Source organism: Sparus aurata, chromosome 9, assembly GCF_900880675.1.
Source record: "Sparus aurata chromosome 9, fSpaAur1.1, whole genome shotgun sequence".
Lineage (NCBI taxonomy): Eukaryota > Metazoa > Chordata > Actinopteri > Spariformes > Sparidae > Sparus > Sparus aurata.
This window is the reverse complement of record NC_044195.1, coordinates 25,970,311-26,194,212: the sequence shown is the minus strand read 5'-3', so window position 1 is coordinate 26,194,212 and position 223,902 is coordinate 25,970,311. Positions and strand designations below refer to the sequence as shown.

At 40.1% G+C, this 223,902-nt stretch overlaps 5 protein-coding genes and 1 long non-coding RNA gene across 21 annotated transcripts; 1 reads left to right on the top strand and 5 right to left on the bottom strand.

Moving 5' to 3' along the window:
- Positions 1–15,922: 15,922 nt before the first annotated feature.
- ralba (v-ral simian leukemia viral oncogene homolog Ba (ras related)) lies at positions 15,923–30,155 on the bottom strand. The gene is made up of 5 exons (XM_030428671.1): positions 30,002–30,155; positions 19,169–19,380; positions 18,503–18,711; positions 17,701–17,878; positions 15,923–17,586 (listed from the first exon to the last, which is right to left on the bottom strand). The coding sequence occupies exons 2-5, from the start codon at positions 19,280–19,282 to the stop codon at positions 17,464–17,466; spliced, it is 624 nt and encodes a 207-aa protein (XP_030284531.1). The 5' UTR covers positions 19,283–19,380; positions 30,002–30,155; the 3' UTR covers positions 15,923–17,463.
- A 6,408-nt stretch (positions 30,156–36,563) lies between these two features.
- rmp64 (ribonuclease MRP subunit p64) lies at positions 36,564–40,933 on the bottom strand. The gene is made up of 9 exons (XM_030429263.1): positions 40,816–40,933; positions 40,486–40,640; positions 39,785–39,873; positions 39,140–39,268; positions 38,978–39,055; positions 38,566–38,861; positions 38,018–38,076; positions 37,683–37,897; positions 36,564–37,551 (listed from the first exon to the last, which is right to left on the bottom strand). The coding sequence occupies exons 1-9, from the start codon at positions 40,898–40,900 to the stop codon at positions 37,221–37,223; spliced, it is 1,437 nt and encodes a 478-aa protein (XP_030285123.1). The 5' UTR covers positions 40,901–40,933; the 3' UTR covers positions 36,564–37,220.
- A 37-nt stretch (positions 40,934–40,970) lies between these two features.
- On the top strand, positions 40,971–43,556 carry LOC115588592 (uncharacterized). The gene is made up of 3 exons (XR_003985383.1): positions 40,971–41,076; positions 42,827–43,084; positions 43,299–43,556. It is a non-coding gene; the product is annotated as an uncharacterized LOC115588592 (long non-coding RNA).
- On the bottom strand, positions 42,728–45,136 carry tex30 (testis expressed 30). Its single transcript, XM_030429264.1, has 5 exons — positions 44,346–45,136; positions 43,862–44,098; positions 43,710–43,761; positions 43,276–43,490; positions 42,728–42,963 (listed from the first exon to the last, which is right to left on the bottom strand). Exons 1-5 carry the CDS (start codon positions 44,361–44,363, stop codon positions 42,802–42,804), a joined length of 684 nt encoding a protein of 227 aa, XP_030285124.1. The 5' UTR covers positions 44,364–45,136; the 3' UTR covers positions 42,728–42,801.
- Positions 45,137–45,269: 133 nt separating this feature from the next.
- On the bottom strand, positions 45,270–54,390 carry poglut2 (protein O-glucosyltransferase 2). Of its 2 annotated transcripts, none has more exons than XM_030429261.1 (10): positions 53,860–54,390; positions 51,588–51,793; positions 51,255–51,460; positions 50,075–50,152; positions 49,587–49,759; positions 48,109–48,346; positions 47,342–47,551; positions 47,136–47,225; positions 46,554–46,658; positions 45,270–45,433 (listed from the first exon to the last, which is right to left on the bottom strand). In XM_030429261.1, the coding sequence occupies exons 1-10, from the start codon at positions 54,051–54,053 to the stop codon at positions 45,416–45,418; spliced, it is 1,518 nt and encodes a 505-aa protein (XP_030285121.1). In that variant the 5' UTR covers positions 54,054–54,390; the 3' UTR covers positions 45,270–45,415. The 2 variants fall into 2 exon arrangements, with proteins under 2 accessions (XP_030285121.1, XP_030285122.1); XM_030429262.1 differs by having other exon boundaries at positions 51,668–51,793; positions 53,860–53,998.
- A 732-nt stretch (positions 54,391–55,122) lies between these two features.
- stxbp5l (syntaxin binding protein 5L) lies at positions 55,123–199,191 on the bottom strand. Of its 15 annotated transcripts, XM_030428851.1 has the most exons (30): positions 198,081–199,191; positions 173,979–174,076; positions 135,468–135,549; positions 126,004–126,104; positions 118,817–118,951; positions 112,901–112,964; positions 108,844–108,927; positions 105,695–105,818; positions 102,607–102,682; positions 101,934–102,088; positions 101,677–101,749; positions 100,276–100,423; positions 99,746–99,813; positions 98,888–98,928; positions 98,211–98,425; positions 97,816–97,991; positions 96,974–97,099; positions 90,786–90,937; positions 87,433–87,501; positions 86,135–86,200; positions 80,168–80,272; positions 76,033–76,086; positions 72,298–72,477; positions 66,216–66,317; positions 64,874–65,113; positions 61,598–61,961; positions 60,942–61,107; positions 59,559–59,670; positions 59,166–59,386; positions 55,123–57,979 (listed from the first exon to the last, which is right to left on the bottom strand). In XM_030428851.1, exons 1-30 carry the CDS (start codon positions 198,246–198,248, stop codon positions 57,938–57,940), a joined length of 3,807 nt encoding a protein of 1,268 aa, XP_030284711.1. In that variant the 5' UTR covers positions 198,249–199,191; the 3' UTR covers positions 55,123–57,937. The 15 variants fall into 15 exon arrangements, with proteins under 15 accessions (XP_030284711.1, XP_030284714.1, XP_030284712.1 ...); XM_030428854.1 differs by lacking the exon at positions 66,216–66,317; XM_030428852.1 differs by lacking the exon at positions 76,033–76,086.
- Positions 199,192–223,902: the final 24,711 nt, after the last annotated feature.

Sequence of the window (223,902 nt, the reverse complement as noted above, 5' to 3'; positions counted from 1 at the left end):
ACTCCTCAGCACGGATCCAGAAGCCGAGCCATTTTGTCCTCAAAGCCTCACTGAGCAGCTTTCTTAGGAATTAATGGGGCTCCGCCTCCAGCATTATGTCCAGATTTCAATACAACGTCCTTTCTCATCAATACAGCATACAAAAATATTTAAATAAAATACAATCAACCAAATAGAGCGAAAGAGAAGTATTTTGGGAGGATGCCAGCTGGAACTTAAGTTACACTTTCCGTTTGCGGTGGACCTGTTGCCTCGGCGCACCACTGAGGAGAAAAAAAGAACACCTGTGTGGACACCTGGCGTCTAAATAGACAAATAAGGACTAGAAAGACGTCAAAGAAAGGACAGTTCAGCAAATAGTTCAACCAAGAGACACTGCTGATATGAAAAGAAAGTTTAATCCTGATTAGAGTTGAGTTTTGTGTTAATGTGAAGAAAAGCCTGTTATGGAAGCTTCACATTCAAGTTGATGCAGTATGAAATGATCAATAATCATGTTTAGCAGCATCGTGAAGGTCTGGCTTGGTTGATTCATGACTGTTTTAAATATACATATTAATAAGATCAGTCATGAGTGAGTGATATGAGTTATGTTTAAGCATTAGGGATGAGTGTGATGAGTTATATTTTAAGCATAACGCTGCAAACAGTTGCATAATTATGTTTTCTTCCTAAGGCATGCTGTAAATATTTACATTTAGAGAAATGTTTCATTTAAATGGATAATATCTCTTTGAAAATGATGGCATTTGTTTATTTTCTTTAGCTTATTTTTAAGGTTATCAACCCAAGTAACTCCACTCAATGAATAAAAAAAATAAATTAGCTGACATGGCCCAGGTTGGGAGAGTGTGGCCTCGGTGGAGTATTGGTGTTGTTTACTATCGGACCATACACTCTTGAGGTACAAATCAACTTGCGGCTATCTGGCTAGCATGCTCACTTATGTAGATAACTGAAAATATGCTCAAAACTTTTGGTTCACATTCTGCTTGTAACTTTAGTTAAAGCCCCTGTACGGAGTTTTTAACTGGATATGCAAAAGTCTCTGGTTTCTGCTGATGTGTCTCTGTTACCTACAACAGCAAATGAGCCCATCAGTGTGAAGATACGCTATTTCTAAGTTAGTCTAATTCTATACCTCTGAAAGGCCTTGGTCGGGTCAGACCACTGACGAAACGATTTACGGCAGTCAGACCGGAACTGACGACATTCAGCATATCTGTTTTGTTGCTACGCTAGCCAGTGCTAACCGAGCTAAAACTTTTGTCATGGCTGATAATGAGACAAAGAAAAGAAAAAGAATTCGAACCGAAGACCAACGAAAGGCCGAGAGGGAATCCGATCGAGCTAGGGCTAAAACCTGGATAAACATTGGCGATTCCTTCGAGAGATGGGGAGAGTTGCGGGGCTTGAAGGGATTCAAGTCGAATCCAGAATTTGCCTGATTCCTCCTAGACAGGTATGTAAGGTATTGCGGGACGTAGTTTACAGCAATACATGAATTTATGTTGTTACAATAAAGCTGGCTAACGTTACCACCAGATTAGCTCTAGATACTACACTCGTAAAAACGACAACAAACGTCTTAGATCACGCATCCATTTCAGCTGTGTGTATCAGCCCAACTGACCTGCAACGATTCATCGGTAATATCCTCTGTCATTATAAATGATTCAGTTTCTTACTTAGAACAAAACATCCATCACAATCACTGGGAAATTGCAGTGCAACAGCAGCATTACACACAGTGACAATAGTGCAGTCTTTGCATGTTTAGCCTATGTCACAGACATCACGGTAATACAGTTAGCTTACAACGTAAGGTATTATGTTGGCAATGCTACTGCAGTTTTTTCCAATGCTGGGTTTATTGCATTGACAATAAAATATTACTAAGGTAAGTTGACAACTAGGGATGTCCCGATCAGGTTTTTTTTACCCCGATCCCGATCCGAGTCCTTTAATATTTAGTATCTGCCGATACCGGGTCCCGATCCGATACTTAGCCTTAACTAATATTTTCCTAGATAATACAGCTGCATTAAGAAAAAAAGTACCTGCATCTAAGCTGTTCCTTAATAGGTTTTTATTATTTTGTTGAAACAAAGTCTATACTTTCATATAGCTCTTTCTTATTCTGCATATGCTATTACAACACTGGCCTCCACCTTCCTTGTGTTAGCAGGTGAGTGTGTGACGCTGCACTGTGACAGCAGACCCTCGTGTACAGCCAGCTGAAGTGTGTGTGAGACGCAGCTCACGCTTGGTACCTCCATATCATCCTTTGCTTATTTCATGTACTTTACGTTGTCACATAAAATGACGTGGACAGGTTGCTTGTCTATTAACGCGTTCAGCATCTCCTGGATTGCTTGCTTTACATGCTCTGCTGTATGAGACCCACGAAACTCGTGCGCATATACCGGCATGTTGTAACTCGAAAGTGGAATAAATGTAATGCAGAGATGGTAGGGCATACCGGGGATTCAAAAACTCCAGGTGACGAAGAAAACCCTGATCCTCTACCACGGAAATGAGCTGGTTATCCAGAGCGATTCATTTGATGACCCTCTCTGTAATATTTGTGGACATGTCGCTGAGGATATTTCTCATAACTGAAAGTATCCGCGAGTGTTCGCTGCTTTGGTCTCCTTGCCTGTACTCTCGAGTGAACACGTTGTATTCTTTGATTTTTGTTTTGTATATGCTGTATCAAATGAGAAGTAAAATGCATCGCTAAACGGCCATATAGCAGATGTTCCACGTCGCCGTTGGACTGCTTTCGCTTTCTAATTGAGGTTATTTCCACACTGCAGACACTTTATTCACAGGTTTGCCAGAGTAACACCACGCGCGTCTGCGTTCTGCTACAAATTGTGCACTGACGTTAAAAAAAAAAAAAAAAAAAAAAAATCGGGCTTGGGTCCTAGTTCAAAAATTGCCGATTCCGATCAGCGGAAAAATGCCCAGATCGGCTCCGATCCCGATCCTACAGATCGGATCGGGACATCCCTATTGACAACTAAACAGTTCTACTACCGAGTTATCTAAACTGTTGGTTGTAGGCTTACTGAACTTAGATGTATGTCTTTGTAAATTCTCATTTGTCCAGGTCAAGGCATGATTCAATTACTTAGAGAGAACTTAGATACACGTTTTAACATTACTTTGTTTCACCGGCGGCATATTATATTACATAGAAATACAAATGTATGCATTACCTCATCCATATGCACGCTGTAGATAGCTGCTAAAAAAAAAAAGAAAAGTTTTCAAAGCAAGTCCGGTCTTCTTTCCGACGTTTCCAAAACAAATCTACACGCGCCGGCCAGACAAACGTCTTCACGACAGTGGGCGCTAGGGCTCATGGGAAATGCAGTCTTCATTCCGTCAAAACAGCACCGCTTTCGTCCAACAGGGCCACCAAAATCAACACTAAATGAAAAGTCTGTACAGGGGCTTTAACCTTTGAATGTTTTAAACTAAAACTCCTACACACTTTCCCACAATTCCTATATATTGTGCCTTTTTAAAACAACCTACCCACACCAAACATTTTATTAGAGACCCAATTAAATCGGGACCTGATCAGAGCCCAACTTGATCCAAATCGTTGAAAGGGTAGTTAAGACCTAGTTCTCCTGAACAGGCTGATACACCACCAATTAAGAAGCAAAGGGAGTCAAAAAGAGTAATATTAATAATAATGATTTATTCAGGAATTCATAGTTCAGACTCAAATACCCTTATGGTCTGCAGTAAGTCCTCTTAAATCCACCTGAGTATCAAGACCTTAGACCCACAGCAGTTACAAGTGGAACATACAAACCCGGTTAGACTGAATATATCTTGCTTCTGGCCCAGTTTGTGTCAAGGTCAGATCTCCGATTCCAGAGCCTTTATATGCTGCACAGACTGTGTCCTCTTTGAGCATGAAACAAAAGTTTAAACCATCTGTTTCCCTTACAAAGTTAAAGTGTTTCTTTTAAACAATGAACATTAATAACTGACCAGGCAAGCAAACTACAAGCCCCGTTAGTAGCATCAAGAGGCTGTGCTGCTCCAACGGTACCGAACTGGTCGAGAGGTGAAGATTCTTTGACTCTTTGTGCAGTTGATGGTGGGTAATGCCAAACTCCAGAATGAAAACTAGCTTGTTTTAGCTGGCTGGATAAACTCTCAGTTCCCGTGATGATTTATGATCCACACATCATTTTGAATAAACTGTCAAAAATGTCCAATTTCACGACATCTATTTTGGATCCACCAAGCCTCCCCTGTCTCCCAACTCAGCACTTAAATGTTGATGGAAGATGCCGTCATTTTGTCAACATCGGAGGAACATTCATTGAAAACCATTGAAGCTTACGGCAGTGAGTATGGGCATGGCTGTAAGTGAGAGCATAACAGCGTTCATGAATAACAGCCTCCGAGAATATCGTCAGCCACTGGTGCACGCTGGATCCTGTACTTTCCTGTGATGTGAAAAGATATACCTTGCTTTGGTGTTATATTCATGTGTGATGGAAAGGGAAAAAGTGTTTGAAGCTGCTGTCTCATCTGTCATTCTGTATGAATCTGTGGGTTGGCTGGAAGTGCCTCTAACATCTATTGAGACCCTTTACTGTACTGTATGTGGCCGGGGTGATGACTCCGCTCAGATCCTCCGCGAGGAGCTCAACACCTGAGCTGTTTGTCAGAGGCCGGTCTTTGATTACCTCCATCAATGAGGTTGTGTTTTTACCGGCGTCCATTCGTGTGTTTGTTGGTTTTGTCAACAGCATTACACGAAAAGTATTTAGAAGAATAGACTCCACTTCATTTTGGTGAAGATCCTCATAACGGGACAGATTCACTAACTTTTTCATACTTTCTTTAACGTTTTGCGATTTGAGGGTCCTTTTTTTTATATTTATGTCAGATTCTCGGAGTTATACGTGGATCTTGATGAAGAAGAATCTGGCGTATTTAGGTCGCTGGTGTCAAGGAGTGAGTACACTTTGATGCAGAGCCGAGAACTTGTGACTATGGACTGCGTAGTGTTTTATCGCATAATCAGGGCAGACTGTGTACAACACAAAGTCACGTCCAAGCAGCCCTGTGTGCACCTGCCCCAAGAAGGGTTGTCATGTTGTTATTCCACAACAAGCATAGATTTAATCAAGCTAACCACAGTGGATATGGCGTTCATAATTAAACTTTGACTCTCAAATTAGAGCCTGCAGACACCTGATGGTGATTTTTAAGGAGTTAATCAGCAGAGATCCTTCTCAGGCCTTTAGCATACAGCTATATGTAACTCCTCCTGTGTGCGCCCGTGAGTAGAGGCTGGTGTTTAGACTGATAACGATTGATAGTATAGAAAATATAGTTAAATTGTATATGTCCTCTTAGGAGTATTAATCACTTCTGGCAGATGCAGTGCTTTATATAGGTTAGAGGTTGTGTTTTCACCCATGTCCATTTGTTGGTTGGTTTGTCAGCATGATTGCACAAAAACTAATGGAACGGATTTTCTTGAAACAAGGATGGAGGATGAGTCTCAGCCCAGAATAGACCCCATCAAGCTTTGGTGCAGATCCAGATAAAGGGGCAGATCCAGGATTTTTCTCTCATTTTGTTTAACAATGCAAGATGCGGCTTTTTGGGTGGGGTGGGGGATTTGAATATGTTTTATTTGATATTGGATCATGCTTGATTGAATTAAAGGGGACTTCTGGGCCTCTGCTGAAAGCAATTCTAGGTTATGAAGTTTTTGGGGCTTTGTTTGTAGTTTCCTTCATGCAGGTTTTGGCTAGTTTAGGGTGGGAAGTTGCGCGGCTGTCCCAAATTTCCCTGTCCTTTGTTCTTTTTGGCCAGGACTCCAGACTCCCATTGTTTTGGTTATTTCATTATTGGTGTTATTTCATTGTAATATTTGTAAATATAACCAGTTTTCTTTGCAAAATTATCCTCTGCTATGTTTTTTTTTTTTTTTTTTTGTAAGCTGCTGGTCATGAGGTTGAGCCAACTCTTTGTTTTGTTGTGACTGTAACATTTCTATATTTTGGGGAGATAGGGTAAAGTGTGAGCAAGTAATTAAAAACCTGATTTGAGAAAACAAGACTTTTAGTTGTGTGTGTTGTGCATTTCCATCTTTAAGTGTTCCAAGGTGATCACAACAACTTGTAAGCGATGGTGTGAACACCTGCTTTGAGAGAGAGGCAGCACAAATGAGAACAGTGTAATAAAAAACAAAAGCGTGCATCTTTTGATTATGTGTTTTATGAATTTAATGCACAGTTGTCATGTCTGTTTTTACACATTTTTGAAGAACAAATGTGAATATAAGCACCACGTTAAAACAGAGTTCAGAGAGAAAGCAATTTGTTAATTCTGCTGCCTGTTTCTGAAGCAGCATAGCTGCAGATGGTGAGAGAACTGAAGCTCCAGATGAAACACACAAGGTGCAAAACTTCTCATTTAAATGCAAGCGATTTGTGGTTTGTTAAAAATATGGAGGGCTCCCACTGTTAGGCTGCTTTTAAAAAAAATCTTTAAGCTCTGAGCAAAATAGATTCAAAGGTAGGCAGCGTCAGTATATTTCAAATATTATGATGCAAAGAAATATGTGACCAACTGCTTTGTGTGGTACTTAATGTGGCTCATGGTGATTTGTCAGGAGATGTCTCTGTCTGCGTTCACGGCGAGTAAATGGAAAGACTATAAATTATATAAACACATTGCAAACTGAATCACAGAAAAAAACAGAAAAACATATCGGTGTGAAAATTGTTCTGATATTTACTTGTCACCAGACTGAAGGTACATCACAGCTCAATTTGTGAGGCAGGTTTGGCAAGTGTTCTCTAAATTTCAGAGCAGCTAGAGTGAGCCACAATTATTTTGTAAATCACAAACAACAGTAATTATAGTACCTTTAACAATGTTCCATTTATTACAGGAAAACATAGTTTCTGACAGGTTAAATAGATTTTCCATTCAGCTGTCAGGTTGTTATTACTCGTCCAAATGAAGGTATGTCAGGTCTGCTGGAGATGTGATGGGCTTTATTGAACACATCGTCTGCAGCTCATGTAATGTACTGCATGATGTCCCCTAATTCACGCTGTCTGCTTCAACATCAAATCAGTGCTCGTGGTTTCCTTTCATTAATTTATGCCACAATGAAAAGATGCATCGGATACTGCTAATGAGTTTGCGTCTCCGCTGTTGCTGATTGCAGACGGACGGGGATGAATTTGGCTCTTTCTCTGTGTTTATGTGGGAATAAGCTCTACATGTCTTTGAGAACTGCTGCCTGTTTATGTAGAAGTTAGATTTGAAAACGTGACACCGCTGCCTCACAGCTTGTTTTTCTACTCCTGGCTTACATGTCCACATTCACAAACACTGATCGAGCGTAATTGGAGGTCCAACGTATGTGGATGCTGACATTACTCATCCTTTCCATCCAAGTCTGACAGCTTTTGGCATTCAGTTTAACAGCTTCGGTAGCCCAGCTGTCAAATATTATATGTTCAGTCGATTTAGATGCTTGGAACATTTCATCAACTGTATCAAGTCTCTGATTTATTTATTTTTAACTGGGGGGATGGCCCTTTAGGGCTGTCAAAATTGCTCAAAAATGACGTTTGAATATTCCCTAAAAAAAAAACACAGGTTCGAACCATTCGAATATCTACATTTGCGTATTATGTCAATAACGGGAGTACAAACTAACACAACGTGACATAACTACTTGTATAGGTATTTTTATCGCCTGCATGCTCTGCAATGTGGCTTTCCCTAAGCTCTTTTGTCTTAAGCACATAGTCGTACATTTCCCAGTCACCTGAAACCCATTGGGCTGTTGCTGTAACATAGGATGCTGTTACTAGGGAGGTCCACCCGCCTGTGGTAAGAGCCACATGTTGGTCTTTGAGTAACTCCTTTATTGTCTGAGGTACTGTTATATATTTCTTCGATTCTATTGTTCCACGGCTCATGATATGGTACCTCGGTTGCACTTCTTGAAAAACTCTCTTAAGCCCGTGCCAACAACGATTCTGATCGAAGGCATGCTCATTTGGGTGCACACTTTCGAGATGTGCTCTCATGTTGCTAGTGGTGGAATGGTAAGCTAACTGTAGCTTACACAGCTTGCATACAACTTTATCTTGAGGCTCCGCATTTTTGCCGTCTGCTGACCAAAATCCGAAGTATTTCCAAACAGGGCTTTTTAGGTTCCTTGGAGTCCAAACCACTCTCTCTGCTGCCGAGTTGGGCTCTGAACTCTCAGCCATTTCGTTTTTCTCTCTGCCATCTGCACCTGCCACGGTTTTTGTCGCGTCTCACTTTCAGCAGTGAGTGACGCTGTGCAAGTGCGACTCCTGTGACCTGTCCCTGACCCATCATTCAGTGCCATCTACAGTCGAATGTTAATTTTCACAATCGAATCTCCCATTGAGAGCACCCCCCTGCCCCCCACACCACCAATCAACACACACACACCCATGTAATCTTACAAGTCCAATTTATCAAGTTATCTTTCGTCTCTCCGTACAGCATAGGGATGTTACAGCATTGTGTATCTATGATCCTCTTTCATGATAACACTTTGCACATCATGAAGGTGACACTACTGTTTACACTCTGTGGCCTACAGTACAGCATAGAATTATGTATTTGAAGCCTATACGGTCACGACAATAATGGTTCTAAGATGAGTAGAAAGACAGAATGACTCAGAGACTGTGTTGTAACATCCTATTATTGGTCAGAAAGTCATGGTCTTACACTGTCAACAAACCGAACCATGGTTAAATTTAATCTGGACCAAAACCAGCTCTTTTAGTGAGACCAAGTTCTGGCTGTTCACCGGTTCACTCAACAAAAAGCCTATGGGATTACAAGGTAAATATGGTGGCAAAGACAAGTTAAAACGCTTACATGCTATGTTTAGCAAGATGATCACTTTTTGAAGAATTAATGCAATCACCCTCAGTAAAAAGCTGACATTGGGCGAAAAACAAACTGACTTCTGTGTCACCACCAACTTTCCTACTACATTCAACTTTACACACTTGATCTAAATTGGTCAATATATGATCAATATAGCTTATATAAATGCTTTAAAATTAACGTGTGGCGTATTTTGAGATATTTGTAGAACAAAAATTAACACTTATTTCCGGGTTTAAGGACTAATTCCTGCAGCACTGTACTACAGATCCGTCTGCTACTTCAGCACCACGGACAGCGCAATGGATTCATAAATATATAGAACAGCTGAGCTACTGTTATTTGAGAGCAAAAGTCTGGGCCGTAAATTCTATCTTGCAGAAACTTTAGTCAGATAAAGGATCAAGGATCAAACATACAGCTAAACAACCGCTCCGCATCGGCTAGAGAGGTTGTAATCAATCAGCATTACTAAACTGAAGTGTCTGCACTGTCTTTTCACACAATGAGTTAAAGCACAACGCTTGTGCTGCAAAATCAGTCTTTATCTATCTGATCCAATGAGGGTTTGACTCACGTTGCCAGCCTCAAGTGATTACAAACCCTGTTGGCTTGTAGCCTCTTGTGCATTTAAAACTGGTTTTCGAGTTCGGGCCCCTTGTCACATCTTGGGAATCGATGAGTTGTTTGCATTTTCCAACAAAGAGAGATTTTCCCTTTCAACCTCTCATATTTTTCTATTAAATAATAATTCATCTGAGGCTCAAAAGGGATAAAACTCTTTATTTTAGACTTGTTTAGCTCAAGTCCAAACAAATTCGTGCAGCAGAACCTCTTGATTTCAAAGATCAATGTATTTATTCAGATGAACACGCATCATCCGTTTTATTTAATACCAGTCTAAGGAATAACCTCATTTGATCATTTCGGCTTTATATCTTAATTATTCTTAAATAATTAAGGAGAAGCTCGACGTATGCGAGGGGAGCTTCATCTCATTACATGGAGTGGTACTGACGGACCCTTTGAGCACATTGTTAACCACAGTGGATCGTTTGTACAGTGGGAACCAGCCCTGAGGATTTGCTGAGGGAGCACCTCCCTCGCTTTAAGAGGCAGAGAAAATAAGAGATGGTTCAAATAGGCTTTCTTTCTTTCCCTCTTTCTCTCTTCCTTTCTCCCACTGACAGTCATTTGTGCTGCAGTGTGAAGCTGTTGATAGTTCGGCTATTACACCAGCACAGCGCGGGGTAGGAGAAGTATGGGCAGTTGTTTCATGACCGTCCAAATAGGTTTCGCTTTCTTCTTCTGACAGAGATAATGGAGGCAATACGCTGCTTAGCTCTAAATTGACTGACACCACGCCAACAATTGCAATATGGTCAAATCTGATATCTGTGTGATCAAGTGTTTTGTGTTACAGATCTGTTTTGTGGTCGAAGTAGAACTTTCACAGTCGCTGGTTCTGTGTTTTTTTATTTCCTTTTATCGCTCTCATGCTAGCAAATGTATTTTATCTCGTACCCGTAGAAGAAGTACTTGGATCTTTTACTCTAAGCGGCGACAGACAACTTATTTGCTTTAACTTATCATTCTGAAGTAACAACCGATTGCAGAAACCTTCACTATGAACATTCGGGCTGCATCGTTCTGCAAAAATGGAGCACGAATTATGGCACGAAGAGATTTATGCCATCACGCAACCAAAACAGGAAGAGGCATTGTTTTCCCCCGGTCGCTATCCCCAGGTAAGGGCGGAACAATAACTGTGGAAACTTTACACTGCAAGAGAAAAATGAACCCCGCTGATAAAGGAGGCGAAGAGGGAGAAAACAAGCGTGAACAGACGAGCATTCGCTCATGGGAGAGCATTCCGGTGTTGTGTCAGTCTGTTCCCCCGTTCATTTGTTCCCCCTTACCAGCAGGACATGAGATGGTTCAGGGACTAGACCAGCAGAGTAACAAAACCTGTTCACTTATTCATACAACCTGGCGTTTTACCCTGCATATTTATAGCACTGAGATCTAATGGTTGTTTTTTTCCGCTTTGAACAGTAGCCAGGCTTCTATCTGTAGCTAACTTTTTCTTCGCAACAGTGGCACCAACATTAATAGGCTAACACAGGGGAAAAAGAAGGAGGAGGGAAAGTTAAAAAGTTGACATGCAAACGTTGACGTGCAAACGTGCGCGAACGTGCAATAGTCACATTGCCAGACGTGCAATGTCAAGTAGGGCAAATTAACACTAACATGTCGCTGCAACTTTTTCTGCCGCTTGATACGAGAGCGAAACTCACAAGGTGGCCACCCTCCAAGTCTAGTCTACAAGAGACGAAAATAACCAGATCATTCTAGAATGATTAATGCTTTCCAAATCGCAATTTATATAAAAGAAAAACAAAATAAAACTGTCAATTTTTATCCAAAATCGTGCAGCCCTAGATGTCTAATTCTGCTTTAAGTACAAGACCACAGCGTAAAAACAAGTACAAGTTCTGCAGATGTTAGTTTAGTAGAAGTAGAAAAAGTATTAGCATCAAAATGCACTTAAAGTTTAACTTCAGAATAATAAGTGTCACAATAGACATGGAGCTCATTTTAGCTACTTTATTTTCTGCCAGCCAACTTAATCCAAAATTCATCATTCATTATGATTTATGTTTTGTATTTATAATCTGAATCTGCAGAGGAACAGTTTGTTAAAGCGGTCAAATAAATGCCGCAGAGTTAAAAGGACAAAAAATAGTTTGTAAAATGTAGCGAAGTAAAAGTAGCGTGATAATTAAAGTATATGTACCTCAAAATTGTAAAAGTAGCGTGATAATTAAAGTATATGTACCTTCAAAACTGTACAGTACAGGGGTAACATTTTCATCTAAACGAGACTCCAGAGCTTCTTCGTTGTGATTTTTACTGACATGTTCCTTATTTTTTCCACAACCTGCTCCTCAGACAGCCTCAGTCTGTCACTGCTATGACTAACGGATCAGCAAACTGGCATTTGGGAGGAATTTTAAAGATAATTTATACTGTCAGAAAATTATAACTACTGGGTATCATTCTCATTCAGAGTATGAGCAGAACCATCCTTGAGAGCAGCAGTCGGGTCACCAGAGTGTGGCAGCCGAGTCCGTCTTCCTCGGAGCAGAAGACAAAGATTAGATGTTCGCCTGTGGTTTTGGCCTCAGGTCTGCTCGGCCTTGGATGGACAGTTGAAATAGTTTGATGTTGGCTTACTCTAGATGATGTGCTGGGTTTGAAAGTTATTGAATTATATTTTTGAAATGATCTTGTGAATGACTCCGTTGATGTCAGATGCACAGCTGCATTCTCTGAGAAACCTCATCACGACTCCATGACGACCAGTAGTAACCAGTTACGTTACATGAACACGAGTAACTTTACTGAGTAAATTGTACTTTTCAGAGTCGCTTCAATGCAGTTATCGTTTTACTCTTAAGTAACTTAAGAGTAAGTTTATTTCTTGAGAAAACCGATTACTTTCGTCATCATCATGATCCCATGTCTGCTGGTGCACTCACAATAAGAAATTAATGTAACTTAATAACTTTGTTACTTTTGGATTACCTCAACACCAAACATGCAAGTAAAGAGACAGGAGTGACATTTGAGATTCGTGTTGTCATGCTAGTTGTCAGCATGCAGACTAGTATATCATTATTTAATTTAAAGTTGTAATCCTGTTAATAATCCCCTTTTTACTTAACATATCTGTAATCGGATCCTTTTTTTTTCCCCTGTAATTTCAGGACACAAAAAAGGTGAATGTTATCCGGTAATTATGTTATCCGGTTGTATTACATTACTTCCAAAGCCTGCTCACTACTCAAGTAACTTCTTCAAGGACTTTTGTACTCTAAAGTCATTTTTTTGACTGCTCTGTGAAACAATCATGTCGATCCACATAAATCCTGACAGCACCCACTATTCTGGATCTCTGCTTTGTCCCAAAATAAAAATGTACTCTCTCGTTATTAAGTAACTATTCTCTTTTTGTTATAATCGGTGCCCTCCCGTGTTTGTATGATACTTTTATGATAAATCACCGCAGATTTATAAACACAGCTCATTAATAGAGTAGACTCCCAGTAGTTAAAAAAAAATATCCACACCATCCAGAAATTCTTCTAGGTCCACCTTATTCCTCTACATCGCACCTTGTACCCACATGTATGTATCAGTACATGCAAGTGTAGGAAGTCTTGAACTTTGGAAAGTTGTTGTTGGTTAGATTAATCTATGGTAACAAAAGGGATTTCATATTTTGTTATAATTAATAACCACAAAGATAATTCCAGAAACTAATCATTAATTCTGCAGGGGCGTATTGTTTAATCAGGGCTGATAAACATTCATTCTTTGTCATTCAGTTGCCACTCAGTGAATCCTCGCGATGTGAGAGGAGTGATGATGCAGACGGCACCAAACAAGCGAGGACCGGCTCCTCCACAGAACACCAAGACTGCCATCCCATGGTGGAAGAAGGAACTCGCCGCCCCTCTGAGACGCTCCATCCAGACAAGCAGGATGTGGCACAGTCGCTAAAATAGGAGTTATTCTCCGTCCGTTGCATTCATCTTACAGGTCGAGCACAATTCCACCGAGTCTGTTTCTCTTTCTGTATAATGAAGGACTGTGATAGTGCTTTATCACCTGAACATCCTCATCCCCAACATTAGCTCAGATATAATGAGGGTTACTCAGAGGACGGGGGCCCTCTCTGCAGCATGATAAAGGACCCGAGAGTGCGCCGGTGACACTGCATCGGTCATTAGCCTGGCTCACTTTGCCCTTTCATATATTTCTAAATAACTGCCTTCCTGTGGGTTTAACGGACCACCTAATCTGCCTACTTAGAGGTAAAGGGGGAGAAGAGTGGGAATCCGGAGAGGTGAGTGTCACACAGGTAAATGTGCTTATCAGAGCTGTGACATGTTTAGCCTCTCTGGTGGAAATGCTGCCACGGGCTCTAAAAAAACCCCTCGGTGGGTTTCACCAGTGATATAAACTGGGGAGGGATTAGTGTGTTTTACGTGAGGCATGCAGTAAATGTGGAACAGTGGCAGCCATTAAATCCCCACAGCGCTTTCTCCCCCCACCTTTTTTTTTTTTTTAAAAGATGAACGCCGAATTTAAGAATTCACCTGGCGTAGGCCCGTCTGATCAATACTTGTAAATAAACAATTCTCTCCAAAAGACCGGAGAAGTAACAGTCTTATCTGGCGCTGTTAAGATGCACAGCCAGGAGCCGCTGCAGTGCCAACAAATGGACGATTGATTTGACACCGGGGACTTGTGAGCGTGGGCAAAACGAAGGGGACTTAATGCTACAACAGCGCTGGAAAAGATGAACTTTAAATTCCCAGGATTATTCAGGAAAATTGAAAATATCACAGAAAATCATCCATCCCTGCAGGAATACCACGGCAGATAAAATAAAGCAGAACAAGGTCACTATAAAGTTTTGAGTAGCAGAGACACAAATAAGTCCCTAAAGTGAAAAACTACAATATAAAAGCATTCTAAGTGAATTTTGAATCCTCTAGGCAGGCAAACTACATTCTCATGTTCAGCTATGGAGGATGTAAAAGTTACAGGGTGTCCACAGACTTACATTTAATGGTTTTTAACTTGATTGAAATGATTCACCCAAAAATGAAAATTGTGGGTGTGGGTGACGTTTCATAGTCCTTAAAACAATTTTTGGAGCTCAGCAACAAAATAGTGTTGCTGCATTCTCCTGAACATCTGAAGTAGCTGGGGACTCGTTTTAACCCAACGTTTGATCCCTGGGCTTTCACAGACTCGGACTACGCGTTTTCACATTTAGAAAAGCTGCAACTCTGTTTTGATGTGAAGCTCTAGAAGCGGTTCGTGGACCACAAAACTTCACCGGACTTTCTATCCACATAGGGGTGAGTAGATAATGACTTACTTTTCATTTTTGGGTGAACTTATCCTTTAAGACTGATTTGATTTGATTGTTATTTCTCACTTATTTAAGCAGTGCAGGTAAGTATATATATGTGGCCTCGTGCAGAGGTAGATTTTATGCAGGAATATGGTCACAGGTAGTGTAAAGCAAGAACAACAACATAAGGTTTGTGTCAGGTTTGAAAGATTTGTATTATCAGAAATGTGGATTTTCAGGCAAAGGAGCTTGACTCATATTGACAAAAATAAATATAGATATGGATAGAAGAAATGAGATCATATGTTTGTGGAAATTTAACTTTAAGACTATTTGACTTTTATGGCGCAGCATGTATCAAACATACTGAGTTAGTGTTATTTCCTTCCTTTCACAAAACAGAGGGAGGACACAATCATTTCAGTGATATATGATGAGTCTTAGCCTGGCGGTGTAGTCAGCCATGCTTTCACATTGTGAAATGAGTTCCACTGACCCGGCCACCCACAGGGGTTCAGCAATGAGAGCCCACATATGGTTCTTCCTAAGGATGAAGTTGCACTCATCCTGCCATGTAAGATAAGCCTGTAGGGTTAATAACAAACGGTGCTGGTATATCACCATCAAATTCAAGGAAACAGGCCGTTGGCACTCCTTTCTAGATGGCAGAGGAACAATCAATGCAAAGTGTGTAACTGCTGGGTTATTTGACTAAACTGGGGCACAGAATGCCTCGAAGGGAACAGGAAATGACAACCGTAACATTTCACTCCAGTGGCTAGTGCCAAAGTAACTGTACAGTGTCGATACAATAAGTAGAGAGGGCAGGTCTGTTACCTCCAGCAGCCAGTAGAGGGCAACATGCAGCACTAAGTCCACTGATGAGAGCTAATTCACTTCCAATTTAATCTTTTTCTAAATTCAATTAGATCAAATGTGAATTATCATCTGTTGCTACGGTGCTAATAGAAAATTGTGACCTGGAAAACACACACACACACACACATTATGCATCAAGGGTTTCCAGAGACAAATAATGTCCACTATTTACAAAGAAGAAAAAAAAAAGCATTTATTCGGCAACACGCGCTGCAGAGCAATAAAAGCATACTCACAGCTGGAGGAAGTAAAGGAACAGTGTTACAAAGAAATGTTTCGGGCAGTGGTACAAACATCTTGTTCACTGTAGCACTTGATTAAACAGTTAAGAAGTTGGCTCTCTGGTCAAAGCTTCACGCACGCCGACACAGAAAGGTTGTAGGATTTCCTGGTAAATGCACATACACTCCGTTAATTAACATACATACTGTACATCCACAAACATAGTTTGATTTTTTTGTGTGTGTGTGTGTGTGATTTTGTTGGCACAACTGTTTAAAAATGACTCCAACATGAAGTCCACTTCTTAGGTATCTGAAATGTAGTGCATGTTATTTAAAAGACCAAAGCATAATAAGAAAATCTGAATTCATGAGGGTAATGACACGTTATCGATTTTTTAAAAGTTTGATGGCCTCCTGGATTGTCAACACCTATAGCACAGTACAGACTCCAAATTCAACAGTCGTGTAAAACAGGAAGTCATCTGAACTGTGAGAGGGGCTGGATTACATAAACACGGCAGAGCACCATTGAGAAAAACAGGTCTACTCTTTAATTCTAGACAATGCTCATTTACCAGCAACAAAATGCTAGTAACCACGAGCTTCTTTTCAGATGTTTAAATATTTATATGAAGCTGTGATTTGTTCCGTTGTGATTCACCAAAGATTTTATTTTTTGCTGCAGCTGAAAAACCACAAAGCGTCTTATGATTGATTTGTGGTTTAAGGCCTGATGAAAAAAAATTTAATAAAATAACCCTTTTTGGCAAACAAGTCCTCTTGTGGTTTTCTGTGGTCAGAAAATCACAGATCCTCGGATAAACTGAAAGAAATCTGCAGCCTCGAAGGCTCCAAGATGAAAACGCTTGAAACAGTCGTCCCAAAGACGCTCTGAAGTCAAAGAGATCAGAGTCGGGACAGATGAATGAATTAATGAGGCCAACATCTTCAACAGTCGACATTAAATGTCATCATAAAAGATTACAAACATGACAGACAGCAGCATTAGAGTTCCTTGTAAATTGATGAACATGGATTCAATGGGTTTATACGAACATAGACTGGGTTAAGATTGAGAGCAAGTAAAGAAATTAAGAGCACTGTTAACTTGACAAAGACGCAACAATTCTGGTGTAAAACACACTGAACGAAGGTCAAAGGCAGTATAATCGCTGAGTTAAACAGTGGACAACGTCTTGAGCAGCAGAGTTAGTGTCACTGGCAGTTTGGTTGTCGGCTTACTACGAGCCGTCAAGCACTGTAGTCCGAGTCACAGTCTCACAACAGTGGTTATCTTCCATTGAATCAAATTTCATTAAAAATGGCAAAAAAATAAAGTGGTTGAGATTGTTCCTAACACTAGACTATAACCAGCTATTACAAAAGATCAGATTTCATTTGAATGACGATGGCAAGGACGCTCTGCTTTGTTCCGCATTAACTTAACAGCTGTGTTGTGGGTTGTTACGGTCCATGAAGAGTTCAAAGTAAACAGCATCTTTCTCTGAAGCTCTTCTTGTTCTTCTTGTTCTTTCCTTTTCCATTTTTGTCTTTGTTTTCTGACATTTTCTTCCCTCGTACTTCACGCATCAGGTCAAAGAACACCTGCAGAGAGGAAACAAAGAATCATTTTGCACTTTTAACTGTTTTCATCATGCAAATGTGATACAGCGATGAGAGTATGAAAATTAAAATGTCAGTTTATAGTATTGTACTAACCTTGTCGACATTGGCTCTGGTTTTGGCCGACGTCTCCACATACTGGACACCCCACTCCTCTGCCTTCCCTCGGGCCTCGTCCACAGATACCTGCCTACGCTCCTCCAGGTCCGACTTGTTTCCCACCAGCAGGAGAGGGATCTTGTCCTCTTCCGCCTTCACCCGCAAGATCTGCTCCCTGCCGGCACAGCACAGATAGTGTACTTTTTGGTACTTGACCACTTTTCCTTCTCTAAATAAGTGAAATCTAACCTTTGTCTTTAGACTGCAAAATTTCTTCTAATTTTTTATTCCAACAAGGTTTATTGACGAAAATGTGTAAAAACTATTGTACCAGTTATCTAGATTGTCCTGATGGTACATACAATTTTAAAACCTAATTGATTTGGAGCCAATGCTTAAACAGTTCATTAGATTATAGTTTTACAGCTGTTCTGATTTAGGGGATTTCAGATTTGATTATTCTTCATTTCCTTTTTGCAACTCATGTCTTCAGGTATATATATAGGATGTCAAAATTTCCCCACTGTGTTCCTTTAAACTGCTTTGAAGCACTGAATGTCTCTTTGATTCTTGTTCAGTGTACATGAGTCTACAGAGCTGTTCAAGGAAACTGAGGTTCGGTATTTTGTTCTTTCCCTATGATGAAGAGAGGCTGTCTAAATCCTGTCGAGACAGATCCTCACTGGCACTCTTCTCTTTACAAATTATTATTTAACACACTACAGAAAAACAGTGTAACAAAGCTGTAGTGCAGGTTATATTTTCTAAATGACAGATTGCTGTAAGGAAGATACGTTACCTGAACTCCACAGTGGCAGTAAAGGACTCGTGCTCTGTGATGGAGAAGACCAGCAGGAAGCCCTCCCCGCTGCGAAAATAGTTGTCCCTGATGGCAGCGTAGTCCTCCTGGCCGGCTGTGTCCAGAATGTCGATCTGGACCTCCTCCCCGTCCAGCACCACCTTCTTCCTGTAGCTGTCTGCCTTGGTGGGCTCGTAGTCTTCAACAAACTGGGGATGAAAAGATACATTTCATTCTTTGAAGCCTGCTGAAAGTATTTGTTTGTATTTATCAAGCATCAGTTAAGCACGAGCGGTTATGTGCACACGGCTACACTGGTTGAAACGGAAGTGTGTGTGAGCAATCTAATGAGATGACTGAAACATGCAGCTGATTTGCTGCTTGGTAGCAGAGCCAAACAGAAAACAACATCTGTGGACTTGAGAAAGTGTCCTATTTTTGTTAACAAGGATGCCTACAGTATGAAAACTTCTTGCAGCTTTGCAGCACTTGTGTGATGAAGGAGCCTCTGCTGTTTCAAAAATTATGTTAGTTTCATGTAAGAGTTTGCAGCTTCACAGTTTTCTGAATCATTTTTTAGATTGAACCGCTCCTGCATTTACTTTACATAAAAAGTATCTTCATTGGTGAGCCACTGAAAGGACGGCTTTAAATTTGTTGACTCACCTCATCGTACATAAACTGCAGGGTGAGGGCCGACTTCCCCACGCCTCCACTGCCCACCATGATCACCTTGTGCAGTGTCAGGGAGCTCTGGTTTTTACCTTTACCGGTAGCCATCGCTGGATTCTTCTGTCCGTCTCTTTCACACACTCACACACATGCGCACACACACCCACGCATACACGTCTCTGTGCCCAGGCACTCTCTGACACAACCTGTGAATGACAAAAGTAGAAACATATCAGCACCTACTGTAAACAACCTCCACAGAGAGAGACCACAAGCGCGGGGACAAGTGTGGGGACAGATGGCAGTTGTTGCTTAACAGCTTTCGCTGTGACAGTTACTTGCTGTGCCAAGGCGCTAGGCTTTGCTCCAACGAATCTTGAATCCTAACCCCCACCCTTCCCATTAAAGTGCCAAATTGCCCACTCATGAATCCTAGAACTTTATAAAGTTCACCATCAAAAGGTCATTGCTGCTGATCAGAAGTAATGAAGCCATCATTCTTCACTGCAAGAAGGCATTTAGGAATGCATTAAAATAAGGCCGTCGTGTGCTAACCTCGTTATAAAGAAGGGAGACGTCACTGGCCATCTATCTGTGCTATATGGGCCCTGCCCTCAGAGGGTGAAGGCTCAGAGTCAATTGCTTTCGGCTAACTTCCATATCTTTTATCTCTGTCGGGCATAGCTTCAACCAGAGTGCAAATTCACTATGTTGTAAAAGCCGGTCTGTCGTGTCTTGACTTAGACAGCCTTTGGAGGGACAGGAAGTGATTGTATCAACAGTATCAGGTGTGTACTAAAGTCAGAACAAGTCATCAATCTGCTATTAGTAGCAATCTGTTGACAGGATATATTTCAACTATGTTCCTAATGTACAATTTCCCTGACATTTAAACAGAAGTTTTAAGTTAGTCCACTATTCTTAAAGTAAGACAACAATCAAAAAACATAGGTTAACATAATGTCACTATAAACATTTTGACTGGAAAGACATGATATTTCAGGGCAATTATGTCAATATGTAATCTAAACGTGCATGTACCTTTATAAAATAATAAGGTTAACTGTTTAATAGACTTGTCAAGAAATCTCGCACAGCTTTAATTGAGACCAGGACTGCAAGTGTAATTTTGTTATTATATCTTTGTCATCTAATAAATGAGTTTGAATAAGGGATGCACAATGTATTTGTCAGTTTATTGATTGGGTGGTAACTTGCACCTCTAACTTTGGCTTACTTTTTTGCTGATCTCTACAAACTTACACATTAACTGAACAAACCCTTGCTGTAACTTATGGCAATATGGGCAAGCGCCCATCTGTTACACGGAAGGTATGTTTTCTGCATTTCTATTGTAAATTAATTGTGTTTATCTGCATTGATTGCAGAGCACCCCAGTTTCTGTATGACTCCACTTGTGTTCTCATTGCAAAAATATTAATAACGTTAATAGCTGTAACTGCCAACATTATCACAAACAATGATTGGATAGTGGCAAAAACGTCAATACTGAGCATCCCTAGTTTGACTGTAATGATACACTGCATTAGAAACAGCCATTTAAACAGCCAATGGCCTTTTTAAAGATCATTTAATGCTTTAAGGGCATCTTGTGTTGTTCTGTAAATCATCAATAGCTGTACGTGAGGGACAGAAAATAAGACGAACTTGCCTATTAGTCCTCTGAGACTACCTCTGGGAGATCAACCAAACAACTGGTATCCTGTGTTCCTCTGATGCAGCAGAAATCCAAGGCCATCACTTCCTCTGAACTTCCCTACTGACACACTTCTTCTGTCTGATTAATACTAATGACACTCAGCTCTCATCAGTTAATCCAATGGCACATCCTGCACTTTTAGGTGTTAGCACTGACAGTTGTTATCAGGACTCCACCCTTTGCAATCATGCTGATACTGTAGGTCAACAAAGAGCAACCATTAACTAAACACGCAGCCATTTCCTCACCTCACTACCTACTATGAGAAGTCAAATACACAGTAAAACATATGCTAATGTCAACAGTTGTCAGATTACATTAATTCAAACTAATTACACCCAGAGTTGGTGCACACACTGTCTCACTTGCTATCCTGAAAGTCTGTCTTTCTGTCAGATGACACAATGTTGCTGCTGTCACATCACAGGGGACAACATATTATTTTCCCTTTACCTTTTTTCCTCTTACAATTTTATCCCCATCTGCACGGAGAAAGATTTCTTCCCTCCTCTCGGGATGTCACACTAATGGGAACTCTGAGCTGATTCATAGCATAGCAAAATCTGCTCCTCCCCAACAGTAAACATTTCACTTCGAGTCATACAGTGAGACGGAGTGTGCACAGACAGTCAACCTAACAGGGCTTAGGAGGAGAGAAAACATTCCCATGGATGGCAGAACAAACTGGTGATTTTATGTTTTTACATCAACTTTTTCATAATTATAGAAGTGTCAAAACCCCTCAGAAGCCCATCAAACCTGTTAAAGGCCCTGTGAGATTTTCATAGTTGCTGTTTCACACAAGCACTTCAGACTCCTGATGTGAAAGTAGATTTCAAGAATTTCTAAGGCTGCAGCATTTCCTCACATTGTCCAAAAGCAAGGGGGAACATGTGGTTTGCATCAAATAACGTACACTTCAGTATGCCAGCTATAGTGTGGCGACTCTCGGCGTTGAGGAAGTGGCATCATGGTTCCTCTGCCTCTGACAGGAAGTGGAGTTTGACCTGTCCTCTTCCTGTCTTTGTTATCAGTAACCAGGCCAGGGAATGGTCTCGTGGGAAGGATATCCACACAACACACCTATGCCAAACTCAGCACTTATGCATGGGGGTCACTTACTAAATTATTCACTTCTAACCCACTTCACTGCATATGTGCGCACACAGATCCCACAGCTATAAATAAAGCAATCACAGTGAATAAACTGAAGGCAAAATATATCTCTTAAATATGCTGAGCACACACAAGTGCTTAGTGCAACTTCTCCAGAGGAAGTTCAGACCTTAGGGGAGGGGTTCCACTATATTTCCCCCAGCTGCAGTTTACTATATGTTACATGCAGGGTTATAATGGAGGGCAGTGGCGAAAGAAGAATTAATATTCAGGCCTGACCCAGATATGTAACTGGTCCTTTTTAGGGGCTGTAGGGTTAAAGAGAAAGATGGGTGTAGTCTCACAGACCACTCTGGTTGCTAAGCTCCTGAAATATAGATGACACCGGTGTAGTGTGGGTTGCAGGGATTCATTAAGATTCCCTTTGGAGAATACACCAGTGTTGCCTCCCTGCTCACTGTCAACACTCCGGCATGGATGCACGAAGGTTCACCAGGACTCACACATATGCTAATAAAAGATCACAGCAAACAAATAGAGCCAAAGACAGAGCTGTGTTAATGCTACCCTGCCTTGCAAATGGGTCATTTTCCTGAAATAGAATATGACCACCAATCATCCACACTACCATCGAGGCATACTTCAACTGATTAGGCACAGATCAGAATAGGCATCCATTACAACTGATGTTATCGCTCAATCAGCTGATTTGTAATGGCAGAAAACTGTAACTGGTATTTGAATGCATTCCAATTGCTATCCCCTCATGTGCAGAAAAGTACAGCGCTCTTTCTTTAGGAATGATCTGTCCTTGAAGCATGTCTATGGATCCCTCTGCTTTTCCTGCAGTACCTGCCTTCTACTGCCTCTGCTTGCTTCTACTGTTTTCATCTAACATGAGTCTCAATGGCTATGTTGTTCTGGTATCAAGATAAACACTGTGTGTGTGTTCGTGTCCGTATATGTGAACTCAAGATATCTGAGCCATATATGAACCTGATTAATCTAATTTCAGACGACACAGAGGTGAGGGGATTTTCCTCTTCCCATCTGATGGAGACAGCAGGATCTTTTCTGGCGCTATTACAGCCCACCTAAATCCAAAGATCGGAGAAGGAGATTAGCTCAATGTGGCTGTTTCTCTCATCAGTACTGCTCAACTGAGTCGAACAAAACAATGAGGTGGCCGCAAGTGGGTGTGGTTGAACTGAAACACTACTGCCATGGTAATATTCAACAGATGTTATAGGATGTGATGTCATTTGAAGGGAGGAAAATTTATGAAATTCCACTTATATTGTGATATTCAGCATTCTCATACTCTATTCAGCAGAACTTCTTTTGTCTCTCTGACATTGCTAATGCTTGTCATATCAAAACAGTTCCTCCCTTGGTAGTTCTGCAGCCAACAACATAACCTAGGTGAATCATCTCAGTCATGAAGTTATGTGTAAGAAAGGGTTTTCTGTTACACGCAAACAACTGGGCTTCATGATCCTAAGGTTTGGTTTCCACAGAGCAATCAGCAATGCAAGATTCAGCAGTTAGTTTGGTCAGTACCAGTGGAGATCAGGAAACGATTTGGTCTACTTAAAAAGACAGCAAGACAGAAATGTTATAAAGGCACCCCACGATGCATACTAACAACCCCTGGCTAGGGGAGTGCACAGAGAAGCCTTTGACGAAACCGGGCAGCAGGCCGGCCAGCAGGGAGCTAAATCCTCTCGTTGTTACAATCCTTCTTACCTCTTAAACACTAAGTGGGCTACTTTTTGGATTTAACTCTATTCAAAACCGTTTTTTTCTTCTTCAAAACATGACACCATGTTGGCATACTGCATATATAGAGAAAAATGGAAAGAAAATATGTTTCTACACTATGACAACGTGTTGTAAAAGCTTTTTTGGGTGTAGTCGAAAACACACAACAGACATCCTTTCTAACCTCCCTGCAGCTGACCCTGATGATGTTATCCAAACATTCATGTCTTTCCCATTACTTTAGCATTCCACTGGACTGATTCATGGAGGACCGAACGAAGAGTTCTCAGCATCCATTCACTAACAAAGGTGTTTGGTCGTGTTGAGCGACTCCCTCGCTGGCTACCCACTACTCAAACTTGCTTTTTGCCTAAAAGGAAATGTAATAGACTCAGGGACATACTATCAACACAATGGTAGAGGCTAATAGTGGGAGTTGTAAGCCACAACAGCACCACAGAAAAATCTATCTCAACCCTCCCACAATCCTCTTTCCTTCACAGCTCAGATATGCTCATGAGGGCTTTGGTCATCATTCAGAGAGCCTTTTAACCTCCCTCCTTGGTGCTTTTTGTACCATTTTGAAAAGCCTGGACTGTCATCCTTATTCTACAATGCAACACTCCCATACTGTAACCAACAGCTTTAACACAGCCATGGGATTAATGAGAGGGAACAGGAGGTAAACTGTTCAGCGAAACCTTTCTGACTTTGTCACGAACTTTAACGTAAATGGGCACACAAGAAAGGCGATATTTATGGGCTGAGACAGCCTTCTCACTGCATGGTGTTGTAATTATCTCCTTGCCTGAAAGGGTATAGAGCACATTCAGAGTACAGATGAGTGTCAATTGGTAGCTCTGCTCAGCTGTGGAGAAAAGTGGAGGAAAAGAGGCTGATGGAAGTGGTGAAAGTGATGAGGGGATCTCAAAAAACCATCTCTGCACTCTGCACTCTTGCAAACATGGCAAACTCATGCTAAAGTCATGTCAGAATGCTTTTGACAATGCCACATAAGAGAAGACAGACATACTGATTAACCCAACAATGCATAGGTTACTGCTCACCATTTTTACATGTTTTAACACTTAACACTGGCAGCTAATGTAAGGATAAATTGTTGTTGAGAATAATAATAATTTTAATAATAATAATAATTTTCCTCACTGTCTATACTGTGCATCTGTATCTCATTCTTACTAGCGTTAGCAAAAACTGAGCCCCATCCAAAATTCCCAACATGCATGTTAAACCGCTTAAACAGTATCTGAGACCTTTTTTTACCATGTCCAATATCGTAGTATGAAACCCATACCAGCATTACACTATTTACAGAGAAACATAACAGCATGCAAGCACTGCAGTAGTGACAACAACCCAACATGCAATGCTGGTGTTTCTTCTTCTCTGGATCAGGCCGACTATATGCTACAATTATAGGTGTTTGAACAGTTTCCTCCCTTGAAGCTATGCCGGTCGTATTTGGTGACTTATTTTTTACAAGTGAATTGATGTTTTTGTTTGTTTAAAAAGGTACCGTTTGGTTTGAACTCCACCCTACCACTGAATTATGACACTGTTCTTCAAATAAATATTTACATAACTTGTTCCCCTTCGTTGCATAAAACAGGATGCATCACTTTTCATAATTGTCACACATAGTAAGCAATCACAACTAATGTATGTTCGGCAGTATGTCAAATTGGCTGCCTTGGGGGCTAGAAAAAAATCACTCTAGCCTTACAGTAATTCATTCCCCTGTAAGTGTAAAAAAAAATGCATAATTGTCTGATTAACATATCTACAGGAAGGATTAAACGACAGCTCCTGGCATATTCTGCAATGGCCACACGAGCAACAGGTTCTTAATTCCTCAAGCATGGCTCATATACTATTTAACTGACATACAAAATATATAAACCTCCCTTCCTCCATGCTCACAGAGGGCAGACAATTGATGGCGGCTAGGTATGCACTTAACTACATCACTATCTCCGGCACATAATCATTCACTTTCCAAGTCCAGTAAAAAATAAAAGCCATACGCCGCTCTCTCTGTCCTTTCCCTACACTTTCACTGCCAACATCATTAGCAGATGGTTTTCTGACTCTGGCGCCATTACACCCCTAGAACTCAGGTCATTCTGGGACCTCATCAGAAAATGAAAAAGGAACTGATCAGAGTAGCAGATGGGGCTCTTTGATACAAGCCAGCCAGGTTAGGTCCAAACTGAGGGAAATTAAGTCTGCAGAGAATTGTCAGTGCTATAAGAAAGAACCAGAGGGCTTAGCATTAAGATTCAAGTGAGGGAGAACATGGTTGGACCTATAGAGATTAACATCCAGACAATCTTGACAAAGACAGAAGAGGAATGCAGGGTCAGTTCAGTCTCAAAAGCCCTTTCTCTATGTCTGAAGTCATTAGCTTGCCATTGGTCCGCTGCTATGCAGAAAATGTTTCTTTACCAGAATTGATCAAAATCTAGCTCTGTCGTCGTTCGCACTAAGTGGCTAAAATGTTGCCAATGTTGGTCAATGCCTGACCCATTTCACTAGATTGAATTTCACTGGAGAGTTTCCACTTCCTGTCATGGTCAGATGTTGTTTCTTCAGGCATTTTCCTTAAAAAGTCTGTATCAGCATTTAGAAATGAGATACTATTGTGGCAAAAACACTACATATTTGGATGACATAATTATAAAAAAAATATCAGCCCTTAAAAGTTCCACAAGAGAACAATCTGTATAAGCTTTTAGAAACCTGAAGTACACTGGTCGAGCCTGACAACGCTGCTAAACAATTCCTGAAATGTTTTCCCTGAACACACTTTAATTGTGCTGCGATCAGCATTGTGCTTATAGGTTGTTTACGAGGGGCTTGACTGCATGTGATTTCAGATGTGTTAACTGTCATAAACAGCAACACTGCTGACTGGGTGACTTGAACTTGACTCACAAGCTTAACCCTTCAATACACTCAACCTGAGGACGCACAAGATGAGTAGAGCTACATGGATTAGTCGATTAAAAGAATATTCATTGACAACTTTCTGGATGAGTCATTATTACTTCAGTCATTTTTTTAGAAAATATTTCAGACATTTGCTGGTTAAGGGAAGGATTGTCAATAATTATATAACATGAAGAGTATTGAGTCTTGGGTTTTGGAATCTTGGTTGCATAAAGGAAGCAATTAAGGGACTAAGGGAAATTGTGAGAAGCATTTTACAAATGTTGGCATTTTAACAGACACAAAAATGAATCAGTTAAATGTGAAAATAAAGTGCAGTTGAACTGTTAATGAAAATAATGTGCGAGACCTGCCATAATTCCGAGATCTCTGGCCTGGATTTTGTGGAGGACATCACACACAGCCTATATTCACAAATCTAGCCATTGTGGCTACTTTTAAGACGTGACAAGTAAACCTCCACATTTATGTCACAGTTAGTAATGTCATTAATAAAACAACTTGCAGGTCTAGGATGCAGTAATAGTACTTAGCTCTCATTCACTAATGAGACTTGGAGACTCACGGTTAACCTCCAACTCCACCACAAGACAAACAATTCATTCAAACATGATTCAAAAGGCCCCAGGCAGATCTGTGGATTCAATAATGAAGCAGCAAACCAGTGATATGACGCCTTTGCTTTTTCATGTTTAATCTACTGAAGCTTCACAACTACACATCTGATTTTCATTAACAAACATCTCCAACTGTAGCTGAACACACTCTGTGACGGACAGAGAAGATTACTGGTGCAATAATTTATACAACTTATTGTATGCCTCTGATAATGGCTCCCGGCTCTGAGTGTTGAGAGGCCTGACTGCTAATGATTATCCTATTTGATTAAATTTGTCAAGTGTATGGTGAGAGCGGATTTAATGACAGAAGTTTCTTTTAACTTTCTCTCTACTCTCAAAGCTAATGTCTCAGCATTTTGAAGTCTGTCAACAACAAACAGGCTTCCGTTATGGACAAGATTAGCTAAAGGTGTTAACGTATAGCCTTCAGATAAAACTCAACACGCATTCACCAAGTGATAATTTATTCTTTCAGTACGCATCGAAAAATAACTGGACAAATGTGAAGTGAAGCGGATCCCTACTGTGTTTCTGTACCACATAGCCCTGCATTCATCTAGTAAAGCAGGCTATGGTGAAAAGAAAAACAGTCAGTTTAAGATTTTTTTTAGGTTGTTTTAACTAGGGTTTATCCACCCCTGAGACACATAAATCTGGATGATGAATTACAGTTGTCACTCTCTTTTAGGGCTGTACAATAAGATAACGTTTGCATCACAATTTGCATATTTTACTTCAAAACAAGAAACTATTGAAGTCATGATGATGTGACATTTGTTGGGGTCTGCAGAAAACAAATATGTGTTCTTGCATCTGGAGAAGTAAGATTAGTAGGCCCGGGCATATCTGCAGGACTGCAGTTTTTCATTATAAATTTGTTTTGTCTCGCATTTTAACTTTAAAAGATAAAAATGCATCTTCCGGTATTTGGATATTGTACATTGACTTACTGCGATAATATTGTGATTCATTGTGCAGCCCTACTTTCCCTAATATCAAAATAAGAGTTATTATAATTACAAGAACACAAATAGCCTACACGGGCATTGATGTGTATTGTGTCTGTAATGAAACAATATGAAAAAGTTTTTTTTTTAAGATTATCATTATTATTATTATTATTATTATTATTATTATTATTATTATCATTATACATAATTCCCAGTTAAGTTTTACTGTAGCAGTATTTTTTAGACAATTATGTTTTTGGTCAACTGAAAAATATCTGCCTCCATCACATAACTATGTCACATTTGTTTGATAATCTCATTTAAAGGATCGTTGCCAAAGAATGTATATCTGCCAACATATCGACATCTGCATTAATTACTCTTGTATATTAATTACGGCATCAGCCCCAAAAATCCAGTATGGGTTGGGCTCTAACTGTTAATGAGATGGGGTGAGTTTTGCTTTGCCAAAACTGTCCACAATCCCCTAAATCTGCATGTAAACAAAACAGGCTGATAAGAGATGTTACACCCATCAACAAAATGGTGCATCAGTAAACACGGGCCATTACTAAACAGCAACAACAGCATATAATACTAGTTATCCAGCACTAATACACTGTCTGGAAAACATAAGAAATATACTATTTTGAACTTGATGAGCCCACATTTCTTTGCTGCCTTTACAGGAGTAAATATGTATAAGGTTTTAATATCCCCCCCTTGATTTCAATCAAATAGATGGGACACACACACACACACACACAGGGAGATAGTGTGTGGCAATGCTGGCATTACACCCCGCATAATTAACAAATAACTGCCAAAAACAAAATGGTGGGGGTGGAAAAGTACTCTGTTACATTGTTTTTGCTGACACCAACATTAAGTTAGCTGAAGAAACCATGAGCCAGCTTGGGTGTGTCATCTCCTAAGGGGGGGAAAACTTTTCAGAACAAGCCTGTTTGAGTAATTATCGACGGGAAAGTATATTTAAAGATGAGCTAATAAAGTCGCTATAGACAGGTAATAAGGCTGATAAAAAATTTATGAAATGAACACTTTAAAACGCCTGCGTTGCTACTGTCAAACAGTGAGGTAAGTTAGCTAGGTTAGCTAACTTTTGAGCTTTTTAAGCTAACGGCTGGTCTAACGGCAGCTGACCATCAACACAAAAGCCTCATAAACATGGACTTTGATAACACGACTACCGTTAAATCCGCAGCACCGCCGTGGCAGCTGTTAGTTACCTCAATGAATATACATCACATTTAGACACATTTGTTCAAATCATCCATTAAAAACAGGAGGGTGAAGTTACGAAGCGGCAGTGAATTAGCATAAAATGTTGTCCACATTTTTACCGTTGAAGAGCAGAGACTGCTTGCTAACCTAAAGATAACTTACAGGCGATTATTAACATAACGTCTGATATTAGCGTTACGTTACACGGATTAAACATACGAATACGAGCCACACGAACTACAACACTGAAGCAGGTATTTAAATTAGTTTAAACCATTGGACGAGTAATGAGTTTTATTTGCACCCATCTTATATTAAGCGGTCACCCTTTTTCTGGGTCGCTCGTCCTTCCTTAAAACAGGTGTGGTACTTTAGTGCTCTCTGGCCGCCGTGTGAGCAAACACTCAGTCATTTCAGTCCGATAAGATATCTGTGGAGCGCTTACCCGAAGCAGGATTTGTATTTCTGCCCCTCGGTTGATGTTATCTTGACGCCTGCATTAATAGAGCATTTCGAGGCATTGGTTCTCCAAATGCAAACCGCTCCTGCAACAAAAGCCCCACCTTCCGGAAGTGAAAACTACGGATGGCCGGATGTAACGTCATCGTGACGTCTCACTCAGGCTGTCACTGTTTAAAGTTTTTTGGGTTTTTTTCACTCAAGATATTTAGAATATATTAAGGCATGTCAACACTGCAACAACCCAGTCTATCTAAAATAAAAGATAGAAATAGAAAATACACGTAAATAGTAAATAGTTAGCAATTCACAGACAGGGACATTTGTGGCACCTTAAAGGACCCCATCACTTTGGTTTTGCCCCTAACTACTCAAATTAAGTATCCTTAATAATGCAAATGTAACTTGTAACTTTAATAGAGTGGTGTAGTTAGTAATCCCAAAACCAGGAAATCAGTTAGCTTTTTTTTCCATCCTTCATTTTAATGTCTGAGTTTCATAAAAACATTTTTTTTTTTAAATGTATTCAGTTAAATGCCTGAAATAAAGCCTGAGGTTACCACAAGTTTTGTTCTAAGACATAAAATAAATCATTAAATGTCCCATTACTAAATTATAAAGTGGCTAAATGATACCACAGAAGTTGGCAGGGACATTTAACACCATCACACCCGAAACAGAGACTCATCTACTAACTAGTCTGTCTTTACAGGTTGACTTTATTTACATATTATTCTAACTTTAACTTTACAATTCAATTAGCAGAAAATGTGTTTAAAGTTAATGTGTAGTAAGACGCTTAGTGGTTGTCATGTTTAAGTCATGTGACCACAGTGTAGTCTGTTTTTATAGCCTGATGTTACCTTTTTGTGTAAAGGGATCTAAATTACGCTTTGAAAATCACAAGAGTGGTGTTCATCTCTAAAGATTATCTTGCTGAATAAATCCCATGGCCTTTTTTTAAGGGAACCAGGGTGATGCTAACTTCCAGGTTGGCCAACAAAAATACGTCATCGCTACACAACTCTATAGAGAGAAAGAAGGTCCCCTGGGGCAAACCAGAAAGGGCATGACTTCTGTTCTCTACAGTTCCACAGTGTTCTACTGGAACTAGATTATTTTTGTTACTGATGAGCCTGATTATTTTCTTTTGTCATTAACTGCTTGGTCTTGAAAATACAGGCTAATGTGCAAAAGGAAATCCTCAACATAAATTTCCACTGCCATGGTGATGTTTTCAATTATCTTGCTTTTCCCAACAAAAGACCTAAATGTAAAAAATATTTGCTGTAAAAGAATATATAGAAAAGAAAACTTGAATTCTCACAATTTTTGCAAAAGAAATAATTCAAAGGTGCAATATGTAAGCATTGGCCACAATTAGAACCGCAATTCTAAAAACAAATAAAGGTCAGTGTTTAACCAGAGTTACAGCTAACTGCTCCCAGTAGTCTCGTTATTATTATTTAGCTCAATTAGCAGTGCAGCTAGCGGTCAAGACTGAGAGCTCAGAGAACCAGGGGACTGCTCACAAGGGCATGCTAAATACAAAATACAGATGCTGTTTTAATTTTTTTTTATTAAATCAAATGATTGATTGAAATATTTTTACTCAAAAATTGCTACCAATTAATTTTTTTTCAAGCTTGCTGATAGATTTTGGATAATAATAAAAAATAATTTAAACCGATGGATGTCGGATCGGTTCAATATTCAACTGAATGTCCAAAACTCAACAGCACAGTTTACAAAATGTTTACAAGGAACAAATGAACCATTAACACTATTAACATGCTACTCTCGGGGTGCCATTTAACTCAGTTGGTACAGCGCGCGCCCCATGTGCCGAGGCTATGCAGCGGACCCGGGTTCGACTCCCGGCCCGGGTCCCTTTGCTGTGTGTCACTCCCCCTCTCTCTCCCCCTGTTTCCTGTCATATCTTCAGCTGTACTTTCAATAAAGCCATAAAAAGGCCAAAAAAAAAAACATGCTACACTCCTCTGGGTCCAATTTCAAAGATGCCAATAAAACTGCGTTCACTCCTTTTATAAACATTATTTCATATGACAGTATTCTGACAAAACATCATATTCAATCATGATTTTATTTTGCCTCAAAGTCAGAGCTTTTAAAAAGGCTTAGAGGGGACATGGTTTGTTTGGTTTTCAGCAATAAACACTGAGAAGCCAAGGACACTTTTATGATCATAGATGAAATGCTTTTAAAAGGTAGACAATGGAACTTAGTACTCATGTAGCCTACAATGTGCAGCGGAACAGGGAGTGCAATGTTTTATTGCAGTGCGTTAACATTGCCCTCTGTGACCCTGGGTGGGAATAATAGAGTGCGTACAGCAAATGGATGGATAGCAATGATACAACTGGGAGCGTTTTATAGTCACATTTATAGTTGTGGTAGAGTTGAATAAAGACTCATACTCGTCACCGTGCTCTCCCAACAGATTTTGTTAGAACGCAGGCTTCAAACATGAATTACGGTGTGCTATCCCACTATACTCTTCCACTTTATTTTATTTTTCATCTTAATTGCAGGGAGCACATATAGAGCACGTATGTTTCAGGTCCCAGGCCCTCTAGTGTGTGGCACCGATTTAGGGCGCTTGATGCTCCAGAGGATTTTCTCTCATATATTCTTGGACACAGACATTACAAGAGCATAAAACACACTCATGATATAATGTGTTATTCAAGAATGTATGTTATAGGTATATATTTAGATATAATCATAATATTGAACATATTCAATGCACTGGAGGGGGAGAAGAGACAAAAAAAAAAAAAAACCTGCATTGCCGTCACTGTTTAAATTCAGTGTTTCGACCTTGCACGTCGTCTTTGGTTGTTTTACCACTTTATTCATGGCCTCGATACAATTTTATGCTTTACATCAATGAGCTGCTGGGGACCGGGCCTGAGTAATGAATGGCACTACGAGAGCTTGATGCACTAGGCTGGCCCTCTACGGCTCTACTTTGCTTATTTTGTCTCTGCGGAGGTAATGATGTGATTGATTTAATACGCCTCTAAGTATAAATGTTGAGAAGCCCTCTCCCTCTCCACTCCCCTGCTGCTATTAAGGTGGAAGGGAAATAAATGAAGGTAGAGCATGTTGGGGAGTGCAGACCTTTTATATTGCTGCTCTTATTTTAGGTCATATTATGCCCAGCGGCCATAACTGATGCATTTGCAGAATCCCCGGAGAACCTAGCCGCTCTCACAAAAATATGTGCAATTCCAGCACTGAACCCGTCCATGTGGAACCATGTTACAACGCTATTAAATACTTCTTGGTTAACAGAGGTAGGCAGACAGGTGGACCACAAACTGCAGTATGGACAGTGTTGAACACCCTTGATAGATAATGACACAGGCTCTTCAGGCGTGCACCTAAAATAGACACAAACCGGAATGGCACTCAGTAGAGAGGATACCTCCGCCAAGGCCAAACAGACCCTTTTTATTCAATCGAGCCTAATCCAATATATTCCAATCCACTAGGTCTGGATTTGTATTTGGATCCGCATCAGCTAGTTCTCACTCATAGCCGCTTGAATACACCTGACTTCTTTCATTAACATCAAGATGGCAAAAGAAAAATCTGAATCCGTCCCCGTTACCTGGATCGGCACCAAAAGCTAATGGGGTCTTTTCTCGGCCGAGAGCAATCCTCCATACGAGTTTCATGGAAATCTCTTCACCTTGGCTGCAAACAAACCAACCAACCAACAGATAGATGCACACATGTGAAAACATCCTCCAGGAGAGAGACCTCCTATTAGCCTACCAGTTCTGCAACTGGGCAGTGTTTTTGTTACTGATTATTTCTAGTCGGTGGGCTTGCTGTTATTACTGACAGCTACATTTCAACATTTTGAAAGTAATTACTGCTCACTTAGCTTTAAGTAGTAGTCCACAAGCATCCTATCAAGGAATAGATTTCAACATCCTGCTGTCAGTTTATAAGGCACTGAATGGTTTAGGAACAAAATACATTTCTGATCCGCTGAAGATCTGAAGGCTAAACACCTCTTTGTTTACCACTGCCTTTTATGTATTTTATTTATCCCACTGTACTGGGATCTTTATTGTCTTATTTTTCCATTTATATATATGTATTTATGTACATACATACATATATATATATATATATATATATATATATATATATATATATATATATATATATATATATACGTATATATATATATATATATACATATATACATATATACATATATATATATATATATATATATATACGTATATATATATATATACATATACATATATATATATATATATATATATATATACATATACATATATGTATATATATATATATATATATATATATATATATATATATATATATATATATATATTACAGTCTGCACCACTGATGCATATCTAAATTGCTGTAACACTGTAATTTTACTTTTGCTAGGGGAAAGGTTTGCAAAATAGAGGAGGAGTTGCAGTTTTTTCACCTTAAGTTCGAGATAATAAATGCAAAAAGTTGGCGTTCAAAAGGTTTTACTGGCTGATGCCTTTGTGACTCTCATAAAGTGCAGATCAGTGCTGCAACTATTGGTTAATGGATTCATTAGTTGGATCAATACACAATTAATTGCTTATTATTTTGATAACTGAATAATCATTTTAGTAATTGTAGCAAATTTTCAAGCAAAAATCTCAAACATTTGCTATTTCTAGTTTCTTTAATGTAGAAACGTCCTCCTTTCTTGTTTTTCTCATTCGTGAGTTAGAAGAGTCTTTTGGTTTTGGATTGTTGGTCGAAGCAATTTACAGATCATTAAAGAAAGGTCACTTTGGGCTCCGGGAAATTCTGACTGACTGCAATTTTCACAACTTCACAAAAACAAAACCTTTTATAGGTTAAACGATTCATCGGGAAAACAATCAGCTGGTTAATCAATAATGAAAACAACCTTTAGTTGCGACCTGCGTGTAAATATCTTGATGCTGCAGCCGCCACAGTCACTCAGAGTTCATGAAGAGAAAATATGCTCCAACTTCCTGTGTTCCCATATATACAGAATACAGACATGCGAGGCTTCTCCTCTGCCTACATAAGTCGACCTTGACTAACTGGTTTAGATGAAACCCAGAGAGCAGAGGAATCAAGAATCTGTATGCACAAATAAAGCTGGTGGGCTGATGTGAGACCATAACTCAACCCAGTCAGACTCGGTGAGGGGGAAGAATACTGCACCGTTGTATTTGTGCAGATGGGAGCACTGTGTCTTCTTTGGCAGAGGATGATAAGAAGGTGGGCAGCAGAAACACAGGCCGACACAAAGCTAACCCTTTGGCTTCTAATTTGGTGCACAGCTCATACAGACCTGCAAAGCCTATATATCTTAGGCTGTCCTGCTACTGATATACACCACTGTCAGTGTGTTCTGTGCTCAGATGAGCTTTCAGTCTGTGTACACACAAGTTCAATACTAAGGCAGAAGACTGACACCTCTGCTTTTTCACAAAGTTGAGGGATTCATTTCATATTCTCCGAGAATGGTTTTGAGCTCATCGTTGAGTGCATTCATTTATAAACTCCACCAGGTGGAGCCAGAACTTCCATCACAGCCTCGTCATCTCATAAGCACCTTTCTGCCATGGGACCTGTAACACTGGAAATAGGCTCGTCTGCAGGATGTCATGGTTCACCAAACTGATTTAAACTGATCTAAATTTGATTTAGCTGCAAGCCTCGTCTGTTGTTTAGAAGCAGAAAACTCTGGCTTCACTGTGCAGGGACAGTAAAAGCTCATCTAATTCTATCATGAAGTAATTCATCCCTCGTTCGACACATCGGTAAAACTGTTTAAATAATTATTCAGTGTGTCATATTTCTAGAAACAGTCTCTCTTTGGACCATTAGCACATGTATGTGTCCCAAAGTTCAGAGCACTTGTGTCAAAGTTAAAAGCGCCAGGAAAGATGTGCTTATTTTGACACATTTCTAAACTATTAAGGGATAAGTTCACCCAAAGATTGAAATTCAGTCATTGTCTACTTTACGCGGATGAAAAGTCGGGCGAAGTTTTGTAGTCCGCAAAGCATTTCTGGAGCCTCACAGCAAAACAGCGCTGCAACAAAACACAAAGCGGCGTAATCCAAGTCTCGATCCCAAACTGATTTGATTAGGTTTGATAAGATGTAGTAAGATCAAAATCTCAGGAAGCCCAGACAAAGCCCAAATTGACTAGGAAAGCTGTTCTTTAAACACTTGACGTATTGGTAAAGCTCATTCACTCAACTCAGACAGGATGTGTGCCAGTGCTTTGAGCTCAGCAGATACATATTTAACCTTTAAAAGATAAATTACATCCTATCAAAAAAGTTTAGGATCTAGACTTGGAATAAGCCATTTTATGTTTTTTTTTTACATTTTTAAGTCATGTTTTGCTGTGAAGCTCAAGACATGCTAAGTGGACTATGAAGCTTCACCCATCTTTAAATCCAAACAGGGGAGAGTACAGTGACTGAATTTTCATTCTTCAACGATTTGCCCTCTCTGTAGGTTTAGTGCAGTTGTTTCGAAAATGTTTAAAAACCTCAATATTTAGTCTGGAGTACATCAAACAATACAATGCAACACAAGTTTCAACCATGAAAACTCTTTAAATGTCTATTGTTGCATCAGGAAAATTAATCATTCAACTGTTACATTTCATCCCTGTGGACATCCTGACTACTGCCTGGTATCTTTGATGCATGATATCCTTTTCTCGCCCTGTTCACCGTCTGCCTCTATACTGGTCTATCCAATACAACGGTAAAAAAAATAATACTGTAAAAAGCATTGTCATCTTTAAAAATACTTTTTGCTTCAAGCAAAGTGTAATCCCACCAGCTGACATCTTTTACTGATCTCTAGGGGTTGTAGTTGTTTAGTTAGTACATCCTGAGATCCCTGTTGTGATGCTTTGTGGTCAGAGTTGCAACATTCTGCAAATTCTGAACTTTAAACCAGAAGAGGTCAGTAAAACGAGTCGTCTTCTCAGCTTGTTGTCAAATATTGTAGCATACTGCAAAATCTGCTGCTGCATCAATAATCCAGTCGTCAGTTTAAACATTAAATACAATCCAACTTTCAAGACGAAGACGAATGCGTCAGCAGACAATAATTTGTGTCCTTTGGATGTGTCTAATTCCACAGTGTCACAACCCCACAGAGGCAAATATATCATCTATGTCATCACAGTCAGCAGTCCGAGACGTCGGCTTGTTTGTCGTCCTGTTTCTTTGGTCGTCCGCTGACAGTCCGGACGCCGAGGGCTCAGTCTTCTCTCTTTGTCTCTTCCGCCGTTTCTTTTTGACCCCGGCTCTCGCCGCTGCGGACCTGAATCTGCTCCTGAGCGAATGAAAACGAGTTCTCAGGTGAACGTTCCTCCACGTCGCAGCGGAAGACCGACAGCTTCTCGGCGCTGATCCTCGAGGAGATGAAGCCCAGCGAGCTTCCTGTCTGAAGGTCTGCAACTTCCTCTGGACGCTGGGGATGAGGACAAATTATAACACACATTCACAATTAGTACCAGTCGCATTAAAATGAATTGTATAAGACTGCACAGCTGTACCTAATAAAGTGGCCACTGAATGTATGTTCTGCGGTGTCGCTCTTACTTGTAACCCTCTCCCTCTAAGCATTTCATCCTCTGGCACTTTAAACGCAGGAAGGTCAAGAGACGTTTTTCCTTTTTCATCTTCTTAGATTTGCACCATACGATCATTTCCTCTAGACGCGTATCCATGTCTGTGAAAGAGGTCGCCTCTCTCATTTGTTTCTTGAACTTTTGCATCTTGCCACTCTTTTTCTTCCATCGTGGAACGGATTTGTCCTTTGGGACCAAAAGGGTGTAATCAGTAGATGCAGTAAGATTAGATTATAGGCAACAACAATTAAATATTAGCTGAATGATGCAAGAATGAATAACAATTTGTCTGGTTTGCTCACATACCTTTGTAAAGTTCTTGAAAGCCATGAGAAAAGGCTTCAGGTCAGTGTCAAGAACTGTACCTGGGAAATAAAAGACGAATATATTATGTTATGTCAATGCTGTTATGTGCTGTAATTCTCTCTTCTTGGTTGTTAAGATCATCTGGTTTAATTATAGAGGGGCAACACTGAGGATTATTCTGGATTTTGTTTGAAAGCTTTTAAAAACCAAGAAACACTAAAAATCACGTGGGGTCGCTTTACAATTTCAGTTCTATTCCAACCTGTAAATTAAAAATAAAATGATTCACACAGAGAGGAAATAGGTTTCATTATTTACTCATTTTTCACGTAAAAGGTCAAAAGGAAATCATATGCAAGCATTTTGCATGTTGCACTACAGAGCCCGAGTTGGCTTCCATTAAGAGATCCTTTGACATTGAATATACCTACAATTTGTTAAAAAAAAAAAAAAAAAAAGGGGAACTCTCCAGACAAACAGGGTCCTCTAGTGTCATCTGACTATCCTGAATTGCTTCTTGCAGAACAAAAAAAAAAGAAAAAGCTCACCTCTTTCAATAGCTACACCCAGGTCCTCTTTCACCTTCCTCGTCTGTGCCTGGTTCTTGACTTCAGCGGATGATTTCTTCCTCCTCTTCTCCTTGTGCTCTTTGGCATGAGGAACGTGTGCTGACTTTTTGGTCAGTAAAGATGCAACAGAGGGGCCGAGGAACTGTGTCATGTCTGCTGGCAGGGAGAAGTCTTTGAGGAAGGGCATGGGCTGGGTGTCGGCGACCTCTCTGAGCAACTTCAGGAGCTTCGGATACAGAGCGGACAGGCCGACCAGGATGCCGCGGAAAATCACCCTGGTGGAGCACAAAGGCAGGTAGATTTAGACTGTGGAAGCTAAACAAACACAATTTATTTCAAATGCAGTTTTTTAAATTTCCTTTCAGATGCGACAGTGAGGCGGAGCACTCACCAGAGACGACTGAGCATGCTGGTTATCACCATATTCAGGATTATAAACTCGTCGCATTTCATCTGCTGCTTTGAGAGTCTGAAGCAAGTTTCTGTCAAGGGTTAAAAACCACGGGGACACATCAGAAACAAAATGTCGTGTTGACGCCCGATTCAAGGATACATGAAGGCTCTGCTGCAGCGACTCAATGTGCAGCTCATCAGCTGGGCGCCTCCCAGGACTTTGAGACTGAGCCACTCCAGGAAGGGCTGACTGGGAACATCACCCTCACCAGCCTTGACGCTCAGTCCTCTAAACACACACACATACGCAGAGAAGCAGCATTCAGATATTACGCCCCACGTATCTGGAACAAACTCCCAGAAAACCGCATCTCCGCTCCAAATCTCACCTCTTTTAAACCTTTTTGTTTGCCACTGCCTTTTATCTAAGACATTTCATTCTCATATCTCTTTTACACATTTTTTATTTCAGCTTATTTTTTCTATTTCTAACTTATTTTAATGTTTTGTTTGTCTCTTAAATGCAACTTGTAATGACTTCTAATGTAATGTTATGCCCTTGTAAAGCACTTCCGAGTTTTGCCTTGTGTCTGAATTGTGCTAGACAAATAAACTTGCCTCCCCTTACATCTGTACACAAATAAAAGCACATTCTTAAATTGGATCTGGATATTTTTTTATTCTATTTTTCGTTACTGAATTTAATTCAGCTTTCACAAAACATGCATCTCATGAAACCCTAATGTCTGTGTTTAATTCTGGCCTGTATGTTGGCAAAAGCAGCGCGCCACACATCACCACCTACCTTTGAATTCTATTGGGACACAGATCTGTCAGCTCCTGAAGAGCAACGTCAAGCTTCATGCTCTTCAGCCTGTTTATGCATTGTTCAGCCTGAGAGAGAAAGAAGACAAAATAAGTAACATGGAAAGAACACAGACAATGACAATTAAGTAAATGTTGAACCATGCCGCTCTGTTTAATATCTAACTCAAGTAAAAAATGATGTACAACATTTGACTGTGAAACGTTGTGGACTCAAAGATGAAACTTACATGAAAATAAAATAAAGTTAAGTATGTATATCGATATAAATCGTGTAGGTTCTACTTTACGTTTACTTGTACTCTTGATACTTCAGATCATTTAATATCAGATCCTTAAAGTCTTTCACTCAAGTAATAGTTGTATGGGTGACTTTCACTTTTGTTAAAGTAATATTTTAACATAATATCTTGACTTTTACTCATGCATGACTTTCTACAACACTATGCTGTATAGACTCTTCATTCACTCTGTCTGCAAACATGTTAGTATGTAAACTAACTGCTAACTAAAGCTGTACTAAAGCTGTACTAAAGTAATGTGCAACGTCTTTGGATTAAAATGAAAGGAAAAGGAAGTCCCATGAAAATAAAAACACCTACGTTAACTATAAGTACCTCAAATCTGAGTTTGCAGTGCTCGAGTACATGTACTTGGTTACACTGAGTCTGTGGTCCTCACCTGCTGTAAGCCTTTGTAGGTCTTGTTGCCCCTGAAGCTGTTGTTGAGGATGTACAGCAGCTCGTACAGGACTCGTACCTCCGTCTGAAGGAGCTCGCTCCGGAGCAGCCTCAGCACCTTCTCGTTCTCCACCAGCAGGGTTTTAACACTTACATCTGCAAAACGACAACGACAACAAGACTCAAACACAGGTGAGGGAGGAGCGCATCAGCACTGCTGAGGGTGGATCCGTGCACTCCCACGTGGGCTGCAAACAGCACATAATATGAGTTTTAACCACAAAAATAAAGTGAATATTTAGCTTGATAGCAGCAGAGCTCTGCACCGCACCTGTAGTTTGTCTGAAGTGTACACGGACACTGGAAACAGCGCTGGGAAAGGGAATGTTTACTCTGTTCCACAACTCTGCTGCCATGCTATTCACTGCGCGACAACATGCGGAAGTCCCTCAGCCAATCGTATTCGAGTTAAAACATACGTCACGAGTTCGTCTTAAAGGCACAGCGACGGATTTTCAAAATTTTTAAGACACTGAAAACAAACAGCCTTTTAACAGCAGAATCTTTAACACGTTTATCATGGCCCGAGCAGGTAAACCCGCGAGTCTAGGAAGTACTAAGTTCAGCAGTGTATGAATCTTCGACTATTTATGGAAAATAACTTTTTCATTCCACATCAAAGTTGAAAATATGTGAAATATATGTACTCTTGTTTAAGGTTAAGGATTTTGACACAGGATTACTCGAAAAGTACACAGTAAAAGTACTTCATATTATTCATGCAAGTAGTCTAGGAAGTACTTAGTTCAGTATTGAATGCATCTTGGACTACTTATGGAAACAATGTTTTTTGTTTTGTTTTGTTTTTTTCCCACGTCGTCCTTTACTTTGAAATCCGGAAGGATACCTTCGTGATACCTTCAGTTTATGACCGAGAATAATTACTGTAAAAGTATCATATGTTTTATGGGTCTGATTATGAGACTGCGATTCACGGCTTCCAGCAGCACGTAACTCTGGGACTGGGGTTGTAACCATGGTAACGGGCACGCATTTGCTCTCCGTTCATCCGGTCATTGCAGAACTGACGATGCATTCAGGTAACCTCTCAGACAATGGGAGATGGGAGCCGTCAAACCTGGGGGGACTGTGTCAAGCAGGCGCCACCTTCTGGACATTAGGGTCGATGCACTTTCCTTTGTTAGTGCAATTTAGGCCGCTCTCATGTCAGAACCATGTGCCGGTCCCATAGACATATAAATGTCTATGGCCGGTCCTAAAACAAACATAATGTGATAAAATATTAGAAATATTTTCTTATTTATGACTGATCAGAATATTACGTCACTGACCTCCTCGTGCAATTCCCATAGACCGTGATTGACTCAGAATCAGAATCAGAATTCCTTTATTGGTCCTGCAAACAGTGATATTTTGTGTGTCACAGCAGCCTATGGACAGTTTATTTAAATGTTTTAATTTTCTGTGACATCACCTACATGAAGTCATCGTTCACATTTAATTTCATTAATTTTATGGTAAAAGCACAGAACAGAAATCAATAACACTTGAGCTGAGGTGTCAAAATTACCTGAATTCACCCGATTATAATACTAAAGTAATGTAACTTTATTACGTAACACCACCCACTGGACACAGGAAGATAGACAGACATCATCCGATTTACATGACATCTATTTCAAGAGTTTTACCTCAGCACTATTCTTACGGGTGAGGTTTTACTTCTACTAAAGTAAAATTTTTACAAAATATCTTTACATTTTCAGTAAAGTAAAGTACGACTTTTAGGTACTTTTTGCTGGTGGGTGACCTTACAAAATTAGTGGTCTTGACTTTACATGGCCACTGCTATAGAAATCAAGAAAAATAAAACTGAAGTATATCACCACAGACAATTCACATTTATGATTGTTTCCAAACTAATTCCTACAGATAATATACACATTTTACAGGACTTTTTTCAAGAAAACAGCATAGCACCACTGTTCAGGATTCAGTGCTATGAAATGTTATGCGTTTATTAAAACAAATATATATCTTCATACTTGTTTCCTCGTGCTGAAGAGCTCATTGTTTCAATGCTTTTGAGTCAGTGTTCAGTACTGCAGTATAATTTATGTCAGTTTTGTGCAGGTTCCTCTGTGAGATGACCAGCAAAACAGGCTTAATGATGAAGGTGTTACTAACTTTTGATTAAAAGAAGACACAACTCCTTAACCATATTTTGTAAAAATATATATCCTTTATTCAACAAGTACAACAAAACAAAACAAATAAAATCTTGCAACATATTAATCTATGCTCCTTGCTCTTTCATCCAGGTGACGACCTGTAGGTTCACATCATCCAGCACTGAATCCTCAGACCTTCCTTTCACTGCCAGTCCATGGCTGCTTCCTTCTATCCAGAAGACCTCCACTTGGGCTTTCATTTGCTTTATTGTCCCTTCAAAAAGAACCTGACAAAGACAAAAAGAAAAAAAAAACAGACTCAGAATTAGAAAATCGGAAAGCAAAATCACAACTGTGGAACATTACCATCAACATCTCTTTTGAAAGATTTTGTCCTGATGCAGAAACGTAAATAATCTAAGATATAAAGAATAAACTGTGACAAATACAAAAAAAGGGTAAACAGAATATATCAGATACTCTAATATAAAAAATCAGAGGATGCACAAGTATAATACAAGTATAATTTAAGAATAAAAAGTAATTTAACACATACACACAGACATCATGTGTGTATGGAACTCCCTAACCGTCCTCACCCTGTCACACATGTTGTCCTCAGTGCCTGACACAAACAGCACGGGAACGTTTTCAGGCAGCCCCCTGAGGTCTTCACTCCGCTGCTGATGGGTGTGTGTCTGTGCTGGGGGGTGCAGAGGGAACGACAGGCAGATGACACCCTGCACTGCATCCTCCGATTCATCGCTCAGCTTTCGGGTTACAGCTGCAGCAGCGCGGCTTCCCATGGACCGACCTGTGGACAGAACGTTTTGAGACAAGATGTCGTTATTAAAAACTGTTTTGCATCTGTTGTAAGTTATTTGTTATTGCCTGCTTTAAATTATTGCTAACTGGTTCACTAGTTAGACATGAAGTTATGTTATTATGATGCAAACTCATGCACACAGACATATCGCATGTATTTATGTATGTATTTAATGTGATATACAGTAAACCCACTGTTTCTGCTTACCTCCAACAAATATGTGCTTGATGGTAAACCTCTGTAGTGATTTCAGATAGTCCTGGGGAGGAAACGCAAGTGTGCACAGAGTCTTAAAGTAGCACAGAAAGACTATTTTATGAATGAAATGGAGAATTTCTTATGTCAATGAAGATGCTTACCCACACAGCACGGTAAGCCTTCACTCTGTAACCCAGGTTCAAACCTTTGCATGTGAAGCGGAGACACAGGAAGCCCTCTGAGGCCAACGCATGTGCCAGAGATACCAGATGTCTGAAGTTCATGTCTCCACCAGCTCCATGTGTGAGAATAACAGCTGTATGGACGTCTTTATCTGGGGCAGGGAAACACAAGGCAGCATCCAGGCACTTTGTCCCAAATGGCACCTTCACTGTGTCCTGAAAAGTCAATGAGCTTCAGTGAGCACTGCTGAATGTTGTCATAGTGAATATTTCAAAGGTCTTTTCACTGAACAGTAGATCTGTGACTGAACTTGACCGCATCTGATCTTATAAACCTTTTCTTTTTTTACTGTTTATACTGTCTTAAATGCTGATTGCCAGGGTTTTTTATCACGTTTTATTATGGTTGATTATAGTAAGTGTTGTTAAACGTTCGTATCATATCATGTTAAAGAACATCTACCTCGTCAAACTTGTCCATGGCTTGTTTCTGTCTCTGAAGTCCTAAGAATGCGACCTGAACTTGCCGGTGCCTGCCATCAACGCTTCTGTTCTTCTTCTCGGGTCTTTACGGCAGTTAGCAACCAGGGGGTTACCGCCACCTGCTGCTCCGGAGTGTGAATTACAGATTACATTACAATTAATCCTGTTTGTTTATTGAACGGAAAGAAAACTCTGCTGTTGTGATTTTAATTGTTCCATCCATGATTCAGCCCAAATAGTTTTCTTCTTTTTCTTCTTCTTTCGCGTTAATTAGTGGTTGGCAGACCAGCTCAGAGGTGCGTTACCGCCACCTACTGGACCGAAGTGCATCTACTGTCTACTGGGCACAGCAGTAGCAAGTAAAATGACTAATATTTGTCTGTTAAAATACTTATTAACAATTGAAAGTGCTGCATATTTACTTAAAGGTATGTGAGTAAAATCTAGAAAATATACCTGAAGTGGTAAAAGTAAAAGCTGCCTACTCAATGCAGGAACAGCAGCTGCGACTCAGATATGATATTAGATAATCATTACAATGCTGAATATAAAAGTCACATTTTACTGCAATAGTTGGTTGAAATAGAAAATGGATAAGTGTTATGTGACTTGAACTAATGATGTTTTTAGATGAAAACTAATTATAACAACTAAATGATTTATCGACTAATGGTTCCAGATGTGCTCGTACACACTGCTGGGTAGATTCTAGGAGTCTACAGTTTTGAATATACCTCATGTTATGTCAGGATGGGAACTCCACAACAACCTGTTCAACAGCACATTAAAATAAAAAAAATAAAAAGACTTTAGAATGTGTAAATTATTTGAGATAATTCCGGCAGGTTTTTTGTTATATGAGTGACTGAATAATACAACAGTAGAAAATAAAATAAATTCATCATAGAAAAAGACAAATATTTATTTTTAAAAATGAGATAATGTGAAATTCATGTCATTGTCATAATATTATTATTCAACATTCAGTCAAAAATTATTTGGCAGTATATGAGATATGAAAGATTGCACTGTAACTGGATGACAGGTCGGTCAGAGCTCATCCTTCGCCTGGAAGACAAAGAACAAGATTTACGTTAGGATCAGGAGGAGTCGTGTCACAAGAAGGATAAAATGAGGCAAAAATGTGTCCCACAGAAACAGAAAAAATTCCATTGGTAAAATTAAATATGAGCTTGATATTCACATGTATACAAGTTTGGTTTAAACTTTTCTGAACTTAAATATTCCTTTTGTCCTGTAAGGAAATTATGTCAAATAGAACGTTTTAGACTTATTTGCTTGAATAATCTAAATCATGTAAAACTCCCACATGTTCACCGAACACCAACACAGTCATTTTCACTTCTGTTGCATCATTAGATCTCTGCTCAGGACTGTGCGGGTGAATACAAACTACCCCTGAATGATTTTGTTGCATATACTAGGACTGCACAGTTTACACCAATATCATTCAGAATGTGAAGCTGATGGTGCTCCACCTGCCTTCAACCTGACTGGGTGAATTGATAAAACTGTATAATTTTCATGTTCAACTAAATATTTATTTCATCAGTTGCAGTTACACTTGATATCCACCAGAGGGAGCCACACTGTTAGGAAAATTTAAAAAGCTATCAGTTTAATGTCCCAGTTATTACTATTAATAACAACACAAAGCTCAAAGCCACCAAGGTAATAACCACAGTCTTGTGTTGTGTTCTGGTTGGTTTTGATACAGGTTTGTCTTGCTAGAACAACTCAAAATGTCTGCTGTGAAAAAGACTCGTTACCAACAGAACAGCTATTCAAAACTGGTCAGAAGTTCATGGATTTCAGTAAAGAGACTTTCAAGCTTTACAAAGTTGGTTAAAAATGTGCAGCCCTGGCTCTTATGTTGACAGACTTCTGCCATTATCTACTTACAAAACGGTTATAGTTACTCATCATTTTATACAGGACTGACTCATCATGCAGTACAACTTCAGGTGCAGTATGTCAATATCTACCAGAAACTGCTGCATGTTACCAGATTCATCACAGCTTCTATGATGCCCCTGAGTTCTACCTCTTCACTGTGCGAAACAAAGCTGACTACATCCGTGTGATTTAAGAAAGTACAACTTTTACACCTTAGATTCTCTAAGGTCACTCAACACTGATGGACGGCAAACTCGGTGTCGTCCCTTACCCTCGTCCTGTGGCAGAGACACGGGAACAGGTCGTCAGCAGGTTGCTCGACGAGCTCCATGTCCGTACGAACCTTGGGCTCCGTGACCTGGAGTTTGGCATACTCCTGCAAGACGAACGATAATGTCACAGAGAGAATCATGACAGGCAGGGGAAGTATGCAATTTTACTCACACACGAATTGATTTGACATAAGGTCACCTGTGTTAGAGGAAGGCCTCATCAAAAACATGCAAAGACAATGATGAGCTAACCTATGAAGGAATCGATTTGACATAAGGTCAAAGTCAGGATACTTTGAATATAGTTTATTCATTTTGGAGGTGGTTTTGAGGTGAGATTTCTCCACATTGCTGCAGTGAAATGTAACCAAATGTGTACCTATGATAGAGTGAGGCATCAGGAAAAAGATGCAAAGACAATGAACATAAATAAGGCCATAACAGAGCCAATGGAATACACTTTGATCCCAGGGTGACTGTATGATGAGAGAGCGGGCAATATTTTCTCCTAATATATCAGTTATACATTCTGTTTTTCAACACTTTAATAAATATATTCTCTCTAACTGCAGGAATGTTACCTGGAAAAGTTTGTAGTAGTAACAAAATATTCTGTCTCCCATAAGATTGTTGCGGGCAAACTGCTGACCCGCCAGTGCAATTTTCTTCACCTGAAAGTCAGCAAGAAACAAGAGCGACAACATCGACACAAACAAGACATTATTTACTCGTTATTAATAGAAATTCTTAAAGAGGACAATAAGTACGAATTATCAACAATCATCACCTCTTCATCGTGCTCACGAGCCCACTGGATCTTTTCCAGCAGGTCTCCGAGGTCCGCCCTGATCGGGATGTAGTGCTCCCACGGCTGGAGCTCGTTGTAGAAGTGCTCGTAGTAGCTCGAGTCCTGCTTTAAGACCACGCTGTCTCCTGCCAGGAGGTACGGCAGCCGATACGCCGCCACAGTGCCGTCGATGTTTATTTGGTATTTGTACTGGTGACAGACAAAAATGAGAAATAATGAGAGTCTCCAAAATCATCTTCTCTGTAGTTTTTATACATACAGCAGACACAAAGCTACATGGGCATCCCGTTAGAGATGTGTTCTTGTAAGTAGTCTTGGTTTGGTTCATTTCATCATTTCCTTAGAAAAATATTTGTGTCTATTTTCTCCTCACCAGATATAATGTAGGAGAAACTTCAGAAACATATTCTGAAGTATACTGGAGCACAAGGATTGAGTCAAACAATACAGAGACTCCTCTTAAGTAATAAGGGTGTGATTCTTTATCTCTATTTTACACTCTGATCTCTAACCAGTTTCAGAACACTCAGCTTGCCTCAGCTTGTTTGCTGAAAATTACTTCCTATGGTTGTAAAACAATTAGCTAAGTCTGCAAACTGCCGCAGTTAAGTGTTAATTCACACTGGCTCCGGCAGTCCTAGCATCTATTTTCCTTTACTAGGCATCATCCATTTCAAAGTTTTATAAAAAATGTTTGCACCAAGACGTATAAAGTGTGAATAAGCTCTGAAACCAGCCCCTCTCACCTTGAAAAAGTCAAAGAAAGAGACGTGTTTGACCAGCGGCCCGTAGAGGCTCTCATCGTGTTTGAAGAAGAAGAAGTTGGTGAAAGCAGCGTTGATCATGTCGGGGTGAGCCCTCGACAGCTTGACCAGCTCCAGACGCTCCTGTCGACTGTCTCGGCCTCTCCAGAAGGCTGTGGCGTTCTTCTGAGGCCACGACGGCCCTGTGTTGGCCTGCACGGACATCATGTCCAGACTTACTCTGTTGATTGAACACACAATATGTTGCTCAAATTATTGATCTCAGCGTCTGCCCAAATTATGAACTCCTAAGCAGAATGAAAATGTAGGTATTAAGCAGGGGTGTGCCAAAATATCGATACTACGATATATCGCAATATTTTGTCTTGAGGTACGTTATCGATACACTGGTGCCAAATATCGATATTAAAAAATGTTAAAAAAAAATAAATAAATAAAATAATATTAAATATTTTTTTTTGGCCCACCACCACCACCCCTCTTCGGAGGACAGCTTTATCTTTATTCAAACATAGGTATACAACCAAATAAAATTTAAAAAATGGTTTAAGTAGCTCTGAAACCCACACATATAGATATTTAATGATAGTTGTAGTCAGTGTGTGTGTTAAGAAGAGACACTGTGCAATATACTCTTTGTTTACTTGGCTGTCATTCATGTGAAATTGATTGACAATGTTTTGTCAGATATCGTGATGTATCGTGGATGAAATTCCTTGCAATATATCGATTATCGCAGAATCGCTGTATCGTGATATTATCGTTATTGTGGGCAAAATATCGTGATAGTATCGTATCGCGAGGTACCTGGTGATACCCAGCCCTAGTATTAAGACAGTAGTTAGACAGTAATATCTGTATATTCTTTCATCTTCATATTTTATGCTCATAAAGAATGACCTTATACAGTCAGCTTTTCCTCGGAGCTTTTAAATCGTACATTGCACTACTTTATCAGTTCATTGCTGCGGTAAACAAAATATAGTTTGTCGCGAAGAGATGTTATTCTGCACCTGGTGAGTCAGAATCACTCATTAAAAAGCCGAGATTCCTGCAGGGCAAAAAGTCAAGGTATGTGCGATGAGGCGAGCTGTTTTTCTGGCTCAATCTAGATGTAAAATAAAATACTTGCAGCAAAACTTTTTTTGTTGTCACACACCAATTGGCTATCTTGCACGGCATAAAAATGCATGAAGCAACGCTGAGGGAAATAATGAGCATCCTGACACAGGTTTATTTTGGGGCCATTATTCTATGTGCACTGTGACAGTGTCAGTGTCCGTATACACAAGCTGACGTACTGTCATCTCCCGGAGGACAAAAATAAAATCATTATACTGCAAAACTGCAATGTGTCTAAATAATATTGTTCATTTCTTTCAAACTTAGTAATATTAATACATTTTTCAGCTTTGTCAGAAATTGCGCAACATAGTTGTGTGTCAGATTCACATTCGTACCTTCCCATGGTCTCAAGGACAGACTCAGTCAGGTCGTAGGTGGGCATGACAATATCTCTGGTGTTGTTTGAGCCACACCAGGAAAAGATGGGATGAATCTTCTCAGACGCTTTCCTCTTCTCCAACGGCCAGTCACCCAGGTTAACAAAGAACTCTATATCAGGGAGCCGCACCTGGAGGACAGCGGCATGGTCATTATAGATGTTGTGTGTGTTTAAATACCATTTTAAAAGCACAATAAACTTCAAACTTAATGACTAATGCAACATAAAAGTGAAAAAGGTTATCCACATTTCGAAAATGTATGCATGGATAGTGAATGAATAAATAAATAAATAAATAAATCTTCATTTTAAGAAATTAACTATCTTAAAAGGCAGTCAGCCCGTCATTAAACTTTCTTTCAAAGCGCACAAATTAGATCAGATAAAATTATGGAAGATAAGATTTTTTCAGTTCTTACACAGCATTAAATATTAAGAGTGTACCTTTCTGGTGAGTGACAGGAGGATGGAATCCATAAAGATTCTGAAACCAACATGTTCGCCAAAGGTTTTCACGTAGACCTGAATAAAAACAAAGAGAATAAACTCATGTATCATCATAATAAAACATCACAGGAGGGTTCATCAGGCCAGGAACTAACTGTTATGTTTAAAAGGCTGCTGCGTAGTTTTGGAGAAGAAATTCAAACTCTGAATTTAAATATTTTCAACTTGAGGTCAGAATACAAACTCAGAAATTATTATTTTTTCGATAATTGAATAAACAAGCTGTTCTCAGAGGAAAATGAGGTCCACAGAAGACTTTGAAATATTAACTTGGCAGGGTCCGCCACATATAAACAAAGTCCAACTGCATGAAATTGCGTTGTATTTGTATGAGTTTGTTTATTTAGATCGCATAAAAAAACAAAACACAGTCCATGAAGATCTTTCTCTTCTGATTACACTTTCCTCCCTAAAACTATGTCATGCACCTTTAAATACAAATAACACTTGATGATGAAGATTATGTGATAAGGTTGAAAGCTTCTGGGAAGCCAATACGTGGATTGTCTACTGTTGACTACTGTTTCCAAAGACATTTCCTACTTACATGAGTTGTTTCACAGTTACATATAGATAACAAGACAAGTAGCAGAAATATTGTTTATTCATATTTTACAGCTAGTTAACTGTGTTTTTTTTTTGTGGACGCCCAATCTGTCTCATTTCTCAACCGAACGTATAAATTACAATGTGAGTGTAAATCAGCGACAACTGATTAACTACTGGATGTTCCCAGGTAATGTAGCACTGTGACAATGAGGCTGTGAACGTATCACTATCACAGGAACCTGGATTGACGTCTACAGTGGTATTTTGAGAAGATTGTACCCTTGAACACCTGGTTGACAGACTGTTCTTACAGGTGTGTCACATAGCTCCAGGCTGTCCTGGCCCACTTTACTTTACTACATGTCCCTAATTACTACTCATCCTAAAGAAATTCTACACTTTATTACCATACTACCCTTTGGTTATGATGATATTTGAAAGAGAATCTGGGGATTTTTTGGAAACGTACTACTTAATATAGGTTTTCTGTTACATCAGGCTGTTTGGTGGATATGTATTGCTTATATCTTCCATTTTTGTTGTCTTTGATATTATACATGTGAGGTACCTTATTGTCTTTAACGGTGTAATGGCAGAGGCTTTGTCTCTGCCCGAAACGCTGTGGGATCTCCTGTGCGTTGCGATCTGGGTCGACACTAGCGTAGAGGGACAGGTCCCGGTCTATTTGGGGGAAGGTCTGAGGACAGTGCATGTGGGCCTCCCATACAGAGCCACTGGGCTGGGGACAGTCACAGCCCTCATGATAGACTGGGCCTACAGAGGAAAAAACACAGGAACATATTGAATATCATATTTAAAACATGTCGCATATCAGTAGAGCCAGACAGCCACAGTTTTCATCCTAAAACATATTGTGTAGGCAGCTTGGATCGTGTTCTACCTTTGAGAATGAATGGTGACTTGGCAACATGCTTGTTCTTGAGCAGAATGTGGATGTGAATGTCCGTGTAGGTGGCGTACATTCTGTAGCGGACCAGGAAGGAGCCATCCTGACGATCCAGGACTTGGATCCAGATCCTGGTGAACTGCTCCACTGGAGACACGATCTTCACTTCAAACGTCTCTTCACCAGGCGATGTCGTTAAACTGTCACAGAGAGAATACGGAGGAGGGGAGAGTTATTCTTTTTAAAAGGTCTCCATAACTAAACCTTTTCAAATATGATGACCTAAATGAAACATACTTAAAACGCACGTAAATAATTCAAACTGATGTCAATTTGACGGTTGAGGTCTTATTTCATTGGCTTCGAAATATAATCCGGTAAAATGACTATTTGAAAAGCATAAGTGTTTAATCATGGGACACAGAGAACGAGTAAACAAGCATTAAAACTAGCTGCATTTACAAGAACCCTAATATTCTAAAAATAAATGGAATAAAACCCCAATCAGATTAAAAATGTCTCATGTAATCTCCACGGCCTGATCTGAATTGAGAGGTGTAAACCTTGGATAATCCGTTCAGCAGGATAATACTAGCGCCTGATAACCACCTAAATGCTAAAATCCAACTGTTTCTTTCTGGTTGGAATCATTTTTTGGATTTGGTTATACTTCGGCTGGATTTGAAAAGAAGCAATTTACAAACAGTTTAAATGACATTATTTTCCTAATACCTTCTGACTTTAATTACATATAACAAGTTGTTGCTGCTGATATAATTTCATGACTTCTAGGTATTAGCGTGCCGTTATTGTTTCTCTTGTGTGCCAGCAGACAACAATGATGTAGTTTTTTGTTGTCGGCCTGAATGGAAGAGAGAATCTGATATCTTGAGATCCAAAGCATGTATGAAAGTGACACCCAGTGACTAACTGGGACGTCTTCATTGGTCCCATGGGAGCTTTTGGAAGAAAGGGGTTATTGTAGGACGTCTAACTTTTTCTCCCCGGAGCGCAAACTTTCATGTCTGCTCTCTCACTACTGACTAGTTTAAAATTTCAACGTGGGTGAAAAGATTTACTACGATGTCCTTTCTTTGTAGTCACGCAGTCCTTAGACACTGTCAACATTGTCAAGGGTCTAGAAAACTGGACAGAGGTTAAGTTTGTACCTGCCTGTAATTCTGCAATTAAGACATTTCAAAAATAACCACATCTACCTAAATATTCCTAGAATGAGAAAAAGTGGGGTTACATTTAAGTACATTTATAAAACGGTTAGATCATAAGCTTTTAGAACAATTAATGTGTTTTTTTTTATAATACCTCAATAAAGTTTTAGCTCGTCAATAGGGGTTGACCGATATGGCTTTTTCATGGCTGATAATTAGACATCAAGAGAGTGAGAAACCAATAGTAAAATGAAACTCATCGCGTCAAAATTTCAAACAACCAGTGATGAAATAAACACAATTTACTCAAGCATGTTCTTTGGACACAATTTGAGGTACTTTACTGAAGTATCTGCATTTTCTGCAACTTTATACCTCCTCTCCATCACATTTATTTGATAAATGTAGTGACTAGTTATTTTGCAGATTCAGATTATTCCGCTTTTATCGGCTATTTATTGTGTTACCTACCAGACAGTGTGTGAGAGGACGCTGCATCAGAACCAAAGTATCACATTTTCAATTTAGTTTATTTTGTCAGCAATCTGACGGAAAATCACAGTTACTGATAATCGGAAAATGCTGAATATCAGCCCTAATAATCAGTCCACCACTAATTGTCAAGCACTTTAAAACATCAGCACTTTGTAACTTCACTTTTTGGACCAAGGTTGCTGCAATTTCTTCTTGCCTGTGCTGTGATTTAAATGACAAAAAAAAAAAAAAAAAAAAAAAAACATTTCCCTGCACCTTTATTCCTTTTAACAATCATTTTCATGATGTGTTCACCAATTAATCTATAATTTTATGACTGATATTATTGGGTGCACCAGTGCACAAAGTTAGCCTGGAGCCCTGCTTCATCATTATAATCTTAATTATATTAGCTAACATTGTCTTGTGGCTCTAGCTAAGTACTTATCTGCACAAATAAAACTCATTTATATAAAAGTTTATAAAGGTCCAAAGTACGACGTTACGTGGAGCACTTGAAGGCACCATTGCTTGCCAATAAAACTTTGCAGGCTATTCCGACTGGGGGGGAAAGATAGTAGCAACACCACAGATGATTAGCAGGCCTATGCTACTATACTTACTTTCTTCCAGAACTGTCCACCGCTTGTATGTAGAAAAAACGAGCAGGGAGGACCATGTTTGCCTCCAGACCGGGTCCCCATACCAAAGTTTTCGCAGCACTGGGTACCGCTCCTGCCTGAGCTCCTGGGACTTCATGTCTGAACAGATCCAGGCAGAGGAGCAGAGTCGACCACGAAACCAGCCGAGGAGACATAACAGCTATCTGTCCCGGTCCACTGACAGCTAACGTTAGCTGTTAGCTAAAGTTACTTTTCTAGCAACAGAGGTTCACTTTCCAAACCTGCCATTGTTGGTTTAAAAATGTCAAACAAAAAAACAAAAAAAGAAGAGGAGAGTGAAGAGAAGTCTGTAACTTCAGGTAAACCGTTACTTCGTCCCGTTTCCATATCGAATAACATCATCTAGCGGTGGCATTGCTAGCAGCTAACATCTGGCTAACATAGACGTAAAGTTTAATTATTTTAATACAACGTCAGTGAGACGAAGTTACCGTTAGCTCGTCCTGAAATCACTCAACTGTCTGCTGAGAGAGCAGGGGGCGGGATAAGAACGCGCCATGCAGTGATCTAATTGGCCGCGGCTCCACCGAATCTGGGCGTGATTGGCTGACGGGCATTCGACTCCGCTGACCTTATTGCACAGAAATCCGGAAGTTAAAGCCGTGAGTACACGCTGGAGATGGATGGTGCTGAGGGAATGGGATGCGATCAGTGTGAATGTAGCTAATGATGTTTTTGTGTTTGTCAATATTGACCATGTTTTTACAGATTTCAATTTTCTCGTAAATGTATTATTTTTCCATTGCTTTTGGCTTGACTTACATTTTAAATACCTTTCAGAAATGCTTGAAAAAGATGTCACTCTAACAAATATTTAACTCATTTATAGCAAGTACAACTTCTCCCTAGATCTAATTTCATTTATTCTACTAGAATGTGACATTCATGAAGTGAAATGGCTTGAACAATTGCCCTCCTGTCAAACGTTTAAAGTTACAGATTTTCACAACTGGCATTGAAAACACAGAAATTGGCAAGAACAATTATACTATTTAGATATTTCAAATGCACTTGTTTTTTTGTAGATGTTTGGTTGTGCTAATAATAATAATAATAATAATGCTGCACTTTCAAGCCTGCTTGATGTCAGTGGTAGTCAAGAATCAACGATGTGGAGATGATCATCTATATTTCACCACATTGTACCTTCAGTACATCAGCTGATTCTGGTCAGGGGCCATGCAGGGAAACAGAGCTCTCAACTGTGTACATCAATCAATGTTTATTTCAGTTTGCTTTTGCATCAACATATTTTCAGTTCTTTTTTGTCAAGTAATTTCTATTACACTAGTATAATATCAATAAGAACAAAAAGTTGTAGAATCCATTTAAATAAGACAAACTTTGCTGCCATCATTGAGAAAACCAGAGAAATGCTTTTTCAGGATACTACAGTGTGAAGAACTACAGAGTTCCAGTGATTTAGACAGAGCCAGAATACCAGATACAGTACCAGCAGTAACAGGTACAACATATACAGAGAAAGATATCCCAAGAATGTCTTTATCTTTTAATCGTTTTTTTGTTTCACCTTTCTCCCAAGATTGAACTGTACAGTTAATATAAAAACCAAAAACATACAAACCAAAAACATACAAACAAAACACCCTGTCAGTAGAAGTCAGATTTTTTTTTGTTTTTTTTCTTTTGGTTTTAGTTTTTTTGTGTGTTTTCTCTGCTATTGAAAGTACTGCACTGAACACAAATCTCATTGACGGTACAGAGATATGAGAAAAATTCGTTTTTTGATATTTTTTTTTTTTCTCGACATGTTTAAGACACCTCATTGAATCAAATCACGTGTAACTCCTGAAATCACTGCCTCGGGACTTCAGGTGCGTTGAGTTTGGTGAAAACAAATGGGGTTTAAAGGTAATTTTTACGCCCAAGGAATGCCTCAGCAGCCTGACAGGAAGCAGGCAGAGATGACTCGCAATTTTTGTTTGTATCATTATTATTTTTAGCGCATGTGTCGCTGTGCATATTCTGTGTGGGAGTGATGCTTCATATGCGTTAATGCTTGTGTTGGTAAAGGCCCGATGTGTGCAACATGGACATCAATAATCCTCTGTTTGGTTTTTCAGATCGATTCAAAGTACAGACAGATACACAAGTACAAAATATCCTCCTCGGTTAATGCTGTTTGCCTGCGTCATGTGGCTACCCATTGACATGTACAACACAATCACAATATGATACACAACCATGTATCATGAAACATTTTGTTGTTTTTAACACACAAGAGCCTTCAGTTGAGAGGCCGTCACCATCAAATATAGGACCGCGACGAGAGGATATCATAGTCATCAAGAACAATATTGAACGAAAAAAAGAGAACATTATTTGCCTTCAGTTGAAATTGTTTGCGAATGTTTTACACATGTACATAGTTTCTTCACTGACTCACATCTGAACATCACTGAAACAAAAGAAGAAATACTGTTACTTCTCCTGAACCTTTCGTTGATAGCGATTAAATGGGTGTGATTCTCCTCTTCGTACTCACAAAGACAGTGACAATCTTTCGAGGAATGGTTGGTGATCATAGGAGAGGGCCGCTTGGGTGATAACGCGTAAATAAATGGGAGGGTGTCATTCATTATTGATTGCTTTGGTAGAGAAAGAGTCCTCTTATTTAACATTTGTGGCACTCTTTCTCTCTCTCTCTCTCACACACACACACACACACACACACACACACACACACACACACACACAACCTAATGGCTCACTAAACTTCTGACAAAGGCAGCTAAAGACTCAAATGGTGAACTGGCAACAACCCCAAAAGAGTAAACAAATAAATAAAAAAAACACCCTCTTATGTGTATTTTTTCATAAAGAAAAAAGACTGATTTGACATTGATAAATGCCCTCGATTGCCAACTCCAAGAACTACGTGTCTCATCTGTTCGGATCAAACAGGAAACAAATGATGACTACCACATATTAGCTCTTTGTTAGTTAGTTTACAGCGAGTGGATTCACTCACCTTGTTTTTTTTTATGGCACATGAATAGTATATAGGTTCATACTGTAGATATAAACACACTGTGTCCAGAATTAATTCTTTCTACACGCCTCACACTAATCTGCTCCCTGTTTTCATACAACTGTTGTTGGGGGGGTGAGATATTCCTCGTCATCGTTTATTAATGCTTCTGTAAGTTGCAGCAGCCGAAAAAGTGAACTTAAATCAGTGTGATTAGACTGTGCAGAGGTAAGTGTAAATACTACGGATTTGTGTTTGCACTGTGCAGCCCAGAGTAATTGGTAAGAATATAGTTTTAGCATTGTTTTAAGTGTGTGAAGAGAAAGCTAACTATGTGTTTCTATATCGTGGCAAGTAATATTTGCTGAGACTAAGAAAAGAAGTGTAAATAAACAAAAATTAAAAATAGAAAAAAGGGAAAGTAACACAAGTTTTGGCTTAATAGCAATGCAGGTATACATTTCCCTTTTTATATATAGTTTTTTGTCAATATTTCAAAAAATATAAAGTATTTCATTGTCTCTGTTGTTGGCTTACATCTTTAAATAAAACTTTTTTTTATTTTGTATCTCCTGTTAAAGTAGCATGCTGCTTTTTAGTATGGCAGTTGGATATTTTTAATAGTCATCCATTTTGTTTTCATGCATTTCTTGTTGGTTTCTTTAACTTTTGAGTATCTACACAGTGAGGTCCAGAAAACCCAACCACACACACTCAAACGCGCACACACACATACACACAAATACACACAGACAGACTTGTCGGATATTTCTAGTTCCATCTTCAGTCCTTCAAAAGCCGCCACTCTCTTTCTCTCCTGAACTCTACATGCCTAGTCGAGGACTGAGCTCGTCCTCGTCCTTCAACAATGTGACAGTGCCGTACATATAGCCAGTCCAGAAGCCGTAAAAGGCGAAGTCACTCTTGAGTCTCTCTTTTAATTGCCCTCATTTGTAGAGTGAAAGTCCGTGTCCCGGCGTGAAGTTCCCAGAAGTCCAAGGGCAGCCTCCACCCTCTGTCCTGCTATTAGAACTGGTACCACTTCTTGTCCTTGCACTTTAACATCAGCTGGAGAAAGAGCATTGAATAACAAGTTGTGAAAAGTTGGCATTTTTAAACATATGAGTGTAAATAAATAACGTGATGTGGAACTGGCACCAGATTTTTAATATTAGTATGTTCTTCCTAAATTAACATCAAGGAATTGGGATGAGAATGACGTAGACTTTTCTTTTCTTTGTACACCTTCACTGGGGTATTTCATTTTAATGTATAAAACTATTACTTAACCTAAAACCAAATATACATTAACATTGATTCAGTTATATTTCTAAATTATTTCCATCAAACCATATCTTAATTTTGATGGCTTTTAAAAATGCAGTTAGAGACTTTTACATATAAGTGAACATACTTTACACTCAAGCTTTTTTCCTATTGTGTTTACACAATACAAATAGTGCCTATTACTGAAAATTGTGTATCACACAGCATACCAAAGTTTTTAAAGCTAGACACTGTCTCTGGTTTCCCAGAGCTGAAGGAGGGAGCAACCGCAGGCCTGTGGAAATAGGAGTAGGGTGGAGGAGTATTCTAACTGCCAGAAGGGGGAAACAAACCTCATGTGATTTAGAAATGACATACTGATGTCTGTGTTTCCTGTGGTGCATTCACATGGGATAATCTGAGTCTGCATTTTATTGTATTTACTGACCTTATCTCGCGGAAATGAGGTAAAGGCTCAAATTTTGAAATTTCAAAAGCAGAGCATCTGTTCTTTTGTAGCCACATTATTAATATGGTTTAGAATAGTTTTGCAAACTTTCTGCATTTGTACAAGTATAAATACACATTTGTAGCTCATTTAGATCAAACAACAGATGTTCTGTGACCTTCTCTGTTATTCATTTTAAATGTCAATAAAGCGATCTCAGAGCACAGCTGTTGTCAACTGTTCAACATACGGTATTATAACCTGGCCAGATTTCTTAATTGTTCATTTATCTTAGAACAGAAAAAAGACAAATCAAAAAATAAATATGACTCTAAATCACCAATGGACACGTGAGACTAATTATCTGTGAATTTTTACTTTAAAATTACAGACACGGCCTTCTCACACAGGATTAAGATCACAGATCCACAATTAGATCCACAGAAGTCCCCAGGTAGCACTAGTCCCACATGAAAAGAGCTTTAGATAATAAAAGATTAAATTCAAATGTCAAAACATTTTTTTTTTTTTCTCGTTTACCTCATGAGCATGTTTGGAGAAGGTTTCTGCACTGGTCATCATCAGGGCTGTTCGTTCCTCCAGCTCCCCGAGCCTTTGGCCTCTCTCATCCAGAGCAATGCGAGCCCTTGCCAGATCACCCACTACTCCGCTAGCTGCCACCTTCATACCCTCCATTCCCCCCTGCCCGGGGATGTGCTGGGCCAAACTTCGCGAAGCCTTCCCAGCTGCTGCTTCACCAACTGTCGACAACATCAGGTTAAAAAGGAAAGAGAAAATGAAACAGAATAAAGCTGGATTCACGTTATGATGCATTTTTAGCCCTTAACTAGTTGTCTTTTAGGGTGAATTAGTATGTACTAGAATGACACTATTCATACAATAAAAAAGAAAGAAAAGAGAAAAAAAACACACAGAGCTCCTCTCTGTCGAAGGTATTGGCATTTCCTCCAAAGAAGCCCTTTAGGAAGCCTCTGTTCTGGGCTTCTGGTGTTTCTATCGGTGTAAACAGCTCTCCCAGCATCTCCTGAAAGCAAGGACATAACAAATTCTTAGCAGTCAATACATTTTTAATAACAATTCTGCACCAGGGATGTACTGTAGGTATTTGTTTATCACACACTGGTGATTACCGAGGTTGGGTGCTAAGTCTTTTTTTTAACTTTCTCTCTTTTTTAAAAAACCATGGCATCCGCATAGTTAACTGTAAGACTGCTCTTGTTGTGCTGTCAACTTTTCCTTGCTGACTGGCGAAGCAGATGATAATCTGAGTAACTACTGTTGCCTGTAGGTGGCACTATGGCAGCACCATGCTACTACTGTAACTCCACGTATGTCTGTTATCATTAGTTAGGGAGCAGCGGTGGCTCTTAAGAATAAACACATGCATGAATGTGCCCTTGTCTACACACACACACACCCACACACACACACACATACACACTGTTAAAAAGTCACACAATCAGCCTAGCGGAGTTCACACCACATGTGACAAGTGTGACATTTCACTTTTAAAGCCTGACAGAAGATTAGAATAATTCTGAGCTGAGAAAGAAAACGTGAAATGACACAAATGGGCAGTCGGACGACGAGGAGGCAACTTAAAAAGGAAGCCTTCTGAAAACATACTGGATTACCTACAGACTCGTGCCTTTAAGAATGAACAATCTCAAGGTCCTTTTAGAAAATCTTAGAAAACAGCCTTTATACATGTGTTTTTCATGTTTTTCTATCATGATATCAATATTGTACATAGCGATAACCCTTGTCCCCATAATTTTCAGTTATTTTATGCATATTTTTCTTTGTTCTTTTGTTTTCCATAGTGATCCTTTTGAAAACATGTTTTGGTATTTACATATGTACATGTATGACGTCAGAGTTGGGACCCCCTGGGGGTATATAGTATGAAAAGTGAAAAATGTTGTTCTTGGTGTCAAAGATTCTCTAGATATTGTATAATTTGAAACTTCAAGGGGATCTTGATTTGGTGAGCTGTTGCATGTGATTGTGTACACACCTCTACACGTTTAATTGTTGGCTGTATTTAAGCACTACGTCACTTGGGTGAGTGTTGAAAAAGACTGAAATATTGACGTTACTCTAATAAATCTATCAATATATTGTTATTTTTCATTGCAAATGGTCAGTCAAGCAAAACTGGAATGGACTTTCTGTGAACATCATACACCTACTGGTACCTTTCATAAAACCTTGCAGATATATGGGTAAGATTTAGATATGACTGACGGATAGATCGCATGCACACCACACACGCAAGCAGACTGCAGTGCTGACCTGCAGGTTGTCACACATCTCCTGGCTGTATGTAATTCTCTGGATCTCTGTCGGGGAGCTGAGGTATAATGCCTGCCCCCCGTTGGTGAAGCAAAAGGTTCTCGCAATGCGCATGTCTGTCAGAGGCAGGTAATTGATATCCATCAGCGGTCTTAGACTGGGCAAACTGTGAGCAGAGCGAGCAGAATAATAGACACGTTAGACACCTGCAAATAAAAAATGTATCCAGCAGAGTAAACCACAATAACAGTCATGATTATCAAGATCGAAACCAATCTCGGGATTATTTATCACAACTTTGTGTCAGTCTCTGATAACAAAGTCGTTTATTGTGTGTGAACATCTGACAGATATAAACCTGCCTCTAATCCTACAATGTAACTATTAATCTTCCTTGAAATCAATTTCTATTCTTAGAAGATTCAAATAAATGAGGACAAAGGTGGCACTAAATGGCATCAAACCAAGAAGAAAGAAGATATTCCTACAAGGGCAACTTAGTGACATGATGTGCGGTTTTTTCTTCACTGAAAATATTCTTGCCTGTATCATGTATGTTTAATGTTACGTTAACATCTGATGAGACAGACAAAAGAAGTAAACATGTCCAAAAGATGCCTTTTGTCAGATGCTTTGAAAACAGACTGAGGTTATACCTGAGTGTCATGACGTGTCCGTTAGCGCAGAAGCAGGCGAGGCACACACTGTTAGACACAGACACCACGTCGGCTCGCAGCACAAAGGATGACTCTGTGATGTTGTGGACAAACAGGCAAGACTGTGAGGGCATCAAGAATACTTTGGCCTGCCTCTCTGAGCACACCACAGCTAGATGTCCATCTCCGCAGGTGTCCTGAGAGGATGACGGTGAAAAGTGGACCAGCTTGCGTTTCCGTGGTCTGTCAGGATCCTCAGGGGCATTGGGGTCTCGCCAAACCTCGTAGGGGCTCTGAAGGAGTGCTCCCATGCAGTCTAAGAAGCTGAAGCGCAAAATCGAGCCCTTCAGCATCAGCACTGCTCCTGGGAATCAACAGAGGGAAGGCATGACGTCAGAAACTAAAATGGGTGCTAACTAAAGCTATGACATATTACTAGGAGACAAGGATGAAAATAATGCATGCATCTCTATTTCACTCAATTTCTCATTGAAACTGGTCAAACAGTGACAGTGGATTTTAAAGGCTGATAAAATAATGATAAAGTAAGTTTGGGGCAGGAAATAGTGATACGATTGCCGTCAAGAAGAAAAAAAAAAGGCACTGACCTTCTTAGAAACTGGGTTCAACTCTTTAACTGATCGAAGTCCAAGTAATTAAACTTAAATAGTTCTGGAACACTGAACATCAAACTGAAAGAATAGTCATCTAAGTTGTTACATGTGGCCCTATATAAAACAGACTGCACACTGCTTAAGTTGGTGTGTTTTTGTGTTTGTTTTTTGTTTTCATTCTTCCCCCTGCTTGTTTTCCTCAGAGCACCTGCAAACAATTACTGTTTAGGGAGGCCAGGTGGGGCAGTGTGAAGTGTGGAGCAGCGGGTGTACCTTCTCACACCTGTGCACACCAGACAGCAGGCAACGCAGATTTTTCTCCCCAAGCGTTTTATTCATAATGTTGGGATTTTAGTTTGGGCTTAAAATCACTTGTAGTCCATTTATTGGGTTTTGTTTGGTTGCAGTTTGATTCTTTTCTTTAGGTAGGTTAGGGACCACAGTGGTCCACTGCACAGCTGGCTCAGTAGCTTCCTCATCTTTTTCTCTTTTTTGCCAACCCCCTTTGTTTATTTTGTGTTGCTCTTTAGGCATGGTGGTTATTCTTAAAAAAACACAAAATAAATAAATTAAGAAATCTTGTGTGTTTTCCATTTGAGATGTGTCAAGGTGTCCTTTGCATGTTCCTCTCTCTAGTGGAGCCTTATGTTTAGAGAGGTCACAACATAAATAAATGTGTAAATCGATGATGTACCACTTCATCTGCCTTTCTTGGAGCAAAGTTAGACTGATACCCATAGTTTGTAAAAACGTCCAATCAGTGCTCATTATCATTCATTGTCATCCTATACCAAAGCGGTTCACATACACAGTTAGGAGCCTACTGTGACCTGTCATCTACCATTAGCTTATAAGTAAACCATCACTAACATATAAGCTGGAGTTTGATGACATTTTTGGCAAATATTAAATCTTCCTGCAGAAAGCATCTTCTATCAATGGAGATCCACTGGAGCACTTTGAGATCACAAGGGAAGAGTTCAACAAAAGTTGCTTCTCTCTTCTTCAATTTTCCCTTGGAACTGAATCTATGACCTTCCAGTAATAGGCTTGAATCTTTTGTTCAATCTCAACAAAACAACTGCGGCTTCAAAGGGCTGGATGTTTTGGTCTATTGATGTTTTTTTACTCTGAGTAGGAGAGACCCTTTTCCTCTCACAGCAGGGATTCTGCACTGGTAATACATTTCTGAGTGTCTCAGTCTTGTTTATTCAAAGTGCAAACACAATATGGTTGCCAAATCTGTCCTTGATCTGCCTACAGACGGAAGTCAATACAGGATCTTGTCCCACTAATTGAAATAAATAAGGTTTTAAAAGCATTGAAGTATGAGTAAGACCAGGGGAGAGCTGAGCTTTCAAATGCTGGTCAAACAGCTTAACACAGTGCACTTGGATCCTCAGGTAATTACCTGCTCTTATCTTAAAAGCCTTGTGTTGCATCAACATTGCACTTTGTCATACGTCTCAGTAGATGATTTCTGTGAAAAATATAAGGGGAACTGAAATGAGAGCTAATGTTTCTGCACTTAGATGAGCGTTTTCAAAGTGTTCAAAGGGTACCTATCATTCTTTGTGAAACTGCTAGTTTACCTCACTGTAATATGGAAAAGAAAAAAGGCTAATTAGTCTGCTCAAGATGTAGCCGGCAGCTGTTTTCAGGAAAAAGCTCACATAAACCACCCAGTGTACACTTTAGCTGCAAAGTACAAGATTACTTAATGTTTGTTTTGTTGATTAAACCTTTGTCATATATAAAATACCTGAAATTGCTTCTAGCAAATGTAGTCTGGACATTTTGTGCTGATGATACTGAACACCATTTTGAGCTAGGCTGGCAGTTAAGAGAGGCTTCATTATATTCCAAACCGAGGTTTCATCACAAATGGTTAAAAAAACAGGGAAATTGAGAACATGAAGTGCACTACCTTTTTGCTACTTCCATCAAGCACATTCAAACATTGAAAATCCACACTAGGCTTTCTGTCTGTTATGTGGAGCATAAAACCTATTATCACAGCTTCAAAACCACATGTGAGGAGAGAATTTCAATTAAAGAGATACACACATAATTGAACATGCAATTCAGAGGTTTCATTGTTGAAGCAAAGAAATAGAACTAAAATGAGTGTCAAATTAAAATAACAATGTAACTGATGGTCTTTTTTGCTGTGCTTAATGTCTTCCTTCCTTCACTTTCAAATTATTATGTATCTGTCTTGATTGTTGCTGCTGACAAGGCTGAAAGCAGTTTTAAGCCCTTCAATAGATTTATTAGATATGAACGCCTTTAATGGAACTGTATTGGAAACATTTTGATCTGATAAAACAATGTGCTGTGACGTAAATGTAATGGGAGTGAAGAGATGGAATGCCACATTTAGTTTATGAATGTTATCGATAAAACCTTTAAGTTTGATAATAAAGCCTGCTTTGACAGGTATATGACAAGTTATGTTGTCGGGGTTGATGTCAGGTTGTCATAGCAAAAACATCTCAAACAATGTCAACTTAACATTAAAAGTTGTATAACTGACCAAATGTTACTCAACTAAACAGTCATAAAATCATTTATAATGACTCATTAATGTCAGTCTTATGCACACCCTATTTAAATGAAGTGTTGCCAGGACCTCTGTAAGGTTGTTATGACTAGGACTTACCACTGGGGCCAATGGTCACAGGTTCCTCCATCCTCTCCTCCTGGTCAGTGGGAATGGACATTGGTATGAGCAGCACCACGCCTAAGCTGGTGCCCACCCACAGACATGGGGTGGGCACGGCGTCGTTCTTGCGGCCGTAGGACTCTCCGAACTGCAGTGTGGTAATAGCTTCTTTCGTGTCCCGGTCAATGCTGGACACACTGGAGCTGCGTGAGCGGCTGAAGGAGTTTTCGCGACTCTCTGTAGCAGCAGCCGTCAAACACAGAAGCACGGCACAGGCAGAAACGATGCAGGAGGAGAGAGACGTGAAGTGATGGCAAAACAGGAAAGGGGAGAAAGAGAAAACAAGAAAGAGAAAGGCAGAGTTGCAGAAGTCGCGGAAGCAAATAGCAATGTGGTGGACAAAGAAGAAAGAATGGCGGTGTGAGAGGACAAGCGGTTAAAAAGGAAAAGGTAGCAGTGAAAAGAAGTGCGGCGCAGGTATTCTAAAGGTCATTTATGATTTGTCGGCAGATTGTATGTGATGTAGAACACTGGAACAAATAAGAAAATGCCACTGAAAAGATGTGATAACCTGAGAAGTATAGTGTGTAAAGTGACAACTGTACACACACACGCACACACACACAAACACACACTTCTGTTGTTGTTTCACTAAGAGTGCACTGGTTTTCACTCACTTCAGCGTGGCCTAGTGACACACTCGGATACACTTCTTGTGTTTACACACACACACACACACACATTATAAATACATATATTTACAGATGAAATGTGCACACACACACTTACTGGCAGTTGCAAATTCGAAAAAACTCCTTTAACTCTGTTTGAGTGCTACCCATTCAGGTCCTTCATTGTGTACTTAAAGCCTCCATCATAAAAGTATTTCTGTATTGCTGCCTTTCTGAATTATTCAGAGCCAGGCGATGTGCAGGACTGTGCTTCAATGCCTCATGCTACACAGAGTGCAGACTTTATGTAACTACAGATGGGGGTGAAAGCCCAGCATACACATGTCAGGCTAAAATGAAGAAAAGTTTGACAAATGTTCAGGTTTTTTTTGCAGCCATTATGAGAACCAAATAAAAACCCAAAAAACAAAGACTGTCTGGAATATACAGGGTACTGTATGTAAAAATGTATGCTGTGGTCACTGCTATAAATATGCCATTACCCACCTCCTACACATCAGGAAAAGAGCAACCGGTTCTGGGCATGTTTTCAACGACCACAGGACTGACTGACATACTGACTGACTGACGGACAGACGGACGGACGGACGGACGTATAATAAGCAGGAGGACATCAGTTGATGGCTTTGTGGCCGAAGCCCCCTTACCTCTCTCACTCCAGCAGTAGGGGGCGCTGGTGTGGTGCTCGTCGTGGGAGTACATAGTGACTCCGTGTAACTGCTGAAGCATTGCCCTCCTGGATGCATAACCTACTTGTGCCCCCACAACATGAACCGCATATAACAACCACACCCCACCATGCCCCAGAGAATACACACACACACACACACACACACCCACACCCACCCCCACAGACACAAACACACACAGCCATCCAGCCAAATATATACATAGACGAGACGGACAGATGAACAGCGGTACCAGAGAATGAAAGAAAGGAAAAAAAAAGAGAAAGATGCAACTGAGTGTGGAGAGATTGCTTCAAATACATACAGACAGAGAGACCGTCGCCTATGTTTCTGGTGGCCACACAACCTCTACTCGTTCATCCACCTTCTCTCTAGAACCTTTTTTCAGCACCATCTGCTCGGCTAAATGCTGTTGGCAAGAGTAGCAGGTTTCTGCGCTTTGAATGATATGAATACATCTGGTATAACATACCTACATGCATTCCAGCGTGGTCGGTATAGAGCTACCGTACAGCACTGTTGCGAGACAACCAACATTTTTGATACAGCTGATATTGTTACAGTTGATCCAAGTTTACAGAAAGACACAATCAATTCACTACAAAACTGACATGACAACTCCTCCAAAGTACTGTTTGGTGTATTATTTTTTTTTTCTTGTTCACCACAGTACCAAAACAGCATCAGTATATTTGGTGTCATGACGACAATGCTGTACGATAATGCTGGCAGCCACGTAGACAAAATAGCCCTGAGACTCCGTGGCAACTCAGTTTGGCCGTGTGTCGCTGGAGTGTGTTTACGCTGTGTGACAGAGCCTGTGGGGCGCTGGCTAATGAAAGTCAGGCACAGTGGTACTCTGACAGGACACAGGGACCCCTGGGGGGGCCTTACAGGGAGCTAGAGGCAGGCGAGGCAGTGTCAGGGAGGAGATAAGGAGAAACAGACAATCTGAAGCAGTGAGACATACAAGGTGCCAGATTTTAACAGAGGTACATGCACATACACCCACACACAGTGCAGAGAGACGAGGACAGACACCTGGAGACAAGGCTTAACTCAGCCTGTGTACCACCAATGCTTTGTGCAAGGATTAATGCCAGTCAAAGCATATGATAGATCTATCAGGTTTTCAAAAAATGAATTGGGTGCTTAATTGGGAATTAAGAAATCTTTGAGCTCAAAGTGTAACATTTAACAATTAGGATACGTTTGTGAAATATTTCATAGAGTCAACAGGGACATCTTCCATCAAAAAGCCAGAAAATATTAAGTCAACTGCTCTGGCATTTGGATTTTTCCCTTGCAGTCAAACATGGACGTAGGCATGTGTGGGTGTGGACTCGAGCGTCTTTTGAAAGACACTTCTGCATCTGTCCAGGTAGTCACTGAGTCACCACAGCTCTGTGCCATGGTGCAAGGAAATGTATTCTATTACTGCCTCTTTTACTAAAATATGTGGTTCATACTTAATTATATTTTAATTCACAAAATTTGTAACCCTTGTTTTTGAACAAAATGCTGCCGACCTCACCTGCAAATCCAACGGTGCTTCAATATTTAATAGGTGTGCCACCTAACGAAGATGGGAGGTATGGAAATGTTTACTGTACACCGAGTCTGGCTTCCCCTGCCATTTCCCTCCTCTGTTTCCTCCTCCTGGCATGCAGGCCTCATTAACATCGGCCTCATCTCTCGCACTGCTTGTTGACCTTTAATTATTCCAGTGATCCTGCTGGCTCTTCACTGTGGTAACCCAGTGCAATGGATAAACAACAGTGCCAAATGTAGGAAACGGATAGAGAATAGGCGACGGAAAGTAACCTCAATAAACTCACTTTTAGCAGCTGCAGACGAAGATATTCAATGACATTCTTCCTTATCACATGCGTCTCTTAGTGAATTATATGTCTCACTTGTGGTTTAAAACAAATTATAGTATGTCATTTTATCTGTTTCAAGATAAAGAAGAACTGCAGAACATTTAACTTGAAATACTCAGATCAGCGATTATATAAAAACACAGCAACAAAAATAAATCCTAAATAGTTATTTCTGTATATTCCATCTTATCATAACGTGCTGCTTCTGTTTCTAAGCTTATATTGCCACATAGAGTACCGCAGTGTCATGTACGACAGAACGGGAATATTTTTATTGACTGATCCAGAACAGATGTGCCAAAGAATCTGAAAGGTGAACTAAAATGTTATCTAAAACCTCACAGCAAGTTGCCTTTTAGGCCCCGTGACCGGAGACAGAAAAGCCTGTTTGTTTGAGCAGATCAGCCGACACTTAATGTTGCAGTGATTGTTGTGCTTTTTTCACCTTGCACATTGTCAACTAGTTGTTGGCTGTGTAATCAACCCTCTGTTACCATAGCGTTTGCTAATGTCAATCAAAATAAACCTGAGTGCAAGCGCTTCATCCCAGTGCATTCAGACGCTCTACTAGCACTTTTCACCAGTGAGAAAAGTCACGTGGACACAGGCCCCTACATTTTGTCATTTCTTGATACATTTCAGCTAGAGAGGTTGCCCAAATAAAAAAAAAAGATTCATCCAATGACATCCAAAGGAGTTATTGGACAGACTTGTCAAAAATGGGGATAGCTAAAGATCTCGTTTGAAGGATTTTGGGGGGGATAAAACTGGATCTCGTGGACTTAGTGCATTGGCTGTGAGATGATCAGAGTGCCTGTCTAACATTTTTTTCTACACAGACATGCACTTCTAGTGAAAGACAAAATACCCAGTTGTCATGTCAAATACTACACTATAAGAGCAGGAGGATACTGTCCACCACTAAGGCCCTCAGAAGTGGGGTGGTTATCATGCTCGTGATTCTTTAGTATCGTTCTCAGACACTCCCATTCAGATGTTTGTTTTTGTATTGTTTTTTACTCTGCTAGCTGCTTACATGCAGCATGAACTGAAATATGGCGGTCAGGCTTGAAATAATAACACAAATTGATAATCAATAACTTTTCTTTAATTGACAATTACTTTTTGAATAAACTTTAGGTTTAGTCCTCATTTGGCAGGTCTAGGTTGTCGCACATTGGTCTATAATGGCCATAATAATGGTACCAAACCCCTACTAAAGTACTTATCTTATCTTCCATGCCTACAAATAACAATGATGTGCTGACACAGCCTGGGGTTAGGATGCCACACAAAACTACTCAGTCAGTGACTAAGTCTGCTGGGCCAAGCAGGTACATCATTCTCTGTCCACCTGTATGAGAGATGTTATCTTTTCTTACATTAAATGTCAAGCAGGTGCCTTGCTAAATCCTTATTCAAAATTTACTGTTAAATTAATCAAGAAGTCTGTAAAAAGTTTATTCCGGATATTTTAGAGGTTATGAACCAACTGAGGGCAGAAACAAAGCAGTTTCTGCCATCGTTTTCATCAGTTTGGTTGATAAAGCAGCTGTAGCTCAGGCTTTAATAAAACATTCAGCTTATGCTAATGAAAAACTGCTTCCCCCTCGGCTCTGCAGGTCACTACTGTATAATGAGGTTGATGAAGATGGCAGTGTGAATGCACTTGCAAAATTGGTGTAAAATGGTCAACCGTGACACAACATGCACCTTATCTTTGTTATTTAGCTTCATAACTTTAGGAAACATTTAGGAGCATGCTCTTATTTTTCAGCTGCCAACATTTGCAGTCGCGTGTGTTTTTGCCTGATGTGCGTGCAGAGGTGGGTTCAGTAACTGTGATATTTTGGGAACTGTCACAGTGTTGAGTCTCCTATGGAGAGATTAGCCTTGGCTTTCTGTTGATCTGACAGAGCCTGACTGAAAGCAAATACTGGCTGGACCATGAGCGAGCAGCCATCACAGCCCAAGCTTTATGAAGAGTTCTCTCCTTTAGTTTACAAGTTTATATATCCATGATGCACCTGCACTGTTTGAAGGCAATGCAGTGCTGGTGGTGCACGAGGGCCAATCATCATGTCTGTCACTTTTTAAGGATGAACAGCTTCTCAAAACTGCATGCTCTTTGGCCAATGTCCTTTATTATATCTACAGTATCAGCGATGTAAATTATTTTAAAGGTTTCAATTGAGTTCACCACCTGACATGTCTAGTAATATTTCCCTTTGGCATTTTCTACTTTAGCAAAAAATCTACAAGCAAGGAAAACAATACAATACAATGAATGTTTCACTTCAGCTTCATTGATTTTTGTAAATATATGCTGATTCTGAATCTGACGCCAGCGACACGTTTCCAAGTACTTGGAACAGAGGCAACAAAAGACTGAGAAAAGCAGAAGCTCAAAAATAGGGGAAACAAAGATGTGGTGAGGTTCACCATTTAATAGTTATAAAGGATATCACTACATGGTCTTGGAAACACTTTGTAAAACTGTCGTCTGTAAACATAGTGCATTTACAAACGACTGCATTCTGTTTTTGATCTCCAATTGGGGTAGCGATTGTGAGGGTAAAATAGGGAAATAAAATGTCCAACATGAAAAAGAGAATGTCAGGAGTCCTGTTAAGATGTCTGAGTGGGAGGACCTTGTTTATTCAAAACAATCAATGCCGTGCTTTGGCGTCTAGATGTCTGTCACCTGGCAGTGACAGACTAAGCGCAAGATTTCATAAACACTGTGTAATTAAATGTTGACACACAATGCTGGCCATTTTTCTGTGTCAGATCTGAGGTCAATATCTTAAAATTACGCTGCCGGGAGTGTCAGTTAAAGTCCTTACTTGACAGCACGTTCTTTTATCTACTTTTTTGTTTTTTCTTTGGCTGTCAGTTGTCGTGTAAGAACAGGAAACAAAAATATACCCATCAACAAGCCTTAAACATGAGCCACGCTTCTTTTGAAATAGTAATCAAATCTTCAAGAAACAACAAAGTTAAATATTGAAAGCTGATTTATCACAGCCTGCAGAGGGACTTTGGCTTAAATCAGCTCAGCAAGTTATAGTCAAAAAAAATAAACCTGTTGGCATCGTAAATACATAAACACAGAGACATAATTACACACCCACAAATGCTCACACTCTGTTTCTATCACACACATAGACTTATGTACACACACACACATACATACACAAACACACAGCCTGCTGGGTCAATCAATTTTTAGATGATGCAGGTTGATGTCAGGGTTTGAATAAAAAGACTTCAAATGGAAGAAAATAAATGTCAGATTTGTCAATGAGAATGTCAAAATGCCAGACAGCAAATCAGGCTTGTACTACTTGTTCCCCTATTTCATGTGTGTTTTCTGAAATGGGATACTTCAAGAACAAAACAAAACCAAATAAAACATAAACTAAATCAAGACTGATGTAATGTTTCCTGTGGTTTAAAGTTCTTTGGATTAAGAGAAGTTGAGGTGTGGCCACATACATCACATTAATCTCAGGTGTGCTCTGTTACATAGTCTTAAACAAAACATAGTCTTGAAAGACAGAAAATAATTAACTGAAAAAATGCAGAAAAGCTTACTTTACTTAACAAATACATACTATGATTCATTAGTAAATTAAGTAGCATTTTTTATGCAAAGTAGAAAAAAAAACAAGTAAGAAAGGTACTGGAGAAGTAAAAATCAATTGTTTAAAACAAAAACAGTAATATTGCACCAACCTTCAGGCCTGGGACATAGTCAACACAAGTGTTAAGGGACACGATGCAAGGACTTTTTCTTGCATTCAATAGAAGCAGAACCTGTTGTCCAAATGCTGAAAGGTGATGCTAATGCAAGCTGCTGAGTTATCTGTTAACATTATTGAGGTATATTATTATTCATCATTATTGATGGTATATGTATATACCCATCTGTGAACCTTTGATTGTCAGTTTCCCTGCAGTATATGCTGCTGGAAACTAAAGCATGATTTAGGTTTTTATGCTGCTAACTTGCATTAGCATTTGTTTGCCTTGTGTTAATAATGTATCAGGCCTTAATCTACTTACCCCAGGGTTAGAGGATGGCATGCACTTGTTGGGAGGGAGGGTATGTTAAAGAGGTTAAGGGGATGGGAGTTGGGAAGTCAAGCACACACCTTCAGTGTGGGACACAGGCAAAGAGATCTCCATGCAAGCAGCGGACTGGGCCTTGCGGAAGGGCGGTCGGCCAGGGCCTCTGCGTGTAAGCCGTGGCCCCTCAGGACCCATCGGGACGCGAGGCTTCCCCGCCGAGCACGGCTGGGAGGTGGGGCTAGTGCAATGTCCATTGACATGATCTGTAACAACGGCAAAGCATTAGCAAACAACACAAAGAGGGAAATAAAACTGTCAAACATTCTAATCCACTGCTGCAATATTCATCTTCAATAGTCACTTAGTCGAATAATGAGCACTGACATCTAATTCAATCAAGAAATCTGCAAATGAAGGGGAGAATTTTACTTATTCATAATGCTTGTTTTTCTCTATCAAATAAATAGCTGATGTTTTCTCACCCTATTTAGAGATTTTGCTTTTCGTTTAATTCTGATGTGATACTGCAACTCAATATTAGACTTCATGACCTATGAAGATGGATATTTTTGCCGCGTAAGAGGAGCAAGCCGATGTTGAAAATCAGATTTTCAAAAAGAAAGATGGTAGTGAGGGAGAAAGGGAAAGTGAGAGTGAGTGAAAAAGGGCTGGATAGTGGTAGTAAGTATGTGCAGGGAGAAGAAAGAGATGCTGGGGCAACAGAAAAGAGAGGAAAATGCAGAGGCAAATTGTGAGTGCAGTTTCAGTCAGTCTGTGCCAGGTAAAAAGATATGAAAATCAAAAGAAACAAAAACAGGCTTGTTTCATCTCCACTTTGTTTGTTTCTTTTTGTTCCTTTTTGAATTGCTGGAAAACCTTGTTTCCGGAAGAAACTGTTTTTTTATGATCAGAAGATTCATGACATCACTGGCTATTGCAAAAAGGGAAGATCAAAGAAACAGAAATAGAACAGAAAAAAATAAAATCTCATATCTGCTTTTTAATTGCAATGCAAACCAGTAATCCAGCTTAGTTGGCCGGGCCACACAATCAGCTACAGATAGTGTTGACAGGAAGCACTTTACCTTCTGGAATTGTAGCCTTAAATGGCCTCCCCTCTGGGACTGAGTTTGTCGGAAGCTTTGTCCTTACTTAATGTACGATGCTTGTGTGTGTGGGCAAAATGATTTGTTTAGAGCCAAACCTTATTAACGAGACAAAAGGAAGCAAAGTGGGATTGTGTGGATTGGGTGCACTTTGCGGTTCCTTTATTGCCTGCTGTTAGGTCGGCAAAAGTAAAAAGCTGCGGAGACAGCTGTAATAAACAGCTTCATGATACCCCTGCCCGAATGCTCTCATTCGCACTTGTCTTGAGAGATGTTTGGCAGTGCCCTTTTCTTTTATGACTTCCCTGTGGCAGTCAAATCAAAGCTAAGACAATTTGGGGTTGACAGCAAGTTTATTTTTTTTTTCCTCTCTGATATTCTCCTAAGAATGGACTCATGGAGCAAGAGGATAATCAACAGTGTGCTAATTAGCAAAAACACGAGACAGTCTTGACTTGTCACTGTCCTCTTAGTATTTGGGACTGAAAATAAGTCTATCACATCAAGTCTCCTTTTCAGCCAGTTGATGCACAAATGATGCAATTTCAAAGTGAAGATGAAAAACTCCAGGGTGCCACCCAGTCCGCGTGCAACAATCGCCCAGTTTCACAGCAGGACGGATTGAGGCAATGAAGCGATTGAAAACCGCAGGCGATATTGGGCCAACCAATACCCGAGCCAAATGATGACACTGCTGTGTACAGTAGCTGTCCTGAAATATTTTTGCATGTTATTGCAAATTTCACACGGAGATGCACAAAGTCGTTCGCCCCGCAATCTTCTGCTGAAAACTGGTACATAGCAGAAAGAATGGCACTGTACCCTCACACGCGCGCACACACCCACACACACACACACACACACACACACAGAGTAATACTCTCATTAACAGACCCGTCCCATTATCACGACCCATATTTAAGTTTATTGTTGGACGATGACCCCTTTGGCTGGAGTGATCATTACTGCAGCAAAGGATGAAGTTGGGTAGAGTTGTGTAAGGAGCAACAAGGTTTACATATGGAGGAGTTTTGGGTCGATTGATGTGTCAATCAAATATAAGACTTTCACCAAGGAGGCTTTTTGTGAAACCAAAAGTCAATGATGTCACTTAGCCTTTTTGACCAAGGCAGTTCAGGTGCTGGTTTGGAGCCAGTGCCCACTATGGAACCAGTTCTTTGGATTTCGACAGCCAGAAGAACTGTCTCTCAGCCAGAAAAACTGGTTCCAGAGCGGCACCAACACTTTGCTGGTCTAGAACAAAGAACTGCTGACGTCAGGCGCTGGGAGCGGGGTTGTCATGACCAAGGACAGATTAAAAGTGCTTCTGAGGGCCATATCTAGAAACCTAGTGAAGCATGTTCTGACTTATCCATTAGAGGAAAAAACTAAAGATTTTTGCTATGAATACCAAATTAAAGCAACAGTGGTCTGAGGACCAGTCATTTTTGGATGCCAATGTTGAAATGCAAAGCCAGCAACAAGACTTGTAAAGTCAATGTTGATGTAGTCCACCATAGTTGTTCCTAGCAATGCTGGGAAATTATAGATATATACTGCACAGTAGCTGATTGCTATAACTCTACATAGGCTCTCATGTTGACGGAAAAGCAAACAGCTTTTAAAAAAGGTCCACAGGTTGAACCAACTCCGAACCAGAACTAGCACCAGCTTGGAACAAGCACTTGCTTCCCTTCAATCGAAAGGTGGTATTATACTGTGGTTACATAATTAAGGTAATACTTTTTTAAAGCCAAACCACAATGTTTTCCTAAACCTAACCAAGCAGTTTTAATGGCTAAAACTAACCATCTGCAAACCCCACAATGACGGTCTGGTGCGAACTGTGATATATGTAACAGGAATAATTGGGAGTCATTGGCAAACAACCAACCTATTCAGTCATTTAGGTATGATGAAGTGTTGATGTCTGATGAGGTATCCAAGGTTTACATTGATTCATTTTAAACTTGTGTTAATATTCTGAGTTACACTTGTTTCTATCAAATATAACATAGGCCTTACAAAAAAAGAAGCATTACACCTGTCAGATAAAGAAAGGTTATTAGATGACGCATTGATTAACACTGGCACATTTTTGTGTTGAAGAAGCAGAAGTTGTTAAAGGAGAAAGCATGTGTGACACTGCAGAAGCAGAGCAAAGGGAAACCTGAGATTGTGATGTGTATGTATAGCAGTTAGGAATGTATGGGAGGAAGGCTCAGTAGCTGCAATACAGATGATCAAGTCAAAATGGAGAAAAGATTGTTTAAGAGAGAAATGATCCAGTTACAATGAGAGAGGTAGCAAGTGATCCAATCACTGTAGAGCAAGGCTGTCAATGGAGGAAAGGGTGTGTAAGGTCAGAGGATGGTCCAATCATGATAAAGCAGGAGAAAATCTCAAATTTAAATATGGGCATGAGTTACAAATCACCTTTATAAACACTTGCAAAATGTAGAAGAAATGAATACAGAAGATTTAAATCAAATCAAAATACATTAAGGGGCAAAATGGACACACACTTCAGCCGAACAGTCTCATGGGCTGTTTGAGCAGGAGTAGAGAGTGACAAGGAAACTGAAAGAAGAAATTCTGAGTGAGAATAAAAAACTACTAAAGCAACATAAAAGCCTGGAAAACATGAGAAAAGCAGAAACCAAAGGACTCAAAGAAAATAAAGTATAAACTGCTGGCTTTCGCCTACCGTACCAAGATCAGTCTTAAGATCTGTTGGCAGACTTAACTTTCTGCCGGGTCCCTTTACTGAAACAAAAGAATAGGAAACAAAGCACCAGTTAATCCCTTCAAATAAAAAAAAAAAAAAAACAAAGAAATCATAAAAAAAGGAAGGAGTAATCTAAGTCAAACAATGACAAACAAAAAAGACCTCAAACCAAACAAAATCAAAATCACTCAAATGAACAAAGACCCAGAACATGCAAACTGGTGCAGTTGCACATGGCAGGCATATTTCAAAATGCATGCTCCATTGTTATCCCAGGCCAGTGTTCCCATCTATCTCCAGAGGATCAATTATCCTTATACTGGGCTAGTCCTGTAGACTTCTGGCCAAGTTATTCACACACCAAGCAGAGTATTTCTGTTAATGCTTAGTGTCTTGTTGGGCTACAGGAAGGAATGAGGAATATACTTAAATCATTCTGGTTGTCAAACTTGGGTCCAACTCTCTAAAATCGGATTCACTGTACCAAAGATCCTAACTGAAATACATCACTTCTGTGTAAAATCTTTGTTTCATTAAAATGTCCCAAATTACGATTTTCTACGGCCTGGGATGTCCGACATGGAGGCATAAAAAAAAAAAAACAACAGGGTGACACCACAGGGTGTCAATACAAAACACAGTCAGACACTGGTGGCAACAAAATAACTTGTTAAAACATTTTGCAAGCATTTTGCAGTACGTAGAAAACTGCAAAGGTCAAACTTGAGATGTTATGAATCCGTTTCCCCCTCAAAAAGAAGGCAATATTTAATTGTTTCTTTGTGTTGAATGATTAACTTCACAAGTGGAAGACACGGGATGGTGGTTAAATGATGTTGGATCAATTTCATAACAACGGGGAAAACAACATGGCCATGAATTTCCATTATTTTTAATTCTGACCACTTTATTTCTGGAAATCATCATCAATGATGATTCATTTGACAAAATGTTGACTCAGGTTTCAATCCTCTGCCATAGAGTTAAATAAAAGAGAGCAGTACAGCAGAGGACATGGGGCCCTTCTGGAGAAAATCATAAAGCTTTTCTTGAATATGTCGTGATGTAATGCAGTTTATTCCATTCATACATTTACTGTGAAGGACAACGTGGGCAGCTCAGTATCAAAGGTCATGTTGAAGAAAAACATATTTCCTGTTTTGTAGAGGAAATTAGGGTTGAATTATGGTTCACTAATTGAATTTCTCAATCGATGAATTTCTGTTTCCATTTTTTTCCAGAAACAATAAAAGCCATTCAGATTAGTCTTGCAAATGGGATAATAGATTAGCTCTTAATGTGTGTGTGTGTGTGTGTGTGTGTGTGTGTGTGTATCAGACAGTAAAGACCAGATGCTTCTGTAACCATGTAAAATGTCCAGTGTTAGGGACAATGAATGAGAAATGTTCACCTAATACACCTGTTGCATACACATGCTCCTCTTTTTAACAGCTCAGTGGCTGCATTAATGCTTCATAAAATTTGTTTTAATTAAAATACACAGGAGGGTTGTTTTTTGCAAACACGAACAATAAACAACCAAACACTTCATGTGTTACAATTCATTCCGGAGTGTTTTTGCATCTATGGTTCCACTTTAATGATTATCATTATGACTCATCACTCATCATTAACATTTCTGTGTCCAAATAATGATTGTAACATGTCTACTTTCATTAATATTATCGTTATTTACTGTATAACATGCGCTTTCTTTTCATAGCTGGAATAGCTTTTAACTCCAAGCTGGTATCTTGTTGTTGGTACCTTTACGTGACAATATTAAAACTCTTAAAACAGTTTATGTTACACTAGCCCCATTCGTGACCTCAGCGGCTGTATGTTACTTTGTGATTTGACCACTAAGTGTTCACTTTCACAATTCTAAGGGATGACTGAAAAGAAATAAAGGTTTATTGTCTTACCAGCTATTCAGCCATGTGTTGCAATCTGCAACCTCACTGCTAGATGCCTACACACCGGACCTGTTAGGGATCAAGTTATAACTGTACAATATATCCTTATATATCATATCCTAAGAGTAACATAACTAAGTTCTGTCCCAGATTTCAAGGCAATCCATGAATTAATTAATACATAAAATAAGTGTAAACTAAGTGATTTAAGTATTAAGTTTAAACTTTGTATATTGAATAATGAAATTAATCAGATAGGCTATTCAGGAGCACCATAATCTGGATTATCATTGTTATTTTTCAAGCATTGTCAAGATCCCCCGATAACCCATCGAAACCCCATGAAATGGACAGTCACGGACTTATGGACTTTTTGTATTTCCATCGAACAAAGTCTGCAGAATGTCTGCAAGGGAGCCCTCATGCATTTCACAATTGGACAGTGGGACAGCTCTAGGCCCTTGTAGACTGGAAACACACCTGAAAGTCTGTGAATGTGGACATTGGGACTGGCCCATTGTCATTTCTAAAGCCAAAAATAATGTTGTTTTTCCTGAGGTTTGCATAGGGAACTGAATCATATGAATATACAGTGCACTGAGGTCACCAATGGGGCTAGTGTTGGACTGGATCAGGCCACAACACTGATAAACACACGAAGCAAGCTGAAGTCATTTTTATCAGCACATCAGCTGGCCACATAGTGGGCACCATGCAGTCAGTTAGGGACAAGACAGTGATGAATGTTAGCCGAGATGACAACACAATGAGAGTTGTGGGTTTATTGACACACACACTGTCAGACAGAAACACACAGACAGCTCTAAATGCTACAGTCCAGTAAAAAAGCATGTTGCCTTTTGGTGACAAAGATGTGTGGTTCCACTGGAGACACAATGGTTAACATCACAGAGAATGAAGCACTAGAGGCACTGGTGACTGAGGAGGAGCTGGAATATAACCCCTTCCTCTTCCCAAGCCTGCTTTGCAGCAATGCCCAATGATGAAGGATCCAAGTTCAAAGCCCAGATCTGGCACATACAACAAACATTACTGTGTCTACCACCCCTGCAGCTGGGGCAGAGGGATAATGCAACAGCAGCAGTCGTCTGCACAAAAGCATGGAACACATTGACACAGCAGCAACAGACAGTCTACTCCTAGAAACACCGTTCTTGTCAGCTTGTTTACACTGCAAGCAACTTGGTTGACGGGTCATTCTGTTGTGACCGATCATGGCGCGAGAGTGCATTTGTGTAGAGAACTGTATCTACAACCTTGTGATCATTGAAAATGATATATTTTATTGTGTCTTAAATATTCATAGTTTTTTCACCTTAATTGGGATTCCCATGTATCTGTGTACTATAGTCCTTGTCACTGCTAAATGCTTACAAGTCAGTAGGAGAAGCCAGTGCAGCAACAAGGACAACAACCCTCTTTCCACCTGCCACCTGTGCACACTCCTATATTGATTCTCCATAATTTCACACCACATTAGTAGCCAGCGAATAAGCCTATACAGCTAAAGTTGCATATGCTGCATATTACGGATGTGCTTGAAGTTACTTGCGTTTAATGGATATTGGCTACTTGTGAAGTATAGTATCTGTTAAGTGGCCCACAGGTGTATGTGGTACTGCTGGGAAGTAGCAGGGTCCCGTTTCTGATAACTAGGCATTTCCAATACTGGTATTGGTATCAGCACAACCCTACAAGCCAGTGCTAATACTTTGTTTCAAATTTTCTATCAACTGCTGATGACGGATATGTTTTAATTTTGACATTCACCCTCAAAATAAAGCTGATTGGAAACAGGGAAGCTTTGAATTGTTGTCAACATGTCATTCTGTTACTGCCATGGAGATCTCATTTAAATGAAACTTGGGCAACAAGGAAGCTAAAAAATATATTGTTTTTGCTAACTGACAAAGACAGCTTTTATACTAAATGCTAGTAAATTAATCAAGCCAAGTTCCCCATTTTTGTAGCTCTATATGGTGTACCGGTGGTGTTATGTCTATAGTGTTGCTCACAGTGTGGAAGCAAAGTTAGCATGCAAGGTGCAACATCAAACCAACCACCTGTCCAAAGACAACCCAATTATCCCATCTCCCGCCCCTGTTGCAGTACTGCCATACAGTTAAAAACCACAAGCAGAACTCCGTGAAGAGGCTGAGATCTGACACATCCCTCCTCTTACCATTGTCCAGTAAGTAAAAGACTGGACTGCAGTGGCTGGCCCTCAGACTGGCCACAGGCTCTGGCAGGACGCGTGGGTCATTGTGAAGGGAGGTTGGGTAATGAACTGGAATAGGAGATCCAACAGAACAGACACAGACTTTTCAGGGCAACGGGGAGAGACAAACACAATGGGTGAACTGGGGAAAAGAGAGACTTGCAGGTAACAGGAAGGAAAACAGTTGAGAGGTTATGAAAACAAAAGGGTTAATAGGAAGGTTACTATTCCACCACAAATATGAAACTCAAAAGTTTAACAACAACTATTATTATCACCACCAACAACAACACCACTGCTAGTTCTACTACTACTACCACTACTACTACTACTACTACTACTACTACTACTACTACTACTATGATAACACATGGTCACCAATACTTCAAACAATACCCAAACTACAATTAAAATGTTTCTGTCTTCAGGGTCTGGCATCATCCACCCTTTTTTATCTTAATTGTTTCTACTGTCTCTAGCACCATACAGGAAGCCAGTGTTGTTAAGGCTTCCAAGGTAGTTTGTTCCTCCAAATATACAACACCACTACTTTGTGTCAACTACCCAATAAGGCCTTTAACCCATTTTAATACATGTATTTCAAACACACAGCAGATCATTTACCCCATCATTTCCATGGATGCTTAATGAAGGCGACTGATTTGTTGAAAAGTCATCCGCCATGATAAGGATAGAAACTTAAAGGAGAACTTCGGTCGATTTAAACATGCAGCTTCATTGCTCAAGCTACCCTTGACTTGCGAGTACCAAAGACGCGAACAAATTTGGTCCAGCCAATACAGAGCTCCGTGAACGGAGATGTAGCATTGAACGCTAACTGCATGGGGTCAGAACTTCACGCTGTGTTTTAAGCATCTTAACATGCTCCACATCTCACACCAGAAGTTATTCAATATCAGCAGACACCTTAGCACACAGCACTGTAGCGTGTATGACTCAAAATGAATAAAAAAGTAGTTAAAATAGTGTGTTTGTGCAAGGAGCTACTTACCTGTTTGTTGACATCCGCGTCTTCCGGTAGCTAGACCAAACTAGCGTATCCACCGAGTGTGCACTTAACAGGCTTAACAGGCTATTGTAAGGCTCATGGCTCATGACAGGTTGTAACATGGACATGTACATTATGAACATACACACGAAAATGCTGGAATACGTTTCCGTCTCCGCCAGTGAGGGAGTAAGTGCACGCTCGACGGATTGACTAGTTTGGTCTAGCTACCGGAACACACGGATGTCAACAAACAGGTAAGTAGCTGCTTGCACAAACACACTATTTTAACTACTTTTTTATTCAGTTTGAGTCATACACGCTACAGTGCTGTGTGCTAAGGTGTCTGCTGATGTTGCATAACTTCTGGTGTGAGATGTGGAGCATGTTAAGATGCTTAAAACACAGCGTGAAGTTCTGACCCCATGCAGTTAGCGTTCAATGCTACATCTCCGTTCACGGAGCTCTGTAATGGCTGGACCAAATTTGTTCGCGTCTTCGGTACTCACAAGTCAAGGGTAGCTTGAGCAATGAAGCTGCATGTTTAAATCGACCGAAGTTCTCCTTTAATGGAGAGCTCAAGTTTGCAAACCCAGCCGCAGAGTGCCGATATTCTCTCTTTTTGTCAGTGTCCCTGTTTGTTACCAAGCACCTGAGGCTGTGCCTGAAAAGATTGGAGAAAGTGGGAACACTAACAGAAGACCTGCTGACAGGCTGTTGTTGTGACACAGCAAGTGTAGATTTTATTTAAAGTGTTGTTGCTACCCCTACTAAAGTTGACTGAGGTAATCTGGGAGAATTACCCCTATAAGCACCAACCACTTGTTCCCACCTATCCTTTCTTACCATTTGTCTCTGGTTGCCACTAAACTGTTACACTCTACTTTAGTGTGTGTATGTTCATGTCTATGTATCTTATTTATACTGATTTATAAGTAGAAATATGGTGTGTGTTGCATGGAACTGAGCAGGTGGCAACGTATAGTTTCAGCCATCCTCTCTCCTGTGAAGTGCTCACAGCTAAATATATATCCTGCCGGGTCAGACACCGATCACTGGCATCTCAGCTTGTTAGTCCACCTCACTACCGAGCTTGGTCAGATAAGCCTTTCTGCAGCCACACATGGAGTAAAGTTCTTTGAAGAAATGTAACACATAACCCTAAAGCAAAACAACAAACCCTGGTACATAAAAAAAGAAGACAATGGAAAGGGTGTGGAGGGAGACAGATTTCAGACAGGAGAAGGGCCAATTACAGGGCCTAATGACAAAAGGAAGATAGGAAGGTCAGAAAAAGACAGGGGAAGATGTGTAAAGGAGAGGTGGGAGAGACGACTGCAGTTATTGACACACAAGGTGAATCAGGACGATGGCTGGCTTCTTTAATAAGCTGTCCACAGTCTGTATATGGTCTTGAACAGGAACAGCATGCCTCGGTGCCAGGGACAACCAGGCAGCCTCTTCAGGCCAAAGAAGATGGAAGTTGATATGCAGCAGAAGGAACAAACTATGAACTCTTCATCTATTAAGCAGCACACAGCCAAGCTCCAGCATAACAAGTTTAAGTGTCCTGATTTTTTGGAGGTTTTGAGATTCTGGAGAGGTCAGCTTGCTATTCGCTATTGTTAACATTTTCCATCTTGATTGCAACTTGTGATTCTGAAGCTGTACTCAGTATAAGAACTCTACCAATCAGCCTTTTATTCCCCTCTCTGGGTAAATGTTAAAGCAAATCAGACACTTGATCACACTGTGTCGCACTGTGTCTGTCCATACACTTTTCATCCAATTCTCCATTATCCTCCCTTTCTTCCATCTCTCTAATTAGCAAACGACAGGCCTGTAATGGGGTAGAATGACCATGACCTAGTCCACATCACAATGGTGAAAGACTTTCTGCCAAAACAGCCAAGAACATCTTGTCCTGGTTTTGTTATTCTTCTGTTCTTATGCTCTCTTTCAGAGGCTCAAATGGCAAGGCTGGTGGGTTCTCACAAGGACTGCTTTTAAAAAGACAAGCTCTGGGCTGAGACAACCAATTTCTGTATCCTAGAAAATACTGATACAGCTTACTGTTATCAGCCAGTGGCCAGATACACATCAACACACATCATAGTATTCATATAGTATGGAGAATCTCATCAAATATACACCAATATGTAATATTTTAAAAACATCCAGATCTCTAGCAGAAACATCAAGTCAGCATGCCATTTATTTTCATAACCTGCAATCACTTCCAATAAAAAACTGTCCACTTTCCACTGAACACAACATGAACATCCTTTTCCTGAAAATTTCAAAAGAGGACATAAAATATTTCTCCTGCGCTATTTAATTTGCCAAGTTGTGTCTTGATGAAAATGAATCATTTTGTTGAGTCACACTATTCATTCTCCTGTGGATAAGCTGCATTGGTCTTTCTTTGCTACCTGGCAACAAGATGGTTAATTATGTGCTATACCTGAAATAAGCATCGGCTGGAATATATTTGTAATTTTATACAAAGTTCAATGTTGACTGGTTCTCTGCAATGCAACAAGGTTCTGTTTGTATGTTTCACTAAAGAAAAGTTCACATGTACTTTGTTTATCTATCCGTCTTTTTGCAGATGTTTTTTTACAGTAGGTAAGGATGGTGGTAGCAGCAGGCTACGCATAGCAATCTAGATGACAACATTTGAGTGTCTCTGTGACTCTGGCTAGCTTTTCCATGGACACTGTCCCAGCTGAGAGCCTAGAATTAGAATCATACAAAGGTTTGGACCCATGAGGCCCACATGGGCATAGTCAGACAGAGCGACATGAAGCCAAGTGGGCTAGAAACCTGTAAGGACAGGGATAAAGCTCTGGTACACTGCCAACTTGGAAAGGGGGAAGGCAAGGGCCTTGTTGGTCTGAACCCTGTCAAATTATTTTTTCAGAAGCATATGAAGTGCCTTAGTTTTGGCAAAATTCCCCAAAGCTTTTATTCTCTGAAAAAACACACGAGACTAATTGAGTATTTGCACACAATGGCACCACTCTCATGCCAAACCGTTTACATATTCCACAGAATAAATGTTACGGATTTATCTCCAGCCAATGATTTCATATTACAAAAAAAGATCAGTGGCCGTCTACCCTTGGTTGTGAGAAAAACAAGCTTCTTCTGTTTAGTTCAAAGAGATAATAAACATCCTATTCTCCTTTAGTTCGCAGGTTTAACAGATTGAGTGCTATTCTGGATATCAAAAAAATAAATACTGTTGTCTTCTTCTTCTCCTTGAAACAAGTAAGAAACACATTTGGGCCAAATAGAATGTTTCAGGCCGGTGTGTTGATGCTGATAATAAAACAAGCTCTTCTTATACACCTCACAGGTTTTATGTAAAAAGAACATCAAATACTCTTCACTCACTTTACTGAAAATGCACTGAAAAGTGTTTTCTATTAATAAACTAGTCTTAAGTGTATCTAATATCTATTACACACACAAAACCAACATCACTTATGTATCTAGTTGGTTTAACATGTACTGTTTGGGGAGTAAAGCTTTATAAAGGATACAGAGTTATAGGGACACAGCACGCCTGCATGGCAGTGCCTTAAACAGTTTAACACTCCATTTGACCTTTAAATCCTGGGTTTGCTGAGATAAAAGGTTTCCCCATGACAGATTCAAAAGCACCTGCTAGGAAATGTTCTCTCCGTCTATTATGCATTTCTGTTTCTTTCTTTGCAGTCATAAACAAACTCTCCTTTCACCCCCCTTCTCCACCAACACAGACCTCAAAACAATATAAACAGCTCTCCTCCATCGCATCAAACCTTTGTTCAGTATAGACTGACCTCTTACATTATCTTTTGGTCCACCGTCCTCTCATATCACAGATTATCTCTTTCACTCCACTTCCCACCATCGGATCTATCATCGTAAGTGCATCTCCTAAGTGTAATCATTACACTTCCCCATTCCCCATCATTCCCCTCTAAAGAGGTATGTCTATTTCATTAAACATCCTGTAGCATTTAATGCAAGTCAAGCACTGCTACAGACTAACATGCCAACAAATATTTAACTGACAGGAAGTTATTTTCATAATATATTATGGATGATGAAAATTAATATTTAACCAGCCGTGAAAACTGTTCTGATCTGATCTCAGACAGATATTTAAGCCTTAATTTTATGAAATCATGCAAGTTATCATGAGTAAGTTATCACCATTGCTGCAAACCATTGCCTTATCAACACCATCCCTATGCTTTGCTTTTACTACATTTTCATCTGTCTCTCCAAACAAGCTAAGCTACTGGCTACTTTCACGCTATGTTGTGTCCCTCACAATAGTGTCAGGATGTATCACTCAGTCCAAAAGACAAAGAAGGAGAAGAAGAAGAAGAAGAAGAGGAAGAGGAAGAAGAGTAGTAGAAGAAGAAGAAGAGCAACAACAACAACAACAACAAAAAGAAGAAGAGCTGGACAAACAAGAAAGCCCAAGAGGCATAAATAGAGAGGCAGAGCAGATGGAAAGTACTATTATAACAAAACATAGGAATAAAGAAAAAACAGAATGCATCAGACATGCCACACAATGCTGCACTCAAACTGTGTTGCTAATCAAACTGCATTACATTTTCACCCCCCAAACTTTCTCCTGAATGAGACTTTCAGAACTTCTTGCAGCTTTTCAGAACTTTAAATGCAATACGTCCATATAACAACATCAAACATGATTCGCCATTTGAAACAGCTGCCATTCTCATCAGGTGAAGATGCTCTGGTGCTTTGTGAGGTGCCTGCAGGCTGCATACTGTAGGTACAGCTCACGTTTAATGACAACCGCATCACAGTGCCAATTACAAACGACATTTCCATACAGGGAAGGTAGCAGTGCGTGTGTGTATGTGTGTGTGTGTGTGTGTGTGTCAGCAGGTTACCTGAGGTGGGCGACTTGCTTCTCTCCATGTCAATGGACTGCTGGTTGTCAGAGAGTTCAGTAAGGCCTGCCGCAGTCAATGGCAGCCGAGAGGAAGAAAAATAGAGCGCACGCTGTCAGATTATTTCAACCCTGTCAGTTGTACAGGTTTAACAGAAGTCAGCTTGGGTGATGTCAGCCACACAGAGCCCTCAGAAAGAGCTTAAGATAACAGTTTATCAGAAGGTCTTTGGTTTTATCATCTTTGATAAGATGCATAATCAATGCAATGACTTAATTGTCATTTGTGAAGGTGTGATTTTGGAAAATCTTTACATTAACACATTAGCTTTTCCCTTGTTAAAGTTTTCTACAATTCATTTTTTTTACAGGAGCTGAGTGGCTGAATCCTGATGTGACCTGCACTACAATCTGTTCAGTAAATGTAAATCTTTTTTTACTCTCCAAGCAGATGGCATCAAATTATCAACCTCACATGTAGTGCAAATCTCATGATACAATTAAAATACAAAACAGAACAAACACAACCTTGATCAGGATCTAATCAAATCCGATCGCATGCACCAAGCACAGGCCAGAATGAGAACGCACACCTACTCCCTTTTTTGAAAAAAACAAAACAAAAACAAATGCTGAAAGTTTTGATTCTTGTTCGTTTTAGTCTAACTACAAATGTGGGGTGTTTAAGCTGTGCTCATTATGGCTTTATTAACAGCCTCAGTGAGTCGTCACAGTTCAAAAAATCGGGATTAATTTAATTATTTCTCTTTGGTAAAAGTTTCCAGGAAAACTTCTTTATGCAAATTTATCCTCATTCAATTACACTATCTCTACAAATGATTGAAGACACTGAAAAGGACTCTGATTAAACCTTTATTGTTACATGACATTAAGAATTCCTTTGTAATCATCAACTAATTGCGTACATTTTATATTTTCTTGCCTCAGTGGGTGAACAAGGCTTTATTCACCCCCCTAACTACGCGTCAGTTAAAATATAAATCACATGGATCATATAATATTTATAGCTGCCCTTACTTAAAAGATTCAAAGGAGTGGCTCTCTTTCTGCAAAGGGCATACTGTCGGACATGACTGGAATAGGGCGTTTCTGCTTTATATGGCACAGCACAGATATGAAACAACCATATTCATTCCAATCATCTCTTTGAGTTGTCCTTTGCTTTAAGACCACATCCAGTCCCTACCAACCCTGCTGATCTCCCAACACTGCCCCAACCCCCCCAATTCCCCGCACACAAACACACAGTCCCCCAGCCTTTAGGAAGGCTTGACTTACTCTGATAGGATGTACGGATCCTTTTCTTTGAATCTGAATAAAAGTTAGACAGGCCACGCATGCAAAACTCTGTCAGGCAGGCCCGCATGCCCACACCAGCAGCCACAGAGTCACCAAAAGGTGGGAGGAAAAGGAGGAGGAGGAGGGGGAAGGAAGGAATAGTTGGAAGGATGGAGGGACGGAATAAAGAGTGAAAGGTGTGGGTGGATATTCAGGACAGAGAGAGATGAAAGACGACAGGAGAGTGGGAACGAGAAAGCGGTGGCAGAGAGGTGTATGAGTAGTGTGGGACAAAAGCAAAGGTGATAAGATAAGGAAACGAGGAGGGAAAGAATGTGAAGGTAAGTAAGAAAGTAAGAGAGGAAGGATGGATGGGGAAGGAGAGTTTTAAAAAAAATCAGGATGGAGGTAAGGGAAGGGAGGAAAAAGGAGGGGAGAGGGAGAGAAAAGAACACACAGGCTTAGAGTGGAAAAGAAAGTGAGAGCAAGCAGCAACTGAGTTAGTGTCAGGGAAGGACAGAAAAGATATACCCGCTACTGCAGCAAACGCCAGAAACGCTGATGTGATTGGTCATTTGCACAGGAGGTAAACTACTGTGTTAGCTGGCAACACATCAGCATCAAAATAAACCTCTTGCTGCATCAAATAGTTATAGTATATCTTTTACATAGTTTTGTCATGGGCCTACTGCCCTACCATGTACAGGTTGCTATTAATAATTAATCACACTATAACTGGATTAACACACTTAAAATAATCAATAATTAAGCATCATTTAATGCACTTAACTTTGATTTGACATATATAGAGAGTACACATACAAATATGTGTGGGGACAACAGCTAAAAATGTTGTGTGAAGGACAGAAAACTATGTTCTAAAAAGATGGAATCCTACAAAAAGAGAAGAGGCCAGCAGCTTAAAGATTTGGCCTTTTGACTTCTTACAGTTTTATTCTCCAGTATTGTATTAATGTCAGCAAGTGCTCAAGATCGTAACACCACCACATGGGGTTCAGAAAAAGGGCACGGCTCCCTGTCTTTTTTTAATCTCTTATTCTGTCCCGGAATTGATTTAAAAGACCCAACACAGAAAGACGTTTACAGAAGAGGAAGTTGGAAACAGTTTTCAACAAAGTGCTGTGCTAGTCAATAAAAGCACTTATGCAACAGCGAGTGAAAAGAGCTGGCTCGAAAGCCCAAAGTCATCCCTCCATCTACCTTGATGTTCCCCTCAACAAAAGTCCTGAATACAGGTAAAGCATTCTCAGCTACACTTGTGGGAATTATGTAACAAGAAAGCTTGGTACTTTAAATTGCTTAAAGGACCTTAGACATCTAAAATATTAAACCACTGGAGCTGTTATGCCCTCAAATCAAGAGGTTAAATTAAGGTGAAAATTAAAAAGGTGTTTAAGACTGTAATTTCTGGAAGGTTGGGCTTACTATCTCACATTAAGTTAGTATAAATAAGAGGCTTCAGAGACCATCACCAGCCAAGATCAGTGGCAGAGAAAAGGGGAGCAGGGGTCAGGAAGTAAAACAAGACCTCTGTGGCTTTTGACTAGATCTATGCTCAAGCAGGACTGAGAACAGAAAGGACAGAGAAATCAAACGACAACATGCATAATAATGCCAATGTGGAATGACACGCAGCCTGTTAACATGCACTTCATATCATAGTGCAGATCCAAGACAGGCATTCTGAGATGGACGGGTGCTTTCTGGTCTTTGTATGTTATTGTGTGAGAGAAGAAGAGGAAAGACAGGAGGGAAAAAGGTAGGAAAAGTTTGGACTGATGCCGTTTTTGAACGCTGATAAAGATGCTATATTTTTGGATTTTACTTGTTGATGGACAGTATTTTGTCCAAATAGCCAATATCTCTAAACGTGACCCTTATATGTCATCTGGTTATGTTAAGTGGTCACCAGAGATGTTTATTTCTATCAGGGCAAAACAGCCTGTCATACAGCTTTTAGACCAATTGACAGAGCACACAAACTTTGGCAGTGGCAAGTCTTGCAGTGTATTATTGTGCTACCACAGTATATTTTTATATCAAATATACATACTTGTTATGCAGAATGGCCTCTTTAACGTTGTCATATAACAATAAGTATCTATAATACAATATCTATCAATATTGCAATATGATTCACAGTAAGGGCCATATTTGGACGGCCCGAAGTGCTGTGCACTAGTGCATTTAGGGCGTGTCCAAGTCAATTTTGCTAGTTAAATGGCGGATAATACATCCTTTAAATAGCAGTGTTATCCTAAAAGATAGCAATATGCCATCATTGTGCCTGATCACACCTCACTTTAAGACCAACACGCCCAGGGGCACACAAATGGGGGTAAGCACATTTGTGTCGAGCGTAAGATAGAGCCCTCAGTGTAAATGAACATTTTTGCATCACAATGTTCACTTTCACAAAAAATTAAATATCAAAATCATGTTTTTCTCACATCTGGCATCTTTAAAGTGCTTCGTTATAATGTGGTTTGACACACGTTTTACCTTTACAAAACAACTGAAGCTTCTTGCAATACGGATATTGCACTTGACCATTTTATGATTTACTGCTTAGTGAGTAGTATTCTACTTACAGTAAGTAAAAGTAGCAAAACAGTACAATTAAATACTTGACTGCAAGTCAATTAGCAACATTTTAATAAGCAAAGTTTGAAGTTGGAATGTACTGTATTATCAGAAAATTGACATACCAAAGGTATGTAGCCAAATGGACCCTGACGAAATTATATTTTACACACTGTTGTGTATCATTGGATCAGTGACACTGTAGCTGGTGAAAATGAACAACCTCATATATATACAGTTCTGTTCAGTTTCAACTTTAAAAATATTAAATATGCTTTTATTTGATTATTTCATAAAAAAGTATCTTGAAGTAGTTGTCCATGGCTGAAAATTGGATAATAAGCTATCATTTTATCCTCGTGTGGAATCCTGATAAAATGTGTAGGAGAAGCCAATAACATGATTACACTTTATTGATCAGGTTCAGGGCTTTGGTATTGATCAGTTATACCAGAAATATAATTAGACCATGTGCATCATTGATGCAGATTATAAATGAAAGGCAGATCAGATTGGCCTGATGGATCAGTTTTTCACCTTAGAAAGAAGAACAGATAGAAGATAGATAGAAAAGATTAAGGAGACTGAAGACAGAAGAAACAGAAAGATGAAAAATAGCTGAGAGGACAGGAGAATAGAGAACAGATGATAATCTGGATGTAATGACTACATAATTGACACCTTAGTGTGTGGTTGCACAGTTGTGTGTGTGCATGTGTGTGTGGAAGGGTGCCAGAGGTGAATGCTACCTGAGGTTGACTGTCTGTTTCTGCGGGGGGATCGGGTAAGGCGCTGGTAGGGGTCGGCGGCTCCATACAGATCCAGAGTGGACACACACAACAGGATGGTTTTCTGCATGTAGTCCACTACCGCTAGGCCATTACAGTTCCCAAACGCCAAACTGGACACACACAAACACAGCGTGGAGGCACGTACACATGTACAGACACACACAGACATTTGCATTTACACAGAGGAGAGAGAGAGAGAGTTATTCAGCTGAGACAATTATACTGTTGGCAGATTTTTTTCAACAGGTTATTCTCACTGACATTAAAGGTGTGACATGTGGTGCTATCAAACACTGTCAAATTATCTGTGACATTTTGGTATAATTACTGTCAAAAAATTCTGTCTTTATCTCACACTGCTATTGCTGCTGTTTTTGAATATTAATACCAGACTTCCATTGAGCCGCACTGCCACCTGCTCCCCCTGGCTGCTTTAGAGCCTCTGGCTTAACTGATCAAGAGAAACTTCTTGGCAGTCATTTTTCTGTTTGTCTTTTGACAATACATGTTCTGGTTGATCAGGCACTAATCAAATGGATTCCCACCACCCAGTTGCCAGAATAAAATTGTGGCATTTTAAGTTTCTGCAAACCACAGATGCGTGTATGTCAACATTTCTTATGGCCGTTTCAAGGGCAACAAAACTGGATATTTTAATGAGATAGCTGTATTTGTGGTGACAGAACCAAGTAAGCAAAACATGATCTATTCTAAACCTAACAAAGCTGTTGTTGTGCCTAACCCTGATCAGACCATAAGCCCTGCATTTAACAGTAAATACATAAATGTCACTCATACATGGCGCTGGCCAGTCCATCATTGCTCTGCTACATGCAGCACATGTCCGGCTCACTTTATATTACTGTCACTCACATGGTCAGATGGAAGTGTCAGAAAGGGTTGTTCGTCATGTACTCTATGTAAACAAAATTTTCAATACGACAAACATGATTACGCTTTTGAAAACACATCACTCAAAATACACAGAGAAAGCGACAAGTGCAAAGGCATCTATGGCCGAACCTTATCCTTATCCAACAAGTCAGGACAAGCAACAGCTTGAGCCTGACAGCACCAGCTGCAAAACAGACATTACCGGGAAACCACAACATTCATAGATCAAAGTTAAGACTTGACAGCTGAAGAAAAATGGTGGCAAAGAAAGAAAGAAAGGAGTCCTGTCATATGTGTTACTGTGGTGGGGATAAAAGAAACATTATCCTGTTTTTTTGGGGGTTTTTTTCTCCTGCAATTACAGAATGTTTAAAAGTAATTCAATCAGTCGATTACTTTAAGTGATTTTACATTCATGTAACCAGTGACAATTATTATATAAATCATTATAATTAAATAATGCTCACATTAAAATGATACAAAACATTTTCAGTATCCAGAGACACGGACTTGTGATTTTGTGCTGACTTCTATAATTGGTAAAGACAGTGTTGCACTAGTTTGTTGCTGTTGAAATTCTTCATTAGATCCTTTACATAACATGTTTACATGTTGCTGTTCTTCACTGTGTTGTGCTACTTTCGTGTTGTATAATGTACACTGTCACCACTTTAATAGATGTCAATGATGTGCAAATACTACATTCTTCTTGTGTCAATATTCATTGCTTTGCTTTGAGTACAGCAAATACTAAAGTTAAGTATAAAGAAACATAAACTTTACATTTTTCTTGTGTTTGAGTCTAAATGTGAGCAAGTGTGTGTGTTTTCAAAAGCTGCGAGAGGGAGGAAGTGAAAAAGAATAAAACCAAATTAATCAATTTCCTCAATTCTATTCAAGCAGTGAGGAGCTTTAAAGGAGAGAGGGAAATGAATGGAATGGGAAATTACTACCAAGGACGTGCACGTCGCCCGGATCGGCGTCACCGGGGCCCCACCCTGGAGCCAGGCCCGGGGTTGGGGCTCGCAGGCGAGCGCCTGGTGGCCGGGTCTCTGCCCACGGGACCCGGCCGGGCGCAGCCCGAACGAGCAACGTGGGCCCGCCCTCCCGTGGGCTCACCACTCGCGGGAGGGTTCAGAAGGGGCCGGTGCAGAGGGATATGGGTGGCGGTCGTGGGCGGGGGCCCCGGCGGCCCGATCCCCGGATGGTGACTCTAGCCATGGGGACATGGAATGTCACCTCACTGGGGGGGAAAGAGCCTGAGCTGGTGCGGGAGGTTGAGCGGTACCGACTAGAAATAGTCGGTCTCACCTCCACGCACAGCCTGGGCTCTGGAACCCAACTCCTTGAGAGAGGCTGGACTCTCTTCCACTCTGGAGTTGCCCGCAGCGAGAGGCGGCGAGCTGGTGTAGGCTTGCTTATAGCCCCCCAGCTCAGCCGCCATGTGTTGGAGTTCTCCCCGGTGAACGAGAGGGTCGTTTCCCTGCGCCTTCGGGTCGGGGATAGGGCTCTCACGGTTGTCTCGGCTTATGGGCCGAACAGCGGTGCAGAGTACCCGGCCTTCTTGGAGTCCCTGGGAGGGGTACTGGAGAGTGCTCCAACCGGGGACTCCGTCGTTCTCCTGGGGGACTTCAACGCCCACGTGGGCGATGACAGTGTTACCTGGAGGGGTGTGATTGGGAGGAACGGCCTCCCCGATCTGAACCCGAGTGGTGTTTTGTTACTGGACTTCTGTGCTAGTCACAGTTTGTCCATAACGAACACCATGTTCAAGCATAAGGGTGTCCATATGTGCACGTGGCACCAGGACACCCTAGGCCGGAGGTCAATGATCGACTTTGTGGTCGTGTCATCTGACCTCCGGCCGTATGTCTTGGACACTCGGGTGAAGAGAGGGGCTGTCAACTGATCACCACCTGGTGGTGAGTTGGATCCGCTGGCGGGGGAGGAAGCTGGAAAGACCTGGCAGGCCCAAACGTATCGTGAGGGTCTGCTGGGAACGTTTGGCAGAACCCTCTGCCAGGGAGATCTTTAACTCCCACCTCCGGGAGAGCTTTGACCAGATCCCGAGGGAGGCTGGGGACATAGAGTCCGAATGGACCATGTTCTCCACCTCCATTGTTGACGCGGCTGTCCGGAGCTGTGGCCGTAAGGTCTCCGGTGCCTGTCGCGGCGGCAATCCCCGAACCCGGTGGTGGACCCCGGAAGTAAGGGTTGCCGTCAAGCTGAAGAAGGAGTCCTACCGGGCCTGGCTGGCCCGGGGGACTCCTGAGGCAGCTGACGGGTACCGGCAGGCCAAGCGTGTGGCAGCACGGGCAGTCTCGGAAGCAAAAACTCGGGTCTGGGAAGAGTTCGGGGAGGCCATGGAGAAGGACTACCGGTCGGCCTCGAAGAAATTCTGGCAAACCATCCGGCGCCTCAGGAGGGGGAAACAGTCCTCCACCAACACTGTTTACAGTGGAGGTGGGGAGCTGTTGACCTCGACTGGGGACATCGTCAGGCGGTGGAAGGAATACTTCGAGGATCTCCTCAATCCCACTGACACGCCTTCCATAGAGGAAGCAGAGGCTGGGGACTCAGAGGTTGACCCATCCATCACCCAAGCCGAAGTCACTGAGGTAGTCCGTAAGCTCCTCAGTGGCAAAGCACCGGGGGTGGATGAGATCCGCCCTGAGTACCTCAAGTCTCTGGATGTTGTGGGGCTGTCTTGGCTGACACGTCTCTACAGCATCGCGTGGCAGTCGGGGACAGTGCCTCTGGACTGGCAGACCGGGGTGGTGGTCCCCCTATTTAAAAAGGGGGACCGGAGGGTGTGCTCCAACTATCGGGGGATCACACTCCTCAGCCTCCCCGGGAAAGTCTATTCCAGGGTACTGGAGAGGAGAATTCGGCCGATAGTCGAACCTCGGATCCAGGAGGAACAATGCGGTTTTCGTCCTGGCCGTGGAACACTGGACCAGCTCTATACACTCCGCAGGGTGCTCGAGGGTTCATGGGAGTTTGCCCAACCAGTCCACATGTGTTTTGTGGACTTGGAGAAGGCATTCGACCGTGTCCCTCGTGGCATACTGTGGGGGGTGCTCCGGGAGTACGGGGTCGGGGGCCCTCTGTTAAGGGCCGTGCAGTCCCTGTACTGCCGGAGCAGGAGCCTGGTTCGCATTGCCGGCAGTAAGTCAGACCTGTTCCCAGTGCATGTTGGACTCCGGCAGGGCTGCCCTTTGTCACCGGTTCTGTTCATTACTTTTATGGACAGAATTTCTAGGCGCAGCCACGGGCCGGAGGGGATCTGGTTCGGGAGCCAATGGATCTCGTCTCTGCTTTTCGCGGATGACGTGGTCTTGTTGGCTCCTTCGAGCCGGGACCTCCAGCATGCCCTGGGGCGGTTTGCAGCCGAGTGTGAAGCGGCTGGGATGAGAATCAGCACCTCCAAATCCGAGGCCATGGTTCTCGACCGGAAAAAGGTGGCCTGCTCCCTCCAGGTGGGAGGAGAGTTCCTGCCTCAAGTGGAGGAGTTTAAGTATCTTGGGGTCTTGTTCACGAGTGAGGGAAGGACGGAGCGTGAGATTGACAGACGGATCGGTGCAGCGGCCGCAGTAATGCGGTCGTTGTATCAGTCTGTCGTGGTGAAGAGAGAGCTGAGCCGAAAGGCGAAGCTCTCGATTTACCAGTCAATCTACGTTCAGACCCTCACCTATGGCCATGACCTCTGGGTCATGACCGAAAGAATAAGATCCCGGATACAAGCGGCCGAAATGAGTTTCCTCCGCAGGGTGGCAGGGCGCTCCCTTAGAGATAGGGTGAAGAGCTCTGTCACCCGGGAGGAGCTCAGAGTAGAGCCGCTGCTCCTCCACATCGAGAGGAGCCAGCTGAGGTGGCTCGGGCATCTGTTTCGGATGCCCCCGGGACGCCTCCCTCGGGAGGTGTTCCTGGCATGTCCCTCCGGGAGGAGACCCCGAGGAAGACCCAGGACACGCTGGTGTGACTATGTCACCCAGCTGGCCTGGGAACGCCTTGGGGTCCTCCCGGAAGAGCTGGAGGCAGTATCCGGGGAGAGGGAAGTCTGGGTGTCCCTGCTCAGGCAGCTGCCCCCGCGACCCGGCCCCGGATAAGCGGAAGAAAATGGATGGATGGATGGATGGGAAATGAATGCTTTGCTTTGACCCTTAAAGAGCCCTTCAAACAGAGCTGTGATTTTATTTGGTTTCTGCCAACAGAACTTCTATTCACAGTAAACCTGTGGTGGTCTCTCAAAGCACTGCAGGGCTCAGGGAATCATTCAACTTCTCTTCAACACCGAAAAAGCAAGTTTTGACCAGTTTTTAAATGTGAAAACTGACATGTAGATGAAATGTCAAACATTACTCAAGTCAAGTATAACAATTATGTAATAATCTAATCTAAAATGAAAGAAAGACAGAAAGCAGAAAGGAGACAGAAGAAGACTAATTCCGACATGTAAGCCTATTTACACTTGCAGCTTGGTCCAGTAAACCATCTTCAACTTTAATTTGGCAAGTTCTGACTACGGGATTGTGGTGCTGAATAGGACGTTCCAAATTAACCAGCACTTCATCCCAATATCAAAATCTTATTTATGTACAGCATTTTGTCCCAGCTGTGGCTGTTTAAAGTGCTTTATAAATAAAGTTGAGTTGAGTTGAGTTAAACTCAGGTTATAATTTATGACTACATAAGCACAAACCAGTTGACGATAGCTTCAGGTGTGTACCTCTCTCACTACATGCACGGTAATACACTTGCATACACACTGATATAAAAGACTTGCCATTCTAACCTTCTATCTCCATTTATCTTGTTGCTCTGGCAACCAACCAACCCTGACCCTAACCATGCAGAATTCAATGCACTATAAACTTAATACTTCACTACCTTCTGGAGTTTTCAGTTTGAACCACTGTGTGCGCAGTTCCTCTGGCACACCTTTAATATACAGAACTATTTGGAGTTTGACTAGGTTAGAGCCATGATGTAAACCAGTTCATATGCTGTCAATTACAAAGCCCTCTTTGTCTCTCAGGTGGAATCTTTTTCTCTTTGTCCGTAAACCATGTGTCCTATCAACTAAAACAAGGATTGCTGAACTGACTGCTGATTAGCAAAGATATGGAACAGATCAACACTGACAAATACTGTAAAATTCTGTTATGTTCATGTTAATATTCCTGATCTAGACAGAGACATGATTAGTCACACAGATGGACAGGCAGATTGCAACGCATCAGGAGACTTACAGGCCATAGGCAGAGTTGACATCCAGGCTGGTGATCTGTTGTGGAGGTTCTCCATCTACCCACAGCAGCTGGATAACCAGCTCTGCCTGGTAGCCGGGAGGGACCCGAACCATCCGGTCTTTAACTCTGAAATAGATACACAAGAAAAGTTTAGACATCTACTGTGTAAAATACATACAGTACTGAGTGAGAAAGAGACACACAAACATGATTGCTTCCATCATGAAAACTAGCCAACTAACCGAGGCAGACAGCTAGTACACATTTTAATGCCCCATGGTACTTTGCTGCTCAGCCCTTCACAAAACATACCACTAACCTTTTGATAAGTGCACTAACCACTTTACCCCCTGAGCCACAGCCGCAACACTTACATTAAATCCAAGCAACAAATGCCTGATGACAGCATAGTTTGAACATATGTATATATGTTTCTGCTTGTTTACACCCTCATCCCCTTCCACGTTATAAAGGACACTGTAGTGTATAGACTAAGGTGCAGCCAGTTAAGATTTCGAGAAATGTTTCACATGAGTTGAGCCACTTTTTAAACTAACAAGCAGCAACAAAAAGATAATAGATCTTATCATTTCTTTCATAGTGACTATTGAATTATTTCTTCACAGCAGTGAAGTATTTTTCTGCTGTTCCACAACAAATATTCAGTCTGATTACAAATGACACCTCACAGAGGCTCTTCATCACAAGCTATTTGTTTTGCCAATATTCCAACAACTGTGCTTTTTAGTAATGTTAAAAAAAACTATTCCTGGCAAACTGATAAAATGATTTGTTAAAATATATTTGTGTTGTAAACTATAATTTGTTTGAGGAGATCTTACTTAAGGCAGGGGATGCTGTCTTTGTTACCCTCAGGCGTCCTGCTGCCAGGGCTAGGTGGATGTTGTTGGTGGGGCTGGGGTGAGTGGGAGCCGGACTCTGTGAAGCAGGGATTGTTCTCATTCTCGGATGGAGAGATGACATCTTCTGACTCGCATTGTAGGCGCACCTCTAATGACTGAGGATGACAAAGATACAAAAGTACAGATTAATCGTAACAGCCAGCTGCTTAACCTTATCCACTGAATCGCTGTCATGCAGTTTCAGGTGCCTGACAAAATGGGATGAACTGTGAAAAAGACAATCACTTACGATTTTGAAGCAGCAGTTTGAGAGAATATCATTGTACTTTCTTGCAGTCCTGAAACTTGTGAATTTTGATTCTAATCCCACTCACCACTATCTGAGTGTTGGCATCATATTTGCTGAAGCGATACAGGATGATGTGGGCTGAAATGCCAACCACACAGAAGATGCGACTCTGAGGGCACCAGCTGACCATTTGAACAGCGAAGGGGTCTTCCTCTACCAACTCGGCCGCCCGGCCTTCACCTTGCTTTGGCTTTTCAAACGCTTTGGAAGTCTTCAGCTTGTACAACATCTGTAGTGTGACTGGTTAGAGAAATATTGCAAATACTGTAAATATCACCACATACCAATCATGAAAAAATATGATACTGACGAGATTCAAAGCCCCTATGCAATGAAGGATTACATCACCCAGTGCAACAGTACAGTATGACTGTAATGTTCGTCTTTAACTGACTGTGGTATGAGTGCATATCCTTTATCTGGACATGGCTACACAAACATTAAGGTAAGATGAATTCACTGCTGGTTTTGAGGATTATTTCATGATGATAACACAGAAATTTTAACTGTTTAAAGAACAATTACAATTTCTCTTTTCTCCCCGGTTCAAAGCCCATCACCGATGCGAAAGTGCTCATGATGGAATTCAGAAAAAATATTGTTTATTCGAGCATGCTGTGTAACAAAAAAACCTGAATTGAACAAAATTAATCACTTCAGTGAAGCTCACGCAAGACAGAGAAGCTTAGAGAATGTACTTACTTGCAGATGCGTCCCAAAACTTAATAGATCCGTCAGCATGTCTGAAAAAAGAGGAATATTTTTTTTTGACTCTAAGCAAAATTCATTCAAATCAGGAAATTAGGGGAATATGTTGAGTTTTTATGCTTACTCCTAGCTTTTTTTTTTTTTATATATATATTTTTTTGGCCTTTTATCGGCTTTATTGATAGTACAGCTGAAGATATGGCAGGAAACGGAATGAGAGAGGGGGGGAGAGACACGCGGCAAAAGGCACCCAGGCCGGGACTCAAACCCGGGGCCACCACAGCGAGGACAAAGCCTCCGCACATGGGACATCCGCTCTACCAACTGAGCTAAACGGCACCCCTTACTCTTAGCTTTAATGCCACAAATTCATATGTAAGACTGTGCAGGAATAGTCAGCTAAGCATTCCTTATGGTTTCTGACAGCTAAACTGAAGTTAAAAGTTTTACCATATCCTCAGGGACAGTCACACTTCAATAAACCAAGAATTTAAGCATTTGAAGGGGACTACAGAGAAAATCTCCATGGTGAATTCATACTTCCAGACTGTTGCTTGGGAGTAGACACTACCCAGTGTGCTTGCTTCAGAAAAGGTTAACATCACTGTCAACAGCTTACAATGCATTGCAGCCCCAGACTGCTCTATGCTGGGTAGTCACAGGCCTAATCAAACTTATAAAACACATATAAACACAAAATATAAATCACAGTCACCTTGTCCTCTCGTAGCTTGAGTGAGAACATGCATCTACTGTGGGTTTCTTTTTTAACTGTGATGGGTGATTTTCTTCTGAGAGTTTGGGATAACAGTCACTATGTATTAAGGACGAAAATATATATTTCCGACTTACCCTGTGATGATAATCTCTGGGTAGGTATGGGAGCCTAACGTCCATGTTCCTCCAGCGATTGGCCACTCCTGACATGGTTACAAAGAAAGTAATCGCACTAATTTGTTTTTCTTCCACTGGGCTCCGCCTTGTAATTTTATACCAAAACAACTTCTTAATCCTTAAACATGAAATTTTACTAATTAAAATGACTCAGATCTTAATGGTAACCCATAATTAGTTCAGAGCAGCAATTATCTTAAAAGCTATTATTTTTGTTTCATGAATTCTAAAAGACTTGAAAGAACAGAAAGAAATATGTTTTCATTTGGGGTGAGTGGTGAATCAGTAGCATGCAGAGACACATTGTTATGTTATACAAGCACATTCACTACTTTTATTCTGTTAACAACGTCTAAAGACTTGGAGCACGCTACTGAAAAGATTTATATTTTTTTCTTTAAACCTTTACAATTTTCCCAGACATTGTAAATTGAAATAATTTCATCATAAAAGGAGCATATCTGTCTCTCATGTTGTCCCTGTCATACCTTTTGGCTGTAGCCGGTCTTCTTGTGTTTAGCTCCTATAGAGTAGAGGATGGGGATGATGTCTGGTGGGCACTCTGCAAAATAGGCTGTGCAGGTAACTGGAGACTCGTGAATGTCCATGGGGTAGGGGTTCTCAAAGACAGGGAAGCTGCAAGATACATGCATTTGATAGCTTTGATAAGTTATAGATATTTTATGTTGTAATGTATTGTTTACATTCCAGAAACCAAGAGAATGGCCCTCAGTATAGCACATCTATACCAAGGCCAAACAGTCCCCTGTAATTCAATCAAGCCTACTACAATATCAAACTAATTGCTCTGCTTACCCTACATTTCCAAACAGTGATAACTTCTTAAATATAATCTAAGTTCACCAGATCAAGAATCTAGAACAACTTCCGCTCACTGATTGACACCAGACACCTAAATATGCCTGATTCTTTTCATCAAGATCCATGCTATATGGAAGATGGACGAAAATGTCAAAAATGCCTTCTCTCACAATGCTAAAGAAAGTTAGAAAAAACCCTGGACTTGTCCCTATATTATCCCTTTACTGTACTAAAAGTGAATGGGGTCTATTCTGGTTTGAGACCCATCCTCCATCCAAGTTTTGTGGAAATCTGTTTTGTAGTTGCTGCTGACAAACAAACCAACCACCCATCAAACACATGGGCACAGCTAAAATGATAACCTCTTTGGAGGAGCTAATTATTCATTCATTGGTAAACTTCATGAACGTGAGTGTATGGACACATTCTGTGAATCAGTTATCAGATCTACACCCTCTGGGTGCAGGCCACTGACTTATTTATGATGGATAATTTAAACAAATTAGCAGCTAATCAATGAGCTCACAATGTCAACAAAGACAATCAGGACAATTTAAAGCTACATTAAGCCCTATCAGGAGATATTCATAGCCAACAGTTTTAATTAGGTTACCTAATTAACTTGGTTACCTAATTTATGCCCTTCACACTGTAGGCCTAATTTATAGTATTTTGCTGATATTCGGAAGCCTTAGGTGTTAATCTGTCAAAACTGTACCACATCAGTACCTTTCACCTTAATCTTCATCCCCTCCAATGGTGATAACAAAGTAATTTAACAGGAGTGGTGGTATTTCCCCCCTGAGAGCAGAGTGACATGTTTTATTAAAAGGACAACATCTGGTCTCTCTTCCTCCCTGAAGTGTGGATTCGAGTTAGTCTTTCATCTTGTTATTGACTGCGGCAGGTTTGGCTTATGGATAAATGGTAGTGTTTTTCCTCCCTTAGGTGACAACAGGTGATATCGTCTCATGTCAAAAGTTGACATGATAGGACGCTCTCATTTTGCTATCAGTCATGTGCTGCTTTGCTGCTGGAAGGTGTGTTCATATATATGGAACACATACTTGCTCTGTGTCAGATCCACCACGATTAAGTCCTTCTCCAAAAGCACAACCACTGCATAAGGCTCCTGGACCTCTGTAGGATAAAAGCCATACTGAAGAGAATCATGCTACAACAACACATATAGACAGACTTTTTATTATTATTTTTAGGATAATAATTAATTTTTCCACAGTCCTCTTGATGATACAAAAGAAAATATCCAGAACCCCATAAGATATCAGACACCAGTTTAATCACAGTCTTTGGATATCCTTACCGTTATTGTAAGGAGTCTCACAGAGTGCCATAAACTCTACAATAGGATAGTCCATCTCGAGCACAGTGATGGCCTTGCCGTGCATGATGGTTAGCGTTGGCCGCCGTCCCGCCTTGTCATATGAAAGACCTCCAGAGAAGATAATAAAAGGCTCGCTGTGGTGGGGGGAAAACAGGACATTAGGAAGACTTGGTCAGATCAATGTTAATAGGTCAAACTGAACAGCCACATAATGAAATGACAGAATAAATGAATAAATTAATCAGTCAGTTAAACTATAAATGTATGAACACATTAATTAATGACATCGACATGCATATAGATATGTAGATTTGTTCTTGATTTTCTTTTCTTTTTATAAAATGTTAAATTCATTACCATTAGCATGTATAAGTTATTGTAAATAAAGTGTGTAATTTCATTCTCCCTGCCCAATGATCACATTTTGAGAGGCAACAATCATATAATAATAATATAATAATAAACCATAAAAGTTTTGTCTTTTGATTACCCATACTGTAAATATAACCCAGTGGGGTGTCTTGTCAATATATTACATAATGAAATAACCCAGGGAAAAATCTTCTCTTATGTGAAGTTAAATGATGATTTAGTGTAATCATGAAGCTTAAGACTTAATGAAATCAGGCAATATTTGCATATGTACACAAACCTGTTCCTACAAGTCTTGTATTCCACTTTGAGTATGGGTTTGCATGACTCCTTTCTCCCATCCTTCTGTATCTTTCCTGAATTAGAACAAAAATTGTGAAATACTGGACAACATTTCAAACATTTCAAGACAGCACCATTAACGTCCCCTTCCAGTCCTTCCAAAACTGATACACACTTTTTGAGATGTAAGCAGTTTGATCAGGTTAGTTTTTATGTTAACTCAGACTGGTGTCAGTTCCACTTATGTGTGATTCAGTTAAATATATCATAAGCACACTGTGGTTAAGTTATTTAATGTTTATCATTTCAAAAATTCAAAGTGGAAGGGTCCTTGGATTTCAGTTCTTGGGCATACTAAAAGACATCACCCACCCCAGCCACCCTGCTGACATCTGGCAAGCAATTACAGAAGTATCCACTGATGTCACACCAGACTACAGGGCAGCTTTTTTCCTCAGGCAGTGACAGAGTTGTCGAGATCTGTCTGGCTATGATAGAACACAGGCTGACTCCTGAACTCATCCCTTGCACTCAAACATTAAAAAAAATCTTATTTTTTGTATACATTATTAATTTATATTCATACATTTTCTATTATTAGTAGTGGCATCAAGAGACTACAAACTGCATTTCGTTATGGTGCGTTATAACAAGTATTACATTAATTTTGTGTTACAGAAGTCTAAACAAAGCATTTCTGAGCACTTTAAAACATACACATAAATCCAGCATTTAATACGACTACTGACATCTTCTAATGTACCTGTGCTGCTCTATAATTCTTACTCCTTCTTAGTCCTGCAGCAAGAGCTCTAATGTATTCTTTCTTGTATTCTTTTCCAAAACGGTACAAAGGGAACATTTGAACATTACTTCTTACTAAAAATTTGGTTGAGACTGGGAAAGATGATGGTTTTTTAAACACTGATTAAATCATATGATTTCGGTTGGCTTCATAGAATCAGGAGTGAAGATTTTGAATACAATACAGTTTTGGAGGTGGAAATTAGCATTTGCAAAAGTTCATTGTAAAAATTTTTTCATTATGTAATATCATCTGGCCGATATAAGACTTCCTACATATACCTTTATACACTTTATGTTCCGTACATGAGATTTCAGGTGGTTTCAAGTTGTTTACACATACACCTCGTATCCACAATCTCTGTTAGGCAGCTAAAGCTCTGGGAAATGGTGACTTATCATCACTGAACAGGCTCAAAGGTTCAGGATTACAACACACACTGAAATGTCAAAGCAGGAGAGGATGGAGAGAAGGCAAAGGGAGTACCAAAAAGATGGCTAAACCTCTTGGTAATGCCTTGATATTGGTCAAACCAAGACAACAATTTACCCTGACACTTAACATGGTCAGCATTTATTGGTACATGTAAATCGCTGCACACTCTGACTACTTTTGTAGTCTTTGCATTTGGACATGTGAAGGATAATTCGGTTGCATATAACTTCAGCTGCAAGAGAGGAAAGTTGATTTAACTTGTCTTATTTTTTCAATTTCTGACTGTGTTTTTGTTATCCTGTTTGTTGATGTGTTACTGTTCAGTTGTCTTTCCTCAGAAAAGAAAGTGGCCGCTGCCTCTTCTGCTCTCTCCACCTTCTGTGTCCTTTCACCTTGTAGCTGTCAGTCTCCTCCTTCCCTTCGGTTACACAACAGTCCACATTCATTGGTGCAATCATTAGCTCAAGCAGCTGTTTCTTCATTTGTCCCTCAAAGACACAAATTAACTAAAACCCTGACTGCTATGGCCCAACAACAACAACAATGACTCAAAGTTCAGAGGGCTACGATGTGATTATAAACCTATTATCAATGCATCTTTAATAATGTATACATGATTTATTTCTTCTCACTGTGTGTTTATGCTCCACTTTTAAAACATGACTTATCTGTAAGAATCCACAATTCAAATAAACAGATGTATTTACACTTATCTTTGCTAACAGTGAGCCTAACCAATACTCAACAAGTATCCTAGCCTAGCACGATGTTTCTTCATCCAGTTGCTTCAGTTGTAAGGAACACCTGGCCCAGTCTCACAAATACACTGTTACAAATACAATGTTTTCTGGCTTCAATTAGAACTTAAAAGAAAACGAGGCTGGATGATTGCTATGGCTAATGACTTTGCTGTGACATTATCAGCTGTAACAAACATTACTCTGTGAGAGCTCCTCCAGCAGGTTTAGACTGAGGCGGGCAGCAAGCCCCCAGTTTTCCTCCAGCTCACAGCATGACATCTGAGCACAACAAATAGCACAGCCAGTGACAGCAGCATCCAGCAGGCAAAGCAGCCAGCCAAACTGGGTCTGGTGGTGTGATACAATGCCCTGCCAGAATCAGTTCATTTATCCATTTTGTGACAGAATAAGTTATTTTATCTGCCACTAGAACAGAGGGAGATGGTTTCATCCCCTGGAGATAACATGTTTACTCTTCTTTTCCTCTCATAGCTTTAGTTCACCTCTGTTCATTTGCAGCTCCCTCTGTCCTTTTCTTTTCACTTTTGCCAGTTGTAATACCAAAAAGCAGACAAATATCTGGGACATAAACAATCTGCTGTATTTAACCACGTCCTAAGGCCTGTTTCCGTGTCCCGAACATTCACCGCCCACGTCTTTCCATCACGCCTTCCTGTTTTGTGATTTTGTCTGAGATCACAGCTCACAGCAAGGGGACTATTCATCACCAGAGATCTGACAAGGTCAGGATGCCCTGCCAGCACACAAACCACTACACCATCATCCTCTCCCTCACTAGAGACAGAGAGAAAAAAGGAGGCCTAGACAGAAGAAGATTACATTCAAATCATTTAATCAAATTTGTGTTTAAGTATTCTCGCCTGAGTGCCAAATATTCATAACCGAAATTCTCACATAATTTAAATAAAAAATCTGCAATCAATAAATCAAATCAGAGGTTGATCCTCATTTAAGGTATGTTTTCTGTCTGTCTGTATGTCTTTATTAAGAGCAACCCCAATTACCTACTTTTACCAGCATGGGATTATCAAAGTTTCATCATTAGTACTTCAAAGAGAAAGTAAAGTACATCGTGTGTGTCTCACCATGAGGGAAGGTGACCTGGAATGGCTTGGTGGTGTTTCTGAGATTCCACATCGTCAGGCTGCCGTCTGAGTGACTGCACATGAACTGCTTCCCTTCATGGTGCCAGCCGACTGAATGGATAGCCTGTAACAACCAGACAGAGGAAATGGATTATTAGAGACTTGATAAATACAGTATGTCAAAATGTTTGAGATAAGATTCAACTGAATTATGTATTATCAGAGAACAAACTGCTTTGTTTAAAGGATGGCTTATAATTGATGCTTTTATCCAAATTCAGTGCTGAATAAAAGACAATATTCAAAGCCACACAAACCACATCTGCCCCTTCTGTACAAGCGTTAAGCTCAATTAAGTATGATGTTATAAATAAATACCATAAAAGCTGTTCTGCACAGTCCCAATGTGGACAAGGAGACAGTATTGGGACCCCAAGCAAGATTTCAACTGCATGTACCACAAAATGACAACATATCTTTGCGGCTGTGATAATGTATTAATGACTGTGGTAGCTTTCTAGTTTTAAAAAGTGACATTCAGTCTTGTTCTGTTCAGTGATGTGCAAGCTGAGATATCTCAGCTAGGTGCAGGCAAACAAGTCATTTTCAAGCCAAAACAACAAATGAGAAAGCAGTGATGAAGCTCAGAGCACAAGCTTGCTTTCGATTCACTACCCTGCATCCATCTGCTGCTATGTATTAATCACTCACTTTACACGTCGCATGATATTCTAAAGGTATTATTCTGCCTTTTTAAACGTACCAACCTGATGATCCCTTTTTAATTTCAGTGTTGTTTCAATGGCTTTTACACTCCAACACCCACCACCAATATGACAATGTTCCAAGAGGGATGACTCAGGCCACAGTTGGAGAGGTTATTAGTAGATACGTCCACAGAAGATTACAAACAACTGAATTTCTTTAACACCCACTGCAGCACAACACAGGAGTGAGGACCGCACATCTGTATTTGGAGTTGTACTGACAGTTAAACACTTGCAAATGGCTTAGCTTTTATTTCTGCTGGACTTTGTGTCTGTAGCTCTGTCTACTGAACCAAACTGTTCTTCAACACTCATATTAATAAAATAAATCAAAAAAAATATTTGAAGGTTGTTGTTTTTTTTACCCACTCTCTGTGTTTGTTATGTGCATAAATCAATAGAGTAACAGATGCTTTATGGTTGTACTTGAATAAGACTTCCTTTTGTCAAGGCATCTCAAAGCGAAGGTATTGACAGCTGTTCAACATATTTGTGCCACTATTAAACGGACTTACTTGCTCAGTTGTATGACAGAAAGCAGATGTTAAAAACAAAATATGGCCCCAAATTGCACAGGACTAATAGTATCATTTATGAAAAAACGGTGGGTAATTTGCTGTGGAATTCTTACTTCACAAATTACAGATATGGAAGAATCGCACAGGATTAAGATCACAGATGATATCTCTGCAATCATTACAAATAACTAGAGATCCCCATGCAAATAGAGAATAAAGCCACATGTTTTGTCATGAAAGCAGGCTACACAAGGTTCAAGGTCATTAGAGAGTTTCTGTCTCTGGTTTCTGTTTCTTTCTTCTTGGACAAATGTATGCGTAATTTATATGTGTGTATTCAACGCAGTGAAAATAAAAGGTGGTCAACATAACAGATCCAAAATAGAAAAGCCAAATAAAGTAAAACCCTTGTGACTTTGTGAGACGTAAGTGGTGCTGTTTTTTTTTTTTGTACTCAACTGAAGAGGTGTGAGACATCATGCCATGCTGGAGGTGATGCACATGAGATCACATCAATGAATGTGAGCAGGATGTGACTGTTCACAGGAGAGGGGACAGGAGATGAGCGATGTAGAGAATCAGCGCCACGGGGTGAAAATGTCGACAGGGCAAATTGGTTTTGAGGCCATAAGGGTAGAAGAAAAAAAAGATTAAATAGAACTGATCTGTGAGTTTGAGAGGGAATGTGTCTGTGTGTGTGGATGCAATGGAAATTCACAAACTGACCTTGGATAAAATGTCCACAGATATACTGTATCTTGTGAGAAAGTTTGAGTCTATTCTGCTCTAGTTTTACTTGAGCATTTTTTTTACATAGTGTATCTAATTAAGATGATTTACTGATAGCTGATAATGGGCAAGAGAAAGTGATGAACCTTTATCGCACTTCTCTGACATTATTTAATTATATAATGAATCAGCACCTAATGGGGCTTTAATTGATAATATCTGATTCAGGGCTGGTGCTTCAACATAATCGATTACTTAAATACTTGTAGTAGAAGCTTACTGGAGCGGCATGCGGGTCCTACTAGTGATTGTTTGTCCTCATCGACAGGTTTGAAATAACAGTAAACAACCAGGATCATTACTGTGTTTATCAATGGGTGTCTGTAAATGTGTTGATATATTAATGGAGAAGTAAAAAAAAAGTTTGATTTATCCAAAAAATAATCAACAGATCAATTGCGGAACAAAAAATTATCATTAGGGGCAGCCCTATGGGCCCTACTCTGATTATTAACGAGTACACACTTTGGCACAAAGAGGGGGGAACACATAAACCAAACATCTTAGACACCAAGAGCATGCTATTATGTTAGTCTCCAGTAATAACTAGAAAAAATGGCAGAGACACTGTAGTCTTCAGCTGTTTGAGCTCATAGTGCAGCACAAGCTGTCAGAGGCTGACCGGTATGAGCTTGCCTCAGTCCTCCAATTAGTGCTTCTTATTCAAAAAAGCAGTAATTGGTTGGCAGGCAAACAGGCCTGGCAATACAACACCTGATGACAAAGACAACCTTGATGAAAATAAGAAAGGTTGATGTTGATATATATATATATATATATATATACATACACATATATACTACCTCCTCCCCACAGAGAGCTCAAATAGAACAGAATCTTTACAAATGTTATGTAGGCTACATATATATACTACCTCCTCCCTACTGAGAGCTCAAATAGAACAGAATCTTTACAAATGTTATGACTCAACAAAAACTGAGAGCCAACCGAAATCCCTTTAATGTCAAATCGACCTTAAATGGGAGACCCATTTAGAAACAACAGTGTTCCTCCTGATAGAACTGTGGCTTCACTTGGTAACTCCTTTCAAGCAGTAGTGCATAGTGGAGCTCACCTCGTCGTAGTAGATTCTGAAGTCAGCCTTCTTGACCCGGAGGTCCCACTGTACAACTGTCCCACTCTCAAACCCTATAAGGAGCTGGAGAGGGAAGACAAAACGAACAGAAGTTAAGACATTTAAATCATAAGATATGTTTAATAGCCTTAAAAAAAGATGATGAGAAGAGCCTACTACAGTAAAAATCTAATACACATAATCACACTCTTAGCTGTAATGTAGGGGAACCATTTTGCATTTGGCAACCCCCCAAAATACTCTTCCATGGCTTCAGTTATCTTAGTCAGACCAGGTTCAGATATTGGCAATATACAGTATTGGCACAGTCAAACACACACACACACACACAAAACCACATATAATGTATTGACTTATACAGTACAGACGCACACAAGCACACAGGCGTACTAGTATGCAAAACAGGAGTGTGCAAAACATGCAAGAGATGAAGATAGTCACCCATAAACACACAGCTCCCAAGCACACAAAAAAAACAAACTCACAAACATAGCCACACACGACAACACGATTCCACCGTCACACACAGGATAAGAGTGGAGAGCAAAGTCGTCACAATCTGATCACAGATCCGGGGAGATGGGATTGATGTTGGAGGAACAAGGCGTTTAAGACAGAGGAGGAAACAGCTCTCTTGCTGAGAGCAAAGACTGTGTGACATCTCAACTCATAAGAGGGAAGTTGAGGGCAGTAGAGGAAGTGTGAAATCCTGAAGTTTTATACGAGTACCACCAGCAGTCACGAATGTAAACGAGAAAAAGAATGAAGACATCCATGAAACAAACACAATAGCTTAAATACACATAACTTAAAAGGTACGTGGATCTACTTTGACAGATATCTGCAGAGTCACCCTTTTTAAACGTTAAATATGTATTTGCTGTAAAAAGTTGACTTGTATGATTAGGTGCATCACGAGATCAGATTGTTACTGCAAGGCTTTCACTGAAATACAAAACTGCATAAGAAACAATTCTTTTACGGCATGCGTTGAAATATCCTCACATTAGCATAATAATACTAACATTAATAACGACTGCTTTCAATTTAGGTGAGCACTTTCCAGGTTCCTGGTATTGTAGATGTCACAAAGCCATTACTAAAGTTATTAGCTACACCTGTGCTTTTCCTACTGCGACAACTCATTAAGTTTTTCAAGCAAGTTTTGACCACTAGTGAGCCGAGGAACTAAAAACTACTGTGTGTGTGTGTGTATATATATATATATATATATATACATATATATATGCTATCTCTTAAAACAAAGAGCTAACATCCCAGTGACTTATTAAATTGATAAGGTTTTACTGTTGCCCTAAAAAAAAATCCTATCTGCAGTTTCAGACATTTAGCAACCATATCATCGCACCAGAAGTGTTTCTACATTGGGACTAATGTTATCTTATTGGTTGGCTATTGGGAAACTGACACTTTAATCAAATAATCAACTAACAGTACGAGGAGTGTGTAAGGTCTGTCCTAGGAAGCCCTTCATCAGCAGGCATGAAAACGGGTCAGGGGTGAAAAAGGTGAGAAGGATACGACCCCTCTCGGGGGGTTCGGGGATGAAAATATTGAATATTTCATATTTAAAACATCAATCTGATGCATTTTGAGAGCAAAATCAAGCAGAATTACAAGACAGTGAATGTATCTATACATACATCTATCTATACATTGTCACATTATGCTATATAAGAAATGAGACTGACAACTTCTCTCATGACATGCGCAACAGCACAACTTTAATAGCGCAATCTGCCGCAAAGAATGTGTTTTGACAAGACCAACATGGGTTTTGAAAAAGTTGCTGTCTCTCTGCTTGGAAGAAAGGTGCTGGCAACACGTGTTGATGCTGTGACCTGCTCCTTCTTCCTGTGCACTTCTGTTTGACAGTGTGCCTGCAGTGCATGGCTGCCCTTGTTTGCATAGTTAATAGTTGTTTTTATACTAGGCAGCAAGCCGCCAATTCGGCTGTCCTTTTTGCGGCCAGGTCCGCGGATTTAGACAGAAGGCGGTATATTGGAGGTCTGTTCTGGTCCGCCAATTTACCGCCTTGGAGGGTACACCTCGGATGCTATCTAAATCCGAGACGTCGATGTGCCGGCTATTGCGTGAGATGGGTGGAGGTGTCGATGACATGCACTGATGTGCGACCCACAGCCGAGGAATTTTAAAACCACAAAACAGCTGATCACAGCAGTCAGTCCATCACTTCATCTGCGGACGTCAAGATGAGTGACTGGAAAGCCGCTGAGATCCAGGAGATGCTAGCGTCTCCAGCTAGAGTCCTACAGAGTCTCTCTTAAGGCACTCTAGTAGCGGCAAGCTACTAACGGTCGCTACTTTCAAATTAAAAGCCCCCCGCTAAGAACCCAGTGCTAAACTCCAATGGGGTGCAATGTAAAGCTCTTATTTTGAAGACAAATTTGTTGTCTTTCTGACAGAGAATCCAACGTACTTTACCTTCAGCCTCCAGTCAGACCCCCCCCCCCCCCCCCCCCCCCCCCCAAATGAGTTGTAGAGATTTTAGAAAAGTTGTTTTTATCGAATTCAAGGCTCCCTTCAGGCACGCACATGTTCGCAGTTCATTCTCTGGTATACCTCCATGTCTCGTCCATACCCCCCCCCCCCACCAAAAAAAAACAAAAAACAAAACATTTTCTCATCCGATCTACACGATTCAAGTAGGTCACCTATTTTGGTTCCAAAACAGCAAATTTCGCCGAAAGGTGAGTGATTTTCATGCCTGCATCAGTGTCAGCTGTTTCTTTTTATTATCTGGGGAAATGCACCTTCTTGCTGGATTCACCATATGGATATTCTCAGCTGAGATCAATAGCTGCTACTCATGGGAGTCCATAACCTTGGTTTCTACTCACCTGAGCATAAGAAAGGCTTAGATGTAGCGAGTAAAGATGAATAATTTCATATTTCATAGCTATAAGATCTGTTGCATTAAAATTTCACAGACATTTTCCCTCCTCTGGAGGTGGACAGAGATTCCTTTTCACTAATATTACAGAAGAGAGAGATTGACGCTGGAGTCATTTCCATTGGTGCCAGATGTCCGCCATTGTTCACACTTCTCCGTCATTTCCTATGGCTTGAACCACCGGAATTTGTGCACTACTGCTCTGTTTCATTGGCATTTGTAAGCTTTAGTAAACATGCAAAAATATGGAGAAAGTCGACACAGAGTAGGGACAGAGGGCTCCATTTGTAACGTTCAGCATAATAAGAGCCTTAAATCCTGCACACTGGACCTATAAAGCTATGTGTATTCCCTGCTGTCAAATTTACTTTCAGAGGAATAATTAACAAGCATAAAATGCAAAGGCTTGCATCCTTGCCATTTCAACCTAAAGGTGGAGTTCCTACTTTCCTGGAAGTGACATTAACACCTATGCTTTATTGAAATGCTGCATGCAGAACTTAGTCCCTGCAGTGAGTTATGGCGAGTGTGACAGCAGCTGTAAACCCGTGTCTCAATTGTATGTCTTCACAGCTTGTCATCAGCGATTTCACACAGAGGCAGCAGAATCCATCGGGAAAATCAATGAGCTCCTCAATGACCTCTCTTTCACAGCAACCTCTACCTGCCACTTTTCCTACCAATTTGACTGCAGCTTGACACTGAAAGGCTCAACTCTTCTCGAAGGATATATTACCCACATGTCCCTCACACCTCTCTTCTTCGGTGTATATATGTGAAAAGCCGAGGGACAGCAGATGGGAGCAAAGGTTGAATAGAGGATGTTTTTTTCTTGCTGGGAGCCAGAGAGAAAGACAGGCTGAGAGAGTGAGAGGTGAGAAAAAAAAGAAAGAAGACAGAAACACAGAAAGCAGACAGAAAAAAGAGAGAAAGAGGATACAAGAAAAGCAGAGTGGAGGTTGAAGGACAGATATGTGACAGAGAAAAACAGGATAGAGGCAGAGGATTAGGTAAAAAGAAAGAGCCTCTGCAGATTGTGGGTAGAATTAAAGTTGGTGCTTGAGGAAAACCCAAAGGCGTTTTTTTTATTTTTCTACTCACCTTGCCTTCATCCTTTGGGCTGTCGCTCAAATGAACCACAGGTCCTGGATGAGTTTTAGTTGATCTGCGACAAGAGGGGAAGAGAAGAGAGATAAGAAAAAGACAGCAGCACCAACGCAGTGAAACAGTATTCAAGACGACCCTTACACCCTGTTGAGAGAGAGCATGGAAGGAATTGGTGGAGGGTTTTGCTGTTCAGGCCATCTGTGTATACTCACATGCTGCTAACAAGCGTGATATTTATAGGAAATGTGTAGGAAAATGTTATCGAAATGTATATTTAGAGCTGTTCAATCGATTTGTTGAACAAAAGAAAGTTGATTGTCAACTAACTTCATAATTGATTAATTTCAGTCATTTTTCAAGGGAAAATGTTCAAACCTTTGCTGCTTGCATCTTCTTAAATTTAAAAAAGTTAAGATAATAGAAAAGAAAGAAAAAAAAAGCAATATGACGACCTTGCTTTGAGCTTTGGGAAATTGTGATGAGCATATTTCAGTTTTGTTTTTACCTTTTATAGACTAAAGGATTAACCTAATAACTGTGAAAATAATCAGTAGCTTCATCGATAATAACAATAATTGCTTGTTTTTTGAGTCGACCAAACCTTTCGGTACTACCCTGTTTTACACATGTATAAATACAGCATGTAGTTTGATACTTCTTTCAAAGCCAAGTAAGGAGCTAGATTCAAGTATCCCATTAATGATTGTAACACTAAACATTAACACGATTGCTCATTAATACATCATCTATCATCACTTCATCATCATATACAGAACAGAATGTGCCGTTATTGTGCTGCAAAAACTTCTGACTGCAGTATAGTTTCCATTGTACCCTTTGATATATCACTACGGGGTATTAACATGCCCAAATTAGGCTACACACAGAGATCATTCAGAGCAACGCAAAGAGCTCCACCTAATTGCATCCAGTAGTTCCCCAACTGATTTGTTCTATGCAGAGTCAATCTTAATCCTTGCTCTTACCCCAGACCTTAATATAACCACTATGTTACAGCTACAATCTGTTCTATCCTGTGCTGCTAAATTGTCCTGCCGAGGGTTGCAGCAGCTTGGTCACCAGCTACACCATAGCAGCTGCCATCATGTTATTTTATCACAGTGGCTGAAACCATGTGCTGATCTGGAAAGCTGAGGTGTGACTGACACATTCAGATGGACCCATTTAGTTATGCCTGCTGCCAGAAGGCGATAAAAACATAAAACCATAGCAAGCTCTTTCCAGCAGTTAAAGTAGTAATAAGCCGAGGTATCTACAAACCATCCACAACGAACCACACCTGTTCAATCAATGAAGTGCCACAATGGGTGAATGCCAAGAGCTAATCTTGCTGCACCAGCCATCCAGAACAAATAATACACTAAACTGAAATACACTTTCTAATCCAACATGTATATGCACTCTTGACCTCAGTCCTACTGTTGTATATCAACAAGCCCACAGACACATACACATTCATAAAGACTGTGTCATGCATAAATAACACTTCATTCTTGTTGAGTTTATCAGTATATAACAGGTTATTATGTTGTCTGAGAGGAAAAGTTCACAGCAGTTGCTGAATTTGGACAGAGAGGCTTCCTATTGTATGTAGAAGGCCATGTCCTCTAGCTGAAGAAAGCTTTGACACCAAGGAGAGAAATATGTGATCTACGCAGAGCTGCTGGCTGACTTTGTGATTCCTGATGAAGTTTTCCTTTCAGCTAACAAGGCCAGTCATTGAAATGCACACAAAACAGCAGGATGTTTCAAGAAGAAAATGAATAAACCGATGAAAAGTGTTTGCCAAGGTACAGCAATATATTCTGAGAAGAGACTATACTGCTAAATTAAAAAACCTTTACATTTATGAAAGACAGAGACTGGATCTGCTAAAGAGAATAGCTTTTTTCAAAGGTTTAAAACTTCCCATAATTCCTCTTTTAAACGTGGCTTCTTTGCATATGCCTGGAAACAATTCATGAAACTAATGGAACCAATTAGTACATCAATTATCTAATTCAATCGGATTTATGTCTTTGTGTTTGATGTGGTGGTGGGGTTGTTTCATGCCTACTAGCATCTACACAACAAGCCCAATGAAAATGTGAAGCTGTGTGTGTGTGCTTTTGTTTGTCATCAGATGTAATGTTATTGTTGAGCTAAAAGATGAACATATTAGACAGTCTAAAAGCTTCCATTAAGGTAGGAGTGTCCTGTGCTTGCGAAGCAATAATGTTTCCAAATCCTTTCCAAGGCAGTGCCAAAAAACATTGACTGTTAAACAGGCCTGCCTGTTGTGGCTCGAGGGATCTGGAAATTAGGCTAGCTTCCCTGCCTGTTGCCCAGTGTATCAACGAACAGGCTCCAGCACAGCCTGTATCATTACTCTGCGTCAATGACAACACTAAAATGTAACAGATTGATGAAATATAGAGTTGAGAACACAGAAACAAATCAATTATGTATGTTTAGGGGAAGCGGAAAGACAAATTGGGACTTTTTCATTGCAGTCATCCAGGGATTGACAATTAAGACTGATCACAAATACTAAAGCAACGTCACCTTGAACACCAGCAGGGCCAGAACAGCCACAGCAACTAATCACCAATACAAAAGAGTGAAAAATGTCCTCTTTAGTGATCAAAAAAGGGTAATATAATTTCCTAATCAAATAAAAGGGAAGTATAGGGCGGTAAATAGAAAGTCAGCTGTAGAGGCATGAAATGTTTGAATTGTACATTGAGAGACTTATTATGCAATCACACTAGAGTGAGTATTTTCTTATGTATTAATCATCTTTATAAATTATCAGGTTTCCATGAAAATTATTCCCTATAGTGTGTCATGGCTCTGTGGAGAGAGCATTGAGACCCGACAACTGTCGACTGACTGTTGACTGACTGTTGGGTGTATACCATCTATATCTTCACTCTAATTGTCACTTTATCCAGCAGCTCAGAAAATGTTTAGAAGCCTCTTCCTCTGCCCAGTATATTTTTTTCTTCCCTGCATTATTTGTGTATAATCCTAAAAAATAACTCTGCAGGTGTTCTTATTTTCCTTTGGCACAATGGGACACAAATTTCACCACAGAGTTTAAGATTTAAATCCCCGACATCTTTTTCATCCTTATCTATACCAGAAAATGTCATTTGTTTTCATTTTTATTTCATTCCTTCTTCTACCGGAATCAGTGAATCAAAAACATTATTTTGAAGACATTGTTCCTGAAGAGACAGAAAGAAAAAAATAAGATGCGTGCCTGTCAGCTTCCTGCATGCCACGTGTGCTTAGGATCAACCTACAACAACACCAGCAAAATGTAAATGCAAGTAGAATTGTATTATGTATTTTGCAAATTAGTGGTGTATGCTCAAGAGACAGGGGTGCTGTTTCCATGTTTTTCTGTTGCTAAATTTTTCTGGAGCATGCGCTTGTATTTCAAGACTGCTTATTATAAAACTGTTGAGGGACCAGGAGGACGCTGAAAATTCATTGCTTATTTTAAAATCTAAATAGCAGAAATAGCCAAACATGCCAATGTTGATTATGGCTGACATGATGCCAAGCGCAAACACAATTCTGTTCATCACAGGGATCTATGAACTGAAGCAGTGTGTGTGTGCTGGGCTGCAGTGTTTTCCGATTTCTCTCTGCATCTAATTTTTTCATATCTCATTTTGGAATGAATCTCCTTATGATTAAATTGTGCATTAAATATGTTGCGAACCCATTTGAATTTCAATGAGAGCCTGGCCATTCCTGTGCAGGCTTGCTGGCCCCAGTTGAATTGTTTCTATAACAGATTCTTTTCAAGAGAGCATCCTTTTGTTCATATTAAATTAATTCATCTGTGAATGGCTGTTGCACAAACAAACATTGTGTGAACACAAATACACACACACAAGTGTAAACACACACCGACTACGGTGTGACTCACACTGTGCTGTTTGTACTCAGTGGAAAGAGTGGATGAGTTCTCCGTTGCTCACTTGACGTTTCACCGCAGGAAAAACAGAAAGTCCCCCCTCATCCTTATTCATGTTTAGTGGAAAACCTCCCCAGCCAAACTATGAAACTCCCGAGTCGCTCTGTGTTGATGAGAAAAGATTCATTCTCTACAAGTTCAACTTATAATGAACTCCACTCCACAAAGGTGCAGAATGCTGCAGGCTGGAAAATAGTTGATGTATTATAGTGTATGGTCAAGCAGAACGTATTATGAAGTGTTGAGAAACCCGTTGTGTGCTCAACCCACATTAGTCAGAAAAAAAGAGTTACTACCCACGTTCTTACATTTGCTAATGTGCACGTTTTTGCTTGACCTATTATTAGACTGAAGAAAGTTCTGACATATGATGCAGGGGGAAAAAGGGAAGTTCTCTGTGTTGACTCACACTGTGGCGTGGAATCAACGAACCAAATATCCTGTTAAAATCACGACCACTGTCTCAGCCTCCTAGACTTTCACAATGATTGGCAGACAGCTCTCCCCCACACACACTTCAGTGTTATGACTGCTCACTAGACTGTCACAAGGCAACAAGATGGCTTGGTATAAGAGTGACTTGTGACTGACACTGCAGCAGGGGACTTGTCAGGGTAACACCAGAAAAAACGGCGCGTAGGTGGATGAAGCCAAGAGAAACAAACGGGCATACAACGCAACTGAGCACCATTTGAGTTTTTGCTGGCACTTTAAGTTGTCAATCTGCAGCATATGTCGGCTGCACAGTCAACAATTAATAAAGGCTGAGAAGTTGAATTACGCCCAAATGTGAGGCATTACATTGCATTGTGAATGCTTACTGAACAGTTGCACAATGAAATATAAGAACTGTCAATGCTGTGAAAATGTGTTGTTTTCTTTATAGTCAGTTTTTGATGAGCTGTGGAAAAATCCAGCTTGACAACTCATTTAGTCTTCTACCAAGACTAAAGGACAGTTGATTCACTATCAAGTTTTGTTTGTATTTTTCTTTTTGTGAAATGTCAAGTACATCTTAATTAATCGCAACCAGAGTGGCTTTCCTGATAACTGTCCAAATGTTAGATGGTGGTTGTATCGGGCTACAGCAACCGCACCATCAAGTTCAGCATGACTGAACAAGGCTCGATCTAACAAGTAACAGCAGTCCGTTTGTTAACTTCAATGTGGCTGAACAATAACACACAATACGCATGAGAAATGGGCCCACCTCAACATTACAAGGAAAAAATCGATTCAACAACAACCCAATCATTTTGAATACAAGGCATTTATTTTTCTGTGTGTGTGTGTGTGTGTTGGTGTATATCGGTGTGTGTGCGTGTGCTATTTGAAGCGCAGACAGGTCATTTTACCAAATGACATGAAGACATCCCCATATTCAACAAAAGCCCCAACTACAACAATGAAATCCAAGTGAAGTTCACAGTCAATTTGTGAAAATCACGTGTTTCACCCCAAAAATGCAAAATAATAAACTAACAATTGAATTAACCTTGAACCTTTCTGATTAGTTATAAGGGCAAGGAGGGATACAGCAGTATTTGCAAACTTTCAGTGTCTGTGATGAAGCATTTATCAAGTGTTTACATCTCAGATTTGAACCATGAGATTACAGTTGATGACATTTTAAGGGGCTACATATCTCACGACCACCATCGCGATTCACATTTACAATTACTCGATTTCCTGCGTTAATTTGACTTAACTCAACATGACGTGAGTTTAGCTTTTAAAGAGATCACTGCTCTAAAGAGATCCAAGATTGCTTATTATACAAATTAACTGAAAATACCGCTCAATATTTAACCGTATAAGTTATAACTATATGAGTTACTGAATTCACTAACTGCCATTCACACCAATGCTCTCATTAAAAATCATCACTGCCATCACTGATAACTCTTTTTTCAACTTACAGTTCTATGGCCTTGTTCCACATGATGACGTATCCGGACAAAATGAAGGACTCGATGTTGACGATGTGTGTGTTTCCACGCTCTGTCCCCACGTACAGCCATTTACTCTGAAAGGGAAGGTGGCAAAACGTGATCCTGGAGAACAAGAAACAAAGGACAGAGACTGAGTGTTAGAATGGGAACAGTCACAAAGGAGTCTTCAGTTTGTTTCAAGGACAGTGTTTCTATGCTGTATTTCTTTAAACAAGGAATTCTCACACTTGTGTACATGACACGCATTGATCATTGCCGTTCACCTCTATGACTGTTCTGCACAATTCTGTACACTTTCTTCACTTAAAAGACTACATACTGTGTCACTATTAGAAGAACCGTAATCATAACCATTTTCATGGGTGAAAACTGCCCTTCATAAAAGTCATACCCATACTCATTCACGGAAGTCATGGCCCGATTCATTCTTGATGAGTGCCTAACTCTTACCCAAGGTTTAATTTAGCACCAGGAAAGTGAAAATCTTTTGTCCTCAGCAGTCCAGCGCCTGAGTGTTATTGCCTACATTCACTCCTCGTGCCCCACTCCTGCTTCTCTCTTGACAGAGAACTTTTGCACTCTCTACTTTTGCCTCTAAACTCACTCTAAGCCGGTATAGATAGTTATTTAACAAGCTCCTCATCGTGACTGCCAAAAGTAGAGGGCTGAACTTTTCTGTGTTGTGTCATGCCTTCAGACATTCTGCATGCACTACAGGCTAAACTTGTCCACCATTTCAACTCACGGGACTCCTCTGTTCAAAGTTTGAAATATTATAAAATCTTAATTATCATTCAGAGTTCGGATCTCTTTTTTTAAAGCAAATTTTGAAACTTTCATATTTGTTATAAATTAGCAACAATAATGATCAAGTTAGAGCTTCATAACCTCCTGCAACCCTAATAACAACCCCTAAGCAAACTGTTACTAACATCTTTAAAAAAAAAGGTATTCAAGGTTTTTGTTTTACAGAAAGAACTCTGCTCACTGCATTGATCAATCAAATCAATCAGCCTAATTACCCAGCCCTGCAGAATACATAACCAGAAAGAATGTCAGGAAGTATAGTTTGATTTAGTAAAACACAAGTTGTATGTGCACAAATGTCTATGGCAATCACTCAGGGGAGCATGACATCTGCTGTGACCTGATCCAATGTCCACTAGATGTGTGACCAAGGCGTCTCCCCCGCAGGTTTTGTGTGTCTTCACTATGGTCTGAAGCAGAAAGTGCATTTACAGACAGTGAGAGTTTACCCTTTAAACAAACTAAAAGCATGATCAGTGCTACTTTGCACACATTGTTGTTTAAAAAAAAAAAAAATGGATTGCTGAGATTTAGTCTGAAAAGGTGGGTTTTCCGTTTGCAGCAAAATATGGGCAAAAAGTCTGTGGTCTGACATTAGAGAGGATCTCACTCACTCATTGGTGGAGCCTTCATTGAGGCTAAGCATCCAGAGGCAGAGGAGCACAATGATTTGGAGAGGATGTAGAATTCAACTATGGCTTGAAGGTAGGAAACAGCAGTACAGAGGTCACCAGCACATCTCCAGTGACCTACTCTTTATAATGTGCCTGAACGCATCCTGTGCAGATACAGATCGAGCGCTGAATCCTTTGCTGCTGACTGCTAAGTTTCCTGTGTGGACACAGTGTTAGACACCCAACTTTTTAAACCCAGTTAATATCAGACCCACGGTGTTAACATTATACATGATTACTATGGTTAACAATGTCAATGCACGGTATCAGTCCAGATACCGCTGTAGTCTGCTATGACCACACAGACCATGACTTTTCCCGGTTTCTGGTAACTTTATGAAGCCAGGTTGCTATTAAAAGATCAATAAATATCCATAGAATTCAGTAAGGTATTCATGTGGTATCTAAAAATAATCATAATTTGATACAAGCTGTTAAACCATTATTGCTCTGGCCTTACCATCTATCAATTTTACAATCATCTTAACCAGCGAAGAATGATCCGCGCACACTTCAGTGCAATTCTGTCCAGGCTTATTACCTCGTAGATGTGGAGGAGATCACTGGGCTTCAGCCCCACAGCCACCCACACAGCAAGTGGCAGGATTATTAGATAGAAGACAAATGAGACTGCAGACAATTCAATAAGGATTTTAGGGGCTTGGGGAGATGACAATATTCAAACTGGCAGGGGGGGGCAGAAGTGCTCTAAGAGCGACAAAGGATTATACAGTCTTCTGTGTTTTTTTAGGTATGCGTTTAGCCTTAGCACACCAAATTTACATAATACTTGGTTTAGGGAGGCCTCCTGACTGACCATCAAAGATTATTATGTCCAGTTCTTTTAAATTAAAAGACTCACTTGCAGTAGCAATTGTGAAAATCATGTATCACTGTGTAACATATCAATAGTTATTGATCTAAATTGCCATATTTCAAAAACATATCGACAGTAACCAGAGCGAGTCATAATATTTTCTTGATGAATAAGCTTTTAAATGAGGCCACTTAAGAAAAGACTCTAAGCACTGATTGCCTCCATTATGAGCTGAACATTTACGTAAAATATCACAGGAAGGATCAAATAAAAGAAAAGGGTTAGAGGGAAAAAATTGTAATGGAAGAAAGAATGAGAAGATAACAGGAAGGAGGAGGAGGTAAGTAGTGATGAATTTTCAAAGTCATGGTTTTTGTACTTCATAAGGTCGGACCAGACACCATCAATGAGCATTATCATTATTAACCAAAGAGGACAGAGGGAGACAAGCTGACCGGCAACTTTGAGACCAGCTGAAGGCCAAATGCCATTAATGAAGTAAAAAGAGATTAATTGAATCGGTGACATCATTTAGTGAACTGGTAACCTTGCCATCTGCTCGGCAGGAAACGTGACATGACTGCTTAAAGAACTCAGCAAAAACTCAATATACTCTATCAGCAAAGACATTGGAAACTCAAAATCACAGATTACTGCATTAGCTCAAACACCTCTTTTTACTCCAGTGTATCCAATGTTTCATGTATTGTAGTCGGGATTTTGTTTGGGCTTCAAATTCTTTTTGACAATGACACGAGTCGAGGAGGAGCGGCAAACACGAGCTGCAGACTGACAGTTATCACGAAACAATTCTCTCCACCGCTTCCAGTGATTCATGCGTTATTCACGGGGGATTCTGTGGGGGTGTTAGGGTGCTAATTATCAGAGATTCAGTTGAGAGACACAGAGCTAAATGGCAAGTCACTGCCCAGCCACTGACGGATGACTCACGATGCCCTTTTTCTACTTTTATCTTAGGGCATGATTCACTGCTCTGCCGCTGAGAGCAAGTGGTTCTGCTTCCTACCTTTATCGCACCACAAGACAGGTAGAAAGCGGTTTTCAACACTTCTGATATAAAACATTCACCCCTGTGTGTCTGTGTGGGCATGTGCATCACACAGTGATAGCTACAGCTGCTAAGCTGTGAATCTAAAATATCAAATATCAACTGGTCAGATTTACAGTTTCTAGTATTAAGTGAGACCACCAAAATTCTGCATTTTCCAATTAATCTAACCCTGACCTGACCTCTACTTTAAGTTTGCAGACAAGGTTATACCTTACTATCTGAGTGAAATGCACCGAAATAAGGCTATATGAAACACAAAAAAGCTATTTATTATTTTGGCTGGTAGAAAAATCTGTTTAGCTGATGGATTTTTTGAATCTCCCTGTCAACAAGTTAGTTTTGGACATTGTTGCGTGTATGATAACAGTGAATAATTTCCAGTAAGAAACACACTGTCTTCACTTAGACTATTTTCACAGAGGGACAGGGACAGAGAGAGAACAATAAAACTTAGCTTAGCGAATAAAGCTGATTCTGATGTTCACAATGTTGTAGCCATGACAGTTGAAAGGGCTTCAAATATGGATATTGCTGTAAACATGCGTGCTTCACACACTTCATGGCAGCAGAAGATTAGTGCCACCAATACAGCATCAGACCAAATGTGAAACATGGTTGAAAATTCCCTTTTTTTCAAGAGTTACGGTGTTGAATAATAGCCAGAAAACTGTTTATGTAGAACACTGTCACAGTGAGGCTGACTGCTGCTGTGCCCTGAGGTTTTTGAACAACATAAGTTCTTAATTTTAAGGTCATTAAAGTCTGAATGAGTTTTAATGGAAAATGTCTATATTCTTACACACACACACACTAATGGCTTGAACCCTGTCACTGCATTACAGAGCCACCAATTTTTTCCTTAACAACTTGCAGATGGTACATGGATTCAACAAACCCCACTAGCATATAATGCTTTAAGACTCTGCTGCATAATCAAAGTGATACCGGACAAATGCTATGTTTTATGTGCTGTTTGACAGCAGGAGGAGATTTTTCTGGGTCGGGGAGGAAGCTTTTTGTACACCTGTTATGTAAAGTTTCCGTAGATAGAAAACATCCGGTGACTCAGCCAAAGCCCTTGAATTGAAAACCACCAGGCCGAGAGTTTGCTGATACATGTCCACATCGAAAGTAACCCTTGAATTGACGCTGTGACCCTGCATTTTAATGAATAAAGACTACAGTTTCTTTTTGAGTGTAAATTATATTTCATCAAATTTAGTTGCAATGCAGTAATATCCATTAATGTCGTTGCCCATGACATAGATGACTCGAGATGAAATACCCTTTTAGTTGGAGTGCAAGGACAATTTCTCTTGCTGAGAGACAGGAAATATGAACAGAATCAGAAAATGAAAAGAGAAAATATCTCAGACTCTTACCTGTTATATAAATTTAACTTAAATATGAAACCTTTTCACAAAGTATAGAAAGAGGAATATAAGAATAATCTGATTTATTAGCATAAAGTCTGAGCTTTATTCATTTACCCAGACTAACGGGATGACTTTTCTTTCAAAAAACAAGCTTTTGATCTTTCGGGCTAACACTGAATGAAGTTTTTCTTTGGGCATAACAGTAAGGTTCACCAATACAAATCATTGCAATATTGTGCATTTAAACTTTTATTTTAGTACACAATTATCTGTTCAAGGATGAAAACTGCATCCACTTAAACAATATTTATTCTATCTATGTACCCCTACCACTGCACAGTAGAAACAACAAGTAAGTAATTGCTGACCAGACTGAAGTCGATCTCTGCTTTCCTACCCACACAGTCCTAGCTTGCTTTTGCCCTGTATACAGAAATGGTAAGCTGTGCATGTGCTATTGCGCCATTTTTGGACAAACAACGGTGTTGTTTTTTTCAAATGAGACACATTTGTGTAGGCAGAGGCCCCAAAGTTTTCCTGAAGAAATAAATATGGGAAAACGCTTTCAAACACAAGAATCAGCACACTGAGGCCATTGTTTACTATGACAGTTTAATGATAGAGAGCAAAGATTAAGCTGTCTCTGCAAGGGAAAAGGAAAGAGCCAAGCCATTGCTTATCATCACATCCCACAGATGGCTATTCTACATAAGAGGAGATGGACAAAGCAGGAGGGAGGCAGCAGATGACTGCAAGACAGAGCTGGCTAAGGGTGTGGCAATGGCTCATCCAGCGGATGTGGAAGTACGATTTGGAGATCCAAAGAGATGATACATCATATCTGCTGTAAGAAAAGTATAAGTAGAGAGAACTTAAATTAAATTTGGCCAAGTCTGAAGAAATTCAACCATTTTTCATATTTCACCAGACAAAGTGTCTGGCTCACTGGGCCTTATCCTCCCACAACTAGTCAGCAATGAATCATAATCATGCTTTCCTGGTCCATTGAGGCCTCACGTGTCTTTGTTTTTTTAAACAGGTAGGGCCTGAGCTGTCAGAGAAAACTAACAAAATAGCAACCCCCTCTCAACCACTCAAGGACTCGAGTGGTTCACTGGCTCACTGCTCGAGAAAGGTGATGCTCAGCCACATCTGCAGAACTCCCACATCAAAGTAAACTATAACATGGCTCCTGGAATTACAAACACTTTTGCAAATTTTGTCCATTTGACCTTTATAAAAAATGTAATAAAACTCCCTACATCTTCAGGTCTAGTGAGCCACCATTAGCAAAGTCTCTTAAAATATTCCACCAGCTCTCTCTGCTGATGTAGTTGTTAGCGTCCATTTGAAAACTGGCTCATATGTCTCAAGGATTTAGGTGACGACACGTTAAAGGAGATGGAGCAAGCTGCCTAATTACCAAATCAGCTCTCACAGCCAGTGGTGGGGGTAGTCTCACAAGGCAGAGGGTAGACAGAGTTTCCAGCCAGCAAATTCCCTGTCTTAGGTTTTCTATACAGGGTGAAAAAGGATCAGAGGCAGGACAGAGGAGCTGGCCTCGTCTTGTCAACACCCTTCTTCACTGTCTTCCAGGCTGAACTGATTAAATGTGTCTTCCTGGTGGAAGAACACTGATGCTGCAGCTGAGACATGGACCTTTATCAGTTTGGTAGTCTGCTAGAGAGGGTCTTTTCTAGAGCACAGAAGGCACAGCCTTCCATAATACAATTTTACACTGAAGTTTGCACATGCACTGTACTTGCAGGTTTTTTAAATGAAGGTAAACACACTAAAGATCGCTGATTGATCCCTATCCCATCGCCAAGAGATTAGTTTGCCTTTTTTTCTGCTGTGTCATGTTCACACTGGAAAACAGCCAACAGTGGAAAGCTGTATGAATGCTAGTGACGGCGTTATGGTTTTCACTTTCTCTATTACATGAGTCTTTCTCTTTCATCATGGACTAATTTTGAGCTCTGCTCAATGTAAAACTATTTAGATGCCATGTCCAAAACTTCAGCACATTTTAAAGCTTGAAAAAGGAGATGAAAATAAGCATGTCTAAAAATCTCAACAACTGGAGAGTTGCTTTGTCAGGCATTGAATGCTGTTTGCACCCTTTTCCAATGAAACCCAAAAAACATATGTTTGGTGTTTCTTGTCCTGTGTTTTATGGGTTTTAGTCACACATTTGTTTAACAAGGGATACTTCTTTTGGATCCCTGATTAGAACTGTAGTTGTGTCAAGCTGTTAAAGATGACTGATGCAGAATATATATAATGGCCACTAGTCAGACTGCCTGAATAAATTAGTATAGACTGCCTCAGGACACTCATAAACATCTTTTCCCAGGGCAAAGTAGGGAAAGTATGTGTGTGTTTTATATCATGAAATGTATGCTTACCTCTCTCTGTTGAATTTGAGTGAATGCAGGACAGCCGGCCGCCTCTGACGAAGATTCCACAAATGTAGTGTGTCATCTGCACAGGCTGTGACCAGCGCCCCCTGAAAGCCAAAAAACAAAAAAATATGAGTACTGAATCTTGCCTTTTGGAATGAACCCAAGTACTGATGTCCTGATTGATTAGACTGTAAGCACAATGAACAGTACATTCCAGCTGTAAAGCACCCACATGCTTAGAGTATGGTGACTCTTAGATTACACATGTAAAAGCCAGAACACATATCTAAATGCAGAGACAAATAGGCAACACACAGAAACAGGAAGACAGAGAGAGAGATGAGGACATGTCAGAGTTTCTCCCCTGAGCTCCACCTGATTCTGGTCTGTTGCGACAACTTAAGTGTTGTACTTGCTTCTTCAGCCTGTTAGGTGGCAGCAGGAAGAGATGAAAAACTGAAATGTTCCAGCTATTAAAAGCTGAACTGTAACTGTGATGTAAGAATCTGCATTTTGTCTTAGTAACTACAGTTGACAGAATAATGGTTTTATGATATGTCTGTAACAGTTTACACTATATATAAATCAAAACATGTTTAAGCTTCAAACATCACAAGCAAACATTCCACACATAAGACACACTGCATGTTAAAGATTACCTCTGAAAGCACACACAAACTTTTAATGTAAGATATGCAAATGTAGATTTAAGACATCTCCTCATAAACCTAGTGAAAACCTCTGTTTACTCTAAAGCCTACCCACCAGAGCAACGTCTCTTGTTTTATTTTGATTGAGACCCCCGCTGGCAGAATTTACAGATTGTGCACAAAAACATATTAACAGGAATTTGCCCTTACATATAAATGGTTAGTTTGCTCTAATTATGGAAATGAAAAGAACAAGAAACAAAATGTTAGACAAACTACTTCATTATTTTGGGTATTCAAATAAACACAACTCCATGGAAACTGTCTCTTAAAAGGTGTGCCTTTGTGGTTAACCACTACAGTGTAAATTGACATTACAATTAACAGACAATTTTAGACAATTGTCCCACTTGTAAAAGCTGTAAAAAAAAATTCTAATTTTGTGTCCTCTGTCTTTTGGCTCCGTGCAAGATCACATAGATATCTTATGAAACAGGATGAAAAAAGTGAGAGAACAATGACAAATCATTGTTGAATGGAGTCAGCTGGTATCAGCTCTAGTTCTTCTGAGGATTGTAATTACAGTGAAATTCCCAGTGCGGCTTTGCTAGCAGAGCATCGTTGTGTAGACTGTAGCCCAGAGAGAATAAGCTTTAGATTACAAACTTAATCATGGGATTAAAGACTGCACAGAGCAAGGGAGGATGCACAAATCATTGCCTCTAACTGATCTACATAGAAGTGATTGTGTCCCTCTCACTCCCTGAATCTCTCAACCTGCACAAGAGAGTCGGTTGCATAATTGTTCAGGTAGGTAAGGTAAATAAAAAGTAATTATGAGACTGCATGACTACTATGTTGTACCAGTTATACAAATTGGGGATTCTGTCTCAGTATTTTCTGGGGTTGTTCAAAAAACTAGTCAAAATTGTATTATTTTTTGGAAAAGAAAAGGACTTATTACAGTCAGACAATAGAAGGATTTTGTATTCACTGGCAAAAACTAATCTGTGAATAATTCCCCTCACCCCACCAACACCCACTTTCTAGATATGAATAAATGACCTTAAATTTTCAGCACAGCCTGTGACTCTTACATCTAACTTAAAAACATGACAGCTACTTCACAAAAGCCTCTCTGCAAAGTGAGCAATGAAGCCTTGTTTATGGGGCAAATAATTGATCTTCACAAGTTAATTCAACAGGAAAGATTTAATGAACAACATCATTATTTGAGCATTTTCTGCCTACCGCCTCCTATTTTGTTTGACACCTCTTTCTCTCCATACATGAAAAATAAAGGTTTAATGAACTACATAATCATTTGTGCATTTTCCGCCTAGTGCCTCTAATTTAGTTTGACACCCCTCTCCCTCCATACATAGAAAAGGTTATGCTGCTCCTTAGCCATGTCAAATTTGACTGATGGGGTATGTGCTGGATGATTACAGGGTAATTTCAGGAAATGAGAATGTCTCATACAGAACTGAATTACTTTTTTTTACCTTTTCTTTTTCTTTTTTTTCACATCATTCATGTTTTTATCTTGATTTGATTAATGTAAAAGTTTTTAATTATGTTGGTGAAATGCATGATTCTTGGTTCCCACATCTTTATACATAGTATTACACTCTATTCTCTAATGTCTATGAATTCTATTTTATGAGTTAGTGTCTCTATTTCTTCTGGCATCATCTTAGATAAAGCTCATCTGAATATCAATAGTAAGATGTTTGAGTGTGCGCTAGTCTCATTATTTCCTTCTAATGGCACTGGCTTTTGCAGATTGTCAGAGGTTTTTTCGGAATTTGACTGATGATGGCTTTGACGAATAATAACAGACTTTTTATTATTTTGTGTGTATTTAGATGGCCCATAATTGGCCGTCATCTTTTTGTCATTTCATTTATTTATCCTTATTAATTCAGGCATCACTAACACTCACACTTTTACTATTGTACTGACAAAATCAGGCAAACTGGTCTTAATGACACAGCCATGTGCCAATAAAACTGAAAGATGTGCTCTAAAATGATAAGAAACTGCAAGGAGACAAACATGGATATACACAACTAAAACTGTGGTGCATACAAGATAAATGGCAGACAATCACATAGGACAGCGTGTAGTTAAAAACAGTTACATCCAAATGCTAAGTAGTTTGAAATCAAAGTCTTAAACTGACCTTTAGGTACAGCTGTATCAAGTTTAAATGTACGTTCTAAAGTTCCAAGTGTATGGAGCACTGAAACTGAAAGCAGTTTCAGAGTCTAGTGGCGTAAGAGTGGAGAAGGAGGCATGTCTATAGATAACATCAACGTAATCCAGGGCATATAAAAAGACAGCTTCAATGATCCGTTTCCTACAGACCATGGGGAAAGTAGTTCTGCTTCTGTATAAATAACCAATTTTTTGTCTTAGTTTGCGAACAATTGTGAAATGTAAATGTGAGTTTCTGATCCAACCAGATACCCAAATACAGAAACCCTTACAATAAATTAGAAATAATCATGTCAGAGAAATGCTAGCAATCATCGCAATCCGTAATCATCTCCGTCACCTTGACAGCACTGTTAATCACTGCACAATTATCGAAGGGTGATTTTGAAGATTTTTTCCTATGCTGGTGGAGTTTGTTTTTATCACCTGAATAAGTGATAGGAGGAGGAGCAGCAGCTAATTAAGAAGTCACCCCAGACAGAAACAAAGAGAATGTGAGTAGCAGACAGGGTGAGAACCCGGTCCACAACTTCATTATGGTATAATTATCTTGATGTCTCGATGGCAACACGGGAGAGGTGACTGGGCGAAGGTATAGTACAAATCATGAAAAAATGACAATCAAGATTCAAGATTCAAGATTCAAAGGTTTTGTTCGTCACATACTCATACAGGATGCACAGTGAAATGTTTTTGTGACATGTACTATACTTCTGTGCTCAGTTTAAGTAAAAACAAAAATATAATGCAGTGCAAGTAAAATAAGATACAATAGAATATAATAAATATAATAAAAACATTTTTTGTTTTGTCTTAGACAGATTATTTACTTTTCCTAATGCGGAGACAATGTTCAGTGTTCCTATTATGTTAAAAGAAAAAACAATAGGACAACACCTGTATTTCTGTACTGTGCTATGTAATTTGTCACTAATAAAAAATTGAAAAAAAAAAAAAAAAATAAATTTGTTCAGAAGACGATGAGGGCAGCTTCCCGGTGTCTGTTCTGTGATCCAAATGTCACGTTGTGTAACAACGACAGAGCTTTGTCGGTGTCTGCCCGTGGTGGGATGGATACAGCCAGGGAAACGACCGAGGTAAACTCCGAGGAAGGAAAAAAAGGGCGGCACACAATCGTCAGATGCTCCAAGTGGGGTGAGCAGGAACTCGAGAGGACCCTGGTCTCCTTTGGACTACACCAGCCGTTGTTCATCACGAAACAGACTCCTCCACCTCCCATTCCACCGGACTCCTCTGCTCCGTCCATGCGGAAGACAGAGAAGCTTTCAGCTGGAGCAACCGCTGTGTCCGGCACGAGGGAAGCCAGCCATGTCTCCGACAGACAGACGATGCCACAGTCCCCCATGTCCCGCTGGAACTCCATCCTGGCTCTGAAGTCATCCAACTTACTTTCTAGAGATTGGACGTTTGCGAGCAGGACGCTGGGCAAAGGTGGTCGACGGGCCCGAGACCGTAGTCTGCTCCATACACCCCCGCGGCGACCCCCGTGGCGACCCCCGTGCCTCCGTCCACGCCTCCATCGGGTCTCGCCGCTGTTGCCGTTGTTGTTGTTGTTGTTGTCATTGTCGTCGTCCCTCAGTATTTCCACAGGCCACGACAGAGAGTCGGACAAAAGGTCAGAAAAACTGCTTGTTTGCAGCATTCTGATACGAAAAAGTGCGTCTCTGTCATATTTTAACATGCCGACCCTGAAAAAACAAAAAATGGTCCAAGTACAAAATAAGTTAAATAAAAGCACGGTAGTACAGGAGCAGTCACGGCGGCGTCAGAACTCAGTCGCGCCACCATAGCAACAGTATGGATGTATGAAAGTTGCACTACAAAAACATCTAGAAAAAGGCTTTGGGCACGCTTGAATAACTAAGAGCAAGTGGTCTAGTAAACCGATAGCTTCCCTTGACATTTCTCGTCGAAAATATGTTTGTTTTTTTTGTTTTTTTGCCAGAAGTGATCATATTTGGACAACAGGGAGGACCTAGGGAGGACAGCCTGGTTGGATCTGACTGAGAACCCTAGGATTTGCCGCAGTGGCAACTTGCCAATCACAAGGTTGTAAAGTTTACCCCACTTTAACCTCTATTTCATTCTAAATGGGACCATCATTTATGAAAATAACATCATGCAATACTGGCGAAGACTTGAAACCAGGGATTGAGACCATAAACCCAATAGGAAAATGTTTACTGAGATAATGAATCAAGTGAGAAGTAGGGTAATTTTCTCATAAACTGACATACAATCTGACATATTTTTGCAACCAGTGGGGTTGCCCTCCATGGTCCATTAAAAAGAATGCAGGTAAAAGGCACTTCACTGGCTTAACTGTTCTGTTCTTTCCATTATTAATTCAGTCAATGCTGAATATCTACAGAAAGAGATACGTATTCAGTATTGCTAAAAAACCCACAAAGTTAGCAACTTCATAACTATGTACTTGTGTATATATTTGGTTAATATGAATCAACGTCTATAGCAATCAAACAATATGTGCATCAGAGGATCTATTATTGGTTGATTCATCAATAATTAATAATTCTTTCTTTAAGGAGAATTCATTGAGGTGTTAAATTCATCTATATAGGTCTAAGTTCTCCGAAACTGAAAAAGGCGAAGAGACAGCCTCTCTGCACAAAGAGGAAATAAGACTATAAGAATAAGCTGACTATGAGACCTAATTTATTAGGACAGACAACTATTGAGGAAAAGGGGCTTCATTAACAACATGTAATAACAAAGTTTCCCTTGAACCTTACTTCTCTGCCATTGTAAAAAACATCCAGTCAACATAGTTCTGAGGAATGGGAAGTTTGAATGTTCCTCAGACAAATTCCCATGCTATGTATCTCATTAATGCAGCAGATGGCAAAGTGCTCGGAAAACATAATTTCTTGTCATCAATTTTAAAGCAGTAATTTCTCACATTCTTTTTGATGTTTGTTTGTCAATGTAATCTGATTGATGTAAAGATCATATAAACTGATAAAAAACAAACTTTACAAAACAAGTTTTTTGTAACTATATTCAATACATTTGTTTTTGGAAATACACCACAACTAAATACAAGACTACATGTCTTGTTTAGAAATAAACATTGTTACTGTGCTTCTGCGAACCCATCTAACAATCCTTCTCACCTTTTCCTTCCCTAAACAGTCTCCCCGGTCCTACCTCATCTGACAACAACCTTCAGAAGCCCCCTCAGCGTCTTTAGATGTATTATTCATCAAGCAAAATAATGAATTCAGAATAGGCAAACAAACACATTAATTAGCCTATTCATACCCTCCAATGACTCAGTGACAGAAAAAAGAGGGGGGGGGGGGGGGTATGAGGGTGAGACATGGTATAAGATTCTCACAACATGGTAAAATGGGTGACAACTAGATGTGTTGCGTTGTGCAACTTCAGAGTGACATAGACAAGATATGTATGGGATAATGCCTGACGAGGTGTTCATTAACAGAAATAATCGGACGACGCGGAGGCGTGAACCGTGGTATAAATAGGCTTAATACATGCTCAGGCTCATCATTTAAAAATACCTGCATAATGTCTCCTCTTTTGTGAGTTCATACGTCTGAATGGAATAAGTCATCCCACCTCACTAAATGTCAAGAGGCCAGGCTGAATATTCAAGTCAACCATTAGCAGGGCGGCAGACAAAACCACACGCTGAATCCAAGAGAGGGCAATGACATACAGCACTGCTATTAGTCACTCTGTCAAACAATGACCCGGGGAAGTCACTCGAGGGTCTGTTAACATACAAGACCAGTGGGTAGGTATTGCATGTGTATCAAGGACTGGTAGTAAACTCTAATTCTGATGTGCCAAACTAGAAATATGTCTAACATTTGTCAGCGTCATTAAAAAATAAGTCTAGATAAACAGGATGTCCTTTAAACTGAAGCTAAAGGGTGGGTCATTACCAAGTTCAAATTTGGCACGTGTAAGTTTTGCCATTTTTCCGTCTGTTGTAGTGCATGTAGCAGTGTTGGAGTATTTTGTAGCCAATAGCTAGCATTTGAAATTGTTTGGTAACCTAAGTTTGAATCTAATGCGAGCTGTTCTGACAACCAGAGATAGCTGATTTTGTATTGCTTGCTAGTTGTTTTTGACTGTAGGTAGATAACCAAAGCCTTTATAACTCCATGATGCTGCAAAAGTAATAATGAACTAAAATATCTTTAGTGTTATGTCTTGAATTAAATTATGGAAAGTAGAATCCATAATTGTATCAACAAGTATCGGTATTGACAGGAGTGTTTATGATGAGATATCAATAAAATAAAACAATAAACAATAAACAATACCTATCCTTACCTGTGTGAAGTGGATATGCACAGAAACACACACACACACACACACACACACACACACACACACACACACACACACACACATCCATAAACACACACATACATGTGTGCTTTTACAAACCAATTAACCTGGAACACAGATACTGTCGTGGTATATGAGCTTGCAACCAGATACCCACTTTGGAGTTACACAAACATTTGGATGCTTGCACACATACTTAGACCCACAGGCACATACTCATACACACAAACAAAGTCAAAACCTGTCGCACAAACATGCCCCTCTTAAGGCCCATCCACCTCCATTTGCCTCAGACACATCACAAGTACTCGAATGAGTGATAAAGAAGTGGGCTGAAAGAGCCAGTGGGCTTTAAAAGAAGTAGAGTGGGTAAAGAAAAAAAGGCAGAAAGAGGCAAGATAGAGCGCTTAGATTACAGCAGAAGAAAGGAGGAACAAGAAAGACAAACGCAGCTTGGTTTTGCAGACCCATGTGACTTGGCTTTTGCTCTTTAAAGAGACCTTTTATTTCCTTGAATACACCTACTAGTGCTGTTAGTAAACACTATGTGACATCAAACTGCATCACACTGAGACAACTGCTGTTTAAGTCCAAAAATCAGCCACTTGATGCTGAGACCTGCCATGTGTCAGGCAGCCCACACAGTACTGGTCTGTCAGTAGAAAATTAAGCAGTGAGGAAAAAATGGTTTTACAGGCAGAGAGGTAGGTAGTATGTAATTTCCGCTGGTAGTGTTCACTCAATCAAAACCACAACAAAAGATGGCACTTGATGAAGTTGTGAAGTAGGATAGGATAATGGGAATTGTTAGCACCATTGTTAAAAAACCACCATTGCTGATAACAACAAATAATAGTGCTCCATCACAAATGCACAAATAATAGTAAACAATAGAGTGGCAAGCTAGCTAGTTTGTTCCTTTCATTCTCTTTGACGTAGCATCTAGTGTTTCCCCAGAAGTTATTGTAACTAGAGGAGATAAAGGGATATGACGCCCTTGACAGGTGACCAAATATAATGCACCACTGCCTTTAATAAAAATGACAGCCTTTTCTGAAACATTTTGGAAATTGCAAGAACAGAACCCATAAACATATATAACATAGATATTATAACTTAGAACAGTTAATTATAGCCTCCTGTTGTTCCGTATCAAAAAAATTAGCAGCACCACCATAGGAACAACTTAAAATCAATAAATACTTGCACTCAAAAAATAACTCCATAGGACTGGATGGTAGAGCAGAAATCAAGAAGATTCTCAAACAAAAGTCTATATCCAAATATGTCAATGTGTATTTTCTTCTTATCAACGGTAAAATAATCTATTTAAGTCAAATTATACATTGATTGAATTTGAACACCAAACCATGCAGTCGAAACAACTAACAATAGTGTGAAATTTAATTCATTCTTCATGCAATCACATGAAACAACCCAAGATGCTCTGATAAACGCTCGTTTTAATAATGAGTTTTCTGATCTTCATCTCTCCTTTCTACCAACTAAAGGGCTTGTCATATAGCAAATTCTCAGCTCAGGGCTCCCCTTAGCCCTGAACATAGCCCAGGAGTTGACCCTTGGCTAAGATTTTACCCTTAAGCCCAGGGCTATATAGTTCACAGTGCATTTCTACTAGCCTTGGGTTAAGTGTCCATTGAAACATGCAGCTAATGTTAACATTATAAGGGTCCCATCAGCCATATACAAGATGGTCTATATCTTCCCATTTAGCCAAAAGAAATAAGTAGAAAAAGTCAGCTTTCTTTTTAAAATACTGTATATTATTATCAACAAATGGCTTTAAATACCCCAATAAAATAGGGATGCATGATATGGATTTATTTCAGCTGATAACAATAACTGATAATAAACTTCTTTTAATGGTCCATGCCCACAAGATTACAGATAATTTCACACTGTTGTATTTTAATGAGCAGTTCATCACCTGTAGTTCATGCACACCTGAGAAAGGTTATGAAAGTCAATAAATTCAACTCCACGCTTACCCAGAAGATAAACAGGAACACAGTGGGTAACACAGTTCTTCCTTCCAATAAACAGCTAAAATCTAAACGCTCCACCAGGCCATCTCAAACAGAAGACATTAGAACCCACAGTGAGAGGTCATTTGAATGCTTAGAATGGACAGGTTGCCTCTAACATAGCGATGATGGTGACCTTAAGTGTGACCAGAGGAGCTTTATAAAACCATTGTAATGGAGTTTGACTCACCTCATTGATGAGGAACTGCAGCTGAAGAACAGCTGCTCCGCTCTCATGCTGACAGAAGCAATCTACCCCCGGTCGTCCCAGTCTGATGACATCACAAAGTCAAGGAAGTGTATGGAAGGGAACTACAGGTAAATCATCACAATACAGGCAAAAACAGGACATATTGTTTATGTACATATCGCGGTGGTAAAAACAAAAAAAGAAACATCCTGCTAACACTAACACATGAAGTTGGAGTCAGAGACAGGGTAAAGAGCCAGAGGGCAAAGAATTAGTTTTTTGACCTACTGTGGTTGCTGTGTTTGAATCCTTGCTATAGTCTTTCATGTTACTTTGTAGGTTCTACTTTGTAAGATGTACCTGCGACAACTGTGATTACACTAAGCAGAAATAGTACAAAACGCTTCGAGCAAGTGCCACTGGCCTGGTACAAGGAGGCAGGTAGTGTATTGTCAAATCCGGTTAAAGAGGATGACTGAATTTTAAAAAAGTCTGCTGTGATGATTGATGATTGCTGACACACCCCTTTACTGTGCATCTCCTCCCACCACGGGGAAGTCAAGTTCAAAGCCAAGCATCCATGCAAGCAAGCAAGGTGAGGAGCAAAAATCACTGTGTGCCCGGTTTTATATTTCACCAGTGCTGTCAAAAACAGGGATGATCAAACAGCACAACTGTTCAGTTGAAGGGCAGATATATAAGTTTGCAAATGCAAAAAGTTGGCTACAAAACATTTGCTAGAGGGCAAGTAAGTACTTTCAGTAAAGCTAATTTGGGTAAAATTTTATAATAACCATAATTAATAAATGGTAAATAAATAGTAAGAAAAAAAGCAAATGATTTATTGTCCAGTTGCAAATGATGTTTACAATACTTTGTTTGCATCTTTCAACTTGATTTGGATGGCCTATAGAAAGTAACAACTGATGTATATACACCTTTACAATCAATTAACTATTAATTTACCATTCATTTATGATGGTTATCATGAAGTGTTACCCTCGATTGTATTGTCTTATCAGAGCAAGCATCATGACGTGCTTCACAAATTAATAAAACTGGCGCACAATGACCAAAGACTAACAAGGACCAAGGACCAAAAAACAACACCACTCAATAATCCACAGTCAAACACCAGAGAAGATTTCTGTGCCAAATTTCCATCTTGTGTCTCCATGTGTACCTCCTCCTGGGTACCTCCAGCTTGGTTGTGCTATACAACTAACACACCCATAGGCTACTGGAAGCCTTCATAGGGCAGGTCAATATCAAAAGTAAAACCCTGAACTGGCAGTGTTGTTGTCTATTATGCACTGTTTTTTTTTTTTCTCTTGCAGTATTTGTCACTCCTTTGTAAATAATCTCCTGAAATCTAATTAGCATCACATCCTAACATCACACCCCTGCTTATGACGACTGTATTTACTGAATGTGTAAATGAGATCAACAAAAACATTTACATGCGAACTGCTTAAAAAAAGAGGTAAGGTTATTGGAGGAAGCAAAATCTCCAAGCACATCCTTCAAAGCAGGTGGAAATCAGCAGGAGGGGGAAATGACACAACATGAAAACACAGCCAATTGGATCTGGTACAGGAGCAGCTATTTAATCACTATAGGTTTCATAACGTTGCCAACATTGCTTGAGGTACAGCACAGAAGCACATGTAATCAGTACTGCAATAAACAAAATGGCCCTGTTATGCCTCAGTATTCATTAGCACCCTAAACCGGGTAATTTTGATGTTTTAGTCATGATGTTCCTGCAGTCAGTAGGAACGAAAACAAATCGTTTCAATGTCAATGTATAGAATTGGTTATTCTTGTAAAGCACAGATTTAAAAGCAAGTAATGTCACTTACACATTTTTTATATAGCACGATAATAACTGTTTTTGTTATTATTATTATTTCTTCAAGAATGAGAGGAACTTATTTCTACTTTCTTATCCAGCTCCATGGACTAGACAGTTTTTATGCTTTAGTGTGATTGCAGGTGAATACCAAATATATTAGTGTTCCAATACAACATTTAGGGTGACCCAACTCATTCCCTTTCTCTCTCCAGGGATTTGTGTCGACCTCACTAGCCATCAACGGCTTCCCACACCTTGAACACAGCTCTGGGCAAAGTGATTGTATAAGAGTTCTCAAATCATTTGTTTTCAGCTGTCTGACGGTGCAGAAAATGTGTCAGTGAGAACGAAGTGCATGCTTAGTTTTAATGAAACACAATATGATTAGAAAAATAACAAAGTAATAACCCGCTGCAATGGACACGGGCCAAGAGAGGTAGAAGAGGTAGTTGCTTTCCTAATATTTGGAGTTACGGACACAGATGCATGAAAGAAATGTTTTTTAGGGTGCCTATTGTCATCTGGCCGGGGACTACAGCAGGATATTAGCCATGTTGGCTAAAGCTGCCCCTTTTTACTGTTGTTGATGCAGCTGATTAATTGGGATTGTCTTAATATATAATAAACTACTAAACTAAATTAAACTAAAACTAAACATATTCACATACAGTGTTATCAGGTTCCTCTATATGTAGTGTGTACAGCATATCTAGGTGCAAAGTCATTTGACAGACAACAAAAGCTAGTGAAAGCAGAACTACAGAATAATAAGGGAATACAAAGCTTGGATTCCACACAACACTAGCTGTGTTCAGTAATGTGTAACACACAGCAGATTTGCTTGAGAACTCAATCAGAAATCCAGCAGATTGACAGTATGCAGAGTGAGCACCTCTCATTTCAGTTTCACTATGTACTTGGAAACCAACAGGGCAGAAACATCCAGACAGTCTTGCTAGACTGACTTATCACAACAACGGGAGCAGCAGCAGCCACGAATTCTGATATGGGGAATTGTTGAAGCGGGCAGCAGATCTCAGGTGCACTGGGGAGGAAAGACTCAGATAGTTCATGGTTCAAAATGCTGCTTATGACCCTGGGAAAGTTTCCAAAGTAATTCTTAACTTTTGTACAATCCACCTTAATAAACATGCATGCAACAAGCATTTTTAAGATGCCTTTTCTTTTTTTTTTTGCTCTGCATTACATGTCTAGACACTACATGCAACACAAGTATTATTTGGAGAACTAAGATTGAATATGGTTATATGGCTTTACAAGCTTACTAATTCACTAATCTTGGAATAAGCAAAATCATTGTGTACTTTGTAAACCATTCTTTAGGAAAACTGACTATAAAATGGCATATGTTATATGTGTTCTTCATTGATCTGTCTGAATCTATTTTGTTTTTATGAGACAATGTAATTGATACTCTCACACCAGAAGAAGCATGTTTTAATGAATGCCCAGCACCACACAGTTTGATGTTTTAGCATTAAAGTTTAACGAGGTGACGGCCCGAGAATTTCCCATGTAATTAGGAAACGTCACAATGACTAAATAATGCTCAAAGTTAGCTTGACAACCCCTTGGTGGTTGTGTTAAATGTAATAAATATTCTTGTATGTAAATCTCTATGCCTTGTGGTTTGCACAGTCATTTTGCCCACTGGTTTGGAGGAAAAAATAACACAAATACTTAAGCTAGTTAACTCAGTTAACCACATTGCATACATCAGCTATGCTATAGTGGCACACTGACTATTGCTGTTTACATTTCAGCTGATGGAGTTTTTGTTAAGATGGAGATTCATTCACATGCTTACATTAGGTTGTTAAAAAAATGTAATGTAATGCAGGATAAGACCACAGTCCATGAAAACAACACATGCACGGAAACAGTGTTGCTTTAAAAAACTTGCAAAAAAGGAATTTTACAATTGATTTCACTTCTGTCTCTCGATCTGTCAACTCTGCTTCACACACTCTCATCCAGAGATACTGAACTACATCAGTGAGGGAACAAAAAAGAAAAAAGTCGAAAACCAAATATTTAAGCTTTCTCAGAGCAGAGAGGCCTTTTGTGCTCATGAGCCCACGCTGAGCCACCAAATGGAAAAAAAAAATCATTTTTTTGACCTGTGGCAATACACTAAGCACAGGGAACAGGCAGGTCCGCTTAGTCAGACAGTCTATATGTATTTTACCTTGAATACCCACACAGCGGGTGACTTCCAGTACAAAAGCCTTCAATAAAAACAAGGCAGAGGTGGCTGCTCTGAGTGTGTTACAAAGTGTCAGTATTGACAAACTGAGTTGGGTATGGCACAGCTGATGCTATTATGGGTATGATACACAAGCCACTGGTGTAGCTTTCTGCATAGACCAGTTTCCACCTCTATCTGAATCATTTATGAGATGCTAAACATTCACATGTAATTCTACATAATGCTGTAAAATTAGACAGATTCAGGCTCATAATTTGGTTGCCAAATAAAAGTTCTTCGGTTTGGCAGGGATTTGGGTTGAGAATTGAAAAGAGCCTTGTGAGGCCTGCTTTTAATTTTATTTAAGTTTCGTTTAACGTACCTAGATTTTTGTCTTATATTGTCTATTCTTCTTAGTATTTTATAAGATTAAAATATTACTGGCTATAATTTTGTATTATTTTCCCTGTTTTGTTGATCCTCTCTGTGAATTGCTTCTGTGTTAAATATTGAAAATGTAAATATCACATGTGTATAAAATGTACAGTGTGTATTTTCACATTTCTTTCTTAAAACATATACTGTATTGTAAGTTGTATTGTCTTGCTGTGGACTGATTTGTATGTTCTCAAGGATGGCAAAAACACTGATTGTCCACTGAAGGCGAAGAGCTACAGATCTTTAGAAGTGTCCAGAATGTATTAAAATCCATTGACCATCTCTAGATCAAGTCACTCAAGGAAAAGTGTGAGGGGGTGTGTGCGTATGATTCAATGGCTGATTTGAAAGGGAGTATTGGCGACAGACTTACAGTAAATCATCTCTCTGTCAGTCTGGATCATTCTCTCCCTGACAGGCAAGTCTTTGTACAAACCCCATTCAAATTCACATCACACTCTGGGCTGCATTAAAACACATAAGACGCTGTCAAAACACAAAGCTGATGTGAAGGTGAAGTCGCCCACATCCATACAGGAGACAATCACTGTATTACTGCCAGCTGACAGGAGAGAATGCCAATGAGAAATTTCTGAACCTGGTCTGATGTATTTGAAGATTTTTGCAGTGAAAACCAACCAAGTGACAGCTAATAAATGTCATGAATTTAAATTGAAACACATGTTGGTGTTGCACCATTGGCTGTATATAAATATGGAGGACATGACAGCTCTCTGGAAGTGAATCCGAAATGACCCAATCGCCCCCCTGGTGGCTGGCTGCAGAAACGGTCGTAAATCCTGACCCCTCCATGTTGGCAGGTGGGACATGGGTCAAATTACAAACTCAAAGCAATGTCAAATAACTGTTTCGTCGTTTAAGCTTATATGTTCAAGTCTTCGTTGTTCTGATAAGTTTGGATTTTTTCTGATATCGATGCTTTATAAGGGGGTTAAGATGTCATAATTGACAGCTGAACCCTGTTGACTATTCAACCGGTGCTTGATACGATAGCTCCACTACAAATTCAGTACTGCACAGGCCAGGGTGTGACTCCAAATGAGGTCACCGGCGCATAACAGCAGCATTCGATTTGTGGATACTTTTAGGGTAATTTTTGTACAGTATGAAGAAGAAAAAATGCATTGTACAGCTATAAATCCCTCAATGCATTGTACAGCTTTCGCAGTCGATTAATCCATATTTGCCTCTGGGGTGGTCAATGGAAACAACAGCACAAGGGCTTTTTTTTTCCTGCTCAAAACATCTTAAAGTAATATTGTTGAAATACTCATGAAGTTTATACATTTTGAGACTTGTTGATGTAACTAAAATGGTAAGAAAAGATAAGATGGGAAAGCATTTGCTGTCAAATGGAAATGTTTAATAACTTTAGTGATGTGAAGATCAGTCATATTCAGTTCTGTGAATCAATTAGTTCAGCATCCATATCCTTTTTGTATCCAAATCTTAGTGGAGGACACACTGTTAAAACCAGCACTTTTGAATCTGAGGTTATTTTCTGCTTCATAGCTTGAGGAAAATCAGTTACAGCATTCATTAACCGACAAAAAAACAACTCTTATTATTCGAGACAGTTGGCCGAAAGTTCTGGTCTATGTACTGGAGGATCCGTTCATTCTTCCTGTGTGCATTTCCTTTTTATTCAGTGTTGCAATGACCTGTTATAATGAAATTAAAGCTGCATAAAAGTGGATTCAAGATGCATTTTTCCAGATATTGTAGTCACATTCAGTGTAGCTTTGGATGATCTAAATGGACAAACAATTTCACACTTAACAACACTTTACACCTTTAAGAGCGATGAAGGAAATAAGGAACACATTTGCTTTATATAGGTGTAAATAGGTCATGCAGGTATTGTTTGCACGTGTGGCTTTAAGAAAACAACACCTGCATAGTTGCATTGGTAAAACAACAGGGCTAACAGCTACAATTTTTGATAAATTATCACCAACTTACCCTGCTGTGGATAAACAACCAAATTAGTTCCAAAATGAATCTAGAGCTGCACACAATGGGCTCCAATCATGAGCGTGTATTTATCTCAGCGGGGAAAACAACGGATACAATAAGTCTGTTTCAAGAAACAGTGACAATCATGTTTGATTGCTCTGCAATAATGATAAGCAAAGACAACAGAGGAAGGGACAGGGAGGAGAGCATTTTAATTGCCTTGCAGTGGACTAAAATTGCTCGTGCCTTAATTATCTATGTAAATAACATTTAAGGCAGCGTCAAATGAGGAGAGGCCAATCAGCTACTTCTAGCAGTAAATCAACATTAACAAGGCTTTCATCTACATGGTGTTTGATGAACAAATACCACAACAAAGCATGAGGACCTTATTATAAAGGAGTTTTTCTACTTCAAGCTGAAACACAACTGACAACTCATCAAGGGACATACACCAACTTTGACTCTTTGTTCTTCTTCAACCATTGTTTGTTCTCACCTTTGAACTTGTCTGACCCCGACATCAACCCCTATGGTTGCCTGTCAAGTCATTGGTGTGACATAAAAAAAGCATCCTTCCTACCATTGGTTAAGATGACATTTACAATCCTGACAAACTTTACTTGTTTTTTTAGGCGTGAGCATGTTTCAAACCAAGGCAATTTCTAGAATTACTCCTGCTCTATAACAACAGTGAGCAGCGAATTCAGTTTTCAGAGATGTCCCGGTTCATTTTTTTGCACAATATTTTGTATGTACCTGCCTATTCGAAATAATTCTAAGGGGTTCTAGTTTAGATTGATAGTTAGTTTTAGTCTAGATATATCAGGTTGAAAAAATTAAAACAGTCAGCTGGAGACAGCATTTAAAACCCACCAATCAATCTAAGGTTAGCTTCATTAGTAAGCTAGCTAGAGCTGATTAAATCTGCAAAGGACTGCTGTTAAAAATCGAATTTTTGCCCTTTTAATACATTAAACTCATTTCAGTTCTCACAAACTTGACTAAACAAAAGTGAATACACATTCCAGTCCACAAGCTCCACTCAAGTCCTTGTCAAGCATGTAAAAGCTAAAAATATGTGATGACGTGGACAATGATGACTAAGTGGGTGAAAAAACAGGCCTTCAGCACCTCCTTTATGTAATATCTAATTACTGTTGTGGCAAAAACAGAATCAATTAAATGATTCATCAACATGCGGGTGACATGGGACACATAAAGGAAATGGTAGTTGGAAAAAGTGTTTGCTCAGTATTAAACTTGAAACCAGAGTTTAGACTTACAAACCACATTTTACTAAAGACCAAAAGGCTCTATCTTTAAGGCTGAAACATGCAGGAAGTCACATGAGGTCTGCCGTGCCTGGTTTCCTCTCAGTGCCTGACAGCTGAATCTGACTGTGACAGACCTCGCTTCAGTCACCTGGTATTTTCGTCCTGGTCTGTCAACCCCAAACCCATTACATGACTTGTTTTATTAACAAGGTGGATGCAGGATTTGACAGAGCAAGGACATGAGGATACCTCTAAAGTGTAGATACTACAGCTAAAATAAGCTACTTCCATATGTTCCTACCATATGATACAAATGTAAGTGAGGATTGCAGGGGATATACTGCAATATTTTTTGTCTGTTTGTTTTTCTGAAAACACCCTATGGATATGTGGTGTAATATGATGGCTAGCAAAGTGTTTTCAGCCTCATTTAACACTCTGATTTGTGTGATAACACATGGAGCACATGGTGAACATCTCCCATATGCACAATTTGTTTAAGAGTGTAAATGTATGTTTTTTTGGTATATGTCTTTAAAGTGTGTGTACATCCAAGCCGTCTTTGTGTGTACGTGTGTGTGTGGTTAGTACTGGATTGGCTGTGCGTAATTTATATATGAAATTTTTATGATTCCACAAAATCCTGGCACAACTTGAGGTTAAATTGACTATAAACATAACACTATACTGCTTGGTTGGATACAGGATACAGTATAATGTTTTCTGTTAAAGTTATATGGTAAATCTCCTTCAGCAATGTTGTCTCCCTCGGGACTGATGAGCAACCAAAATCAAATCAAATTTTTTATATTTTACAAAACACATTTTTGAATTTATAAGTTGAAAATCACCCATCAACAGCTACAACACCTTCTACAGACTAAACATCTGATCTCGTCTTTGCTAGCACAGAAAATAAACACAACCTTTTCTCAGTTATAATCACCATTTTGTTGTTTGTATGCAGCATCACATTACATTTTTTCCCCTAAAACTATATGTCATCCTAAGATTTTTCTTAGATGGGAAAACAATTGCATCCAAGAAAAAAACAGGCTGAGATGTGAATCAGACAGTGGCTGTGATTGTCTTCCATTATTTTGTCAGACTTTAATTCCCATGTCTTCTTCCTTGTAATTTTACTTTGTGCAGAAAGGTTTGATTTGCCTACAATAAATAACAACTACAAGCCAGCATCTTCCCACTGTTAAATTGTTGATTTTGGTGTGTTAACTACAGGGTAGGGGTTCACTGACTGGCAATCACAATCATGTTTGAAATAAACTCAAAGATTAGATAATGTGATGATTGCAACACTATGGTGGAGACATTGTTAATACTACAGGTCGCTGGGTTTGGGAATTAACTTCCAACATGTTATAATTGCATAATTCATCTTAATAATTGTGTTTTGCAAATCCCTCAAAGATTTGTTAATCAACAACATGAGCCTAGTTTCATTGTTAAACTGGATTAACACTGGATTAATTTTGCCTGAACTCTGATATCCACCTCATTTCTTATTAGTCACAATTGCTCAGTGTCTACTGTCTAACCTCGGTATTTCTGTCTACTGTCGGGACATCACATTACTGGAGTATGTTTTCTAAAAGGTCCCTCATCATTCACAATGGCAACACCTGATACATTTGTATGTTTTGTACGGTTGACTTGAGCAGAATTGTGAGCTGTGGGATTGGACTTCCTTTGAGTCATAAAGTTTACGATATATGATGAGTTTATTAATTTGGCAGCAAAATCCCCCTAAAAAATGGCTCATGTTTGTTTTATTAGGGATCTCATCAGCACTGTTGTAATGGCCTCTTGCTGGACATGCCTCTTCCAAACATGTACTGCATCCAAAAATTGCCTACAAAGACCTAAATGCTCAATATATAATACTTCTGCTCAAAGGGCTGGTATCATTAAAAATACATAGTTACCAGAACCAAATCTCTTGACTTCGATACAGGTCCTGAAAATTTTACACTACACATGCACTTGGTGAGCCGTAATGTGTATCTTTTTGGACGTACTGCTCACAACTACTCCTGGCCTGATGGAGAAGTGTAACCGAGATAACCCGTGCCAACAATGAACTAATTTTACAACATATTAAAGTGGGACCTTATACTTATGAAGCAGTTTTAGACATTACACCAGTATGTATTTGACACACTTAGGTTTTGGATGTACGAAAAAATCTCACATACTGTTTTAGCATACTAAATAGGATATAGGTATGGAGTTTCAGACACATGGACAGATTTTCTGTGATGAAGATGGAAGCTGACAGTTGACCTAAAAACCTAAACCCAGCTCACAAAACACTCCGGAAACCCCTCGATGACATTTCAGATGCTACGACTATGTTTTTGTACACACAGTGGTTTTAAAATCTTGGGCTGTGCTGCTGTTCAAAGTGCTGACTTTTAACTTCATCACCATTAGAGCCATTAAAATGCCTGACAATTACACCACAGTGGTCTTTATATGAATTGATCCCAATGTGACACCTGGTTTCTCTAATTGACCTGCTATCCACTCATACTCTCTTCATCTCCCTCATCTACACTCAGAATCTCTCCTTCATCCCATATGAATTACTCTGGTCCTGCCTCTATTACTGATTCTCTCCCTCTTTGTGTGTGTGTGTGTGTGTGTGTGTGTGTGTGTGTGAAGGGGGTGTATAATAACTGTTTTGTTTGTGTTTAATAATGCTGGTGGAGCAGTGGGGACACAGCTGGGCAATTTAGATTTGAGTATAAACATCTCACAGAGGAGTAGGTACATTAAAAGGTGTGTGAACAGAGTGTGTGCAAGTGTGTTTGTGTGGGTGGCCGGCTGCCTGTTTGTGTTGGTACACACTTTATACAAATTTGTACATTTGCATTTTATAATGTTTCCTCACCAAGCGACAGATCTACCTGTAGTCTTGTAAAAATTCTATTGGCCTTGATCGCGTAAATGCAGGTGATGACTTGACTTACAAACCTGCACATATAAAATAAAATACATGTCTTTACAAATGTAAATGTCATGTAAGCACATATTCGGCAGGTGAAAACAATTGTGTAAATTATGTGGTCTTCTTTAACTGTTTATATTACTATGTCTATATTTTGTCCAATTTTAACAATGTCAGAGATTCATTAAAACAGCATGATGTCATCCAATTAATTCCGAGTCCCTGGTTTTAGACAAAAGTAGGGAGGTGTAGGTTATTCTGTTTAGCCGGCAGTTATCTAGTTACCCATTTGAAATGACTTTATCGGCTGTGTCGTTATTTCCTTGTGTGAGCCAATCGACATTTCTGGTTGACTGACTATTTTTGAGGTGGTGTTTTCTGTAATGAACCTATTCTTCAAGCTAACAAATTTAAACTAAAATCCAATGCTTGTGTATGTTTCATGGCTATATATAGTACATTATATCAGCCTACAGGCTCAAGGCAAAAAAGCCGCCATTGCTCCCACACACTGTATGTGCCAGGCAAACATATTTACAAATATGTTTGAAAAAAATCTATGTTCTGGGTCATCTGAGGAGGTGGCTTTGTCGATTGTAGCTTATCCAAAGAGAATACAAGGTGTTAAGCAAACTGTCAGCTAACTCTGGACCAATATCAGTATATGTATGTGAGACGATGACCCCTGTACATTTCTGTCTTGAAAAAGCCATAGGAAAGAGTGCATGGAAGCATCTCTCACATTTGTTTTGACAGCTATGGTGCTCACTACCAAGAAAAGCTTTTTTCCTTCATGTGAGCTACTGCTCAGTCAAACAGTGAGAGGACAGCTGACAGCTGTAACTTCTGTTTGTTTTTGCTAGTGGATAATTTTAACAGGATTCTGTCAAACAATGTGTGATATCAGCATTATTAAAAATCCAGGCTGCTCATAAAATCAGCTCACATGGGATTTGTTGGGAAAGAATAAGACTATCAGATCAACAATCCATTGATTACTGTAAAGATGACGTCTTTTAACATAAACATATGCTTCTTTTCACTGTTCCCCTGTGATGTGATAAGAGCAGAGAGAAGAGAAATATGTCTTGCTCAGGCTCTCATAATTTAAAGATATGTGCATGTAATTGGCTGCTTGATTATCTCACATCATTGTGATTAGAATGCCAAAGCACATCTGCTCTCTGCCAACCCCCTCTTCCATGCCAAGGACACACAGGCCCAATCTGTATTGAACGAATATTTGGCTGATTTTCTTGGTCAAGACTGTTTTGTGTTGGGTGATTATATAGAATAAATCAAGACAAAAATGACTAGAAACTCTAATTTTCCATGGTGAATCAGTCTCCCATACTGCACTTTTATCTCCTTTAAAAAAAACTGGAATGAATGGCTCGCTATTCATTTCTGAACTGTATGTATCTATATTTTAATGCCTAGCCTTGTCCAGTATTAAAGTAGTAGTTTAAAGTTAAGTATTTTCACCACATTTCTTTTTTTGTATGTCTAATTTTATTGTCTTTGTAATTATCCTTTCATTTTTGTTTTAAGGTATTTTCTATCTTGTGTGAATTACTGATTTTTTCCATACATCTTTGTCTAAAGTAAAAGCAAACATGCCATACATTGCCTGAACACTTTCATGAAAACAATCATTACTGTACTGCACATGGTGAACTACATGATAAAGACAATTAACATTCATGTGCAAATGAAACTCGGCTAGTGTAAAATTGCTTTACAAATGTGCAAAATGCAATTAAAACTTCAATCCTCTTGTTCCCACTATTTGTCTCTATCTCTCTCGCTCTCATTTAAAAAAACATAATCCTGTTATGACCTCCTTCTCAACTTGCAGAAATGGTGTTATGAATCAATATAATGTATTTTTAATTCCAATATGACATGAGTTATTACTGTAATAGTGCTGGATTGAGCATATAAATATCAAACTATTATTGCTTTTATTGTGTGTTTTGTTATGTAAAACACTGAATTGCAAATTAAAGTCTGGCAACATTGAACTCAGAATGCATAACATGACAGGACTTTCAAACACAACCTGCAGATTTGTAGCTTGTGTCTTCTCATCTTGTTACAAAATGGCGATTTCTTATAAACATATAATGTAACAAGGGGTGAATGGATGGTTAAGTCATTGATGTCATTCTTTATTATCCTAGAGTAAAGTAACCAAATTTTCCATCTTTCACGGCATTGATATAAAGAGTTATTAGAGTTTTAATCATCACAATTACTAGTTAGCCTTTGGCTGACAGCAAACAGCACAAGTGGTTTACTATAAAAAAAATTAATAAATTAATGTATATATCATATGTTTCATTCAACTAGTTAGTTTTACCATTGGGCGGTTTTCAAAGTGACAAGAAAAACCTGCGGGCACAATCTGAATGCACAACATTTTTGGATGCATTTCGTATTACATTTATGAAATTAAAAAAAAAAATTATATCAATCAGATCCGAGTTGTGTGGTACTGCGTAGACCAATGCTTTACAACACTGCCAATAATGACTGTTGTGTATAGGCAATTACACACAGACACACACGCCCAGACGGCACACCATTTGTCCACTCTTGGCTGCATCTTAACGAGCGGCTCAGTGAGCAATTAACCTGCAGATAACCCGCTTTGAGGCAATACAATTGGTCCTCCAGAAGCTGGAAACATGTCTGCAGTAGAGACTCTTACAGGTCATAGACAATGACTGCAAATGCACAAGACTGAGGTTTCTCTCAAGCCAGCAAGAGAGAGGGTTGGGATAAGCCTAAAGCGATTCTGTCTACAAAGAGTGTAAAATGTGTCACGTCTTAAACTAAAAGCGATTAAAGCGCTTATGTGTGGAAACACTGTGGTAGACAACAATTCACTCTGATTTGGTTCAGGGCTCAAGAGGAATGGCGTCCCGTCATCCCAGGAGTGATAAAACAGTGTGTTTGATCAAGTTTCAATTCATTCAATTCTCATTTCAATTTTTTTTTTTAGCACTGAAAGCTGAACTACTACTACTACAGACAATTATATATAACCACATGACAGTCCTTTACAATCCCCTTCTTACTATATGTAACCACAGGATGTCCGTATGAACGGGGCGGTTACATTGTAAATAACATAGCTTTGTTGAAATCAGCAGGAGAAGTTGGTTGCTGGTGGAAAACACATTCCTGCAATGTGTTTAGCTAAGGGAACAGATAACAGCACTAATAAGTTACAGCTAACAGAGCTAAATTATTAGGCAACACGAAATGAAAAAAAAATGAATACAAAAAATGCAATTATTTTGATGATTTTGATATTACAATTGTGGTTGAGTGGGGGATGATATTTTAATTTTTCCCACATTTTACCCTTATTATGGAGTTGCTTCACTTGCAAATTTGATAACTGATGTTGGCCACATTGCTATTTCATTCATATTCATATGCAAGCAAGTATAGATTTAAGTCTGTTATTTCTATTCTATTCTAGTCTTCTGTACTGTCACCACAAGGAATCAAAAGAATATAGTCCTTCTTGTGCAGTCATAACCAGTGATGTGAAGTGGACCTCTATGCATGGACATGATCATTAAACACATCCCTGTTATTGTGTTTTGGGTGTCGGCTTATCTGAACACAAAACAAGTAACCTGTATTAAAAAATAAACATCTCCACAATTAAACTGATTTCTTAGTGAAAACATAATTAGTGTCAGGGCTTCTAATGAGCTTAATATTTGCACAGCTGGGGTGATGCCCTGTAAACCATAGGACAGCCAATGAGGATTCAGTGTGCTAATGTAATATTAATGGTCCAATGCAGACGTCCACACCTGCTGAGCAACGCAAACACAGCAGGCGATGAAATGGAAGGCCTTCAATCAAATTTGCAGTTTCAGTGCCGTTGGACGTTTGATACAAGTCAGTCCAGATCAATCACTGTGAAGCAGCAAATGAGCTGACAGGAATGCTGTGTAGATTGATATTGTATCTGACACATACACACAAACACACACATAAAGAATACTTGGTGGTTCTAAATCCTTATGGTAAACAAGACTCTATCCAATTTGATTATAACCTTAATCTTAAACAAATTCAACCCAAAGCCAGAATCACATGTGAGGATAGGTAAAATAAACCACTTTCTCTTTTTCCATGTTGAAATGTCCTGTATTTTTTATCTCAAGTTGTGTACACATCATATTTCTCAGAGATAGATATACACTGACAGAACGCAGAAAACATTAGTCCAAGCAGACACATACCATGTCATTCCGAGCAGAAATACAGTTGGTTTACATCACCTGTGTTACCATCATATCATCAACAATAATCTAAACTACAAAGGAATAATTTGGCGTGGAATCCCTCGTACATAATTCAGCTGTGATGGAGATTTGACAAATAAACTGTGATGAAGTTAGCGGCCTCTTCTTTATCCTCATGCACAAGACTGATTAAATAAATAAACACCACAGACTCAGCAAATCAGCTCCTCCATCAGACACAGGCTGTCTGACATAGCTTGCTGCCCTCGATATGAACCCTCTATAAAACAAGATTCCTGACAAAGTTAACCCAGGGGAGAACACAAGCTCAGCTAAGCATGTGTGGGTACCTACCACATAGTTTTGTTAAACATATAATAGGAACATTGCAAGCATAGAGGAAAATGTATATTCTTTTAAAAGGGCTCCTTCAATATAATATGCCACATCTATGTGTCTGTTCTCAGCCTGTGAAAAGCAGGATTGGGCTGTTTGTGGCGAACCATAAAGACACGCCCTGGAAGATTTTCTGCTCCAAAGAATTAAGAATGGCTCTTACATCTCCCATGGGTGAAGGTGTAGCTGCTAAAATGTGTTAATATGAGCCATGTTGCTCCTCAGGCATTATGGGCTCAATCTTACAGCTTTGGTTCCTCCCCCTCCCTCATGCTAAGCCTGGTGTATCTGGGGACCTGCAGCCAATCAAAGTGCATCTTAGGTTTTACTGTACTCACATTTTTTCTCTCAGGGTGGTGAAAACATCACTCATGCTACTCTGACTCTGATTGGCTAGTATTTGTTGCCTTTGTTGTTTAGGTCAGTTAGGTTTAGGCATGAGGAGTGAGACTGGTTAGAGCTAGGGTAAGAATATTAAATTAAGCAATAAGAGGCAGTTTAGAGCAGGTAACACAGCTTCATCATCCTGGGGAAAAAAAAATACTGCTTACAGGAAAGCCTGGGTTGACAACAGGGGGCTGCGACTCATTGGGGGTCCACCAAATTACTGTTTGTTTGGTATCTTAAAAGTTTGTATTTTTCAAACTGTATGAATATGTCTATAAACACACATTAGGACAAATTCAACTTATTATTAGCTTAGATAAATATAGGCTGATACCCATGATTCCTCCTGAAGTGAGCCGACTATGTATTATGGAGCATATTAGACACAGATTTTTGTGTAACTTATTCAGCAAGCATCATACTTTCCACCTCAGAAATCACCAGAGGAATTGCAGAGAGTGAGGCTAAGCCTTGGGCTTCTCTACATGTTATTGTAGAAACAATTTAATATACAACAACATATATATAATATTTATTGTGATTTCCCTGAAGTTTTAAGGCTATACATCTGGTCAATAAAAGGAGTGAAATAAAACTGACTCCACATATTCTCCATCTATTTTTATGGTGTACTGTAAGTTCTTATGGGGTAATAGGAGGTAGGGCAGGTCGTCCAGTAATCAAAAGGTTGCTGGTTTCAATCCCCGGCACCCCCGGCTACACGTCGAAGTATCTTTGAGCAAGATACTAAACCCCAAATCGCTCCACATGAGCAGGTTGGCACCTTGCATGGCAGCCTCTGCCATCAGTGTATGGATATGTGTGAATGGGTGAATGTGAGTGGTCAGCAGCCTGGAAAAGCGCAATAGAAATGCAAGCCTATTTAACATTTATGTTACTCCCCTCTCCCTGGGACCTTCTTGAGGTTGCAACAGCTGCTAATACAAGGTCCATGTGCTCCCACTGGAGAGTCACAAACAATCACACAGACACACATGCAGAGCTCAGACACAACAGCCAGTAGAAACTCAAGATCCTCTGGTGCTCTCTCTGGGAAAGGTGCAATTTGACAACAGGAGATATCGATTCAGCCGCCTGCAGGCTTTTTATAGAAGCTAGCACCATCATTACGTCTCCAAACCCAGCCAAGCCTGCCTCTTTGCCTGTCCTAATGCCTCCCCATCTAGGCAGAGACATTGTGTTGAGAAAAAGAAACAGGGTTGACAGTAGGGGTAAGAGAAGGGAAGATAATGATGGCTATAGTGAATATAGTTAAATGAAGGGGAATGACAAGAAAGAGAAGAAGAGGAGATCGGAAGGAGACAGAAACAGCACAGGTCGTTGCAAACAAAATGGAAGGCGAAGGGGCTGATGAAAACTAAAGGTGAGTGAGAAAGACTGCAGAAGATCGGGAGAAAGGTGTAGAGATAAAGAAAGCTGAAATGTACAAACATAAGTTGATGTGAACAGTCTGGACGTACATAATAAGGAGAAGAGAAGAGAAGAGAAGAGAAGAGAAGAGAAGAGAAGAGAAGGGGGGAATGTTATGTGGAGCAGAACAAAATAAACAAGACAAAATGTGTTGCTTCTTGCTGCTATTATATACAGAAACATGCATCATTTTCCGGAAGAAACTCTTGTGACGCGCTGAGGTACTATAAAGAGCTTAAGCAAGGTTTTAGACGCCTAATGTTAGGTAACATAACCATAATCACTTTTCTGCCTCAGTGTTAGAAAAAGCAGAAAATTAATACATGTCTTTAATACCTTTGAAAATACAGCTTAGGATCCTCTTGCTGCTACTTACATTTTTCAAATGTAAATGTACAAATATAATCTCAAATACTGGGAACTAAGCTTAGTTGATGTGTGCATGCAAATGTGTGGGGGAGTGACGTGTACCATAAGATTTCAGGAGCAAAGCTGCCATGCTGTGTAGGCTATTTTGTTTGTAGTTTTTGTATGGTTACATATATTTGTTTGAATGCACATGAGCCAGAACTTGTTCTTGTAATTGCAGTTTAATTAGGGCCTTTGAGGCTTGGATTAAAGTTGTGTCTGTCTCACAAACTGGGTCATCTTTATTATGGAATTAGTTATGTTGAACCATTTAAAGCCACATTGTTTAACTTCTTTACTTGAAAATAAAAGTTTCAAACTCACTTTGATGGTACAGAGTTTGTGGTTAGCACCTACATTAAGTCTGACAAATTGTTAAGGACCTGGCGAACTTGGGCAAAATGCCATTCTCTACATAATCACTGTTCTCAACCCCTGGTCATGATAAGTCAGCTGGGCATTATGTTACTACTGAAATAACACAAATTTGAATTAAGTAATAAAGACAATCCAGCTTTGTTTGCTTAATAGTTAATGTACTATGTGAGATACCACAATCCTCCTTTCTGTCCGATATTCACTACAGCTTTTCTTTTATTTTGATAGCTGAATTAAAACTTTCATGACTGCGTCAATTCTTTCCACAGCAAATTATCTTTGTATAAACAACATTGCTGCTTGCTGACTGTAACACTGCCTCGGTTAACAAATATGCAATGAATGATGTGTGGTATTCAAATGACAATTCAGTCTCATTATCAGGCTACCAAAGGCTACCGCGTGTGTATGTGTGTGTGTTTCCAACAACTCTGCTCAAGGTTAATGCTAAATCTGTAAATTGTATGTGATCCATCCACAGTTGCATATATCCTTTTTTACTCACTCACAATTTACAAATTGTATCACTGTAATTAAAACTGCACCTCATCTCTCTTTATCTTGCACCTTATAAATCCATTAAGTTCCATTTTGCTCAGAATTTGGCAGTAAACAAACAGCTTTTGCAGAAAAAAAAAACAAGACAGTGCCAAGCAACTAAGAATAGACAGACTTGTTTGCTTGAACTGTGACCTCTGGTTGTGTCCGAGCCTTGTTTGTCCTTAGAGCTACTGAGGACCACTGACTGTGCTGTATGCACATCTATTTCCGTGTAATGTTATTTCTTGGAAAAAAAAAAATTGGTTCCAGGACAAGTTCAAAAGATATTTCTTGTAAGCCAAGGTAGCCATTGTTTGCATTAAATTCATGGACAGATGTTGGACCGTACCATGTAAGCATGATTTCAGGAGACACAGAAGTGTGTAAAACAGAATATTCTACAGATTTCACAGCTAATGATGCCTGAAACAGCCATCTTGGATTTTGAGGTCAGGTTTAGTAAGGAGCAAAATGTCATCTTGATTAAGTAATGATTCCTTATCTGGGAACTATTCTTGTCTTTACCAAATTGTAACTCAAATCCATTTGGGAGATGTTAAGATGTTGCAATGGATGATGTGTGGCGGTACCCATCGGTGCAAGATGGGGAGTCCAGCGATCAACAAAGTCATTAGTCTGCAATCAACTTCTTTGAGTCTATTTTTTGGGTTGGGAAAATATCATTCTGCTGCGGTATTACTATTGTTGAGAACATCAACTTGTGTCTCCAAATTGTACAAAAATGTGTCACCAAAACCTTTATAAGAACTGAAAAGATGCAATTCTTTTAATGCATTTCTGACCACCTTTTTTAGGGAAATGTGTTGCATTGGCATTTTTTTTCACCCATCCAACCAGACATGTCTTTCTTTAAAAATTGTATTCACAACTTTCTACCCCCAGGTGACACTATAAGAATTTAAATACCATCATTGCCTCTGAATAAACAAACAAATACCCCACTACCTCAGAATGGCCTGTTCTGTCTGGCATTCAATTTTCCTGTGATTGGTTCACTGATGAGCCAAGCCCATTTCATTGTATATTGATAATCACTTCAGGTGTCAAAATGCCTGTCTGGCTCCAGTGCTGGGTATCGGCAAGAATCTGCTGTGTCTTAGCACTTGTCAGGTCTGCTATCTGTGGTTCTGTCCCAGGGCCAAACAGCAGTGAGAAAGCTGTCTGTGGCACTCACCGAAACTCATGCTGTTAGCAATGCTTGTCGCCTTGTGGAAGAGCTCAGCCAATGACAGAGCCTGTCCAATCAGATTTTGTTTCCATCTGTGCGATTATGGTTATAAACTGTCTCTTTTTCCCTGAATTGTGTGCACACCTGTCTAGTGTTGTTTGTGGGCAGTTTAATCATACAATGAGATATGTCTATGAGGATATATGCCGCTTTCATTTAGATGCTTTATTGTGTTTTTTCCTGTGCAGTACGAAGTCACATTTGTTAAGAATTAATTGATTCGCGACTGTGGGGTTTGTTGTTTCCTTTTGTACCTTCAGAAAGGTTATTAATAAACCTCTGAGTCATCAGGTCTGTACCTGGGTGTGTATCAGAACACCTGCTGTCACCTTTTAGCTCTGTGGACATACTGTTCTGTTGTGTGGCCCTCAGTTTTATCGTGGCAGGAGAAAGAATCACACTGTGTTTTTGTAATATGTAAAAGCTAAACTACCCTGCCAGTGTCAGGCAAATAGAACGGCTGTAAGAGGCAATCATGTAGCAGTAGTCATGCTTTTCTGTTTGGTGACGTTAAGTGTTCTGCAGCGCTCATCAAGTGCTTTTAGGTGTCAGATATGAGACACTGAGTGGAGGGAAATGAGAATTAATCAGGCCCATACAAATACAAAGAAAAAAGCTCCACCATGACCATTCACAGATAATCATCAAGAAACCAACATGTTCTCAGTGTACATTAAACATATTCAGCGGAATAAACTTGTTGACACATGTGTCAGTCTTACATATGGATGAGAACTGATCTGTTTTTTTGGATTCATGCCATTCAATTCAGTCTGTTACTTGATAGGTTTCCTTATTGATTCCTGATCTATTTTCCGTGGGAAGAAAGCGCAGATTTAGAAAAAAGGCATGCGTGTGACAGGGTTAGCCAAAGCTCCACCACTGCTAGCTGTAGCAACAGTCTATAATCATCTAAAAAAGATTAAATGAGAAAATATCTGTACAGCATTCATTTTCATGTGTGTGCCGCTAATGGTATCATAACACAGGGTATTTACCCTTGTCAACAGATGGGCTGCTTTGTTGGGAAGCAGGAGCACTTGGGCATAGTAGGGCTGTTGGAATTGATATCAGGACTCGAATATAATTCCAAAAGTAAAAACAATTCACACTAATCCAAAGAGTAAATTATAATTCTTGAGAGTGAATCTTGCTGGAATGAAGCACTTGTGCAGCAAGAGAAAAAAAACATGGGAAGTGGGTTTTGATTGACATTAGCTAGGCAGCTAACTTGACGCTGCATTAACAGAGGGTTGACATCAAAGCTAGCAACAAGATGACAGCAAGTTGGCTGATAAAAGGACAACATTGACCAGCCACATTCAGTTTTGCCTGACTTGCCTCTACAAATGGCCTTTTCTATCTCTGTTGTTTCTGGCCAACACACGTGAAAAAAAAGAATCACTGAATCACAACCTCAAGTACAACGTGCTAACGTTAACCTCTAATGTAACAGAATAAGAAAGCGATGCATCCCTATTAGTCATCATAGGGCTTACAGTGCCTTAGCTTAATCATTACTTCGCAGGAAAGCTATCAGTGTAACGTTTTTTGATAAAGTGTTAATGCCCTCTAGTGGACGCATCATGTTACAACCATATGCTGATAGGTGGCACTGGCAATGCATAATGACAATATAGAGGAAGACTGACAGCACTAGTGCATAGAGTGTCAAATACATGGCATTCCTGTAATTTAAGGATTCAACTGGATCGGACAAATTGGAACTGGTTCTTAACTGGAACCAATTCTCGATTCCCATCCCTAGTCATAAACACACAGAAGTTTGGAAACCATACTACAACACAAGTGTAATGTCTGCCAGATATTTACTGTACATATTTCCAATAGTGGCACATATTACTTGGCTGACACGATGGTGATTGCTTGAGGCAGTCACCCAAACACTTCAGTCCTCCCACGCACATATCGTCAAACAGCCATGTGTAACGAGGTTATATTATGCTATCTGTACAGTCCTTAAACTCTGCTCTTGGACTGACTGTCTGATGTGCAAGATGCGTAAACATGTTCTCCAGCAAATTACATTGACTGATTGATTGAAAGCACCCAACAGGGCTTTGCACCACCTCAAAAGGCTTCACTTGGAAAGGTTTTATTTTAAAGTTTGGTTCGCACAATGGATTCAGACAAACTAGGATTAGGATGCCATCGACATAACATCAAGCCAGCGTACAGTGGATTCAACCCTATTGATTACAAAGATTGAACACATTTAGCAATACACAAACTACCATATTCTCTAAAACTAAAACCTTAGATTATATTTTTGGTCTTTGTTTGTAGCAGGTTACTGCCTGTTGTTGCCCTACTTTCTAAATACTCCTCTGAAATCGTTCTATTCGCTTTTCTTTTGCTCCCTCTTCTCTCTTTCTCCTTTTCTGTTCTTTTCCCCCCACTTTCTTTCTTTCTTTGTGTCTTTTAGTGGCTGTATTGAAATGTAAACTGTATGGTTGACAAATGGTGAGTCACAATGTGGGAAGATAAATCAGCCCAACTGTGCAACGCTGCCAGGAACCTATCTATCTTTCCATCCTCACTCTCTCCTCCTCTCCTTGCAGGCGTCTTTGCATTCAGCCTCGTGTTCACACATGCACACCTACACCAGCGCCTGCTTACACATGGAGGCGTGCATCCTTTTCAAAAGAGCCTACAACACCCCTACTAACCTCTCTCTCACTCTTTCTCTCACTCACAGGCACAGTAAACTGTACACACGGTACATGTTTTGAATGTGTGCATGTCTGTACACAAACGGCCAGATGCAACAACGCTTTTAATGATGTCTGCATGTTGCAGTCTCTGTAAAGAGACAAGTATTACAGAAGAGATTAGAATGCTGCTGAATTGAGACATGACTCATTCACCCCAGAAACAACAAATGTTTAGAAGAACCAATGTCATATTTAAATGGAGCCAAACGTGAAGGAAGGAACATTGGAAGGAAGAAAGGAGGATGTGGAAGTGAGATGAATGCGCTCAACAATAACAAGCAGCCAGAAATAATATCACACTGATTCAAGGAAGAAAATATAGATAATATGAACGAGACAAATAGTGAAGAAGACTGAGCAAAAAAATACTTGAAAGAAAGGGAGTGGGGACAGTGTAAAATGAAAATCACTCATGCTGTACCCATTATGTCATTAAAGCAGTCAAATTCAAGATTCAAAAGACAAGATGGAGGATAACAATATGATGGTGATGATGGATGACAACTTAGATGGCAACTGTGATGAATATCAGTCAATATGGTAATGACAGTGAGTCCAATAGCGCTATAAGTGCTCATTATGGTCCAGATGGCCTTGCTGATAGGCCATGAGAGAGATCATGACATTGGTCCTGGTCCCACTTACATGTGACTTACTGCTTGGACCCAAAGTCAATCAAATCTGACCTTCAAAGCTTTTATAAAAAAATACGTAGAAGATTGTTTTAGTTTAGTTTTTAGTGAATTATAGTTAAAGCAGACAGTGAAAATCACAAAGCTTTTTTAACTTTTTACTATTTACTACTTGTTTACAGTCAGAATCCGGTTGATTACTGCACTAATTAACAAACTGACACTTCAGTTAGGAAACACGAAGTTGATTGGCAAAAGAAACAAGTGGATCAATACTTGTTTGTGTGCACGCTCGTTGTGTTCTGTGCTATGGGCTCACACAATCATCACCTCCAATATAATCAGTCAACTGAGCAGCTCCGAGAAATTTCCATTTAGAAGGAATTCACTCTCATGCCAAACACCGCTTCTGTGCTCTTCAACACACTCTGCCTGCATCAACCACACCTCTGTTTCGCTCTCTTGCATCCTTTTATATCCTCCTCTTTTATTTCCTTTTCTACATTTCCCTCTTTCACAGCTTGACCCTGTAGTCTCCCCTTATCTGTCGCTGAGAATTTGTTTCTCCCTGATCTGCCCTTTTTATCATTCGTCATCATCTTTCTGGGGCCAGAAGAGCAGATAAAATGGCCAACTATCAGCCCAAGCATGTGATAAGGGAGCCAGGAGAAAATAGCAGCAATTGCAGTGTGTTCTTGCCTATCCACACTCTGCTCTGAGGTATGAACAGCATAAAAAATGGTCGAGTATAAAATCCAGAAAGGTCTTATTCAAAAAGCAGCACAAACTCAGTATACAGGCTTAATCCAGAAAAACACAGATGGTGAAAAAAAAGAAAAGAATGTATTATATTTGGACACTTTTGCTCCTTTCCTAGTGAGATCGGATGTCTCCTGATCTGCTCCACTTCAACTGCCAGCACCCTCCAGCACCTCTGTTCACCCACTCACACAAGAGACACTTTCCTGAACCTTCCTCCTGAGCTATCCACCATTGCTACAGTGAGCTTTCTCCCTGCACCGCTGGTTGAGTCTAACTGAAGCCAGGGATCGTTCATTCATCTGCCTGCTTCACCTGTTACGTTAAATTAATCCCTTTCAAACCACTCACTGTTCTGGTGTTCGCTTTTGGGTCTTAAAACAACTTAGCCCATCATAAAAGAAAGACCAGTACAGGGATCATGCATAGCTAATCATCTGTTTCATGCAAGAAGAGCTAAGACAAAAAACGGAACAATTCGTTGATGTAAATACACTCCACCAAGACTTTTTGTAGGTGACCACTAAACTCCTCTGTTATATAAAACCACACGTGACTTTGTTAGCTTGTGTCATAGTAGCAAGCAGAACATTGGATCATTGGAGTTGGAGACTCGTGTTTGGATGGCTACTGGCAAAAACTTTGTTTACATTTTCAAAGAGCGTGGTCTAATTTATGCATCCCTCCCACATCCTCCGCCTACTGATCCAACAAAGCAGGTGGGGAGATGTGGGTGAAGGCCAACAGTCCGGTACAACTGTACTTGTGGGTGGCATCCTGCTCCAAATCACTGCAGTTTTCCAAAGGCCACATGCTCACTTAGACATTTTTGAGTGATCAAATCCGAGGAAAAAATTGATAAAATCCCTCAAAATTTACACACTGCGCGCATAATCCAGTTCACTCAGAAAATGTCACATTACAGAAGCTAAAGATACTCTAACTGCCATTTCTCAAGGTCTTTAAAGGAATTATTTCTTTCCCATGAATAGTTGTTGAAAACTATGTGTGTGAGAGGCTTGATTTCAAATTAACTTGTGTAATTCTTTTCTAATATGATGTTTTTGAGCTATGACATGTATTACCTTCTCCAAATTGAGCCCCTCATTTTCCCCACTACGACACAATTGCCATCTCTGTCTCTCCTCATCTGTCCTCCCACCTACAGTATAAAAGCAATGGGAAAATTATCTCCAGCACCTGCAGTGCATTTAACCATATCCCGAAAACAAACACAGGCTTGTGATGACAAAGGAAAACCAGAAAAACAAAAACAAAAGTCCTTTTGTCCTCACAGTCTAGACAAAACGGCGGGACAGCTCGGTGGCTGACTGCTCCAGGCCCGAGCGATGAGGTGAGGAATCAAATTAACAAGGGAGGCAGCTGGCATTGGTAAAGCCCTTTGGCTAGGGTCTGTTGTTTTGGTGATAGACAGGATGAATTAATGAGATATGATGTGCTACGCTGCACTGTCTCACCTTGTTACACTGTGATGACGGTCACAGCACCTTTACTGAGCTCACCAAGGACACATCTTTTGTTTCCTCTTCATTAGAGCCTTGACAAGCAACAGCATTACATGTTTGGTGCATATTTCCTTGAAAAATAAACCAAAGCATGCTCTGCTGTCGCTGCCATTGATCCACATCTATTCTTTGTTTGTCCACTTCAAGACTTTTATCATGAGGACGAACCAAATCTTCGGACTGAAATCATTGTAGTGTAGCATAACGTATTCCTTGTGTGGTGTATTATAACATTAAGCTGTGACATCAAACTAATTACTTAAGCGTATGACTTTCACTGTCTCCTTTCATCTAATAAATGAAATAGATGGTCAAGTGGGCCATCCACATAAGACATTTGTGTTAGTGTATCCATGGCAACGCCACAAAACCAGACAGAAATCTCTTTTTGTATACCCCTCTAAGCCTTAAGAAGACCCCCTCAAACAACACCAAACAAGCCTTCTGTATGACAGCAAGTCAGGCACCATCACAGTGTCTAATTATTTTTTGCTGGAGCCCATCTTGTAAACTTGAAAAAAAAACACAAACGATATGTACAGATCAAACCTGTAGAGCTTTAGCTATAAAGACAATACGGCACAGAATGAGGTCCCTTCTGCCCCTTATTGCTTAAGGAAAGACAAACACTGTATTATTTGCTATAGGTTAGAAATTGTTGTGTTATCTTTCCACTATCATGTGATTTTATACGTAGAGCCTGACTAATATGTCATTATTGAACATTTACCAAGTATCAGTATCAGTACAGTAAATATCAGGATCAGTAAATATGTTGCCTGATATGTGCCAATTTCAAAGCTTAAAATGCAGAAAAGATGCGTGAGAGCAATTTATAATTATTAAATTCCCAGATCACTGAAAAAAGAAGTGTATATTGTCCGACATATCAGTATCAGAATATTTTACTCCCTAACATCGGTATCTGCAACAGCCCCATAAATAGAGTATCAGTCGCGCTTTATATAGCAACAACACTTGCTGTTTTTGGTGATGTATTCTAAATTCTAGAAATGTTGTGAAGAAAATAACATATTTTTCAGCTAGTTAACTTTGGCTACTACATCGAATTGTTGCAAAACTCTTGTAAATCCAAACTGTCTTGCAGAAATGTTCACAAACAGCCTAATAAAACAGAAATATGTACTTATTAAAACTGACTGGCATCTACCTTCAGTTAATTTTTTGAACACTCTTAACACATTTCTCTTTACAGAAACGCAGCTCAGCACAATGTCTAATCTCACATCCAAAATGCTCTTATTTAACCAAAACCCTTTATATAAGTGCTGTCAAAAATGTTGAAGTATTGATACATCGATTCTGAATTTTGGAATGTTCTCAATACTCATTTTTTGCAGTAACAATACACTAGCACCAGATGCTTCTTTTTGCTCTCCTCCGCTCTAGTGCCCACATAGCCCCACCTCCTCGAGAGGTAAATTATCATTGATTCTGTTGTGCTTAACCTGCATACAGTATACTCAAACAGTGTTGTATGCATCTTGTTTTCAAAATCTCAAATTTCATGCCCTCAGTGTTGTGTCAGTTTTCCACTGTGATATTGAACATGGTAATAAATATCACCACGTTTCACAGTATTGTATCGAAGTTAGAAATTCCAGTATGACAACACCACTTCATACCCATCTTTGAATCAAGTCTTGTATCTGAACACACTTATCAGAGTTTATGAAATAGCAAGCTCCACTGCAACACTGCCATAGGATATCTGTTTTTTGACATTGGTACCATACTTGTATGCAAGGTCTTGGAAAAGTTTGAATGCAAAATGTGAGAAAAAAAGACAGCATTCACAGTGGCAATGGTTTGGCATAGCACTGAAATGTCAAAATAATGTGTTTTTTCTTTTATAAGCAAGAAATATGTTATGTTAAAGACACTTTTGCTACAGACCCTTTCTGATTGTGATGTCTACATTTGCATTATTTAGTGTGACCACCATGCCAATCTCCTTAAATTTGTCAGATGACTTAAAAGGGAGAGGAATTGTTCAAAAGCTATTCCTCATTATAGTTCTTATTATGTCTTGATTTTTCAATTCCACTGTAATGCAATACAGACATAGATCTAACAGTCCCATCTTCCATTGTGTTGCAATGCACACAGTTTTCCACGTGACATCACTGGGAGCTGAGATAAGAATGCAGAGCGGCTCTTTGTCTCTTATCTGTCACACAGACTCCAAAACACCAACAGCCTTCATTTTTTTTCAGCCACCCTCTCCTCATGTTTTCTCTGCCTCTGATGAAGTGAGCTACACATTATGTAATGTGTCTACACGTGGGGACTCAGTGGTAAAACCATGCTCAGTATGCAACCATACAACACCTCCTCACCATCATGTGGAGTAAACATGCTAACATGTCAAATCATATAATTCAAAAGGACATGTAATCTGATCTAATTAAAGACTGAAAGATTACATGTACCATTGCATTGGCAGTGCAGCTGATTGCATTTGCAGGATTTCTTTGCAGCTTGTGACAACGGCATGGCCAGCGTTCAGTCAGACCCTGGTTTCATTTCATTTACATACTACCCACTAAAATATAAATGTGGCAAAACATGATATTGGGGGAGAAAAAGGAGGAGAAATCACACTGTATGAACATACAATCATACAAATAAAGATGCTGAGAGGGCACAGTGTCTATATGCCATTACATATATATAAAGTCCACCTTGGAGCTGGAATACACTGTGTAATTAAATGGAAGGCATCTCAAAAACTTGTATCCTTAGGGTTTACTGTGGGTTTAATTGTAACTGGATTTAAAGAGGTTCATCCAACAGAAGCTATACAGTATAAGGGCCAGCAGGGAAATCTGATGACAGTTTCAATCTCCATATTCATAAGTCAATACATGGAACATTAAGCATAGTCAGTGCACTGTATATATTGCGACAAGGTCATGCAGATGCACTTTCAGTACTTTGTTGTCGGAGGCACATTGAGCAGGAGCCAATATATTTTAACAGAAGTGCTTGCAAGAGATCATTGAACGGCTTTGGAAACTGTGTACACACGAGTAGACCACTATGAATGCCTTCATGCCCCCAAAAGTTCCTATTATTGTTTTTCATTTAAACTTTGGCAGTTCAGAATCTACAGTATACTGGGACACTTACAAATGCTCAAAGAGATCTGTGATGATGAAAAGAATCCAATCCTACTAACAATGGCAGCAGCAAAAAAATACATATTACTTTAATTGACTGGAAATCAATAAAATCAATGGTGGTGAGAACTACTGTCACACTGTACAAAAAAAAAAATATTGTAGCGCATGAAATTTTATGGAATATGGGGCAACTCATAAGCATAAAATAGCGGGACAGGTAGCTCCATAGAGAACTACTCTTATAGGTATAAATACTTTATAGGTGGCTGTCATACCAGCAGTATCAATGGTGGCATTCACATTCACTACATTAATTCCTTTTAAAATGCTGTGTCCAGTAATCCAGTGCTTTTTGGATGAAGACAACAGAAGATGACTGGTGGAAACAGACGGTCTTAAGGGAGTTAGTGAAAAGATAATATAACATTGTCCTCCAATTTTGCCAAACTGCTTACCATGTGTCAGTCTGAAACACTTTTGTTGATTTACACTGCACAAGAATTGTGTGGACAAGAGAACAGATGTGTGGTTATTTTGCAACCTCCTGCTGCTGGTTGCACCAATTCTGCAGGTGGCTTAGCCGTGCATAATTGCAGCTTGACAATGTGCCTCACTCCAATTAGAGATTGCAGATGGATCACAGACCTGCTGTTAATCAGCTGAAAGAGAAATGGCTTCATACCGCATGGTAACGGTGAAAATGCAATTTGTGTTGCGCCTTGCACTGCACTTTCTGCTGCGTGCCTTCACGAAAAACTGAGCTATAAGTTTTTGACTTACTTTGAGCTCCTGGTGTACCTTCATTTCATTCTTTCTTTCTTTGCACCTTGTGCTTTCTACACACTGAAGTCACCTGTTATGGTGGAATACTGAAGGCTTAAAATATATGCAATGACACGTGCACACATAAAACATATGCAGGCACAATGATGCACACATGCGCCGGTTTTAATATTTCCTTTCACTTCCATTTCATGCTTCTTTTAGCTGGAGGGCACCGTTCAATCTATAGGATGTTACAGAATTCAGAGGCCCTGGTGTGATATTTCTGCAGAAACAACAGTAGACTCTCACGGTGCGTTTGTTTGTTTGTGTGTAGGCACATGTGAGTGTGCACAGCATCACGAGCCAGAGGGTCGATGAGTAACACAGCTCAGGAACACTGTTACTTTACTCAGAAACAAAATACTACTATATTTACACAACAATTCCTCATACATAAATGCCAAAATAGGTGACTAGTCGGTGTCTTACAAAATTTATACAAGGAAGTTATACTTTAAGAGCAGGCAACTGAAAGTTAGGTTGTGGATTTGAGTAAAAATGACATTTCTTCTATGTGTCAACTACGAGATAAAATATTATTTGTATTACTTTATTCTATTATAAAGTGCAGTTCAGATTCTACACTCTGTAAGCACTCTTAACACTCTCACTCTTCTGACTTTTCACTATCATTACCCCACAGTACAGTAATCACACAGTGCCCTTTGTGCAGTAAAAGGTTAGCAAGCATTCATTACACATCAGATAAAGACAAAGGTCAGCCTGCCATCTCAAAACTAGGTGACACTCTTTTTCTCGGAAAACTACAAATAAAAAAATAAAAAAAATGCTCAGTCACTTCATATTGTCCACAAATGGTTAAAAGAGGCCATGTTTTTGATTTTAAGGTGCACATAAAAAAACGACTTGGATGCTGTGTAGCCAGAGTGAAGCTCTAGATGTATTGTTCTGTGATTTGTCTACATTTGCAATGTATCATTCAGCAGTGAGTGGACTGCGAATGTACACAGTGGCATTTCCTAGATTATTCTTGGTTGCTGCTATTAATAGGCAGCTGACCTTTCATTCCTCGACAACCTCGCCATCGCTAGCAGAATGGACGAAGGCCAAAAGAGCAAACATTGGCAGCCGGGGAGATAAAGATGAGGAGGATGAGGGGAATGTTAATAATTACTGATTTATAGATGAAATTCATAATGTAAACTCAGCTTGTCTGAAAAAAATCATAAAATCAAATATACCTGCAATCATTTTTAATTCTTTATAAGAAGTAGATTTAGTAGTTTTCTACAAATTTCTCTGCTCAAGTGTATCTTAATTGGCATCATCAAAAGACAACAGGGCTGCTCCTACTCCAGCTGCCATTTAACACTTCAGTGGCTTAAGATGAAATGAATGCCATCAAGCTGTATTGGAATTATTTTCAAACGTATAAAAATGAAGGATCTATTGTTTAACCTCCCACAGCTTCCCCAATTGTGTAACAATTGTGTATCATTGTCACGTCAATACATCTTAACGATGTAATTGTGAAAATTTGGGTGACACATCATGGAGAAGATCCACCAGCTCCTGGTGCTGGATCATACACTGTGCGCCACTAGGTAATGTTTGGAAGTAAATCTGAGGCATTGTGTTGTAGCACAATACAGCAAGTGACTGCCCCTGTTAAAGCACAAACAAAGTTAACACTTTCTGAGTCCTTTGTAATGGATAGATGGTGGAGAAAGCGGACGTAACTTTATCCAAAATGACAGGGAGGAAGAAGGGGCACGGGAAGCTTTGTGGACACACAATGTCTTATTGTTTTATTGCAATTCTAGCAAAACTATCAGAAATTACATCAATCGTTCATGATTATTTTGACAGTAACACACAGTTTGATGTATGAAGCTACATGAAGCTATATCATTATGTGACTCAGAGAGCTCACAGCTCCAGCAGACGAGTGCAACTGTCCACATTCTCTACTATGCAGTGTGGGCAGATTTTCATAAACAATTCATCACTCACTCACTCGCTCACTCAGGCACACACATACATTCAAAGATATAGTGTTTTTATTGCTGTAAAAAAAAGTGAGCAATAGTGTCACTTGCACTTGCCACAAAGACATCAGAGCAAATAGATGTCTTCAAAAATGAAAAGAAGAGTGTGTGTGTGTGTGTGTGTGTGTGTGTGTGTGTGTGTGTGTGTGTGTGTGTGTGTGTGTGTGTGTGTGTGTTTGTATGCACATGAGTACACAAAATTGTGCATGTGATGAGTTGTGCTCCTCATGGCCAGGAGAAGTGAACTGCATAAATCACATTAACGTTCTTGCAAAATAATTTCAAAAAGAGAGAAGTAAGGATGACACAAAGAGAAAGGAGGGAGGGCAAGATACTGCACCAAGAAGGAATGAAGGAGTTGGGGGTTTGTTTGTGTCATATCAGGATAGTGCTGTACAAAATTGAGGCCAAATAGGTGAGAGGGGGAATGACATAGAGGGAGAACAGGCTCATATCTACAAGATACCCCCACTCTTTTCCTTTCTTCCTAATTATATACATGTAGTATGAAACCACGTGACAGAATGTCGCTCATGAGACAGAGACCAACAGACTGCAGAGGTTTTCCTTTCCACTCTGAATGGAATCACTAACAGCAGAAATGAGTGGTGGTCTGTCAACCAAACCAGAAACACCAATGGTAATGGAACCCAGAGGAAAGATGAGGATTAATTAAAAGTGAGAGGGAAAAAAAGACAACATGGGACCACTAAAACACCACAGTTGCCAGCTTGCGGATTTTGCCTATTAGCAGGTGCATGCTACAGCAACAAGATACAAAAATGACAGCCATGCAATTCCAGTTAGCATCCATATGAAGTGCATCTGATGAAATATGATAGAAAATCAGGTTTAAAGATGTAGAATATAAAATATGAAGAGTTTGTAAGTGCAGGATTTAGAAGAGAGATGTTACGGGGATTCTTACATTATCAGGTGTCAAACTTTGTACTTATCCCATTACAAAATAAAAATACTTGACATCACCTGTTTTAATGAGTGGGTAAGGAAACACTGAAACCACGTTCAGACTGACTTAGGCAAACAATTAATAATTTAATAAATAAATACATGAATTAATAAATAATTATAAACAGCCTCCTTATTCATTTGCCTCTGGATATGCATGCGATCTCACCCTATGAGGAAGTTTTCAGAGTCACAGGAATACATGCAACAGCCAACATCTGCATGCAACAGCAACACACTGCTGACTCATTAAAAAGGTGCTGTGCTGGCTAAAGATTGAAGAAACAACATACAGTATAGTTTCTAAGTGCCTGTTCAATTTCACTTATATGTATTGGAATTACTCATCATGTTTTGATTATGGCATTTGTCATTTAAAAATGCAAACTTTAGGTGCTTCCTACTTCTCAAGGGCAAAGACTTGCACAATTTCTTTGTTTCAAATCATTTTAATTTAAGCCACTGTAGAATTGTAAACATAATGGAACTTGGATATTTGTCTTTTTGTCTGACAGTAAAGACAATATGATGTCATGTATAATAACCAATACTTAACTAATAATCAATCACATATTGATAATCTTTGGTTGCAGTCCTAATTGTCCTCCATAAATCATGTCATTCTGATGAATAGAAAACTGTCACACTCACAGTACTTTCCCTTTAATCCAGGGGTATACCGCAAGGTAGAGCCATTAATTCTATTATCATGTACCCTACAAGGGTGAAGTAAGGATAGAGTGCAGTGTGTGGCCATGAGTAGCTTAATAGTGCTGCTTCATCCCTTTTCTACCAGAGCAGCACTTTTGCTTGCTCACCTTTGGCGCCCAGAAAAATTGCCATTACTCTAGTTTACAAATAGAGGGCTGTAAATCCTATAATGTATAATTCAATCGAGACCAAGTGAGTCACTAGGCACAACTGCACACGTCTCGTTTTGATTATGCGTGCGTGTGCTCACATCCACAGCAATGGGTGTGTTGATGCTGTGCTCAAGTTTGGAAATGGAGTTTGTGCTAACAGTGGAGACAGAAGTTATGTAAATAGAGCATGGTGTGTGCAAATACACCCACCACTCATGATCTAGATGGCATCTGATTATGGCAGTGACCACCTTTCTTTTTCCCCCTGAGCTACTGATGGCAAATAGTCATTATGTTTGCAGGCCTGCTCACACAGTCAGCAAAGCCAATGACACAGTGTGAAAATGATGAATGTTTAATTGATGACTATCTGATGGTACTGTCTAAGTAGCACTGCAACGCACTCCTGTCACATACACTGTAAGACCATGTGATTAATAATGGACTGTAACAATAGCTGTGTGTTTACAGAGAGTAACCTCCTCCCATTGCCTGCTCACGCTCCATTGGCCAAATTAGGTTTACTAATTGCTTGCCGCTGGTCAGTGAATAAACATGTGGCTGCTGATGAGAGATTCACCCCCAAAAGTAAAGCTGAAGCCTCCATACCTAGCAACAAGCAGAGGTCTGTTGGCAACGCCGGCTTACTTATCTCGATTACTCAGCACTGTCAACAAATTTCTGGCAGGGCAAAAGTCTTGGCAGTGCCTTGAATTGATAGAACAGAACATGCAATATAAGCTTAAGTCAAGTCTATTGATTAACTCAGTGTGGGTATCACATCACACATATTTAACACGGATTAGATGTTAGATGATGTCAGTGTAAACTTGCACATACAATGGATAAACCTAATGCTATATAATACAACAGTCTCACAATAAATCCTTATTTATGTTCATACTATCCAGTTTTTGTTAAAACTGTTTTAGAGACATTCTGATTTAATTGTATGGTAATTTTACCACTTAACCTAATAAACTGGCAACTGAGCATTTATTGAGATAAGACATATTGGGCTGCGTGTGCCATTACTTATCTTATATCAAGATAAGCGCTTACTTTATTTTATAGTATTGCGTTTAATGAACCTTATGCTACTGTTTAAGATCGAATCACGTGCAAACAAATGCTGTCACTTTTAGGCAGACCACTGGCATGTAAGATATATAGTAATACCACAATGATCTGAACGTTCTGTGGTTTCTAATGTGCTTATTCAATGTACTGTGTTGCTTTGCTCGCATCTTTGATATCTACTAAACAGCAACATCTCAGACAAACTGCTGGTTTTGGGGTTAACTTGGGGTAAGCTAAACAGGTAAATTAGGTCAGTCAACTTCCGTTAATGAAAGTGATGTTATTAATGAGATATGACAGCACAAAACATGTATTTTAAATGAATGAGATGTATATACGTGATGTGAATAGCATGATAAAAAAAGACAAATTGTGTGTAAGCTAGTGTGTGATGCAAGGGTTTTCTACCCAGAACTTATTGTTAACAAACATTAACAAACAAACAAACTGAACATTGTGTGGTTCTATACATTACATCAAAAATACCTCTTAGTATGAGAAAAAATAAACTTAAACAAATAACATACATTTGACTATTTTGCCATATAAGTTTAACAGCAGAATATAAAACAGGAACCTGTGATGATCATGTCAGCACGATATGATTCTACTGAAAGTTGATAAATATAATTGTCTCAAAAAGATTTGAACTAATTGACAATATTGCTGTATCAGGGATACTTGGATCGATGGTTACTGTCATGTTATAGACAAGCTGTTGGTATTGATATAAATCCTCTTACTGTCCTCCTCCTCCCTGCCATCACTCTTTTCTATTTACCTCTCCTCCCTTCTATTCGTTCTCGCTCTTCTTTTCTCTGACCTGATTGACTGTTATGAGAAGTGACTGTCTATCAGGCTCTGGGCAATTCTATTACCTGAACCCTTTATTGAAACTACATCCACTCTCACTGCGCCGACACACAAGCCAACACCAATAGGAGAGAAACATGTGCACACACAAACACGTGTTTACATTTGTGCACGGAGACACACAATATTGACACAGGTAGACGGCACACATGGGTGCACACTCAGCAAGCAGACACACAGGTTGAGACGCAAAAATAGAGAAACACGTGAACATACACACACACGGAGACACACCCGCACACACCTACAAATCTTTGTCATCCTCTGTTCTATTTGCTCGCAATAAACCAAATCTCAGCATATTTTGGTAATGTCGCCCCAAGCAGGGAGAGGAGTGTCCTCGGAGCCCACTGCAGAGAGCCTCACTGCCAACCCACTGCGCCAACCCTGATGACATCGTCACTATGCACCATTCACCAGAGCAAGATCTGTCGTACCCTGATGGCCTCAGCTGTTCATAATAAATATGTGACATTATGACACGTTGCATCAATTAATAATACTGCAAAAACAGATTGCAGTAACAGTCAGTATCATGTGTCTTTGTTGTTTCTAGATCACTATGATGGGTTTAGGTTTCACCCAGTGCAAAATCATGATTGGGCATGGGTGGCCAAGTGACTGAATATACAATTTTACAACACGTTGTATTTGCTTAACAATTCATACCAGGGGAAAGTGTGCAGGAGGTACAGTATTGGCCACATGTAAATCAACAATACAGGAATCTACAGGAATCCATGCGAGAAAATCTTTAGTTCCAACCTTGGTGATTCTGCTGCGAGATTTACATTTGTAAATTTCTGAAGTGCAACATGATTGTTTCAGAATGACTGCAGCATTGTAATGTGTTGAATCCTAACGTGTTTGGTGACAATTTGGTTTGGCTAATAAGAAATTGTCACATTCTCTCTCTTTCAGCCAATATTTAGCTGTGACGGTAGGTTATACAGTGATACAAGTAACCTATGATGTCATATGGTTTCTTTGAATTTGCAACCAGTAACAATGTTCCTGGAATGAAGGGCACCGTTAGATGTTATAAACATCATGCAGATTTCTCACATCCAATCTATCCTACAGCTAAAATGACTGTAACCATAACAGTGAGTACAGTAAATATTTCAGTGTAATAAGTATTCAGTATAGTTAAGTCCTAAATGTGTTAAGATTTTGTGGATTTGGGTTTGTGGGTGTGTAGATCACGTAATCAAAGGATGTTTTATTCATGTATTTCTGCCCACACTAGAATCTTCAACTACTTTTTGCTGTATCCTTTTCACTCTTTCTATCTTCAACAATATAATCCCATTGCCTTCTCAGTATTTTAATGACGCTTCGATCTCCTTCTCCCTTCCCATAATCACCCTCCAGTACCTTCCCTCACTAATTTTTCTATTCTTTTTTTCAACCCCCCAAATGTCAGTGCTGATTTTAGCAGCTCTCCAATCTGTTGAATTTCTAAATACCATTGCCCTGACTACCAAATGTATTCTAATTTAAACTAACATACATAAGTCCATCCAGTAAATACAATACAACTGTCTTATGCAAAAACACACCCACTTGATGAGATTATTGTTTTTATTTTTTGGACTGACGTTTCACCAATTATTTACTTGCCAATGTGTTGTTTATGCAGCAGAGTATGCAGCGGCATTCAATGTGTAAACTCTGAGGCCCCTGAAATCAATACAGATTTCTTAACAGGAACAAAATATACATCTCTGCCAAATAATTATGTTGCTACCGAAGAAAGCAGCAACAATGGTATTAGGTCATAGCATATACAACGAAGAGAAGGAGACAGGGAGCTGTCTCTAAATTGCTTGCTTTTATATGCTGCACCACCCTGGAGAGACTGGGTGAGAAATATGAAAATCTGGTGAAATGGTGAAATGTCCTTGGTCGATTCTGTGTGCAACACTAACATTGTGTCGGTGCAGAACAAATGCAGGAAGGCTGTAACACTTAAATTGAAATGGAGCATGAGAAAATTCCTGTAATGGCTACCATTGTTTACAGTATATAGCTAAGAAGAAAGGGACAAAGAGGATGACAGGTGGACGCTCAACACCCTGGCAAGTAGAGAAAGAACATTCAGACAGGCTGTGAAGGCCAGAAGAAGGGTGAATTAAATAAATAAATGCAGAAATAAGGGGGAAAGAGGTTCCTCAAGACAGAAGGCAATAGAAGGTGAGTCAGAATAAGAAACAGCAAAATAGAGAAATGTGCATGTGAGAGCGTGCAATTGAGAGCGAGAGATAAAGAGAGAGTCTGACAGGCCACATGCAGAGGACAGTGTGTGCAGCATGTCAATACAAATGCTAAGTCACTCAAGGGCTTTCATGCAGGTGAAATCTCAGCCTCGTTTCACAGTCAGGTATTCAGGAGAGAGATGGAGAGAAAAGGGGTGGATTAGGAGGGCGGGAGAAGTAAAGGATATCGAATATCTACATTCAGCGGAGCTTATCATGTAATCGAGGCACATTTTTGTCTCTTTTCATCAGCTATTCCCTGTCACATCAAACACTGCTGTGCACCTTTACACTTCCCCTCAACATTCAGCCTCCTATTCTCCAGTTTTTTGCCTCTCTTTCAAATATTCAAACAATGTCACATCTCCCTCTGTGACTGATCTCTTTTTTTCTCTGTTTCTTTCGTCAGAGAAATCACCCTGCCTGTCCATCTATTACCCCAGCAAGACCAGCACTGCCGCTGCTGCAGCATCAATAATTGTTAGCTGCCTCGGCCCTTGGTTCCCTAAAGGCATACTGGGAACCCTGGGTATTTATGAGGGTGTAATCTCCTACCTGGGTTGCACTTGCATGTCCTTTTCCATTACTGTGACCCTGTGACCCCGTGTATGGGCCGCTGGATGGACAGTTCTGAGTCTGCAACATGACAGCCAAGCCACATAAAATGACAGGGCTGAAAGAGGGATGAGAATTCAGAGGTGAGGGGGTGAGGTGGAGGAAGAAAGCCACTGCTGGGAGACACACTAGAGCAATGCCAAAGGTTTGTGCAGGAGTAGATTGAAACATTGTTTCCTATTTCTGTGAAGAATGTTATAATTTCTCCTAAAAATAGTATTATCATTATGTCATGGATTACTTAATATCTTAATGTTTACTGCAAAAAATGATGTTCCATAGTTTATGTTTCTTATAATGTACTGTTATGACCAGTGGCAAAGGCAAAGAAATGTATTTAGTGCAAGCACATAATTATGTATTTATGTAAGTAAAAATGTCTAGTGTCTCTCCAGAAAGAGGAAGGAAGTGACAAGATGATGGGTAAAGGATACATCCGCACACCGCCTGATCTGGAGCCGATGGCCAGGATCTTCTGCACAGGATCAAAGGCCAAAGCAGTTGGCTGGTAAGGGAAACCATGACGCACCGTCTGCAAGAAATAAAAACACAACAATATTTTAATTACACAAAATAAACATTTTAGGATTAAAGGCTAATTAAATGATTTAATCATTTAATGATGTTGGTGGCCCCTACAACATTCTACTTTGTGTGAATCAGCTGAAACTTTGTCATTCTGAATAGCAAAATGTCCATTTAGTAAAACTGTCACTACTCTAATTTTGATCAAATAAATAAATAAATCCTCTGAAAAGTTATTAATTTTCTGATTAAAGATGACTAAAGACATCAAGGACATTGCATTACGTGTTTACTTTTTATTGTCACTTAACTTTGTGTCAGAATGGTTTTTAACGGACTGTCAAATATTTGTTTGACTGCCACTTTGCTGTTGTTGAACCAAGACATTTAAAAAAGTAAAGCTTTTAAGGATAAAGGTATAATCTGTCTTCTGACATTGAATTTGACATTTCATGTGTCTGATTGTTTACTTAAACTACTGTAGTTCACTACTGGCTAGACAACACGTAATGATAATTGTGAACAACAAATACATCCAAGCTTATTGTTGTAAACACATTTTTCTACCAGTACTTCTACTTGCACATCAATTTAACATTTATGAATACAGAATCCATTAAAAATGCATCTGAATTACGATGAACTGAAAGCTTATTGAAATTCAAACACTAAAAAAACCTTCACAAGGTCAACATTCTTCAATTAATAAAACACAGAGAGTCCGCACGGTGTAATTAGCAAAGAAACTGTAGCTTCTGTTCATGTTGCATATGTATTGAATTGAGAGTGAGGTAGCCTCAACATTCATATGCCAAGGCCTGACTAGGCAAAACGACACTGTCTCTCACACTCCCACTCTGAGGTGCACTGCATTCACTGCAGCCGTCTGCCATTAGTCATGTTAAATTTCTGAGCAGTGCCTCGCTCACAATTATTTGCTCTGGAGGGATGTGGAAGACATGGAGACCAGTGTTGAACTGAAATCTTACAACAATATTACTGTTTTTCCACCAGTATGAAAAAATTACTATTTTAGGCACTGTAGCAATGCTAGCAGTGCTGTCACAGAGGACCTGCTTTTGCAAAGCCCTGTCACAAAATTAATACACATTTCTCCTTTTAACTTGTCTTTTTCACATCCTAAAATAGTGATGATGATGCTTACTATATAGTAACTATTGAGTGCCTTATCATATGCGGAACAGTGAGTGGGTGAACAAGGGAGTGATTTTAGACACAGCCAAATAGTCTGGTGACCTTATTCCCAAGAGGGCACCACTCACCTCAACCTTAGCAGAGGTATAACAATATAAGATTCAATTTACAACTGCAAGTACCCTGTTAGTTGTTAAACCTCTTCAACATTTAAGGTAATTAAAGCATCTGACTGCGAACTGTAACGAAATATAGTTTTAAAAGAAGGCTGTTAAATCCATCCACCATAATGAAGTAATCAATGGCTTTCTTGTTAATAATGTAACACCCACTGTTTGCAAACCCCCTCCCCGCACACCTTTGTTTGGCGGCCTGAATTGCCATAACAGGGGTTTTGTGCTGTCATTATTACTGCAGGATCACAAATTTAGAAAGACAGAACGAGGGTGTGTGGGTGAATTAAACGGTTCTAAAGCACAGAATGAATTCACTCAGTGTTGATCAGACTCAACAGAAGACAAAGAAAAACAACACAGAGACAAACTGAAGCCTGGTGCCACCACAGGGCAGAGTATGAGTCTGTGCTTGTGTGTCTGTGTGTGCATATGCTATATGTGTGCATGATCTGTGCATATTTCTCATTCATATTCAGTAATCAAGACCTTCTGTGTGCGAGTCTATATGGGCTACATATTTATTACTATTATTGTTTACATGTGTTGCATATTTATGAGTCTGTTATGATGGTACTAACATGTTAGATTCACAATAGTTACGGTAAAGAGAATGTGAATGAGTGTGTGTGTGTGTGTGTGCGTGTGCGCACGTACACTGCTAGCATACCAATTACATGACCTTCAGATGCACATATATCTGTCATTCCACTAATACATACACAGCAGGGTTCCACTGCTATTTAAGCCAGTGAGTGCCTTGCATACAAATAGAGTAGTGAACAATAATATACATGGCTTCTGTGTAAGAGATATAAAGAGTGAACCTACCATCATACAATGCATGGAATCTGAATTTCCGGTTGAGCACATGTTTAATGAAACAGCCAGTCAATATGGATTTCAAAAGCCTTGCCTCGGAATGATTCATATATTTGCAATGTTCCACTTTTATTTGCTGCTTTGAAAGTGCATGATGTACCTAATTCCGCCATGTAATAACACTGAATCAATTGTATGTAACACTCTCACAATATACTGCACCTTATACATCTGGAAGGCATTAGGCTGTAACATAAAGGTCTGCACCATGAACCACCACCCCAACATATATCTATGTTGAAGCTATCTTAAAATTAAACTTCTTTGAGATTCTAGATCTCTGCCTTGATTTAATTTATTCTTGCAGCATTACACAGAAGGACTTGAGGCCATACTGTAAGTGCCTACATTTTAATAGTGGTGGAACAAAACATTGATACTAGGGCTACATCACGACATCTGGCTGCCTTTCTCCAAAAGTTGACTCAGATTCATCTTTCCACCGTGTTTTCTTGTGGAACCCCCTGCAGCCAGCACCACCCCAATCAAAACAGATTACCATCATTACAATGAATGGAAAAACCTGTGTCTGACCAAATATATTAGGATTACATAGATTGCTAATCAAGACTGGGCTAATTTTTTGGGGGGAATAATGCCCTGCAGTGTATACTTTATCATATTTGTTTGTGGATGATTGAAGATGATTGAATAAAATATTGAAATATAAATGAAAAGTTTTAAAATGTTATTTGGGGTCTTTAATCGAGTGAAAAAAATTTATAGTTAAAAAATACTTGATAAATGAAGTGAAATAATCGTTATGTGCAGCCCTACTGTTACCAGATTCCCCTGCTACAATCGCTGAGCTGCTGTATTGTATCATTAACATGGACACGAATCTTGGTCGTATGGTAGTGAGTAACTCTTCGATTCTCAATTTCAAAGAGTTTAAACTACGAGTTTGCAGAGTGGGCACTGACACACGCCTTCACCCAATCGTTAAGAATCACTTGCCTTCACCACCATCCCCCCATTTATAGAAGAGGACACAGAGGAAGGTCAAGTGTTTATCTGAGTTGTCAGGCAATTAAATGTTTGAACCCTTTGCTGCAAAGAGAGCAGCAGATGATACTGACAATGTTTCAAACTGAGTTTCAAAAATCCATCTCTGACTTTTGACCCAAAGGGGTTTTTAACCCTAATATTTCAGTAAATGATTCTGACTATCATAAAAAGAGACAAAGTAAAAAATCATTAATGCACAATGGCAGTGAAGAACCTAGCCAGACAGACACATATTCTCACAATCATCCTTCAGGTCTTGCCACAAGGCCCTTTAGGTTCCCTAGCCCAGCTCTGGGGTACTGTTGCTGGGATACAGCAGAGCCACCCCCAACATATACATAAAAGAGAGGCTAGAAGTGGAGGAAAAACACATTTACTCTGGGTGATTCTCAGAGCTGCTCATATATATTTTAAGGCCAAAGCCATAAAGCCAATTTTCTCCCTCTTCCAGTGAGGCCATTTATACATTCAGTATATTCATGTGTGTGAACAGGTTCACCCACATTATCCTCCATCTATCTACTTATCTTTCAAAATCAACACAACTGCATGTCAATTGTCTAAAATAGACTATATATTGATTTATCCAGGGCTAGTGTCACCCCCTAAAATGTGATCAGTCCCTAGTCACAACAAGTTAACAAGGGGAAATGCACACAAAAGAATTACTTAATGTACATTCATTCTGTTGAAGCTGTCAAGATGTACATTTAGAAACACAGTCAGCCATGCAGCGACTGTTTAACCTGCTGCAAAGGACCTACGTTATGGCTGACAGAGGCAGCATTACATCAACTCTGCTCTCCATCCACCTCCTACCCCTTTTTTTTCCTCTATTGTGTAGTTTTCCCTCCTCCACACATACACAACCTTTATGCACACATGCCTGATGTTCAATCAGATAACCCCACATAGACATCCACATCCCCCAAAAGACTGATACCACCTCATGCCACCCACCCTCCTTTCTCTCTCTCTCCACACAGCATTCGGCTGCAGAGCTGGTCTAGACCCCTGGTTCTATAAATAGCAAGTAACACCCATGTCTACCATTGCCAGCAAATTGTGCTTTGAGCAGCTGTATCTCTGAACATGGATCAACACGGGGAAATATGACATTAAATTCTCAAATACATCTTTATGTGATTATAGTAATTGTCTGTAACGTCATCTACGCTAATTATGAAGGTACAACAGCTTATGTTCATTTAGCTCAAGTGTGATGTAGCTTATTCAGTATCACAGAGTCTTTTACATTTGCTGTCACCTTATCATATAGAAGATGAGTATGAGGGGTTAGTGTGTGATTTTATCTCTCCACATGCTTTTTTACTAGAAAGACTAAGTCTAATGTAAGACTAATGTACAAGATGTTAAGGTAGCAGGCTTTACGACATTAGCAATTGCTGATCATTGCTTTTGCTAATTAAATTGCCAAACATATTCGGTGTTGGAGTAACTTGGCAAAAAGCCAAAATGTTGGCTCTCTCATAGCCATGATCTACTTGTTGTGAATAATTATTCTTGTAACATCACTCTATGATCAAGAACAGACTTCATGTAAATTTACCAATTCAACAAGAATCACAAAGCTGTGAATCCTCTACAGAAACAGATATATCCTAGTAATTATTTTAAGTATCTTTTCCTAGCAACAGCAGCATCTAAACAAAGCCATCTTTACTGAACAGTGGGTACAGAAATACAGAGTTCATGACATTATGCAAGACTGAAAATACATCATCATATTCACACACTGGCGGACAAATGATTCCTGAGATATGCATAACAACAATGAGCGCCATTAGTAAAAAATGTATTCAGGCAGCATTTGCGATCGCTGATATAAGGTCCTGTCAGGTCATACAGCCTCTAAAAACTCAGCAGTAAATAACCTTCCTTTGGTCCTGCCATCTTATACCGAGATGCATTCATACTACCTACATTCATAGCCTTTTCACTAGATCCCTAGTTTAACTTCATACATTCTTATCAAATATGCCAATATCCCATTATGTCGCATACATGAACATTTAAAATAAACTACAAAACAGCAGTATCAAGCCCAGATTTAACTTTCATTGATCACCAAGATTTATAGCTATCAGATAAATAGGGCCACAGAGGGAATGCATAGGGAATAAATATTGTTAAACTAAATCAGTCCAATATGTTCACAAGGCTTTGCAAGGATAATTTTGGGAAAATTTGGACTTTGATGGGTCAGGAAACAACAAACAAAACTAATAATTAAGTTATTACAAAATGATTTAAGGTTTATTACAGAAAAAATAACCTGTATCATTACTGTCAACATATGTGGATGATTTCTCTGACACATGAACCGAGGCTCAAGGATGCAATGTTTGCCATAGTCATGCTAAGTAAACAAGAATCAGACCAGGTCTGTGGGAGTGGGATTATCCAGAATTTACACCTGTACAATCTAACGCATGGGGCGGCTGTAGCTCAGTGGGTAGAGCTGGTGGACCAGTGATCGGAAGGTCGCTGGTTTGAATCCCCGGCACCCCTGGGGTGGGACTGAGCTACATGCCGAAGTATCCTTGAGCAAGATACTGAACCCCAGAATTGCTCCTGATGTGCAGTTGGCACCCTGTGGGGCCATCAGTAAGGGTCCTGCAATGAGCTGGCGACTCATTCAGGGTGTACCCTGGCCTTCGCCCATGAGTCGAACTGGATTTGGCCCCAGTAAGCCCTGCAACCCCTCAGGGGGATAAAAAGCGGCTACACTGAGACTGGTAGTAGTCAGGGAGATGAAACCGGCTCAACTTTATGACTGATACACTACTTCAGACCTTCAATATGACACATGTCACAACATAGTGACATCGCTGAAGGGCCCCAGTTGATACTGCTGAGCTGGGATACATGTAATCCACTGTCCAGACGGTACAGCCTGACCTTGATAGCGCTTGGATACATTTATCTACACAACACCAAAATCACAAGGGAAGCGTTGTGCACAGAGAGCAAGAATAAATGGAGGAACGGATGAAGAGGCCACTTGTTATGTGCAGTTTGAAGCAAGAGCACTGACAAGTGGTAAATTATGTATAGCGAGAGTAGTATGTGTGTATGGACAGCAAGTAAAAGGAAACAGAAATGCACTGTACATGGAGGCCCACAGGCAAAAACGTTTGTATTTCTAGTAAAAATAAAAAAACATATTTTTGATCTCCACGTGGATCTAATTAAGTTAGAAGATATAAGGGCGAGATTGACTGAGCTAAAGAGGTCATCACTTGCCACAACAAGCACCAGCCACATATTTGGTCCTTAAAAAAAGAAATAAACGGTTTGATCTTCGGTTTCAGTGAGGTGGCCAGGGGGACAACGGACATATGGTTGATATCCCAAACATTTTATTAATTAACAGCAGGTGTATCCAATTGTGAAAAGTGCTCAGCAATACATTTACACTTATCTAGTATTATGGCCACATAAGCAAACATGTATTCATTTGTATCTAGTTTTTCAACTCAAGCTTTTTAACAGGAGTGTAACTTGTCTGTTTTTCCCTGCTCTATTATCTGGAAGAGCCTTTGAATGCAACAGATCTTTTGAGATTTGGCTAAAGCTGAGGTTTTTCTACTTCAAACTGCAGTGTTAAGAATGTTTTTAAAAAAAGAAATAAGCATTACAACATTGCCTGTTAAAAAATTAGCTTGATAGCTAATTTGGAGCAAAATATGTGACATTACTGAAAAGTTATACAAGCCAGAAATTGCTATTAACTTCAGCTGCAATGTTTAAGCTAGCTAATGGTGAGTAAGGCTACAGCTTAATGATGTCGCTTTCATTGTTTAACATTTTAGTGAGGTTGAAATACAAACTGTCACTAACGTTAACCTTTAAAATTTTTCTAGAAGGTTTGCCTGTGAGTTTTTTAGCAGGCTGCGAGGTTTTAAACTGCAGCTGGGACACATCTTGGTTTGAGCTAACGTTAAGCTAACGTTTACATAACCTATGACAGCACTTAGCTGTTTGTTTTTTTTCTTTTAAACAAAGAAAACGTTAAGCTAACCTTACTGTTCGGTTTATTTCTCTGGTGAAGAAGTTGAGAGACTCCTTTGACCGTCACCAGAAGCATCTATTTCCCCTTGGTGGCAGCAAACATTAAAATAATGGCAGGTAGATCATTTGCATTAGTATCCAGCAGTTGTTTGACGGTTGCGCAGGGTCCACGCGCCCAGACGCAGCTCGCAATGCGGCAGTTGGTGGATGTGCAGGAGTTTGCCTAATCCAGTCGACAGAAGGTTGATAAATACCTTAAAATTAAGTATTTTGATGGAGTCCAGTTTCTTCTCAGGTATTGGTAAGATGGATGTCTAAATAGCCTACATAAATGCTTTGTAGAAGCCTACAAACCGTATGGCTAGCCACAGTGAAGTGCAACAACACAAGTGCAACACCCTCTTAAAGTCAAAGGTTAAGGCGACGCCCCTTCCGGGGGATACCGTTGCTGTAGGATCATATTTCAGAAAAAGTTTGTATAGTAGTGGAGAAAGACAAATATTCCGCTTGAATTGTGCCATGAGTTACACATATGATGTTTGTCTATTTAAAAGATCAGTTTTTCATGTTCAAAGTAAATATCATCTAGTTTTGTGTTAAACTGCTCAGTTAACTACATTGTCTCTGACATAGGTCACCTACACCAACATGGCTGCCAAAGGTGGTAAAAAAAGGTGAAAATCACAATAAATGTGGTCGTGTTGACAAGTGCAGTTATGTGAAAGGACATTTCATCTGTTCTGTGACCAAGCTAATATAGAAGAGCAGGTCTACCATGTTTAAGTCACAGGTTTTGGTGACAGTTCAACAAGACGACTTCACTAACAAGACTGTGTAAGGCTGTGTTTAATTATTTTATTATTTCTTATTGGTCATTTGTTTTATGACAAAGTGCAACTTTAGTGACTTTGAAAATTATCTTTTAAATTGACAAACATAATATGTGTGATGCATGAAAAAAATAAGACAGGGTCGAAAAATAATCGGTCTCTGATATAAAGTCCCATGGGGCAAATCAGAAGGGGCGTGACTTCGGCTCTCTACTATAATAGTAGCGTCCTGTCAGTAATCAAGTGTAACTAAGTACATTTACTCGAATATTGTATGAGAGCTGTACTTCATACAACACTGCCAACAGTAGCTATGTGTAAAAGGATGACAAAGTGCAACAATCCTTGATAGGATCAATAATGCAAAATGTTTATATCAAATTGTTAAAAGTGATATGTATCAAGAATGTATAGTTTTGTAAAGAATTAAAAGGATTTCTCTCAACAAACTGTTGACAACCACAAGCACTCTAACACTCTCTATAATGATATTAGGGATGCTCATTTAAAGCTGTAGTAACAAGCCTATTGGCTTTATTAGCATGATAAAAGGGACAAATGTAGTATGTATTTCTAATCACAGATGGTTTGATGTGTCAACATCTTGTGGGTATAATTCAATAATATTAGAAGATAATATCTCAAAGCCACCGAAATGAAATGTCGTTCAGTCAAGAATATTTCTATCTATTATACACCTGTAACAGTATTGGCGTTTCAGTGAAAACAAAAGCCTGAGAAACTGAGAATGTGGAAATAATTAACCGGTGTTTAGGGGGTCACAAAAGAGGATTCTAGATGACTAAAACCCACATGTGAACTGCACCTAAAATAAAAATGGGACTTTTTCATTGTCACTATAATGATAACGTTTTAGAATCCATAAGCACAAATCAAGAGGATTCACATAGAGTTGAAAAATGTTCCCTGTTGATTAAAACAATCATCTGGCTACACACACCAGTAACTATTGGAACACAGACCTTGCAAAAATTGAAAGGATTTAAAAGGAGAAAAAACAGTTGTGTAACAGTTGTTAAAGGTCAGAGGGTTGCAGGGTGCAAAGGGAAAATATGAATAATAGATACTTGTAAAATAATTATAGGATACACAGTAAAAAAGAAAAAAAAACACACTGAAGCAAAGCTGATCTTTTGGTCTGCTCAATGAAAGTAACTCACTAGAAACATATGAACGTGTATGTCTCTTTGCATTACTCATCTACCATGAATGTATTTTACATACGGCTTGTCTGTGTGTGTGTGTGTGTGTGTTACCTGTGCTCATACAGATTGTGCCACCGCATCACCCAGGTGCTTGAACACCTGTCCCCTCAGGCTACATGTCAAGATGAGAGACAGTAGCGCAGTGAAAAGTAGAGTATTCCCATCACATACATCTACTCCAATTTACCGAGACTTTACAGAGCCAGAGCGCCCATCAAACAAACAAAGATACGCAAGGCTTCACCCTCCAGTGTTAAAAGGGAGATATTTTGAGGTTGCTCTAAAATTCCTTTGATCTAGACGGGAGCAGCCCAAAATAAAAAAAAAAAGAGGCAAATGTGAACGTTGGTAGCAGAGAAGACGATCGGGGGAGGAGTGGAAGAAGAGATCAGGGGATTCTGAATGTGAAGCTAGAGTTGAAACACACGGTAGTTACACAACACAGCAAGATACCATTCATCCCTTTTTTGTTAAGATATCCATAGGGTCTTCCTCAGGATCCCAGTTAATATGTGTACAATATCCAAGCTTGCTATACTCCCAAAAGAACTGTTTTCTAAAGGCCTGCTACGCAACTACAGTCTGTAGGCTCCCACTTATAAACATCAAGGTTTTATACATGGGTAATGTCAAAAGCTTTTCAATGACTGTCTTCAAATATGTATCAGGCAATTACAATGGAACCTTTGATAGCTTCAAACATCTAAAAGTCCCCAAAATGAGGTTTAAACTGCTCTGAAATACAACTTGGATGGACAAATTGAATTTTCTATTTAACAATATTTAGCCCTCATGAACAACCAATTTCCTTTCACCAAAATATCAATACAACTGGGAGATTTGAGATTGAGGATCATGGGCAGATTCATGTTTATAGCTATTTGCAAAAGAAATGCCTGTTTTCACACCAAATCATTGTGTTTCACTTCACTTTACGAATAGAAGTAAAAAATGCTCTCGTTTCGCTCCAGTGTTGGTCTCAACAACCTCCTGAGTAAACCACAAGCACATTTCTAAGATGGCAAGCCAGTGACTGCAGTTCAAGACTGTGTTTCGACATTTGCATCAAGTGGATATTTTTTAAGAAGCCCTGAGGACATTTTCGAGCCCAATTTATGGTGCCTTAACACAGATAATTTGAACAGGATGATCTCAGGCCGTGTTTCTGGCGACAATACCGGATGTTTTTAGCGACCAAAACAAGTATTTTGATTCGAAACATGACCTTTGACTAAGCCTGACCAAGTGGGTTTTGTTTCGAAACCTACTCAGACCATAAGGACAGCGTTGTCACAAGATCAAAATTAAAATTTAACAAAAGAAATGTAATGCAACATAAGAAATGGTAAAGTTTGAAAATATCCGTCGTTTGCAGAAGCGTTCCTTGATTTATTCTAGTGATTATGTTGTGACAACACATCTGCCAAGCTTCTGCTGTTCTACACACAAAGTTTGGTGTATCTTTTCTGTGAAACAACTCTCAGGCACAGGAAGTAATGTAATATTCATCATCTGTTTGCCTATCATACTAAATAGTTTAAAGAGAACTGAGAACCAATACGACAGAATGTTCAAATGAAAATGCGACTGCAACAAGAACTTGCCTCATTGACAGAAAATACAAAGAGAAACACCCACGTTGCTTCATCGAGAGGTGATCTGAACAACCACGGGAATGATTGTGTGGCGCTAAAATTTGAGAAAAAAAACAAAAGCCCTTTATAACAAATGTAGGTGTGCTGTGGCAAGCAGGTAGCGAAGTATGATCTTTTGATATCCAAAACCATCCTCAGTGTCTTTGGAGATGAATCAAGCGATTCAAGGTTTCCAGGGTGTGATTCTTTACCGTGCTGAAAGCCAAAGGATGAAGGGAGTTTCATTCATCACTGAGGCTGAGGCTGATCTAATAAGCACTTCCTCCATGCACTTGCTGCACGACACATGAATGCACACACACACACACACACACACACACACACACACACACACATACACACACGCACAGCACGAGAATGTGAACAGGGTGAGAATGCAGTGTGAGAGCTCGGAAGTATGAGAACAAATGAATGAGCCTGGGTAAACCTCCCTTCCCTGTTGACTGTAGTGGGCTCATTTGTATGAGAGCTGCTGACTACACAGTATTATGTGTGTGGCCAGAGGGGGGCGGGGGAGAGACACTAGTATTTATATATGTTTGGAGTGTCTGTGATGCATTTGCATCAACGTACACCGCATGATTGTTTTGATTTCGTAGGGACGATCGTGTACACCCACGTAGATGCATCCTGAATAGTGCAGTGCAGCACATGGGCCTGTTACCTGGCAGCATTTAACACAAACCTCTTAAGGGTCAAATGTGAGAAATGTTAGGTATGTGTCTCTTCAGATGAAAGCGTGGGCTTAACAGCCACATGTACATGCATACATATAATTTCTATTATATAAGTGCGAAGCAAGTGTCTCTTGTTTATGTGTGTGTGTGTGGAGGAGGTGAAGGATGTGATTGCATGCTGGGGCTTCATGTCGTGCTTTCATGCACCCGTGGGGTCAGAAACCAGCTATGTGTGGAAGTACTGTATATGTGGTTTAACCTCTTAACCCAGCAGCAGGCATGTCAGTGAATTAGCCGTGGCATCAGCATCCTGCCTTAGGCTTGGTGGAAGAAAAAAAACGGGAGCAGACAAAATAGTCACGTGTATTACCACCCACGACACTGTAGTGTAACATGTCACTCTGACCCCACATGATCACTGAGAAGGAGCCACATACACACACAGTTGGATTTCAAAATAAAGTTGTGTGTGGGTTGAATAGCTGTTTACATTTCTACCGGCAGTTAATTCAAAACAGACTTAGTCGTCGTCTCATCCGTAGCTGTGAGCTTGCACAGTGGTTTGATACTGTATGTTAAAACTGAATCCATAAAAGAGTTAAAAATCAATTCTTGAATAATTCAAAAGGGGCACTGTGACCTTTGACGTCAGAGTAGGGTGAGACGACTCTAAAGATAAGATAAATGCTACCTTGGAAACTGGTTCTGACTAGATTTTGTTGTTTAGGCAGGAGGCAAGAAATCTAAGAAGAGCTTTACAGCTCCTGCTTCATGGCAGCCCAGTCGCCAGAATAAATGTTTGAACGTTTCTGCAGCCACTGAAACGTTCACATTTGTATGCCTCATAAGCTACGTACTATATTGACATTTATAAACAATGTGTCATATCACATTCCCATTGTTTTGTTCTGATTATCACATCGGGAGGTGGTTAAAATAGCTTTCTACTGACCTTCTTCGCCAGCAAAATAGGATAGATGATTTAAAAAAAAGAATTCAAAATGACAATGAGCTCAAATCAGGAGGCATGTCTGTGGCCCTTGCTATCTCCCATTACACAAGACAGAATTTATGTATTTATGCAAAATGAGATGAGTCACATTTGTTGGCTGAACATCACAGCAGCTATTTACAGTCAATCATAAGCACTGCTTCATCTGTAAAGACAATGGTTAAATGCTCTATTTTGATTACTACTGTATATTGAGATGTCCTTAAAATCAGTAAGGATGCATAAATGTAATGCTGAAGAAATAAGAAGAAATAAACAAACCAAAACAAACCTTCCAAAACATACTGTCTCTTATCTAATGAAAACACTGTCGCAAGGAGTCTTGTCGGCATATTCAAACTGAATTTCAAAAATAAAAAAAATACCATAAAGGACCCTCGGATCCTCTAACGAGTTACATTTCTACTATACAAGAACTCCAGCTTCTACATTCATCCTTTGGATTCTTTTAGAGAAACGTTCAGTTCATGAGGTTTGTCAAGTGCTTGTCAGGAGCACTTAAGAGCAAAGGGATCTGCTAACCACTCAGAGAGGCAGGAAAGAAACAGTATGTTGGTTTAACGCTTTGCAGCGCTGCAGTTCCAAGTGGATTGTTTTCCATAATAAAGTTCGTCCTCAGCAGTCTTAGTCATGCACTGAAACATTGTTTGCATTGTATTTCCTCATATTTTTCGCCACCGTGAAGTTCACAGAAAGGGTAACATAGTGTGTGAAAGATTTTATTACTAAAATAGATGTTTCCCTGCAGGCAGCAGGTTGAATGGCAAAGGAGAAGAAGAAGAAACAGAAGAAGGTCAGGTCGGGTCCAGACCTCGTGTGCCCCCTTATTTCTTGTATGGTAATCAATGGTGAGAGACAAATAATTGATTTTTGCCATGAGTCAAACATGTGGTGTTTGTCAGTGATGATTTTATAAGATACTTTTAGTACATTTGGTACATATGATGGTCAGTTGAGTTGCTCCGAAATCAATTGCCCTTTGGGAACAAGTTCAGTTAAAGTTGGAGTTGGCTCCACAGGTGCTCCACACTGATTTGTCCTAAATCCGCTTTTCCGAGGGAACGCACCTGGAGTGATGAGTCTCTGTTTGATCGGCACCTTAGTCAGTTTTGGGAGCTCGCTAATATACAGGACAGGCTCCTCAAGGTTTTGGTTACTGGTCTGGTGAGCTTTGAACCAGAAAAAGGCAAGTGTGTCTGAACAGTTTGCCTTCGCTCGCCTAGTATGACAAGTTCCACATTTTGGTGACTTGGACCAATAGGATTAAACAATCGTGCAAATGGAGAAACAAAGAGGAATGACGTTGTTTGCGCTGCAAGATGGAACTGTTATACAGAGGAAAGGTCACAGTCATCTATTCTTTTTATAAGCTTTCTTGAACAAAACACAGCCAGCCTCAAAGACAACGCTTCTACTGCTATGATTTCTAGGGTACAAAAATGCTGTGTAACACGTCTCTTCTCTAAGTCATGGCAATGATTTCTAATCACCTAATCTGACACATCTGAACAGATGGATTGTTTTTTACTCATCAAGAAAATCATGACATTTATTGTTTGGTGTGGGTCAACAGTGGATTTAAGATGAGTGATCTCCACAATTTTCTTTCTCCCCGAGGCGTGAACATTTAGTGTAGCCACGGAAACACAAGCGAAACGACAGTGTGAAAAACAGACAGAATGCTTTGGCGATGGAGCCTTTCAGGAAAATGTCGGGCCTTACAAAATTGCCTGGAGTGATTATCTGTCATAACATCCGTGGGCCTAATTTGAAAGGTAAAGACTCAATGAAAAGTTTGATGGTTTTTCTGTCAAACTAAATTCCCCCCGAAGTTTGTCCTCACGAGGAGCCGCGCACCACACAAAAGAGGAATTACGCAGCGGTTGATGAAGCACCTCCAAATGAAAACAGATTTCGGGAGAGGGAAGTGATGTGAAATTGAGTGAAATGAAGGGCTGTTGGAAAAGCTCACTCCATTATATTTGCACAGCATGAGGTGAGGCAGGCCGTCTGCCGGCACCAACAGACAGAATGGACCGAGCGTTTTGAAAGCCCACACAAAATCAAGAGGGGGCTATTTTTCTCTCTCAAACGCACACAGTAAAAAAATAACCCAGATCTGATAGAATAGTTCATGTTTGCCCAGCATCTTTGTGTAGTACAGATTTAATGCTGTTCTTCAGAACGCTTAAATTTTTTTTTGCTCACAGCCAGAAAAAATCCATCATGAAAGGCTATTTGGTCACATATTCTGCTGGTTTTTCATACTCTTGTATTGTGTTAGTGGGATTTCTCTAATATGAATTTGAAAAAAAAGTGAGTAAGGAAAGATGACACGTGTGCTACACACACTGCACTTTGTGAAAACCGCCCTGCTCTGTCGCACTCGTGTGCAGTTTGCTCAACATTTCTCCTCTCATATTGCGTTTTCCCCGTCTTCTCAGCCTGACATCAGCTCCTCCTTAATTGATCCCACACAGGGGCTTCTGACAGGCAGTTGACACATGGTAATGTGAGGAGACTGGCTGGAAGTCAACCCACTGAATCATCACAACCTTGGAGATCTTGCGCGGTCTCCAGCGAGGGGAGTTAGGTGATGTCATCTATACAAGCCCATGTATCACACTGTCAGAGGGAAGAGACTGGGGGAGGCACCCTTACTTGTAAACTCTTTACTTTGACCAAGAGAAAAATGTTTTCTTCAGCAAAATACAGCACCTGACCAAATTAATAATACTGTTTATGATTTCAGCCTTTCATCACTATCATTGTCTTAAAGTGGAGAAAATGTATGTGACATTATAAATATATATATCTGAAAAATACAAATTTGAGATGCTAATGAAAAAAAATAGATCAGATTTATAATTGGTCGAATAATAGAATAATAGGAGATGGTGGGGGTGTATTGATAGGTCATGAACAGGGCTTTCACCAGCAAGGCCAGACATCCTGTGTGTAACCAATTGCCAACACTGCTTTTTTTAAAAAAAAAAAAGTTACGTAACATAAATTACTGATATGACGTGACTGAACATAGTTATTTTAACTCAAACTATCTTTTCCTAAAGCTATCCAAGTCGTATTTGTGCCTAAACCGAACCAAATTGTGACTATTTCACATTATTAAGAGTCCAAAAGTCAAAATGTGTCATATGTGTATATTTGCCAGCAAGCTTTTTTTTTTTTTGAAAATCTCATTGAAGATTGTTTTCAGGATTTACTCATGTCTGATTTTCTGATTTAATGAACACGGAAAACAATATTTTAACAGTGGAACCCTAATTTGAAATGTGATTGTTCTGGTGTTGTGGGTAATCGTACATTCCTCTTTTGAGATTAATTATTTACTAAAAGAGATTACAAATGTAAATGGGGTCAAGTTGTCCCAGCAGTGTACTTTTTTAACAAGCCCCACATTCCAAAATATTAAAAACACTTAAAAAACTAATTGAGGTTAGATATGAAATTTCAATTGCAGAGAGACCACCTGTACAAGCACCATTAACCCATTTTCTCCAACGTTAAAAACGCCTCATGTTTTCATGACAAGTAACTTTAGGTGGTTATCAAATAGTGATTGCTCTCTCTGTGAAGCAGATGCGCAAATTGGTGCTGATGTTGTTATATCATCACAGATCCTTTGTGGATGTTTGGGCATAAAAAGTCTAAATTTGACACTGAAGATCATCATCTTATTCTAAAACGACTATAAATATGCATGGATTGCATCCAGCTATTTGCATTTGAAAGAATACAGGCATAAGTGCTGTGTGGCTTCACACTGCTGCATAGGACCACTCGTACACCTGACTGTCAAAACATCCAGGCGTAGTTAGCTCCACTTCTGCATTAAATTAAGTCAAAAAGCGGAGCTGCACTTAAGCGCACGCTCACGTATTTACTTCACATCGGCTTACATTTGTCTGGGACAATGAGAATATTCAAAAATTCCAATTAATGGGATTGGAAGCATGTTCTTCACAGCGACAACTAGGACTTAATAAATATGGAAATCATCACTTTTCATTGATTGAAATTCAATAGCCAGTACTCCATTTGAGAGAGGTGATGGGATGAAAAAATGGAATGGCACATGGAATATGAATGAAGTCAGATGAGGTAAAGACTTCCCGGAATGCAAATGACAGTCATCATGAAAGACACTGGCGATAATTAGCATCAAACATCTGGCTGTTAGTGGCACTCCAACTGTGAAGAGCTCATATTTTCACATATACAGGTTGTACATAGCCTTTTCTTTAATTCAGTGCCCTCTTTCTTTTGAGAAGCTGACTTCTGTCAGATTTTAAACCTGCTCAACGTGCTTGTGTTGATCTGATGAACTTTTGCATACAGTTGCCCATTTACTGTACACATGCAGAAGATACAGAGAAAAACCCACATTCATTTGGGGTTGTGCTTGTGTCCATGTGATGAATGTAAGTGTAATATCCGCTATCCTTGTAGTTTTGGGTCTCAACTAGCTCCTCGGGGGAAATGTGTGGCTCTATAAGTTCATGTCTGCTGCGGTGAGAATGAACTGAAACAGTGAAGTTGCTGGTTGAATACCAAAACAGTGGGCTTAAAGACAGTAAAAAGGAACGCTAAGAAGAACTGCAGTGTCGGTTGATGATTCCTGTCTCGTTCGCTACAAGTGAGCGCTGTTACATACAAGCGTCCGTGATCACCAGCCGACTTACCTGGATGAAATGTTGCCAGTTAACGTTTCTGCAGACCACTGACATGTTGACGCTATATTATCACCTTCACATGACTTGTATGTAACCTGACTGTCATAAGGGGAGGTGGATGGGATGGTGGGGTTGCAGGCAAGAAGACTGCCAAGCCAGAGCTCTCAGTTAAAGAGCGTGTTTCAACATTTACAACTGTGAAACCACCAGATACATTTGATGGAGAGTCTATAGACCTCAGTACAATTTCCAGCCGTGTTTGTTGCACAAAAAACATCTGTTTTTGTGTATTTTCTAATGCAGTCTCTCTGAAGATAACCTTATGTTGAAGAGAAAGACTGAAAATTACTTTAAACTAAGCTATCAGTGAAACCAAATAAAGAACAATAACCATCAGCCGTAATTCTACAGTTAAATTGATGCATTATTTTGTCTCCTCCCTGCAGAGATCAATATCCCCAACAGAAGAACCTTAAATTATCTGAGGCCTGCATTCAGCTAGTTGCTGACTCAGGTCTTTGCTTCCTGCAGAGTGTTTCGCTTGGCACGCCACAAACTTTGTGCTCCATCTCCCCTCAGAAGTGCTCTACGATTGAGACATCTGGAGACTGCGGTGACGTGCTGCGTGCCGGAAATATCTATAGGGGCGTTAAGGATACACACTGGTCTGCAAGAATGTTTACATCCTGCGTGCATTGCAGTCATATGAGGCTCTGCTGTAAGCACAAGCATGCGTCATTACACCACCATCAGCAGTAGCTTGTAGCAGTCACACAAGATGGGACGGATCCATGATTCAAGCTGTTTACACCGAGTCCTGATCCTGTCATCAGCATGGGGCTCCAGAGATCAAGATTTGTGAGATTGTGCAATGTTTTTCTGCTGTTCAGTCGTACATGTTTGATGAGCATGTCCCTATTGTGGGGTTTTCTAACAGTAAGACAGCCCAATTTGGCTTCTGTTGAATCAGCCCTTTCTTCGAAACATTTTCCAGACAACCTGAGCTGTTATTTGCACAGTTGTCGTTTTTGAGCAAGTCTGAGCAAAAACAACCCTTTTTAGAGAGAAGCCAAATATTCTCAAAGACAATCAAATTGTCTTTATCTGCGTTGTGTGAGCCAACTTTGACTGGCTAGAATTCTTAAAACTAGTTTAACAATCTGGCTACTGAAAGACCGAAATGAGCCAAGTTTAAGCAGGTTGTGCTTCTTACACGCAGTCGAAAGCCAGTTGTTTAAAAAAGAAAATGTGTTTTAGTCTCTCGAATGAGCTGACATTGGGATGATACCTAAACACCTTTTTAGCAGAAACAGCTTGTGTGTTTTCACCTACTTACAGTGAGTGTTCTCTTTTTCCATTCTCTGTAATCTCCATGTGAGAACACATCGTGCCCTTCTGGGTCTGCAAGCTTTTTATAGAAGAAATTACAGCATCCATCCCTCAAAGTTCACCAGCTCGTGTCAACAGTTTCTCTAAACTAATGGAGAGCACATTCACCCATGTTTTGGTCTCTCTGTGTTTGAGTTGCCGCTCTGTAGTATTTTTGCCAGAGGGAAAGTAGATTTAGATTGTCTGCTCATGTTTTACTTCTGTGTGACATGATCGTTTGAAGAGTTTTGTGTCGGAACCACCTCTGCTTTTTGGGATTGACTAGAAACAATCGTGTTTAAAGCTAAATCAACCCATTATGGGCTGTTGTGGAAGAAAAACGATATAAAAAGGTTGTAGGCAAAAGTATGAAATCAATTTGGTTTAAAAGAGAAGCGCTCTGTCCGCTCTGTAAGCCTGGAAACTGTCAGCATCATGCTTCATGGGGAAAGCAAGCCAGTTAATAAATAAAGCCTGTTTGGCCTCAGCCTTCATTTATCCTCCTGCCTTCCTTCTGTCCGCCTCTTTAGCTCTATTACATCATAACACCAACACATGTCCAACATGTCCAACCTGCGTCGCGTGAGAGAGACTGTTGAAACATCATACAGTGATAACATTTCTGACGTATGCTATAAAAGAACAAATAACACAGTTGATTAGGTGAGTGCTGTTTGTTCACGGGAGTCTGTCTTGACTACTCAATTACCAGAATGAATTTTGGCAATATACAGTCCTGCAAACCACAGATATGTTTAAACTTTACATTTCTTCATGTTGCAACATTATGTTTCTTTAGACGCAGTTTTCTGTTTTTAGTTGTGACAACACTGTGCTGATGATCTGGTTTGGTTTAGGCCCAAATACCACTTGGTTAGGGCTGGGAACGCTTCCAGATGTTGTGATAATCCTGTACTTATGTTCTAGTTTTGTTTAGGCACGGAAAGTTTGGAAAAACTCATGTCTTAACTTTAAACCGTCATGGTTTTGGTTTGCGGTTAGTTATGTCCTGTTTTATTTTGTAGTTATATCCTCTCTACTTCCTGCTCACTTGTGTTCCCAGTGTTCTGTTTCCCTCCAGTGTTCCTGCGCTCCTCCTCAGTCTGATTCCCCTCAAACACCTGTCTCACATCAGCCTTGTTAGCACTGCCCTGTTCTCAGCGTCTCTCTGCCTGCACCTCGTCCCCTCATTAGTTTAGTTTGTGTTTAAGCCCGTGTTGTTCCCTCACTCTTTGCTGGTTCATCTGATTTCCTCCATCTCCTGTGCTCCTGTGCCGGTTCCCCTGTCTTTGTGTTTTCCCAGCATTCCTGATTTGTGTCTCGTGGTTTTCTGCTTTTTGTCCTCAGTTTTTGTATTACATTGGTCATTTTCCTTCGCCTGCCTTTTTGTTGCCAGGTTTTGTTGCCTGCTATTTTACTGTTCACACTTTCGGATTTTTGGATTCAGACTGCAGTGTTACGGCTCACCTTTTGTTCTTTTATCTTCCTGCCTCTATGTGTGTCCTGAATGTGGATCTATTTTTGTGAAAACCTGGCAGAAATACCTGTTTTGTTCACAAGAGACACGGCTGGAATGGTCAAGATGTCTTGTCATAAATGTCCGGTTTTGTCTCCACGAACATGACTGGAAATCACCTCAAGGACTCCTTAAAATGTCCAGTTCAACAAATGTTGAACCTTTGTGTTTCCTCATATACATTATCAAGTGTTTTCACACTTACAAATGTTGAAACACAATCCTGAACCGTGGTCACTGGCTTGGCAGCCTCCAACTACCAACATTTTATCCTAGCGACTGGCCGTTTCTTATGAAGTTAAGTGATTTATCATGAACATAAAGACCTTCTTATTGTGTTAATTTAATTACCTACCAACACAACACACTCCAGTCCAATCTCTCTCCCTCTCTCCATCTGTTTCCATGACTTTCTCTGAACTCGTGCTGCTGTAAACTGAAATGAACGTATAGATTCAATGAGGCTCTCAGCCAGCTGGGTCCCTCCCAACTCCACTCCTTCGTCACTTCGGTCTGAGTGAGATTTCGCCAGAACCTTGTTTCAGCACCTCAACGCTGCTCACTACAAACACAAAAAGGTACTGTGCAATCCAAACAAGACACGAGTTGTTGCGTCTTCCCACACTGCACAGCGAGGACAGAAGTCACGACTAACTTTGAGAAGTTAACCCAAGATGCCAAACCCTCCCACACATACAGCGCCAGCGCACAGATTTGTATCCCTGTGAGGATCCAATCAAATAATATTTGAGGAAATGAATGGAAAATTGCCGCGTCTTTCTCTCCGCTGTGTTCATGTCGAATGTTGAACCAGTCTAGCGTGAGGGCTGTGTGCGCACCTATTCGCGTTTTATTCAACACCTCTACATTTAAATTCAATTTTCAAGCTGACTGGGTACAAATCAGACTCTCCTGTGTATGCTATGCACATAACTTGTTTCTTAAATGAGTGAGGAGAAAGGTCATGGGAGACATATTGTTCTCTGTCTTCATCCCACACGAGAAAGCTGCATCTCCTTTAGATGAGGAGAGTGACACAGCTGCCAAGCAAAAAATGTTGGCATTTTTACGTTTATGCAAAGCGCGGATGCATAGGAGGAGGAGGGGATGATGGTGTCGTCACAGCTATCCATGACGACTGCCAAGCCAGAGACCACTGACTGTGACAGCGTTTTAACATTTGTAAGTGTGAAACCACTGGATAATTTTTGTTGGGAAATTGGGACATTTTTCAGCCTTGTTACTGGCAACAAAATCCGATATTTGCAAACGAGATGTAGGGACAGTTTCCACTCATGTTTCAGGCAACAAAACCGAAAGTTTATGGCGAGGCATTGGGATATTTTTTAGCTGTGTTTGAGGCAACAAAACTAAGTATTTGTGATAAGACATCTGGACATTTTCAAGTTTTGATTGTGGTGACAGAACCAGATAGGAAGCCACCATGTTTGAATGCATTAATGTATTGTGAAGAACTAAGTTACTGTCAGAACCACACAAAGCTCAGTCTCTTGATTGTGAAAAAAAATTAGAGCCACGACGTTAACCGCAGACTGTTTCCCCCGAGATGTCATTTACTTACACTGGTTGGTCACACCTTGCACTTACTTGCTGTAAAACCTGCCAGTTGCTTTTCTCCAGCTTAAATAAACACTTTCATTGACTTTCTCTCAACAAGAGTGTTATGTAGCTGGAGCTGCAGCCGGTCGCCAGAATAAAATGCTGGTGAGCCGGCTGCCAAGCCAGCGACCGCAGTTTGAGCATGCCTTCCAACATTCCCAAGTGTGAAACTACTGGATGTTTTCTGACAAGGGACCTTCAGCGTTTGTAATCGACAGCGCTTGAGATTTTTAAAGAGACCTCTGGACAATTTCTGACTTTGTTAGTCGCAACAAAACCAGGTATTTTAAGCCAGAACACAATCTTTTCCTAACCCTAACCATTTGGTTTCTGTGCCTAAACCCAACCAGAGCATGAGCACAGCCGTGTCTCTATCCTGCTGATTGAATTGGAGAGATGACTAAGCAGACTCCCTCGCACTCTCAGTCTTCCGTCCATTAAAATACTTGACTAGAATTTACTTTCAGATCATGTTTCATAGTTTTAAGCTTGTTTTTAAAGCTCCACCTGGGCTGAGAATTATCATCAAGCATGAGGAAGCCACAGTAATGCCTCCGAATGTATCTTTACCAAAGGATGTGGGATTGACGGGCTGCCTATAATGGACAATCTAACGGACAAATCGTATATAAAACCTCTCCACCCCGCTTTGAACCACGCCTGCACTCCATTCTCAAAGAAACTGACGGACATAACTGGTGCAGCTACACTACCTCTTCCTCCCTCTCCCCATCACTCACTCCCTCTCACAGACACAGGCGCACAGTACAACCTGCACCTGCACACACTTTAATAATAAAAAAAAAACACTGGGGGGAAATGCGATGGTGATGGTGGGGATGGAGGGCATACTTGTGCACTCATGGCTTTTTCATGAGGAGTTTGATTTAGTGGCCAATGCATTAAGCCGCCCGCTGATGGAGGAGCAGCTTCCTGCATGGGACCAGGCAATCACACTGTTCTGTTCTGTTTTTTTTTTCCAGCACTTTCTCCTCCCTGTCTGCCCGCCTGCCTGCCTGCCTGCCTACCGAGGGTGCTCTGCAGCATCCTTTTCAGCTTGTGAATCAAACCTCCCTCCCTCTCCCTCTTTCCACCACTGTCCCTCTGCCCAATGATAATATAGCTCCGCAAACAACCCGGTTTCTCTCGGGTTCCCAATGAATTATTCACAGCCGTATCCAGAATTCACCCCGTTTTTCTTTTAAGGGTGAGGAAATAATCGCTGCAGTCAGCTCCAAAAAAAAAAAAAAAATGCATCCAGAGAGGGCTGCAATGGGCGGCAGAGGCTGCTATAAATACCCCCACCTCCCTTCTCCTCCTCCTCCTCCTCCACCACCACCCCCCTCCTTCAACCATCATCCCTCCCTCCTCCTCGGCGAAAAAGCACAACAGCTAGGACAGTACTGCAGGGTCCCTCCGCTGGCTTTGCTGTGCACTTTTCTCTCTCTCTCTCTTTTTTTTATGCAAGGGAGGGACACCAGTTATGTCATCGCTCCTACACCACCCGTGCCTGCTTGCTTTGCGCGCTGATGCAACCAGGAAAGGCTGCTATCAATCGACTTTCTTGGGATTGTTTATATTGTGTGTGTGTGTGTGTGTGTGTGTGTGTGTGTAGGCTACAGCAGCCTGTGCAGCATGCTGATGATGACGGGGCGCATGTACTGCTGGTGGTGGGAGCTGGAGTGTGCCCAAAACCCGCGCACAGGCGCACACACGCCGTCCTCACACACACGTGTCCGCGGGGGCTGAGCTTTTATTGTCTGCACGGAAAAAAAAATGGGGTGACTAATGGAACAATTATTTGTCCGCCAAGACACCGCAAACAAACAAACCAAAAAAAATCTGATCGTAAGGTTGATGAGAGCGACGCGCTTTTATTTGTCTGGCGAGGCTTTGGAGGCGTCTGACTGCTGGTTGGCCGACAATTACCTCCACTCTCCGGAGGACTGGAGACGAGGTGGTGCTGAAGTTTTAACACAAGGGGAACAAACAGCACCACAACTCTCCCCAAATCCAACTTTCCACTGCATCTACATCTTGACACAGCGTGTCTAAAAGCGTCATATTTGTGCGTAACGATGTGAAAAAGCCAGAATAGAAGCGCCGTGGAGCTCAGTCCGCTCAGATGTCAGCGGCCTAGATCCCGAACAGCCCTCTTACCTTACACAGCTGAAAGTTTTCCGACACCAGCGTCTCCTGGACGTCGATCTCTCTGGGAGTTGGCGCCGCGGTGGGAGTCCCGGCCGCGCTGCCGCACGATGGAGATCCCATAGTCCCTCCCGGGGAGGAGGTGGTCAGACCGTCCAACACCTTCCGAAACTTCTTCATGTTACTACCTTGCTTGTGTGTATTTTAAGCAGAGGGACAGAGAGTCAGACGAACACTCTTCTTTCTGTGCAGTTCCCGGAGGTCCCGGTCTCCTCTCCTCGGACGCAAGAATGCGAGGAAAGAAAACGTCGCTTCCTGCAGCAGTTGCGGGGCAAAATGAAACAAACAAACAAACAAACAAACAAAAACAAAACAAACAAAAAAACAGAGCCACCACCCTCTCTGTCTCTCCCTTAGGTGCAATTTAAAAAGTCACAGAGGCACCTCATCTTGCTCTCTGGCTGCCTGTCCACGAGAAATAACAACGCGTCCTGACGTGAGGATTACAGCCAATGTTGCAGATGCGGGTCGCCTATCTCATATCAGAAGCATCGCTGCTGAAACTACTCAACTTCATCCTCCTGCTGCATCCTCAAGTCACATTCGCTCCCGGGCTCGGAGAGAGATCCCGCACCTCCTCAACATAATCAGGGGAAGCGAGCAGGGAGATGGAAAAGAAGAGGAACTTGGAGCCGGTCAATCCACTCTTCTCTTCTCCCCCCCCCCTCTCCCTCTCTCTCTCTCTCTCTCTCTCTCTCTCTCCACAAGCACTTTCACAGCACAGTGGTTGCCAGTAACAGGAAGAAGAGAAAGGAGGTGGTGGTGGTGGTGGGGGGTGGAAAACAGGCTGGGAGACGCAGAGGCAATGCAGTTAAACGCGGTGTGAGTCCACAGTCAGGCCGGAAAGCGAGACAAGTCAACCATCGAGGAGGAGGAAGGAGGAAGGAGGAGGAGGTGTTGCGCGTCGGCGGCGTGAGCTGGGGGTGAATCTGCGGATGGACGCGAGGAGGATTTGTGGAAAAGATCATCCAGCTGCGCTTCAGTCCAGAGACGGAGAGACGGAGGAGCTGTCCGCGGTGCTGAAAAACCATCAGCCGCCAGCCCCGCCCCCCTCCACCCAGCTCTCTCTCTCTCTCTCTCTCTCTCTCTCTCTCTCCCCCCCCCCCCTCTCTCTCTCTCTCTCTCTCTCGACAACCATTGGATGATGACAGCTCTGAATCAAATCTGCTGAAATTTTAAGGAATAGTTCACCCCAAAAAATGTGATAAAAACAAACAAAGAGGCAGAGAGGTAATGAGAGGTAGAGGAATACCTAAGACGTTGCGTGGTGTTTTTGTTAAAGCTCTTCATGACTTCTGCCGCCGCGCTGTGGTTTTGTGTTAACCGCTTTCCATTTGCAGCTGTTTATTTGCTGCCGGATCGCTTGTCTTCTCCCTACAACGAGATCTGCACAGTGGGAGATAATGGCCATCCGCTGCCAGCTAAGAAAAGAAATAAATCTGAACTATTCCTTCAAACAAAATGATTTTTAAATTGTTTTAATTCAAGGTTCATTTGGATGATAGAATGCATGCTGTGGTGTTTGGGATGGTAATGAAGCCCGGTGGTACGGCAGCGGATACTTCTGTATCTCTTGTCCGATGACAGCAGGGCTGAGGTGCATGTTGTATTTTAGTATCCTTAGTATCACTGATGCTCTGGGCGGTTTTAATCACCCCCTTTAGAGCCTTCCCCCTTCCCTGGCCGTGCATAAACCATGCCAGATTGTTAAAGTTGACACAGGAACTCAGCTCCCGTCATGGTTTGGGTTTTTGGTTTGGTTGTTTCCCTGTTTTATTTTGGGAAATATATCCTCATGAGTCGTATTTTGCTTTCCACTTCTCGTCTTCGTGTTTTTTCCTTCCACCATTTTGACCGCCCTTTTAGTTTCACCTGTGCGTCTCCCCTCTCTCAATTGTTGAGTTCATCTGTATCAGTCCTCACTTCAGTCCTGGCTTTCTCGTCTATTCTCTGTTCCCTTTTCCTGTGCGGTATCAATGGTCCTTTGCTCCTCGCGTATCCTAAAGGTTTTGTTCCCCGTCATTTTCTGGTTTGTTCTTTGTTTTTGCATTCTTACATTTATCTTGGAGTATCTTTATTGGCTGCATTTAGTTTTACCACATTGTTTATGCATTAGGGTCCTCAGTTTGCAAACACCTTAGTTTTTTGCCCTTAAGAAGAAGAACCTTTTCAGGTGTTTTTTTTTGTTTGTACCAGGGTGGCAGTGGTTTGCAACTTCTGTTCTCTGAATGCACCACAGCTGTTAACACCTCACACCACTGCTCCGGGGTGCTGTCTAAAAAAAAAACGTCTTCGACTTCAGAACAGCTGTCCTAAAAGCACTCAGAAAGTCATACCTGCTCGTTCACGCAAATTTAATTTTATCAGTGTTAATTGAGGTATTTCATACTTTCATGTTCCTGTTTACTTTGTGTAAACCATCATATGAATTTACCCTTTATTACATCGGGTGAGTCCCATTATTAATGGTTACGTAAGAGTCAATGGTCAATCGTGGATAAAAATACACTAATAGTAAAACAATCCAAAAAATATTGTGAGGGTAATAATTACATGTAATGATTACAAATAGGCACAACTGAAATCTATCCTGGGTTTTGGCTAGATTTCTAAACTGACCCATTGGAATGCCAAGCTTCAAATACACCGCAATTTATTCTAAATGTCAGGTAGAAAAGAATCTAAAAGCTGAGTGTTGCTGTTATCAAAGGTGGAACAATGCACTATATTTACTTACCCGCCTCCAGATTATTATTAAATCCACTGAGAGAGAAATCCACAAATGTGTCACAGTGCAAACAAATTTGATTAAAACACAACTTCCAACCCAATGTTCTGCAAACCACGGATGTTGTAAGTTTACATTACTCTGTGTTGCAATTTATTGTTTCTTTTTGTTTATTTTCAGATTTTATGTTTTGACAGCGCAGCCCATGATCTCGTTACGTTTAGGGACAACAAAAAGCACGTGGTTAGGTTTAGGAAAATAACCTGTTTTGGCTTCAAATAACTGGTTTTGTAGCCACAAACATGGATGAGACGTCTTTTCTTTTTATCACCAAACACAGCTGGAGTTTGTCCAGATGTCTCCTTAAAGATATCCAGCAGTGTCATGCATCCTTATGCTGGAACGCAGTCTCAAAGGCCTGTCAGTCTTCTCACCAACATTTTATTCTGACAACTGGGCTGCATAACACATGTGTTTAGACGAGTTTTATGGAAATATTTGTTCAAAAAACTCTAAAGAAACACGCTGGAAAGCGATCGATAGGTTTGACTGCAGGTAAATACAAGGTTGAACCGACCGGTGTGAGTAAATACTGACTGAATGTTCTATGTGGGTGAAACAGCCTTTGGGCAAGGTCGTGGTAAGAATCCTGATGTACAACGAAGAAACTGAGCTGAGCGGTTCTCAAAATCTGCTATTATTCCTGTTTTCTTACATTTCATACATTTCAGGTTGTTTGCCACGACCCAATAATGGAACAAAACAGTGCTCCGCATGTTTAATCAACCGACGAGAAAGTGTACTTTACATTATTGCCACAAACCTTCTCCAAAGCCTGTCGTTAGTGTTCGGATTGCTCTCGTTCCTTCCAGGCTGCTATTGATTTCTGTCCATTTCAGAATATTATTAAAACTAGCTTTAAGAAAGACAGCTTTGTTCACCGCCAGTTTCTCACTTTAATTACCGTCCGAGTTAAATTATGGTTGACTGGCACTTTGGTTGCCAACAAAGACTGTTTTCAAAACAAGTTTTTTGGCAGCTGGCATCAGCCACCGAAAAAAAAACACAAAACATTAATGCACTATGTTGTCAGAAAATCAAACTCTGGGAAAGATTAAACAGACACGGATGTCATGAAAGCTGTAATGTGAATTTTAAACAAGGTTCACTTTTTGGTCTGGAGAGCAGAGCATCACTGAACCTCCGCCAACACGAAGACTCACCAGAACAGTGCCTGCAGGTAGCAGATACACAGATAATAAGTAAATAAATAAATAAATAAAGCTGACTGTGCAGAACTCTACCATTTATGAGGCTGCGCTTGATGCTGGAAAAATGCCAGAATTCAATGTATTACAGTTACAAAGCATAAAAAAAAAGAAAAAAAGTGAAACCAAAGACTAGATCAAAAGACATCATAAAGCATAATCACCTCATCTGAATGCTCAGGACCAGTGATATTGCATAAGGAGTTACGTCAGCAGCCCACACCCCCTGGCAATATGTGATGTTATCGAGTCAGAGCACAGCACACATGGTCTGGCCTATTCTCCAATCTCAGATAAGAAGATAAAAAGACTACTCCGTGTGGCTCGTGAAACTAATGCCGTCCGCGGAGCTGACAGGGGCGCACACTTTGCAGATGTGCTGGCGTCAACGTCCGTTTGAGTCTCTGCACTTGGGTCTTCCTCTAAAACCTTTAAGATGTGTCTGCTTACAGTAAGAGGTTTCTTGATAGTATGAGAAATGAACCAAAAAGAATTCCAATATTTCCTTGAGCAACACGGGACTCACACACTTATAAAAACAGCAAAGGCTCTGAAACTGCAGGGCACAGAGGGGGGGGCAGACTTTAATCTTCCTGCTCTAACCGGGCAAACTGGATTACTTTCACATTTACTTTCGCCTATGAGGCTCTCTTTGCTTGGCTTTAAATTGTGGTCATTTGAGTGTGCCGACGGGCGGATCCCTGCTGGGGAGGTAGAATGGGTACATGTGGAAAGCAGACCAAATTAACTGTGTGATTATGAGCTTTTAAAAAACGTGGCATGTATAGAAAAACAACTAAATCTGCTCTAGTTGTAAAGAAAGAGCCTGATGGTCCACTTATCAAGCAACAGCACATTAAATTCTAGTAAAAACATAATAAACTAAAACGGTCCTTATGTTCCTTTAGCAGCTCTATGTGTTTGCTTTGGCGCATCAGGACCACTGACTGTATAAAACATGGATGGCACTTTAAGGTCTTTGAAAAGTGAAACCAATGCAGAAGAGCCCTAAAGCGGCATCCAGCAGACATTGATAGTGGAGCCCGACCAGTTTTTGGGTGTGATGCCGATGCTGGGGTAAAATGTTCCAGTGTACACACATTTTTTTTCCAGTCTTACCTCTAAAATATGAACTGGAGGCAGGATATTTTACAGTTTGAAGGTCCTATTTGAAGGAAATTAATCATTCCCAACTCGAGCTTGAAGGTCACGTCAGACACCATTCAAAAGCGAGACCCAGAAATCAACTTTTCTTACAAATAGGACCTTAAAAATCACCCCGTCACTCTCTGCACTGCGTTCTGTAAAACCAAAATGTTTTCATATCAGCCGAAATCGACATTGTATGCAGAAATAACTGTGATAGGCCAATATCTATCAACTGATATAACGGTCAGGCTGTAATCACTAGTTTCAGGTCTTCTTCAATACAGCATTATGTTCATTTCGTAAGCTATAATCCCATTTAGAGTGAAATACAGATACACATGGTGGTGCTTTAAGCCTTGGTTGTCTTATGATGGACGAGCAGTAAGATCCAATCAGGACGTCATCCTCACATCCACCCCGTCGTCCAAATATGGCAACATCAGGCTCCAAAAATCAAGATAGCGCAGGGCTGTGATGCCAAACTATAGGCTTCAAAACAGTTGTCCAGAAACCGCCCGGTGACATCACGATGGGTTTACACTCAGTCAGGAGCCCGACAGTTCAAGGCCGTCCTGACTGACATTTACAATCACTGAACATCGCAGCCTTAATCAATAGTCATTTTACGACTGTGCTTGGCCTTGACGTGTGTGTGTGTGTGTGTGTGTGTGTGTGTGTGTGTGAGCGCACGCAATTCCCTTCTGTGCGAAAATCATTTGGACGGACTTTTAATTACATCTGTTCTTAAAAGTTAATCCACCTCCGCAAATCATCTCTGAGATGAAGCCGACTGAACAGCGGGCCCGTACTCCCCCGACACAGAGGTCAATTGTGGAAGAATTGTTCAAACTTGCCCTCCTGCCTCAATCAGTGGTGAGTTATAATTATGAAAATGGGCTTTAAAATATCCCTAAATTGTTCTTGATTGCATTCTCGTTACAAACCAAAGGAGCGGTGAACAACACAGGAGACATTTCATAACTGTGAAGTCGACATCAAGTTATGATGGCTGAATTAATTGACTACATCGGCGGTGATAATACCCTCCTCGTCTCCTTCACCAAACACTAAATATTTCTGCTTTTGTTTATGTTTTTTCTTTCAGCGAAAGCCGCAAATTATCTCTGGCCGTAATTTAGTAAGCATCTTAATTACCATGTGCCATCTGAGACAAAGCTCTCTGTGGGTGCATGTTTGTGCTGAGCGCCATTGTCTTCGCACCGAACACAGACTCAAGCTCGCTATCTGTACTCCGTGTCTGCTGCTCATCGCTTGAGGTGTTGTAAACAGCGCGCAAACACGTCGCACACAAGAAACACACAAACATCACCACGCAAAAACATTGGACAGTGATGATAGAACCGCTCCGGAGGGCAGTGTTTTTTTGAACTGCGTCAGGTGGACAGCTCCGGACGTTGGTGCATTTAAGGGCCCCCGAGGTGGAGTCCTTGTGTGTCGAGGGACAGACAAGTCACGTATCTAATTGCCCGCCGTGTTTGAAGACTGTAGCATATATCAGAATAAAACATATCAGTGACAATCAGTTAATTCTGATGTCTGCAGATTGTAGGTTAAGGTCATTGACTGTATGAAATAGTGGACAGAGCCATCGTGACGTCACCCATGGGTCTCTGAAGAGCCAGGATGAGGCTCAAAGTGGGTGGTGCCCGCCGGCTGTCACATTCCCAAAAGTTTGAAAAGACAAACTCTGTACTCCACAGCTCTGCGTCTCCAGCTGCCATCTGCCGGTTAACGCTAACAGAACTCAGTAACCCAAAACGACCGCCTCCGTTCCTCCATTCCGATCTTTTAGTCCAGTTAACCAGCAGAAAGAAATATTATGTGTCTGATCTCTGAATTAAAATCCTCCAAAAGGTGTCAACGCCACAAATACGACCGAGAGATGAAACTGACTGCTGTTAGCTGTGGCTACCTGTCACTGCCTAATTATGCACAATTTCAAGCTTTGATATAATTAATACGAGTGAGTCATATAAAAATTCAACCTCTGTGAAGTTTTAGTGAAGGGATACATTAGTAATGGAGGCAAAAATCGTGTTTTGAACCTGGAGGTAAACATGTTTATTTCTGCTGTAAAGTAACATGTGTAAAATGGGGATTGCCTCAATTTTTTAGGAAGCCTCAAGTGGCCATTTGAGGAACTGCAGTTTTTGGTACCTCCGCATTGGCTTCAGTTCTCAGGCTGGTGCCTGGTTATGGGGAATATTTTCTCAAACAATCTCCCAGCTTTATTTAATGTCCTTACAGCATGTTGTGATGAATCTTACTCTCACTCCTCAGCATCAGAAAACACATATATAACAATGTAGATGTATAGATGTAGCTCCTTCCGATTGCTTACCAGTGTATTAAAGGACGTGCCAATCATTTTGGGTGTGACAGCAGCTTCCAGTCCTGTGTTTTGAATTTTTGATGGCGGGCAGGGCTGACCTTTTGGTTTACATTTGGATCACAGGTTGATGCTTTAAATTATTCATGTCTTCACCTGTATGAAGCATTTTAATGTTCTGCAGCTGGAGCCGCAGTAGCTCCTATAGCAGTTTATCATATTTATAGGCTCATGATGCGTTTTGCTTGCAAACGGTTTCAGCTAAATTAAATTTAGAAGTGCAATATGTATCACTGTAATGCATTAGAGTGGAAGTATGAAGCAGTTGGAAGCAGATGGAATTGATCATGAAGTCATCAGAACCTAATATTTCATTTTCAGTGACACAAAACATCCAAACACATCATATCCACACCGTTCTCAGTCCCAGGATAAAGAAGACAAACACTCCACCGGCAGTGTAATCAATAGCTCATCCACTTCTGCTGGGATGTTTTCAGACAGCCTCCTTATTGACTGAACCGCCCACACTCAGTACCTCTACACTCATGCCTGTCGTAGGAGGTTATGACTGTTTGTTCCACCTGCCATCTCTGATGCGCAGATATTTGATTTGGACTTACCTCTCAGAGATGTTTGTCCATCATAGGTGCAGAGCGTTTCAAAGTGTTTTTACTTTGAACTCACAAAAGAATAAAAATCTGAGCGAATAAGCATTGACGATAATGATTTACAGATAGATTTTCAGGATTGTCCCACCTGAATTCTGAACAACATCCAGGCTTTCCATGAATAATCAAAAGTCCATTGAATGAATAAAATCTAAATAAATACAGCATTTGTGCGGAAGGGAAAGCAAATCTACAGCAAACAAGGTCTGTGGCACCGGCGTTGTCAAAAAGACTACAAGAAAGAGAAAAGGAAATGAAGAATAAAATAATTCTCACCTAATTAAAAAGCAGACAGAGGAGGGAAAATAAGAGAGCCGGAAACTGATCGGAGAGCAGCGTTTGACGTTCTACATTTTGTTTTGCACAGTGGTAACGTCATTGAAGAAATGTCTTTGTAGGTGTAATTTACATATACTTCAGTAACTCATCCTCTGATTTCGTTCCAATTTTCAAACGCATTGATCGAGAAGGTCAGTGGGTGTTTCTGCTGCTGCATCGCACCAGGGGCTGCATGCAAATTGAAACCCAGTTAAGCCCATCAGACGTGGACACTTATTAATAGATATATTGATTCATGCATACATGAAATATGAGGTCGCATTTTCATGCAAAAAGGGGAACATTTGAACCAGCACATTAAAACACACTATCATTAAGATACATTCCAGCTTTAACTTTTATAATTACTTCCATGTACCCCATGGACACTCCTCTGTGCGCCCCCAGCTCCCCCCCATTGAGCTGATTAACAGCGACTCAGACCACCCACCAATCTGTTCAGTCACTTCGGCCCAATTAATACCTGCGGGGTGATTTGATAAAAGTGCACAGGAGCAGAGTTTAAAAGCAAAGTGAAGCCGCAAAAAGTTGTTTTTTTAATCAATTTCCAATTAAGGATTCATTCCTGTCGGTAGGACCACTGGTAATTGAGTCAAGGTGGAGGAAGTGAGGGCCGGAGAGGCGGGGCCCATCCTTCAGGGACCGTTCATTTCCATATAAATGAGCTGGTAAATGCACGCCTAGTTTTCAGGGTTTCAGTATTGATGAAAAATAGGACGAAGATAAGTAACGCCACTTTCCTTTTTTTAACTCTAAGGTGGAGTTTTTTTTTTTTTTCTTGCGTCAAAGCTGATAACATTTCGATATTTCTCTTAGCGAGGGTGCAGAGTGCAGATGGTATGTTTTTCTTGTAACAAGCTTGGGCTCAGCAGTTACTCAGCACCCCCGAGCAAACAGAAACCTTTAGAGGGAGAGATAGTACGAGTCACAATGAGCCTCAGGACCCAGTGGCATTTCTTTGAGGTAACTATCCACTGAAACGAGTGCCAATACTTGAAAAAGAGAGACATTTTCTCATTTCCTCATCTGCTGACTGATAAAGAAACAGCTCATATTATTGACAGCAACTACAACTTCATGAAACAGAGAAATTAATGTGACGTACTGGCGTTGTGTTCCAGTGTCTTACTCGTTTTTACTTGCATTGATCCATTCTTTCTTTATTGGATGGATCAATACTACACATGTACAGCAACAAACCACCATCACAGCTCAGTGACAGCTCCGTGTTTCACCAGCAGCTCTTAAAAAAGAGAAATTTCTTGACAGTCACGGTAAAGATCTGTTGCTTTGAACTGTTTGGGTGCAGCCAATCAGACACCGCGGGAGGTGTCACTGGCATCCGTCTGCTCCTGTCAATAAAACAACGACGAATTTTAAATGAACCGCAGGTCTTCAATGCCACCTGCTTGCTGTAATTTCTGGGCTGAGGTGCTGAAACCTTCCATCACATCTGTGTCTTGCCCTCATGCAGTTATTTGACACCATTGACACAAATCTATAGAATAGACTGTTGTGTTTATCTCTTCCTCTCTCGACATATCGATGTTGCCTATGCTCTGGTGAAGTTTCAGCACAAAAGCCACAACGTGGTTTGGCTGAAAATTCCTATTTGTATCGCCACAAACACGGCTGTAAATGTCTTGAGGTCTTGGTAAAAATACTTGAATGAAAATTCCTATTTGTATTACCGCAACCATGGCTGGAGATGGCCCGACTGTCAAAAACATCAGTCTCCTTAAAAATAACCTCTGCAGCCACACTTAAAAATGCTGGAAGCCTGATACGATATGATACATACGACATTTTATCATCGCGACTGGACTGTGTGTTAGCAATGGCAGATTTGGAGGACAGAGGAAGTTGGTTTCTCAGTACGAAGTCCTTGTCATATCAATAGAAGGTTGATCATGGTCTGTGTATAAAGTGATTGATCAGAAGACTTAATTTCAAGAACCAGAACTGAAATTCATAAAAACAATGCATGTTTTGTCTTTATAAAGCTCTGTTCTGGATGTAAAGCCAGGACAGGCACACACAGTTGTTTTTAAATGTGTCTATGTTAGAGCCAGAGAGGTGCTCCTGTGGAATATCCGCAGAAATCAATTGAAAAGACTTCACATCAGATTAGAGGATCATTATCGATAATTATTTGCTTTCAGCTGCTAGTTCCGTGACGAAGATCTAACAATGGTTCACTTTTATTTGGTGAGTGTTCATTTTGTTCACGGATATGTTTGTTATATGTTTTTTGGTAGGGGAGGGTAAATTAGATTAGACGCAGGGGTGTTGCTACAATTGTATGATTGCGTTCCTGCTTCTCCGCAATGCCTCTAACTGTGCAGCCTTTAACTCACATGCGTAAATACTGACTTAGAAATCAGAAAACAGAAATCTGTCATCTCCCTCCTGCTCTCAGCAAATAGAGAATTCTAGCATCAGGGAGCAGGAGCCGAACTGCGTGACAGCAAGGACATAAAGGGAGACGGGATCCATTGATCCGTGCCTCTCCAGCTCCATCCTTGTCTGCTGAGGAACCCTGTGTTTGTCTCGTCCTGCAGGGTGGCACTGTTTGCAGAACAGGGTGTGAAAAAAGGATCAGACTAATAGTTGTTCCTGCGGTGCTGTTTGGTAAAATACAACCATGTGTGGCACATATTCAAATGGAGGGAAAACAGGATGAAATCGCCTGCTCTGTTCACTATTTTCATACATATTTGGTGAGAAAAAGATATGATTATCTTCATAGCCTAACCCCTACCACCTTATACCTCCTTTGCCCCTCAGAACAGAGTTATTAGAGATTTATGAATCATACTAAATCTTCCATAAATCGTCTTTTCTGTGGCATCCTTAATTTCTCTCTTTCTGACATGAAAAACCTGGCTGTACGGCAAGATATTTGTTGCATCCAGTGTGGCAGATTGTAGATCACAGATTAGACTTTCACATCTGCGACCTTGACTGCGGCACCAGAGACTGACACACTGACACAGTCGGGAGGCTCTAGCAAGCTGTGACCTTGATCCAGTGTCACCATAACAGCATATTACCCTATCACCTCTTAAACACACGCTATAAATCCGTTCATGGATCATAAATCTTACGTTACATGACACAGTGTCAAGAGCATGGCACATTTTTAGGGCAGACGAAGGCAGGAGGGGACGCTGCTGAAATGTTAAATCCTTATCACGGTGTAGCTGTGCCCCTCCTCGTGATATGACCTTTCATCTCTTAGTTATTTCAGCATCTAATTAGCTTATGGGGGTGGTTAACAGATTAGCTGTTCAAGAGGAACTTCTGAGGTCGTTGACTGGAGCTTATCTTGGAAAGAAAGCAAAAGGTGGACTCGCAGGAGCTGCCAATCAGTTTGAATTATGAATTATAGTAGTCTGAAAATTAGCTCCATATGCCTGCTGTGCAGGCTGCTACTCTTAAGGTCTGGCACAATCTTATTCAAATTCCTTTCTTCTACGTGAAGCTACAGCCCAATTAAAAATATAACCTGATGAGAATAAGACAGGTGGAGCAGTAACCTGATGTGCATTTTAAAGGGCTTTTACGTAGATGTTCCTGGCAGGCTCAGCAGCAGATTGTGTCCCCGCATCAAAATATAAAATCTAAAAATCCGTGGGCAGCTGATGGAGCGGTGGCCTCTTGAAGCACAGTTACCTGGTTGTTACCTGTCTGTTGTTGTATATAGACATCTGACATGAAAGCAGCACTTGGATTTTTATAACAGAGGTAGGAAAAAAACTAGTTTACCATAATACTAATTACGGAAATTTCACTCCAGGAACATAAACCCTTGGCACTGGTGATATTCAAAACAGCGGAAAATTACAAGCAAAAAAGAGCTTTGGCGGATGGGTATCATGTTAATTAGGGAAACCTAATTGCGATGGCTTAAGTACAAGCACTGTCAAGTGAGCACATTTTCATTATTTAATCGTTGTTTCAGATTAAAACATTTCAAATTCTGGGAGCAAATGCTGTGCTCGATGCTCATTTTTATTAAAATATGGAAATTTACACTATTGAGCGCTCAAAAGCTTACTTTAGGTAGGTTCATGTTCTGTGCTGCCTGCCTGTTGAATAACATTGGCTGGGTGCACTGCTGTCCATGCTGTGTCCCAGGGGTTCGCTGGAACAGACATATGGTCGTCTGGTGGAGCAGGTTCGGTCTGCAGCCACATCAGCATCGGCCCAGCAGAGAGGTCGGATGAGGATTCAGTCATGGATGGAGGATTTTTGGCAATTATGTAAGATGGTGACGGAGAGTTAGATGACAAATCACAAAAAAGTGGAGTAAAGGTAGTTTCATACACATGATTGAAGACCTTGATGACAGATTGAAATTAAGTTTTTCTTCTTTTGACTCATCGCGACTTAAAAAACTGTCATGTTGTCATTCGTGTTTACAGTTTTATTTATCGGAAGAAGCCTCACAAAAATCACATGAAATCACTTGTCTGGTCACTCTGAGAGCAGCAAAACAAGTTGTGATTACAAATTGATATATCGTCATTAAAACACGCAATATGTATTTTCTGATGCTAGAAGAAATATTTTTTTGCAACAAATTTCATTTTTCCACAAGAAAAGTTTGTTTCATGAGAAACATTTTCTTCACTGGACATTTTTCTCACATTTTTTTTTCCATGAGGAAATTTTGTTCAATGAGAAATTTTAGTTTCGCGAGAATTTTCTTTTTCACAGGAAATTTTTTTTTCTCCACAAGAAAATGTTGATTCAAGAGAAACATTTCTTTCACTGGACTTTTTTTTCAAAAATCTTTTTTTCACAAGAAATATATTTTCACAAGCACAATTTTTTTTTTTTTTTACAATAATCTTTTTTCTTTAATTGGTGTTCTTGTTTTAAAACGTTTTTTGAAACAAAGCAAAATATTTTTTTTACTTTGAAAAATTTTTTCCGGATTCACCATGTTTCACACACGAAGAGAAAAGAAAATTCTCCTGATATGTCAGAGGTGGAGATAAAAATTGCAGGCTGTGACCAGTAAGTGTGAAACTCTATTAAACTCATTCCAACTTGTCTGCATTTCAACGATTCAATCAAGGGAATAGACTTTCTGTCGGCTCTTAATTAGAGTGGAAAGATTTTATTCAGACAGAAGCAGCAAATAATTGGTGCTCAAAGATAAGACCTTCAATACACTGAGAGCAAAAAAACATCTTTTTAACGTCATTCATTTCCTGATTCATCCTTTTGCTGAACACTGATGAGTAAGTGGATGTTTTGACTTGATTGGTGAATCGTTGCACCATTAGATCGAGTGTAGACGGTGTCACTTCGTACTCCGGTGGTTTATTTTTAAATGGACTGAGACAAACAGAACGGAGCCCTGGGTTAATGTGCACACACTTTAGAATGAATGAGTCACACACTAATGAATAGTTGGTTTCCTGAGGGCCCTGAAAGTTCCCTTTTGCCAGGAGACAGAGACGAGACTTTTGTTTGGTGGCATGGAAACAAGTCCCTCTGCTGGACACCGCTTGGCATAATGAGGAGGTGACGTCAACGCCGCAGACTCCTGGGACCTTTCCCGTTGGGCCTGAGGGTTGGAGGAGGAGGAGGAGGTGTGAAGCCTCAGTTGGACCAGACAATGAAAGAGAAAGAAGAAAGTGAAATGAAGGAAAGTGTAAATTAAAGCGCCCACATCTCCTGCATTTTACGGCCAAAGAAAAACAAGTAGGGTCAAATTAATCCAACAATCATCGATTCCATCCATTAACTATTGGTGTCTGGTGTTTTATGGAGGACCAAACCTGACATAAGTATAAATAAATAAATAAATAAATAAATGCATAAATGCATAAATAAATACATAGATAAATTAAAAAATGCTGAAATAAATGTATAAATAAATAAATGCATAAATAAATACATGCATAAATAAATGAATAAATAAATAAATGCTGAAATAAAAGTATAAATAAATAAATAAAAGTATAAATAAAAGAATAAATGCTTTTTATTTATTTATACAGTTCTGTTCACCTACATTTATTTATTTCTGTATTTCTGTTCACCCACATTTATTTATTTCTGTATTTCTGTTCACCTACATATATTTATTTCTGTATTTCTGTGTCCATATGTAAATGAGGAGGTAGGAGGTCCTAACCTCAGTCAAGAGCATGATTGGTCAAATCGGAGAGCCAGACAAAAGCAAACGATTCCTGATCTCAAGCCTCGCTCTCTGTAACGTTGTAAAACAGCTCCAGTTAGCTTAATGGCCTCGACCAGTGTGACAGGTTAACTGGCGTTCATTTTAACTTGCGAGGGTCCCAGATTTGCTGGTGGTGTGGTTTGAGAATCCTGTCTGGAAAGCCATGTCCGCTAACCAGGAAAAACATTCTGCTCATCGCTCCAAGTCATGTATACGTGTATTCGTTTTGACGTGGCTTGAACACTTCTATCCACACGGAGAAGCCGGGGCTGCGACTTGCAAACCACTGCTAGACGAGCGCTACAGAGCACAAATCGTCCAAAAGTGCATGTTGTCGGTCTCATATCTTTGTCGTGAATCTCTGTACTCTTAAACAACTCATGTGTGGAACATTATTAAGCATTTGTTCACGCCGAGCGGCTCGAGAGCGGCGTGGACACCGCTGTTAGCAGTTAGCTGCTAGTTAGCTGCTCGCTGTAGCGCTAAGAGCGTAGCGTCCAGGGTTAACTATTGACACATCTTACCACCGAGAGTGAGATACATGTCTGGGCTTTCCTATGAACCATTGTCGCTACTGGTGTTTGTATCACAGGTTGATCTGGACGTCTCACGATTTGCCACAGCTGATTGACCTCACGGTGAGCTCGGGCTGGATGTCAACGTACTCTGCAGACTGTTTGACCAGCAGGCTGTATGACAGTGTACAGTTTTCACACACTGACTTAGCTTCAGCTTAATAACGATGTATGCGGCTCGGAACGATGGCTTTAAGCGACCATTTGAACAGTGCGGAATGAAAAATACCCGATGGTAACCGGTGTCACAAGGTACAGCGAGCAGCTAACAGCTAACATAAGAGCTAAAAGGGGTCTCCACGCCGCTCTCGAGCCGCTTTGCGTGAACAAATGCCTCAGCCTGTTCTACCCATGAGTTATTTGAGAGTACAGACATTCACGACAAAGATATGAGACCGACAACATGCACTTTTGGACGATTTGTGCTCTGTAGCGCTCGTCTAGAATACATATATACATGACTTGGGGCGATGAGCAGAATGTTTTTCCTGGTTAGCGGACATGGCTGAGGACCCCTCTCTCTCCCGACGGGATTCCTCAAACCACACCACCAGCACACCTGGGACCCTCGCAAGTTAAAATGAACGCCAGTCAAATTCATAACTAAATCAGAGCTACATGAACAAATGTCAACAACTGCAGCTAACAGTTAGCTGAGCGGGCTTGCTGGTAGCCAGCAACATTCCTGTACAGTGTACAGGAATCAGCGCTGCTAGTAAGGCAGAAGTAGTAGACCCTCATCGAGCACACTCCTGTAACCAATCATGCTCTTGACTGAGGTTAGGACCTCCTCCCTCCTCATTTACATATGGACACAGAAATACAGAAATAAATATATGTAGGTGAACAGAAATACAGAAATACAGAAATAAATAAATGTAGGTGAACAGAAATACAGAAATAAATAAATGTAGGTGAACAGAAATGTATACATAAATAAAAAGCATTTATTCTTTTATTTATACTTTATTTATACATTTATTTCAGCATTTATTTATTTATTCATTTATTTATGCATGTATTTATTTATGCATTTATTTATTTATACATTTATTTCAGCATTTATTTATTTATTTATGTATTTATTTATGCATTTATTTATTTATGTATTTATTTATACTTATGTCAGGTTTGGTCCTCCATAGTGTTTTGTCTTCTTTTGCTCTCTGTTTCAGACTTTCCATCCTTCAATGATGACACTGGCATATCAGACAAGACAGACTATGGAAATAAATATTGTACTGTCTTGTGACCAGGGACGCTGGATGTCAGCCGCAGTTGGGGGTGCTGTGTATGCCTTAGAGTAAAAGGTGCATGTTTTTTATGTTAATATGAAAGGCCGGCGATAACATGCATCTAATCGTTATTCACAACAATTCACAACAATTTGAGACTTTTGTCATTACAGCAGATGGTAAACTTTGAACAGAAATGAAGAGGGAGAGAATGTCCCCTGACTGCCTTGGAAAAACACAACATTTTGTGAGTTAATGAGTCGCCTCATACACTTTTTGTGAAGCGCTGGTTCTGACAGATTCTTAATTATTTGGGCCTTTTTGTAAATTCGGCATGTGTTATAGCCTCACTTCAGGGGGTGCTGCAGCCCCCTCAGCACCCCTAGTTCCTGCATCCCTGCTTGCGACAGGAACACTTGTCGCTGTTAAAGAACAGTGTTCTCTAGCAAACTAAGCTCAACTCCGCTGTGGTTCACGAATAAGGACATTTCAAATACGTAGTATGTATACGGACACACCAGCGGGGTCTGAGTGCACCACCTGGTTCATTAGCAAAGGCAGCATCGCATTCAGAGATCAATGCCTGACATGTTGCTTCTCAGACCCTGTCCAGAAATGATCCAACTTCAGTTTGCACAACAAGCTGTCAGTCGAAGACATCTGTCTCTCAGGCAGTCAAACAGATGTGACTTGTTTTTTAAACTCACTCAATGAATGTTTTCTTGGTAAGCAGGATTTAAAATGTAAGGCAGACTCCTGCGACACACTGGTGTGCCATGGGGTTCTGTGACAACCGTAGATTATTGATGTAATATTATCCAACTATACAACAAGTAATGAATGCATATTATTTTCCTATATTAGTCTTTTTTACACATTCATTTCCTGATACAGAGGCAAATCCTAAACACTAAACAATCCTTTCAAAAACTGGAGGGAACCAAAAATAAACATACTCAGAGTAATATTTTGCAAAGTACTTTTAAAGGTCCTATCTGTAAGAAAGGACGATTTTTGAGTTTCCTCCTCAGCTCGTCAAATACTGACACATTGGGCAGGAAGCAGGGCTGCAAAATCCACTTTCCTTACAAATAAGACCTTTAGAAGTATCTTAAAGGTCATGGGAAGCTTTTTTCCTTTCAGAACCATAAATGTGCTCAAAAATTGTCCTAGCTCTCTGCCGTGATGACATTTCTCGTGTGGAAATGTACATGTTTTCCCCAAATGATTACAATGGAAGGTCATGGAAATGCCCACCTCCAAACACGTAGAGTCAAGTGAATACTTAAGGCCTGTAGCGGCACCAGAGAAAGGGTCGGGGGTCACCAAAACACGGCGGGATGCGCTGCAGAACGCATGTGCACTACCGGCAGTGAATAACAACATCGTCAGCATCAACAGGAGACCTCACATTTTATGTTAATCATTTCTGATTCCATAAACCAATTGTTACTCTTTTTTAGTTCTATTCAAATAGCAATACTCACTTTAATGTACATAATTTAATTATAAAAGATGTTCTTTGTCTGAGATCACTTGAGAACAGATTCATTGACCCTTCTGTTAAGGAGACGTCGTTGTCATTATCTCCGTTTGTGCTCGTCGCCGAATCACTGAAGAGAGGCAGGGGAACGGACAGAGAGGGAGTTCTCATTCACAACACACAACACGGATCCAACCTGTTAATGGTGCTGCTCGAGCCTTTTATTCTGCCTTGGCAACAATTGTGAAACCAAAACACAAATTCAGTCCAATTATGAGAACAAAGGCTGTCCCTGCTGGTGCACCGCGACTAATGTTTGCAAATTGAAACCCTCCTAATTTAATGGGGACGCCTGGTCACTGTCATCGCAAGCAGGCAACAGGTACACTGGAACAAAAGGCCGGCTGTTATGGAAACGAGATCGGCTTTTTATTTTCTTCTCACATCGGCTGATATCACAATAAAGCACAGCCTCTCGACAAGGCATAAATTGCGTGGAAAAATCAGCTCCGCGTTACGAAGACATTTTATTCTGGACACTTCAAGCGTATCGTTATTTTTCTGATGTACAGATTGACAGTGAAAATCACTCCAAAGCTAATCAGCCATGAGAGTGGTTGAGTGATAGGCCCAAGTTCCCCACGGAGAAAAGGAATGATCAAAGGTCCCGGAAGGTCACGCCATTGGTCTTTCTGTCAATAGTCCACTCAAATCAACTCTCAGGGGTCACTTTGCTTCAGGCGCAGGAGCAGTGACACATCATAACAAATGAACACATGAGGAGGACAAAAAAAAGCAGCTGTTTCATCACTGGTCATTGATTATGCTCCTACACATCCTAAACATGTCCGGGACATCGTCAGGGTAGCAGTGTGATTATTGTTTGTTGCAGAAGTAGTTGTTTGACACGCTGTCAGCTCTGTGCAGCCAACAGCGGACAGCTCACTGGAAACAGAACGCATTTCAATTACTGTTCATTGGGCAAAGATCAGCGTCCATTGTGTTAAAAAGGAGCTTCACATGTGGTTGGTTCCATTTTTATGTGTTTTACTCATTTATATGTACCAGTAATTAGTGAAGGAATGTAACCATTTACTCAAGCAACCTTCTTAAGTACAATTTGAGGTACTTGTAATATACAAGAGTATTTTCCATTTTCTGCTACCTTCTACGTCCACTCCACAAAAGCTCTACAACATTTATTCGCTGACTTTAGTCACTAATCACTTGGTAGATTACATGCTGCATCAGAGCCAGAGTAGCACATTTTTTCCATCAATTATTTGATCGTCAACCAGAACAATCCAAACACTGATGATCAGAAAAATGCTGACCATTGGATCCTATAATTGGTCGACCCATAGTATAGAGCAAACATGCAATAACGGTCATGATTCACTCTTACTTGCACTTTTGATACTGAAGTACATTTAATATCAGATACTTTAAGATTTCTTCTCAAGCACTAATCGTATGGGTGGCTTTTCAGGTTTTTTCAGTCATATCTGAACACTTTAACACTCACGTCTGACTGCTGGGTAGATTGCCAGTGATGATGACATTTTGAGAAATATGAAGAATGCTATTATATATATATATATATATATAAATATATATATATATATATATATATATATATATTATTATATATATATAAATCACCCCTATTCACTACAAACAGACACAATAAAAAAGGCATCTATGAGTTCGAAGCAGGAAAAGAAAAAATCTTCAAACACTGAACTGTTGCTGTAACACAGGGTAAAATACAGCTATAATTTAGTGGCATTAGAGACACATAATGGATGATAATACCAGGTAGAGTGGCCCCGGCTGCATATTTCAGGCCAAAACAGACCCACCTCCACGGATGCATTGCTGTCCTTGACTGGTGAAGACGAGTGTGGTGTCTCTCATAAATAAATCAAGTGAATAATGGTTGTTCTTTGCAAAATGGATGTGAAATGCTTCCACAAAAGGTTAACAGCTTCTAAATAGGGACAGATGTTTGTCATGGTTTCTTCAATACTAGCCCAGCACGGCTAACAGCGGCAGAGTAAGCACTCACTTCCTCTGCCTTCGCATCTTGAAAGTACACACAACAACGTGCGGCAGCCTTAAGTGCCGTATAGTTGTGTTGTTTTTCATCTTTATTCCACCACCTTCTTTTTTTTTTCTATGGTGAAAATTAAAAAAAAACAAAAATAAGGCAAAGGCTGACACTTTGAGCGGACTCATTATGGATTTTCCTGTTCCGGATTTCAATTCCTTAAAAAGACAGCAGTGGATTTCATACTTTTTTTGTGGTAAGTTGTTTAGTAGAGTGAATAAATTTGCATACCTTGTCTCACAGTAAAGAGATGACATCGAGACGTTGACATGTCGCGATTGGATTTTGGACAGAATGCCAATGAATGTATGCGAAGTTCAGAGTGTGTCTAAAGCACCCACTATAGCTGCCGTTAGCTGGTTAGCTCAGTTAGCAGTGCAGCTTGCTGACGCTGCTCAGGCCACTGGGGACTGCTGGTGTTTACACCCAACCCGATCGCCAGAATAAAGTTAGCTAACCTGTTTCTGCGGAACCAGCGTTTTTTTTTCCTCTTGTTGCAACGTTACCTTTGTCAAGATGTAACTTACTATTTCTTTCTTGTCACAACGCTGTGCTTATGCGCTGGTGAGGTTTACACACCAAAAACCACTTGGTTAGGGTCAGGAAAAGATCATGGTTTGGCTTTAAATGCCTGCTTTGGTCGCCATGATCATAGAGAAATTCTGAATTCTCCTTGAAAATATCCATTGGCGCGCAGGCTGTTTGGCAGCTATGTGGGCTCGAAATAAGATCCTCCCCTCCACCACCTGATGTGAAAGGTGGCTAATAAGCATACAAGGCGAATGGGAAATATGCCATGCTTGGTGCAAATGTCAACCTTAGCTGCAACGTTTAATGCCAATAGTAAATCCTGGTGATTGGGCTGTTACACCACTACCACAGGAGCTTTGGACCATCGGGAGGACTTGGTATTTCCAGGCCTGGGGCAGTGGGGACCCAGCAAAGAGCATCATAACAGAGGGCGAAGAGACTGAAGAGGGTGTTGATGGAGGACGCTAAGAAGAGAAAAAGAGATAGTGACCAAGCAAGAGACGCAGGATGTGAGGTAAGAGGGTGATCATGGTAAACATTATGCCTGGTAATGTTAGCACTGACAAATACATAATCCACATGAATTCATCTACAACAACACTGCCACAACTTGTCACAGACGAGGCACAGACTGCAGGAATTTAAGTTTGAAGTTGACACAGAATACAGAACACTGGTAAATGTGCGAATGCTTGACTTTAAGAGAGAGCACTCATCACAGCCTTGGTAGGGATTTTTTCTATTTCACCAGGCAGCGCGGACCTTCACCAGGATGCTGTCGAGTGTGAGTGCCACCTCAGCTGAACATGTAGTAAGCTGTAATATTTTTAGCTGCTCAGCCTTGTGGCTGAAGAGCTCTCAGGGCTGTAGCTGTCCTAATAAAGTGGTGCCTAGAAAATCGATAGCGTTTAAGAGAAATTTCAGCTCGAGGATGTAAAACAATCAATTAATCTGTTTTTAATTTCGTTTTGCGTGCATCTCCACAAAAAAACAAAACAAAAAAAAAAAAACATAAAGCTGAATGGATGGATGGATTAAATGGCATTAGCTTCTTAAGAGCTCTCAGATTTCAAAGTCGGCGATGAAAGAGAATTGCCGGCTGAATGACAGACGGACAAACAGGGTCGATCATTAGGCTGTTAATCTTTCCGCTTTATTGGATGAAGAGTGACAGAGACACCTCGGAGCAATCAATCCTGATGTAATCTTCTCGGGCTAACCTCGTGAAAGCATCAGTCATTACAACCTGCCTTTGTCAGTCTCCACCCACACATAGAAAATAAACAAATAAATAAATAAATAACCAAACCGGCTCTGCACCACACCCCTCCAAATCCTGTCCCAGTGAAATTCCGCTCTCTCCCTGGACTCCAACCTTTATTCCCTCTCTGTTAAATTATTCTCTTTATTTCCCAAACAAATGAGCTCACATGCGCGTATGAATATTTGGACATTAATGCAAACATAATAATGATAGTTAAGAAGGTTAATGTGCTCAAACTCTGTTCCAGGCTCAGACTCCATAACCGTTTCTCACCACGCCATACCTGATCTCCAAGGCACCATGAGCTTTGTGGATTCCCTGCTGGGATCTGTTCACCCTCCCTGTAACCCCGCCTGTCTCCCCAGACTCTGGCTTGCCTTGGCAGATCAATGGCACAGCGTGAGGCTGGGTTTTTAATTGAGCTTTTCTGATTGGTGGGGGATGTTTTAATGAGGCCAGGTCCTGTTCTCATCCTGACCTTTGAGGCTCTGCCCTACAGGTGTCCATCCTCTAACTTAAAAGGGATGTATGGGCTTGTAGGGCTACCTCAGTGGTGTCAGACCTCACCAAGCCCCGCTCCAGAGTGTGACTGAATCTACTACGCCCAGTAGATTTTTTTTTTTTCTTTCTTGGCCATTACACAAGGTCTGGTGTACCTATCACCAGTCCTATCCTCCAACACAAAGGACAGGATGTTCTATGGTCACATTTATAAATGATGTGTACATCAAGCACTTTCTCTGGTGCAAATGTAAGCTTGTTGAATCAACATAAAAGCTTCAAAATCATTTGTAGCTTCACTGTGGCTGCTGTTTGCTAGTTAGCTCAGTTAGCAGGGCAGCTAGCTGATGTTGCTCGGAGCAGCGAAGAAAGTTCTATCACAGGAGCTTTGTGACTGAGAAAAAGGACGTCAACTGAGGAAGCTAAGAAGAGAAAAAGAGAGTGAACGAACAACAGGCTGGACAAGAGTCAATCTGGGATTGGCTTTCAGTCGTTGGTAAGAGCTTTGGTAAAGATGCCGAGATTCCCGAAGACAGCTGCGTAGTTGGTCTTCTTGCTGTTAGACTGAATTTGGAGTAGCTAACTGGCTATGACGCGGGTTGTTGCACTTGCTTGATATTTGCGTTTGCTAGTTTTTCCTTCGCAGGCAACATTTGCCCATTTGCAACAGACGTATTATCGGTAGCATGTTCTAGCCAGGTGGTAGTGTTTCTGGTTCAGGTGACGTTAGCTTGGCATGCTACTGTTCGGAGTTGTGTGCGGTGACAGGTGAGCCGACCTCCCCGTTTTCTGAGGGGAGCGTGCCCTGTTGTCCAATGCTCCCACATTTCTACGATTTTTTTCAAAATTAGGCCCTAACCCTTTTCGATCAGCCTATTTTATTTTTTCTTGTAATGATTTGGTTTGTGACGATTTCTGCTGCTGATCAAAATAAAATTAGTCATTCATTCATACATTCATTTACTATAAAGTGCTTCCAAAAAATGTTGTGGGAGAATAGGCTTTAAATTGAAGGGAAATGTAGGAACACAAGAGCTAATTTTGAAAATTTCCTAGAAATGTGGGAACATAGGGCCTAATTTTCAGTGAAAAAAAAAAGAAAAAAAAGAAATGTGGGAACAAAAGGCTGACCCCTTTCTGAGCACCGTCCCCCTATTTTTGGACATGTCCCCGTCTTTAACTGTGCCCTTAAAAACACACAGCAGAGCGAAAAAATACTTCATGTGGCAAAAAAATGACAGATAATAACATTGCCCCTTGACCGAGGCACTGGCTTAGAACTGGAGCTGCTCCCTGGGCACTGTACGTTGAATGCCAACTGCTCCTCAGGGATGGGTTTAATGCAGAGAACCAGTTTCACTGTATGATTGTATGTGATGAATAAAGTTTCTTCTTCTTCTTCCTCTTCTTTCTTCCTCTTGAACTGACAGCCTGCAAAACAGGAAGACACACACGACTTTACAATTAAAATACATCCAACAAGGCACATTTTAGGAGCAATGTAAAGGATTTCAATCAGTAACACTAATAGTATGTGCGGTGCATAACTGAGTGATGTTAAAGTAGAAAAATAATTAGGAAAACAGAGCATAAGTACAGCCTATTACCAAGGCAATACAAATCATTCATCAGCAGGTGTTCCTATAGCATCAATCCGCTGCTTTTAATTAACCTTCGTCCTCCAGAGCAATAACTGACTTACACATTACACACTACTTACCACGCAGACACGGCGCAACAGGAGCATTCATTTACAATCATGTTTTAGGCCTTAATTACAGTATTCCAATAATATTCGTTATTCTATCTGGTCAACACCAGCTCCTGAGATAAACAATACAAGATATTTACAGGGGGGTTTACAGGGGGGTTGTCGTGAGACCATAACGAAAATGTAAAACCATGTCAAGAGCTTAAAGAGGCTGAAATCTCACTAGAACCGTTAATTATCACAGGCTGACATTTATGGTTAAGGTTAAAACCATTTTTTGAGCACTCCATTAGCTGTCCTAGACGGGCCAAATCAAATTACAAGAAGATTAAAAATGTATTGCGTGCTCATTTTTTGTTTTGTTTGCTTTTGTAAAAAAAAAAAAAAAACAGGAATCAGGAACTTTGAAATATTATCCTCGTAAAACCTTTTTCTAGTTCTCAAGTCATAAACACAGGGGAGAAAACAGTTTCACTCTGCCTGTATAGCTTATAAAGTCATTTTTTTTTTCTTCATTGCATCACACTATAATTTAGCAAAACAACCGGATGATATTTAAAAAAAATGCAAATGTGTAACTAGAATGTCATAATGTCACACAGTACAGTTGTGAAAATTCATGTGAAATGGTTCAATGATTATTTATTTTAAATCTGATAAGTAAATGAATATATCTCAAAAGGCAAACACAGAGAGGAAGTATTTCACCGCAGCGGGCCCCTCAACAGGTGTAACATTTAACGTTGTATTTGAAGAGGCCTGTTTCCCGTAAATGCCAAACCCATGACAGTATTCAGACTTTGGCTTTGAGGTGAAAATGCACCCCCTGATATGAGCGGGTCACCGGGCGCCGTGGGTTACTGTGGTAACATCAAAGAAGCAGTCATTATTTGGAAAGCCACATAATAAAACATCCCCACATCCTGCTGGAGCAGAACTGGAGCAGAACTGGGAATGTGTTTACCCCCTGCAGGGACTGCCTCAGTAAATAATTTTCACCTGGACATGACCCGACAAGACAGCAAAGGTCTCACTGGGGAGATATGACCATAGAGCAGAAATTGAATGAAATTCCTGTTATTTTTCCCCGTTGTGGGATTTTCTCTCCTCCATTTCTCCTATTAATGAAAATGAAACTGTCTGTAATTATTGATGAAACCATCCGTTATATACCATCCTTATAATCAGCAGCACAGTTCTTGATTATGGAATAAACTCTGACTGTGGCTAGATTCTGCAAAGGATTTGGATATGCATTGGTAGCCATGGTTAGCAATTGTGACATAGCAATTTCTTCAAATTCATAATGCTTTATTATTCTTTTTTTTCTTTTTTTTATCGATCCACTTAGTAAAACCTGTTACAGAGCATCTACAAGTAGCAGACACTTTATTATAGACCTTTTTTAGATCATTTTAAATCAAATTCAGGATGATTTTCTTATTCAAGCATTGCGAGTTTGAATAGAAGGACACTGTATATGTGGCCCCACGCAGAGATGCAGGAATATGGTTACTGGAGAGACTTGAATTGACATTTTGCCTAAAAGGTAAGTCAATTATTATTATAGTACGTCCAGTTTAAGGTTCAAAGATTTGTGAACTTTTACACAAAACAGCTCGACCCGTGCCGACCAAAATAACTAAAGTGATAAATGAAA

Excerpts from the sequence above, each read along its gene's own strand:
- stxbp5l (XM_030428851.1), bottom strand. The coding sequence starts at position 198,248 with ATGAAGAAGTTTCGGAAGGTGTTGGACGGTCTGACCACCTCCTCCCCG. Across the intron at positions 105,819-108,843 it reads TCAGAATCTACTACGACGAG|GCTATCCATTCAGTCGGCTG; the intron begins GTGAGCTCCACT and ends TGGTTGTTACAG. Across the intron at positions 102,089-102,606 it reads TACAAGACTTGTAGGAACAG|CGAGCCTTTTATTATCTTCT; the intron begins GTTTGTGTACAT and ends CCCCCACCACAG.
- rmp64 (XM_030429263.1), bottom strand. The coding sequence starts at position 40,900 with ATGGCAGCAGAGTTGTGGAACAGAGTAAACATTCCCTTTCCCAGCGCT. Across the intron at positions 37,898-38,017 it reads CTTTCAAGAACTTTACAAAG|GACAAATCCGTTCCACGATG; the intron begins GTATGTGAGCAA and ends TTGGTCCCAAAG. Across the intron at positions 37,552-37,682 it reads TTAGAGGGAGAGGGTTACAA|CGTCCAGAGGAAGTTGCAGA; the intron begins GTAAGAGCGACA and ends CCTCATCCCCAG.
- ralba (XM_030428671.1), bottom strand. The coding sequence starts at position 19,282 with ATGGCTACCGGTAAAGGTAAAAACCAGAGCTCCCTGACACTGCACAAG. Across the intron at positions 17,879-18,502 it reads ACTGCCACTGTGGAGTTCAG|GGAGCAGATCTTGCGGGTGA; the intron begins GTAACGTATCTT and ends CTGTGCCGGCAG. Across the intron at positions 17,587-17,700 it reads CCAGAGCCAATGTCGACAAG|GTGTTCTTTGACCTGATGCG; the intron begins GTTAGTACAATA and ends TCCTCTCTGCAG.
- tex30 (XM_030429264.1), bottom strand. Across the intron at positions 43,491-43,709 it reads CAAGCACATATTTGTTGGAG|GTCGGTCCATGGGAAGCCGC; the intron begins GTAAGCAGAAAC and ends TTCTGTCCACAG. Across the intron at positions 42,964-43,275 it reads AGGACAACATGTGTGACAGG|GTTCTTTTTGAAGGGACAAT; the intron begins GTGAGGACGGTT and ends TGTCTTTGTCAG.
- poglut2 (XM_030429261.1), bottom strand. The coding sequence starts at position 54,053 with ATGTCTCCTCGGCTGGTTTCGTGGTCGACTCTGCTCCTCTGCCTGGAT. Across the intron at positions 50,153-51,254 it reads ACACCGTTAAAGACAATAAG|GTCTACGTGAAAACCTTTGG; the intron begins GTACCTCACATG and ends GTTTTTATTCAG. Across the intron at positions 46,659-47,135 it reads ACTACTACAAACTTTTCCAG|GAGTATGCCAAACTCCAGGT; the intron begins GTAACATTCCTG and ends TTCGTCTTGCAG.